This window comes from Phoxinus phoxinus (assembly GCF_949152265.1).
Source record: "Phoxinus phoxinus genome assembly, chromosome: 10".
NCBI classification, from domain to species: domain Eukaryota; kingdom Metazoa; phylum Chordata; class Actinopteri; order Cypriniformes; family Leuciscidae; genus Phoxinus; species Phoxinus phoxinus.
The window spans coordinates 20,413,877-20,695,277 of NC_136885.1; the positions used below are offsets into that span (position 1 = coordinate 20,413,877).

General features: G+C 37.5%; 27 protein-coding genes across 59 annotated transcripts; 15 read left to right on the plus strand and 12 right to left on the minus strand.

Moving 5' to 3' along the window:
- The first annotated feature begins 353 nt into the window (after window positions 1-353).
- On the plus strand, window positions 354-14,891 carry znf576.1 (zinc finger protein 576, tandem duplicate 1). The gene is made up of 10 exons (XM_079625086.1): window positions 354-508; window positions 4,452-5,115; window positions 6,545-7,066; window positions 7,569-11,038; window positions 11,169-11,373; window positions 11,621-11,779; window positions 11,877-11,966; window positions 12,054-12,240; window positions 12,329-12,536; window positions 13,175-14,891. Exons 2-10 carry the CDS (start codon window positions 4,503-4,505, stop codon window positions 14,414-14,416), a joined length of 6,696 nt encoding a protein of 2,231 aa, XP_079481212.1. The 5' UTR covers window positions 354-508; window positions 4,452-4,502; the 3' UTR covers window positions 14,417-14,891.
- A 158-nt stretch (window positions 14,892-15,049) lies between these two features.
- Window positions 15,050-20,420, plus strand: znf576.2 (zinc finger protein 576, tandem duplicate 2). The gene is made up of 5 exons (XM_079624848.1): window positions 15,050-15,215; window positions 15,972-16,159; window positions 16,611-16,726; window positions 18,152-18,295; window positions 18,967-20,420. Exons 2-5 carry the CDS (start codon window positions 16,015-16,017, stop codon window positions 19,753-19,755), a joined length of 1,194 nt encoding a protein of 397 aa, XP_079480974.1. The 5' UTR covers window positions 15,050-15,215; window positions 15,972-16,014; the 3' UTR covers window positions 19,756-20,420.
- Window positions 20,421-20,836: 416 nt separating this feature from the next.
- Window positions 20,837-29,371, plus strand: LOC307005067 (uncharacterized protein). 4 transcript variants are annotated; one of them, XM_079624847.1, is made up of 5 exons: window positions 20,956-21,030; window positions 21,231-21,282; window positions 22,291-22,887; window positions 23,867-24,843; window positions 27,269-29,371. In XM_079624847.1, the coding sequence occupies exons 3-5, from the start codon at window positions 22,296-22,298 to the stop codon at window positions 28,499-28,501; spliced, it is 2,802 nt and encodes a 933-aa protein (XP_079480973.1). In that variant the 5' UTR covers window positions 20,956-21,030; window positions 21,231-21,282; window positions 22,291-22,295; the 3' UTR covers window positions 28,502-29,371. The 4 variants fall into 4 exon arrangements, with proteins under 4 accessions (XP_079480970.1, XP_079480973.1, XP_079480971.1 ...); XM_079624844.1 differs by lacking the exon at window positions 21,231-21,282 and having other exon boundaries at window positions 20,837-21,030; XM_079624845.1 differs by lacking the exons at window positions 20,956-21,030; window positions 21,231-21,282 and adding an exon at window positions 21,451-21,864.
- Window positions 29,372-29,729: 358 nt separating this feature from the next.
- On the plus strand, window positions 29,730-32,208 carry hcst (hematopoietic cell signal transducer). Of its 2 annotated transcripts, none has more exons than XM_079625097.1 (5): window positions 29,730-29,822; window positions 30,269-30,354; window positions 30,686-30,706; window positions 30,901-31,032; window positions 31,132-32,208. In XM_079625097.1, the coding sequence occupies exons 2-5, from the start codon at window positions 30,312-30,314 to the stop codon at window positions 31,173-31,175; spliced, it is 240 nt and encodes a 79-aa protein (XP_079481223.1). In that variant the 5' UTR covers window positions 29,730-29,822; window positions 30,269-30,311; the 3' UTR covers window positions 31,176-32,208. The 2 variants fall into 2 exon arrangements, with proteins under 2 accessions (XP_079481223.1, XP_079481222.1); XM_079625096.1 differs by having other exon boundaries at window positions 29,777-29,820; window positions 30,263-30,354.
- An 896-nt stretch (window positions 32,209-33,104) lies between these two features.
- On the plus strand, window positions 33,105-34,807 carry tyrobp (transmembrane immune signaling adaptor TYROBP). 2 transcript variants are annotated; one of them, XM_079625095.1, is made up of 5 exons: window positions 33,105-33,327; window positions 33,845-33,868; window positions 33,958-34,116; window positions 34,199-34,263; window positions 34,411-34,807. In XM_079625095.1, the coding sequence occupies exons 1-5, from the start codon at window positions 33,282-33,284 to the stop codon at window positions 34,465-34,467; spliced, it is 351 nt and encodes a 116-aa protein (XP_079481221.1). In that variant the 5' UTR covers window positions 33,105-33,281; the 3' UTR covers window positions 34,468-34,807. The 2 variants fall into 2 exon arrangements, with proteins under 2 accessions (XP_079481221.1, XP_079481220.1); XM_079625094.1 differs by having other exon boundaries at window positions 33,144-33,327; window positions 33,848-33,868.
- A 19,903-nt stretch (window positions 34,808-54,710) lies between these two features.
- On the minus strand, window positions 54,711-56,544 carry lratd2b (LRAT domain containing 2b). The gene has a single exon (XM_079625459.1). The coding sequence runs from the start codon at window positions 56,146-56,148 to the stop codon at window positions 55,168-55,170; it is 981 nt and encodes a 326-aa protein (XP_079481585.1). The 5' UTR covers window positions 56,149-56,544; the 3' UTR covers window positions 54,711-55,167.
- Window positions 56,545-63,832: 7,288 nt separating this feature from the next.
- On the plus strand, window positions 63,833-68,650 carry klhl38b (kelch-like family member 38b). Its single transcript, XM_079625460.1, has 4 exons — window positions 63,833-64,636; window positions 65,354-66,707; window positions 66,799-66,904; window positions 67,490-68,650. Exons 1-4 carry the CDS (start codon window positions 64,611-64,613, stop codon window positions 67,777-67,779), a joined length of 1,776 nt encoding a protein of 591 aa, XP_079481586.1. The 5' UTR covers window positions 63,833-64,610; the 3' UTR covers window positions 67,780-68,650.
- A 3,471-nt stretch (window positions 68,651-72,121) lies between these two features.
- On the plus strand, window positions 72,122-79,758 carry fbxo32 (F-box protein 32). The gene is made up of 9 exons (XM_079624674.1): window positions 72,122-72,458; window positions 73,063-73,172; window positions 73,258-73,307; window positions 73,397-73,489; window positions 75,453-75,546; window positions 76,193-76,377; window positions 76,898-77,080; window positions 77,936-78,079; window positions 78,192-79,758. Exons 1-9 carry the CDS (start codon window positions 72,337-72,339, stop codon window positions 78,279-78,281), a joined length of 1,071 nt encoding a protein of 356 aa, XP_079480800.1. The 5' UTR covers window positions 72,122-72,336; the 3' UTR covers window positions 78,282-79,758.
- Window positions 79,759-79,889: 131 nt separating this feature from the next.
- On the minus strand, window positions 79,890-85,583 carry prelid3a (PRELI domain containing 3A). The gene is made up of 6 exons (XM_079624675.1): window positions 85,406-85,583; window positions 84,313-84,481; window positions 83,148-83,237; window positions 82,930-83,000; window positions 82,680-82,782; window positions 79,890-82,238 (listed from the first exon to the last, which is right to left on the minus strand). The coding sequence occupies exons 1-6, from the start codon at window positions 85,435-85,437 to the stop codon at window positions 82,167-82,169; spliced, it is 537 nt and encodes a 178-aa protein (XP_079480801.1). The 5' UTR covers window positions 85,438-85,583; the 3' UTR covers window positions 79,890-82,166.
- A 370-nt stretch (window positions 85,584-85,953) lies between these two features.
- On the plus strand, window positions 85,954-89,047 carry LOC307005887 (uncharacterized protein). 2 transcript variants are annotated; one of them, XM_079626393.1, is made up of 6 exons: window positions 85,954-86,089; window positions 86,810-86,842; window positions 86,926-87,073; window positions 87,185-87,229; window positions 87,575-87,709; window positions 87,852-88,991. In XM_079626393.1, exons 1-6 carry the CDS (start codon window positions 86,048-86,050, stop codon window positions 88,052-88,054), a joined length of 606 nt encoding a protein of 201 aa, XP_079482519.1. In that variant the 5' UTR covers window positions 85,954-86,047; the 3' UTR covers window positions 88,055-88,991. The 2 variants fall into 2 exon arrangements, with proteins under 2 accessions (XP_079482519.1, XP_079482518.1); XM_079626392.1 differs by having other exon boundaries at window positions 86,810-87,073; window positions 87,852-89,047.
- Window positions 89,048-89,347: 300 nt separating this feature from the next.
- On the plus strand, window positions 89,348-100,148 carry tbc1d31 (TBC1 domain family, member 31). The gene is made up of 22 exons (XM_079627146.1): window positions 89,348-89,722; window positions 89,826-89,972; window positions 90,089-90,204; window positions 90,308-90,486; window positions 90,878-91,029; window positions 91,115-91,274; window positions 91,570-91,770; window positions 92,385-92,552; window positions 92,724-92,803; window positions 92,913-93,059; window positions 93,172-93,305; window positions 93,425-93,558; window positions 93,675-93,854; window positions 94,702-94,934; window positions 95,034-95,186; window positions 95,287-95,422; window positions 96,884-96,976; window positions 97,259-97,399; window positions 97,573-97,767; window positions 98,079-98,223; window positions 99,148-99,258; window positions 99,727-100,148. The coding sequence occupies exons 1-22, from the start codon at window positions 89,640-89,642 to the stop codon at window positions 99,870-99,872; spliced, it is 3,234 nt and encodes a 1,077-aa protein (XP_079483272.1). The 5' UTR covers window positions 89,348-89,639; the 3' UTR covers window positions 99,873-100,148.
- A 519-nt stretch (window positions 100,149-100,667) lies between these two features.
- Window positions 100,668-111,879, plus strand: dync1i1b (dynein cytoplasmic 1 intermediate chain 1b). Of its 6 annotated transcripts, none has more exons than XM_079626534.1 (17): window positions 100,668-100,735; window positions 101,549-101,672; window positions 101,746-101,860; window positions 103,195-103,276; window positions 104,452-104,511; window positions 105,195-105,310; window positions 105,448-105,534; window positions 105,622-105,784; window positions 106,008-106,107; window positions 106,216-106,341; window positions 106,759-106,905; window positions 107,998-108,111; window positions 108,201-108,334; window positions 108,572-108,716; window positions 108,805-108,945; window positions 110,730-110,855; window positions 111,167-111,879. In XM_079626534.1, exons 1-17 carry the CDS (start codon window positions 100,725-100,727, stop codon window positions 111,278-111,280), a joined length of 1,905 nt encoding a protein of 634 aa, XP_079482660.1. In that variant the 5' UTR covers window positions 100,668-100,724; the 3' UTR covers window positions 111,281-111,879. The 6 variants fall into 6 exon arrangements, with proteins under 6 accessions (XP_079482660.1, XP_079482662.1, XP_079482658.1 ...); XM_079626536.1 differs by having other exon boundaries at window positions 100,670-100,735; window positions 103,228-103,276; XM_079626532.1 differs by having other exon boundaries at window positions 100,701-100,735; window positions 103,144-103,276.
- Window positions 111,880-113,779: 1,900 nt separating this feature from the next.
- On the plus strand, window positions 113,780-123,980 carry zfat (zinc finger and AT hook domain containing; the record flags this gene model as incomplete). Of its 3 annotated transcripts, none has more annotated exons than XM_079626697.1 (16): window positions 113,780-114,016; window positions 115,014-115,175; window positions 115,667-115,930; window positions 116,024-116,200; window positions 116,281-116,434; window positions 116,919-118,231; window positions 118,319-118,551; window positions 118,629-118,713; window positions 118,791-118,940; window positions 119,035-119,208; window positions 120,278-120,366; window positions 120,458-120,596; window positions 120,730-120,854; window positions 122,056-122,176; window positions 122,257-122,405; window positions 123,750-123,980. In XM_079626697.1, the coding sequence occupies exons 1-16, from the start codon at window positions 113,998-114,000 to the stop codon at window positions 123,978-123,980; spliced, it is 3,585 nt and encodes a 1,194-aa protein (XP_079482823.1). In that variant the 5' UTR covers window positions 113,780-113,997. The 3 variants fall into 3 exon arrangements, with proteins under 3 accessions (XP_079482823.1, XP_079482824.1, XP_079482825.1); XM_079626698.1 differs by lacking the exon at window positions 113,780-114,016 and adding an exon at window positions 114,019-114,101; XM_079626699.1 differs by lacking the exon at window positions 113,780-114,016 and adding an exon at window positions 114,303-114,409.
- On the minus strand, window positions 123,854-127,358 carry rbfa (ribosome binding factor A). Its single transcript, XM_079626700.1, has 7 exons — window positions 126,811-127,358; window positions 126,682-126,712; window positions 126,392-126,556; window positions 125,569-125,681; window positions 125,411-125,495; window positions 125,215-125,288; window positions 123,854-125,134 (listed from the first exon to the last, which is right to left on the minus strand). Exons 1-7 carry the CDS (start codon window positions 127,011-127,013, stop codon window positions 124,759-124,761), a joined length of 1,047 nt encoding a protein of 348 aa, XP_079482826.1. The 5' UTR covers window positions 127,014-127,358; the 3' UTR covers window positions 123,854-124,758.
- A 592-nt stretch (window positions 127,359-127,950) lies between these two features.
- On the minus strand, window positions 127,951-133,198 carry adnp2a (ADNP homeobox 2a). Of its 2 annotated transcripts, XM_079626726.1 has the most exons (5): window positions 132,885-133,151; window positions 132,407-132,524; window positions 131,485-131,577; window positions 128,837-131,251; window positions 127,951-128,692 (listed from the first exon to the last, which is right to left on the minus strand). In XM_079626726.1, the coding sequence occupies exons 2-5, from the start codon at window positions 132,512-132,514 to the stop codon at window positions 128,558-128,560; spliced, it is 2,751 nt and encodes a 916-aa protein (XP_079482852.1). In that variant the 5' UTR covers window positions 132,515-132,524; window positions 132,885-133,151; the 3' UTR covers window positions 127,951-128,557. The 2 variants fall into 2 exon arrangements, with proteins under 2 accessions (XP_079482852.1, XP_079482851.1); XM_079626725.1 differs by having other exon boundaries at window positions 127,951-131,251; window positions 132,885-133,198.
- A 1,729-nt stretch (window positions 133,199-134,927) lies between these two features.
- Window positions 134,928-138,760, minus strand: pard6ga (par-6 family cell polarity regulator gamma a). The gene is made up of 3 exons (XM_079626403.1): window positions 138,643-138,760; window positions 137,992-138,214; window positions 134,928-136,974 (listed from the first exon to the last, which is right to left on the minus strand). The coding sequence occupies exons 1-3, from the start codon at window positions 138,700-138,702 to the stop codon at window positions 136,022-136,024; spliced, it is 1,236 nt and encodes a 411-aa protein (XP_079482529.1). The 5' UTR covers window positions 138,703-138,760; the 3' UTR covers window positions 134,928-136,021.
- Window positions 138,761-138,913: 153 nt separating this feature from the next.
- Window positions 138,914-142,254, minus strand: LOC307006316 (glyoxylate/hydroxypyruvate reductase B). 2 transcript variants are annotated; one of them, XM_079627166.1, is made up of 7 exons: window positions 142,136-142,213; window positions 141,950-142,018; window positions 141,467-141,842; window positions 141,177-141,348; window positions 139,910-140,088; window positions 139,739-139,835; window positions 138,914-139,595 (listed from the first exon to the last, which is right to left on the minus strand). In XM_079627166.1, the coding sequence occupies exons 3-7, from the start codon at window positions 141,837-141,839 to the stop codon at window positions 139,442-139,444; spliced, it is 975 nt and encodes a 324-aa protein (XP_079483292.1). In that variant the 5' UTR covers window positions 141,840-141,842; window positions 141,950-142,018; window positions 142,136-142,213; the 3' UTR covers window positions 138,914-139,441. The 2 variants fall into 2 exon arrangements, with proteins under 2 accessions (XP_079483292.1, XP_079483291.1); XM_079627165.1 differs by having other exon boundaries at window positions 139,069-139,595; window positions 141,950-141,985; window positions 142,136-142,254.
- A 2,942-nt stretch (window positions 142,255-145,196) lies between these two features.
- On the plus strand, window positions 145,197-179,116 carry jarid2a (jumonji and AT-rich interaction domain containing 2a). 3 transcript variants are annotated; one of them, XR_013799185.1, is made up of 18 exons: window positions 145,197-145,792; window positions 154,757-154,880; window positions 157,484-157,628; window positions 158,419-158,588; window positions 162,248-162,415; window positions 164,909-165,072; window positions 168,478-169,465; window positions 171,283-171,761; window positions 171,855-171,947; window positions 172,050-172,168; window positions 172,747-172,817; window positions 172,952-173,066; window positions 173,160-173,265; window positions 174,153-174,411; window positions 174,491-174,615; window positions 175,540-175,717; window positions 175,911-176,018; window positions 177,332-179,116. XR_013799185.1 is itself a non-coding variant. In XM_079624591.1 (18 exons), exons 1-18 carry the CDS (start codon window positions 145,748-145,750, stop codon window positions 177,488-177,490), a joined length of 3,540 nt encoding a protein of 1,179 aa, XP_079480717.1. In that variant the 5' UTR covers window positions 145,197-145,747; the 3' UTR covers window positions 177,491-179,116. The 3 variants fall into 3 exon arrangements, 2 of the variants coding, with proteins under 2 accessions (XP_079480717.1, XP_079480718.1); XM_079624591.1 differs by having other exon boundaries at window positions 174,153-174,335; XM_079624592.1 differs by lacking the exon at window positions 174,153-174,411.
- A 557-nt stretch (window positions 179,117-179,673) lies between these two features.
- dtnbp1a (dystrobrevin binding protein 1a) lies at window positions 179,674-200,968 on the minus strand. Of its 4 annotated transcripts, none has more exons than XM_079625238.1 (10): window positions 200,510-200,968; window positions 199,823-199,876; window positions 199,274-199,324; window positions 199,032-199,092; window positions 198,818-198,950; window positions 196,796-196,928; window positions 195,799-195,821; window positions 186,930-187,085; window positions 186,182-186,325; window positions 179,674-181,145 (listed from the first exon to the last, which is right to left on the minus strand). In XM_079625238.1, the coding sequence occupies exons 1-10, from the start codon at window positions 200,563-200,565 to the stop codon at window positions 180,856-180,858; spliced, it is 1,101 nt and encodes a 366-aa protein (XP_079481364.1). In that variant the 5' UTR covers window positions 200,566-200,968; the 3' UTR covers window positions 179,674-180,855. The 4 variants fall into 4 exon arrangements, with proteins under 4 accessions (XP_079481364.1, XP_079481366.1, XP_079481365.1 ...); XM_079625240.1 differs by having other exon boundaries at window positions 199,274-199,321; window positions 200,510-200,927; XM_079625239.1 differs by having other exon boundaries at window positions 179,691-181,148; window positions 199,274-199,321; window positions 200,510-200,927.
- A 4,867-nt stretch (window positions 200,969-205,835) lies between these two features.
- On the plus strand, window positions 205,836-212,037 carry mylipb (myosin regulatory light chain interacting protein b). The gene is made up of 7 exons (XM_079626197.1): window positions 205,836-206,097; window positions 206,665-206,855; window positions 208,983-209,168; window positions 209,320-209,517; window positions 209,623-209,787; window positions 210,365-210,782; window positions 211,264-212,037. Exons 1-7 carry the CDS (start codon window positions 206,011-206,013, stop codon window positions 211,429-211,431), a joined length of 1,413 nt encoding a protein of 470 aa, XP_079482323.1. The 5' UTR covers window positions 205,836-206,010; the 3' UTR covers window positions 211,432-212,037.
- Window positions 212,038-214,776: 2,739 nt separating this feature from the next.
- Window positions 214,777-231,544, minus strand: atxn1b (ataxin 1b). 4 transcript variants are annotated; one of them, XM_079624733.1, is made up of 3 exons: window positions 231,509-231,544; window positions 219,320-221,417; window positions 214,777-219,206 (listed from the first exon to the last, which is right to left on the minus strand). In XM_079624733.1, exons 2-3 carry the CDS (start codon window positions 221,207-221,209, stop codon window positions 218,613-218,615), a joined length of 2,484 nt encoding a protein of 827 aa, XP_079480859.1. In that variant the 5' UTR covers window positions 221,210-221,417; window positions 231,509-231,544; the 3' UTR covers window positions 214,777-218,612. The 4 variants fall into 4 exon arrangements, with proteins under 4 accessions (XP_079480859.1, XP_079480860.1, XP_079480861.1 ...); XM_079624734.1 differs by lacking the exon at window positions 231,509-231,544 and adding an exon at window positions 229,855-229,915; XM_079624735.1 differs by lacking the exon at window positions 231,509-231,544 and adding an exon at window positions 228,625-228,694.
- A 223-nt stretch (window positions 231,545-231,767) lies between these two features.
- Window positions 231,768-261,530, plus strand: zhx2a (zinc fingers and homeoboxes 2a). 4 transcript variants are annotated; one of them, XM_079626793.1, is made up of 3 exons: window positions 231,768-231,886; window positions 247,813-247,914; window positions 258,948-261,530. In XM_079626793.1, the coding sequence occupies exon 3, from the start codon at window positions 259,106-259,108 to the stop codon at window positions 261,518-261,520; it is 2,415 nt and encodes an 804-aa protein (XP_079482919.1). In that variant the 5' UTR covers window positions 231,768-231,886; window positions 247,813-247,914; window positions 258,948-259,105; the 3' UTR covers window positions 261,521-261,530. The 4 variants fall into 4 exon arrangements, with proteins under 4 accessions (XP_079482919.1, XP_079482918.1, XP_079482916.1 ...); XM_079626792.1 differs by having other exon boundaries at window positions 258,951-261,530; XM_079626790.1 differs by lacking the exon at window positions 231,768-231,886 and adding an exon at window positions 244,338-244,855 and having other exon boundaries at window positions 258,951-261,530.
- fam8a1b (family with sequence similarity 8 member A1b) lies at window positions 235,914-239,662 on the minus strand. The gene is made up of 5 exons (XM_079626715.1): window positions 238,974-239,662; window positions 238,051-238,171; window positions 237,825-237,948; window positions 237,611-237,750; window positions 235,914-237,516 (listed from the first exon to the last, which is right to left on the minus strand). Exons 1-5 carry the CDS (start codon window positions 239,539-239,541, stop codon window positions 237,372-237,374), a joined length of 1,098 nt encoding a protein of 365 aa, XP_079482841.1. The 5' UTR covers window positions 239,542-239,662; the 3' UTR covers window positions 235,914-237,371.
- On the minus strand, window positions 240,526-243,237 carry LOC307006154 (protein lifeguard 1). Its single transcript, XM_079626833.1, has 11 exons — window positions 243,035-243,237; window positions 242,544-242,773; window positions 242,318-242,396; window positions 242,061-242,114; window positions 241,861-241,951; window positions 241,732-241,769; window positions 241,517-241,604; window positions 241,301-241,390; window positions 241,169-241,222; window positions 240,850-241,043; window positions 240,526-240,705 (listed from the first exon to the last, which is right to left on the minus strand). Exons 2-10 carry the CDS (start codon window positions 242,752-242,754, stop codon window positions 240,894-240,896), a joined length of 855 nt encoding a protein of 284 aa, XP_079482959.1. The 5' UTR covers window positions 242,755-242,773; window positions 243,035-243,237; the 3' UTR covers window positions 240,526-240,705; window positions 240,850-240,893.
- Window positions 261,531-262,164: 634 nt separating the features above from the next.
- On the minus strand, window positions 262,165-270,001 carry derl1 (derlin 1). Its single transcript, XM_079626819.1, has 8 exons — window positions 269,697-270,001; window positions 266,956-267,067; window positions 266,166-266,230; window positions 265,870-265,896; window positions 264,683-264,778; window positions 264,535-264,587; window positions 264,331-264,441; window positions 262,165-264,152 (listed from the first exon to the last, which is right to left on the minus strand). The coding sequence occupies exons 1-8, from the start codon at window positions 269,847-269,849 to the stop codon at window positions 263,993-263,995; spliced, it is 777 nt and encodes a 258-aa protein (XP_079482945.1). The 5' UTR covers window positions 269,850-270,001; the 3' UTR covers window positions 262,165-263,992.
- On the plus strand, window positions 269,078-273,383 carry nsmce2 (NSE2 (MMS21) homolog, SMC5-SMC6 complex SUMO ligase). Of its 7 annotated transcripts, none has more exons than XM_079626821.1 (7): window positions 269,078-269,157; window positions 270,796-270,930; window positions 271,609-271,721; window positions 271,804-271,957; window positions 272,054-272,145; window positions 272,291-272,397; window positions 272,933-273,383. In XM_079626821.1, the coding sequence occupies exons 2-7, from the start codon at window positions 270,816-270,818 to the stop codon at window positions 273,042-273,044; spliced, it is 693 nt and encodes a 230-aa protein (XP_079482947.1). In that variant the 5' UTR covers window positions 269,078-269,157; window positions 270,796-270,815; the 3' UTR covers window positions 273,045-273,383. The 7 variants fall into 7 exon arrangements, with proteins under 7 accessions (XP_079482947.1, XP_079482950.1, XP_079482946.1 ...); XM_079626824.1 differs by lacking the exon at window positions 269,078-269,157 and adding an exon at window positions 269,206-269,664; XM_079626820.1 differs by lacking the exon at window positions 269,078-269,157 and adding an exon at window positions 270,181-270,311.
- Window positions 273,384-274,312: 929 nt separating this feature from the next.
- On the minus strand, window positions 274,313-279,720 carry tomm40 (translocase of outer mitochondrial membrane 40 homolog (yeast)). The gene is made up of 10 exons (XM_079626818.1): window positions 279,490-279,720; window positions 278,715-278,935; window positions 278,561-278,628; window positions 277,572-277,664; window positions 277,326-277,427; window positions 276,953-277,058; window positions 275,947-276,069; window positions 275,766-275,842; window positions 275,564-275,666; window positions 274,313-274,844 (listed from the first exon to the last, which is right to left on the minus strand). Exons 2-10 carry the CDS (start codon window positions 278,932-278,934, stop codon window positions 274,705-274,707), a joined length of 1,032 nt encoding a protein of 343 aa, XP_079482944.1. The 5' UTR covers window position 278,935; window positions 279,490-279,720; the 3' UTR covers window positions 274,313-274,704.
- Between the last annotated feature and the right edge of the window lie 1,681 nt (window positions 279,721-281,401).

Here is a 281,401-nt window from a genome sequence, read left to right on the forward strand (position 1 = left end):
TTTTTTTCTTTTTGTAAAACGTCTACAGACATTATGACAACTAGTGATAAATAGCCTGGATATCCTATTTGAATATATGTGGACTTATTACCAAGCATTACCCATATTGCTGGAAGATATGATACAGTTGTAGAAACATTGCTCAGTTGACAGTGCACAATACATTTTGATTTGGCAAAATTCATAAAATGCTTGTGTGACCGCAATGTCCTATAAAATCCTCCGATAGGCCTATCCACGAAATAACATTGTGCCTCATCCGAGTTTTTTGTTTTGTTTGTTTGTTTTCTGAGGAACTAATAAGCTTTTATTTCAAAGACTACATTATTCTATTTTTGTGAACTACAACTCCCACATATAGAGTCTCTGCGTGACGTCACACAACCTGCAGCCCAGTGTTGTGATATGGCGATCTCGCATAGAGCCCATTAGATAAAGGCGCAACCAATGGGTTATCAAGAAAACACTGCATTGGAAAGATGCTGGGAGGAAGAAAAAAATTAAATCGGTGAGTTTGAAGCTTATATTAGTTAATACAGAGCTATGCAGTCATGCCTTTATGGCTCTGAGCACAACCACGCACAGACACGCGCCATATAAGCGGCAGTTTTGCACACAATGGGTTAGAACAGCAAAGCCGCATATTAGCGAAACATTGAAGAATATAACCACTGCACGCGTGAGAGTAAACAGCCATTTTCTTGTAGTCGTGTTTATTTCGACTTCCCTTTCCTTCGCTGTTTAGCTTATTTTAACCCTGCACAGTGGGCTGTGTCTCAAAACCTAGTGGTGATGTACCTTCATAGACGGCAGATTTGTGACATCATCAGTATCCACTTGCACTGGATTCTTTGTATCGTACACCATACCTAGATGTAGATGACTTCTACATTAATTTGTCCAAAATCACTTTCCGCTGTTTGTGTTAGCCTACTCTGCTTGTATTTGTTCCAGAAAGGCTGTCAGGAGGGGTAATTAGTGGTGGGGATCGTTCATTGACTCTTTCTGTAAGTTAACATTAATGCGCCAGTAGGTGGCGACAAGAGAACTTTTTTTTTTAATCATTAAAACATTAATTCATTCAAACGATTCGATTAAAAACACTGATTAATTTAGGAGTTGATCGTATACGCTGCCAACATCAACGTTCAAACGCCATCTTTATTTTTTAGTTTAACTATCACAGGCTGCGCCCGAAACCTTAAAAAATGCTGCATTCGGAGTATGCATTCCAAGGTAGGAAGACATCAAGGCACGTCTGTATCTAATGTTAGCTTCACTTCCTGTCTCCTGAAATACCTTCATCTAAACGATTTTGGAAGGCAGCATTGATGTATCCTTCGCTGCCTTTGATATCCCACAATCCAGTGCTTTCCATTCCGTGACAGTTGAGCTAAAATTAAAGATGGGATCTGAAAGTCGCAGTTGTCAAGTTTGTGTAATTGTACATTTTTGACCAACATTTTCTACTATTCCTGTAATTTCTAGCAATACATTTATATTGTAGTTATTAAATATTTTCTTGGTTATCACCAGAGGCAAAGCTCTTTCTATCTTGTTGTAGATCATTAAAGGGTACACAAACACACACACAGCAGACAGCGACAAGGAAACTGAGCGCATGTGATTACCTGCATTGTTCTTCTTCAGGTTAACTCATACAGTATATTCATGAAAAAATCTGTTTATAATGATTATATATAAGATTATAATGTCTCCACAATCTGCTTTTGAAGAAATATCATAGTATCGTGCTACAGTGTATTCTATCAGTTGCAGTTCTGGTGCCTCCGTCTTAACATACTGTACAATGCGACCTAGTTTCACATGCAGAGGTTGAGTTACACTCTTGCAATACTGCAATTCACAAAAGTTCATTATCATGTGCTTTAAAGCCTTGCCGGTTAAACATTTCATTCGCATACTGATGCACTGTTCTAACATGCACTTTTCTGAGCACATACACCCGAAGCGCACATCTAAAAGCCTGTTGAACAGCATCTGGTTACTGTTTCCATCTCGGTGTCCATGCCGGTGTTTGTGCCGGTGAACGTGCTGATGCCCGTCCCAGTGACTGTGTCCATGTCGGTGTGTCTGTGTGTCCGTGCCGGTGTACGTGCCAGTGTCAGTACCAGTGTGCATGCTGGAGACGGTGACCATGACCGTGCAGGTGTGTCCTTGTTGGTGTGTCCGTCCCAGTGTCCGTGTCCGTCCCAGTGTCCATAACGGAGACTGTGCCGGTGTGTCTGTGCCAGAGATGGTGACCATGCCGGTGTGTCCGTGTTGGTGTGTCCGTGCCGGTTTCTGTGCCGGTGTCTGTCTAAGTGTCCGTGCCAGTGCCCATACCACTGTCCGTGCCGGAGAGGGTGACCGTGGCGGTGTGTCCGCGTTGGTGTGTCCGCGTTGGTGTGTCCGTGCCGGTTTCCGTGCTGGTGTCCGTCCAAGTGTCCGTGCCGCCGGTGTGGCCGTGCCGGTTTCCGTGCTGGTGCCCGTCCAAGTGTCCGTGCCTGTGTCCATGCCGGAGAGGGTGACCGTGCCGGTGTGTCCGTGTTGGCGCCCATGCCGGTGTGTCCGTGTTGGCGCCCATGCCGGTGTGTCCGTGTTGGCGCCCATGCCGGTATTTTCGTGTTGGTGTGTCCGTCCAAGTGTCCGTGTCAGTGCCGGTTTCCGTGTCCGTGCCGTTGTCTGTGCTTGTTTTCTGTGCTAGTGTCCGTGGCGGTGTGTCCATGTTGGTGTATCCGTGCCGGTGCACAACAGAAGAAAGACATTTATTTGGGTTAAATAAAGGCTCCTTAATAACCAAAGTATAGTGTTTTGTATAAGCGCTGTTTTAAAAGTCCTTTTAAAATTTGAATTGTAAAATGTATATCTGTTGTACTTATTTATAACAACAATTACAACATTGCTGTAAATAATTTAACCAAGGCAACATCTGTGGTATTACTTTTATCAAAAAAAAAAAAAGTTAACAGTGACAGTCAACAGAGAGCTTATATCACTTAGCCTAGATAAAGCTTGAATGATCTAGATTGGTGTTGGTCGATCGTGATTACAAGAAATGTCCGACAAGTTGTCCGGATCAGCTGCAAAAATCCTGATCGGAACATCCCTAAAATCTATACTTTTAATTCATGAACTTTACTTAATTGCATTTTCTGATTAAGGAGTTACACCCGGGCTTGAAAATAAAAGAATATATATAAAAAAATAGAAGGCCCTGTTTCTGAGAGAGTTGGATGCATCGCCATAAAAAATACAGTAGCAGAGAGAAAACAGACAGAGGCCGCCATGGCAAGGTTAAAGAAACATGCAAATAAAAGTTTTAACTGACCACTTATGTTTGGTTAATGTTAAATGATGGATGCTGCTGCATGTCATATATAATAACTGTAATACATTTGTGCAGTTTTGTGTGTAGGATTGAAAATAATCCAAGATATTTTAAATGAACAAAGACAAATGCTTTACTGTTTTCCACCCCCTCTTTCTACCACAAGGACCATTTGGAGTTCCCAAAGGCACAGAGGGGCTGATAGTGATGTGTGTACGACGGGGGTCTATGAATTGTCACACCTTTAGTATAATGAGGGAAATTGTAATTACCTTATTGGTCACTTCGAACGTTTCACATTTGGGTTAAAGTCACATGGTCAGGGAAAGGATAAAAGAAGATTGTAACTATTGATTTGTCTCTTTTATGCTCTGGGCCTCTTTTAGTCTTTGGGTCCTTTTCTTGTGGCTCTCTCTCTTTGCCTCCTCTTTTCTCTCTCTCTCTCTCTCTCTCTCTCTCTCTCTCTCTCTCTCTCTCTCTCTCTCTCAGGGTAACATTTGACATATATGCTGATTTGATTAATACGGGTACAATTAATGGTATAAGTCATCATCATCTCATACACCTATTTTGTTACTATTAAGTGTAAGCATAACCATATTTTGTCCTTTTGAATTACAAATGATGTGCTAATTAGTTTTGAGTTGGTATTGACTTTGAATTGCTACCTATTGCAATACAATATTGTCACTCTCTATAGCAACGTTCTCCCACATATTGAGCTATTGTAACTGCGCTTATTTCTGTCGTTGGTATAAGTAGCAGTGGGTGGTGATAGACAAGAAATGTACAGTTTTCTACCATCTTGCTGACAACGTTTCTTTAGTCATTCGGCAGTCTTGCAGCCTGAACTCCTGCAGGAAATCCACCCTTGAAATTACAAAGCAATTTCATTTTGTCACTTTATGATGTTTAGATGAAAGATTAATATTACAGTCCCACTTTATTAGAAGAGTGTTCAATATCTTTAAGAAACTTAATTATGATGACTGTGCTTAATAGACACACTTCCTGTACCATGCTAATGATTAAAGATATTTACATAGTACAATCTATGTACCATGTAACCTATGTACTGTTACCTTCATTAGTTAACCTGCATAATTTCTTTCTATTTTAGGAGAACTTTGGAGATCTGAGTTCAATTGTCTCACATCAGAAGTTAAGCATCATGGAACATGCTAATGACCCACTCAGTGAACCATCTGCTCCTGAAGCAAATCTGCACAATGAGCACCTTTCACTTTCAGACCACCCGTCTCCTTTGGAAGCACCATTAGATATTACTGTATATGGAATAGAGGCTACAGAGAGAACCGATCAAACCAGTGGTCTTGAGTTGAAACTGGACCTCTATGTCCCAGCACCACCAATAATAGAACCTATAACCCCCGTAGAGGAAACAGTGGAGCATTGTGCTTTTCCTGTGGCAACACAAGATGACAGCACACAACCTGAAGCCGTTATAGAGGAAACAGTTGAAACTGCTGATGTTGAAGGATTGCATTGTGAAAATCAGTCAAGTCTGGCTGAGTCGAGTTCAGATACTGTGACAGAGGTGGAATGTGAGCGTGCATTCAACGAATCTGGCTCATCAGACTCTAATGCTGCAAGTTGTGTGCCTGAAGAGCCCATGAGCTCTAATGAAATACCAAAAATGTGTGCCAACGCTAAATCATCAACTGGAGGTACAGCACACAATGCAGACAGAAAGAACATCCCTCCAAAGAAGGACAAATTTAACCCTCTGAAACTTGACATGGCCAAAGTAATACCTCTCACCTGTAAGTTCTTCTACACTTATGTGTGTTTTGCTAGAAAAGCCATTGTTATGGTCCTCATATATTTATAAATGTGTGAAATCAAAATTTATATTGTTTCCTTAAAGGTGCAGTGTGTGATTTTTAGCGGCATCTAGTGGTGAGATTTGCAAATTGCAAACAGATAGTCACTTACTGCCTATGATATCCCTCCCTTTTCAAACTCGAAGGAGAAGCTACGGTGGCCGACGCAACCAGCACATTTCTCCCCACATAGCAAACCCACAACACAGCAAGGGAGAAGATTAGTAAAAGTTCAGCTGGCTAATATGAGCTGTTATGCTGTAGGCTAACGTTAGTGTTTTACGGTCAATAGAACTAATCAGCTGATTGTCTCACGAATGTAAACAGCACATTTATCCCCACATAGCAAAGCCATAACACAGCAAGGGAGAAGAACTAGGCTAAGTTACATGAAACAATATAACTACATATTTTACACCACTGACAAGGGAAAAGTCACTTCTCACTGTGTCTATGGCTAGCTTCTAGGTAATGCGAACATTATGAAACAACAGTTTTCATTTGCATTGTTAAAGTTGGAATACCTTACCTATCCAGCAGAAAAAAGGCAACTTCGGCGTTGCTTTGAAAGCCTTTTTCCCTCATAAGACCCTTCCATCGGTGAAAAGCCACACTGATGTTGACCCGTGATTTTTGCCTTCGTTTCTCCCTTATTTTTCTGGCTTCATCACACTTCCTCTTCTTCGAAGCAGATTTACCCTCCGTCGGCTCTTGTCCTAAACAATATCTGTGGTCATTCATTTTCGCGGAATTCTGCTGCTTCTCATTCAAGTTAGTGACGAAACGCGCTCTGTAGTGCTGTTTGTTTGCTGTCGGCTACGGTAGAAACATGACTTCACAATATGTCGACCTTCATAGAAGGGGGTGCCCGCGCTTATGTAGATATAAATTACTTATTCTAAGGTAATAAAAACATAACGGTTCATTAAGTAAGGTCTTTATAGAACCACTGAAAACATAGTTATGGATCTTATATTGCATTTCTGTCAATAGATCCTCAGAAATAATACACATTGCACCTTTAATGCACGATACTGGTCTTATTTTGAAGAATTAAATTGTGCTTTTTTTTTTTAACTAGCTCTTTCTGTGATTCACTTCTCTCTGCTGCAGTTAGGCCAAACATTTTCAAATATTTCCCTTGAATCCCTTCCAATATGCAATGCATCCAATGTATAAAATCAAGTCACATCCTACACATTTTATTTTTTTATTCAATACCCATTTTACTTAGAAAACGTCACAATTGCGTTAGTAAAGTCTATAACAAAAGTTTCATGTCTGTTTGAAGTCAAGTACAATTTTGTTTGCTCTAGCTATTTGTTCTTTTCTAACATGCAATGTTTTGTTTTATCACACTGACTTCTAGCATCCCAGCTCTCACTACAATGCCTAGAATGTCACATCATCTTCAGTGACTCCAAAAGCAAAGATCGGCACCTTAAAATGAGCCACCCTGCAGAATATCAGCAGTGCATGCTGGGAGATGTTCTCTTTACATGCTATGTTTGTGATCAGCATTTCACCTCCTCCACAGAGCTCATGGCCCATCAACGCACACACACTGGTAACGAGCGGTTCAAGTGCCCGTTCTGTAGTGAGGCCTTCTACCAATCCTGTGAGCTAACAAGTCACAAAAAAAAAATTCACTACAGCAAACATGGATACACCTGCTCAGAGTGTGACAAGCCTTTCAAAACCTTTACTTTGCTCAGATACCACCAACGGGTACATACAGCGGAAAAGCCGTATGTTTGCTCACATAAACACTGTGGTAAAAAGTTTTCTGCATCCAAGTCTCTTCAGAACCACTTAGAAAGACATCACAAAGAAGATACCAAAGGTGACCAGACAAATGCTTCAACCACCTCAAAGAAAAAGAGAACTAAAGGTAAATGACCAAAACATAACGTGTATCATTCATTCAGTGTTTATTTTTTTATAAATTGAAAGTATAATTTTGTTTTTGTTTTTGTTTTTATGAAAAACAAGAATTCAGTTAGATTTTTCATTTAGGGGTAGAAAAATGAACAAACCGTTTGAATATTTGATCTCGGCACGTGGGCGGGAATAAAACGCCCCTGTCCTCTGATTGGTCAGCCGAAGAACAAACCGTGCCATCATCAATTGTTCCTCAGTTCTGAGTAGCAGAATAGCTGTACGGATTCTTAACGCGGTTATTGCAACTACAATTCACCTTTTTCTCATCAAACAACCAGACTAACGAACCGTACCGGGGCAGAGCCTAGACAGGGCTGCTAATAATACTTTTCTTTCATCACTTATAAAATACCACTTTTACAAATAAAACATGATTAGAAGGCTTGTTAAATGAGAATGTTGCTGTGCTGACCATTTGATTTATTTATACTTTTAATTTTGTTTTTCTGCAGGAACAAATGAGCGAAAATTCCCATGCTCACAGTGTGATGCAGTCTTCAAGACTTCCAAAGCACATCTTCTTCACATCAAAAATAAACACTCTCAGGAGTCACAAAGTAGCACTTTGTTGGTGCCACAACCAAAACCACCTGGACTTACTATGACACAGACAGCAAATGGACAACCGCATACTCTGTTCCTCGAGACCCTCGGACCAGCACCACCGCAGATGGACAAGCTGGATGCTGAGCAAATTAAAAGACTAATTGAGAAACTTGGAAATGTACAGAAAGTAAATCAGTTGGTTATATTGCCTTTGCAGCCACAAAGCTTTGGGTTACCCCATCCACAACCATTAATGCAACCATTACATGTGAATTTTACTCAATCAACCATTCAGCCAACACTATGTGAACAATCTGACACAGGCCCTTCAAAAGTAGAGCAAATTAACCTCCAAGTGTCAGCAGAGATGGGAGATTTGCAACAAAAGGAAACTGTTCTGTCACAAGAGGAAACCATTATTTCATCAGAAAACTCAGAGACCCAAGTAGCACCTGTTAAACTGACACAAACAGAGGCCCACATGCAAATGGATGAAATTCACCTTGAACTTATACCAATACAGACTGAAACTTCAGTTTTGCTGGATCAAACACCAGCAAACACCATCACATTACAGTATGAAGCGTCACAGAATGACTCTGTTCATGAACTGTCACATACAGCAGAGGAACATATTCCAGAAACAAACAGTGAACCATATTTAATTCCTCAACCTGAAACCGCAAATTCTCATCAGAGGACAATGGAGAAGGACAATGTTCCGGTTGACACAGTAATGTCTGAGGAGACAGTTACCAATGCAGAGACAGCATGTCTTACTAAAATTCAAGATTCAATAGACTTGTCAGTGGAATCAGACTCACAGGTAGTGAGTGAACAGGGTGATATAAGCAAATTAATTAAGCCTCAAGAACTTCAGCAATTCCAAGCTCAAAAGGACCAAGTTGAGTCAGAGAAAGAACCATCCAGGATGGAATCACAATCTCAGCCGGATTCACTCAACACTGTGCAGAACAACACTATAATTGACCTTCAACAAAGCTCTGTGCCAACACCAAACCAGACTAGAGTAAATTTACAGGATTGCCCTTTTGTTCAGAAGAAAATTCCAGCAAAGAAAAAAAGATCTAAGAAACAATTGGCTGACAAATTAGAGACTACGGAAGCAAGTAATGTATGTGATGGCCAGGTAGCATCTACCAAGAAAATGAATAATTCATCAAAAGTGATTACTAAGAAAAAAGAAAAGACAAAAAACAAAAAGCTTGTTGTCAAATTTGGACCAAGCGAGAAGAAAAAATCCTCTAAACCGAAGGTAATAAAAACATCTAAAATCAAACAAAAACAGAACCAGCAAATTAGTGATCAAAACCAAGTGCCTATTTTTTCTCAGCAGGACAATAAATTGGATTTTAACCAAAAAGTGCAAAAAGATAAAGTAAAGGGGAATGAAATTCCTTCAGGAGTAGCAGTGAAGTCAGTGGGTCAACTGAATAATGCAACAACAGACACTGTTTTGGTGGCGCCAGAAGCAGCACAACAAGGGAAACTTCAGAAGAGAAAAATTAAGAATCAGAACAATTTGCTCAAGAAGGCACAGTCTGTCCAGGAGGTCCAACGAGATGAAACACTGGTACCTGTGAAAAAGAAAAAGAAGCAGGGTAAAACACCTGAAGACGATTGTCCCAAGAAACCCAAGGTTAGAAAGACCCAAAATAATAATTTTCAGAAGAATTGCCAAAAAGTACCAAAGCATAAGGTCACAAAGGCAAAATCCAGACCTGATGTTTCCGACGTGCCTCACTTAGAGAAACAAGCTCTGCTCTTATTAAAAGGCCACAAGCAGCCTCAGCTGAAGGTACACAAGTTGGATGCTACTGAACTTGAGAAATCACCCCCAAGCAAATACAATAAAAAGGTACTGCAAAAAACTAAAAAAGCGCCTAGGAAATCTTTGAATGTAGCACACCAAAAGAAAGCTAAATCAGTTCAAAATAAATTGGTGGAGTATCACGGAGAGCCCTTGTCTTTTGAAATGTCCTCTGTTGAGAACAGCCATGGTTCTGTGTCTACAAAGCCCAAAATTGTACGGAAACGCAAAGCGCCTACAAAAATAGACCAGGAAATTGCATTGAGCCCTCCATATTCTCAACTTACTCTTGGGTGCCAGGACTGTGGGAAGACATTCTCCGAAGTGTCCTCTTTACAGGAACACATGGCGTCCTGGCACTCCGCTGGAAAGGAGGCTTTTCCGGATGAGACAATTGTTGTTGTTAAAAAACGAGTCATGAGACCTGGTCCTAATGAAAAGCGTATTTCACCTAATGTCTTTGAAATTCAGGTTGCAACAGATTGGGATATGGAGTCTGAGGTGGGGGAGATTGTGGGAGAAAGACTATCATTCCCAGCATTAAGTCCGTCTCCTTCTTTGACACTTGCTTCTGGTGGTGTTGAAGGAAAGCAACAAGAAGGAGACAAATATATCGAAGGAATTGTTCCTGAACCTGAGCAACCTCCTGAGAAAAATCCTTTAGAAGTTTGCAAAATCCCTTTACAGATGTCTACCCCAGCCTTAGTCAAAAGTGTCGTGCCCCAGGAGCTACCTGAAAATGCTAGTGAGAGTGTGTCCGAAAAAGAACAGAGTAATGAGGTTGGGACCATCACAGAAACTTCTTGCACTGAACTCAAAGATGCATTGGAGGAAGAAATTAAAGAAGAACTGCCCATAGGTGTCAATTTAGTCTTGATTGGAGACCAAAATGAGGACGAGAACCATAACACTCAGATAAATAACATTTCAGGTGTCTCTCAAGAGCATGAAAATGAAGAAAGCAATCCAAGTCCTCAGACTCAAGAGTCTGCACGAGATGCTGATGAAGTATTAACTCAAAAAGTTCTTACAGAACCAGAGATAAAGCAAGAAGAAGAGGAGGTACTTGTACGGAGAGTTGATGATCATAAAAGAGTGATGGCAGGACATTCTGTGAAAAGGGGTAAGAAAGGAGTTGGAAGAAGCCAGGGCAAGAAACCGGTTGGAAGAAGAACTAGCACAGATAACAAAAGTAAAAAGGACATTGAAGGAAATAAGGATCCACAAGAATGCCAAGTGCTCTATCATATGTGTGTACTTGATACTCCAGAGAGAAAGAGCAAAGAAATGGACAAAAATGTAGTTAATGTCTCTGAAACTTGTCAACCATCGTCTTCTGAGGAGGCTCCTGAGGAACAGGTAGTTTTTGAGTTGGACTCTGTTACCACGAGTGTAATGGACATTGTGAACTCTGAAGATGGATCATTCGAGACATCTAGAGATCTGGTTAGAGACGGCAGCTCTCCTGGAATCATATTGGAAAAATACTTGACAGCACGTGAGAGAAATATGGAAAATCCAAACACCCCGAGTCAGATTAGACGGGTGAGGGTTTCTGCATGTTTTTCAGACTTTTTAGATGTTGTCCTTCAACATTTGAATAATAACTTTTAAACCCCTTATATATTGTGTCATGTAAAGGATTGTATGTGTGTGTTGTGTATTCTCATTAAAGGCAAACTCCAAGTTGGACGCTAATAAAGTGACTTCAGCTTACACATCTTCTGACATGAAAATAGAAGAACGTTCTTCAAATTTGGCTCAGAGTTGTACCATGCGTGGAATACAGATGTTTATTGTGAAAGCAGAAGACCACTCGACTACAAATGAGATGTTTCAGGCACGCCAGCCTACAGATCCTCACCGTGTTGCATGTCAAGGTCAGTTTCTAAAATGATTAGACCTTAATTATTTGTTAGTCTCTGTTCTAATACAGCAGTGTTATTTATTTGTATTTATTCATATTACTTTGATGTTACATACAACATTATTACTGTTTGTTTTCTTTATTTTTTACTTATTTATTTTTGCCAATACAGCCCTATACTTTTTTTACTAAATGTATTCTCATTAACCTTTTCTGCAACATTTTGTCTATTAAAAAAATCATTTTTATTCCTCTTGCAGATAAGAACAGAGATGGCACCTCTTCTGACTCTCATGTAGTGCCCTTGCAGACCTACAGCAAGCAATGTATATTTTATCCTGTTAAGGAGGAAGAGCGGGAACATTTAGTGGAGCCTCCTCATGCAGAACATGCATGCTTAGATTCAGGGGAGCTTGCAGGTGGGGGACAAAATTCTGGATTTATTTACTTTGGAATTATTTGCAGTATCAAATACATTTGTTTTGCATGTTATCACTAATAAGTCGTAATACATAGGGGCTTCATCTGGAATTGAAGAATGTGAGGAAATCAGGGTGGATTCGGTACAAATGGACATGCAACATCTGCACACAAACTCTGAAGAGGGTAAATAAAAGAATAGCCAGGTTAATGCTTTGATGTGTGGTCTGTTCTATAAGCTCAGTTTAAGAATGTGCTATATTGTCTTTGTAGGTGATGTTAGTGCTGAACAGCAGAGAACCCAGAGCTTTCTAGAATTTCTCTCTGATAATTCAGATACAGATGATTCCGATAATGTCCATTCTGAACCAGAAGCTGAAACCATTGTGATGTCCTGTTACCATGGAATACAGTGTAATGATACAGTACATCAAAATGGCACAGAGAGATGTGGCAGAACGTGAGTGTTGTTGGCGTAACATAAGATACCAGGTATGCCAAAATGCTGCCATCAATCTTTAAAAGCTGTGTTTTTATCTCTTCTTTAGAACCATGGGTGCCTCTCCAACAAGGCACACAGAACCAGAAAGACAGCTCAACTGGAAGCCCATTAACTATTTTAATCAGTATTTTAGTTTGGACACGTGGAATGAAATTGCTGTCTGTACAAGGGAAACATCAAAACTGCCAAACCCTGTCACAGAAAAAGAAGTTGCACAGTATGTGGGAATCCACATTGCAATGGGAACTCTGAAGGTTAGTTATAACACAAGTCCATGACAACATCTGAAAAATTTATAATTCACAAAAGATGATGACAAACATTTTCCTTGACATTTTAGTCATGGAAAAAAAGATGTCAAATGGTTAAGAAAACATGTAATATGAATGGCTTTGACTATGTTTTACACATTTTTACAGTTTTTAGTGAATTTGTCAAATGCCTTGAATAAAAACCTCGCCCCTACATGGTGAATGATTTACATTTATTTAATTAATTATTGCTCATTTTATTTTCCTGGGTTAAGCATCAGTGCAAGGTTTAAAAAGTGTGCATATATACATATGTATATATATAATGCTTAACAATGCTTGTCTCTTGATTGTATTTATTTGCCATGACTAAGTTGTGGAAAATATACTTCCAAGTTCAGATTTTAAAATGGTGATGTTAAAAAATATTTACATAATATTTTTTTTCATATGGTTAATTTAAATGTAATTATAAAATATTTCATATTTAAATGTATATGACCTATATTGATAATATATATATAATGATAAAAAAATATTTTAGATCAGTGGTGTCACCATCTTATTATCTTATTGTATCTTATGGTAACTTTTTCATAAACTAAAATGAGACTGTCTTTCTCTGTTTTCCTACCACAAAGTTTCCCAGTACAAAGCTCTACTGGGAAGACTGCACACGAGTACCTCTGATCTCCGATGCCATGACGGCTTCAAGATTCTGTGAGCTCACCTGTAAAGTGAAGCTGGCCAGCTCTGGTGGAGATTCCATGGAGATGAGTAACGATCAGCAGTCTGAAGAAAGTAATCGAGACCAGCCAGGACAGAGTAATGAAGTGCACAGTAACGAGGAGGCACATAATTGTGCAAACTCAAAGGCAGATCATTTGTGGAAGGTAATGCCATTGATTAGAAGAGTTCAAGTCGGTTGTCGGGCACTGAAGCGAAATGGAAGCTATGGGGTCGACCATTACTCCCTTCCTTTTCAAAGACACCCAACCCATTCATTACTTCACACAGTTGTCATAAGTGGTGGAGGGTTGGTTGTGGACTTCAACTTGAGTGCAGATGACTCCAATAGAGAAAATGTAGTGGAGAAAATGGTCTCTAGGGGTAAAGACAGAAATGAAGGGGTGGTGTTTCTTTGCAAACCAGAGCTTTCCACACCTTCTATGCTAGAGCATCTTTTAGAGGCGGGTGTGCAAAGCGCTGGCAAGGTTGGTGGGGCAAGAGGGCAAATAGGTGACGAGTTTGTGAGCTCAGATGGAAAACTCAAACTTTTCAGATGTCATCATGGCTTTATCCTTTCTGCTGTGGTAAAGGAGAAGCCGCGCTCAACATCTCTTGTCAGTGGCTTTGAGCGAGCGATTAAAGCTGCGAATCTTAACCGTGACTTGAGAAGTCTTTATCGCACTCCATGCACAAACTCAGCAGTCAGTGCTTGGCCACATTCTGTTCTCTGGGACTTGATCGATCTGGTGTTGGTAAATGCGTGGATACAGTATAAGCAAGATTACAGTCATATTACAGATCTGTTATCACTTATGGCATTTCGTTTGGAAGTGGCCAAAGCACTGATTCTCTCTAGTGGCTTTGATGCTCAAGACTCATCACCCCCCTGCCCTCCTGCTCCCAAACTACATGGCCCAGATACAAACTCAAGACATTCTCAGGTTCTTGAGAGCCCTTTGCCGGATGTACACACACGGTACGATGGCTTTGGCCACTGGCCAGAGCAGCTAGCAGAGGGCGAGGAGGCCGGGAAATGTAGATTTGGAGGCTGTGAAAGAACATCACGTGTGCGTTGTCTCAAATGCTGTGTGTTCCTGTGCATTTCTCGAAACCACAACTGTTTCCTGAAGTTTCACAGTCAGGGGTCTTCATGAGGATTACAGGCTGTGAACATTTAAACTATAACATTTACTCATTTACATAAATAAGATAATTGTTAATTGTTAAGTTATTGCTTACCATGACTCATGACAAACCATGAGCCACCTATATCTATTCTGGTCCAGGTTGTGTAGTTGTTACACAATTAAACCCATTTGGATGTATAATGAATGTTTTATTGTGATTGTTACATCTTCTTTTTATGTAGATACTTTTAAGATTTAAGTATCTTCTTTTTTATGAACAGTATTTTATTGTATTTTACACTTTGCAAACAGTAGAGCATGTTCTATTAATTATTTGCTTTTTATTTCCTAAAAAAAGGAATGGTTCATGTTTAGAATGTGATGTTTTCATTTCATAATTCATTACTGTATGGTTCCTGCTCATTGTGCATCGCAAAAAAATTGTATTTGTCTGAAATAAAAGCTTTTAAATTGTATAGTATGGGCTCAATCTACTTATGATAAACACTTTAATGGATTTAAATATGTAACCTAATAGATTATAGTATATTTATTATCATTGCATATATGAAATTATTTTACATGCGGGCTAGAAAATTAACAATATTATCTCATTTTAGAAACGATTGGCTTATTTTGCATGGCAAAACAACACTTATTTCATGAACACTGGAAAGTACAGCGGACGCCTTGGCACGTGATGCAGGTTTTTTTTTTTTTCAGTCTAGCAGCGGGTCACTGACTACACGTTTGCGCCCCCTTTATTTTCATATGTATGTCTGGCTTATGCCTTTTCCCTCCATACAAAAAGGTTATTCTCTTGCGGGTAAGAATTCTGCTGAATTATTTTTTTTATAAAGCCTGATTTAAATAACTTAAAATATAAATATGTCCCTCGTTTGGGCTTTGTTTGATACGGCTTTGGCTAGGGAACTTGATTTTTACTCTACACCAAGTTTAACATCGAACTCAACAGCCTGCTAATGTGATAGCCGCTTAATAAATAAGAAAAGCATTGCGCCGTTTAAACCGCTACAGTTTCGTTTTGACTGATATCGGCGCATTAGTAGTGGGACTAATTTCAATACATTAAGTAATGAGCTTGTTAGCTACATAGCATTGGTTTAGTTTGCAGATAATAAAGGCCATTGTAGGCCTCGTTAGCCGGTAGCATGTAGCTTAGCATAGCTTAGTTAATGCGAACAAACGGTAGGCGGCTCTAAAACGCACGATTGGAGACGTTTAGTATCCTAACACTTTTCTCAAATGAAACCATTTGTTATATTATGGACAATATTATTACAGTGCAGTGATTGTTAAGTTCTTCGTGCGTGTTAGGCAAATGTATCTTACTTTTAAGCTTGCCAGCTATGCTGTGTGTTTTAATGGCTCGGCTGACTTGTAAAACTTCATTCTGAAAGATGAAGTAACGTTACGTTGAAACGGTTCAATTACGTTCTTACGTTGTTTATTAATTTGAGTGGAACTTTTTAAATGGGTGATAGGATTTTGTGATGTACGCTCACTAGTATGTTTATACCCTATATATTTGAATATTTAGACTATCGTCTCTTCGTTACAGTGAAATTTACAGCAGGTGTACATTGAATCCTTAAGCCCACATTATGGACTCTGACATACTGAACATAGAGGAGATAGTAATGGGCGGTGGAGAGACTGCTGCCCCTGCTGAACTGCCCCCTGTGAAGACAGAGGTTGCCTACACCACCTCCATTCAGAATCGTGCTCCACTTCCTATCATTCAGTCATGTAAGTGTGATGGGAAATCATTGATGTTGTAATGGAATCAGTTATGGAATTGGAAAGATGTCCCTCCAGCTTATAAATGCATGTTTCTAATTTGCACCTATTGCAGTGTTATGCCAGTTTTCAAATAGCGCAATGGTGAATGGTGTCCTAGCATTTTTATTTTAAATCAGGGATAGAATAATTTACTTTTAAGTCTTGGGAAGTAAGTAAATAGTACATGATTCAGATATTACTGGATTAATATTATCATGTTATGCTTATCACACAGCTAAATCCTTTCTTTTAGTAATTTTAGAGGTTTACTTTTAGAAGGTTATAGGTTTTTTAGAGAGTTTTTTTGTCTTAATGTTACACTAGGTATATACGTTTATTCTAAACTTGTAAATGGCATTGCCTTCCATTGCGATGTTTAAATGTGTCGCTCTCTCTCTCTCTCTGTGTGTGTATTTAGACCAGCATGAAAGTCTGCAGTGTTTCCAGTGTTTTATTACTTTCTGCAACTCCAAAGCCAAGGAAAGGCACATGAAGAAGAGTCATCGGGAAGAATACAAACAGCAACTTCAGCAGGTTAGTAATGAACCATTGATAGCACAGAAGCACATATCTCTTAGGATTCAGTCATTTACAACATTCACAGTTTGATTTGGGGGGAACTGTTTCTGAGTTTTTCTTCACCAGTAGACCAGATGCCAATTTTTTTCTGTCAAAATGACTGAAAGTACTTTAAATGATCAGTTAATGTTATTAAATTACATACATTTATTTGGTTTAATCTACTCTACTATTATCAAGGGGTTTTGTTTCAGATATTGTGATGTCAGCTTTATTTGACAGACTTAAAGGTATAGCGGAGGATCTTTCCTAATTTTAGAAAAGACCCGCCCTCTCCAATTTTTTAAAAAACTGCACATGCGCAACACTCTATTTGCTCCCAAGAGGCAGGGCTAGCATCGCTAATCATAGCTTACATTAACTTTTACTAGCAGTGATTTTAAATGGATTTCTCCAAATAGCATGACAAACTTTACCTGTCTAGTAGAATCTTCGCGACTGCGGCATTAGTGGGAAGCCCAACCTGTGCTTTTAGCGCACGCCAGCGTGTGAAATATTCACCCAAAATCACTCTGGTCTTGTTTCTATATTCTGCAGCCTTTCTCTTCTTATCATACACTTCGTATACATTTTTTCTCTTTCGACCCTTAGCCATTTTCAAAGGAATGGCTGAAACCGTAACTCATCACACATAATACACCTGAAAGTGCGCATGCGCAGAAAGCGAAAACTACATGGGGACGAGCACGTACGACGGCCTGACGTAAACATATCACCAGAATGTTTGACACTTAGGGGGACCAATAGTATAGGCTACCCACCCGGAAAAAGAAAATCCTCCGCTATACCTTTAACAAACTGAATGCTGTGAGATTGCCACCAGGTGAAATAGATCCTTTTTCAGAGTAGTTATTTGCACTGTGATTCTCTTTTATTTTTAACATTGTGGATGGATGCAATACACCTGTTGTTTGAGTCCATGCTAAAAGTGATGTATGATTTGCGAAATAATTATGCTGCCATATATCTATTATAACTTATTCAATAGACTAATAAATGAAGACTTAAGATGCAAAAGCCTCTAAGTCCATCTAACGGTTTTCTTTAATATTAAAAATTTTATCATGCTCCTATGTATAGGTTTCTACCCAAGTACCGACATTTCTGAATGGGCTGAGGCTGGGATTTAGTGAGTTTATAGTGAAAGTATTTGATGAACGTATACTATGTGCGGAGAGCATTCACTCAATATTATTATCTCATTTTTTACATAGGTGGTTTTTAGAGACTTTTGAATCGGTGGTCTTCAAATATAACTAATAAACTTAGCAGAGACTTCTGCAAAAATCTCAATCTGTTTTTTAATGTTCATTCAAACATGAAATGATTGTGGTTTGAAAAGGATGCATGTTCACATACCTGTTGCCTTTGCATCAACAGTGCGATACTCTGTTCACATGCTACGTGTGTGATCGAACCTTCCCCTCTTCTGAGGAGCTGACACAACATCAGTCGACCCACAACAAGGAGGACAAGCCCTTCAAATGTGCACACTGTCAAGAAAGCTTCCGCACATTCTCAGAGGTGAGAGGAGGTTTATATTAATTGGAACTGAAAATGCTTTAATGACTCTATATTTATATATTTCACATAATTTTTATTAAATGCTGTCCATTGGACGTGATGTTTTGTAGTATAAAAGTATCTTAAAGGTTTAATTTACTCAAAAAAATAAAAATTCTGTCACCGTCATGTCGTTCCAAAACCGTAAGACTTTCATTCATCTTTGGTACACAAATGAAGATCTTTTTGATGAAATCTTAGAGCTTTCTGGCCCTCAATCGACAGCTACACAACTACCACTTTGACGCTTCAAAAAGTTCATAAAGAGATTGTAAAACTAATCTATATGATTTAAGCGGTTTAGTCCAAAATTTTCAAAAGAGACACTATCTTAATATGATAAACCCATTTAATTTAGGCACATATAAACACTGATCAGTGAACATAAACAGAAGCTCAACCGTACATGCTTGATGTGCGAGAATAAAACTCATTGGTTCTTGTGGAAGCTCAAACGTGCTGCGTAACACAGGAGAATGAAACTCATTGGTTCTAGCACATCAAACGAACATGCTTTGGCAACTATGTACTGTTGATTTACACATGCCATGCTTATATTTGGATTTTGTATAATTGAAAATGTAAGCCTATGTTTGATAACAATTCAACATGCATTACTTTCTTTCCACAAGTTAACAACGCATCGACGCCAGGTATGCCCTGAACGTCAGTTTGTGTGCAAAGAATGCAATGAGACGTTTCGAAGCCCTGGACTTTTGCGCAACCATCGTTTGGCCCAGCACCCCGTGCCCCTGGATGAAGAAGAGGCAGAGGATCCCACAAAGACCTACCGCTGTGGAAAATGTGGTAGGGGGTTTGAAGAGGAGGCCGAGCTCCTGCAACATCAGGAGAACCACGCAGGTGACCGCCACTGCAATGGTAGCGCTGCCGTCAAACGTCGAGGGAGACCGCCGAAAACTGAGGCCACAGCTGCCAGTGAAAAGAAACTGAAGCGAAAGAAGGAGGAAGAGGCAGAGGAGCCTGAGGAAACCAACAATTCAGAAGACGCTTCTGCAACACCAGCTACAGCTGAATCGAAGACAGGAGGAAGACGAGGACGCCCAGCCAAATCTACCCAGGGGCCCAAGGCAGAAGATGATGAAGCAGAAGATGATGACAAGAAAGCTGTTCCTCAGCCGGCCCGGCAGATCCCTTGCACTGAATGTGACCTCAATTTTGCCTCCCTGGCGCAACTTCGAGCACATAAGAAAGAGAAGCACACGCAGCGGAAGCCTCACCCTTGTGAAGAGTGTGAGGAGAGTTTTAACCGACCTGCACAGCTGGAGGCCCACATGGCTCGGGCACATAGTGCTGGTCGGTACACCTGCCCCACATGTGGGAAAAGCTTTGGCAGAGAAAGTAACCTGAAGGCTCATCAACAGAGCCATGGAAAAGAAGAGAAGCCAGTCGGAAAGAGATAATTCAGTTCGGGAGAATTTTGAGGGTCTATGTTATCAGAAGATGAATTCAATTTTTTTAAATTTTGTGTATAGAAATGTAGGTGGGGAAAGGGTTCACTTTAGATTTGAAGTTGTAACATAGTGGGGATCCTTCAACTGTGTGACACTCGAGATCAACACAATGTGAACATGTTATTTGTGAAAACTGGAAACCCAAAGGGTAGTGTGTTCACAGTTAACTAATGGTATCCATGTTTGGGTGCCTCATTGTATCTTGACGTCTGTACATAGCTTTGGCATGGCAAGTAACAAAGGATTCATACCACGACTGAATTCTCATTTGTAGGGATAACCATGTTGTAACTAATACCATCAAGAGAAAACCACGGAAAAGCCTTATTATATTGGCTTCACATTGTTGTTTTATTTCTTTTCTCTCTTTTCCCCCCAAATTTTAAAGTTTTTTCTATGAATATAATGTGTTATTGTTTTTACATTATTTTTAGAAGTGTGTACAATGGTGAGTGGAAAGATTTACTAAATGATTGTTTTCTGATGAAATTGGCTAAATTTTATTTCAAACGTTTTCATTTTCTACTGGTATGATTTGACTTGAACTTATATGTTACCCACAACTAAGACAGTTCTCTGAGTGAAGTAAATGTCTGAATAATTAATTGAAAATATTTTAAATGTCATTTGATTTTTTTCTGTGTTGCTATTCATTATTTGCACACTACAGCATTTGCACTTGTGAAACCAGTGGTCAAGCTTATTTTTTAAATTTGAGCAATATCTGCACTACTGATCATTCATGAAGGAGAACAGTGGATATATCTAAAACTGCAATTGTCAGACCAAACCTTTCCCTTTCGTTGCGGTTCCAGTTAATCTTTGGTTATTAAGCTCGGTGTTAGGGTACTTGCACTAAATGTTTAAGATTGTTTGATGAGCTAGAACATGATATCTGCACAACACGTTACGTTTATTAACCGGCATTGAGCAAGGTGGATATGATGATTTCCGTGACACCGGAAATGCCGGTGTCTTCCGGTGAGCAAAACATTTTGGTTACTAAAGTGAATTAATTTAAAATGGAAACTAGACTAAGATAATTTTCATAAAGAATAAGAATGCCTAAAAGTTAAGTGGGTTTTTGCACGAGCAACCAGGTGGGGGAAAAAAATCCACAACGAATTTCTTTCGCAATCTATTAGAAAAAACAACACGAGGCTGCGAGACAGGTTGATAAAGGAACCCCACATCTAAACCTGTTTATGCAGCATTTTACTTCTGGTAAATATTTGGTCTGTGCTGAACTAATATGAATTGGTGAACAACTCGATCTGATCTCACCTTGAGGTGCGGTGACGTATTTAATTTTTAGAGGTCGACATTCATAAAGTACGAAGGATTGCGAAAATCAATAAATATGTTAAATTTAATGTAGAATATAAAATGATGACATCAACAATTCAGACTTTCTATTTGAATAGCAGAGAAAAGCAATGGACTGAGACGACATAACATAAAAGTTCTGCCAGCCAGGTAATGTCTTGTTTTTTGGTGTTGTTTATAAACGCAGAGATGGTTCAGTCAGATCCGAAACGAAGCCACGCCCCACACACAACGCGTTGCTAAACGCAACCGTTGCAGTTATAGTAGAATAAGAAAATGTGCAATTATATTATATTAATTTCTGCCCTTTCACAAACTGAGAAACCAAAAATTATTTTAAAACATAAGGATAAAATGATTACGGCTACATGTCCGCTTTGATTGTTTTTTATGAATACCTCACTAACTCTCCCCTCCTACAGACGGCAGCATTAACATTCCAAGCAGATATTTTATACCGGAAGTATCACATGGAGACAGTGGCTTATTTCACCTTATTGCTTCTGCATGCTCATGCAATCTAATTTGAGTTTTATCACAGTCAAGATAAAAACAGGTTTCACATTGGCGGTAGTTACGATCTCGCATTATACAGCTGTGTTTTAATTTTTGAAATAGATGGTTGTTGAGCAGTTTAACCCGCCATTATCAGAGATTCATTGTTTCATTACTAAACAGTAACGTTAGATCCTGGAGCGAAGGTGCTTGGAAATGTTCGTCGAAGACTCCTAGGTAATATAAATGAAGTAAGCTTACTACTACATTCACTGTAGTGGTTGAATTGACACAACAAAATGCTTAAAATGTCACTGTGTCATGCAGCAATGCAGTTCATGATAGATGTTGTAACACTGTTTATGTCTGAAATCTCTTTCTCTAATACTACTTGAATTCTGTTACAACCAGGGTCCGAATATAATATAACAAAAAGTTATATATATATAATTTATTTAATAATCTGATTTCATTAATAAAGGTTACTTACTATTTCATGGCATTGGTATAAATGGATAAGTTCTCACCTCATTAAGGTTAGAAGTGCCTATGTGAAAAATGTGACCTTTTAATTAAAATATATATTTTTAAATAAAACCCAGATCGCTTTGCCCTGATAGCAAAATTAATACAGTATTTCTCTTCTTCTTTTTCCCCCCCAAGACACCATGTCAGAGTTTACACTAGATATCCAGCTGACAGAGTTAGGTTTTCGAAGCTGGAATTTCCCTCTCTGTGACCCACAGAATGTTAAGGAGACATTTTTGCCAACCCCGAACAGCATTGAAAAGACAGCACCTGAGACTGAAATACCTGTAGACTGCCAAGAAGATGCCTGCATTGTCCCTAGTGCATCGGCTGACAAAAGCTTTCTGCTGGACCATCAGTATTCCTCTCCCTTCAAACAGGACTCATCTATAGAGGAAACTGCTCAAGGTAATTCAAAAATAATTTCCTCAGAGGAGGATAAAGTCGTTTGCAATTCATGGAAAAGAGAAAGAAGAGAGGGGACAGAACAGAAAAACGATGACAAAGAACAAAGTGGACAAGAGGTAAAGAACAATTACGAAAAGGAACAGAATTCAGAGGGGAGCCCGAAAGCCTCCAGTCTTACGACAGATGGCGCTATATCTAATGAAGAAAGGACAGATGAGGATGTGGATTTTGTTTTGACTGATGATGATGTTGTTGATGATGAGGAGGAGGAGGATGATGATGTTGAGGAGGATGTGGACGAAGATGAGGATGTTTCCTGGCCAGGTATTGTATAGTTTTCCAAATAATGGATTGTGATTTAATTAAGTATTTTGTAGATTTTGCTGAGCTTAAAACTACGAATTTTGCACTGTTGGATCAGAATTTTTTTTCTTGCCCCACCACAAAAAAAAATACTACATTCCAATACATTGCACAATGTGTGTGTGTGTGTGTGTGTGTGTGGCTCAATTCCCTTAATTACCCTGTGCTATCATCTACAATTAATCTTAATATAAACATATAAATATACATTTAAATCTTTAGCAGTAGCACAGTGCAAAAAAAGTGATCCAAAACGAAACATTTTAAAAACAATTATACGGTAGTTAATGTATATTGAGAAATATTTTAAATAATAGATTTTTTTTTCAATTCATTTATGCAAAATAGTGAGAATGGAAAGTAAATAATATTGGTACAAAACTAATTATTTTATCTTCAGCAATTATGTGTTATTCAATATTTTGTTAACGTGTACAATCTACTTTTTTTTTTTTTATATATATTATAATTATTACAGCTATAAATTCATAAACACTTTTTCTGGATAATAAAAAAATATTACTGATTGGTTAGTAATTTCCATCTTAAGTGAATCTTCACTTGCCTCATGATTCGATTATAGAAACGGTGTATTTTCGGTGCATCACGATGCATCTTTTCCTTCAAATATTTTATTAATATTATACATTTTTGTTGTTGTTTTATATTTGTTATTAAAAATAAGAACAAAGATGCAAAAAAACAAACTCGGAAACACAAGTGCTTTGCTTCGGAAGGACATGCTAAACTCTTTTTATAATAAGAGTACTTGTGTGACAGGTAAATTTTTTTGAAGATCGATTATTTTATTTTTATGCAGAATCCGTCACATCAGCATCGCGATGCATAAAAATAGCAATATTCCGCTGCTCTACATTCTAACTAATGATTCCAGTGGCCTTTCAGGATCTGTTCATGCAAGTTTTTTCTTCAATTTCAGAGACCAATGGATGTGGAGAGAACGAAGAGAATCGCTGCCATGTGTGTGACCTTACCTTCTCCTCTCTCTTCCTACTCCGAGAACATTTAAATATGCACACGGGTGTTCGTCCCTACCGCTGCGATGAATGTGGCAAGCAGTTCTGCCAGTTAGTCAATTACCGCACGCACCTTCGCTCCCACTCGCACAAGGCCTCGATCCACTGTCGTGTTTGCTCAACCATCTTTGAGACAGAGGAACAGCTCCAGCAACACTTGGACACCAACCATTTTGAGAAAGAGTTCTACCAGTGTGATTTTTGCAAGCAGATTTTCACTGACCTAGATGTGTGCAAAGGTCATGTAGAAGCACACCGGCAACAGGCGAAGCGACATTTGTGCCTCAAATGCGGCTACAGTTTTCGCCATCGCAACTCGCTGCTCCGTCACTTGGAATGGCACAGCAGAGGCATCTTCTCCTGCTCGGACTGTGAGCGGACCTTCTCCAGCAAGGCTTCTCTGTTACGCCACAGGTTCTCTCACTTGGGCGTCTTGCCATATACGTGTCTAAAGTGCAAGCGTCATTTCCGCTTGCCCTCTCTTTACCACAGCCACGAGTGTAAGCCGGAGAGTATCCAGTGCATGGCGTGTTTAGTTTTCTTTCAGAGTCAAGAGGACTTTGACAAGCATAAGAAGGACACAGGTTGTTGGGGTCATCAAGGGGCCTTGCCTACCAAGAAAGATGAGATCCGGTGCATGGAGTGTGGCCAAGTCTTTGCAAGCGTTGAGGAATTAAAGAAGCATGGGAGCACTCACCAGAGGGTCCTAAAATGTTCTGAATGTGGGATGGGTTTCCGTTCGTCACTCATGCTTATGTCACACATGGGAGGGCATGCGGCGCAGCGGCCGTGTCTCTGCCAGGACTGTGGCCTGGGCTTTCCACATCAACAGGGTTATGACAGCCACCTGAAAACATGTGGAATAGTAACTCCACCAGTGGTAAGGTTTTAGTTTCTTTTTTTTCTTTTTCTTTTTTTTAAAATACCAAGTGTATTTAAAGTGTTGTATTTTTGTTAAATACAAACTGTACTTTAAAGCAGGGGTTTTCATAGGGGTTAAGGAGAATTGTAAAGAATGTTAATGTTAAAATGTTAATTAAAAGTTCACATTCATTGATTTTGGCATAAGTGTTTCTTTCTAGTATTAAAGCTGCAGTCCGGCACTTTTTTGGGTTTAAAAATATAAAAAAAGACATTTTTGAAAAAAAAACTTAACCAGCCAGTGTTCAAAACGATCTGCTTGCCTTACCTCGATTCAAAACGGTAAGCTTGTAATAATGATTTTAATTCCAGTGGTACTGGTGGATTTCCGCGGGAATTTCGAGCATGTCTTTGCGTCATTACGTTGCGTCATCTGTACACATAGAGAAGGAGTCCCCGGCTAGCGTGTGTGGATGATGGAGGTGGAGATTAGCTTAGCACTTGGTATGGCGGATCCCGAAAGTTTAAAGCGACAATCACCAGTGACAACTGGAAATTCACCAGTTGTAAAACCCAAAGACTTCGGACTTCAGAGTGGCTACAGAAAAAATATATTTTTCACGTTTTGACGTGATATAAAGCAATCGTTAGATTTAATCAGCATGATATAGCTACTGCAATGCTTCCCCCCACCCCCCGAATTTGGTCAGAACAAAAGTGAATGTTACTTACTTGTTCAGATGACATTTTCCGATTAAAATTCTAATGTTGACACTTTCAAAAAGTATACTCTGAGATTGCTGATGACAGTAGTACAGTATCCACAGCGACGCGGCAGCGACAGGTTCTCCTCAATACATTGTGTTCATCCGCGCTGTTTCATGCCGATTTACTACCCACGCACAGTTAATAATTCCGCGAATAACTGCAATTGCAGATTTCGAACAGAGATGGCGACAAAGAGGAAAAACGACGGACTGCAGCTTTAAGTAAAACTAATAAAAATATTTTTCGGAAATTGAAATAAAGCTAAAATCAAATAAAACATCAATATTGGATTAAAAACTTGAAAACTTAGAATGTTGCTTTGGCAACTATGTAAAATAAGTTTGTTGAAGTACTACAATTACTAAAAATAAATTAACGCTATATAGAAATAAAAACCAAAACTACTGAAAATTGCAGAAGCACATGACAAAATTACTAAAAGTTAAACTAAATTAAAAATGAAAATATTTAAATAAAAGCACACTGAAAGTATTAATTAGTACTATAGTATATATTATAGTATGCAAAAGTATATAAATAATACAAAATTAACAGTTTAATTCAGCATTCTAAAGACTGGTTTAGGTTCTAAAGTTATTTTTTAAATTGCCTTGCCACATACACAATTTCAAACACTAGGCACTTTTCACCTCTGTAAAAGTGCTTTAGTATGATTTTATAGTGAAAAGTGGTATATAAATAAATATAAACTTTGTATATAAACTTTTTTTCACGATTTGATGCAACATCGATTCTCTAAGCCAGAGATACGGTATTTGCAAATACCTCAAAACATACTGTGATATGATTAAATTAAGAGGTATACTGATTGATATAGTAATATTATGATATTTTTGCCTATTTTACTCAACCAGTTTGGTTTGAGGTTTTTTTTTTTTATCTTACAAATGCAACCATATATATAACATGAACATTTAACTGAAATGTGCAAATCCTGTATCCCAAACAATCCTGTATCTGGAAAAACACAAAACAAAACAGGCAGACAGGCTGATTGAAAAGGCAACTTCACTCTCTGACAGTAAGTGGAGCTCATGGAATAGCAAAGCAGGTTTCCACGTTTGCCACATTACACAAAAGTAGCACTAATAAACACTACTTTATTAGGCATTTTATGGAGTTAACATGAAAGGAAAATGCCATCGAAACTTTTCTGAAAACAAATGGTTCCCTTCAGAGGTACTGATATAAAAACGCCCCCCACACACACAAATTAAAAAATCCTCTGTGCTTTGCAGGAATCACGGTAAAAGCCTATTTCAATGTCAGAACAGAAAGCCAACGAGATTTGTTATGCAGTGAAGAAAATATCTATATCGTGATTTGTACACGTTGTATTGATGCATATCGTTAGTTATTTGATCAATGTATTGATCCATATTCATGTATTGTTACACTATTATAAATAATTTGAACTTTAAATTTCTGTTCTGGTTTACACATTTAAAAGTACTTTATTGAAGACAAAAAAATATAGTCAACTTAAATAAAAAGTCAAATATTTTCTGGTCAATTTTTCCAGATAAGTGTTTCTTTTTACAAATACAATGATATAAAATTAATTTAAAAAAAAAATTCCTGCTTAATATCAAAATATTCAGAATATATCAATGTTGAAAAAAATTCCCCATACTGTAATCTTATTCTGTTTACAGGCTTCTGTGAAGAAACCGAAACTGAAACCAACCCCTTCTACACAAATAATGAAACCAATTGCTCCTAACATTGTCTTCCAAACCATTGCTCAGGCCTCAAATCCTGTCCCAATCTCCAAAAGCTTGAAGGAGGTCTGCATGGTTCCATTAGGTGACCAGAATAAGCCTGCTGATAGTAGGTGGAAGCTTACCTTAAATAAAGAGCCTCTTCCAGGTATGCCTTTAGTCATGCTTGTGCCAGTTTCCACTGCACAGTACTCCTCTACCTCAGATTCTACCAAGAGATCCCAAAACTTTTTGCCATCCTCTCTAGTCTTAGAAACACGCTCATCTGCTCCACATGTAATTTCCATGCCGGTGGCCCCTCCTGGAACTCCTAGCAAAGAGGCAGAGAAAGACACTGTAGAGCCCTGCAGAACCAACATTCCTTCAAATACACTCATTCCTGTCGAAAGTCATGACAGTTCCTCCAAGAAGAGGTGGACCATTTTAGGAGATCAGGGTTCTGTTCAAGTTATTGATACAGAAAATGTAAAGGCTGCAGGTGCAGCGCAAGCGAATCAGGGAATGAACGGTACTACGCAAGTAGAGGTGGACAATGAGCAGAAAAATCAATCAAATGTGGAGCCTAATGCTTTGAGGGATGAAAAATCGCATCCAGGGTGTTCATCAGATGCCGCATCTTTCAATTTCATGTGCCCTGTGACGCCATTATGTCTAAAAAAGGTAAATGACCTCAACTCCTCGCCTGTAATGGCAGAAGTAGAAGTAAGTGTGCCTTTCATGAGAAAATCAGAGAAGCAAATGCTGGATACGCAGGACAGTACAGATCAGAGATTTTTCAAAGAAGTCAAGTCATCTGACAGGATGTGTGCAGAGTCACTAATGGATTTTACCATGACTGGGGACAATTCAGAAAGTGGTCCTCAGGGGCAAAACGAATCTGGTTTCGATTTAGAGGTGGAAATGAATGAAGATGAGGATTTGAGCAGCATGGAAGTGGAGATTGGTGATGAAGACAGCGGAGTGGATATGTTGGATGGTGAGCTTCATGAATGTGTGACTTGTGGACAAGTCCTTCCTGAAAAAGATATGACCCAGCACTACATGAAGCATGCGGCCGTCACAGACAGTCCTGAGTGCTCTCCTAGTAACTGTCCCTCTCACACTACAGAACAATCCCCTCCGTGTAGCCCATCAAGAAAAAGACTACGATCTGGTACAGAGCTGTGACATTTTGTTCAAGAGTATTTACTACCTTTTTATATTATTTTAAATTGATATGCCTGGTTATTAGTAATACACCATTTACTTAGAGTCCCAATAACTTTTACCCATTGGAAATTTGGGAAAGATTGGTCTATGTTAAAACCAAGTGCGTTTTGAATGTTTCACTTTTGCCATTTCTTTTTACGGTATCTTATTACATTTCCAGATTGTCGTGTAAGATACAATAAACGTAGATTGGGATGTTGGAATATATGCTGCTTTTTTCTTTCTTTTTTTGCTTTCTTTTTTTTATTTATTTCAGAGTCATTTGGGAAATTGAGGTAGTGTTAGATCAGCAGTTTAATTCTGGTCTTTTGCGTGAGACTGCACATCTTATCAGTCCTGCTGGTTTAAAGTTTCAGCTTCTGATTGTGACATTGTGTACCTTATCTTCTGTTCTTTATTCATTCCTGTTGTTGAGTTTCTGATGTTCAAAAGTGGGGGCTAAAAGTTTTTCTGTCAGCAAAAATAAATACTACAAATACCACAAAATGTCGTTTTCACTGCAAATTCAATAAATTATAAGATATTTGAAAATCACTAAAAACAATAATATATAGGGGGAAAACTGTTAAATGAATTGATATGAAGTGCATTTCTGTACTTCAAGGATGCTGGATATAAGGGTCAATGTATGTTTACTTAGTGTATAAGCATACGTAAGTTTTCATGAGTTGTATTGGGTGGTTTTCTTTTGTTCCTCTAAGTTATTTCTCCATTTTTGTAAAGGGGCATTTGAAAAGAAATACAAGCCATTTGTTAAGAGAAGCTGCAAGCTAACTAACTTTTTTTAATGACAGAAATGTGTGTTCTGTAACCTACTTAATGACTCTTAATTATTATTATTTTTAACTATGTGTTGGTGTACAATAAATTATTTAGTTTGGCTGCCGTCACTTTTAATAATCTAGAATCGTGATGTCAGTTGATACTGTTTCGGTGGTTCTCTGGAATTAATGCTGTATTGCAACTGAATTCAAAGTGAAATCTAGTTTTATTAAATAAAAATAACATTAAGGTCACATTTCTCACGGAGAAGACGGCTCGTTGTTACTGAGAGTAAAGTGAAATTGTTGGATAATAGACAACTCTTTATGGGTGTATTCAGATTTTTTATTCGCCAGCAAGGGTCTATTTAGCTCATTTGGGGGGGGGGGGGGGGGGTGTTCATAGGTTAAACCAACTCCAATGACGCATAAAGGAAAATAAACCGAGTGGGCGGAAGGTTAATCGATGAGCAAAATGTCATCAAAGATCAAACGAATAGCTGCACATCACTTATCTGGTAAGGACTCTCCTCGTTGTTTTAAAGTAACCTCTATTTTCATTTTAAAATGCGCGTTGAAACATTAAACTGCAACATTGTTTCATTCAATCGTTCTCTTGTGGTCGTCTTATTTAACGACTTTTAAAACGGGCAATAATGTTTTATTAAATTCTGTGAGACTATAGCCTACGCTAACGCTTGTGCTAATGTTACATTTTATATGTTGCAGTCGGTTGCAGTACAATAGTTCAATGTTGTCACTTGACTTACCAGATTTCTTTGCAGGTTAAATGTTGCCTTTATCGTAAATTGAATAACTTGTTGGCGATATATAATACATTATATAGCCTAACTTATGACTTAATTTATAGCCTACGTACGAAAGTAAACATTAATGTTTAAATATTAGTTATATTATAGGCGCTTTTGCATATTTTTCTAATTTGGACATTTTCTTTTGTTAGGTTTGGTGAAGGAACAAGATCACCCAAGTTTCAAACACAGGAAATGACAAAGAACGGCCTTACATATTTTTTCCTCTCTCTGTTAGGTAGGTGAGACTCGTTTTTTTCCACCTCTTGCTTTTTGTTTGAGACCACCGTGCATTGCATATTTGCAACAATATCCTGTTAGATGTGGGCTGTGGGCACTCTGCTAATGCAGATTAACAGTGTGCATTAGCTCCTGTGTGGGTGTGAATTTTCACTCATCGCAAATTTTTGTCTGAAGTTTGTCACATTGATGATTGTGGCCATCATTTATTGTTGTTATCTTGCTGCATTTTTTTTCTAAAACTTGATTACCATATATTTTTACATCACTATAAAAAGTTGACCTATCTACATTACTTGTGTTTCTTTTTCTTCCTAACCTTTATAAAGCTATGGTCAGTGCTGTTGAAGGTAAGAATTGATATTGTGAGCTTTGTTTTGGTTAGCATGTTCAGTCAGTTAGGCTACATTTAATAAGCATATAAATCCTATAGATATTCGACTGACTCATGCACAATATACTGTACCTGTTTACATTTCTTTACATGAATGTTTTTAACTGTATGTGTACGGTATTTCACATACACAGTTATTCTTTCCCATAGACAAAGGCTCATGCTATGGCATCGGCTCTGGCACTATGGCAGGTATAATATTCGCTGATGTTGCAGTGACGATCTTCATTGTTTTTACCACCTACTGGTATGCCAGCAAGCGCAGACAAAAGAAAGAAAAGGGTCAGAAATTATGCACACGCTACTTAATTTCTCTAGCAATCCTGTAATTGCCATGCAAGAAGACATTTAACATGCTTGTGTTGATGTATTTTTTTTTAGCTGACGAAGTCTACATGAATGTCAGAGCAAACTGCCAAACATGAGGATATTTTGAAGACTGACATGGACTCGATGACATTTAATATCATGTGACATATGATAATAGGATTTTATATTTACTTTTTGGCACAGTTTGAATACACGGCTCTGCACTCTTAAGTCTTCTAGTTATCTTGTAGATAATACAAAATGACGTTATCTGTCATTCAAAATCACACTGGAAACTAAGATTATTAACTCGATCTAGTAGATTACCAACAGCAATAACTACAGTAAGGAAAAATACTGCCAGCTAGTGGATAGTTCTGTCTCACTACTATTTTCTTGCTCTATGAGTATAAAATGATTAAAAAACAAAACACTTCCCTCATTTTGTTCATAAAAGTTTGCAATTATGCATTGTTTCTACATGCGTCAATGTAAGAACCAGGGCTGTATAAGATAGACATGATGCCATCTCAGTTTCTTTGCAACAGCTTTAGTTTATTAGTATGGTTATAATTTGAGTCTATGGCATCATAGCTTAATATGCAAAGTTCTTATATTCCGCTGCACTGTTTGGTATTCTGTATCATTTCTATGCATATAATTGAACAATTAATAAATCTTAGATCTTTTTAAAAAGTGGATTTATTTGATCTTCTGCACAACACAATTTATTTTGCAAGTGTGTATTGCAGATTTGTATATGTAGATTAACATTTGCTGTGTGCTCTGTTATCTATCTTGACTTTCTCCAATCACATTTGTTCTGAGCTGATAACCGAGCGCAAGAAAAGGTCTTCATTTCTGCGGATTGTTAACCCACAAAATATCAGCAAAGAGAGGGAAAAAACGTGTCCTGGCTGTACATATGTGCTTTTACACAAGCCTGTTCTTGTTGTTATAAATATGAAAAGTTTCAAATGACCTTGCTCTGGAATCTCCCAGAAATTCCTGTGTCTAAAACAAGCACAAGACTGTGACTCCTCCACCGGAAAAAAGGGGAAGTAGAAAGAAATGAATCTTTACCGTTTTCATCACTTAAATTTCTAGATTTATTTGCAATTATCAATAAAATGTAACAATTTTGTCACCAATGTAGCTGATCACTCTTATTTGAATATTTTGGAATAATTGTAATTGTTTAAAATCTTAATTTAAATACTTTAACACTTTTATGCTGTCTGTTGCTTACAGAAACAGGGATTCAATATTTACACCACAACAATATAATAGCTTATAATTATGTATCACATCTGCAGTATCCATTGAAATGCATTTAAATCTTCATATTATCACCCAGTATATAAATACAAACGTCAAAATGAAGCATAATAATCTTTAAAAAGCTCGAGTGCTTTAAGGCAAACGTCATTTATCTGACAGATTGTGACTGTACCTCATAAGTTAGTTTGTCCTCCTAACAGGGCAGGTCTTTATGGGAGAATGAAGTACACACACACCTGTATCACTGAAGCACTTTGCTAAGAAAAACATATTTTTAAATAAAATGTGTTTTTAAAATGTTATTTAAAAACACCTTTTTAAATAAAATGGTAAGTGGAACAGGATATAGTAGGGTTTTTTTCTACCTGTTTGAGGGGATCAGATACTGGCTTTAGTAGTCACATCCTGTGCAGTGAGACTTTTAACCGCATTAACAACCAGGTCCCTCTCACTAGCCGCTTACTCACGAACCTAACTTACTGCGAAGTGCAACTACATGTACAGTACTAAGAAGGGCATTCGAAAGAGACATGTAAATGAACTGTATGCTCAGATTTAGTTTCCAATGTATTTTAATATTGTACTATAAGGCTAGAAATAGCCTATATTCTAACATTGACAGGATAAAATGTAAACACATGAAATCCTGAACTATAGGTTAAGTGTGTGTGTGGGGATGTAGGTGAGAGAGCAAGGGAGAAGAGAGACTGTTACCTCAGCACAAGCACATGTAGCTCCTCCCCAGTATCATTTGGTTCTATTTTGATGGATGGTGATAAGTCATTAACACACACTCAGTGATTTTCCACACACAGGCAATTTCCATATAATTCACTCTGATATTCAAGGTGTTCTAGCTCACAGCCAGAAAGGCGTATTGCGCTGTTTTAAAGAAACCTTAAGTCAGTGCTGCACCAACCCTGAGTAATTCTGCGCTCATCATGAGAAGGATTCTATACCTAATGGTCCCTATGAATGGACTTTTTGGTGAGTTCATTTACAAACTTTCATAGGTTTTAAGTATAAATGAACTTACTTAAACTTTTTTTATATTGTTCTTCATTAGTTGAAATCATTAGCATTAAAAAAAAAGCTGAATTGCAGAACTATTTTTTTATGTGTTTTGTTTGTGGTTTTATGTGTATTTGCACACTGTGATAACTTTTATGATCAATAAGTTATGACAACATGTTTTTACATTGCTTTAACTCATTAAAATAAGTCAAGCAATTTTCAACATTTTTATATCAGTTATATAAAATTCAACTAATTTTTTAAAGTCAGTTTAATTACATTAACATCCAAGTTAAACATCCTTAAACTTAAACATCCTTGGACTTAAACATCCAAGTTGATTGTATTAAAAAATTTAAGGTGCCAACTTTTTTTTTTTTTTTTTTACCGTTTGCAAGTAATCAAGATGAAATGGCATTTTCAATTCTGTTGATTGATTTGAGAACATGCTATAATAAAAATGTTTCTTTTCCCTTCTCACTTTCATCAGCAGGCTTTGTTGAGGGGAATCAAGGTAATAAACTCTCCAAAGATCTCTGAAATTCAGCTGAATCTTCTTTTTGCACATAGCATTAGTGTGCCAATGTGTTTTCTGATTCTCAGACTGCAGTTCATGTTACCAGTTGGACATTGGAGTGGTTATTGGAATCATCACGTGTGACATCATCCTCACGCTCCTCATCGCTCTCTCAATCTACTGTTTTGTTTCCCATCAGAAAAGGAAAAGAAGTTTACATGCGCAGACCAGTTGCTATGGGTCAGGTATGTCTGTTTGTTTGAGAAATCAAAAAAAGAATCACGACAATGAGTTCCAGTCGAAGTAACACATTTTTCTGATGTTAAGGCAAAGCAAAAAATCACCAGCCATCAATGAGGTCAAAGACAATTGAAGTAGAATCACCTTATCAGGTAAACTGAGCAATATCAGGTTGATGTGTATATATAAATCAGTATTTATTATAAATGGAAAGTATTTGTGAGTTTTAATACCAATTTTGGTTAAATCTCAACATAAATGTGTGTATGCATGTACTAATTTTCAAAATGGTTTGACAGGAACTTTATGGAGTCCAATCAGATATATACAGTGATCTTCAGCAGTATCGGAAATGAGGTGGCCGTGTGACATGTAATGTTAATAATGGTTCGCGTACACACCCAAGAATATTTTGAGATTGCATAAGTTCATTAAGTTGCCAAACTGCATCATACAAATGTGTATTTACCCTAAATAAGCTATAGTAATTGATTTATGCAAACAATTTGTATTTTTTTTTTTAATGTTTGTGATTGGTTGTATACATATAAAAACAGGAATATAAATAAATACAATTATAATATAGCTGTCACAGTTGGTGTAATTTTTATTTATTCATAATATATCTTTGTAATGAAACTATATCAGAATATAATTCCCTTGTTATTCATGTATAAATAAATATGTTATATTTTGATTGCGTGGCCTTTGATCATTTTATGTCTGCTTTTTATAGACAACATGTGGAATAGAAAGATGCATGAAGCCACACCGATCATGCACTGTTTTTTTGTGTGGCTAAGGAAGTGGACACTGTGTATAGCGGACCTGTTTAGAAATCGCATGACCGCAGTGAGTCAGTTAGACAATAGGGATCTTTTCTTTTTTTTTTTTTGGTGATGATGAATGTCTTAAGTCCTGAATTTTAAATCCTGAATCCTGAAACGTAGCTATATGTACTTATGAGCATTTCCACTATTACTGATATGCTGCTCTATGTAAGTCAAGTGTGATTATATTAAAACAAAGACAATCAAGGAAATGAAACTGAAGGGTGCTTGACTTGGCTTGGCATAGAGAGCCATTTAAATTTGCTCCAAGATTAAGTGTGACCACTTGAAACGTCCACAAGAGTGCACTATTATCTCAGTGTGCTACATGTTACATCCAGCGTATACTCTGTCTGTCTTCAGACTTATCATTCTTCATATCATTCATGTCCTATTTTGAAGCTCCTCTCGGTGCACTTTACCTTAATGTCTTCTTGATCTACAACAGATTCAATATTTTGTTTGTCTTTGCGAACAAGAGACGTTTTTGTGAATATTCTGAGAAACCTTGAAGTAGCAAAAAGCACATATTTATTTCTAAGACATGCTGGACTAACAGCCAAGGCTGTTTAAAACAGCCAACTTTGAATCATACTTTGACGTAATAAGCCAGATTACACAGAGCACAAACTGTGAAGCCAGCTGTGTTGGTTTTCAAGTAGCCTATTAGAACAGATGGGAAATTGACAGCATCCAATAGGTTGACAGCAAAATTGTTTTGCAGTTTTAGATTTTGTTATTTGCTAACTTTCACCTCCACAGTGGACTAAAGAGAAAGTTTAGTCAGGAAAAGACTAGTAAAAAAGAGGAGGTAAGGTTTTAATAATCGTTCTCATTAATATCCACACCAGTAGCCTAGTCAACATTTAAAGTGGATCAAAAAAGTTAATCAAAGTTGTCAAAAGATAAGAACGGATATTGTTCAAAATTCATGTATAACTTTTGAAGTGGTTAGTTTGATACAGAGGCAGAGGAACGATATCGTTGGAATCACTTACAGAACGCTTTTCCCCAGCTGATAAACCGTAAAAACATTGACAGCCAATCAGAATCCTTTATGCTTTCAACATCTCAAGCATTTTAAGCGGCTGGCGACATAACGATCTTGCATAGCTAGGCTAGTTCAGGTAGCCTAGTTGATTCGGGCCTAATGGTAAGTGTTTACTAGCTATCTCCTGCATGTATAATGTAACGGGGAATTTAGCCCGTCATGTAGGGAAAATGGATTATGACTGCTCTGGAAGTTTGGACAACGGAAGATCTTGGTCCCCGCCCCCCAAACGTTTTAGCCTCGTTACACACTAATGTGTGAATGTGGTTTTCTTACTTTATTGTGTTAGAAGAACACTATAGATTGACAAGAGTAGGCTTCAGGTATGATAATGTCACACGGTGGCTTCCTGAAGTGAAATTGCATATGTGAAAACACAGTGTGTTATGCTCCTCCCTCCCCAGATCTAATAAAGTAAGTGAAGCTTCCCTACTCCCTAGCAGCTCTCAAATAAAAAAGATATACTGTAAATAAGTGCAAAAAAACAATCAAACAATTTAGTTCTTTAGATTTCTCTTTCTTATAATTGGTTATTTCTTCTGTTTAAGTAAAGAATAAAAAATAAAATAATTTACAGTCTTTGTGTTGTCTTTTGAATTCACACCAACACTTTCAACACTAAAGTTGTAAAACCCTTTCACTTGTGATGTAACAGATCCCTTTGGATGAATCAAAATTAGGTAGTTTACAACGTGACAATTTGTACAACCACAAATCCTCACCTTTTCAAAAGATCATCTTCGAACAATCACATTTAAAGAAAAATAAAATAAACACAAAAGAAAAACATACCATCAAATTCCACCTCGGAATAAACACTTATATGAAACGTCCCTTTAAATGTATACTCACAGTTCACCGTTTATCAGTTCAGTCACTGGAAAATAATAAGGAAAAATCAGGAAAATACCAGTTCGTAGGACGATGAATTAGAGTTCGTTGTCCGGACGTTGGGTGCGTTGCAATAACTGAAGATCACGTGTTTAAGTGTGCAAGTTCAAAAAAACACTCTCAACTTTGTCCAAAACTTTCACAGATAAACTGTCTCAAAAAGAAAACCAACCTGAAGATGAATCAAACTGGGATGTCACTTGAATGGCAGGGTAACGACAATCTTCAACCTTTAATCAGCGAAAGAGTCTCTGCATTAAGTGCGTACTGCGGCGATCTCAGTCTCACGTGCTCTGAAACGTGCGGGAAAACTCGAGGACACATGAACAGTCCCTTGGAACTATTAACTCGACGATGAGCTTCCGTGGTCTTCACAATATGTCACTGCATCATTCTCACAGCCAACACATACCACCGGAACAAAACTGTCTTCAATATCAAACGTGGGTCACTATAACCCCCTCACTTAGTGCTGTTATTCTTTATTCGACTCCATCCTCGATAATCTTCCATTGAAACAACTTTAACGAACGAGCTTCTCGATCACGACACTGCATTTACTTCTGTATCAGTCGCACACACCGAACGCGCGCTCTTCTTCGTCTCTCCCCGCTGCACTTTTAGCACTCGCCCAAAAAAGTAGACCGCTTGCCAAAATAAGAGTACCCAAAAAAATAAGCTCCTTTCAAAATAATATACCCGTTACATTCCCCCCTACTAAACCCTGCCACTTCATTGACATCTCTGGCAGATTCATCTTCTGAAACATAAAACAACATGTTAGGAAGATATCACATTGTACATGACTTTTTCTCCCAATACCTTACAAGTTACAGAACCTTCTGGACTCTTATTTCAGAATGTAATCATCCTTATATCTCACAGGCATCCTACCCTGGGTTTCCCTCTTCGAACGTCTAAGATCAGGTACCACACTAGTGTCAGCCTCTGAAATGTCAGAGTCTTCAGATTCCCCATCTTGACCTGTGTCTACTCTCTCACTCCCAGCTACATTACCCCCTCACATACCACTCCACCCTCGACTTCCCGAGGTAAGCACGTGTTTGGTAAGTGTGAAGTATATGGAATGTAAACAATGTCTTGTGAGTGTGAGTCTGACAATTCTTTTTCTCTACTTGCATGTGCAACCTGCCTTGTGGGTGTGGGGAAAGTACAGTGTCTCAATTGATCCCTGTGAACGACCTTTGTGGAACCTCCCTGCTCAGGACGTACAGTAAAGACTGGTAAACCTGCGTGATTTTGCTGCACTACCAAATACGGTACAGACTCCCACTTATCTTGGATTTTGTTTCGTCCTCTAAACTTGTGGTTACGCAACAATACTCTGTCACCAGGTCTAATGAGCGCTCCTGAAGCCTTGCGGTCATAGACCCTCTTCCTTCTCCTGGAGGCTTCTTGAGCAGTTACCTTTGCCGTCTCCACTGCAGTTCTCAGGCGTTCATGGTGATTCTTCACCCACTCATCTAGATCATCCACCTCATCATCAGACAGATCTTTTCCTCCTAGGACATCCATGGGCAGCCTTGCGTCCCGTCCAAACATTAAATAAAATGGAGAGTAACCGGTCGATGAATGAACGTGGCTATTGTAGGCCATCACAAGTTCAGGCAGGTAAGTTTTCCAATCCTTTTTCTTTTCCGCAGGTAATGTTCGCAGCATGTCGTGCATCGTGCGATTGAACCTTTCGCACTGCGCGTTCCCTTGTGGATGATAAGGACTGGTGCGACTCTTGCTGATTCCATACAATTTACAGAGCTCCTTGATTACGCCTGCCTCGAAACATCTGCCTTGATCCGAGTGCAATCGGGCGGGACACCCATAGCAGACAAACCAGTGTCGTATGAGGGCTCTGGCGGTGGTAAGTGCTGTCTGATTTTTGGTCGGGATCGCCACAGTAAATCTTGTAAACATGTCCGTAAGCACAAGAACATTCTCATAACCCCCTGCTGATCTCTCAAGCACAGTGTAATCCATGGCAAGAACTTCTAGAGGTGCGGTTACGTTGGTGCAGGTCATAGGCGCACGAATCTTGGGGAATACATCCTTAGCTAGGGTACATCTTCGACACTGAGTTACCCAGGTTTGTACATCATTGGCCATTGTGGGCCAATAATAGCTCTGTCGCATCTGCTCTAATGTACTCCTGCTACCAAAATGTCCTCCATGTTCATGGACTCCCTTATACACTTTTTCCCACAAAGACTCAGGCACTACCAACTGCCAAATCTCCTCCCCGTCTCTTGGGTCTGTAATCACTCGGAACAGCACTTCATGTCTTAATTTCAAACGCTCCAACTGTCTAGCTAGCTTCTTTTGCTGGGTTTCCAAATCCCGGAAACTACGTGTCACAAGCCTCCTGTTCTCGAGTACAGCGTTGTACACAGGTGCTATACAAGGATCATTCCTCTGTTGCTCTTTGATGGATGACCAGCTATAACCATCAATGCCCTTCCTTATAGCTGCTTGTTTGGCAACTCGGACTGAAGACTTGTCAACCCCTTCTTCTTTACCTGGCCACAGGCATGCCCGTACCTCGTCAGATGTCAACCGAATGAAGTCTTTCCCATTGTCATCCTCCTCGGGTTCCATACCCCAGGGAATCCTAGAAAGAACGTCAGCATTGATGTTCTGTCTGCCAGGCTTGTAACACACATCAAAGTTGAACTCTGCTAACTGTGCAGACCAACGCTGTTCCACTGCTCCGAGGTTGGCTGTCTCCAGGTAGCGAAGAGGGTTGTGGTCAGTAATAACCTGAAATTTTGCAAATATCAGGTATTCCTTAAATTTCTCAGTTACTGCCCATTTAAGGGCAAGTAACTCCAACTTGAAGGCACTGTAATATTTGTCATTTCTCTCCGATCCCTTTAGACCTCTGCTCGCATAAGCAATGACACGTTCAACGCCCCCCTGCTTTTGACTGAGAATGGCTCCAAGTCCATTGAGGCTCCCATCCGTCGTAAGTATGAACGGACACTGGAAATCAGGGTAAGCCAGAATCGGAGGTGACATGAGACAACTCTTTAACTTGCTGAATGCGGAATGACACTCATCACTCCACACAAACGCTTCTGCTGACTTGCCTTTGTTACCTTTTCCCACCAGGGCATGTAGGGGCTTTGCCAGCTGTGCGAATCTTGGAACAAATCGACGATAGTAACTCATAAATCCCAGCAGCTGTCTAACCTCCCTAACATTCGTAGGTGAAGGCCACACATCCAAGCACTGAACCTTGTCCTTGTCCACCTGAACTCCCTTTGACGAAATGATGTGTCCCAAGAACCGGACCTCTGGTCTCAGGAGGAAACATTTACTCGGTTTCAGCTTCAGTCCGTGCTGACGCAACCTTGAGAACACAAGCTCCAACTTCTCACAATGGCTCTTGAAATCCACAGAAAACACGATAATATCGTCAAGATAGATCAAGAGAACGTCAAAGGCCAGATCACCTAATGCTGCACTCATCAACCGCTGAAAGGTGGCCGGAGCGTTGCATAATCCAAACGGCATCCGTGTCCACTCAAACAACCCGAACGGAGTTGTGACAGCAGTCTTCTCCCGATCTGATTCATTTACCGCCACTTGAAAATAACCTGCCGTGAGATCCAGTGTGGAAAACAACTGTGCATTCCCCAAAGCATCCAAGGATTCCTCCACACGCGGAAGGGGGTAGGCATCCTTAAATGTGACTTGGTTGAGTCTCCTGTAGTCGCAGCAGAAACGGACACTTCCGTCTTTCTTTATCACAATGACTGCAGGTGAGGCCCACGGACTGCGACTCTCGTTTAGTACACCTTGACTGACAAGATCCTGCACATGTCTCTTGAACTCTTGAAAAACGTGAGGTGGGACTCGTCGATGGCGTTGTTTTATTGGCTGAGCATCTCCAGTAGGTATGCTATGTGTCACTGTTGTTGTGTATCCATAGTCTGTGTCACTCTTGGAGAACACATCACTATAACGTGTCAGCAGAGTATTTAGCTCCTCCCGTTGAATCTCAGACAGTCCGTCCTGATTCATCTGAACTGGAATTGACAGTTGTTCGGGCTGACTCTCACTCTTAATGCTGCACTGTACATGTCGTTTAACACGCAACTCATCATCATCTTCTTCGAATTCCACCATTTGCTTTGGGACTACTTTTTGAGGCTTAGACACAACTGCAATCCTGGATCTCGGCATCAACCTGACAGTTTCTTGACAGAGATTTAACACTCGCACCGGAACTTTACCCTTTTTTGGGCTTGCAAGCACATTGGCTACTAACAATCCTTTTGGAAGGGTAACAGAACCTGTGCTCTCCACCAACACCTGATGTTTGACTTGATGAGGTATACTGCAGTGGCCTTCCACAATCTTCTCACTTAAGGGTGGGATTATCACAACTTGCTTCCCCGACACCTTAACAAATCCTATCCTTCCCTCTGGGCCCAAGAGTCCTTCATCTTTTTTCACTTTTGCTATCACTCGCCTGACATTTGCATCTGCACGTTGGCTCACTTTGCTCTCCTTATCCAAATCCTTTCCAGACAGTACAAGGTTTTTCAACTCACTAAGCACATTCATCCCCACGATTCCGGCCAATCCCTTCATCTCCTTCACATCGGGGTTCGAGTCTGTGAGCACGAAAACACACTTCCCTGGAAGCAGGCTTCCCATGCACTCTATATCTGCCTGTAGACATCCAAGGACAGGAATGTCTAGTCCGTTTGCAGCAGTGAGGCGCACCCAGTTAGCAGACGACAGCTGTATCTCTTGTCCTCCGAAATGATGTTTAAAGTGAGACTCTGAGATGGTGGTGACCTCTGAACCGGTGTCCAACAAGCATTTGGTGGGCACCCCGGCTATTTTTACATCCACTGTCAAACAGTCTCCAAAAGCACTATCCCTTAGGGTTTCTGGTGCTATATCTGCATTCCAGTCAGCTGTATGGCTCCGGATTACTGAAGGCCCACTGGTGCTTGCCATGTCACCCGATGAAGCTCCTCTTAACACCTCTGATACTTCCCCCATTTGTGATGATGCAGTGCCCCGGTTACCCAACTCCTGAAACTGCCTACAACGACGACTGGTGTGACCTGGTTGACCACAGGTGTAACAGATATATTGCCCTTCACTGTTTCTCAGAGGCTGTCTTCTCATAACACCAGGCTGTGGACCGACTCTCCCCTGACTATGGACTATTCTGTACAATTCTTCCTGCCGTGCAGCTATCTTCTCTATTGCCTCGTGCAACTTTCCCAAAGTCAGTGAGGATGAATTGTCACCAGTCGCAACTGTAGTGTGAACAGCCACTCTCGCACGCACAGGGGTCTTCAGGTTACCTTCAGGTTGTGCTTCCTCTTCCTCAGACCATGTGATGGCGTCTTGCATCAGCTGTGCAAAAGTCAATCTTTCCTCTTCCTTGACCCTTCGTTTCATTTCTCTTCTTAGGAAATCATCCCTCAGTCCAAGGACTAACTGCTCTTTCAGAACACTCTCTTCATTTGAAACTCGTCTGGGCTCTCTGCGCTTCACCTTGTGTAGCTTTTCACGTAAATCATAAGCATAGGCGCGTATGGTCTCACCAGGTGCTTGTTTTCTATCATAAAAGTCTTTCAACCTAGTGCCAATAGGTACCTTGTCTCCATAGGTTTCCTGGAGCAGCTGAAAGATGGACTCGACACTGTTATCCACTTCTTCGATCATGAACCTCACAGTATCTTTAGCCTCTCCCTTTAAGTGCTGCTTTATCAGCTCCACCTGATCTTCTTCTGGCACCTTCATGACTCGAAATGCTGATTTCATAGAGACAATCCACTCTTCCACACTTCCTTCTCCAGGTTTTGTGGTGCCAGTGAAATCGGTAAGTTTATGATCTCTTGGAATATAGATCGTTGCTGGGGGTGCACGAGTGGATGCTTGCTGCTCCATTACTGCTCTGGCCAGTGACAGGGCTTCTCGCTGTTCTGTTCTGGCAACATCCAATGCCCCAGCTTGCTCCGCTAACCTCCTCTGCATTTCAGCGAACTCCTTCTTCAGTTCTTCCAGTTCTGCCATTTTTCTTCTTGCTCACAGACCTGGGACAGAATACTACAGCAACAACAAGATTAGGCTAAGTATGATCCTGTTCGTGACGCCACTTATGTAACGGGGAATTTAGCCCGTCATGTAGGGAAAATGGATTATGACTGCTCTGGAAGTTTGGACAACGGAAGATCTTGGTCCCCGCCCCCCAAACGTTTTAGCCTCGTTACACACTAATGTGTGAATGTGGTTTTCTTACTTTATTGTGTTAGAAGAACACTATAGATTGACAAGAGTAGGCTTCAGGTATGATAATGTCACACGGTGGCTTCCTGAAGTGAAATTGCATATGTGAAAACACAGTGTGTTATGCTCCTCCCTCCCCAGATCTAATAAAGTAAGTGAAGCTTCCCTACTCCCTAGCAGCTCTCAAATAAAAAAGATATACTGTAAATAAGTGCAAAAAAACAATCAAACAATTTAGTTCTTTAGATTTCTCTTTCTTATAATTGGTTATTTCTTCTGTTTAAGTAAAGAATAAAAAATAAAATAATTTACAGTCTTTGTGTTGTCTTTTGAATTCACACCAACACTTTCAACACTAAAGTTGTAAAACCCTTTCACTTGTGATGTAACAGATCCCTTTGGATGAATCAAAATTAGGTAGTTTACAACGTGACAATTTGTACAACCACAAATCCTCACCTTTTCAAAAGATCATCTTCGAACAATCACATTTAAAGAAAAATAAAATAAACACAAAAGAAAAACATACCATCAAATTCCACCTCGGAATAAACACTTATATGAAACGTCCCTTTAAATGTATACTCACAGTTCACCGTTTATCAGTTCAGTCACTGGAAAATAATAAGGAAAAATCAGGAAAATACCAGTTCGTAGGACGATGAATTAGAGTTCGTTGTCCGGACGTTGGGTGCGTTGCAATAACTGAAGATCACGTGTTTAAGTGTGCAAGTTCAAAAAAACACTCTCAACTTTGTCCAAAACTTTCACAGATAAACTGTCTCAAAAAGAAAACCAACCTGAAGATGAATCAAACTGGGATGTCACTTGAATGGCAGGGTAACGACAATCTTCAACCTTTAATCAGCGAAAGAGTCTCTGCATTAAGTGCGTACTGCGGCGATCTCAGTCTCACGTGCTCTGAAACGTGCGGGAAAACTCGAGGACACATGAACAGTCCCTTGGAACTATTAACTCGACGATGAGCTTCCGTGGTCTTCACAATATGTCACTGCATCATTCTCACAGCCAACACATACCACCGGAACAAAACTGTCTTCAATATCAAACGTGGGTCACTATAACCCCCTCACTTAGTGCTGTTATTCTTTATTCGACTCCATCCTCGATAATCTTCCATTGAAACAACTTTAACGAACGAGCTTCTCGATCACGACACTGCATTTACTTCTGTATCAGTCGCACACACCGAACGCGCGCTCTTCTTCGTCTCTCCCCGCTGCACTTTTAGCACTCGCCCAAAAAAGTAGACCGCTTGCCAAAATAAGAGTACCCAAAAAAATAAGCTCCTTTCAAAATAATATACCCGTTACATTAGTCATTCAGCAGATTTGGTATTCCACATGGTTATTCTTCCTCAGTTCTGTTCCATTTAATATGGAAAAGTCAAGTACAAACTAAACTTTATGAATTTGGGATTATATTTTTATAATTACAAGTTCGATTCAGTGGCGTGTATGAGTGCATATTTCACGATTCTGAGTAAAAGCTATTTGTTTGCAGGACATATGGACAAACAAAGAGAGCGTTCAGATAAAACTAGGTTAAGCTAATCTTTTAATAATCTTACATCAGGTTTTTTTTTCTAATAGGATTTCAAACACTTTCTTTTGCTTCCTGTGCACTATTTACCCAAAGCCTGGCATGCTCGAACTACTCAGAAAGAAACAGCAGGAACATATTCAGAGAAAGAAACCCAATTATTTTCTGAATTTGGTTTGGTTTGTTTGCTTAATTTTTTTTCTCAGTGTGAGAGGAAATCTACCATACATATTTGAGTGTTTAAAAACCATTTTTATCTTTTGATTTACATTTGAGTGTGCAGTATCCCTACTTTTCTAACTTCATCCTTCTTATTTATTTGAAATATATGGAATGACAAACTGTTTGACTTCATCTAACCATAGTTCTTGGTATGTGCTGGGCAGGACAAATAGAGGAGTGTGGCATCTATCCTGACCTTGGCAGCCAGTTATCAGCTTCAGGCTTATGTATCTTGATAATTTATCAGACTATGAAAACACATTCCCTAACTGAACCCACAAGCACAACAAATAGAATTTATGTTTTAAAGTAAAGTAGACTTACTCTGAATGCTTGGTCTCGTGAATGTACTCTATATGAGGTATACATTCATGCAGATGTTGGAATCTTAATGGCTTGAAATGTTCCAGGAATGGAAGAATTATACATGAAGCAATACTTTATCGTTCTCTCTCATACAAACACAAGTCTAAATGGGCTTTTTTAACATTGTCTTTATTTACAGTTTATATTAGTTAATGGTGCTTGCCAAAGGCAAAGCAACATTAGTGTTCTCTTGCATACTTATTATTCTTTCTTTTTTATTATTCCACACAAAAGTTTGTGGGTAACTCGTCCCGCACCGTTTGTCACAGACCCACAAATGAGGCGTCAAATCGTGCGGCCTTTTGAGGAGAGGTGTGCTATGCCTCACGGGCGAAAAAGCGGCCAAAAAAGTCTTTGACGAGTCATAGCTCAGATTTCGCAGAAATGTGTAATTTGCCACATTTGAAGAGGCTGACAGGCTCTGTAAGAACATACCTCACAATGGGCCGTCCTACACATTGCAGCTCTGGATCACAGTGTCATAGAGACAAGGGGGCAGGCTCATTTTACTCAGACGACCAATCAGTCTCTCAGGATCATTGTGAAGCTATCAAGCCATGCCCTAGCAACCATTGTTGAGCACCTTAGTGACCAAAATCCATAAAGGAATATCTTCCATTCTGAATGTCACAGAGGAATGGGAGTTGGCTTATATCATTCATAGTGACAAGCAGCAATTTGAAGTTTCATGATTGTCAGCTGACAAGCAAACTCTCTAGCAACCAAACAGAGTACCTTAGCAACCATTTAGCAAGACCAATATCTCTGCATCATAAATTTGTAAAGAGATGGAGGTTGGCTCTTTTGACTCATGCTAGCAAACAGGACTTCCTACATGCTACACATGCTAGCAGTGATAAGCTATATGCTAATAGTGATTAGCTAAGTGTTAAATCATGCCAAGAAAATGCTAAGAACTCCAATAGTAACCATCTGTGACAACTACCAACCACCTAGTAACACCATAGCAATCACCCAGAATACCTTAGCAACCGCCCTGAATACTCTAGCAACCGCCTAGAAACTCCATAGCAACCACAAAAAATGTTAGCATCTGGCTAAAAACATGCTAATTATGCTAGCATCTTGTTAAAAACATGCTAATCATACTAGCTTTTTGTTAAAAACATGTTAGCAACATGCTAAATATGCTAGGAACATGCTAATCATGTTAACATCTTGCTAAAAGCATGCTAACAGCATGCTAATTTTTTTATCATCTTGCTAAAGTCTAGCTAACCGCACCCTAGCAACCGAGTGGCGAGTTTTGCCACTGCAAGCACTATTCACATTTTCTTCAGGAAATGTACATTCAAGTTATAAATACTATACACTGACTCAAAGCCATACCCAACCCTTAAAAAAATACCCTTTTGTATTTTTACAATTAAATGTTTATTTAAATTGATACTTTATTGATATATCAATTTAACAATTGGGGACATGCCCTAGAGACAAATGAATCCAAAAAAAAAGATAAGAATATCATCAAGATAAACAAATACAAACTTGTTTAGCATATCTTGTAGCACATCATTAATAAGTGCCTGAAAAACGTCTGGAGCATTGACTAGCCCAAAGGGCATTACCTGATATCATAGTGGCCATTTGGAGTGTTAAAAGCCGTCTTCCACTCATCTCCTTCTCGTATCCTAACAAGGTAGACATTTCAAAGGTCTAATTTTGTGAAAATGGTCGCCCCTTTTTCATCAAATAAATGCATTAAATAAATGAATATACATTTTATTATACCCTACCCCTAAACCAAGCCCTCACAAAACCTGTAGACATTATTTAGATTTAAAACAAGCCACAATTTGGCTGATATTCAGCCCTTTAAGTTAGTGAGAACACATTGCTAAATGATCTCAGAAGTCAGTTTTCAACATATTCAACTGTGATGGCATTAAGTGTTTATATAGCCAAGCAATCTTACAGCACGCACACTGTCACACACACACACACACACACACACACACACACACACACACACACACACACACACACACACACACACACACACACACACACACACACACACACACACACAAACTGGCTGGAATTATGGAATAATTATATGACCTTTTACTGAGCACACAAGCCTTAAATATACCTTTGTAAATCCCTCCCTGCATAACCCAACAGGGTTGATACTGAACTGCTGTTACTTCCCCATTTTTTCATCTAATTGCACTCATGTTATTTTTAAGAAATGTTATTGTGCAACTGTTTGAAACACACAGTTCAGAAAAATACCAAATAATACTCAGTAATCTGATGGTGACAGGGTGAGTGAATGTGGTGCTGTAAATGCTTGGGTGCTGTAATTAGCTTATGCCTTGTTATCTTCCTGCCCTCCCCATTGCTACATTATGAGGCCTGATCGTCTAAGGGAGATTGGGTGCCCTGTCAAATCAAACAAACTCCCTCTGTGTTAGCACTCGGCAGGCTGGTGTTGATAAAATAGAAAAAGAACATGCTGATGGGAGAGGATTTGCAAACCAACACCACCAAGTATATGCTAATTCATCTTCACTGTTTTACTGATGATGGACAAAACTGGTTATGTAGCCTGAGTTTTATTTAATGATATATTCATGTTTTTGCATGAAATCACACTACTTTTTAAAAGTTTGGGCTCAATTGGTAGAAATCAATAGTTTTATCCAGCAAGGATAAAAAAATCTAATAAATGCTGTTCCTTTGAACTTATATTCATTGAAGAATCTTGATAAAACTGTCACAGTTTCAACACACATTTTAAGAAGCATAATGTTTTTTACATTGATGATAATAATAAGATATGTTTTTTGAGCACCAAATCAGCATGAATGAATGATTTGTGAAGAATCATGATGTGACACTGCAGTAATGGCTGCTAAAAATTCATTAGACAGATAAATTAGAAGAAAATTATTTTAAATTGTAATAATATTCCACAATATACAGTATAGAATTTTATTTAAAATAAAATGTACTGTATTTTTAAACAAGTAAATGCCTTGGTTGTAGTGTTGTAGTCATGACCACCTTAGTCTCGCGTAGCCAGAACTTCAGACTGACAGCAGAAGGTCTGGACACTATTGCAGCTTTTCTTGGCCAAGGACCGCCCGAGAGGACATCTGACTGACATGTAAAGCAACCAATCACAGTTTGTTTTGTTCCACGTTATGTTTAGAGACGTACAAATTTAAAGTTGATGTCCCTAAAATATCAGACCAGCGTGCATCTAATAAATTATTCATTCAAGAAGTTTGTGAAAGTTTAACAGTGCAACAGTGGAACTTCACATACTTTTGAAAATCCAGCATTTAGTTGATCCTAGTTGTTGCTCATTGTCACAGTTGTAAACACGACAGCCTTTCTCTTCCATTGTTTGGACCATTAAAGAACGTGACACACACTTCTCCCGGAAATCCTGTAGAATACAACCAATCAGATGAAGACTTCAAAACTCCTGAAGTGTTTGCCATTTTTTTGTGTCACATGCATCAGACATTCAGCTAACAATCTGTGGGCTTGACGTCTGAGGCTGAGACTAAGACAACCTAAACCAAGACAAAGACCAAGACCAGAATAATAATCTCATTTAAGTACTTTTTTGTGCAAGTTTTGGGGGGCATTTGTATTCATTTTGGTATTTAACACAATTCCCTTTTAATTTCCCCAGCAGAACAGTAACAAAAGAAATTGAATTAGAAATAAGTTATTGATTGGATTTGAGGAAGTTTTACATCCAATCACATTAATAATGTTAACAAATAAATCAGACAATGAGCCTGCAATTTAGTGACCGCAGTTGTTGTCTTGACCATTCTTGAAATAAAATCCAGTGTCCTCTTAGTCTGAGACCGAAACAAGTCCAGGTACAAATAGTCGAAACCAAGACCTTTAAATAATGGTCTTGAGACCAAGATCTGTCTTGAGTACTACAACACTAACATAAGAGACTTCTTCTGTAACTTTTAAACGGTAATATATTTCATTAGTTCAGGCAGGACATATTGAAGGCCCCCCTGTTTTAAACACATCCCATTTAAATAGCCAGTATGGCTTTAGTTATATCATTGCACCACGATTAGCTATTTTTTAGTCATTAGCAGATGCTATTGGGGGAGGGGCATTCTCATTCTAGAAAGTATTCGATTTGACAAAAATTGTCATCAATATTATTGATTAAATGTGTATATATCATAATCACCTTTTAGTATAGTACACCTAAATATAGGTGACTTCAAATTTGAATATAACAATATTATTATTAAGTATATATGTATATGTATAATATTGTTATTATTATTGCCTTTCTTCAAATGTAATTGAAAAGTTCTATTAGTAAATTTGTCATTAGGCCTACCTTTTCATTTGCATGAAAATTACATATGAAGAAAGATGAGAGAAGCCAGAAACAGGAGTCTCCATTTTCAGTACATCGGGTCAAGTGAAATAGTTCACTCTATCAAACTTTCTGACCCAATTTAGATTTTTCCTGAGCCAGTGCTGGGAAATAGATTGGATAATTTGATTCTGACTCGCCCTGGTAATTTTCCGCCTCTGTAAGTGTGTGTATGGGTGTGTATTTGTAGAGAGCACTACATTGTTCACTGGCAGTGAGTAAAGGAGTGTTGTGTGACTAAAGTGCCAGTCAGAGTGAGCTGGGCGAATACGTGTCACATTGATGATCCTTGGCCTGAAAAAAAGTCAGTAACAGGGTCATCCTCTTATCTTGTCAGAACACTGGAGCTTTGCAATGTGACAGGGCCTGAGGGGCATATTCAAAGTGGTCTCTCATTTTCCTGCTTCTCATTTATTGAAGTTGTTTAAAGCATCCATGGTAGGCTTGATGCAGTGTCAGGACTTGTGAATCTCCAAAATCAGTACATAGAATTTGAGTTTGGACTTGTTTATAATGCAGTTTTATAAGAAAAGGGCACAAATTCATTGCCCTGATCCTTCTTTCTGCTTGAACTGAGGCCGAGTTCTTCAGCACACTGGATGGTTCTGACACCCTCCTTCACTGAGGGTATTAAGACCTAGTCATAAAGAGCGTCATTCACTGCCTCTGTTGCCCTGCATCATGGGGGCACATCAATGGCTCACCAGTGACTGGCCACAAATTAGCCAGACAAGAAACACAGGGAGCTGAACGGCTGGCTGTGCTCTGGCAAATATGGGATTAGAGAAGATTCAGGATATTACACAAAAGGGAAGGATGAGTGTCAGAGGAAGCGGAAAAAAGAGCAATGGATGGATTTAAAACTTCATCTGATGCTTGTGCAGCAGTCCATGAATATCATGTCATGAATGAATGGCTGAGGTTTCATCATGACTCAGCATTGTGTCTATCCCAGACAGATAGCTTTCGCCAATGTGTTGTGTTGTATTTTTTAGAATTAAAAGTTAGTTTAGCACTCATAGAACACATGATGAAGAAGTGTTTTCTTTTCTGGCCTTGACTTGAAAACTCAGAGACATTATGGCAGAGTGCTCTCAAAAGAATGGCTTTGACTGGTACGGTGCAAACGCCTGAAGTGTTCTTTGGCCAAGGAAATCCTGGAAGCTGTACAGCTCTTCTGATAAGATGTTTCCTGGAACACGATGCTATGCTCACTGGGATACAGGAGGAGCAGGACTGTTCTATTTGTTAACAAATAATTGATTCAGTGTCTCCAGGTAATATCTTTTTCTTTTCTTTTTTTAAATGATATGTTTCTTAGGGAGTTGTTTTGATTGATGACTCTTTTTCACAATCTGTGGGCCTGTACAGACTGTCCAAAATTAAATGCTCACTTAAACATAAACAGATTCTGGATTTAAATGATGGAAAAAAACATATTAAGAGCAATCAACACAATAGCTCAGTTGCATATTTATACATTTCCTTTTTTTTTTATTTAGGTAAGGCTTCATGGCGCTGCCTCTCCTGTGTCCCTGAGGTTTCCCAGCTATTCCCAACAATTGTCTGAAGCATTTTCACAAGGATCCTAGGAAGGGTGTTGTACTTCCTCTTGTTCCTCTTATTGTATAAGCAGATAAAAGTCAGAATATCCTTATCTGTACTGAGGGAAATGGCCATTTTGTAAACCATGTGAACCCAAAACCTCATGGTTTTATTATTTTATTTATTAATTAATCAATTTCTTCTAAAAGCTAAGTCTGCTTTGTCTCATTTTGTTTAGTTAATACACCTCAGACCAGTGCTTCAATACATTTTATTCCACCATCTCTCACAATTCCTTACCAGTGTCAACTATCTAAGTGCAAATAATTCTTTCCATTTTGCTCTTCCTTTACATGCCATTGAATATATAAAGATTTGAATCTGTCTTTTACTTGCGGGAGACAGTTTTGATTGCTGTTGGGAGTGTAATGATCCCATGTAATTAGTCTCACAATAAATTGCAATAACACATTGCACAGCTGGGAGATGTAGCTTTGTTGCAGTGGAATAATCGTCTTCCCTGGAAATGAAAGACTTAGGCTATATAGTGTCTGATGCATGTTTTAACACTTCATGAGAAATATTATCATCATGTGAAACTGAAATGTATTAAGTTACGGACCAACACAACTAACATCATGTTAAATCCAAATGATTGATTCACATTCAAATTGGATACAAATTGTACTTTTTACTGAACTAAAGGAATCGGTCATGGGTTATGATAACAAGATATACCCACAAGTATATTGTTATGCTGCATTTTTTTTGTTCAGTTTTTTTCTTCTCCTTTTTAAAAAAAGTAAAGAAAATAAAAATATTTTCCAAGAAAAATGCTTTATTTCCATTGGTTGTTAGCCCAGAAAATGTTCGTCATATACTTGTGTGAGGCGAATTATGTGATCGAAATGTTTACTTTATTTAGTCTTAATCTGGTCACATTTCTGCTTCTTCCCAATTTCTTCCCAAATGTCCATAAAACACACACATAAAACCCTGAAAAGATAAGATGTGCTTTGAATTTCATATGGTCATACAAAATCATAAATAATCTTAATTCTAAACAAATTCTGCAGGATTACAGCTATTTCAGTCAGGAGAACCTTTAATATCTCAGCTGCAAACATGAGTTTAAACCCTCGTCAGAAATGGAATTATAGATGGCAAAAAAATCATCAGGACAATTCAGCTTATTATTCCTCTTCATTAGCCTTTTTTCCATGAAAAGGGCAGTTTTACCAAATTAGCATAAAGCTATTGAAATGGATCTTTTTATTCTATGCAGTGATTTAAATTCACATTATCCATTTGAACTTCAGAGAATGAGCAGCAAATTAAAACTGGATCAGTATCAAAAGAATTCATATCAAATCAAAGAGCTGTAAATAATTGTACCGAGTTATGTGGTCTTAAGTATCGCCAGTTATCTCATTTGAGAGGAGATCTTAACACCGAAGCTTTGGAGATTTTTATGGCTGTGGTTAAATGATCCATTATATTATTAAAAATATACCAGAATCAGAAAGAGATTTATTGCCAATTTGCAATGAATATGTTTTGGTGACAGAAGAAGCTCCCAGTGCAAAGAGACAAAAACAGTACAAAGATAGTAAAATAAGATACAAAATATGTATGTATATATATATATATATATATATGTGTGTGTGTGTGTATATATATATATATATATATATATATATTCAACAATTATAATTTTTTTACATTTCCTTTACAATACTAATTTATACATAAATGCTGTTATTATAACATAAAAATGAAATATTTGATGGCCATGTTTGCCTCTTGATATATCAGTTTAGAAGAGGAGCAGGTGAGTGAACGGATTGCTCTCATTTTGTCTCTCTGGAATTCAGACATGTTTTACTATCACAAGACCTTCTAGTGTAAACAGTCTCAATGTTTCCAGTGAGGGAGGGTATGAGAGTCAGAGCCACAGTCAGACTAACCCAACAAGCCATGGCAAAGAAAAGGGATTAGAAAGATAACACATTAAAACAGAGTAAGGACTGACCAGTTTATGCATTTGTAACTTCCTATACTATAAAATAAACAGTACAACAGCTCAATCTGAGGGGGTAATCAATTATGTACTTATCATTTAACATCCTGTCCTCTCATACACAGAAAACCTCACCCTGTTGAACAAGAAGGGCAGTTTGTTTATATGTAAGTATTTCCGTGATAGTCTATAAAATCACTGCACAGAAGACAGCAGTGTGGCCCAATACTTTGTTTGATGTACTGCGTGGTAAAGGAGAGGACAGCTTTATGTGGCTCTTCTCAGAGGATTTGGAGATGAATGTCAATCACTGGGTAGCTGCAAAGACTCTTTTAGCTGTTTATTTGAGTCTCTTTTGTGTGACCTGTGGAGTATCACACACATTTACAGGCATATTGAGCCAATGAGTAACACAAGTAATATAAGGATAAGATCAGAGCCTAATTATTTGTCTAAACCAGCACCGTTATTTTATGAACGCGGAGTTAAAAACGTGTTTTTATGCTTAAATCTGAGTGTAATCAGTCAGTATCATAAATTAGATGAGAAATTAGTTTAAATTGAGACTTAAATCCAATTCAGATTTCTAGTTTGAGACACTTCAAAAAGCAGCGGTTATCTTTTCTGAGCATCTGTACATCTTATCGAGCACAGTCAATTTCTCCAGTAGATCTGTACAAATCCTCTCTTCTTTGGCTAAACAAAACTTTCTTTGGGCAATATTATCTCACAGATACTACCAACCGGGGGGATCTAAAGTCTGGTATGACGAAACAAAAACACCAGAAACTCAGAGACCACATATTTCTCTCTTATTATGGCCGCTTTTTTCCTTGTTGAACAGTTTTATATAAATCCTAATGGGCACAACAAAAACAACACAAAAGGCAAAAACATGCACCATGAACATAAGTCAGAAGAACCAAAAACCTAAAGGGATAGTTCACCCAAAAATGAAAATTCTATCATTTACTCACCACAACTTGTTCTTAACCTGTATGAATTCCTCTCTTCTGTTGAACACAAAAGATATTTTGAAGAATGTCGGTAACCAAACCGCTGATGGACCCTCTAACTTCCATATATATATTTTTCATTCTGAAAGTCAATGGTTATTCATTTGATATTCATTACTTGCATAAAATGATTTAAGTAAAATATAATGAAAATCCCAGGGAGAACACAAAATATATCTTCAGAAATCCTTTCCTCTTAACATTTTACACTCTCTTGGTTATTACTTAAGCAATTTTAATCATATTCATAAATGAATGTTTACTTTTTCCCTTTGGGGTGTTTTTCATCATAAAATGCTTGGATGCTCATGAAATAAATATGATGGAATCAGGAATCAACTCTGGGCAGAAAAAGCTCAGTCACCATTAACAGACTGGGGGGGGGGGGGAATCTGGAAATGAAGATCTGAAAATATCTTCTCTGAATGAATAACAGGCTTTAATATACGTTCTGGAGCATATATATGTAGCCTACTTGTTTAGGCAACTGAAGCTGATTAACAGAACGTTGTATTGGATATCACATACATGTTGAAGAACAAACCCATATTTAAGTAAAAATAATCAGACTTTATTGAAATAATAGTGTCAAGGGAATACATACTATGAATGAGATCATTATAACGGAAAGGCTTTCATAAAACGTTCCCTTGGATGTAAATACAGCAAAGTGAGGGAATGATCATGTCCTTAATGCAAAAACACCAGGATTAGCATTGCTAACAAGCTGAAGTTGTCCAATTTATAAAAGTGCTGCTGACAGAAAACTCTCTTGAGAAATAGATGAAATTGCAACACTGCGGCTGTGCTGAGGTGATTACAAATAAAACCCATATCCTCCATGATGAGGCTGTTTGCTCACGAGAGAACCTCCCTATTTGATCCATCAGTTACAATTGTAATCATTCTCAGTGTCTTCTGTGCCATTTAAATGATTCTCCAGTTCTTGTATGACGGCTTCCCTTCCCATTTGGTCGTTTCTCCTCTTTTCCATGATCAAATCCTCTAAACTTTGAAAGTCCAAAACGTGACTTTTCTTCTCAGACAGCTGCAGTTTCATCTTGTACGGCTGCTTTCCAATTCGAATCTCCCCTCCCATTTTGAATTCGCGTTTGCCAAACCTGCACCAAGCAGCGAAGCATTCAGAGTTCTTCCAGCAAACATCTCGCTCTTTCATTCCCACTTGCTCTATGGCACTCTGCACCACAACATCCGGGCTCAGTGCGCGGAACTTATACAGGTCGTTCACAATTCTGCCCCTTTTACCTTGACTTGCGTCCAAAAGAAAGTCACATTTAATCTCGTTTCTATAAAAATGAACTACCTGTAGGTCGCCAACACATACTGCCCAGTGCGGGTACTGGCCGATGGCCACAAACTCCACCAGGTCACCGGGGTTGCACTTATTCGGTAAGTTCTCACACGACAGCGTTCCCACTTCGCCGAACCTGCTGTTTCTTTCGTATATACACTCGTCGCGATAATAGACCGCGCATTCTAATTCATTGCGGCAGTCGTAATGTTTCACGTCGTCCTTTTCTGTCTCCTCGATGTTATCCTCTAGCTCGTCGTCATCCGCAGAGAAAATATAAGACACGCCAATCCGTGGAGTGTCATCTTCTGGGTCGAGTCCATTAGGGTCAGTCGTGGGTAATTCATTGTAATTTAAATGGGTAAGTTTCTCCACTTGATTCCCCATAACAATGTCCGAAACTCGTGTGAACAATTTCGCGTCCCACCTGTATCGGGATTTCAAAAACGCAACACGTAATCCGGCTTTGGAGCCCAGTTCAGGTCTAAGTCCATGTCTTCTTTTTATCCGCGAATAGCTGTTTGTAATAACGTGATGTGCTTTTTGGCATATCATACAGTTATTCGAACTGTTTGCAAGCAGTTAGATATTGTTGAGTTTCAGTCTGCGTTCCGAACAGGTGCGTCTCACCTGCTCACTTCCTGGTGTGATCCGCAGACAGGGGAAGCCCATCAGACACAGAGGTGAACCCACGGGGAGTCCTGCAGTTAACCTCCTCTGTAAAGAATAGCTGTTTTTATGAGTTATTTCCTCTCTTTCCACGTAGGCTATTAGATGATGTCCCGGGCTCTTTGAAGTTATGGCAGAGGCAGTAGCAGCGCTCTGTGTAAAATAGTAGCGAGCACGGTAATGTTTACTCAAGGCACGGTCAGTTAAAGAAACAGCGCACATTTAGACTGGAAGCGGATTTAGGGTTTTCAATGAACTAAACTCACTGAGAGTCTACGGTTTAAAGATTACATTTCTGGCCAAATGCTTACTTTATAATCTATGTACACAGCCTTCATAAACACGAGAGTGGATGCCATGTTAACTGGTTTTCATTGACTTCTAGCGTCTTATGTGAACTTTAAACTCAAACATGTTTATATTTTCAGACATCATGATGACGCAATAGCCTACTACAGAGTATAACCTAATACAGATATAGCGTACAAATCAGTTCTTTAAAATCTTAAATCTATAATTACTTATTAGCCTTACAAAGAGTGCGAATTATAGCCTATATAATGGACCCTTTTAAAATGATGATATAATGGAAGTCGTCATAATTGGGTAAACCTCTGTAATGGTGAAGAGCACAACAACAGCAAATATAATTTTTGTATTCCCATTTGCTTCAATAGCAAAATAAATATACATGATAGAATTTCCACGACTTTCCAAAAGAGGGGAAATATTGAGACTGATTACCGCAGTTAGAAGAGAGAATCGTGTGAAATTTGATGTCACTCAGTCGTTGTATTAGAAGCACCTTTGCAGCAGTGGAACGTTTTTTTAAAAGCCTGATTAACTGCCAAGGTAGTAGGCTATAACACAAGTAGCCTTGGCGTTATGCATCATGTATATTTAAAAATAATTAAAATGTAAAAAACATTTTTTACTAGATTTGGACATTTAAGAATGCCTTAAGTCAAAGAAAACAATTAGTTTGCTAAACATTTATGTGATCAACTTGAACCTAATTTTTCACCCTTTTTCACCCAATTCCAGATCGTGTGGATTCCAATAGAAATGACTGGCTTTTGCCTGCGAAAAATTGCAGTACAATGGTAAATGTATCCCCGCACCTTTAATAACCTAAAGAGTTACACATCTACACCGGATGTGACTGTTGTCGTGTCGCAACACCTTGAGGCTGTCGACCAGTGATGTAGTGGTGCCTGGAGAAGTGGGTATAGCCTACTCTTAATTTATGCCCCCAATATTTTTTTAAGCGTCCCAGCAAGGATGAACGCTCTGTGTTATTACAGTGACATATAATACTAGTCTTGCATATTAGTATTGATCTATAGGCTATATAGTATAGAATAGTATAGAACATATAGAATTACTAGTATTCTTGCATATCAGGGCCGTACGCATGGGTTTTATAAACACTGAGGTCCCATAAATTATATTGCTAGGGGGGTTAGGGGGCATGCCTAATGCATGGACAACAGTATAGTTTTAAAAGCATGTCGGTGGGCAGTAGCATGAAGTAGCCTATTTGATCAGATAACAGATTCTTAAACATGAGAATCAGTTTAAATATGTGTAAAAATCCACTCTACAAAATGGAAATGCAAAATGTTTGCTTGTTGTTGTCAATACACAATCACATATTAGAAACAGGAATGGCCTTGAATAAGAAATGATTCAAGGATTATTTTGCATAGATGTTACATAAAAAAAACACACCAATGCAATCCTTCTGTGTCCAGAGGTATATGAGCAATTAGTATGAGAATCAAAGATCAGTTTCAGCTACTTTTTCTTTCCTAAATTAATCAATGTTTTTGGATAATCTGTTCATTTAATCAATGGTTCAATTGCTCACTCATAAAGATAGTCACTTGTCGCCATCTTATGGCTTAATGATGCAAGTTATATTTAATAGGGTGCTTGTGTTGTTAAAGGCACACTATGTAGAAATTGTACCTTAATATAACAGCTTCAAAGTAATTTCGGTGGCAAACAAACTCATAGTAGGGCGAATCATCCTGGTAGTAAAGCTTGGGGGGGGGGGGGGGACGCTGCTGGAAAAACCAGCAATGCAAGTTTGAGAGGAGTGCCCCCTACAAATCTCGCGAGAATCACGACTTGCTTTACGGCAACGACGTCACACACATCAACAACATATGAAGCACCGCTCTATAAGCACGAAGACACTTGCGATTGTACGATTTACGATTGTAAACCGTAGGCTAATGTCAAAGTCCCCTGATGGTCTACTATTTCCAGTAGATTTTCGAAGTGTGGATCCCTGCACACTATAACGGCTAATATTGCCCTCAACACATTGCGCTTTGGAGGAGGATTTGGTTCAGAACAACAAACACGAATAAAAAGTGTTAAAAGAAATAACCAACATTAAATAGAAAGGTTTAGATAAAGGGGTTTGAGTGAGGCCTAATAATCAACAGATAAAAATATTTATTAAATGTTATCCATATAATATATCATCTGCAACAACAATGTGGACTTTTATAAAGATCCGTTTGGCCAATCAACTTTTAAATGCATTATTATGCAAACACATGAGGAAAGTTCTCCGCATGAAAACCCCACATCTGGCAGATCAACGTTCTCTTCAATACAGTAGGAAATGAAAGTAAATTAAATCTGGAGGATTTTCAACTGCAGTGTCAAGATGATTGACAGATCAGTTTACAGTGACAGATTGCTTGTAATGCAATGCAACAGAGCGCCTGTTAAATACACAATTTAATGACGTGATAATATGTCCCAAAGCTTGTCAACTCTTTTGCCAAACACTTAAAAGCATGTACTTTTTCTTCATAAAAAGAGTACTTTTAGGGGGTAGTATAAGTAGGTGAATTGGGACATATTTGGACACACTATTTAGGGAAGTATTCAATTTCGGACACAGCGATTGTGTTACCTTACTGTTTTAATCAGCTTTTTGAAGCTACTGCAACAGATTTTTGATTGCTGTTTTTAGTGGACAGTGTATCAACAAAATAATGTCAGTATATATTGCGCTATTATGGATTCAGACATTGCAAATATATTGTAATAAACAATAATTATACAAAAATTAAGCAGTTAAATATATATATTGCAAATATTAAATAAGAAAATTGCAAATGAGTAAAATGATGTTGCTGCTCAGGGTAGACGCATATTTATTTTTATTGCATTAAATCAAGGCTGTGAGCGACAGTATTCAAATGTATTTTCTCTGGGGGGAAAAAATCACTGTGACAAGAAAAATGAAGAGAAACTTCATTTCTTAGATCGTCATGATCTAAGAAATGAAGACAGTACAACCAAATTAAAATGAACTGTACTGTACATCTATTACTAACAGCTTTGTTTGCATTTGTGAAAAATTATAGGCTAATGGTGTCTACCCTGAATAGAGCCTTCACATTGAAAACAGTGGCAGCATCTTCAGAGGCGTCTCTCAGGAGGTACTTCAGCTTCTGGTATCCAGTCCGGGGCAGGAGGGTCTGTAAAACACTGCGGTGTTTAGTCCTGTGTTGTGGATTGCCAAACAGCTAGCCTCTGGCTGTCAGTCCATCACCCCCAGTACAGGGGCTTTTCTGGCCCAAAAGCGTGCCTCAGCTCTTAATTACCTAACGTAACAGCTGGCCAGTCTGCTGTGTATTTGCTCATATCTGATATCTGGCTGTCGCCGTGAGGCATATCACCAGTCACAAGCCGAGTGTCCATCTCAGTGCCACATCAAAAAAAGAAAGAATCCAGGCTCATGACAGTCTCTTCAGGCCAGATACACCTGCTCCCCCTAATATTTTAGCATTAATATTACATCTCATTAGCATATTGTGCTTCTATAATTAATTATGTATGTGCTAGAAACAGATGTACTTTAACATTTTGTTAATTGCATACACAAATGATACTGCTTTATGATTCAGCAATCAGTCTTCAGAGTGACATTTTCACTGAAGCCTTGTGTTATAAAGATCCACACACCCTTCATCTCTATCCTGGTAAGTAAACAGAGGAATTTCAACGACCTGACATTTCAGGATTGGTCCGACACAACCACAGGAATTCCTCTGAGTGTTCGATCTCTACAAAGATATATATCTTTTTTTTAAGTTTCCTTCACCCGAGAGCCTGTACTCTGGCCATTTCGAATGCCAGGGCACCTTGTGTCAGAATGCCTGTGACACCGTATGAAGCTGTCTGCCACCGCTGAGGATATAAAGATAAACAGCATTGCCTTCACACTGACTCGCTCAGTGAAAAACTCATTATTTAGTTTCCTCAACTGTTAAAAAAAAAGACGCCTGGAACACAACACCACCAAGAGTAAACGAAATAGGGTGAAAGTGCCACACTAGTGGGAATGCGTCTATGTTTTTTTTCTTCCAGTGGCTATGCACTGGTTACATCAGAAGAATTTTAAGCAGCTAATAGTAAGCCCCTTAAGACCCCTCTTTCTCTCTCTAGGATTCCAAAGGCAACTGCACTCCATCAAAGGTGTATTATTCCTGAAGGTTCATGGCGTGTGTCTGTTGGTGTCATGCCGATGGAGCCTACCAAAAGCCTGGACTGGCTGCAAAGACTGAGAGAAATGAAAAGAAGGAAGAGAAGATCATCAGGTTACAAAGTTGAGGTGAAAATGACATGGGCATGTTAATGTTATTGAATGCAACTCTGTTATGTTCAGTTCAATTTCCCCACAATTACACTGATGTTTTTCTTTAATGAATAGAGCTGTGTGGTGTCCCATAATACACTGCGGGTTACCTCAAAAAATCATGAAAGCACTTTTAGGTAGTTTAGTGATCACTAATATTGAGTGCAGTGAAACATCTAGGCTATTTGTCTAATCATAATACCCAACACGTGTGATGACGAGCCTATTAGGACATTTTTTTTCACAATAAGTTCATAAGTAATTTGAGCTGCACTGACCTCTAGAGGAACACGACATTTTAAGCGGTGTGTGTGTGTGTGTGTGCGTGCGTGCGTGCGTGCGTGCGTGCGTGTGTGTGTGTGTAGAGTCTGGTAGGGTTGTTACAATATCTAATATTCTATATCTAATATTTATACATCTAATATTTATACTGTATATATTTCTTTGTGTATTAGATTACACAATTATAGATTATAGAGATTATATATATAGGTATATACACAAGTACCTAAAATAGTGTTCATGTAGACCAGGGGCTTTCAAACTGGGGTCTGAAAAATACTTGAGAGATTTACATATTTATATACAAAATTATATATTTTTTTAGATCTGTTAATGTGTTTCATTTCACAATGGTTTATACAAGGGCTTAGATATTCTCTTTTTCTTGCTTTTGTTAACACTATAAGATGTCCATATGGACTGCTGATATACATTATATATATATTTTTTTCTTCTATGAACTTCAAAGAAAAAGCTTTAATATGTTCTGTGTGGTGATGGTGATCAGAACTTTTGCCACCACTCTGAAAGTGGAACATTTTCTCCAGGCTCTTATCAGAAAAAAGGCCGGAAGAAGTAGGTCATTCAGATCTGACACATGACCCAATTTGCTATCTCAATATTTACTATGTTCCCTTACATTTCTGCATGAGTTAAGCAAACTATGTAATATATCACTGTCATACTGATCTTTTAGAGGTCAGCCTGCAATTCCTAATGGACATATTGCAATTTGCATTGCAACTCTATCAGTGGCACCACATAATATGATGATATTGTAGAGCAACATGCACAAGCACTTGTTGCATGAATCTACCCAAATCAATGTTACACAAAAATTGCAGATATAGTCCTCAAAAAGAATGATTTTGTGCTGAAGAGAGAGGCTCTTGTTTTATGGTGGTCTGTTTTTGAAATGTCTGTTGTAGCATTTTAGGAGGATCACAAAGGAGTCCATAAAAGGAACCAAAAGATGAAAGTGCTTTTCAAAATGCATCAGACATTGTGCTTTAATATATCTAAAACCCGTGCTTCTATTACGACTACTTTTCGCTCTTCTCATAATGCATGGCAAACAGAAATTTCATTTGTAAAGTAGGCACTGTTTTGGTTAGTGTCAATTATTTTAATGTACAAAGGCTTGTGTTCATAGAACATGCAGGAGTGACAAATATATAAACAAAATGCTGCCCTTTTACATGTAGATTATAAGAATAATAAATTAAATATAAAGGTATATTCAAAGCTATAAAATAATTCATTATAACATTTAAAAAATATTTAAATATTTTATATAATTATATATATATATATAGAATACTATATAGCCTATATATATGTATATACATAAGTATAGTATAACAATATAATATATTTATACAGTGTAATAATAGGGAGGAATAAGCTATTTAATTATTAATTATATTATTTAAAAATATTTAATATAATTTTAATAAAACAATTTAATTTATATATATATATATACATATATAGATAGAATATTATAGTAGTTTTATTATTCATATAATATATTTATATACAATGTGTAGTAATAATAGTGAGGAATACAAATGGCAGAAGTTTTTGGAAAATATCTAGAGGTCATAACCCTCCATCTCTTGGTGTGACTGTTATTTACCCTTCATTTCCTCATGCAGTGATAAGCAGGGTTAATCGGCGAGGATGCTCTCCCTGAGGCGCAGGCACTTTGCAATTGAGTGCTTAGCATGAGATAATTAGCAACTGCACAACAGACTCACAGTAATGTAATGTGGATGCTGTAGAGCAGAGCGGATCTTAGCACTGCTGTGTATACCTTGCAATATATGTAAAATATCTGCAGGCTTTATGAGTTCTCCCGACAGGTTGCGAATCAAGATTTTCTACCAAGAGACTGTTATTTTCACAAAGAGTGACTCTGGGGAATTTAAGGTGCGAACATTCTCTGCTAACATCATAGGCATTCTTATGATTTTATTGGTAATATATTGCCTGCCATCTTTTCAAAGGGTGTTGTGGTAGAAGTTCAAAGGGATTACTCAAGCCATTTCTAGCCTTACAATGGGTGGAGCTGAAATGTGTTTACCATGAATTTCTGAACCTGACATTCTAGTTTCCAATATTTTGTTTCTTGAAAATCAGGGGTTTGCACGTTGATGGTGAAGCTATAGGGTAGACAGTGAAATAAAACCAACAGAATCATACCGTGTGTGTGTGTGTGTGTGTGTGTGTGTGTGTGTTTTTTAAAATTTCCGTTTCCCCATTTTTCCCCACTTTTCTTCGCATCTTTATTTCGCTCTTCTACTGCAGCAAGTTTTATTTTGTTTCTTAATGTCCATTAGGACGTCATTTGAAAATATTCAAAATATCTAAATGTTAAATGTATACATTGATTTTTTTCTGCTAGATCAAATATGGAGACTGTTGTTGCTTGTATTTACAATATATTATCATGAGGTACATGAGAACATATGTATTTGAAGTTGTTGAACATTTTAGATTACAGCGTGTGAAACAGATGACAGCACAGGTGCAACTATTGCGTAATAATGCCTCTCAGGTCACAAGAGAACTAACACAAGATGGCGCTGTTTAGCTTAAGACACATTTTTTCTGAAGGACATAGTTCATGTAAATAATCTTATTGTTGCAACGAGTTATATATTAAGATTTTAAATAATCATTTTATTCTTTACTTAACATTAAAATAGTTTTTTTTTAATGCGTATGCAACTTCATACGCCTACAGTGCAACCTAAGTGCAGGACACTAAATTACCAAGACTATGTTCAAACAATAACCCAATCACACTCAGCGCTGTCTAATTTATACCTGCGTATGTTTGGCTTCAAAGCTTTCAGCTGTTATATCTCCTCATTCTGAACTTTCATCATCCCAGAGTTTAGTGACGACTGCTGTAGTAACAGCATTTGGGGGGATTAGTTTAGAAACGGGGGTCAAGTACACAGAAAACTCTTAGAATAGCTTTTAGGCACAAGTGGTGTTGTTTACAGCCTCGGTAAACATACACACGTTGTGGAGCATGGAGCAATTCAGACACGCGATGCAGACGGTGAAGAAACTTGTTGTGATATGGAAAAACAGAGGGGGTGATGAGGGCGTACCATGAGGAGGTGTTAGCGGGACTTGCTCCAGTTCTGACAGAGAAGAGAGATTTCTATTTTTAGGGAGACTGGAATGTACACTGAGGCCTCTCGAAGGATTTCTGAACAACAAATAACATACCGCGGTCGCCCCAGTCTCTATAAACATCCACCTGCCAAACTCAGAAAGTGACTTTCAGAATCAGAAGTGAACTGTTTTTTGAAAACAGAGGGACGATTTTGAGCTCTGCTTGAGTTTTTTTGATGATATATATATATTTACAGGACCATCTAGAATGTGCTTCAAATCATCTGAGACAAGGTAAGGCAAGATATGGCTGACACATCAGGTCTCCAGGCAGATGCTGACTACAGGCACAATAACACCTGTGTAGTTAGTCTATAACTGCATGACATTCTGGTTTGTTTGTCATGTCAGTCTGCAGGCAAACTGGAAGATCTTGGAAGATTAATGTAATTGTCTGATGATGAATTTGCAGAATTGTTATTGATGATGGGGAATAATTTCCTTGCTCCCATTCCTTAGATGTCTTAAAATGTGCAATTGCAGATTTATTTTAAAAATGGGACTGAATGCTGCACTGTTTCACGGATGCAACTTCACACTATAGTTCAAGCATGTCACTGAATCAGTCATATTTATTTTATTATTATATAATTGTAAATAAACATACACTGATACACACTGTTAATACACACACATTACACACATACATATCAGATGTATACAGCAATACTGTAAATACTATTATACATATAAATACTGTGTGTGTGTGTGTGTGTGTGTGTGTGTGTGTGTGTGTGTGTGTGTGTGTTGGATAAAAGCTAAAAGATGCATGTGCAACTGTTATATCACTTAATTTAAAAAAAAAAACTATATTTCTAAATGAAATGGTTATAGAAAATGCATCTGACCTGCTGCCATAAGAGTTTTTATGTGCACAAGAAAAATGTAACCAATATCCTAATTAAAGAAAATATCTTTTGATTATAAAACTTTTGTCTTTTTGTCTCACAGCTTAGATGGTCCAATATCAGATGTCCTGCATTTTAAAGACAAAGATCTTATCTCAACCCTCCTCCTGGAGCTGAACACCTTGAGGAAGGACCAAATTTTCACTGATGTTGTTCTTTGCTCTGAGGGCAAAGAGCTCCCATGTCACCGCAATGTTCTGGTGTCCAGCAGCCCCTACTTCTACGCTATGTTCTGCAGCTGCTTCCTGGAGACCCAGAAGCCCCGGATAGACCTCCAAGGTGTTCCTTATGACATCCTTGCGAGTATTGTAGAGTATGTATACACAGGGTCCGTCAGCATCACCATGGAGCTGGTTCTCCCTCTGATGCAAGCCGCCTCTATGCTTCAGTACGGAAGGCTTTTTGAGGCCTGCTCGACATTCTTGCAGACCCAGCTCAGTCCAGACAACTGCCTGAGCATGATCCGGCTCTCTGAAATCCTGCATTGCCCTAGCTTGCAGGGAAAAGCGAGAGAACTGGCTGTGAAGAGCTTCTCTGATGTGGTGGTCTCCGAGGACTTCTGCGAACTCTCGCTACCCGAATTGGTGAGCTACTTGGAGGACGACAAACTGTGCGTTGAAGAGGAGCAAGTTTTTGAGACTCTTCTAGCTTGGATCCACCATGACCCGTTCTCCAGACGTAGCACTATCCACGACTTGTTCCGTCGCGTGAGGCTGAGACATGTCCATCCTTCCTATCTTTTCCAGTTTATCGCCAATGACCCTCTAGTCCAGTCATCTTCTTTATGCATAGAGATTATCGAATCCGTTCGCCGCCTTCTTTTTTCTGTCGGCACTCATTGCCCTGGCGATCTTGAGACCCTTTGGGCGGTGCCACGACGGAAAAACTGCAAGGAGGCGCTTGTAGTAGTGGGTGGTCGTAAGAATGGAGAGCGGACGTCTCGTGAGGCGCTGCTCTATGACGAGCAGACTCGCTGCTGGCAGTGTCTCGCAAAAATCCCGCTACGCCTTCACCGGCCCTCTTATATTTGCATGCACAGCATCCTTTATGTGCTTGGAGGCTTAACCACGACAGCAGGAGGGCAGTGCACAACTAGCAAAACTGTGTACACGCTTTCTCTGAAAACAAACCAGTGGCGAGTTGGAGAACCCATGCTGACGCCTCGATACGCCCATCAGAGCTCTACTTACCTGCATTTCATTTTTGTTCTGGGTGGATTGACAGCTGACGGACAGCTGTCGAATTCGGTAGAGCGATACGACACCATGTTCAACCTATGGGAGGCCATGGCCCCCATGCCCACTGCAGTTCTGCACCCAGCTGTAGCCGCACATGACCAGAGAATATACGTGTTCGGAGGGGAAGACGCCATGCAGAAACCAGTTCGAATTATCCAGGTTTGATATTTCAGGCTTTTTGGGATGATTAGTTGTATAGAGAACAAATGTCAATGATTTTGCACTGGTAAAAGATGTTTGTTCTTGATAGGTGTACCACATTGGAAGGAATATGTGGTATAGGATGGAAACCAGGACAGTGAAGAACGTCTGTGCACCAGCTGCTGTGATCGATGATAAAATCTACATTGTAGGCGGTAAGTAGTTTTTTTTTTGGTAGTTTTGTGAATATAATGTTCCTGCAAGTTGGTTTTGAGGTCACCATGAAATAAATGTTTGCGGAATATTGAAGATCCCTCTCCTCCAATAACCTGTGACTCATATGATATTGCAGCAATTAGCTAATGACAGCAATTCAATACATTTTTGACCAAGTCCCGCCTTACATCTTTTCTTGTTCGAGATGTCGTTTCACTCAGAAATACATTACCATTACATTTTGGAATAATTAAGAGATTTTTGAAAGAAAAAAATATTTTTTATGGATCTTAAGACTGGAGTATTGGTTGCTTTACTCCAAAAGTAAAGCAGCTGACACTTTAGCTTTGCCGTCACATGAATAAATTACATTTTAAAATATTAAAATAGAAAACGGCTAAAATTTGAATAGAATATCTGTTTGTACTGTATTTTAATCAAATAAATGCAGCATTGGTGAGCATAAGAGACTTGTTAATTATTCCAAACCATTTGTCCAGTAGTGTACATCACAATAGGGAAAAAAAGACGATCTCAATTTCCATTTGATGCAACTTTAACTCTCTTTTTTTATTATTTAACAGGCTATACAAGAAGAATGGTAGCCTATGATGTTAAAACCAACAGGTTTGAAAAATGTGAAAATATGAAGGCCAGGAAGATGCATCACTCTGCTGCTGTTGTGAACGGCAAGATCTATGTCACGGGGGGGCGCTTCATTAACAGTGACGAAAGTGTGGAAGACTCAGACGGCTTTGACTTCTACGACCCAAAGACAGACTCATGGGTGTCGATGGGAACTTTGCCATTCAAGCTATTTGACCATGGCTCAGTAAATCTGGTCTATCTCTCTGATAAGTTTTTGCCTACATGACTGTTTTAATGTAGCTTAGTCATATCATATCATACAAGCTTAAATGTGTCTGTCTCCAAACAAAATTCTTGGAGTGCTCTATTTGAAAAGAGTATAAATGGAGAGCATATTAAGACAGCAACGCAATGAGACACATTTTTCGAAGCTCTCTTTCAGTGTTTGCACGTGTTGCCTTTTGAATGTGTGTGAGGTTATTAGTAAAATAACTATTAAAAATAGCTGGAAGATATTTCAAATTAAACTCAGGCCGTATAGCAGATGGAAGTATGGTAATTTTTCAGCTTTTATTTTCAAGTGTCTTTTAGATCACCTGTTTAATGAACAATTAAATCATATTAGTTTTTACTAAAGAATACACATTACCTTTGAACTTGAAGAGTTTCAAATTCTGTATTATTTGCACTTGACACTTAGTTGCACATTGTTAGTTTACATGTGTACTTTTATTTAAACATTCCTTCTTTTTGTAAATTGATTATTTATTCATGTTTTTTTCTCAAATATTTTACATTCTTTTAAAAATTAATTGAGTGGAAAAGTTATACATGCCAAATGATTTTACCATTAAATTCTTCATAAACACGAATAATGCTTCTTTTGTGTGTTTGTAAATTGGCTTATCTGGCTGTATAGAGATTTAAAGAGATAGTTCACCCAAAAAATAAATAAATAATCCTGTCATGATTTATTTAGCCTAATGTCATTCTAAACTTACGACTTTTGCTCTTCTGCAGAACACAAAATAAAATACTATAAAATAAACTGATGGAGAATTTCATTGTATGAGCTAAAACAGACATTTTTCAAAATATCTTTCTTAATACAGTGTTTAGAAATAAACTAAAAGTTTAATAAAAGAAAGTTTGGAATGACATGAGTAATTCAATTATTATAAAATTATTTGTTTTGGTGAATTGTCCTTAATGGTTAAGTTAAAAAAATATTCTCCGTCAATAGTTTACATATACATTATATGTAATATCTATTCAATTTGAAATTAAATGCATTTTTAAATCATGTTCTGATGTGACCTATTCATCATCCTACATAGATCATGTGAAACTCATCCTATGACATGCCACAGAAGGTGTGAGGATGTAAGGCAGCAGATGTGTGAGAGAAGTGTGTGTGTTATTGTCCTGTCTGTGACTCACGTCTTCCTGTCACTCTCAGTTAGACTGTATAACAGGTGTCGGCATGTCCAGGCATGAAACTGTGAATTGCAAAGAAGACTTTGAGCCATTAAGACACTTGCTACTGTATTGTGAATACTGTGATGTGTGGTATAAATTCCCAATACCCATGTCACTTTAACAACACACTCCAACAAACCTTAACATGTTTTAGACGAGTGATGTCAAGTTTAACGATGTGCTTTTATTAGACACATAATATTACATTAGGCAATAACCATGTTCTGTTGACTCGTTGACATTAAGGATGGTAAAACGTGAACAACAAAGTGTGTGTTACGATTACCCAATGCACTGCGAGATCCTCAGATGTGCTCTTTGGGGTTTGAATTGATTACATCAAACCTGTTCATATCAGAACATTTCGTGCTGTAGCTTGTTCTTTTAGGTCGGAGATGATGCGATTCAGTTCTTGGGGGGCCATAGGTGTTCTGTTATTTTGGGAAACAAACAAGGGAGAACTTTACACCCCCAGAATCATGTGGCTGGCCCAGGTTGCAGATTTGTTGGTCAAGGATGTAAACTGAAACATGAGGGAATGATGAAATTGGTGTAAGAGCAACAGCAACAGGTGTGTTAGTGAGCAACCGAGAGCGCATGTGATCATGTGCCGCGTCCACCAACATGAACACAAAACAAAAACAGTTCTAGATTGTTCCATTTGCTTGATTACATGAACGTTTAACATTTAATGCCTTTTTCTTTACTTCTATTGCTCTTGTTCAACAGACAAATGTTGAGCTTTTCTTAACTTTAAATCATAAAATGGAAATATGATTGTTATAGCCATCAACATGTCTAGGAAATCCCCTCATAGCAGCACTTGTCCCTGAGCTGAGAGCCGAACAGTGAGCATGGCTTGGGAAAAGATATTTTAGGAGAGGAACAAATGTCACGTTGTTGAATGTATTTGCCTCGCAACGCAATGGAAGCAAATGCCTTCCTGATGTGCTGTTAAACCTTGGAATGAAAATCTAATGGAATGGGTCTTGCTCCACAATGTTACTAAACATTTCAAACATATTTTTTTAAAGTTTAGACTACAGTAACATAATTTTTTGCTGGATATCTGCCTAAATTAAACTATTTTCTTTTAGAGCTGATGTACAGCCGAAATGAACTGTTTGCATCATTGAATCATTTTCCTGATTATCACTGTAAAGCTGCTTTGAAACAATCTGTATTGTATAAAGGGCTAAATAAATAAAGGTGACTTGACTTGACTTGACTTAAATGTTGTGATTTTAAATGTTTCCTAAATTCCAGTGTGGAGGTCAGATTAAACAATGACTATCATAATCATTCTTCTTGATCAAATTATGAATTAATCAAATTGATAAATGAACAAAAAACACATTTAAATGATCTATATACTATTTATGCCACTACAGCAGGGCTCTGTTGCATCTTTTTCAACTTACCAGACTGGCAAGGGGCAATAGAGAGACCTGTTCTGTCTACTTTAAACACAGTAGGCAAGGTTTACTGCACCCAGCCAAGTCAGGTTACATTAGCACTGCATTGGTGAGAATGTGAGGAGACAAATAGTTTGAGAAATGTTTCCTGTAACCTTTATCACAGGCCTGAGCGTGTGTTGAATCTCAAATAACCATTTAACTATAGCATGGAATGCAATGTTTTGATTACAAGAAAAAAAAAGTTTGCTCTGCCTTTATGAAAATTCACACAAGCTCAGTTCTGCCTCTAAAAACATTACAGAAATACTCCTTACTGTGCAAAATAATTTCTTATAATAGATCTGTGTGTGTGTGTGCGTGTGTGTGTGTTATTATTTTTCTTAATAATTTATCAATATAATTAATTGGGGGGGAAAAAAAACCTGGATAATGATTAGTGATGTTATGGGTTAAATTCAGGTAGATTGGGAAACCAATTGAGATTTTGCCATTGAGATGACAGGGAAAAAATGTCCTAATCAACCCGAATTCACCCCTAGTCATGGTTTACTCTGATCTCCATGCTAGAGTTTAGGAAACATTGACAAGCACAACCTTTAGGCAGATATCCAGCATAAATTATGTTAGTCTAAACCTTTTAAAAAATATGTTTGAAATGTGTTTCCTAAAAAAATAAATGATTTCACATCAGTTTGCATTTCATTTATTGTGTTGACACATTTATTTGTTCAGGTGTCATTCGTGTCATGTAAATTACATCTTGGTGTAAAACGAAACCCGCGGGTCTGAATGCCAATTACAATAAAGTGTTAGTTTTTGCATCAAGGAAGTGTAAAACACTAAATATACACCTTCTAAAAATCTTTTGGTCTCCACACAACCATTTTCAGCTGATAAGAATTAAACTGTCTGAAAGCAAACAATCAACACAGAGAAACTCTTGTGTGTGACTTAAAGAGATTAAATGATAAAAAGGAAGCTGCTAGTTTCTCATTTCCATCAGCTCTCATTACATCATAATGTAGGGCAGCTGGGTCACATTTCTTGCTCAGTATGCAACTCATTACCAAACAAAAGTGAATAGCTATTAATGAAATCAACTTCAAAAAGATTATATATCCTTATCATGGTGTGAAGTGCGGTTCTTTACCAGTTTCATTTTACGAAATGGTGTTATCTTAATAGAAGGTCAGTTGGAATCTGATCATGTTACAGTTCAGGCAGGTTCAGTAATAAGGTAAAAACATACATGCTTGCTTTTTCATAATGGATAACCAGCCTTTGTTTGACCCACTTCTTTACAATCACTATAGTCTGTATCCTGGTTAAGAGGAAATGTCATTCACACACATTAACTAATTATTTTCTCCTCCTGATCCAAAATCTCACTTTCCTTTAATTTATGAAGCATATATGTAAGGGTAGCTATTACAATTAATGTGGTGATCTTACTCATCAGGGAAAATCAAGAAAGAAGTCAGCTTTCTATGTTTAGCTCAAGTCTGGAAGTTTTTGGTCAGTCATTTTCTTGTCTGTTTCACAAGATGAACTCAGAGAAAATAAGAAATCTCAGGCTCATCGCCAACTATTAAATTGCATTGACTGTGTTGTGTATGTCTGACATTTAATAAGCGCATGAGGAAAGATGATCCAGCAGCATACTGAACTCTATGTGTGATTATGTTTCTGGTGAGGTTTTGCAATATTAAGGAAGATGATAAACAAAGCCACGTGTTGGAGAACGTGGTCCAAAGGGGGCGGGACCAGGAACATTTCCGGATTCTCCTCCTGGCAATATAAATACAGCTGCGCACTTTTATCATCAGAAGCGCGTTCACAACATTATTTAATATAGCAGCACATACGCGAGAAAATCACTTTAACAACTTCTCAAGTTTAACACTAACACGGTTTCTTTCGTTATCACTGGTTTTCGTATCTTGACAATGCCGTTTCTTGGACAAGACTGGCGGTCTCCTGGTCAAAGCTGGGTAAAAACGGAGGACGGTTGGAAAAAAACGACGAAAGATGAGAACGAGACGAATAACAATGTTTTAGAACGGAAGAGGTCAGTGTTTAATGATTTAACATTTACATTTGAAGTCTTTCATCTGATATTTTCCGTTGTCCACAAGAGCATCATAAAACAAATGGTGTAGTTTACTGCAGACGCAATCTGCGTCAAATTGATAAACAGAGGCGTTCATCAAGAATTAAGATTTTTTTCAATTATATTTATCTAGCCTATTTTATGATATTTTTATTAATAGCCTATTGTTTATACTTAATATTTAATTTGATAATATAAAACGTGTGTACGTTTTAAAATCACGAATAAAAAAATACGTATAAATAATTTAAGTGAAGTTATTGATGGCGATGCGGTACTACAGCACTGCAGTAAATAGCTGTTGTAAACATAAATGCCTTTGTGTTTACTCATCATCTGGTAATCACCTTTCTAATAATACAACAGGTCATATGCTCGCCTCGAACTATTTACTGTTTCTAAAAGTGTTGCTGTAGGTAGGCTATACAGACAAGAATGGGTTAGGGCCTACATATTTGCATATTGATAGTGTCCATAAGTTGTATAATTCCCCATCATGGTGCTAAACTATGAAAAAATATCCTTGACAAAGCATGTGTTGACAACTTCACTTTGCTTTCAGCTACTGCAAGGAAGAACATGACAAGGAGAATTTGATCCTCAGCATTAATTATGACGTGGCTGCAAAGAAGCGAAAGAAGGACTTGCTAAACAACAATACAAAGATTCCTTGTAAGCCTCATCGCCGTATCTTTCTGAAAATCGAAATGCAACGAGTCTGTTACTGCAAAAATCTTGATTTCTTTCTTCGTTGCAGATTTTCACAAAGACAAATGGATTTATGTCCACAAAGGAAGCACCAAAGAGGTAAGGCCTGGTAATCATCTCCTGCAGAACGATAGAAGAGGCTTCTGTGTGAATAAATAGTCAACTAACTCCTCTTTCATCTCCCGCAGCGTCATGGATATTGTACTCTGGGAGAAGCATTTAATCGCTTGGATTTCTGCAGTGCCATCAAAGACATCAGGCGATTCAATTATGTCGTAAGGGTGAGTTTCCGCTCGTCTATTTGTGGCAGGGAAAACTGTGACAATAGCCAGGCTCAGTCTCTGAAGAAGAAAGGGTTAACAAGTCTTGGGTTCTGGGTATCTGCTACTGTCTTCATTCTTATCATCGCACACCAGACAAGCGGGCCTCTGGGGCAGTTTCATGGCAAATGCACAGGGACCATGTTTGTGCTTCTGTATACATATCTGTGTGTGTTTGCTGCAACTGTTTCTTGTAATGAAAAAACAAGAGTGACTTAAGCAGCCTTAAATTCAAGTTCAAATTAGCTATTACTCCTTTGGTTTAAGGTCACTAAGGATTGGACATTCTTCTTGATTTACTTGTTCCAGTGATAAAAGCAAAGGTCATCGGCTAAGAGCAGATAAATACAGGCCGGTGTGACGTTCAGGTCACTGTCACGCAAACAGCTGAGGTTGAGAAAGCTTATGAAACTGGAACGGAAAGTCAAGTGACTTAGGTGGCCATTAATCAACCCCCCTCACAGGCCCTTCTCTCTATCTGTCGGCATTGTGACCCTGAATTCTGATCCGATCACTTGACTCCACTGTGGTATAGAGTCAGCTATGATGAGCTTAAGGTGCTGGCAAATTGGGTCATGAATCCTTGTGATCACTTCAGAAGACAGGTAAACACAGGATCAGGATCTAGTTGTTTACTCAAACTTTTTTGCTAAGGTCACTTCAGTGCATCATATGTGCATCATTTATTTTTCTAGACATTTCCAGGCACTGTTGAGACACCATAGTCAGTGTCAGGTTTATCTTGCAGTTTCTCTTTTGGTTGTCTGACCTTGTGCTGGTGTTGCGTTAGAGCTCAGTTACAGAGATCAGGTTTAGTAGGGATGGAAAAACAAATCTATAAGGCTACTTATGACAAACAAAGACCACTATAATATATATATAGTATGTCTCATCACTGTCATTTATTGGAATGAATTACCCTTGGATAATGATTTTTTTTAATATATATAATCTAAGCTGGTAAATTTACAACAACAATATTATTTAATGAGAAGTCAGTTTAAAATATATACTCTACTTTTTAAAACATTGAAATTAGTAAAGTTTTTTTATATAAAGAAATTAACTTTTATTCAGCAAATATGCATTATATTGATAAAGTGACAGTTATAATGTTACAAAAGATTTATATTTCAAATAAATGCCTTTCTTTTGAACTTATTCATCAAAGAATCCTGAAAAATGTATCCCTGTTTCCAGTTCCGCAAAAATATTAAGCATCACAACGGTTTTCGACATTGATAATAATAAGAAATGTTTCTTGAGTAGCAAACCAGCATATTAGAATAGCTTTCTGCAGGATCATGTGACACTGAAGACTGGAGTAATGATGCTGAAAATAAATGACATTTTAAAATCTATTAAAATAGAAACATCCCCAAACTTTTATGCTCCAGTCCACATAAAGGCACTTGGAGCATCTTTCATCAGGGGCTCGCTGTAGGGGAGGGAGGAGAATGACAATGTTCACATGTTGCTGGGTCGAGTGTGGGTCAGTGTTGTGGATTGTGCTGGTATTAAATGCCAGTCATGCCACCCAACAGCCTTTAGAGAACACAACTCTGCACTCACTCACTATCTGCTCTTGGCTGTCCTAACTTTTGAAAATGAACTTGGTGTTGGAAACCTACTCTTGTCCAACTGATTGCATACATATAAGGTGCACAAACAGTTACTGTAAAATTATCACTTTGTTTTAGAGTCCATTTGAAGGAATGGTTCCCTGCTTTTGTCTGAACTTCAAAACAACAACACTGCTAAAACAGACGTTATCCAGAGTGCATGTGTGTGGGGAGAGAACGTCCCATTTCTGAGCCCTTTGTTTTTGCCAAGGCTGAAGAGAGTGGAATAAAACAGTCTGTAAGTAATGCTGGAACACACAGCCTCTTAGTCTGACCTCTCAAATTTATGTCCAACATTTCAGCTGCTGGAGCTGATCGCCAAGTCCCAACTGCCTTCGCTGAGTGGAGTGGCACAGAAAAACTACATGAACATTCTGGAAAGGGTTGTGCAGAAAGGTAAGCTTTCTTGTTATCTCACGTCTTCACCATCTCATTTGCAAAACTATTAGCCAATGTGAAACATCAACAATGTCTGTTTACATTACATGTTTGCAAAGTCTCTGATTATTTACTCCGAGGGCTTGTACTGAAATTCTCTTGTGGTTAATAAGAAAAAAAGATGAGGCAAAATCTGTCCTAACAGAATAGCTGTTTATTCTGCTGTCTGCAATCTTTTACAACAAAATTAGTTTGGTGGGCTTGGCCAGTAGCTCATAGCTGAATGGAAATTGTATAATTGCCTGCACTGGAAAAAGCGACAAGCCTCAGAGAGCAAACAGGGATCTCAGCTGTATTGTAAACCAAAAGTCATCTCAGCTAAACAAAGGTGCAGGTTGTTATGGGAAACTAAATTGCTCACTTGTAGGCGACGTCATACCCAAACCACTTTATTAATTTACCTGTCACTTTCCTTACTCCTCAGTTTATGATATAAATGCATATGTAATGTCTTAATCTTATCTGTTGTATGTTATGAAAGCATCTGGCATGAACTTAAAGTATCCTGTAACACACACCAGATCCTGTCAACACTGTTGGGGCCCATGTTGTTGTGCGCCCTTGAACTTTTAGTTACTAACTAAACATTTGCACTCTTTCTTAGTTCTTGATGATCAGCAAAATGTTCGTCCGATTAAAGAACTGCTGCAGACACTATATGCGTCGTTGTGCAGTCTGGTTCAGGACATGGGCAAGTCTGTCCTAGTGGGCAACATCAACATCTGGGTGCACCGCATGGAGAACATACTACAGTGGCAACAGCAGCTTGATAACATTCAGATCAACCGGGTGAGTGTAAAAGCTCCAGATATATAGCAAAGGATAGTTCAACCAAAAATGTCATGTGTTCACCCTCATGTGGTTCCAAACCTGTATGAATTTCATTCTTCAGAGGAACACTAAAGGAGAAAAGAAGCAGAATGTTTAAGCCGCTCTTTTCTGCATAATTAAAGTGGATGGGAACCAGGGGCTGTCGAGCTTGAAAAAAGAAAAATGGCAACATAAAAGCACCACAATTATAGTCCATATTACCAATGGACTAAAACTTGGGTTTTCTGAAGCCAAACATTAACTTTGTTAGTGGAACAGCCTGAAATTCCAATAAAAATCTAGCTTGACATCTTAGGTTACCATTCACTGTCACTTGTATGGAAAAGAGCAGCTTGGACAACTACTATAAATATCTCATTTTGTGTTCCATGGAGAACTTTTCTTTTCTTATATATTCTTATATATAACCTAGCAAACATATCCATTGAGATTGTTCAGATCATGAAGGTAAACAGAGACTTTCTTCTCATTTGTCCAGCCTACAAACACCGGGATGACATACCTTGATCTGCCGGTTAGCTTGCAGCTGAACATCATGCACCGTCTTTCAGACGGACGAGATCTGGTTAGCCTGGGTCAAGTATGCCCTGACCTAAGTGTGCTGGCAGAAGATCGGCTGTTGTGGAAGAAACTTTGCCAGTATCACTTTGCAGACAGACAGGTACATGTTTGTCACATGCTTAAAGGAATAGTTTAATTTACTGACCCTCAAGTCGTTCCTTTCGTTCATGTTCGACACACAAATTAAGATATTTGAATGAAATCTGAGAGATTTCTGTCCCTCCGTTGACAGTCTATGCAACTTCCACTTTGACACTTCAAAAAGTTCATTAAGAGATTGTAAATCTAATCCATATGAATCGAGCTGTTTAGTCCACATTTTCTGAAGGGAGACTGTCGCTTTCTGATGAACAGATGGAATTTTGGCTTTTTTACACATATTCATAAACGCACACATTATATACGGTAAACGGAAGCTCAAGCATGTTTCCTTGATGTGCAAGAACCAATGAGGTTAATTATTGTGTGTACAAGCGTTTGAGCTTCCGCAACAACCAATGAGATGCAAGCAAGAACTGTTGAGCTTCTGTTTATGTTCGTTGATCAAGGTTTATATGTGAATAAAAGCCTAAAATTCTATGTTTATCATATAAAGTGATCGAGTCTCTTCAAAAATATTGTACAAAACCACTCTATTCATATTCATAAGTTTAACAATCTCTATGAACTTTTTGAAGCGACAAAGTGGTAGTTGCATGGGCTGTCAATTGAGGGATGTAAATCTCTCAGATTTCATTGAAAATATCTTCGAATATATTCGAAGATGAACTAAAGTCTTACGGGCTTGGAACGACATGAGGGTGAGTAAGTATTTAAACAATATTTTTCATTTGAATGAACTGACCTTTTAATGACCAGATGAGTCTTGCATATGTATGTGACTGTTTATATATTAAATCTGCTCATGAACTCCATTACCTGCCATACAGTACAAACACTGTTCTGTTCTTCACAGATCCGCAAGCGCCTAATGGTGTCAGATAAAGGACTTTTGGAATGGAAAAAGATGTACTTTAAGTTGTGCCGGTGCTACCCTCACAAGGAACAGTACAGTGACACGTTACAGTTCTGTACACATTGCCACATCCTGTTCTGGAAGGTGACTAGACTCCCTTCTAGCTTTTAACATTTTATCTGAAAATATCAACCTCTTTTTTCCCATTTATGATACTTTTATGGCAATAACAGATTTGTTTTTCCTGTTCACTTAGGATACAGACCATCCTTGCACTGCCAATAACCCAGAGAGCTGCTGCAAGCCCGTGTCTCCACAGGGTTTCATCAACCTTTTCAAATTCTAGGGGGCGCTGCATTGCTGCCATGTACATAGTGTCAATAGTGCAAAGGATTCCTGGATGACTTGAGGCAGGGAAAAGATGGGGTTGCATTAGAAGCAAGTGTCATAGTGTTTATAAGTTTGGTAACTGAATGTACTCGAAAAATATGCAAGATGAGAAACTAAAAAGCTGTGTTGGGAGGGGAAATGCGCTCCATTTTATTTATAAAGGATTTATTTATATTTATTTAGCATGGGTCCTGTTTACTCTAAGAAAAGTTACATTGGGGATTAGAAAAAGGATATTTAAAAAGATCCTATATGCATAAAAAGTTGCCCTTGTGCTGTCAGGATGCCTTGGTTTCTTCTGTGAATGTAATATAGATTTTATTTTTGGCAACGCAAACATTTTATTTGAATTTCAGATAGCATATTGGTACTTTAGCAAGTGCATGAAATGGGAATGTTTACCAAAATGGCCTAAACACTGGTGTGCAATACTTTTTCTAAGTAATTTTTTTCACTTTTATACATTTGATATTTTCAGTTGTTTGCAATTTAAACATGCTTGTTTTTCTAAACCATAAATACATGAGTATGAGTAAGCTGTTCTAAAGCGTAAACTCATCCAAGGTGCCTTATTCTGAGTGGTCAAAAGCAAATTTAAAATGTTTTTCATTAATTTGCAGATGTTTTTTCTGAATTAAACTTCTGAATGATATTTATTCAGATTTATATGGGAATCTCTATAAATAAAATATTTGTACAGATGTACCATAATTCATCAACTCTTGCATGTTTTTTTTCCAACTGGTAATTTCTCTGTTTTGGTTGTTGGAAGACCAGATATCTAATGTAAAGGTGTATGTATATGTGTTTATGTATATGTACAGTATATATAAACTGACGTTCAAAAGTTTTGGATCGGTAAGATTTTTAATGTTTTTAAAAGAGGTCTATTCTGCTCACCAAAGCTGCATTTATTTGATTTAAAAAAAAAACTAATTATTGTAGTAATTTTCTTTTTTAATATATATTACATTGCTCAATTTTCAACATCATTACACCAGTCTTCAGTGTCACATGATCCTTCAGAAATCATTCTAATATGTGGATTTGATGCTCAAAAAACGTTCATTTTTACCGGTAATGTTGAAAACAGTTGTGTAACATTTTTTTTTTTAGGATTCTTTGATGAACAGAAAGTTAAAAAGAACAGCATTTAATTGAAATAGAATCTTTTGCATCTTGGTAAGCAGAAGAGACTTATTTTAAAAACATAAAAAATCTTACCGATCCAAAACGGCAGTGTATACACACATAAGTGTTTGTTGTTGTTGTTAAATATGTTTGGTGGTGAATGGTTTTGTTAAACTATAGATGTGATCACACAAAGCACCAAATAATTCTTCACTAAAAATGTATCAATATTTTTTTATTAACTTTATTGTTGAATTATACAGTACATCATTTCATTCTCATTAAAATATATTGTGCTCTTCTATGGGTCATATAAATATCATTACCCAATTTTATGCAGCATAGTTTGCTGTAACAAGACATTCCCAACAGTAAACCGCATAATTAACCAATACTAGCCATGTATCTCTCCATGGCATAAACATTCAAATAAATACACATCACAAAAAGAGAGAAAAAATAATAATTCTCATTTTATTTCTTGTAAAGCAATAAATTTCACATCCTTCACACAGAAGGGAAAAAAAAACAGGGTTTGGGAGGATTAAAAGAACAAATGGCATATGATACTTAATTAGTTAATATTATGCATGACTTATTTGCCCTCTTACCAAAGAAAAACAGATGCTTTAAAATGTCATAAATGAGAAAATGTCACATGCACCATTAATAAAGCCAGCATTAAGTCTGTGAAGACTTTCTGGTGTGCCTTAAAGGGATAGTTCACCTAAAATTGAAAATTCTGTCATTAATTACTCACCCTCATGTCGTTCCCAATGGAGGGACAGAAAGCTCTCAGATTTCATTAAAAGAGATATTCATTTGTTTTCCGAATATGAATGAGAGTCTTACGGTTTGGAACGGCATATGGGTGAGTATTTAATGACAGAATTAAAATGTTTAGGTGAACAAACCTGAATTAACAAACTTTAATTAACAACAGCCTTAAGTCGGACAGTCAGGCAATATGTTTTAAAATTGTTTCTGTCTCTAACCATATCAAAGCTGAAAATATCACATTATAAAAGATACATTTCTGAAATATGGCATTGCTAGACTCGATTACAAACCAAGTTTAAGTTTGTTTACTTCTGCTTGGGTGTAGTGTTTCATGATAGGGAAGAAATGCTGACATGTTTTTTTTCCAGTGGAAGAGCTTTACGCAATGTCAAGTAGGTTATTTCATTTTCCTATGGCCTGTAACTCAATGACTAGTGAAAATAATTGTTTAATTAACAGTGACATTGATGATAATTTCATATCAAAAATAAATAATTAAAGAGGTCAAAATTATACAATAACAAGGCAGTCCTGAAATCAAGTTAAAAACATTTTTAAAAATGGCAGGACAAAAACAAGAAAGAAAAAATAAATCACACAAGATACCTGCTGCAATTTAAGCAACATAAAAAAAAATAGTTTTTCTTTTTCAAATGTCTCGCCAATAGGTGGCTCCATAAGACCTTAAAAACAGTTTGGACAAGCATTGTTTTTAAATATCAAACTATTTAAATTATGTTGAATGTGTTACTTTGAACTGTTAAAGAAAATATACAGTTAATAATTTAATAAACATATACATTGTAACATTTTCTTCACAAACTAAATCAAGCATGCTCTTCATATTGAACCACAACAGTAATATAAGGATAAAATAATAAAAATAAGTTTTTTTTTAAACACAATTCATAAATGAGCATTTGTTCATATCATTCTAATAAATAAACTTAAATCCTCCCAAATGGGCTGGCAATACGTTCACATTGTCTAAATTATGAAGCAGCATAAATGTCTTTTAAATAGGACTTTTTTAGAGTAAACATTACAAAATGACTTTTGATATGTTATAGTATCCTACAAGTTTTAGCTAGACTTTATAGGTTAACTACACTCTAAGACTACCCATGCAAACTTTCTGAAGCAAACAACTAAATTAATTGATATTCCCCTTAATCACATGATTTAAAAAAAAAATTAAGAACAAAACCAAAAATTCATTCACTTTATAGATATTCGGAACTTTAAGGTTCTTAATTACATCCAATATCCACTTCATACAGAGACATTATGTTACGGCATTAAAATAACTCTAAAACAAGAGGTAGTCAGTGCAGTGCATTCATATTTTGTAGCGACATTCAAAACTCCATACAGTTTTGTCTGTAATAGTGCAATTTTATGTGCCTAAATGAGCACATTTGACTACCTTTGTGTACAATCATCAACACAAAGAGAGCTGGGGCAAAGTCAGGCAGGACAGATGTACTTTTAGAGCTGCTGAAAAATCATTCATGGGCTCTAAAAACACAAGTGAAACTGACATAAAATAAATAAATAAACTATATTATAAACAATTATGCCTCATCTACGTCTCATCATGAAACAGACATCAAAAAATAAATAAATAATAAGTATTTTATAAAATGTATGCCTTATCATGGAACAGACATTAAATAAATAAATAATGTAGATTTTTTACAACATTTATGGGTTATCTATGCCTCAGCATGAAAATTATAAATAAATAATTTAAATAAATAAACATGTATGTATGTATGTATGTATATTTATATTACAAACATGTATGCCCCATCTGCTTATAAACAAGTTATTAAATAGCCTTTAGTACCAATGCATATGATAAAGCCAACCGCTACATGTCATGTCTGGTTTGTACCATCCAAAAACAGGTGCTTCATGAAATACCAGTTTAACACAGGTCACACAAAGGAACATTTTCCCTTTCAGAGTTTTGAATGATCCATTCAATGGCATCCCATCCCTATGGCAAAAATAGAGCTTATCAGTTTAATAGTCATACTTTATTTAGAGGCTTATACTACTTCATGTATGCTATACAAAATAATCGCCTGCAGGTTTTGGTTGGTTTCAAAAGACATGAAACTATTAATGAAACTATAAATGAAACTACTTTACTTCTTCTTCTTTTTTATAGGAAAAAAAAAAACATCCACAAAAAACAACAGGGTTTGTTAGATAGGGACAAAACCAAATTATATGTGCTTTTAAGTTGCTTATTTTTGGACCTTCTTCGATTGTGTCACCAGGAAAATAGGAACTACTAAGTTCCCGTTATGCAGAGAATAGCAAACTTTGATCAAGGATTCGTAACACATGATAAGGCAAAATGTTAAGAGGGATATTCCAGGGATATTTTATCAAATAAATATTTTTTATTACATTATACAGAACAACGATTTACCTTTCTTGCATTCGCCGACATGGATAGAGCCATCAGTCCCTCAAGGTAGCTGCTCAAACTGACTCCCTTCACCGTGATGATCGCCTCTTGTGTTAATACAGTGCTGCAAAAATAAAGCAAGTTTTTTAGAAAATCTTTTGTTTTAACAGATTATTGGATTACTTTTTTATTAGTATGGTTTACATTGATGTGCATATGCAGATATTACAATTACATGTCAAAAACAACAATTAAGTAAGAATTTACTTACACCTCTGGATTTTCTGGATGAGGTGTGTAGACAAGCCTTTCATCAACAGATATTAAATTTGTTAGGGTTATCTGAAGGAGGAAAGACATTTTTTTTTAGAACAGCTTAACATGAAGATGTAATACCTTATGTATAAAATTAAATAATCTGATTAGATTTGTTTTTCTGTTAAAAAAAAAGAAAGAAAGAAATTTGTTTAATGGTAAACAAAGACTCACATTTGTTGAGCAAAGCTCCATTTTTTTTTCTTCTGGGTCCACAATGGAATGTTCTTGTACATATGTGGTGGTTCGATTTGTCCCTAAAATCTAAGAGGGGAACATGAAGATCTTTATAAACCAGTGGTTATCAATCAGGTAGCCTCACCTATGGAGCCTCAAGGTTACGTAAAATTATTTGAAAAGCCAAAACTATTAACATCTACATATTTCTTATTTTAATTCACCACCTAAGCAACATTTGAAAAACCAGGGTTCTCGTGGTCTTGAAAACCATGAATATATGAGATAGCCCTTCTTTTATAAGTGTAATTTCAGGAAAAATTATGTAAATTAATAAAATGGGAATCCATGGGCATCCAACATAACATAACATAACATAACATAACATAACATAACATAACATAACATAACATAACATAACATAACATAAACACAACTGGAAAAGTCATGGATCCTTCAAATACTGTTGTGGACAATGGAGGGCCTTGGAGTCAAAACGTTTGGGAACCACTGTTATAGACAATCCTGTTTCATAATGCTAAACTTATAAATACTGCAATACATTTTAAAGGTACACTATGTAACTTTTTTTGTTCAAAATTAACTAAATTTAAATAATGAGCCAATACATCATTAATCCTTCCAAAACGTTGTTTTTGTCATACCCTGATTCTCTATGGTACAAGCCTATTATTTGAGTTTATTGCTCAGAAACCGAAAATTCTCGGGACAGCAGCATGTTTTTTTGGATTAAAATCCAAATTTTAATCTTAACCGTTCTATTTAATCAGAAACGATCTGAAAACAGGGCTTTAAGTGTAAAATACCGAACTTGTCCTTTAAGCTTAGTAGTGAATGTTATATGAGCAGTAGGACAACCAAATTATCATTTGCATAGTCACAGAGAGCCAAAGCACAACCAAAACAATGTTCTTCTGCAAAATGCATGCAGTTTTGTTTTTTAACTGCTAGAGAGCCAAAAGTTACCTGTAATTTGTGTTTTAAATGTAAAATACAAGATGTAAAATATGTAAATATTAGATGTGAAATATAAGGAGCTTCAACAGTTTTCACATTTTCATAATATTTAACCCAGTATTTTATGATTACATAACCCAATAGACATGTAATACATATAGCTCTGTGAAGTGTATCATCTTACCGCTTTGACAATCCCTGGAAGACCCCACTCTGTGCTGAGGAGCCGATGACTGTGTAGACGTCCATGTGTGTCCAAGTTCCTATCAAGAACGTCCACTCCAACAACACTAGGGTTCATTGGATTGGGGTACTTCCTCATTGCTGCTTTGATCACAGTCTCCCATGGATAGCTGTGTGAATACAGACAAACTCATGATAATGGCTTCCAGTGGTTTATGAGGAACCACTGTACTGACTCTGATCTCACAGGGGAACCACATTTAGCTCAAATATGAGCTGAAATAATTTTTGCCAGTCCATCCTATTTACAACAACGAGCATCACATCCATAACAAGAGAGGCTGGGATCTTAAAATAAAGGTTTGTTTGAGATCATTTATTTCCTCATAATTAATCATTTTGAAATGAAACTAATGACTGGGTTTAAAAAAAGAAAAGAGAAACTAGAAATATACTGGTTTTGCACAATTCCGTTTTGGGGGTGTGATGAATCCTGGTGTGTGGGTGGGGGGGGGGGGGGACTAGTTAGTTTGTCGATTTTAGCTGGTCTAAGATGTTCTTCACTCATTTAAGATGTTCTCCTTGGCTGTGTTTTTCTTTTTCTATTCTTATCTAAATCCAATAAACACGCAGCCTGACTGTGACCAAACCAGCTGTTTTTCCCCCCTTTTCAACAGGGAAATCTACAACATATCAATATTTGACATTTAGAGATGAAAACATATTTCAATCTTACAAAAAAATCAAAAAAACGATGTAATATTTAACTACATATGAGTTGTGTTAGTAGGCTATAGTAACATGCGTGATGAGTAGCTAACAGTGCGTTGTGCAGTAACGACACTGCGCATAATTGTAATAGACTTGAACAGACAAGCAACCGCTAGGCCTAAATTACTGAATATTAGCAACTAATGCTCAGATTTGTGTTATGTGCAATAATAAATTGCTTACAAGCTACATGCATAATTGTTGAAAGGACGAGAGCTGCTCTATTTCCCGATCCGAGCGGCACTAAAGGGAATCGGGATGCAAATCATGACAGAGAGGATGCTGGAATCTGTGCAGATTCGTCCTAAACGCAAATTCTCTACCTGAATATGTGCTCCGTGCTCCAAAGCTTCATTTCTACGACTTTCTGAAAGTGCCTCCAAACGACAGTGGACTGTAGATCATATATTCATATTTTCACGCTCTGCTCCCATTATACCCTGAGATGCCCCTCATAATCAAGGGCAGCGGAACCTCCCTGTTATAACAGCAACTACCAATAGACATCAAGCTTTGTGACGCTTTTAGCCGGCTTGATGTACATCACTGTTGCGCTACAAATGTGCAAAAGTGACTTTATGGTTGATAAATAACGTGTGATTTTTCGTTTGTAAATAAATAATTTAAACGATCGGCTATATTAGTCGCAAATTAAACTAGATTAGCCTTATGGATCTCTTTTTCTTTTAATTTGATCAAATAAAAAAATACATACAGTGTATTAGTGCCGTTAAATGTATGTTATTGAAGAATTTAAAGGTCAAACTTTTGTCTTGTTGCTGTTGTTGATCGCATGACATTATCTGCGGTTAACCAGAATGACAAACATACGAGGGGGAATTCATATGTGGAAATTACATTCTCAACGCGCATGCGCACACACACCTACGTATATCAATGGTAGCTGCAGTTTCGTTTTCACATGACTTCAGAACCACGTTTCTTTGTTATATCTGGCATTATTTATGTTTACTAATAGATGGACAGCACGGTTGTTATATTCCCTGGTAAGTTTCGAACTCATACCCATATCTCGTTCTGTCAGGCCTGTTTTTGTTTGTTTGATTGATTGTTTGCTTGTTTGTTTGTTTGTTTTATGAAAATAGTAGGCTAAATAATGTTACAAGGAAGCGCATAACGCTTCAAATGACTATAGCTATCTGTCAGCTGTATTAAGTAATGACCCTTGAAGTAATGAACCCTCCTAATTTTAAATGCTTCACATGTATATTTTTTATTTGGCGGAATTTATTGTATTTATCAAATATTTATGATGCCGTTTAAATACTACAAAAACATTAAGTGCAACTTCCTTTCATGAACAGTTTCTGAAAATTACTGTTACACTTTATCTAACATATTAAGGTCAAAGCAAATTAGTATTTAACTTATTTGTCCAACTTTAGCTGAAGTCCAACTTTTTACAATAAAGGTTCTTTACTGGCATCTGTGGTTCCATGAAGAGCATCCATGAAACCTTTCTATTATACAAATGGTTATTTATAGTTTTTAAAATGTTCTTCACACTGAGAAAAAAATGGTTCACTGGAAGGTTCTTTGAGGAACCAAATTTTTTTTTTTTTATGGCATCGCTGTGAAAACCAATTTTTGGAACATTTATTTTTAAGAGTGCATCCGATTTATTTTGGACGTATTGCATTTATTTCTGTTGTTTTTTAAGCTTTCTGTGATTTTAAACAATTATCTCTCGTTCTCTTTATCAACAGATCAACAATTACAGCAACATTTGGGCTTCCTCAGTAAGTGTATGACTGGGATTTTAGTTCAAAGAATGTCCAACTGCTTGTACCGATCCCGCACAATCACGGCGTATGAATCACAGGTTATCACATCGCAGGCCACGGACATGCAGAAAGTCTCCAAGATGATGCAGATTGTCATTAAAAAAGGTCAAAGTGCATGCAGCTCGTTTCTCAGATGCCTCGGAATTTGTGACCCGGCGTTGTATGAGAATGTTACAGGATATCCAGGTTGGACCTATAATCTATAAAATCTCTAGAAATAGATCTATGCCAATGCCTGAATTGTTTATTCATTATTTATTTTTCTCTTTCTTTTTTTATGCATTTGTTGTCATTCAGCACAATTTGGTCACGAGGACCATCAACAGGAAATTCCTTTCTCAGGTAAATATTTTTGCATATTTTGCCTCACTGGTAATGTACCTTGCATGTCATAGACTGTTTTTTTTCTGTTTTTTCTTTGCCCTGTTGTTTAAGGAAGCATCAGGGTAGTGAAATTATTTTGCAATTCCTGTTCAGTAGTAAATATGTCACCTTACTTCCTGTTGTTGTCGTCTTTTTAGTCTGAAAGATTACCTCACACTTCAAAAATATTGAAATGTAAAACCGCACACTTCTCAAAAGTGCGAGTGACTAGACGTTTTGTTTTGCTGTCCCACATCCCTTTGATGCAATGTGTCATGTGATGCTTATATTGATGTCTTTTGCTTTTTGTCTTCTCTTTAACAGAAAAAATGCAATTTACACCTTGTATTATAAACATACAAAACTCTTCCCTGAACAACTGCATTATTGGGAACAACAATAGGCAATGCATTACCTGTGACCAGCATTCTTTGCTTGCTCGGAATGATGCAATCAAAGGTAAGAGCTCTACAGCTGGAAATATAGGTCAAATTCTTCTAGTGTTATAGACTTATACTATATGTTATATATTACAGTTTATTGTTTTTATACGTTTATGTTAAATAGAATTTGTTTTTTCTTTTTTTTCTTGTTTTTTTAGAAACAGTGGATGAAATGGCTGCCACTCAGAGCAACGATGAAGTGATCCCAGTGCGGGAAACAATAAGTGGCAACAGCATTCACATGGAGAGATCCAACATAGAGTATGTCATTATAGGGGATCACAACAGTATGACAGTCACGGAGTGTTTGAACTCGGAGGCTGAGGAGGATACAGAGACTGAGCCTGATGTGATCGTTTAAAAGATGTGAAATATAGTGGGCAGGAGGGAAGATCCAGTTACTGGGTTGAGGTCTGGGTGGAGGGGGGCACAGTGACCGAGATGGCCGGGCCAGGCCCCCTCGTGCTGCAGACGCTGACAGTTTGTCAACTCAGGCCTGACCCATGATTGTACACAGCAGCATAACATGTGCTTTAAATTGACCAATGCTCAGGTGCTCATCTGGTGCTGCCAAACACACTGACATATTATCCTTTATCATGGATTTTTCTAAACCGGTGTGCCTTGAAGTGGCCATTATATTTGATGCTGCCTTGTTTGCTACTGAATATGACTGCTAGTGACGGTTTCTCATGTTTTAATGGGTATATTAGTATTTATTTGTTCAACAAATGTTTAAAAATAAATATGTTGGCTGGCATTTTAATAAATTTGTTATGCAGCCTTTTTATACATTTTCTATAAGCTTATTTTTGTAGTAATTTTTGTTAACTAAATTATGATTGATGTTTAAATAGTTATTCAGTAACCATTTCTCAATTTATTCCCGTAGTTCTGGTGGATTTGTCTAGTGGGAATTGATTTTATTTATGTTACTAGGTGATTAAAAACCTGTGAGGTACTGTACAAGGGCATTTTGTAAGAAGGCATGTAGCTGACACATTTGTCATTTTGGAGCAATATTTTGAAATAAATATATTTGAAAAAGCAATCACCACTGTCTTCCAAATGATTTAAGTTTCAAGACCAAAATATATTTTAAAATTAAAATAAAAGGTCTCCACTGGCCATTATTTAAATTGCAGTAATCTTGTCTGAAAGTGAAATCCATCTGTGATTGTTGACAAAATTAATGGAGGTATATGCACTCTTAAATGTCCTTTTAAAGATATTTGCTTAATTTGTGTATGGTGGTGGGGGTTGGTCACAGACTTCCATGAATTAAATAAATATTGTATAAAAGACATTTATTTAGAGTGCAGATTTTATTTAATTTTACAATAAATATAGTTTGAAACATATTTAGAAATGTGTATTTTTATAGATATTCTGTATTTTAAGTTAATATTGCAAAATATAAAATTATAATAGGCATTACTAAATCCGAATTTATTTATTTTTTGCTAATCAAGATAACTGCTGATGTTTAGAACGTTTTGATTTAATTAAATAGTTATGATTTAAATAGTTATGATAGTTATGAGTGATTAAATAAATGTACTTTTTAAAATTTATTTATTTATTTGTATATTATTTATTTAAATATTTATATATACTTTTATTTTGTAAACGTAAGTTCAAGTGACATTTCCATAGGACATTTCCAACTTCAATACCCATAATGCCAACAAGTGTTTACATGCGTCACTTCCTCTAACTGAAACTTGCTGCTTGGTTTTTTATTTCGACCCTCTAACAAACTCTAGCATAAACGTTTTTGTCACTATTACGGTTAATCTCGATATGAGATTAAGGTTTAATAACGAGTATGACAGGCAGTCATTAATACATTTATGAAAATCGTTGCAGTCATTGAATTTCCCGCTATCATGCCTGTGTGAGGCGGGAGGCTGTTTGCTGGAGTAACAGTTGCAGAGTCTCAGCCGATGCTAAACATGCAAGTTACAGATATTGGGTCTAGAGAAGATGGGAAAATATGGCACAGAAAATTAGTATCAACAAAATATGGGTAAGTTTGACATAACCAGCACGAAGCAAACTGTTTTAGGTTAACTTATACTATGAGAAGAGATTCAATAATGCATTTATTAAGTTATGTAACTTATTCACAGCGTCTTGGCCACTGTGATCCGAAACGCGTCTGCTCGTCAAACCAAAACGGTTCGATTCCTACAAGTGACTTTCGACACCACAGGAGAGTCCTTTCTTGCTGGCGATCATCATGGCAATATTTATGTGTTTGACATTAGCAGAAACAGGTAACGTTATAGAATATATTCTCCCTGTAACTTTCCATAAGTGTTCTTTCCTGTTGATGTATCGTAATAAAACGTTCACTGTAATTTCGTATGTCTCTAACGTCATCGTTCGACAGATTCAAGCTGGTCCAGAAAACAAGCCAAGCATGCACTGCTTTAGCTTTCAACTTGAGAAGAACCACAGAGTTCCTGGTTGCTCTTGCTGATTACTCCATTAAGTGCTTTGACAAAGGTAAGACCTTTTCTTACAGTCTGGGTATGACATATTATATTTTCTAACATAGACCTGCAAATGTTTAACTGTTCTTCTGACAAGCACAAACTACTGTTTCCAGACACCAGACAGCTAGTGAGCTGGATGCGGGGTCACGAGGGTGCCATTTCTTCCCTGTCCGTCCACAGTTCAGGCAGCTACGCCATCAGCACTTCTTCTGATACCGCTCAGCTCTGGAACCTTGACACCTTCCAGAGAAAAAGGAAGCTTAATGTTCGTCAATCAGTTGGCATACAAAAGGTTAGGCCTAACTTATCCGTCCTTAAAGGGTTAGTTCACCCAAAAATGAGAAATCATGCTTGCTTGACGCATGAGAACCAATGAGACTTCCGCCTACTATATTTGAGTGCTCTATGTATGTTCATGAAAACAAATGTGTGATTAAAAGCCGAAATGAAGCATCAAAGTTTTGGGTTGAACAGACTTTCAATGGAGCGACAGAAACCTCTGTTTTCATTAAAAGTATCTTTATTTGTGTTTTGAAAAGGACCAAAAGTCTTATGGGCTTTGAACGTCATGATAATGAGTAATTTGATGACAGAATTTTCATTTTTGGGTGAATCATCCTTTTAAGCATCATATTATAGTAACAGCTCTGCATCAGTCTCTCATTCATGTGTGTTTGTTGTAGGTTTTCTTTCTCCCACACAGCAACACCATTCTCAGCTGTTTTAGCGACGACTCAATTTTTGCTTGGGAGAGCGACACTCTTTTTTGCAAGTATCAGCTGCCTGTTCCACAGGATGGGCCCAGAATCCACTACAAGACATTTGCTGTTACACAGTAAGGCTGTTACACTTAGACCCTAAAATTGGTAAAGCACCGACTGGTGTGTTGTATCATATGTAATCATTTTGTTTCTTTGTAGAGATGGGAAAACACTTGCTGCGGCTGGACGCTCCAACTTAGTCCACTTGTGGTGTCTGGACAGTCGACAGCTCTTGAGAGTAATTCTGATGCCTCCAAAAGTCAAGACAGTAAGATATCTGGATTTCCTGGCGGATAGTTTTGATGGCGGATCCAACCAGGTACTGATCAGTTGTCTGCCTCTTTTAAAAAAAACTTTGACATCATGCCTTATAATTTACTTTACTACTAAATGTATTTATTATCAACTGTATGCTCTGTGTACTGTGAAATATGGAATCATATTGGTTAGACTTCAACATATTGTGCTCTTGTTCCTGAGACATTCTTATTTTTTTCTAACACAGCAATGAGAAGAATAAAAAATACTGAACTTAACTTAAAAAGTTCACCCCTATGATCCAGTTTATACGTTTATTGTGGAAATAATCACACTGATACATGATCTGTCCTCAGACTCTGGGCGTTTTGAGCCAAGATGGTGTCATGCGCTTTATCAACATTCAATCATGCAAGCAGCTCTTTGAAATAGGGTCCTACGAGGACGCAATCACCTCGGCATCCATTTGTCCTAAAGGCCACCATATTGCTGCTGTGATGGACAGCGGTGCTCTTAAAATCTATGATGTACGAAGTCTTTCCCCAGAGATTAGTAAGGTAAATATATTGTTATTAATGAATAATTATGTATTATTTGTTGTAAATGGTAAATATAAGCTATAGATGGATAGAAAGATCAGGGATTCACTGAGAACTCTGGATGCACCTGGCCGAAAACCTAAACCAAAAATGCTTTTTTAAAATTATGTATTATTTATTCAGTTCTATGCAACATAATCAGATTAAACAGATTTTTTTTTTACCAATTATCCAAATAATGTATAGTCCTACAAAGGTATTATTATCAGAGCATGTGAGCAGAGCATAGCAGTTTAGACAGGGTAGCTTTATTTTACCATCATTGCCCATCCTGGCTATACCACACCATGTTACTGCACAGTAGGGCTATTGCAAATAGAAACAAGTCTACCACAGAAATTTCATGTCACCATGTTATTTGAGCGGACTTTGCTTTTTCACTGAGCATGAGTGGAGCATTACTGGTATAACTGTATTTTTGATCAAACTAATTCAGCCTTGGTGAACATTAGAATTTTTTTTTAAATCTGTCCAACTTCAAACTTTTGAACGGTAGTATAATATGTTTGTGTTAAAAATAATATATCTTTTTTACTCCTAAAAATGCTAATCACAAGTGTTTGTTTGTGTAGCCTCCCCAGCCTTTGTTGAAACAGGTCACTAAAGGCAACATCAATGTAGGATTGTGTTCGAAAATTAAGGTGCGCACTGGGGAAGGTCAGAGTCCCGTGAAAACATCAGGACGCAGAATACAATCCAAAGTTTTACCGCCTGCTGTTTCTACACTGGATGACAAAGAGGTTCTGTTTTTATTCAGCTTAATTTTTATTAAATGTAGGGGTTTTTTTAAGGGTAGGGGTCACGTGACACCTTCGGTTTTGCCTTTCAATATATCCAATATACTTTCAATATACTCCAACCACAACTTATAACCTGATTATAATCCTATCCATTTAATCTATTTTGTGCAGAATGATTTGCCCAATGGCCTTAACAAGAAAAGACTACAAGCCTTGCTAAGAGCGTTTGGAGAGTACCCAGCCAAATACAGGTAACATAATAAATGTGTCATGCTAAAGCAATGATATTTGGTTGGTTTAATGTGTAGCTGTAGTGTGCGTCTCAGTTTTATTTGTGTGTATATGTTTTTTTTTCTGCAGGATGTTTATTTGGCGTTCTCTATTGCATCTACCTGAGAACCATGCAGCTTTCAGCAGTCTGACTGACAAAGGCCTGCACTCAGCGTACATGTGCCTTCAGGAGCGGTACCCCATCAAAAGCCACAAACTACAGAGAGGCCTACAGAGGTGGACACAGCATCAATCAATTGATGATTTAATTATATACATATAGATTTGCCCACCATAATGTTATGTCAGAATCTTAATTATATTTGTCTTTTCATTTTTAATCTGACAGAGTGCTGTCTGCTCTTGCTCACTGGGCTGCTGTCTTTGGCGAGACTGATTATCTCCCCCTGCTGGCCTTCCCATTTGTCAAGCTGTTCCAGAACAATCCACTGATCTGCTTTGAAGTGGTGGCCACCGTCATTGGTAGGTAGTGTAAGACAGTAGTGTGGTGTTGGGTGATGTACACTAGTCTCTTTGGCAGTGATTCAATGATTCTGGCCATAGTGGAGAGACTTTAAGTGTCTTGGATTGCTTTTTTGCAGTGAACTGGTGCCAACACTGGTTTGAGTACTTTCCCAACCCTCCGCTTAATGTGCTGAGCCTGGCTGAGAATGTGCTGGCCCATCATGATAAAGAGCTGCTTCAGCATTTTGTTGCCTGTGGCGTTACCTCACAGGTAAAAGACGTTGACACAAGTGTTTATATGACATAGACTTTGACTTTCAAAGAATTTTTTATCTTAAAGCCAAAGATGATTGAGAAAATACCCTACACACTGCTTTTCCTCTCTAGTTGTATGTGTGGCCCCTTCTTGAGACCCTGTTCTCTGAGGTTCTGATGACAGAAGAGTGGCTAAAACTGTTTGACAACGTTTTCTCAAATCATCCCTCATTCCTTCTAATGGCTGTGGTGGCTTATGTCAGCTGCTGCAGAGCACCGCTACTGCTTTGTACTGACAAGAAGGACTTTGAGGTACAACATTAGACGTTTTTATGTTTATTTACGCTCACCACCCATTTGAGCTTATTTTAAGAAGAACAAATTTGGCTTATCAAGACAAGCTTATCCCATTCAGGGGTTTACTATTTTTCATATATATATTATTGTTTATTTTAATTTTATTTTTATTAGGGGTGTAATGGTACATGTATTTGTCCCGAACAATCACGGTACGGACGTCACAGTTCGGTGCATACACAGTCAGGCTGCGTTTACACTTGGCATTAACATGCGACCTGTATCCGGATGTTGTCCACATACACATTGAAAAGACAAGTGTAAACAATATGATACAATCACGAGGGGTCTTATGAAACAATATGATTGTTAATATGAACAAATGTAAACGCACCGTGTCCTGATTGGCTAATGTTCCGATACGCTTGTTGATTGGATCATAGTGATCGCATGTTAATGCCAAGTGTAAACGCAGCCTCAGACGACGAATAAAGTCAGTCACAGGAGATCCACACTCCAATTCAGAAAGAGGCGTGCAGTAACAGGAAAAAAGAGCAGAAGAAGAAGAGATGATTCTATGCACCAACCCAAAACAAGAGTTCAGATGGCACGCAAGAGCTTGCTAGTAGCTTATATGCTGGCTGACTTATGATAAATTTTTATGACACATTCCACAAGCATGTAAATGCAAACCATGACTCCAAAACCGAGGTAGATGTGACTTCTGTGTACTGTTACACCCCTTGTGTGTGTATATATATATACTTTTTTAATCTATTATTACTATTATTTTTTATTACAAATGCATACATTTCACGTATTTCATTTATTATTTATTTTGTTTAAATCTTTCCCAATGTAGTACTTTTTCCATCATCGGAATAGTTTGGACATTGGTGCTATGCTGAAGGAAACCTATCGGTTGATGGACAGCACCCATGCAGATGTTCATCCTAGCTCTGCGCTGAGTGACTTTGAACCTCTGACACACGGACAATACCCCATTTTCAACAAATACCCCACCTTCATAGTGGAGTACCAGTCCCAAGAACGTGAGAGGATTCGGCAACAAGAAGTGGAATATCTAAGGGAGAGGTGCAACATTTTGTTCATTTGTAGTAGTGATATGACTGGAGTATTTCATACTTGGCACACCTTTTACAAAAAGGTTTCTGCTTATGTTTGTCTATATAGACAGGAAGTTCAGCAGATGCATGCTGAGGCGGTCAGGCAGCAGGCTGAGTTTGAGGCCTGGTACAAACAGCAGGAGCTGCTACTGCAAGGAGAGGAGCAACGGAGAAGGATTCTACAGGAAGAGGAGAGTAAACTTTCACAACAAAGAGCCAGGTCGACTTCTCTCCTAATGCAGGAATTCTCACTATTGATTAAATTAAATTTATCAGTTTCTCACACACAAAACTCACTTGACATAACTTGCTGTGTTCAGATTGGCTGCTATGAAGCGTGAGCTGAAGGTGAAGGAACTCAATCTGATTGATTCTGCTAGAAGACGTTTTCTTAAGCACCAGCAGGATCAGCGCAGTGTACAGCTCAAGAGACTTGATGACGAGATTCAGAGAAAGGTTGCTTTGTACTGCCACTTTACTTTTGATTATTTAAATTAATCAATCATATTATCTTTTGGTTCAAAAGCTTTATATGTTTTTTAAAGAAGTATTTTATTTATTTGATCAAAAATGTTGTGAAATATTATTACAATTTAAAGCTGTGTTTTTTTTTTAGCATCATTACTACAAGTCTTCAGTGTCACATGATCCTTCAGAAATCATTCTAATAGACTGATTTGGTGCTCAAAATGTAATGTTATTATCAATGTTGAAAACTGTTGTGCTGTTTAATATTTTTGTGGAAAACACAATACATTTATCAGGATTCTTTGAGTAGGAAGTTAGAAAGAACAGCATTTATTTAAAGAAAAAAAAAACTTTTGTAACATTATAAATGTTTTAAGGTGATGATACACAGGGCAACTTTTTGAGCAATATTGCTGGGCAATGTCCCAATCAACGGACAACCAGGTGAGACATAGAGCCCTTGACCGATCTAAAGTATCCTGATAGAAGTTGTGCTCCATTCTTAATGGGAAAGAGCCCAAGCAACAATGCTCAAAAAAGTTGCCTCGTGTATCATCACCTTTACTGTCACTTTTGATCAATTTAACGCATCCTTGCTAGGGTGACCACCTGGCTATTGCTCTGTTGCAGGTCAGCAGACCTGATTTTGCGGGACAATGCGGGACACGAGGGAGAAAACTTACTATTATTATACTAGGTGAATAAATATAGATTTTATATTAGATGTATTTTTGCAGTGATGTTAACATGCTTTAAAATGCTAATGGGATTTATAAAAATGTTAATGAAGGCGCTGACCGGCGCTGTGAACGTCACTATTAATATAAAACTCATTTTAACAGCACGGGTCTATTCAATCTAAATAATTAAATGAAAATAATAATCCAATCGCTAAAAAGCACATTTCCAAATAAGCACATAAATTCCATTAGTGAAGAATAGAAAGATTGAATGCGTTCTTACCGGATTCAGTGCATCTTGAATTAATATTTTTTTGTGTGTGTGTGTTTTTTTGTTTTTTTTTCCTTCTTCTCAGTGTTTGTTTTCCCGCTCTGGCTAGAACCAATAATAACGGCTGCGCTGCGCATGTTCAGTGTTTTCTTATTATCAATTTTTTTAATTGTAGAATTGTAATTTAAAGGACGATTAAATAAAATACAGACAAAATTAAAATGCGGGACACTGTTTATGACTTGCGGGACAAAGCTTCAAATTTCGGGACTGTCCCGCAAAATGCGGGACAGGTGGTCACCCTAATCCTTGCTGAATAAAAGTATTACAAAAAAATAAAAAATCTTACTGATCCAAAACATTTGGATAGTGTATGTTTCACAAAGTCTTTGTTAAATTAGTTAATGTAATTTGAGAAGTATTAAGTGTTATTTACTAAGAAAGGCCAGGGTTGTGTGAAGCTTGGCAGGTTCTTTACATGTTTATTGTTGTACTTAGATGGCACTGCGAGATCAGGAGACTGCAGCCGCCGTTCAAGATATAGAAGTGAGACAGATGGAACTGGATGCCCAGAGACAACTGTTTGAACAGGTTAGCCACTAAAAAAACTTTATTTTTTGCAAAATTGATGCACAATGATTGTCCGATCTTCCTTCTGGATGGCCATCTTCATGCAAAGTTTCGCTCCAACCTGCCCCGACACACCTACCTGGAAGTGTCCAGTAATCCTGAGGACCTTGATTAGCTGGTTTAAGTGTTTAATTAGGGTTGGAATTTAACTAACAGGAAGGTGGCCCTCTGTGAGCGGGTTCGGACACTCTTGAGATGTGCATAATATATCCAAAGCTGATCATCATATGTTTGGCCTACTAGCAACTGGCCAAAGAGCAAGAGCGAGTGAGTCAAGAGGTGAGAGCAGAAGTGGATACGAGGAGACACAGGGCTGAAATAGACCATTGTACATTTCAAAACCTCATTCAGACAGATGGAGATATCTGCCAGAAAAACAAAAAGGTATGTCTCGCTACAGTTTTCATGAAGTGCATTTGATTATCTTTGTCAGACATCTAACTCCACCCTGATCCTGTTTCCTTTCTGCATTTCCTTTCTTTCTCCTTAACAGTCTTGTGTTTTGCAGTTGAATAAAGTTTTGATTAAACTAATTATGAGAATTCAAACTCTTTCAGGTGCTGGAAGAGTCTCTGGCAGAGGTGGGACAGATGGAAGTGGATGCTGATTGGCAGGCCGAGGTGAATAAGCGATTGGAAAAAGCGGAGGAGAGGCAAGAGAAGCAAAGAGAGCGACTTGTGAACCTCAGCAAACAAACATGTGCTAAAGAGGATAAAATAGTCCAGCTAATGCTGGAAGTGGAGGGAAAGCAGGTGAGAATTTACATGTTAAGGTCCAGTCAGATTTGTGGACATTTTTTGTGGGCAAAAGGGTATTTTATAATTTTAAGCTAAACTGCTCAAACTACTGTCATTCGCGTAATCAACCCTGACATGAAATTGACGACCGTGTGGATTCCTATTGAAATGACTGGATTTTCCCTGTGAACAATTAACATTGTTAAATGTGACCACACCTTTAGTGTTATGTTTAACTTAACAAGTAGACAAGATTCATAAGAAATGTAATTCACTTTCATTACAACATATGAAAGCTGAGTGACATTATTTTGGTATGGTCTCAGTGGGATGATGTAGTAGCTAAACAAGCTGAACTGGAGGAGGAAAGACGGGCGGCCTCCACTGTTAACGCCCAATGGAGGTCACTTATCTCTCAGGAAACAGAAGAGACTGAGCAACATCATGGAAAACTGCAAAAGAGTCTACTAAGTGAGTTAAGACAAAGACTTCTCACAAAACGTAATAATGGATTCATCATATGGTTACAGTTTTAATTTTACATTCTTTTGAAGATGCAATCAGTTTAATGTGCCCCTATTATGCTATTTTAAAGGTTCCTAATTTTGTTTTAGAGGTACAATAGGTTAACATGCATCCAAGGTCAAAAAACACATTTTTTTTTTTTTCTCATAATGTAGCATCACCTCTTTTCTCAGTGTCTGAAACGGTTTGATGAAGGATTCGGTCTCTAAACCCCTCCTTTCCGAGAGCCTACTCTGCTCTTATTGATCAGATGGCCCAGTCTCTTGTGATTGGTCCACCTTTTACTGCATGTGTCGGAAATGAAACGCCAATTATCTGAATTTCACCTCTGGAGACTTCCTCAGCTCTAGTATACACACTGATAAGAACAGTAGCGATGCAATCAATCTCATCCTTTTGCAGTGCATACATTTGCTTTCACAGTGCAGAAAATCACATCTTCTCAACATGTCACGAACCAAACACTTCCAGGCATCAGCTACAATGACAGTGTTTGAGGGCAGGTCAAAATAGCCAGCCAGCCAATGAATACAATAGGCTGGCATTATGCAAATTTGTTACAAACCTACGTAGGTTAGTTCAGACAGTAAGACTTTTCAGAATCGGTTCTTTCTTTTGGGAGAAAATAACTCCATTTACCTTTCACTTTGATCTTTGAAAATTTGCAGACCTTTAACATTTACAAACAGCTAATAGGTAATATCCGGAATAGAAAAAAAGTGCTAATATCCGAAAAAGCATGATGGGGCACATTAAATGATAATTTATGTCTTTTCATAAGACATAAATGTCTTTTCAACGTTACACATGTTAACATGAGGTAATTGAGTTGTCTAGTGGTTGTTATGGAGATTTTTTTTGTGATTGTAGATCGACAGAAGGAAAGGAGACTCCGATCTCCCTGCTCGTCCCGAGGCCTGCCACACAAGCCCCAAAATGAGACCACTAACACTTCCTTGAATGCACAATCTGATGATTGCTGTGAGTATTATTAGTATAAGCCAGGGCTGCCAACTCTCACGCAATTGATACTGTGTTCACGCCACACATCTATTTTCTCATGCAGTGGGAAAAAAACGAAAAGCAAAGAAGAAACGTCTCTGCATTCAAACAATAAATACCGTTTTGACACTCTGTAATGTGATGTGATGGATCGCTGTAGCGGCTCAGTTCTTACCGAAATGTATCATGTCTCATGTAATCGTTTGATCAGTTTTTCAACTGTTGGAAGAACATTACAAAATGTTTTGACAATCACAATACACTTGTGATGGAACATGGAAGGTCTTTTTGGTACAATCCACCCTCTTCTCACCCTAATTCTCACTCCAAGCTAAACTCAAAAGTTGGCAGCCCTGTATAAACTGTGAGCTGAATTGTCATAACCAAACATGATGAAATAAAGTGGCAAGCGATTAAAGCTTTCCCTTTCATGTTGCTGCAACTTAGTTTCTTTAGATCGTGGCCGAGGGGAGCTTGACTCGAAGGAAAGGGAGCTGATGCAGGAAATCAGAGAACTGAGGACGAAATTAGCTGCCAGGGCCAGAGCGACTGACTTCATCTCACCCTCAACCAGCTCCATACACTCTCACTGATCACAGCCACCACCAACACAGGACCAATGTGTGTGGAACCAGGCGCACATTCAAGAAGAGCTGAACGAACATGTTCTTAGATGACTTGAGAACCCTGCACAGCTTATCGACACTAACCATAGCTTTTAATATTTTGTAAATGTAATGTGTATTTGTTTTTTGTTTTCCCATTTATTTTTAAGGTAAATGTCATTTGTGGTATTTTTTTTCATGTCTTTGTATTTAAAATGAGAAATGTCTTAAGAATTTGAATAAAAATTGAGTGAAATGTAATTTAACAATTTCTAAGAGTATTTATTACTTTTATATAATTTTCTGTGTAAACATGGATACATTTTTGTGTTGACAGGACCCTGTCTGTTGCAGATAATTGAATGAATGTTATGTTTTAATATTTAATTTATATTTTACTGAGCACTGAGTTGGTAAAACACTATTTGGGGTGGGTAAGTCTAATTATGCTTAACAAGCTTGCATTTATTTGACAAAAATACAGTTGTGGAAACTATGATATTAAGACTTTTTCCAGGGTTCTTTGATCACTATAAAGTTCAAAATAACATAATTTGTTATTTGTCCTAAAATCTTTCGCAACATTATAAACGTCTTTTTGTCAATTTAATGCATCCTTGCTGAGAAAAATAATAATCGCTACTTTACTGAAAGCTCCGTTTCAAAAAACTATCGTGCCGCCCAACTAGACTATTTCTTGACACCATAGACGCATTTGAACTTTGTCTATGTAGGCAGCTCACTAAGTTTTAAAAAAGCCATGATCTTCAACCGCTGCCCTCTGTTGCTGGGAGGCGTTTATGACGTATCAGAAATGAGCACTTCCGGCTTTGGGTGCTGATGAGACTGAGGTAAACTGGTGATGCTTTGTGTTTTCATTTAGCGGTTGATGCTCATGTTTAGATTTAGCCTGTTGTTTCAGCATTTACGCGAGAGGCGTAAAGGCGATATAGGTGAATTATTACATTGAAATATAATATAGCCTACAAGAGGCTTTGTTACGGAGTGCATTAATGCTTTCATTCATTTAAATGCAACGACAACCGTTTGTCAATGAACACTGAACAGGATTGTGTTTCTCCTTTAATTACGTCCGCTGTTACGTGTCTTCAGTAATCATTCTTGTCAGTCAAGTGCATTTATGAACCACCAGAGTCACGTCATTTTCTTTGCAGAATATTAGGTTAGTATGCAATGTATTATAATGTTGTTGTTTTGTCATCCACAACGCTATATTATTTATACCTACAGGAGGTTCACCTAAGAGATTTTATACATTATATTTTATATTTCAGTTTATATTTATTTGCTTATTTATTGCAGTTTCATTGTTGCATTTCTCAATGTATTCTGTATTAATTCAGTTGCAGTCACAGTATTTAAGCTTGGACTGTGTCTGTGTCCATTAGACTAATGAGCTTTTACACAGGCTGGTCTTCTCTGTATACAACCAAATGAAGCTGGATGTATAACTTCATCTCCTGAAATTCAGCCAAATGTAGACAGAACAGACCTTAACCAAATTTTACAGCCAAAGCTCATTCCCTGGATAGCCAATGTGTCCCTCATCGTGGAAAGTTTGTGACATTGTTGATGTATTTTGAAGCATGGCAACATGAATGCATGTTCATAAAACTGCATAAAACTGTTCATACTATGCATAGATTGAACAACACAACGATGGCTGAAAGAAGTGACCTAAAAGCTGAGCTTGAGCGCAAAAAGCAGCGCTTAGCCCAGATTCGAGAGGAGAAGAAAAGAAAGGAGGAGGAGAGAAAGAAGAAAGAGGTAAGTGCTTTTTTCGTTGTAGTACATACTATTTATCATTTTGTCACCTGCAAATATTTGTTCTGTGATGCAGTCTGAGATGCTTCAGAGGACTGAAAACGTGTCAGAAGACTCAGACCTAGACAGGAAGAGAAGAGAGACAGAGGCTCTCCTGCAGAGCATTGGAATTTCACCAGAACCACCTCTAGGTATATGATGCAGAACATACAGAGACAGTCTGTGCATGTACATAATGTGTGTGAGATACATCTTTGTCAATGTGCATGGCACCTGCTTGAATAAAATGATAAAAGGAATCATCAGGAGTCTTTATAATGCAAAATAGTTTTTTTTTTTTTTCAGTCAGCAGCCTTTAGAGCTATATCCTATAAGGATTCGCCCTACCCTTGTGAAAAAGAAGCACACTATACTAGCATACTATACTTTTTTAAAGAGTTAGTAAACACGAAAATAATTAATATATTGAATATACTTAAGTGCAGACTTGTAATGTTTTTGGACTCTGAATTGCATATTAATTGCAATCAAATAAAAGTATAATAGTTATATACTATATTTGGACATTTAAATTATATTTTTAAACCATAGATGTAGAAAATCCCACTATATTTATGTATAAAATTTGCATAGCGTTTGGAGGCTATTGTGTGGATAAAAGATGGAAATCTTTTTGAACTACATTTTGAACTGGAACTCTATTCTCCCCTTGAGTTTCCAGCCCTGTTTGTAATGATTTGTAATGTAACCTGTTTGTAAGGTTGCAATTAGTACATATTCGATATTGTGTTTAAAGTTAAAATATTTAATAACACACTACAGTTAAATTTATAATAAAGTACTTATGCTTTAGTATGTTAGTCAACACATAAAAATAAGTGTACTTTAAAGCATAAGTGCACTTCAATTGTACTTGAGTGTGTTAAAAACAATCATGAATATTTTCCTTAAGTGCAGTCCACTTAAGTGACATTTTATTTCATTAATATGTTATCTGCAAGTACAGTTTTTTATTATACTTTTATTTGAAGTACACTACAAGTGTACATTCAATACAATAAAGCACACTTCTTTCTCTCAAGGGTATGGTTCATTTTGGACTGATTTTTGCTGTTTTATTGATAAAACAATTACTTTTATTAGATGAATATAAAGAAGTTTCATCAGTACTTAATAATCAGTTTATTGAACTCCTGTCTTTTACACTGTGGCTATATTTGAACAAGACTTCATTGTGGCACACTCTATAAACAGATTTATAAGGTGATATTCCATGTAAAATTGTAATCATTATAAATTTGAAGATGAGGTGATTTAATAATATCAAAATTCTAACGTTTTAGAGAGAAGTGAAATCCGCTTGACAATCTCTCCTGTTGTTTTTCCTTTTGGATTTTTTTTTCTCTTTGATTTGACCATTTCAATCCATTCTGTTCATTTTGATTTGCCTGTGTCTGCCACTGCTGGCCATCAGTGCAGCCACTGCAGCTTTTAACATGGGATACCTGTTATTTTCATTATTTAGTCCCAACCCCTATGTCTCCCTCTTCGCAATCAGTGAGCCCGGCTGGAAGTCAAGAGTCCATAGATGGAGGGACAGTGGGAAGGTATGAAATCTGCACGAGTGATTGTTTGGACACCAGACTGTATCTCAACCTTTAAACCATTTTGAAATACTTTTATATATTTCCTTATGTGAATGTATATGGAAGTAGTGTTTTAATGCAGGGGTTTTCAAACTGAGTTCTGCAAGAGGGTTCTTAAGGAGGGAAAAAATATTTGAATTTATTTTAAGAATGTTTTTTTTTAAATGATCAAAGCTTACTGGAAAAATATTAAACAAATATATTCATTGTGAATTTCTCTTTAGGTTTATACATTTAACAATATTCTAATAATGGGTAGAACAAATACACCAATACAATTAGTCAGATATTTTTCAGAATATATATATATATAAAAACATTTTTTAGTTACCTAAAAGCTAGTTCTTTCATTTTGCATATCATGTTTTATATCACGGATACAGTATCAGTGGCTTTTTTAATATAAATAATGTATATTTAACTGATTTCATATTTTAATGTGATCATCATATTTGGGGGTCCTTGGGATCAAAAGCTTTGAAAATTCCTGGTTTAAAGGATGTGAGCTTGGATGTGAGACTGATTCCAGTTTAATATATACATATATATATATATATATATATATATATATATATATTAAACTGGAATCAGTCTAATGCATTCTTATCAATACATCAGACAGATTTACTATATTATGGTTGATTTGGAGAAATTAAATATTTTATAAGAAAATGATAAATTATTTGAAGGACATTTGATTTGATTTATTTCAGGGAAGTTTTGCATTATTTCTTACATCAAAATATTTTGGCTATTGTTTTTTTTGATTACTTATTTTATTTTATTCATTTGTTTTGCATTTCCCTTAAGACTAAGTCTGATGTTTTTCCTTTTCCCTACATCTTTGATGGGGACATCAGATATCGGTAAGGAAGGAGAAGTGTTGATGTTGTCATTGTTAGGTCCTAGCATTTGTTGATGCATCACCCATCAGTGGATGTGGTTCTGTTGTAGCTGTTCAAGAGTATGGTGCCAAAGTCTATATGTGATTTCAGTTCAAAAGACAGTGTGTTATTTCATGTAATCGTGCATGAAGAGGGTTTTGCACTGCTGGTGAAGCTGCAGGACCTGATCATGCCTGCTCTTGGTCTTATCCCTCCTAACTATTATATGATGTATTCTTCTGATCTCTCTAGGACGTTGCAATGGGACACCGACCCCTTAGCTCTTCAGCTTCTTGCCGATTCTGTTCATGGGTGAGCCTGCACCTAAGACTTGATATAGGAAACATTCAGTCTCAACAGAGAAATGTAGAATAAATCCAAAATTTGGTGGGAGAAATTCCAATAGAATTGCGCAATTGGGAGTTTCGCATAAGTGCGAAAAAGTTCACCATAGATTTTGTTCGTGTTCAAGTTGGTCATGCGAATTTGCTGCGCTGACCAACAGAATGCTGCTTGGAAATTAGGAGTGCTTCCTACATAGCTACACTATTGACAATTAAACTTTTTTTGCGCACAAAATTGCATTACTGTGACCGTACCTTAAAGGACCATTCACACCAAGAATGATAACTACATTAGTGTCCACACCGGCGGACGATATCGTACTGTTGACGAAGCGCGTGCTTGTCTGTCACTTTAAATGCTCGAGCTTGTTACAGCAGGATGGTTTCTGATTGGCTGTCAATGTTTTTATGGTTCATCAGCTGGATCAAATCGTTCTGAAAGTGATTCCAACAATATAGTTTCTCTATATCGTTATAGCTCTGCTATATTGTTATTTTAATACGATTTTTAGAACTATATCATTATCGTTATCTTTAAAGTTATTGTCCTTTGTCGTGAACTTAAGACTTTAGTAGGATGCTTTCAAGTGGTCCAAGGCAAACAAACAAAAACACACATTAAAATGTTCTCGTTTTGGCTTGATTTCTTAGGTGCAAGATGCAAAGGCTTGGAGCATCAAAAATTGTTCAGATTGATTTCATACCAAAAGAACTGGTGTCATATTCTAAAGAGACACAGACCCCTGTCGCATCTGATCAGCCTGAGGGTAAAGAGCTGTTTTTATTCCCACGTTATAATATGGATGGATATCCATACAAATGAAACTAAATATAATGGCTTTGCCCACAAAACAAATGCCATTACACTCATCTCATCACTTCCAAAAATGTCAATTTTCCACAGAGGAGGAGGATGAGGAGCTGTCAGTGCCCAAATCTGAGCCAGTGCCACAGCAGCTAGAGGAGGAGAAGCTTCAGGAGGACGAAGAAGGCAAGAACAATCAAAGTTTAAAAAAAGAAAGTAAAACATTTATAAGAAGTGTAACATCATACAGACCTGTATGAATATGTGTCTTAGTTCATCCTAGAGAACTCACCAATGAGGAGAAAGAGCAGATTGTTCATTCAGAGGATTTCCTGTTTTTCTTCGACCGGAGCATCCGTGTAGTGGAGCGAGTGTTGGCCGAGGAGACGGACATTTTCTTTGACTACAGTGGGCGAGATATGGAGGACAAAGAAGGGTCAGAGCGGAGGCTTATATAACAGTCAAACATGCACAGATTCCCATATGATTACAGAAAAGTCATTCATTAGATGCTACCAGAAAGGTCTATTTAACCTAATGTAGGATGATGGTGGTTTAGTAGTTTTGAGTTGCACTCAACTTCAAGTGACTAATGGGAAACTTACTGTAAATTGCTTTGGATGATTGTACCAGAATGCAAAGGTTTGTTTTGTTATCAGGGACATGCAAGCCGGATCAAACTTGTCTTTTAATCGACATTTCTATGATGAGCATTGGTCTAAACATCGAGTCGTCACTTCCCTGGATTGGTCACCACAGGTACTTTATTAATAAGAACATTAGTTAACTCTAAAATTGCATTAATATAAGCAATGCCTAATGCAAATGTGTTGGTCACAAATAACGCTCCCAGTATACTTTTTGCAGTATCCTGAATTGCTAGTGGCCTCATACAACACTAATGAGGATGCGCCTCATGAGCCAGATGGAGTTGTGCTGGTCTGGAATATGAAGTTTAAGAAGATGACCCCCGAGTACATATTCCACTGTCAGGTTTGAATTCCCGTTGCTCCCAATTAAAATCCTTTAATGCCTGAAAGTTGTTCCTTTCGGCTGCATTTCAATATACTTTAATTTAAAAAAATATATATATATATTGAGCATGTGTGTGAGCAATCAACTTTTAATGAAAAGGCCTGAATCACAATTGAATTTCTAATATACACAAACAATAGAGCTAAACTTTCGGATGTTGTCTGCGTCATTAATGCACATCATTCTGTGTTTGCTCTGATGTCACTGATAAATGAACTCTCATTGTTCAGTTTATTCCCTGTATGCTCCCTTTGTGCCAATCGACCTTGATGAAGGGCGAGCTGACGTGCTCTGTGCCAAAACATAAAACGGAGCAAAGGAAGTTTAAAATCGGCACAAGTAATTACTAATGCATTTTATGGCTTCCCCCTGTAGTCCTCAGTGATGTCAGTCGGCTTTGCTCAGTTTCATCCTAACCTAGTGATCGGAGGCACTTATTCAGGACAGATAGCACTGTGGGACAATCGAAGTCACAGGAGGACCCCAGTGCAAAGGACACCCCTGTCTGCAACTGCACACACTGTAAGAGCACCAATTACAGATATGATTATAAATATACACTACCATTCGTGATCCTGTGGTCAGCATTTATTTGATCAAAACTGTAATAATGTGAAATATTATTACATTTTTTAATAACTATTTTCTATTTTAATATATTTTAATATTTTATTTATTTATTATCCATTACTCCAGTCTTCAGTGTCACATGGTCCTTCAGAAATCATTCTAATATGCTTATCCTGTACTCAAGAAACATTTCTTAGGCAAGGCAAGGCAAGTTTATTTATATAGCACATTTCATACACAGTGGTAATTCAAAGTGCTTTACATAGAAGAAATTAAAATAATTACATAAACAATAAAAGAAATAAGAATAATTAAAACAGTTTAGAAAATAAAATACAGTGCAAACAGTCGGACGAACAGTGGCACAGTGCTCATTCAGTAAATGCAAAGCTAAACAGTGGTAATTCAAAGTGCTTTACATAGAAGAAATTAAAATAGTATAATATACTATCTTAGTATAATCAATTTTGAAAACAGCTGCTATTTATTTTTTTGGAAACTGTGATACATTTTTTAGAATAGAAAAAGAACAGCATTTATTTAAAATCTAAGTATTTTGTAACATTAGAAATTTATTTACTATCACTTTTGATTAATTTAATCCATCCATTTCTTTCAAAAAATATTAGTTACCCCAAAGTAGTGTATTTAAATATTATATTATATTATAATGTTGTATAGTATGATACTAGTATATGAAATGCCTTCTGTGTGCTGAAAAACAGGTAACCTAATTCAGTCTGATGGTAGTTTAATGGTTAATAATGTGAGCTGAAAACACCACGTTTGCCAGGTCAATGAGGTGACCCAGAAACTCAACCCCAAGATATTCCTGAGAAACCTTCTGTTATTGTAAATTGCAAAACGCATCTGATAAGAATTAAGGTTTTTTTTTTTTTTCATTATGTGGCAAAACAATCCCTTATTTGTTTTAGAATAATATTCTAATCATTTCCTCCCCTTAAAATAACATAGATGTCAAATCTGTTTAATATATTATGGATTTTATTCCTCATTCCATGTTATCTTACCAATTTATTGCAGCATCCTGTATACTGTGTGAATGTGGTCGGAACACAAAATGCCAACAACCTGATCACAGTCTCCACAGATGGCAAGATGTGCTCCTGGAGTCTGGACATGCTCTCACAGCCTCAGGTTTCCAGATATAACACATTTAGACAAATGGAAAATCATTGCCATTTTAGATTGATTTAGAACAATTACATGTCTACTGTTGCTCACAGGAAAGTATGGAGCTGATCTACAACAAGTCAAAGCCTGTGGCAGTCACTTGCATGGCCTTTCCTGCAAGCGACGTGAATAACTATGTGGTAGGAAGTGAGGAGGGAACCGTTTACACAGCATCCCGCCATGGAAGGTTGGTGGTTCCTGTAACAGAACATATTATACACCTGCGCACTCAGTATGATTGAAAACTCTTTTTACGCTTGGACGGCCTAATCTAAGTGTTGTCTTGCCTTACCTTCTGATTTAATAGCAGCCTTTTCATATATGGGTCAACTGTTTTTTTTTTTTTAAATAATGTCTGTGAATATTAAAAACACTTTATGAAAAACAACTATTACCTTAAACTTGTTTAACTTGTCCCATGCAGTAAGGCTGGTATTGGTGAAATGTTTGATGGGCATCAGGGGCCTGTGACTGGAATCAGCTGCCATAACGCTGTGGGTCCAGTTGACTTCTCCCATCTCTTTACCACTTCCTCATTCGACTGGACTGTCAAACTGTGGTCAACCAAAGTAAGAGTTGTTTCGGAATTTGCGCTGCTCTATATGTATTTTGATTATTTAGCATTCTATAAATATAACTATTTCATCTCTCTGACAGCATAACAAGCCCCTCTATTCTTTTGAAGACAATGCAGACTATGTGTATGATGTCATGTGGTCTCCAGTTCATCCAGCGCTCTTTGCTACAGTTGATGGCAATGGTCGTCTGGACCTCTGGAATCTCAACAACTACACAGAGGTTATTACATTATTTACTCAGTCATTCTGTCTTCTGTTATATTAAGGACATTCATTACATACATTAATTAATATTAGTGTAAGAGGACTTCCTACTTGGGGCAAAAACATCCCCATCAGACTTTTTGTATCATTCATGTAAAATACTAAATTAAATATTCTATGTATGCTCATAAGTTTGAGGTAAGATTTTTTTTTTGTGTGTGTGTGTGTGTTTTTGGCTGCATGTATTTGATTAAAAAAAATAGTCAAGTGTTTTATATTATTTACTATTTAAAATTATTTTACTATAATTTTATAAAAATAGTATAGAACTATTTTCTAATTTAAAAGGATAGTTCCCCAAAAATGAAAATTAGCCCATGAAGCCCATAAAAGTGCATCTATCCATGATAAAAGTGATAAAACACTGTCATGTCATGATAAAACTCCACACGGCTCCGGGGGGTTAATAAAGGCCTTCTGAAGTGGCATATTTAAATCTTTATAAAGTGAAATAACTAGCTTCCGGCCAAACGAACATACGGATTACACTTAAGTCTAAAGCGCAACTTATGCGAGTAATGCGACGTACGCCATGACGCACTACACTACTTCTGACGTCAAAAGTTGCGTAAGTTGTGCTATAGGCGTAAGTAGACTGCATATGGCCGTTTGGCCAGAAGCTAGAATTTTACTTTGTAACGTGTTAAATACGAGTATTAAACTCGTATTTTAACGTATTAAACTCGTATAGCTTCGCTTCAGAAGGCCTTTATTAACCCCCCGGAACTGTGTGGAGCGCTTTTATTATGGATGGATGCACTTTTATGGACTTCAAAACAGAAACGACCATTCACTGCCATTATAAAGCTTGGAAGAGCCAGGACATTTTTTAATATAACTCCGATTGTATTCGTCTCTGAAAGAAGAATGTCATATACACCTAGGATGGCTTGGGGGTCAGTAAATCATGGGATTTTCATTTTTGGGGGAACTATCCCTTTAATATAGTTTATTCTTGTGATGGCAAAGCTGAATTTTCAGCAGCCACGTGAGCCTTCAGAAATCTTCTAATATGCTGCTTAGGAAACATTTTTTTACTAGCGCTGCTTAATGTGTTTGTGGAAACCTGATACATTTTTTTAGGATTCTTTGATGAATAGAAAGTTCAAAAGAATAGTATTATTATTTTGAAACAGTATTTTTTGTAACAATGTAAAAATCCTAATGTCACTTTTGAATATAATTATTAATTTCTTTAAAAAAAGGATTTTATGCTATTATAAATGCAATTTGACAATTTGGTTGAAAGATGGCAAATCAAATAGCAGAATTCCAGTCAGAAAGATACATTTGAATTACACTATATAATTCTATAAATGATGGGTTGATTTTTACTTCAAAAGAAAAGAAAATAATATCTGTTATTATTGTATCTACAAATCAAATCAGAAAAATGAGCAAATCAACAAAAAAAATAATTCACAGATCACAACTATCTACAGTAGTCAACATTTGAAGTGGATCAAAACCTTTCGGCAAAGTTATTCATGAATTTTGAACAATACCCGTTCTTTTAGGACAACTTTGATGAGCTTTTTTGATCCACTTCAAATGTTGACTACTGTATTAAAAATGAACCGAAAAACAGTTCAGCTGGAATGGGGGAATTCTACCTCATCATATTTGCATGCAAATTGCCATTACTTCATAATTGTCTGCTTTGAACTAAATTAGATGAATCATGTTTCCACACAATGTTATTACGTCTACATTCCAAAACAAGTTTTCTGTGTTTACCAGGTGCCCTCGGCAAGTGTGACTGTGGAGGGAGGATGTGCCCTGAACCGGGTCAGATGGGCAACGGGGGGCAGAGAGGTGGCAGTGGGGGATTCAGAGGGCCGTGTTTGGATCTATGATGTGGGAGAGGTAATAACACTACATCATGAGTACAAGAACAAGTCATTCTCAAAAATGTGGTTGAATTATAAATATTTGCACTCAGCCAAATAGGCAAGGCAAGGCAAGGCAAGTTTATTTATATAGCACATTTCATACACAATGGTAATTCAAAGTGCTTTACATAGAAGAAATTAAAATAATCAAAAGAAATAAGAGTAATTAAAACAGTTTAGAGTAAAAAAATAAAAATACACAGACAGATCAAACAATATGCAAAGTCACCAATTCTGTTCTACCGTGAAGATGTGATTCAGAAGTCGGTTGTATCTCTATTTTAGCAGTTGGCCATGTCACATACAGACGACTGGAGCAAATTTGCCCGTACGCTCATGGAGATTCGTGCCAACCGAGGAGATGAAGAGGAAGAAGGTGCTTTGGAGCTGCCTGCATGAGACAGATACAATTACATTCAGTGAAAAACAAGTAAAGATATGCTGAAACAGATGCTTGGTATAAGTGAGTGAATCACACATCCACGCTGCTGTGATCGCAGGTCTTTTTCTTTTGCCTACAAAACTCTATTTATAGCATTGGTGTTAATTAGCAATATCTCCTGTTCCAGTGCTAATAGTTAATTCCAGAACACACACAGGTGAAGAAATAAATGGGCTTGAGCTAATGCATATCTATGGCTTGCAGTGAATATATAGGAGTGAGCCTGTGATCACACTGTATCAAAACAATAACGTCAGCTTATTTTACATATGTGAAAGTACAGCGTCATACTGAGATGTATGGATAATGTATTGACAAATATGCTTAGGAATGTGACTTTCTTTAACCTTTAACATTGTATGTATGTGTGTATAATTTAATACAAACAGGAACATAAAAGCAACTGTAAAGTGTGAACTTACAATAAAAGTTGTGTTTTAATCTTTATTTGAGCAGTTGTTTGTCCAAAATGTGGGTGATAAAAAGTTTGTATGTCAATGTCTTATTATTCCACGATGTTTTCGTGGCATTAAACCATTAATCTTTAATCACAATGACATGAGATTCCTTGTCATCCATGGTTTTTTTCCCTCCATCATCAGCAACTTCCATGGACGCACACGGCCGCACGTAGAAGGCGGGATCCTGTTACCATGACAATTACGTCAATATTAGTGTCGGGTAACTAAAGGTCAAACTAAAGACAAGCCAGAGACGGAAGGAAACAGGCTCGGAATGGCGGAGACTAAAGGTTTTTTGCAGCAAAAGCCGGAGGAAATCACAGTAATAAACTGTGGTTTAATCGCGTTATCGCTTGAACGGTGGTGCTTTGTCTAAATTGAACAGGATAGCCATATGTTACGAGGTACTGCTGCGGCGGGAAGGACAGTCCATGCTAGTTTTGTCTGTAAATTGGAGCAAAGCTGTAGAGCGTAGCTACCGTTAGTTAGCCATGCTGTGTTGTTCCGTTTCGAAGCAGAATGACTTTTGCTAACTATCAGTGCTGTATTAGACACAAGCAAAATGCCTGGCTAGCTCTTTAGATCGCTTTTGCGAGGGTAAAATGCAGTGAAGCTACGGCTCGTCTGCTTGCTTCCTCTTCACTCAACTTGGTAGCAACACAGGCTTACTTGGTGCAAGTTCTTCTTATTATTGTAACTCTTTTTGTACGGTATATTGTAGCCGAGACTGGCTTAAAAATCACAGATTTTCTTATTCCCAAACAGAGAAACAAGGTTGAACCAATGTCAGTCTACAAAATACGAGTGTTTTTAATTTTGTACTCGGCTGGTATATGGCTGTTATTTATGTTGATGCATGTATGTAGAGACTGTAACGTTACTTCCCGTTGTTGTTGTTGTTTTTCGATAATAACTTATTTTAAAGGTGGGGAAATTACCTATATCGACTCGAACATGTTCGTTATTTGTTTTCATCAAATGTCTGTGATTAGACCTTGACACTGTTCTGCAAGGTCTTCATCCTCATCGCGGTCCCTTTGTCATTGACGTGAAGGAGAGAGGACCTTTAACTTTCAACTCGGCTTTTGCTGTATTTTCATTTCTCATGAGGACTGTAGAGGGCAGCAAAATCACCACGTAACGTTAATTTTTTTTTTTTGCAGACTACATTTCCATGGATTTCGTAGATTGGTGTAATTTGCATTCGAATTAATTATATTTATTTGCATCACGTTGTTTTTTATTTGATGTTTTTTTTATTTTATGTGCTTTTAACTGGTTGTTCGTGCCTGTAAACATCCCCGACTGGAAGCTGTGCGTATCCGCAAAACAAGCTTTCAGTTGGATGTTTGCTGCCATCGTCCAGTTATTTCGTCTTGTTCTGGAATCAGTGGTGTGTGTGTGTGTAATCAAACAATACTCCGCCCTAAATGTTACAACTGAATTATAACTTATCAACAATGAAACAATATATTTTTTAATGATGTGTCATCTGGATCTATTGATGTTTTGTGTTGTAATATTCCAGTTTAGTCGTTGTAAACATCCTACACTCAGCTGTATTCTGTAAATGAGGCTGGGATGAGGGTGTTTGCTGTGACTGACTGGAGCAACTCTGTGATCGTGTTGGAATATACTTTACTTGCTGAAAGAAGGCTGAGCCTGTGATAAAAGTAAACATATTTTTCTTTGATCCCTCTGTTGTACTTTATTATGAATATAGTTTTACCCAAATAAACGCATTCAATTATCTTTCATGTTTGTTATTATAGCTGTTAATTAATAATATAAATTATTATTTAATTAATTATCAGGTTGAGGTGTCGAGTTGCTATCACTGATCTGTGGTTGCTATACACAATCGTATTCAGTGGTCTTTACAGTGTTGGCACCTCATTGTCAGTGTTTATCATCATCATCATCATCATCAAGGTTTAACTCTAATATTCAAAAATGTCTGAATTACTGACTACAAGAACACAGTAGTGATCAAATGAACTCCAGGCAGCAGGTGGCGCGCGCTTCTTCATGGATACTTTTTTTGTGTGCTTGAAGACGAAGATCCATCCGCCATATTTGTTATCGCAGATTCGACAGAAACCTCTGCAGAAGTAATTTAAGTATAATGAATACATTTAAATTGCACTCTAGTAATAAAAAGCAAGGTCAAGATCATTTTCGCGTGATTTTGACCTTTTACTGATTTAAAAAGAATGGACCCAGTACAAGCAGGTAAGCAAAAAGATCTTTATTAGACTAACTGCGTTCCGGGGAAACGGCTCCTTCCGATGATTCGATAAGGAAACAAATAAATTAGGTAAAACTAGTGACTTAAACCAGCAAAAACTTTTGCCAAAGGATGCTTTATACGGAAATTAAGTTTTAAGTCTGCTGTTTTACCGTTCGTTGTTGAAATAACACCATTTTCTTCTCACTGCACTTAAACATCTTTTTTTAATGAAAACTGCTAACTTACCAGTGTCTAACAGAAAAACACGAAACTGGTCTCGTGTTTACAAAAATCAGATGCCAGGGAATGTTATTGGTTCTCTTTTGGAAAAATTCAACTCTACACGACACTTATTTGCTATTGAAAATAAGTCTTGATATGCATTTTAGTAACGGGTACATCAAATGTATTGTTGTAACGTTATGACATATATTGCATCTTGTGAAAGATAAATTGCAGATATTTGAACAACACTGTAATTAACTAATACTAAACTGCAAATAGTAATCATCAACAATTATAAATATTAGTGTTAATGAATGCATTCCTGATTTGAAAGAGTATAAAAATCAACTTATTTAAGCGCTCTTATTTTGAAAGGTCTCCCAGATGCTAGTGCATTATTACCCCAGGCAATTCTGTGAGGAAATGTTGTTTAAAACTCCATAATTTCGAAGCAAAATTATTCATATTTGAGAATTAGGGTGGAAACACAAGAAATAATTGGGAAAAAATATTATTACATATTGCTTATTAATTATTAGAGCCTTCTGTATTTCCATAAACTGCATTGTACTTTTGCAAGGATACATGATAAATCTTAGTGCTGTGGAAATGGAAAAGCAAACCAAATTTACTTTGTGCGAGAGACATATTTCTGATACTGTTTTAACAACAACAAAAAAGCTAAAAATATATATATAAAATTATCATTTCAAGAATCCAATATTCTTTAATAAACAGACTGAAGAATTCAACCAGCTGTGTTTGTATTCACAGATGGTTCATCTGTCTTCATGTGCAAAATTTGCAACCTGTTTTCTCCCAGTAAACCATTGCTTCTGTCTCATGTTATTGAGACTCACTCCAATGAAGGAGGTGATCCTGATACTTTCATTATAGCACTCAAGCCATTAACAACTCAGGAGCCACAGAGTTCAGGTAAGCAGCTTTGAACACAAAAATCACAGGTGCCGGGAACCTGTGCTGGGCATTATTAGAACCAAACACTGACAATTAGGCCATTAGAGAAAGGCCATTGTAACCATAACCATAAGCTTGAAATCGCAATTTAGGCTGATTTAAGCTTAAAGTTTATTTCATAATGGCCTGGTTTCACAGACAGGTCTTAGATTACGCCAGGATTATAACTTTGTTCAATTAGGACATTTAAGTAGCTTTTATAAGCGTGCCTTAGAAAAAACATCACTGGTGTGCATCTTGAGACAACAATGGCTCTGACATATTTTAAGATAATGTCAGTGCAAGTTGCTTTCAGTTAAAACAACTCAAACTTTAGTCTGGGACTTGCTTAAGCCTTGTCTGTGAATCCGGGGAAATTAGTTTTTTACCACTGTAGTGTCTTATGTAATGTGAAAAGAAAGTTATTATTAAAGCATTGGAAAATAAGAATGTATTTTTTTATCTCGCAGATGTTGTTGTGAAAAGAAAGCGTGGTAGACCAAAAGGCTCCACTAAGAAAGCCCAATCAGAAAATGTCCAGGAAAAAACATCCAGTCAGCAGGAGAAAGAGCCCACTGACGTTCCACCAGTGGCAGTGGCTGAAGAGCAGAGTGAGGATGGAAGTGATCTGGAGTGCAAGAAATGCAATCGCATGTTCAGCAACAGGCGGCAAATTTCCAAACACATTTGTTTTGTAAGACTGAAAGAGGCTGCTGATGAAGAAGAGTATAACGGTTAGTTAAGTTAATAAGTTATAAATCTTAGAACTCTAAGTATTGGAATACTCTGAAATGCCACAAGTTTCACCCGTCAACTTTATTGACTAGGTCATAATACCGATGCAAACAGAATCAGTGATGGAGAGGAAGACAAAGAGAGGACCCCAAAGAAAGCTCGAGCGATGCGGACAGATAAGGTGTCCAGTGCAAAGGACTCTGAAGCGCAAAGCGGCAACAAAAACCCTATTATTAGTGTGGTCCTTACTAGTCACGAGGCCATGCCTGGTGAGATATGCATGTGATGTCAAGTGGTCTAATAGTTGAGGGAAAGATTTAAACTAACTGTAAGTTTGGGTTTATTGCAGGCGCCTCTAAGATAGTTCCTATTGAAGCAGCTCCAGCTGAACCGTCCACCCAGACCGATGAAGCTGCAGGTTCCCAGGAGGCAGCGATGAAAAGGGGATACCAGGAATATGCTATTCAGCAAGCTGCTTATGAAGCGCCCCTCAAATCAAACAGGTTTACTTTTTCAAACTTTAGATTCACTAATCTAGCAAAATTGTTTAAGCACCAAAGGACAGAATACTAGTAGTTATACTGTTATTGCGTTACTTTGGAAGCAACCAAACAGTCTCACCATCATGTGACATCATTTGAAAACTTGGAAATATCCGGGAATTTTAAAATGATGATTTCCAGGCCTAGGGAAGTCATGGAAATGAATAAAATCCATAAAAGTCATGGACATTTCTATAGTAAATATAAATTTTGAAATGAGTATTTATTTATTTATTTATTTATTTATTTATGTATTTATTTATTTTATCTACCACTATAAAATGATATTTTAAAAATCCCTAACCAGTAATCATAACCAACTGAAGAAGTTATGGAAAAGTCATGGGAAAATAAGCAACTTCCTGTAGAAAAGTTCTTGCAGTTGTATTGATCTCGTGGAATTATTTGGTACATTATTATTAACAAATCATATCTGTCGACACAGGTTAGGACAGACGCAGCTTAAAATCTTCACCTGTGAATACTGCAATAAAGTCTTCAAGTTCAAACATTCACTGCAGGCCCACTTAAGAATCCACACCAATGAGAAACCATTCAAGTGCACGCAGTGTGACTACGCCAGTGCTATAAAGGCCAATCTTAGTGTTCATATGCGGAAACACACCGGGGAGAAATTCAACTGTGAGTTGTGCTCATTTAATTGCCTCAGTAAAGGCCACCTCAAAGTACACGTGGAGCGAGTGCACAAGAAGATCAAGCAGCACTGCCGCTTCTGCAAGAAGAAATACTCGGATGTGAAGAACCTTCTTAAACACATCCGCGAGACTCACGACATGAACGACAAGAAAGTGCAGGACTCTTACGAAGAGTACAGCCTCCAGACCAGGGAGGGCAAGAGACAGCTTCTGTACAACTGTCAAATATGCGACCGCAAGTTCAAAAACGAGCTGGAGCGCGACCGTCACATGATGGTCCATGGCACCAAGAGACCCTTCGGCTGCGAGTTATGTGATCACGGCTCGACCAAGTTCCAAGCCTTGCAAGCCCACATCCGAAAGCATCCCTTCATATACGTGTGTGCCATTTGCCAGGAAAAATTTGTCAGCTCTGTGCGACTGAGGTCACATCTCCGAGAGTTCCACCCGGAATCGGATGAGCCCTCAGCTTTTGCAGACTCCATCAACTCGAGCTTTTGCTTGCTCAAACCAGGTGATGACATTCAGAAGGACATGTTGAATCAGGATGAGCTTAAGATCACAGAAGAGCTGTCGCAGCTCAACGCCCAGGAGCTGTTAACCACAGAAATTAGTTGCATGGCTCAAGAGGACCTTCAAACTCAATGCTCTGAAAATATAGTGGTCGAGTCAGATCTTCTCGTACAAAACTCACAAGACGGAAATCCCATTGCAAATAGTATAAACGAGACGGACACATCTGCTGTAGAACAAACACAAGAAATGGCCAGTGAAGATGTTATAAATACACAAAGACTTCAAGATGATCCAATAGAGCGCAGTGTGACCGAAGAGCAGAATCCTGCTCAAGAAGCTGCACCTTTGACACCTGAAAAAGCACAAATCCACTCCGAGCAGCTAACATCAAAGGATACGTTTCCTCAAACCGAGGAAGAGGCGATTGTTCCACAAACTAACACTGATGAGGACTTGCTCAGTTCAGAGCAAGAAGAAATATCTGCTTTCAAGCAGATTATAGAGCAGATGCAAAAACGACAGCTTAACATGGAAGTGTTTGAACGGATACGGAAAGTCTACGGAGACCTTGAATGTGAATACTGCGGTATGAAGATCTAAGCTCATGCTCTTTTTTAGAACAACATCTCTTACCCTGGACGTTCTATAACTCTCTGTAATGTTTCCTCAACAGGTAAGCTTTTCTGGTATCAAGTGCACTACAATACACATGTGCGAACGCACACAAGAGAGCACCTCCATTACTGTTCTCAGTGCAGTTATTCCTCCATCACTAAAAACTGCCTGAAGCGTCATGTCATCCAGAGACATTCTGACATCCTGCTGAAGTGTCCCTCTGAAGGATGCCAATATTGTACACCTGACAAATACAAGCTTCAGGCTCATCTCAAAACCCATTCGGACATAGTAAGTGCTGGTAGTCTGTTTATTCTTGTGAGATTGGCGAAATGGCTTCTTTGTTAAATCGTATATCTCATCTTTAGGTCAAAAAAAGTTTTATATGTCCAGTATGTCAAGAGTCTGTTCCTGAGGACAAAGTTAGAGCTCATATCAAAAGCAACCATCCAGGTAAGCACAAATCAAACCCTCTGAAATGTCGCACAAGAGCTCTGAATTACAGTAACGGATGTGCTGTGACTATATAGATGTGTCGTTGAACTACATCTCGGAAGCGTTGGGAATACGTGTACATGTGAAAGGAGTGATAGGGAAACGAGCTTCCAAATGCCCATACTGTGACTGTTTCTTCACAAGAAATGGGGCAGATCTTCAGCAGCACATTTGGGCTCATGAAGGTGGGTTTTATGTCTTTTTCTTAATGTATTGTTGAACTTCTGTGCTTAAATGAACTGCTTTAATGTACCGATTGTGTTTTGATTGTGTCTCTAGGATTGAAACCGTACAAATGTTCACAATGTGATTATGCCTCAAGAAGTAAAAGCAACCTCAAAGCTCACATGAACAGACACAGTACTGAGAAAACGCATCTTTGTGACCTCTGTGGAAAAAAGTTCAAGTCTAAATGCACTCTGAAAAGTCATAAGCTCATGCACACAGCAGACGGTGAGACTCTTACTTTGTGTTTAAGACTCCATGCAATGTTATTTTGACTTGTGTATCTAGTTAAAGTCAACAAAACCTCCATAATCTGACGAAATTCAGAGTGAACTTTGACAGGGTTATTAAACTAGGGCAAACTGGGGACTGCAAGGGGATGCTAGAGGGGCCATGAAAAAATTTACAAAATGTATTGTGACAGTGACAAACAAAAATGCTTATAATTTTGTGTAAAATATACACTATTGTTTAAAAGTTTGGGGTCAGTAAGATGTTTTTGAAAGAAGTCTCTTATGCTTACCAAGGCTGTGTGCATTTGACCAAAAATACAGTAAAACAGTAATATTGTGAAATATGATTACAATTTAAAATAACTCTTTTATATTTGAATAATATTTTCACCATTGTACTGTTTTACTGTATTTTTGGTCAAATGCACACAGCCTTGGTAAGCATAAGAGACTTCTTTCAAAAACAAAGAAGAAATGATTACATATATTTACATATATATACATATATTTAAAGCTGATTTTTTTCAGCTTTTTGAAGTCTTCAGTTTCACATGATCCTCCAGAAATAGTTCTCAAGAAAATGTTTATATTGTTATGCAACTTAATATTTTTTTGTGGACACAAAAGATTTGTTGATGAATAGAAAGTTAAAAAGAATAGCATTCCAAATGGAAATCTTTTGTTACCTTATAAATGTCTTTCACTTTTGTTCAATTTAATGCATCCTTGCTGAATAATAACTTAAGATAGTGTATACACATCTTTTTTTTCTAAATATTCATCTCTTCTCCTTTATTTGTGTTTTATCTATACAGTATAGTGAGTTTTTTCTCCTTGCTGTCGCATTATGAAATTATTTATTATAAAAAGTTCTAAAAACGTTTATTAGAAAATGTTTCTCTCATCTCCTTATATTCATTAGAAAAAAATATACTATTCATTTAATACTAAGTAAACATTTTCATGCATTAATGAATCGTGCACAATGAGAGCAGGAAACTTACATTAAACGTCAGCTGTTTTAATTATTTCTGTAATAATGTTCATTTTTTAATATTTTGTAGGAAAACAGTTCAAATGCACTGAGTGTGACTTCACTGCTGCACTGAGGCCGCATCTCCTCCGTCACATGGAGCAACATGCCTCTTTCAAAGTGACACCACAAAAGGCTTCTTTCTATTTCTGTTCTATGTTGTCATGTGTCCTACAACCATCACCAAAGCACAATGTTTTGCCTTTCACAGCCTTTCCGTTGTGCACACTGCCACTACTCGTGCAACATTTCAGGCTCACTGAAAAGACACTATAACAAGAAACATCCCAACGCACAGTACATCAATGCTGGAACGGGGGCGTCCACTTCTGAAACCGTCACAGAGCAAGGCAAGTCCTTCCTCATCAGAAACTACCTTAACTATCTAAGATATACATTGTTGCTTATTATTAGACATACAATATTGTCTCGATTACTGCTTCAGTAATTAAAGTGTGTGTGTTTGTGTGTGTATGTTATCAGGTGGAGTCAAATGTCCTGTGTGCAATTACGTTTATGGCACTAAATGGGAAATGAACAGACACCTGAAGAGCAAACATGGCCTCAAAGTGGTGGAGGCTGACAGTCTGGGTCTGAATCAGTGGGAGGTGAGTCTCCATTACAATTACATGACATGTTACATTTAGTCATATTTATTAATAAAGTGCATAAACAACAATAGAAGTCCCACAGCACTGTACAATAACAATTAATAATGAATAAAATATTAAATTAAAGGTTTAGTTCACCCAAAAAATAATCATTTCTGTCATCATTTACTCAACCTCATGTCGTACCAAACCCATATTAACTAAAATTGAAGGGATGGTTCACCCAAAAATGAAAATTCTGTCATCATTTACTCACCCTCAAGTTGTTCCAAACATGAATTTCTTTCTTCTGCTGAACACAAAAGAAGATATTTTGAAGAATGTTGGTAATCAAATACCGGTAGTTAATGGGCTTCATTGACTTCCATAGTATGAAAGAAATATGGGGGGACATTCTTCAAAATATCTTCTTGAGGGTCATTTCTGGGTGAACTATCCCTTTAAGGTATTTTTAATGAAACCTGAGAGGTTTCTGTCCCTCCATTGAAAGTCTAGGTAACCAAAACTTAGAAGATACAAAAAGATTATAAAGGCGTCATAAATTGAATCCATATGAATCGAGCGATTTAATCCAAGTCTTGTGAATAGATCCGATCACTTTATATGATGAACAGGTTTAAGTTAGGCTTTTATTTACAATCGAAACAATGATCGACACACATACATAGAGCACACCACATATGATAAACATGAAGCTCTCACGTGTGTGTGCTGCACAAGAACCAATGAGATTTGTCCTAGCGCGTAACGTACACACAATCTTCTCTATGTATGTTTTTATATGTGAATAAAAGCCTAAATTAAATCTGTTCAACATATAAAACACAAATAAATCATATCTCTTCAGAAGACTTGGATTAAATCAGTGGAGGGACAGATATCTCTCAGGTTTCATTAATATATTAGTTTGTGTTTAGAAGATTATGGGTGTGGAACTACATGTGGGTGAGTAAATGATGACAGAATAATAATTAATAACATTTAAAATAAATAAAATTTTATTTACTTTTGTTTAGCAAAAAAAGGCAAATTATTGGAGCCGAGCCACTTAAATTCTTTGACTCTGACATTCATTATACAGTTTCTTACTGATAAACTGGTGAATGGTTGTTAAATTGCCTTAATTCATGACATATTCCTAGCATTGGAATGAAATGCCACTGGACTTGATTCTTATGTTATCGGTGTGTTCATTCAGGTGGTGGAGTCAGTAGAGGAGCCGGCCATGCAGTACCTTCATATAGCCGAGACCGAGGATCCTCAAGGAACTGAGACTGCTGTATCCGCTCTGCAGGACCTGCGCTTTAATACACAAAATGGTCAGAAACTGTTGCTTCATTTCTGGAACAATGGTTTAATTTCTTTAAAGTTCATTTCTAAACTCAACTTTCGTGTTCAGGTGTTGTGTCTACGGCAGCGGGAGACAGACTAGATCCGGCATCTGTCAACATCCTCCAGCAGATCATTGAACTGGGCTCAGAGAATCATGATGGCACTGTGGCTTCGGTGGTTGCCATGGCTCCCGGTACAGTTACTGTTGTAGAGCAGGTATGTTTAATATGCACATTCATGTACTGACAGAGCTGCTGTTGTGAAATGCAAACGTTTTCCCAAATTATATCAAATGTAATTTATTGAGATGACAATATATCACTCTCTGCCATATGATTGTTGATTATTGCTTAAGATTTGTAAGGTTTATTGTCTTGGTAATTTTGGTATCACTTTTATGGACACAGTAATGCCCCTACCTTATTACAAAATAATATACGTGTATTTTGCAATATGTATACTGAATAAATTTAAAGGGGTCAAAAAATAAGCAACTGATCAAAAGTTTGGGGTCAGTTCAATTGTTTTTTTTAACACTTTAAAAAAAAAAAAACTTTATAGGACAAAAAAAGACTTAAAAAATGACATAAGCAGCTAAAAAATATATTAAGCAGCACAATATTGTGAATATTGATGATAATAAATGTTTCTTGAGCACCAAATCAGCATATTAGAATGATTTCTGAAGGATCATGTGACACTAAAGACTGGAGTAATGATGCTGAAAATCCTGCTTTTCCATCACAGGAATAAATTACACTTTAAAATTTATTAAAATAGAAAACTGTTCTTTCAAATTATAATAATATTACACAATATTACTAATGAGTATAAGAGACTTCTTTCTAAAAACATTTGAAAAATCTTTCCGGCCTCAAACTTTTCAATGTTAGTGTGCATGTTTTGTTTTGTTTTCCCTGAGGTTTACTTAATTTTTTTTTTTTTAAATATCAACCTAAACTGTCATTTTTTTAGTGTTCTCTTTGACTCTTAGAATTAAACAGTCTAATAGTTGCTCCAATCATTTTTTTATGCTGAAATGCGCCACATAAACCTAAAGGTTGCCTTGGCTTTTGGCTTGCTTAGTTGGGAGACATTTAATATTCAACAATATTATTGATCTGCCTTACTTAAGGTGGATGATGATGATACAATTTTCTTCTAGAAACAACGTTGTTGTATTATTTTCATTTTATAACTGTGAAGCTGCTTTGATACAATCTGTATCTTAAAAAGCGCTATATAAATAAAGGTGACTTGACTTGAAATGTTCAGGGACCTTGTACAAAGAATTAACTTCAGCTGCTCGTTTCTAACATTGTATTTAATTAATCATCCAGTATGAATCATTGACGTGTGAAGGTGGACCGTCATGTTAAATTGACATCAGGCATTTTTGCTGTTTCGTTTTCAATAAATGCTCTTTTTGGACTGTGATCTCAGAAAGTTATGGCGTGTTTTCACTCTCTAGTAGCTTTTCTCAGTCTCAATGAGAGAAAACTGGACTCTTCATGAAAGCAGCTCATTTAATAATAACAATGTTCTGTCCCATCATTCTAGATGGAGGAGGAGGAGCCACAGACCAATCATGCCATGATGATCCAGGATGCACTTCAGCAGGCCACAGTGGGCCTGGCAGAAGAGCACCATCTAGTGGTGTCTTCAGATGACATGGAGGGCATTAAAACTGTTACAGTGTACACTCAGGGTGAAGACGCATCCCAGTTCATAGTCTACGTTCAGGAAGCAGTTCAGGAGGCTGTGCAAACTGAGGAGACCACCACAGAATAGAGAATATAAAGACCATGCATAAAGGCTTTTAAAACTACTAGCTGCCTAACTGTTTATTCCCTTTTGTTATAGTTTTTCCAGTCTTGAACAGACTATTGCAGTCATACCTATAGTTTATAGGGACCCATCTTGCACAATTGTAAATAATCTGAAACGAACAGTAGCAATGAATAGTTGTACATCGCTATGTGTGCTTTCCTAACTGGGGGAGTAAAAAGGTCTTAAGTCTTTGTAAAGATCATGACACCTATTCACAGTAGATAAACCTTGTCACATGTAAAGCAGAAGCTATTTAAAAAAAAAAAAAATCCCCCTGTACTGCCATTGCCTGCAAGAGTTACTGTGTGACTCTGACCTTCTACACACTTTTTATATAAGACTCCCATACAGTGTATGGCTATCACAATATTAAACTTGAGCTATTTAATGCGTGGTGTTGAGTGTATTATTGACACACTTCATTGAATCATTTCATAACTGATTTTAAAAAAACTCACTTTAAAGCTGTGTACCAATACAGCATCACTTACACTACCGTTCGAAAGTTTAAGGTCTGCTATATAACCATTTACTGGTTTTAATTGTATTTAAACCGCTTTCCCTTAAAGATGATCATTCCTACCTTCTGTAGTACATAGGAACACCACTGAAAAAAAATGAAAATCAACTGATCACCTGTCAAAATATACACATTATCTTTTTTCCTGTAAAATAAATTGTTTTATTTTACAGACCACACTGAACAGCATAACATTGCAAGTGAGCAAAAGATCTGATTTCAGTGTCTCCTGTCTTCCTCTTCCATCAGCTCTGAGAGCTGGCTATCCACCAGGCTGTCCTCGTCACTGTCCTGTTCCTCTTTATCCTCTTTTTGAAGGCTTCTGGACAAGAGGAAATCCTTAGGAGTGATGTCATCATCCTTCATCCATTTAGATTTCAGTTTCTTTTTCTCTATGAGTTTCTGCTTCCTAATATCTGCTAGTGTGTCCAGCTGTTCTTGTGTTAGTCCTCCTGCAGCAGGACTCAGTGTGAGAGAGTCTCTCGCCCCCTTCTCTCGTTTATAGGTTTCAATCTGTTTGTGCAGAGCGTCGTGATCGACACCAAACAAAACGGGTCTTTTCTTGTCTCCAGATTCTATGGTCTGCAGTTTGGCCCTTTAAAAGATCAAACTAATTAGAAATTCATTCATTCATTTAAAAAAAATAAGTTTTTAATAGAACTAAATTCTTCTTACCCGATATCACTGACGGATAAATGTAAATTATTTTCATCTGGACCAAAATCTGCTTTCTTGAGAAGGTTTTCAATCTAATTAAAGATCGGACAATAACACACACACACGAATATTAGCTATACCATCTACAAAACTCATGCACCGCTAATATATAAATATTAATTATTTATATTTCTTTGAATATGCTATCTGTTACCTCAGTGATAGCAGCATATTGTTTATCTCTGATGAAAATCACAGGAGGAACACTACCAAGGATTTGGTGAGAGATAAGAAGATGCCTGAAAAATAATATTAAAAACCAAATTAATCCATTACCTTCAACTTGTAAAATAAACTATGAAAAAGACATACCGTATGCGAGGAGCACATTTGTCTAAAGCCTGCTGAATATGGCTGTCTTGCTCTGCCGACAGACTTGTCTTCCAGTATATTCGACATGCAGAAAAATCGGGTGGTATTGAAACCTTACATGGACAAGGAGACAGTTTAGGGCAGAACTGAAAACAGCATTTTTGAAGAAATTAAACATTTGTGTAAATAAATAAAGAGAATTTCAAATTCTGACATTCCAAACCGGTATAACTTCTTTTTTTTTTTATTCTGTGGAACATAACATATTTTGAAAAATGTTTTTTTTCCTCCTTTCCATACAATGGAGATCAAGTTGTATTACTGACATTCTTCAAAGTATCTTTTGTATTACAAAAGAAAGTCATACAGGTTTAAAACGACATGAGGGTGAGTAAATGACGTAAGAACGTTCATTTTGGTGTAAATTATCCTTTTAATTATTGAACATATGAGGTATAATTAAAGTGATAGTTCACCCAAAAATGAAAATCCTGTCATCATTTATTCACCCTCAAGTTATTCCAAACCTGTATGAATGTCTTTGTTCTGCTGAAAACAAAAGAAGATATTTTAAAGAATGTCAGTAACCAAACAGTTGTGGGCACCATTGAATTCCATAGTTAACTATTTTCAGTCAATGGTGCCCAATACTGTTTGGTTACCCATATTCTTCAAAATGTCTTATTTTTGTGTTCAACAGAAGAAACTCATACAGGTTTGGAACCTCTTGAGGCGGGTGTGTAAATGATGACAGAATTTTCATTTTTGGGTGAACTATCCTTTTAATGATGGCACCTAAGTTAGAAGGAAGAGCACATCCTACTTTGGAAATCTGTACATTGTAGGTACTGATCTCGGAGTTGACCTCATAGAAGCTCAGTAAGTCTATCACTGCTTTGTAGATGATGTTGTTCAAAGTCCTCACACGAACACTGTCCTCTTTATTTCGCTTTGATGGTTTCAGAAAGCCAGGCTGAAGCACTGTGGCCTGGGTGTACAAAATATGCAAAAGATAAGAATGGTATTGTAGAGATAATGTGTACAGTCATTCTGCTTACAGAGTAAACACAGATTTATTGTTATATATATATATATATTTGGAAGAATTCTTACCTGCACAGGAGATTGATACCACTGTTTTCTCCTGTAAAGAACGATCATGTAACTCATACAACTTTATAGTAAGAATTAGCGTAACTTTTTTATTTTGTATTTATCAATTATACAAAAACAGCGACTCACTTCTTTTTGGCCAGCATCTTCATCAATTTACTGCCTCCAGACCGACGGCTTGAACTATGAATGCTTCTTTCTTTAAGCATTACAGACCAGGACGAGCGCTGTGTCTCGTGTTGTGCTGTCATTTTACAGAACATGCTTGTTAGTGAGGTATATCGACTGAATGCGCATTCTTTATAGCAAAGAACTCTCTTGACAGCCAGCATGATCACTAGTTTGGTTTATCCTTGTCCTCAACGGGGTCCTCACTCTGCATCGACTACATTTGTCTGAAGGCGAAGGGTAGGGTAGGGTAAAGTAGTTGATCCAGATGGAGTCGATCGTCATCGACTTTTTTGGACACATTTTTTCATCGTCTTTGTTTGCGAGTTATAGTCTTTTTTTTTCTTTTCTTTTTAAACAGTCTATGGTTATAGTCTATGCCATGAACCAAAATCAACAAGCTACGATGTGAAACAATAATATCACAAACTTTGATTTGAAGCCCATATTTGAATCGGTGAGGAAGTCGAGATTTCTCTTCAGAATCATGGGTAATGTAGTGCGTCACCATGATTTCCATTGTTGATGATGATTATAAAAAATAAAAAAAAGTTTAAATAATGCAGACTGAAGGCTTCAAAAAAAAAAAAATCATACCATTGATTAACAATCTTATTTCTTATTGTCTGTCTTAAAGTTTATAAGTTTCAAAAACATCCCCCACGGAGAAAATGAATGGGATTTTTACTTCCATAACTCAACCGTTGAACGTTATGGTTCCCACGATAGTTTCTCATAGGTATTTTATGTTTTTCAAATACAGGTGAAACTCGAAATTTTTGAAGCATGTTTTTAATAATTTAAATATCTGTTTACGAACTATAATGGCAGATTCCGCAAGCATCTACATTTATATCCTTGTGATAGGTGTATTTTTATATAGTGACTTTCATTTTCTTTTTTAGGTAATAAATAAAAAAATCAGTTTATGTCATGACTATGTAATATACGTCATGTGTAGCAATAATTGACCAATTGAATATATAAAATACCAATATATATGATTTATATATATATGATAAATATAATTTATAAAATATGCAAATTCCTAATTGTTAAATAGCAAAGAATTTTATATTTAGTAGACCAACCACACATCTGTAATATTTAGTCACGTTTATTCCAAGAGGCAAATACAACTGCAAACTTTAAATAGGACACGGAGGCACTTGTCTTTTTTCACATGTCTGAAATGATTACAGTGTATGAAAGAGAAAAAAACATGAAAACACCATAAAGTGTCCCTTTTGGTGATACAGTCATGAAATGCTGCCTAATTTGCCAGTTAGTAGTAATAATTAGCCAAGCCTTCATTTTCTTTACAGTTCTAATATAAAATGTTAAATGCAGAACTATTTCACTAGACATCCCCAAATGTATAGTACAAACAAAACAAAAAAAGTATGATTTTAATATAAATGGGAAACTGGGTCTTTTCTTTCTTGCAATAAAGATATGTAATAAAAGAAACTTTTAAACATCATCATCATATGAACTATATACAACAAAAATACAAAAATGTAGAGTGTAAAGTCTTTTCAGCATTCCTATAGGTTCCCCTTTTTCCATAGACTAATGCCAAGAGGCAAACCATCTTATAAATGTGTAAATCAAGTAATTTTAAATAAACAGTTTGCAATGTTTTACATCCTAGTGTGAACATGCTGAATACAAACATAATTTATCAAACAAACATGTTTAGCTATTTTTACAGAGGCCGTACCTCTGGAATGAAGAGGTCATGTTCCATTTCACTCACATCCTCTTTTTTAATAGTTACCTCTTGGATGAAGAGGTCATGTCCCACTTCATTCACGTCCTCGTCCTCTTTTTTAATAGTTACCTGTTGGATGAAGAGGTCATGTTTAATTTCATTCACGTCCTCCATTTTAACATTTACCTCTGGAACAAGGCTGTCATGTTTCACCACGTTAGCATCTTTTTTTTTAACAGGCTTTGCCTCCGGAATGAAGAGGTTGTGCTTCACCTTGTTCACTTCAATCATTTTGAACCCGAGATGTACGCAAACCCTCTTCTTCTGAATTGCTTTCAAGCACTTGGTGAGCTTGCTGTTAAAGTGAGCCTTTACGTCAGCCTTGTTTATCCACAAACGGGAAGCGAGCAGTTCGATTTCGGTCTTCGTCACGTATGGCTTTCTGTGGAAGTACTGCGAAAGGAAGTCTTTTCTGTCCTCGAACGATGTCCTCTCCATCCCCATTGGTTCCAAGACGAGTTCAACTGGAGTTTCAGGGACTTCTACCTTTGGAACTTTCGAGTTCCTTCTCCTGTTCTTCGGAGTGGTTACTTCTTTCTTTGGCTTGGCAAATTCAAGACCCGCCTGACAAGCCGCGTCTGAAGAACTGGCCATCTGAACAGAACTACATAAATCACCATCAAGGTGTTCCGTTGTATCTGGATTCAGCTTCTTCTCTGCTTCCTTGACCGCTTTGGGAGCACAACGACACCGTTGCACATGAATGGAGATGGTTTTCGGAGTCGATTTTTCGGCATACACCCCAAAACAAAATATGCATTTGTAAGCAGGTGTTTTTAGTATGGCATGAATGGTGGGAACGATGTGGTGTTTTGTTTGAAGATGGAGCTCGTAGTCTTCAGAGTTCTGGAGCTTCACTTGACAAAATGGGCAGGCGGTAGGTGGCACTTTCAATGCGGTTGCGTATTCGGCCTTGTCTGGATACATTTTTATGAATAGCTTATCCTGAGTGCTGGTGACCAGTGCGAGGTTAAGCTCGCGGTTGTCAAGAAGATCTTTGGGCACATCTGTGTTCAGATTAAAAGTGTTGAACATGAGATTGCCCTTGTCGTCACAGTCGAGATTAAACTGTTCTTTTATGAAATTCCGGTTTTCCTTGATTTTCAGACTGTGATCTTTATTGGTGTGCTCCATGATCTGCTTGAAGGAGTAGAACATCTGAGGGCAGAACAGACACTTCAAGCCATGCAACAAATGCTGGAAAATCCCCTGTTCTGTCAGTAAAATCTTGCACCTCAGGCACTTGACAGTGTGGTGGTCATGTTTCTTCAAAAACGGCGCGAGCACAGCCAGCTCATTTGGTGTCGAATTTCTATTTATCGCTCTCTGAATTGTAGGCATGAGACCTGCGGGCACCACCGCTGAATTTGAAGGCTGGCTGATCTGGTTTTGCGTCAACACCATTTGAGCGGGACCGCCGTGGACAGGAACGGTGACTTGAACGGGTGCTAGAGTGTATGTTGGAACACCATTGACATTGTTGCCTGTGGGAATGAGACGAACAGACTGCGAGGCTATGAGAGGAGCTCTGGGAACTGACTGGTTCAGCTGAAGACCTTGAGTATAAAGAAATGGTGAATGAACACCCATTTCGCCTGGGAGGTTGACCTGGATGCCAGGCGGAAGAAGAACCTGCTGTGCTTGCTGGGTCTGTGGTAGCCTGGGAATGGACATAGTGATGGGTACCGTGTTGGGTGCACTTTGCGGCATGTTTGGCATCACCATATTACCTGGAGAACTAGGCAGGACTTGCGACATCCCGCCAGGGGACTGCTGATGCTGGGCATTCTGAAGCGCAGCCAAAGTCGTACCAGACAGTAAAGCTTGCGTTTGTGGGGACAGAAACATCTGCCCTGCACCAGGAGAGCAAAACAAAGCTGCTGCGTTACTTGGGCCAGCCAGAAGAACCGTACCGTTTCCATTTGTATGTTGCATCTGCTGGGGCATGTAATTCGGTCTTGCAAGTAACGTGACCTGCTGCATCGCTTTTGGAGCGACGCTCAGCAGATTCTGCAATCCGGTCATTTGATTCATGCAGTCTTTTTCGATTATACAAGGCATTATTTGCCAGTGCAGGTCCTTGTGCTTCTCTGAACTTAAAATGTGATAAAGTAAATGTTCAATGGTCTCCGCTGGCAGTTTGCACACTTTGCAATGATATTTCATTGGTGCTCCGTCACGTATCTGCACACCACCAGACTTTTGCGTACTGTCCGACCCGAGCCCGAAGAAGCGATCCAGCATAGTAGCATAGTGGTTTACCAAGACGTGTTTCTTCATCACGTATAGTAAAGAGTCATGATAGCCGCAGGTTGCGCACGTGTACCTGTCATCGGCGGCATCAGCTGAGACTGTAACTGACACAGTTTTCGGTGCGTGAGCCAAAGTATGGCTAGGGTGGCTTTGGAGAGATATACGATGGGCTTTTGATTGCAGCAAGTGGAAAAACTGAATGTGTTGCTCTGTGACTTTCGGAGAGCTGACAAATGGGCAGTAGGGGCACATTAACAAACAGGCCCCTTCCAGATCTTTGCAGTGACAGCGATGGATGTGACTTCTGAACGTGGGTACTGACCGGCTGGAGTACCAACACAGACTGCAGCACAGAGCTTGGCTCCGGTATGGATACTGAGGGACAAAAATAATATCATGATTAATATAGCTTCAAATTATGTTTATCAATAGTTTGCGCAGTGTAAAAATATTCGTCCCATTCAAAAGTAAAATTGCTACATTAAATTATTTATTAAAATAAAAGTGGTGGCAAATGTATTTAAAGAAATGGAAACAAATACGTTGTTATAACATCACAAACAATTAAAACATTTTTACAGTGCAAAACAGATGTTAATGCAAATCACCTTTTTTTTCTTTTTTCCAACATGACCATCAGTGAAATCATCCCATTCCGTGTTGTCAAAACCTGCATCACCAGCATCAAAACTTTTATATGTCTGTAAAAAACAAAGAAAATGTCATTAACAGGCATAATGATATTCGTGTAAAGAAACGCTGATATTGTGTAAAAAAATATATATAAAAAAAATAAAGACAACATACTAAAAAATTTAAATAAAATAGTTTAGTGAATTTAGGCAACTGAAAGGATAAAAGACAGATAATTCATTTTTAAAAATGAAGTTTACACTTGCTGTCATCTAGAAATCAATCTAAAAGTAAAAATAAGCAGAAATGTGCATACAGAATTAAATATTCAATAGTGATTGAGACTGATATCAAAATCACTAATATCAACCGATAATCAATATATTATGCAAATTATGTTTTAACTTGTTCTTCTGGTAAAACATCAAACTCTAGTACGCCGGACTTCTTCAATCAGTTTTCTCCATTAGTCTCTTATAATCGACTGCAAGCTCACATTCAGATCTGCCTCTATCCAATCAACAACAGATGGAAGGAACCACAGAAGTCCCCGTCTTACATTTGTTTTCTTTTTCAATAATCCATTTCAATACAGAAGAAATGTGCTGCTTCTTTCGTTACATTCCAACTTTAATAGTAAATTTGGAAAATTTGAAATGGTCAGTTTTTGTCGATATCTTTGTTTTATCTTATTATTTTTTAATTTGTAAGGCTCTTTGAAATAACTAAAATGATTTTGTGAAGTGAGTGACACTGAACTGTAATGCAGTTAAGACCTAGAATTACTTCATACAGTGCAGTTAACAACTAATCAACATCAACATCCGTGAGCCAATCAAAATCATGCATTCAACAGATCATTGGTATAAACAGAACATCATTACTACAATACTCTACCTCCATTAAATCTTGGCACTGCTGCTTCCCGATGTCACACAAAATACTTTTGACCCGTTTCCTTGGTCGTCGGAGTTTTGTGAGGTTCTTCACTGGAATTTGATACATTTTGCTGATCCTGTAAATGAAAACAAAAATAACACGAAATGTTTCTGAATAGCCTGTCAAATCAATACAAGCCTACTCTTTCAAACGCAAAATGCAATATGTTTATTTAGCGTCAATCTAATGAAGATTAAAGAAACAAAAATTAACCTCAATTATTTAGGTCTATAACATAGTTATAATAAAAACACCTAGTTGTAACCATGTAGCTACCAAGCAAGGTCTGTGTGTGTTTTTAAACCAGTCTCGGACATGTCATTATAATTGTTTGACCTAGTTGTGCCTTTTAAGTAGTACGGAAGATGTCACATAATGACACAGGTCATTCATAATCCGAACTGTATTTTAGGGTCTATTTTAAACCTGTGTCTACCTTAAATGTTCTGGCACAGAGCTGCGATTGAGTGGATGGATGTCTGTGTGCGTGCGTCCGTTTTCTTCCGGCGTCACTGGAAGGCGCGCAGTATGGAATCGGTTACTTCATCATATGAAGCATCCAGGTTGCGCTCAATCCGCGTTCCTTACTGCACTGATGATCATCTGGTGAAATATGAACCGAGCGCAGGATTAGCCCACTTTTGATTATATCTCACTAAAACATCACCCCACTCCTGCTGAAAAACATGGCGCACAGGAAGACGGGAAGTGACGTTTTCTGATTTACATATTGCATAGTGCAGAACCACCAATGAGAGAAAGGTGGGCTGATCTTACAAAGTTGATCAATGTAATGGCCATTAGTTCTTATAATTAACCATAGGACCATGGCTGTGGTCTTCACTTGTGAGTGATGTTGACACACCTGTGGTACATCACCTTCAGAGATGCTTTTATGGGGAGATGGATTGATGGATTCAAGTATGACATTATGATGAATGATGAGAAGGAAATGGGAGTTTTGCTTGCTGTCTGCAATATGTAGTGGCTACCTGTTGAATGTAGCTATAGGTGGTTTGTTGCGTCAGTGCTGATGTCACCACAGCAATAATTTAAAACTTTTCATATGTACCAGGAACATATGGCTTGTCACTAAAGGAACCGGGATCATGTTTTATGGGTCTCTCCATTGGGCCCAGTTAATGCATCATAAGGACCTAAATGGGCCCCCTAGGGACATTTCTTTAGTTTTAGAGTAAATTTTAAAACACAAATGTCATACGCTAAAAAAATACTTTCACTGTTGTGATTCTTACTGAATATTTTCTTGTCAGTGTTGCTTAATAAATGCATGTAATCACTTGAACTTAAAGGGATAGTTCACCTAAAAATGAAAATTTTGCTCATCCTCAAGTTGTTCCAAAACAACTTGGGGGGCGGGGGGTACTATGGAAGTCAATGGCTGACGTCAACTGTTTGATTACCAACATTCTTCAAAATATCTTCTTTTGTATTCAGCAGAAGAAATAAATTCATACATGTTTGGAACGACTTGAGGGTGAGTATATTACAAATTTTTGGGTGAACTGTCCTTAAAGAAGGTAGTTCACCCAAATATTAACTTATATAACCATTTACCACCCCGCACCCCCTTAAGTCATTCCAAACCTGTAGGACTTTCTTTATTCTGTGGAGCATGAAGATGAGAAATGTCTCAGTGTTAGTTTTTTTTCTTTTTTCATTCGATGGTAATTTTGAAACCATCTTCAAAATATATATTTTTTTGTGTATGTGTTCAGCAGAAGAAAATAAAGGGGTAGAGGTTTGGAAAGACAGAGTAGTTAAATAATGACAGACTTTTCATAACCATCCCTTTAATTTAACAGAGTTGTTTCAATTAAATAAAAAAAGTATTGTCAGCTTTACCTAACAAATGTCGTTCCGTCAATGTGAAACCGGAGAGAAACAGCCAAACTGATAAACACAATGTATGTCCCTTTATGCACCATTGTTGATATGGGTAACTGAAAACCAAGATCAACATGATTATGAGTCAGCATGGAAAATTACATTTTCAAAGCTTATATTGATTGTATTTTTCATGGAAGTTTTTTAATACTGGAAAATGTGTGTATGGGATGCTTGTGGGGACCCTGTGTAGAAATCCGCAGCTGTCAACCTGTAGCTCTCGCCTCCTCCATGGGAAAGCTAAGGTGTCTCCTGAGAAAGTGTTACTGAGGCCAGCAGGGGGAGCTCATCCTGTGGTCTGTGTGGGTCCCATAACCCCAATACAATGATAATGCTATACCGTAAAAAGGCACACTTGAGATGTTGTAAAAAAAAGTTTTTATATAGCATTTTATGTTGTATGTGTGTTTACTTAATAATTGCCTAACTAAAATTCAGTATGATACACAGGCCTCTCTGATTTGATCATGTTGATTTGCAATGTTCAAAGGGATTCAGACTTTCACCTCCAAAAATGATATTAGCTGCTTGTTCAATTTCCTTAATTAAAATGAGCGGATTCAACACAATTCCTTAACAAACTTTATTTTGTTGTGTGCAATCCACTGTATAGAAATCTGCTGTGTGATTTCTTAATATGAAATTGCTAATATAATGACCCTCTAAGAAACCGTGTGCGACACACAGCAAAAAAAAAAAAATAATAATGTATGCATGTTGTGTGATAATAGCAATTAACTGTAAGAGATTCAATAGTGTTTAACACGTAATTTACATTTATTGGGGTTTAATAAACGTATTGTGTTCATAGTACACAAAGTATTTGAGAAGGCTTTACAGTTTTATGAAATGTAAAATACATTTTCAATGCATTTTATTAAAGGTAGGGTAGACAATTTTTGGAGAGGCTAGCAATAGCAAGCTAGCTTTGAAAGCATGAGATCCCACGTTCCCTTCAGAGTGTCTCCAAAGCCAATCCTTCAAAACACATGAACTCACACAGCAGAGTTTGCAAAGCGTCACAAGTCGAGAGACGGCGTTAAACTACCTCATGTCTCAAAGCACAAAACATTACAATAATAGTGAACAAAAATAATAAAAACACTGACCTGTACCACCTGGCTGCTGCAGATCATTTCAGCGTTGATAGTGTTGCCATTGAAACGCATGAATTCGAGTCACGAACCATATATATAAGTATAACTGAGTATTCAGACCGTATGCAATGATTGGACGAATATTTTGTGGTCCTACGCCTTCCACAGACGATATATATGCAGGTGAAACTCAAAAAAAAATTATTTCGTGCAACGGGTAATTTATTTCAGTAATTCAACTTAAAAGGTGAAACTAATATATTATATAGACTCACAAAGTGAGATATTTCAAGCCATTATTTGTTATAATTTTGATGATTATCGCTTTCAGCTTATGAAAACCCCAAATTTTAAATTAGAATATTGTGAAAAGGTTTTAGCTTTAAGCCATATACAATCATATATATAATCACAATCATACATATATAATCTACAGTAATCTTTAAAGTTATCAGCAAAAACTTGCAAGACATGCAAGCATAGCACGCACGTGACATGCAAAAGTAGTCGTTTATAACTTGTAGTGCAGAGTTGAACATGGGTGGTGTCGTTTCCGAAGGTTTATCTTTTACAAAATGACAACAATTCCATCTTCCTCCATTGCCCCCTGGGGCAGCAGTAAATGACGACTCAGATCAACATGCCACGTGTTGAGAATGTCATGGCTACTGCAGCTTTCCTGTCTGATGGCCGGGTTAAAGCCATAATGCTGCTTGGCCCTCAGATTCCTGTGAAGAGGGAGGCTGTGGTCAGTGTGAGCTGTGTATGTGAGGCAAGGCTGAGAGTGATAGGACGCTGCCGAAATGAGCGAGTTGGGCCGTCTGGCAGAAACTGGAGGCCGGTATGAAGTGTTAACATGTGGTTGAGAAGAATGAAAGGCGTTTGAAGCACCAAACTGCCGGGACAGGTGTTTGATAGAGCTCTCGACAACCACATCTGTATCCTCTTCGCTCTCGGAGCCAGTGCCTAAACCATAAGCTTTCATTATCATAGGCAGCCCTGGGTAGCTTACAGAGTCCGTACTATCAAAATAGTGTCCCGAGCTTGAGGAAATGCAGCTTTTTCGCCTTATGTTGTTATGCTGGTTTGCAGGTTTCACTGTGATGATGAGGTTGTGGCTGTTGGCAATCATCATGTCGGTAACCTGATCCAAAGTCTTCCCCATAACACTAATACCATTCACTTCCAGGACCTGGTCATTAAAGGCTAGCAGTCCCGTGCAAGCCGCCAGGCCACCGGGCACTATGCGGGAGATAAAGATGCCTGGAACCTTTTCCAGACCGTGAGGAGTAACCCTGACTGTAGTACCATCACGAATGTAAAAGCCCAGAGGTCTGTCCGAGCCCTGGCGATACAGACGCACTCTTCGGTGGCATTCTGGTATGATGTCCACGTCGATGATGGAAGAAACAGGGCGGAAGTTCTGTGGCATGCTGATCTGAAATGCAGGTTTTCTGTTGCTGACAGGTTTCTTTCGCTTTGTTGCATCATCAGCACCTGCGTTTTCCTGATCAGCTTCCTCTGTAAAACAGTGCGGGAAGTTAGTTGAGCAAAGTTCTAAAAATTATTAAATCAATCTGATTATATTAAAACTTTCTGATCACAGTTTTAATTGTGAAAAAAATGCATATTATAAATATGTGGAAAATTGTATGTGGAAAATATGTAGTTTCTATTACATTACATTATTTTTCTCTACTTGCTATAGTACTATAATTTGATATGTATTATTTAAATCTACTTTTGCTTTTTTTATATTATGGTAATTAAAATAATATTTCATTATTGTAATCAAACATTTTATTTGTTTATTTTGACTCGAGTTTAATCATTTAACTGCTAGTATTTATTTTATTTTAGCCTGTAAAACACTATTTAACTATGGAGGACCAAGTCAGTCCAATTTAAATATAAATAAAATTATGTAAACAAACAAACAAATGTCCAGGTTAACATCATTGAATAATCTCCCTATAAGAAAAATATTATTAATTTTTCACTAAATTTAGTCCTTACTTTATATATTTTAACTCTGATTATTTATTCATTTCTGTATTTTGTCATTTATTTATGAATTCTTCTTACTTTCTCTTTGTTTATGTTTATTCTTACATTAATTTATTACCATGGTTAGGCTATTTCCAAATACTGACTAACTGAAAACTCTGGTAGTGATCACATAAACTAGGGCGGAAAGCAAAAAGATAATCTGGCAAACAAACACACCACATGGGAATACAAAGCAATTATACTCAAGTACATGATTCCCAACTAGATACGTTCCTTCCTTTTCTATTTCTCCTTCAAGATCAAAAAGAAAACTAAATAAAATGGTCTTCAGGTCTTAAAATTATGTTTTCTGTATAATTTAATCTAAGAAATCTTTATTAAGAACGAAACACAACTCTTTTCCCTGTTATATGTGTTTGAAGAATATAGTGCCCTATACATTATTGTGACATTTTTGTTGTGAGGTGAGATGAATGGAGCAGAGAATAAAGGAAATTAGAGATATATGAGCTTCTACCCTTCCTGTACCTTGTAGCTGAATGAAGATACGCAGTATAGGTTGTGTGGAGGTCACAGCTTTGCAAAAGTTGTCATCATTATTGATAGGCAACAGCTCTCCTTGAACATCAGCATAACCAATAAGGACATCCACTTGCCATAGGTGATGTAAACTCACAATAAGCCTGTGGAAGTCTTTATACCTGCCAGGCTCACAACGATCCAGGGAAAACCTCCTGAATTCTGCACCAAACTATGAGAAAAGCACATGAATGAAACTGCATGAAAATACTGTAGGCTACTAAACATATAATATCTTAATTACACGGTTTGTCTTTTATGTTCTCCTGGACAAAATCGATCAACACGGTTCATTTTTGATACTAAGATTTGTAATCTTACAAATCGTTGTGAGCTTCAGGCAGAGTGACCTGGGACTGTATTCAATCAGCTGAAACAATGGACATATTTTAGAAGTGAGCCGTTTCTGGATATTGTTTAGGTTTTAATTGTTTAAGTCTTTGTTTGTTTACAAAGGTACTTCCCCTCGGTCTAATCATTGAGCGGCCGGCAACATCATCATTATATCGTTATTAAGGATTCTGTTATGGATAATTCCAAGTAATTCCAAGATTAAATAAATACATACCTCTAAAAACAGAGAAAAATTTGTCAACTTACTTTACTTTTCACCTCGAGGACCGAAACGCTGCGCAGAGACTTTCGAAGTGCCCGGTTCATGTTGTCCGATGAGCGGTAACTACCCCACTATTCCCAAACCATTCGGGTTTTGTTTAGCTCAGCATGACAAAATAGCGTTACGTGTTCGCATCATCACTGAAAACGCGGAAAGCAGGACGAATGTCTTGGCAAAAGACGGGACAACACGAAACAACGGCATTACTGCCACTTCTATTTTAGTATTCTACGAAATTTGTGAATAAATTTTTTATAGCCCATATGTTTCTGAATAGCCTATTATATATATATATACACACACATATATATATATGAAATATGAGATGAAACCTTAAACTAAATAAAAGCTTTATGATACCTTAATGAAATAACTGCAGATAAAAGGAACAAGAAAATATAATCTGAAAAGAAAGAAAGAATGAAAACCATACATTACAGTGGGCCTGTTGAAAAGTTTATTTTTTAATTATTTTGTAGCATCAGGACCATTTGTTTTTAAATTATCCCAGTTGTGACAGATTTTGTTGATATGTTAATTTATAATGATGAGTTGTTCAATATAACTAAAAACTTAATATTCTATATTGAATTAACATATAAAGTATCCATGTAACATTTAAAAGGAGGCTCATATGCACACACACACAAAATCACAAAACAATCACATCTACAATGCATTGTACTATCCAGTTTTTAAAATATGATGATTACCATCTCCATTATTATTTTCTGTTTTACTGGTTAAAAACAAAGAATGGACAGATGGCTCTGTGATCTGGCACTATGCCTTGATTTCGTCGGGGAGCTGGCCTCCAGTTAGAGCGGCCAAGGCATTGGTCACCATCCTCTCCACCATGATCTGTGACGTCTCCATAGTGTGGGTTCCTAAATGAGGGAGGACGATGACATTTGGGAAGGACAGCAGGGGATGATCCCTGTACATAACAAAGAATCATATCATTATACTACAACAGTGATGTGTTTAATGCAGGAAAAAAACATTTAGGGCTGCAATTTTACAATCCTAAATATTTGGACTTGCTTAAGTGCAATTAGATAGAAACTGTACTAAGCAAACCTGGGCAATGGTTCAGGATACGTGACATCTAAAGCAGCAGCTCGTATCATTTTCTTCTTGAGAGCATCCACTAAAGCATCTTGGTCTACTACCAAACCTATGACAAAAAAAGTAGTTCTCAAATACTGATTTCCTTTAATGGGATTGTTTTGTTTCAGCCTTTTACATTACCTCTGCTAATGTTGATAAGGGTGCTGTTGGGTTTCATCATGGCAAACTCTTTGGCACCAATCAGTTTGTGCGTTTGTGGGGACAGATTGACCACCACCATGACAAAGTCTGACCTCTGTAGCAGCTCCATCATGCTTGCACAATACATGGCCCCAACTGCCTTTTCTTCGCTCTCAGGCCTGAACATATAAAACACTGTGAAATTAAATATAAGGCAGGGGAGCAAAACTCGATTTCTGGAGGGCCATAGCCCTAAAGATTTTAGCTTAAACTCTAATTATACACACCTGATCCAACTAATTAAGTCCTTTAGGCTTATTTGAAAATTGGTTTTGGAGCAGGGTGGGAACTAAACTCTGCAGGACAGTGGCCCTCCAAAAATTGAGTTTTGCACCCCTTGTTTAAGGTAGTTTTAAGGAGTTCTTTCATGATTTTCTCTCTGAAGATTTTTTGCATGGTAATGATATTAAAATGTTAATGTATTTGGTATTGGCGGAATAGATCTTCTACGCTGCTGCTGATTATTGCTGTTATTAGTTACAGTATATATACCAGTATATACCAGATTATTGGTGCTGCTGTTGCAGAGCAAGTACAGGAACTTATACTGCCAATACGCTGCTGTGAGTACATAAGACATACTGCTGCTGCACAAATAGCATATATCAAATACCCATAGCAGATCTATGGAGCTGGGGAAGGTGGAGGGTTTTAGACGAACTCTGAAAGCGTGCTGCAATTTAAATTTTGAACAGCAAGCTGCATTGCCTACAGAGGTGACATGAACAAATCAGCTTGTGCCAAGTAGGTCTTGCATTAAGACCCATCAGCCAGTGCCATCTAGAGTTTCATGACATAACTAGGCATTAGTACGTTGGTGGCAGACGTGGCCTAATGGTTAGAGAGTCAGACCGGTTTGATTCTCAATACCGGCAGGAAATGACTGAGGTGTCCTTGAGCAAGGCACCGAACCTCCAGTCGCTGGCTGCCCACTGCTCCGGGTGTGTGTGTGTCCATTGTTCTCTACTCCTAATGTGTGTGCACTAACTTGGATGGGTTAAATGCAGAGGACAAATTCCAAGTATGGGTTACTTACCATACTTGGCCTTCACATGCCACTTAAATCAGTGTTTTTTTTAATATTTGAAAACAATGACTAACCACTTTGTTCAAATGGAAGAAAACAGACAGAAAAACGAGTTTACAAATGATTGAATCTGGTAAAAAGTTGTTTAGTGACAGAGAGAATTAAGTCCAACAGATTCACCTTTGATTCCTATTGTGGTAAAGGATTTTCATCTCAAACCCTTGAGCTCTCTTGGCGATTTTGTATCCTATTCTTCCCATGCCGATGATGCCCAGGGTGGCCCCGCTAACATCAGTGCCCAGAGAGGACTCTGGAAAATCATCAAATTCACGGAACTTGGAAAAATTGTGCCCTGAAGAGAAAAAGAAAATCACAAAGGACTATGTGCATAACTATGTGCTATGTCTCTTGTGTTACTATGAACAATGTGATAAACCCTGAAGAAAGCATAGAACGGAAACACTTCTCACCCTCAACAATCTTTCTTGCAGATGCCAACATCAAACTCATGCCAATATCTGCAGTGGCATTATCCACCACATGTGGAGTGTTGGAAACTTTGATTCCAAAGCTATTTATCAGAGGAATATCAAGGTGGTCTACTCCTACCCCACCATTAACAACAGCCTTGAGGTTGGGCAAAGACTGTAACAGGTTTTGGTCAACTTTAATAGCTCCACCCCACACAAACAGTGCCTGGATTTTAGCGGCGAAGTCTTCTTTCCTCTGTACAAACCTCTCAAATGTGATTATAGTAAAGTGTTTCTCGATACAAGGTTCAAAACACTTGTAGATGCCTCCGGGTGCTCCAAGTGTGGTGGCTAATATGCACGGTTTATCCATAACCTGTGAGAAAATTAACCAGTATATAAATGGGCTATAACTCTATGTAAATGAAATAATAGACGAACGCATTCGTCTTTAAATGTCTTATATGAAATATTCGTTCTCACCACTTGTGTGCCAGTCGATCGCAGTCTGAATGTTCCCTGAAAGATTCTGATTGTTTGTCACGTGCAACACTGTATTTTGTATTCCAGACATGGTTAATCAAGTACCGATAAAGACCAAAGGTGGTTTTCTGTAAATCATTATTAAGTAGCTCATCTAAGTCTAAAAAAAATACCTAAAATACCTACGTATAAATGTTTCCAAATCTTCTTTCGTGTTTCATCGGAAGTTTTAATAGCTGCTAGTCACTCAAATAACCAGAAGAGGGCGTTAGAAGCCAATGAAACGTATTATTCAATTGTGGGCCATTTCTGTCAAAAGATTAAGTTCATATGTAGTTGTTTGATGGACTTGTGATTCTTGTTTTTACTTGTACACAAATATTATTTCCAGATTTGATTTTCTTTGGTCACAATTTTGTTTGGTCACAAACCGTGAGTAGCCTAATGAAGGACTCTTGCTTTGCTTTGTCAACATTGCATTGGTATTTTGGTTATAGTTCATTGTTGTATGATTCATAGTAGATTTATTAATAAGCCCACTAAAAATATAAAATCTTATCATATATATTATCAAAAACTCCCTCTCATTCACAAATTCTTAGAATGCCAGTACATTTTCAAAACATTATAGCAATGATGCTGATGATGAGCCAAGCACGTGAAGGGTGAATTTGATAAAAGATTAAGATTTTAAGGCCATAAATTATATGTTGAAGGCTTTGACGGTACTGAGGGCCATTGCATTAATTCCAGAACAGTTAGTAGGCTATTAATGGCTGCAACAGAGTTCCAGCTTTCCTGTGGCCTCCATCTGTTGGAAAATCCATGTGTAGGTTCAGCATTATAAACAACCAAATATTTCAACATAATGAAATTCTAGCAAGTAAGTAAATGTTTTCATTTCCACTATACAGGAATTTCTGAGCTATTATGTATTGTCTTAAACAAAGAGCATCATAATGTATTTATTTATTTATTTACTGGGTATTTTAGGATTGGCTGTACTCTAATAAAATTATGCCTGGTGGATTAATGCTCAAACACCCTGTCCATATGCCACAATAAATGTCATATCTGAATAACCTCTCATATATGTGTATAGGGGTAACATTAGTTATTGGTGATAGTGGATAAATAATCCAAAGAAACTAGACGATCATAATAGCCTATTTCGATACATTCCTTTAACATCTGACCAAGCCTTCAAGCAAATGCAGATCTACTAAAGCAGATCAATCATACCTTGAATTGTGTCCTTTCTTTCTAATGAAAACTACTTCCTTGAGAGTTAGCTTTGTTTGGCAATCAACCAAAAATCTTCTCTGTTCTGCTGAGCACTTCTCTTCAAAGTCTAGTGCTTCACAATTAGCCTACATGTCGGACTCTGCCCCAGGGACAGGCATGTTTTAAAGTGATGAACTGATTCCACTGCCAGCAGGGTGGCCCATTATTTCAACATTCATAGTCTACTTAAAACCCCTTATTTTTTTAACTAAATGGGAGAAAATACCAGACAAGCTCTTGTTTTGCAGACTTTAACAGACTCATGTGATTTAACAAAACTAAGAGTACAACAATATTCCTTTTTTTTCCCTTCTCAAACTCAATAGACAAGAACATGTTAATAGCCATCAGCTTATAATTTCAGTGTATCCTCATGAATTCAATGACTTATGTTTTTCCCTAGTGGTTCTTTGTGGTTTAATCATTTAACCAAAACCATTAACTTCTTGCAGTTTGCTTTTCCTGTCTTTGGCATTTACAACTATGGCGTAAGGAAATGGGCACTTGTGCTCTGATATGCCCCTGCTACCTCTTGAGGTTATTTTTAACGCTGTTCCAATTAAAGAGGTCTATCTGCCCACAGGCTCAGGCTGAATGATAATGATCATCCTGGTAGAAAGACAAAGAACAGACTTCAGCAGATATTCAGCCTCACAATCAATATCCCATCTTGCACTTTTTCAAGCAAAAAAATAAAATAAAAGAGAGACTTAGAGAGTAACACATAATTTTTTTTCCAACAATATATTTTATATATTTGCCAAAAACAGAAATTATGCTTTTTTTTGTTATTACAAAGCAAACAAGCAAGCAGCTCAGGTGAGAACTTAACTTAACATTACTTTCCATAAAAAGTAACTAAATTAGTTACTTTTTATGGAGTAGCACAATATTGTATACATAACGTTTAAAAGTTATTTTTTCTCTAATTTTCTACTTCTTCTCTACATTATTTTTTTGTAACTCAGTGGTACTGTGTACATTGTTGTCTATTTTTTAATTTGTACGTTTTTTTTAAGTGTCCTTTAAGTGAAAGAATATTCATGTAAATATAACAGACTTGTAAAATAACAGAATGCAATGCCTTACTTTTGATTTTCACAACAGTTATATCATGGGTTCGACTCCCAGGGAAAGCAAGAACTGATAAGAATGTAAATGTGTACCTTGAAATGCAATGTAAGTCGCTTTGAATAAAAGCATCTTCCAAATGCATAAATGTAAATGCAAATGTAAATGTTGTTGAATTCAAATGAATGACACTCATAACACATCAATAAAATACCCCATCAGTTTCATCCCCATATACTGGGATTGCTGATCAGGGTTTATTTTTAGAAATAATCCCTGGATTATCACAGAGAGGGGTTTGCTATAATCCTTAAAGACTCCTTGATTTCACCAACATTAGCATAGTACAATGCATGGGCGTGGGTTTCCAGAACTAGCCACTGCTAATATTTATTTGATTTTTTTTTTTATCAAACCATGGGTTTACATGTGAATTGTAAGGAATTTAAATTTCTGTAGGCCTAGGTTCATACACAATTTTGATGCTATTGGTTAGAAATAATGTGTAACACTAAATTAACACTTCTTCCAAGCTAATTTCAACCTGTCATTCATTGCATTTTGACTCTCGACCAAGACACATGAAAGTGATTTTTGTTCAATTCTGTATATTATTTTTCATTGTTTACAAGCTACTGACATTGCTCTAATGTTGTTTATGATCATGTGAATCTCCTAAACTTGAATGACAATTCTAATAACATGTAAAGGACTATTGTTTATTTTGTCTACATGGAACTTGTTATGTTTTTTAATGCATTTTGTTTTTCTGCGCCTTCTTACTCAGTAATTGTCTGCTCAATCAAATAAAAATGTTAAAAGCAAAGATTCGTGCTCTGTTTTAAATGTGCCGCTAAATGTGCTGAGGGTGAATGATAGGACGGAGCCGCCTATGAAAGACGCCACTAGGTCGCATTAACATCGGTGCCGTTGAGTTCACACAATATGAGGGAGCACAGCGGCAGCCAAAACCCAACTCCAGATTTTTCAAATTGATTTGTTTGACTGGTCTGCACCCGCATAATGCAACAGTAAACGATATATTACAACCTACGAGAATGGAAGCCAGAAGCTGGCTTTTATTTTGACTGCAAGAATGTGGTGCGGGGAGCTCTGACAATACGCCGTTCAGCTTTCAAATGGAAGATTGGCTTCTCCGACTCATTTCGGTGGATATGTTGTCATTGTTTTTTTACATTGACCCTTTTTAATCGCCATGGATCTCTAGATTTGGATTCTTGTACCTCTTTCGTGTCTTGAACTGTGAAAAGAAGACAGGCTACGCTGATCGATCGGGACGCAAGATTCTCTGCCTGCCTACCTCGACATTTTGCTTCCAGGGATTTAAATAATCACGTGCTACAACGAAAAGATTATTTTTTTTGAAATAATCAGAATTAATGTGGCCGTCTGACCTTTAATGAATTCAACCTGGAGGGCAAAATGAATAGGGAAAGGCCGAAGAGAAATATCATTCAAAAGAAATTTGTAAGTGCAAATTTGACATTTAATTCGTTGCGTGACCATCGAATTCAGTGGCTGCAGCCTCGTAATTTGCATTAATCACATTGCTGTTGTCTCTTGTGTTATGTTATCGTCAGGTCTGCTGACGGAATTAGGTCAGATGTTATAAACGACCAGTGCATGAACCATCTTCTATTTGAATGGGAGGTTAAGGACAGACTGGCCGATGTGAATCGTAGCCTACTTGACCCAGATAATGCATTGGGCTTTTGAAGTGTACCTTATTACATTTCGCATTTCCGGTGTGTGTGTGTGACATACATGTCGCTATGTTGATTTCCACTGTCAGTTTTGTCGTACATAGTCGATGTAGACGACCGTCTCGCATCTATAACGTGGTCAGTTTGTGGTCGCGTGTGTGTGTGTGTGTGTGTTTGCGGTCATCAATCTGTGTGTGTGTGTGTGTGTAGGTCGGTTTTTCAATGTCAGAAGAACTTAGCTTGTCAAATCATGGGCAGATGCTTGTTTTGTGGTAAGGGCTGAGGTAGTTTACAGCCTGTCTCTGACCTACTAGATGGTGTATGCAGACTGACCTATTTATTGCTAAGATATGTTAAAACTGTCCCTACTACCCATTCTACGGTCACTTTATCAGATGTGTAGGCTATGTAACAAAATGCTTATTTTTTTACTATAACTTAATATAAATAAACAAAATACTAACTCATTTTATATAGCAGATATAGCCAAGGCAGCATTTATTATTTTCCTTTAGTTTAACTTGATGTATCAAAATAATTGAATGAAATAATAAACAAAAAATAGACAAAAACGAAATAAAAGAACAAAAACATTGAGCTAAAATTAAAATACAAAAATAATACAAATTAAAAATATGAATGGAAACTGTTAATATTCAATGATATTATTAACTGTTGATATTCAATGATATTATCTCAATGATACTAAAATAACAAGCTTGTTAAAGCCTATTAAACAAGCCTGCTCAAGCCTATTAAATGTTAATTATAATTCATGTAATTCATAGTAGTAAAATGTTCAGGTCCACATGACATTTTAATGAACATGTTACAGAAATAAGCATCACCATTTTATAGGTTGTATTCATTTGAACCTATTCATATTATTAATTGTTGTTTGATTTGTATTTTTTTAAGAATAGATGAGAAATAGTTTAGCCATTGAAGGCCTATTACTTACTTAAATTCTTTATGAAATCGTAATATTGTATTAATTTACACCTACAATTACACTTTTAAAATTAGCCTATATATCCTGGTTTTCCAAGACACCGGGGAATCCTGGTACTTCAAAGAAAAAACAGCTGTTGAGGGGGTGAGTTAAAATAAGAAATATCCTGATTTTAGTTGCTTTGGCTTATTTTAATGCTAATTTTGCCTTGTTTTGAATAATTTAATTCACCTTCAGGGAGGCCCCCTAGTGGGCCCCGGACCCCTGGTTGGGAACCACTGATATATACCCTTTGAATACTGTATAACCTCACATAGGTAACATCATAATGCATCTTGGCCTTATGAAAACTGCAGGACAAAATGGCTGCTGGACAAAATCTTGACATACATTTCTAGATTTAAAAGCTTGTTCAGGCAAAAAAGAAAGAAAGAAATGTTTACAAACATCAGTTATTCTTTGAGGGTTACTATTTCATTCAGTTGCAGTCTGATGTCCTTGTTTACCTAGATTATCTGATGTTTAATTGCCACATGGTTTGAAGTACAAGCTCTGAACATTTGGTTTGGTTGTATGAGGCTGGGAATGATCCGTTTAAAGATGATAGCTTCTTTGTACGGAGCTGCCTTGGCTTTAGTTGGTATTCACTGCAATTCATTGCAATCCTGTGGATCAAATACAGCTGTCGCTTAGATGTTTAGACATGTGAAGGCATTCTATGAATATGCTTAAAACCTCTACTGTTTTTGGAAAAAGCAAGGCTATGAATATAAATAGCCTGTTGTGCACATTGAAAATAAGAATGTTGTACATTCTTTCTTCTCTCTTGCCAAACCGGATATGGTCGGTTAGTAAATCTACACAGGGATCAAGAGATTTTTGATCAGGACTGCATGAATCAGCAGCAGAGTTGATATGTATTCACATTAACTCCTCTGTGACAGTTCCCATTATGAGATCAGATCTCGTTCTTTCTGTTTAAGAATATTACACAATGTCATTCAGGATTAGGTGAGGTTACAACACACACTATTACTGTGGATTATTGGAACATTACTGAAGTGTAGTGTAAATGAACAGGCTGTAGAAATTAGGAAGGCTGTAAGAAATCGTGTTTCACGCTTTCTCCCAAGCACCATATGTGAAAACAAATCTATTTAATGTGACAACAGAGCAGAAATTGGCAGATATATATCGCTCTGTGTTTACAGTGAGCACAGGCCTGCCTCACATGCCAGAGATGGCCATCTAAACTGGAAGCTCTTGTGTCCCACACATTTTCTTTGGCCTCAGCAGTCAGAGATATTTGATAGCTCCTTCAGACTCATCCTTGGCATCAGTTTGCTTCACACAGTAATGGAGAACTAAAGCCCATGCTACACTGATCCTGTTTAGGGCTGCACTACATTTACAAACACTAGATAGACTAATTCATTTCAAGTGGTCACTTAAAAAAAAAAAAATCTCTTGCAAATCTTGAATAACTGGTTTAGTGGGGCATCTTAACTGGGAAGAATGAATTTAGGCTGTTATTTTTAATCCCAAATAAGGGTAATGATTATCTGATTTCATTCTCATTTATAAACTTTTGGTCCTCATCCCTGAAACTGACATAGACAAAATGTGGTTTTAACTCGTCAGTCTGGTTTCACTTCAGTCACTGGATTGCTTTTTATGTCTCAGTGCAGTTTTGGTCTATTCATATGATATATGATTGCTATGGGTGTAGCAATTGTCAAACAGAACCGCGATACACCGCTCACAGTACGTATCGCGATACTCTCATGGCGTACCGAAGGCATCCCGCCCCCCTGCTGACATACGTACTGAACCGTCAGCTTCCAACGTTACACTACTAATGATTGCTAATGTGGTTTGAAATATAGGGCCTAAGGAAATACTTAGTCACACTTTATACTGTTCATTTTACTGTGTATTTACATAAGTAATGAATAACACTAATGGACTACATGAACTTTCGGTGTAATTATTTTGTAGATCTGATTATTATAGTAACACGAATTATGTGAAACGCTGACACTGTAAAATAAAGTGTTAAATAAGGTTGAATTGGTAATCCAACATAGTAGCAAAAGAATTGACATGCAGTTGGATGTTATTGATCTATGTACTGCTAAATGTGCTGACTCATTTGTTCACTTACAAGTGAATGTTTTTATGAATTTAAAGACTTTAGAGTTTAGAGACACTGACACACACACACACACACACACACACACTGCATATTAGACATCACGTGACACTGAAGACTGAAATAATGGCTAAATTAAAAAATTATTATAACATATTTCATGTAATTAAAGGGGTGGTGAACTGAGAAATCAAATTTTCCTTGAGCTTTTGACATATAAGAGTTCATAATTGTGGCGAGCTCGACGAGGTCGAGGGCCATGAGAGATACGAGACCGGTGCATCACGCACGTGTCGCTCATTAATTATCAATCACGCCACCGGCCTCGCGCCGTCCTCCCACGGCCCTCGACCTCGTCGTGCTCGCCACAGTCATACTATAAGAATATCCTATAAGTTTCAGAACTGAAAACATCCTTGTTTGTCCAATAAAAGCTTTTATTGACACCAGGCACAGCAAACGGCAGGTTAAATTTAATCATTTGAATTTAATGAATAATTGTATTAGACATATTCATCCATTAATGTCAAAACACTGAATAATATTCAGCTGTGATGAGTTGATAAATGAGCAAAGGAAGTTATTAATATCGCTTGTGTCGTCTACTACTGTACAGCCTCATTGCATTTTATCTGTGTAATGAAATTTTGTGGCTGTGTTACAACTCTCAAATAAAACAAAGGATGATGTAAAAACTGCAGGAAGCTTGTAATGGCCGCTTCATCCCTCCGTCTCAGACATGTCCAGCTGTGCACTAATTGATGCAGTCATCCCAAACTCCAAGGAGACATATTGTTATCAGAATGGGCTTGCTGAACTGGGTAAAATTATTTCTGCAATGTTATTATCAGGAGATGTTTTTATCAAGAAAAGTGTCTGGCTTTTGTCTTGATTTAATGGCTGTTTAATTTGTTTTCTTCAGAGATAATACTATAGATGTCATAAATAGCAATTTGATGTAGCCTATTTACGTTTAGTGTATTGAAACATGGGTGAGACGGTGACTCCCTTGTCTCTCGAGACTTCATACTGCTGTCATGCATGGTAGTAGCTCATTGAGTTTTAAATGAGTTTTAATTCATCCCAGTACAAGCATGTTGTTTAACACGGCTCATGTCTATGGAAAGAGAGGGAGGGAAGTGCATATGGTTAAGCGGCCAGGTTTGCCACTGGCGTTCTCCTGTTGTCATGGCAGGAGAGGGAATTGTCATTGGGTGGGTCTTTGCTTCCTTGGCTCCGTCTGCAGCAATCTGTCTTCACAGCTAGGTGAATGTGTAGAGAGTGCTGTCACTGGAAACACAGTGTCCTTGATAAGCAAACCTCTAGGAAGCGACGCTTGTGGGAACTCCCCTGTGCATTGAGTCCTTTGTGTTTGTACAATCAGTGAAGATTGTGTGGCGCAGCGCTGAACCATGGGAAGACCAAAATATTTATTTGCAATGCAAGCATAAAGATCAGCAGGTTTTTTTTGAAGAAGATGAAGTATTCTGTTATTCTTTATGCACTTTTGGGAGAATGAATAATGCTTTGTTCATAGTTTTTTATTGGGACAGTCTGGGCTTTAACAAAGAGATTTTTTGCAGATGCAAATGCACCGGTCTATGGAAGCTTGTTTCCAATTCTGACTTTTTTTGTCTCAGATTTGCGAGATATAAACTCCCGATTGCGTGTTATAAAGTCAGTTGCGAGAAATAGTCAGAATTGCGAGATATAAACTAGCAATTGCAAGAAAAACGTCAGAATTGTGAGTTAATTGTGAGAAATTCTACACGCATATATCTCGCAATTCTGACTTTTTTCTTGAAATGTAAATGGCTTTTAAAGGGTTAAATCATTGCAGTAATCATTAGTGCTAGATGATGGCATTTACAGTGTATGGTTGGAACAGTTTTGCTCAACTGTGAGGAAAACTGTCTTTGTGAATTTATTTCCAGTTCGTGTAGCTTTTCAGAAATGGATAGCTTTCGTGTTGTCAATGGAGTAGGTGTTGAATGAGTGCTGTTGAATGGCTTATTTGAGAAGCTTATCGGAGTGAAATTTTCTTGAGAGCGCAGCCAGTCATCATTTATAATCGAACACCTGTGTGTACCGTGTTGATAGGCCAGTCGATGTTGGTTTAATGTCAGGTTGTTGGTCCTGGGTAAATAATAGATCCATTTCATGCCAGCTTGCTTTTGTTAACAGTAGTAGTAGTTAGCTATGTGTGTGTATGAGTGACCAGAGATCGGTCTGAGACAGATGGGTAAACAAGGTCAGATTCGATGTGTTGGCGGGCTGGCCCTCAGCCCGTCTGCTCTTGTTGCCCTGTTTAAATTTGATCTGTGTGAAGCAGCGCTCCCAGACCCAACTAATGCTCTGTCTGAATCAACGTCTGTGCTAAAATTTAGGAAAAGATGAAAGCTTTTATCAATCATTTTCCTGATTATAACACTAGTTGCTTTTGGATTCAAGTGTTTGCAGTCCATAAGGGAGCAATTACTCATTAAAGCCATCATGTTTAATAAAAGCGTTTGACAAGTTATCTGTATGCAAATCAAACCCACACACTGGAATTAAACAGGCCTCAGTCTGCAGCCTATTATTCTGCCATTATTCCTCTGACTTTGTCCTTTGTTGTTTGCTTTTTGCTCTTTGTTGTTGTTCTGATGCCTCACTTGATCTTTGCATTATAGACTCCAAATATAAGCAAATGTGAAGTCCTCTATCGCCCTCGCTATCATGAAAGATCTGCGTTGTGTTGTGCTTACGGTGACTTATCCACGTGAGTTTAGACACAATACACCGTTATCAATAATTGACATGGTTGCTGGTAGCGTAATAAAAGCCAGCACATGACTTAGAGATGTGTGTGGTGAGAGATGCTGGTGTAATTGTAAGAGCTGCCCGGAGCTACACGGACACAAATAGCAAACTGATGTGGTTAAAAAGAGGATGCATATGAGGCCGTTTTCACAGAGGAACTGATTATGACAGTTAAATGAGCAACATAAATCAATTAAACATAAGATTCTGGAGATATTGGACTCATGCACCATCTGTGATTAAGGTATTGATATTAGATATTTCTTAAATGGAAAATTCTATACACTGTACATTAGTGCATTGTGTGTATAAACACAACAGGCATGTATAGTGAAAATAGTGGAATTATATTGTTGCATTTCTTTTATGAGGTGTGTCATGGCTCCTTGATCAAATAATGGACCCGGATATCCTAGAATCATTCACTTAACTGTCGATTTACAAGCATCAAGTAAGCAAATCTCATTTTGTATTTGGCAACGGACCTTGTGCTGGCATAAAAACAGTGAATTTGGCCATAAATCCAAGTGCGTCTGTCCTCCAGTAATGCACTGTCAGGATTATGCTTTCTTCTGCTTAGTTTCATTGTGTTGGTTCTGTTCTGTTCCTGTTCCCTGTATTTGTATATTGTTTCCTTGTGTGTGCCAGATTCACCACATAAGTTCACCTGTTACTCATTTAGTTTCCTCTTTTACCCCATGTTTAATTCCTCAGTTTCCTTTCTTCAGTTGTCTGTTCAACGTCGTTTTATACCATATATATATATATAAATACATTATTATTTAAAATACATCGTATTTTTTTCAGCAAGGATACATTAAATTGATTAAAAGTGACACTAAAGACTTGTATATATCTTACCAACCCCAAACTTTTGAACCATAATATATAATCATCAGTTGTTCCTCCATAACTGCTTGGCTGACTTTTTATATATTTTTTAAATGATAATTATTGCCTCTTAGTATCCTATTTTGTGCACTGTTTAAACCACAATGTTGAGTACAGATGAGATTTTGGGAGTTTCGAATTATAAGAGGAGCATTTCCTTTTCTGTCTGGCAGTCTATTGATATTGACTTCCACTTTCTAGTGTCTCTTTTTGTGGGACCCTACTTGCATAATCTCATAAATAATAGAGCTTGGCCTTCGCTCGTGAAATGTCATATCGTTTTGAGTTCACCCTGACAGGGACTTTCACATGACCGCCACAATAGACCTGTGGAAGACCGTCTCCATGGCTACTAGAAGTTCCCTAGCGAGTGCCACTTTCTTCGTGTGCCATGAGGAGGTCCTAAGCTGGGGTCAAGCACTTCACATTGTCCTAATCGCAAGTTTTTCACATTGCTATCACTGGGGGGAGGACAGCATGATTACGAATCTTGCTCTCAGGATCAGTTTGCTAAAATAAGTTCCATTTATAGTGATAACAATACATCACGTGTAAAATATCAAACCATGGTGCTCTTATGCTGATTGCAGTGACGAGTATACAACATTCCTCTGTGAATGGCCTCTGGCCTGTCATGCTATCAGGCTGCTACCAGAGGGCTTATATGTAATATATATATGTGCTTATACACAACTATTACAAGTGAAAACGTTCACTGATACTCATTAAGCCAAAACACGATAGATCATGTAAACTTTTTCTATTGGATGATCAGGGTAAAATGTACTTATTTTGTTTTCTGAGAAACATGCAAATTATGTAGCTCCCGATGGGCAGTACTATCTTTGAACAAAATAAGAAAAATTTACACATCCTTATCCTATTCAAAATATATTTGGGAATCTTTGGAATTATAGTCACCATGAAATCAAAATTGACAATTATTTTTAATTTTTTATGGAATATATCAGTATTTATTATAAATGATTTATCTTTGCACATGATTTTTACATATATATATATATATATATATATATATATATATATATATATATATATATATATACAGTATATATATTTTTTAAGTGCCCTCGTAACCTACAATCAAAATCCATCTGGCGGCGAGCGACATCTCTTCTCTGGTTATATATGTTTACTGGCACGAGGACGGGACAACCTGTCACACACATGACATCACAGCAATAGCAATAATTTTTTCCAGAAGCCATTTCTCTCAGATATATACAGTACATCGCAATAGGAAAAAAGAGACTATTATAACATCTGTTTCATGATGACTTTAAACCCCCCTGAACCATTGTATTGTTACCCTTGTGAATAGCCTGCTGGTGGGTCATTTAGTGCCAGTGCAACACAAGGGGACATGATTGAGAACAAGCTTGGCTTGTTACCCCATTTATGGTGAAGGGGACAGGCTAAGGCAATGAGCTGTAATGCTAAAGAGATTTAACAGTTTATAAGAGATCACATTATTGGATGAAAGACTTGTTTTGAGAGAATTGTCAAGAACAATGAGGTCATTCAGCTACCTAGTACAGAGATGTCTTACTACACCACATTAGGTAATCTATGGGTAACAAATGTTATGCTAACATTTGTTGCCATTGCTTTTGGAGCATTCAGTAATAAAAGGCTTTCTGACATGTGCTGGGATTGAGAAACTGCAGCCAACTGCACTATTTATAGCACAGTTCTCTGTCTGTATAGCTTTACTGTGTTTTTTTCACTCATCCACGCTCAGTGTTTGTCATTTCATTTGTTTGACATAATGAAATCATGCCTGTTTTCCAATTGTTTGACTAATTATTCCAAAACTGTTTATTTAAAGAGCTGTTTCTTTTTCTTATGAGGTGACTTTAGGTCATGTGTTTCATTTTAGAGCTCTAAAGTGAACTCTTTCCTTTCTGCAGGATGATAACGATGGGATCCCGTGGTCGGAAGAGAGAGTGGTCCGCCGGGTGCTCTACCTCTCTCTTAAAGAGTTTAAGACGGCTCAGAAGAGCAAAGTGGAGAATGGCACTGGAATAGTTAATGGTGAGTATTCCTCTTCTCTAGAGCAGTGCTTTCAGCGATCTACACTACAGATGAATACTGACCTTTAGAACAGCTGCAGTAAAGAGCTGTTGCTTTCAGCTGCCGTTCTGAACCCCTTTAGAGAATAATATGGTGAGAATATCGTACCTTACCAGTGGCACTAGAATGAGTTTTAAGATGATGGTTAGGTTGTGATGTCACCATATGGCAGAGATGCTCATGAATATTAATTATCTTCATGCTGACATTGCTAGGTAATCTTTCTAGCACATCCAGGCATATTAGTTAATTAATATTCATGAGCCATTCCTTCAACTTGGTCATATTTATAAACTCATATCCTGTGCAGATGATGTTCTATGCTGTTTTGGCATTGCCAAAGCCAGTTTTATGAATCATTCAGATATTAAATGTGTCAGAAATGGCCTATTTTGTTACACAAATGTAAGTTTGTTCTTCTGGAATTACATTGATTAATTTTGATCAATTTACAGGTTCAAATTACACTGAGATCTACAGTTCAATGTGGTGTTTCAAAGGTGCATTGGTATTTGATGAATTATTTTGCCTTATGCTGCAGCCAGCTGTGACACTCAGGGGAACACATGGCACTGTGGGACTTTTCTTTATTTCCTCAGCCTCTCAATGGTCCATCAGGAATATTATTGTTCTGCCATGATTGCACTGAAAATGTGTGAGCAAAGTAAATTATGCCCTGAATAATGCCCTCTCTGTATGGGTTTCATGTGCCGAGGCTGCAAAGCGCTCTCACTGCTCTCAAACACTGCACTCTAATGGGGGGAACTCAGTGACCCGCCTGGCTGTGGATAATGCAGTGCATCATCTCGCAGAGAATGTCAAGGGCATGAACAGAACACTTCATGAGCTCACCGCTTTATATGCTTTCAAAAACACTTAAGGATTCCTTTGTAATTGGTTTCTAATCAAAAACATTGCATTGCAATTCAGAGAGTCTTGCACATACTCTGTAATTAAAAAGTATCCTTCAGAATTCAAAAAATTGCTATTGTTATCCTGTGCAGTTCTAATTCACAAGATTCTGCCGAAGTTCACTCACTTCACTTCACTGTCATGTTTAAGAAACCAGTTTGAGATGATTTGAGCTTTGTGACATAGTATGTTTACCTGCTGGAAGTAGCCATCAGAAGATACACTGTGGTCATAAAGAGAAGGACATGGTCAGCAACAATACTCAGGTAGGCTGTGGCATTTAGTCTAAGGCTCAATTGGGTACAATTGAACATTGCTCACTTGGTTCCCAAAGAGTGCCAAGAATACATCCCCTACACCCAGTGCTCGAAGTTGAAAAAAGTTGCCTTTCTATCAGCTTCAACCAGTTTGACCATTGACCTCTGGCCTCTGTCCTCTGACTGGCATAAACAAGGCATTTTCGCCCACAGAACTGCCACTCACTGGATATTTTTTCAGACCATTCTCTGTAAACACTAGATATGATTGTGCGTGAAAATCCCAGTAGATCAGCAGTTTCTGAAATACTCAGACCAGCCCGTCTGGCACCAACAACCATGCCATGTTCGAAGTGACTTAAATCTCCTAGAATGTGATTGGCTGATTATATATTTGCGTTAATGAGCAGTTGAACATGTGTACCTAATAAAGTGTCCGGTGATATTGTTTAGACCCCTGTGTTTCTCTGTATACATAACCCACAAGTTTCAGTTGCCCGCTGTCTGTTATTGTCTATGTTTGTGGTTGTTCTGTTCCAGATCTTTGAGATTGCTTAGGTGCCTGAGTATTGTTATTGAGTTATTATTAAAATCTGCTGCGCATAGATCCTGCTCCTTTTTTCATCATTCCTGCTGCAACCACAGTGTGCCAGAATAACGGACCATAATACATGGATCTAGCAGCAGTTCGGATCCTCCACCTCTCCCAGGGGGATCTTTCCCTCGGGATAGCTACTAATGTAGAGGTTTTTAGATCTGGCCCATTTCGTTCATTACGACCACGCCGACGACGGCCTCTGCATATTTTTTGCCTTCGCCATTGACTCCACCCCTTTAGTTCTGCCGGGCTCCTCCTTCTTTCCGGCTTCACCTCAGTACTTGGGCGCACCGACTCAGCCTCAGTCCTCAAGATGTTGCAAGATGGGAGATGGCCCCATACATATCGTTTAGATATCCAAATATAGATCTGCTATTATTATTCTCCATTTTGTATGAGGGAAGAGGAAAGACAATAACTTATGCACATGTTGTATTCTTAATTGACAGACTTCATGTTTATTTTTGTCTGCTTAACATGACTGAAACCTTAGAGTATTGTAACAGGACACTGTAGGCTCTGTAATTTCCCCTGCTTCCTGTCAGTTTATTCTGAGTGTGCACTTAGTCTGAGTGTCCACTTGTGTTTGTTCGCTGCAGACTGAATGATTGGAAAAATCCTGTTTCAAACCTTCTCCATTTCAGATGCCCTTTATATATATTTATTTTCTAATAGATAAATGTCATGGCCATATTAAAAATAGGATGGAGGAAATTGTTTTCTTCTGTATTTATGTGTTTATATGTCTATTGCTTAAACTTAAATGTATATTGCTTAAACCACACCTCTTTTCCCAGGCTCCTTTGCAAATGGTCATTTGAATGGTTTGGGAACTAAAGCTGGGCTGTTTGCTGGAAGCTGTAAGCCAGACAGGACACAACATGCAGTGCAAAGCAAAGACCACAGCCATGAATACTCAATAGATGAGCCTGTCAGGAAAAAGTGAGTTTACTGAGCCTTTTCTCTGTGGTATTTCCAGCACAGTATATTGTGGTTTTATGCCATTCTATATTAGTACATGGATAAAATGTGGTTTCATCGATGCACATCATGATGATTGAGCTAGGTGAGATTTAACAATGGCTCAGGGCATGAAATGGTACCCCTATGTAACTTTCATTGCCAAAGAGATACAGTATAACGTTAAATTTTAGGCTGACCCACACTGTTCACCAGCTAAACTTAACTGGTGTAGCTGGTCAAACATGGAAGTCTTGTGTGTTAAGCCTGTTGGGAAACAAGCATCCAAACACAACGTTGGCCAATTAAAAATGACTTGCGTAGTCAGACTTTTTGCTGAGCTTTTATATGTCAAACCAAACTGCTTCCCTCCGCAGGTCTTCTGTAGGATTAGATTAGCAACTCTTTTCCTAGCAAAGGAACGATTCAGATCGCTATGATTGCCTTTTTCCTCTTATTGATTCCAAAAATCTGGTTTGTGAACTAGTTTTTGGTCTCAATAAAGCATGAGGCATCAAATGAAAGTATCTTTGTAAAAAAAGAGCTTGAACTGAACTTCAATCATTTATTCTCATATTCTTCGAAACCCACATAACTTTCTTTAGCGTCACATACAAAGGAAAAAGAAAGCTTGATCTGCATTTATTGTAATTGCTTAGAGAAGAGCGACCAATGCAAGTCTTCAAACTTGAATGATGAATACATGAAGGATGGAGGGAAATTTTCATTTCTAACAGAACTAATCCTTTATATTCCCTGTTTCTCATACCAGGCCAAGACTGCAGGCTCAGAGGAAGTTTGCTCAGTCTCATCCCTGTTCTCCAAATGCCACCCAGCTGAAGGCGCTGGAGGCCATGCCCCCAAGCCCAACCGCCCCGCACAACCATCTCACAAAACGCAAACCCAAAACTGAAGACTTCCTCACCTTCCTCTGTCTAAGAGGTGGGTCTGCTCTCCTTCTATCTTTGTCTGTCTTCATTTTCTCACTCTCTCACCTCTTAAAATGTTTACAGACTCCATAATTCTTTGCCTCTGGGCAGCGCACATTCACCTCTCACATGGGAGTCTCGGTTATTGCTGGCAAACATTTGTGTGACTCTCTTGTGTGTGCTGATGTTATTTACAGTGTCTTGGCTGATCTCCCAGTGTACATTTTCAATTCAATTTGAACCCTCCAAGTAAGCGAGTCAAAGGTGAGAATGGCAAGGAAGAGCTCCAGAAGATGTTTAAGTAGATGAGGGATGTCTTCTTGTCCATGTTGCTTGTTTAATATTCATGTGGAGTGGAACTATGGTCCAATGGGATTTTAGTGTGGGCGGAGCTGTTATACTATTCGAGTTCATGGGGAGAATTTATTAGAAAATACATTTAGATTCTGGTTTATACATGAAGGTTGTTTGTTGTCCCGATCCTTAACATCTGTTAAGCAAACAGAATATTGCTGGTCAGTTTAGCGTTAGATGGGTTGCATTTGGATGTTGAAGATGTTATGAGAAAGAGCATCAGTAAATATGTTTACAATATGTATAATAAAACATTTATAAAAATCACAACTACCAATAAATAAAAACGATTTTGCATGAGAATAGAGTTTACTTCTAGTTTTGACCAGTGCTGTTATTGTCAACTAAACTAATTGTTTTCATTAATTGAAATAAAAGTTTGATATACATTTTAGATGAAATACACGAAAGAAAACGAACCGAAGTAAAAGTAATTTTAAAGTACTAAAATTACTAAACTAAATGTGAAAAATAAAAATAAGCATATAATATAAATAAAAATGTAAAAAAAAACACAGTTTAAGGTGTTTACATGACCTTGTGGGACAGGACTCAAGCAATTAAGCATAATTTGCTAGTGTATATTTGTGGATGTTAACAATGAGGGTATCACCACAGTCTGGATTTGTGACAGCTATACATTTTGCTGCAGTCTTTCGTCCTTTTTCATCTCATGGCAGAACAAACACAGAGGACACAAATCGAGTCATACTTTCTCTTATTCTCTCTCCTTTCCCACTCACTTACATTTCTCAGGCTCCTTTGAAATGGTTGACTTTCTCCATCTCTCTTCTCGCTCGCATACGTCTGTGTAAAGACAGGAAACAGTCTGATTGGATTTGCCATGGACTCTTAGGCTAAGAGCAAAGTGGGTTAATGGATTTTCAAACATAAAGAAAGTAAATGAGAACCTTTTTTTCCCAGTCTCCATTCGTCCCTGTCATCATATCAAACCTCTTTTCATTATTTAGTTAGAACTGAGCGCAAATGTAAATGTGAAAGTGGAATTGTGGATCAGTTTATGGATTTTTAAAATATAACTAGAGCTTGTAGTGTCACATAAGTCAAGGATGATTTAAGCCATAACTCAGACGCAGTGACAGCTGGTGTTTCTCATGAGTGGGGAAGCACAGATGTCACTTATCAATGTGCATTAAAATCTTTATTTTATTTTAGTCCGCTTCTAAAAGCTCATTCTTGAACTACTACTAAACAGTGAAATTACTTGATAAAAAAATATTTGACCATGTTCCAACCTGCATTTATATAATTTATTTCTGAGACCTTTACTTTTAATCGGACATATTATGTTTGTGATTTCTATTTCAAACAAATGGTTTCACACAAAAAAAAATCAACATTAATAATAAGATATTTCATGAGCATGGAATGAGCATGTATCAAATCAGGATATTAGAAAGATTTCTGAAGGATCATGTGGCGGCTGAAAAATCCAGCTTTGGCATCACAGTTATAAATTACATTTGAAAATATTTTAATACAGAAAATTGTTTATTTAAATTGTAAAATATCTTACAACTTTACTGTTTTTACTGTATTTTTTATAAAATAAATGCAGTTTAAAATTTTTTTTTAAATATACCAGCCCCAAAATTTGAATGATAGTAATACAATTATTTATTTTATTATATTTTTTATGAAATATATAATTTTATTACTACCATTCAAAAGTTTGTGGCTGGTAATATATATATATATATATTGGTTTGTTCCAACCAAGCTAATGATGAGATGACTGAAATCCCTTTTTGTTGTTGTTCCCCTTTTAGCCTGTTTCTCTCTCTCTCTCTTTCTCTCTTTCTCATCCTCCATCAGCCCATAAGGGACAGAAGTAAAAACAGATTCGGGTTCACAAAAATCCTCAAGCAATGTCACACTTTGCTTCGAGAAAGAATTCATATCAGAGGATGACATTAGTCGTGATGTTCGTCTCTTTCCAGAAATAATAGGATACTTGGACTAAACGCAGACCTCTTTCCTGCAGATTCCAAAATGATTCATGTAAAATAATGAACGTGAGAGTTAAATACTTTATCATATCAAATCATCAGCTGTATTACTGTAGAGTATATTGTGAGATGAAAATCACATTCATTAATATTCACTCTGAAATGGCTCTTCAAAATCTCAGGGCATTATCAGAAAGGAATCGAAGAATCATTCAGTTGCCTCTTGAGATGTAAACAATAGCCAATGGGTCAAAGCCCGCAGGAGCCCTTATTAAAGCCCTTGATGATGGAGGACTGGCCTAAAGAGCCTTTCTCCTTAATCTAGGGGGCCCAAAAATCCTTTCTTTCACAATTCAGCTCAGCTCCCATTTCACCTGGATATTATAGCTCGCCTTCCATAACCAGTCGCTAATAAGGTTTCACATAGTTCATTTCTATTGATCTCAAATAATGGCAGATATGAACAGCTTGCAATATAAGTGTAACACTCTATTGGTTATTGTGGTTTGAGAAGTGGATTGATTCAAAATCAGCCAGGCCACTTCTCCTCTCTATTTCTCTCTAGTTGGCCCCATTCCCCACCCCCTCCACACACACACACACACACACACACACACACACACACACACACACACACACACACACACACACACACACACACACACACACACACACACACACACACACACACACACACACACACACACACACACAATCACATGCTATGGCACATGCAAGCACCCAGTGACTCTGGTGCAGATAAATGGCTATTGAGGGAATGTGGAATAAAGCTTGTGAACAGGCTCTCCATTGTGAGCATTGAACCCTTCAGTGAGGATCAGTAGCACATGCGATGAGCACTAGACTGGACCACTCTACCGTCACAGTCAACGCCTCTTTCTTACAGTGCTGGGACAGTGAAGTTAAACAGGATAAGCAGCTTTGCACAGTGCAAGAAATAAATAAATTTGCACAAAAATAAATAAATTACACTTTTATTTTTATTGACCCCAAACTTTGGAACAGTAGTATATGAACAAAAACATGTTTTAAAATATTTTCTTTGGCATGCCAGAGAAGACAGTAAGTCATACAGGTTCGAAACAATGTGAGAGCGAGTAAATGAAGACATAATTTTAATTTTTTGGTGAAATATCCCTTCAAGGACTACTATTCAAAGCAAGATATGTGGAGATTTAATCTTTTTTTAATCTCTGCTGGTAGCCAATATACTGTTCTGTTCTGTTTATTCCCCCCCCCCCCCCCCTCTCTCTCTCTCTCTCTCTCTCTCACTCTCTCTGCATGACACTTCCTCACTTTGTCATTACCCTCTTTCTCATTGGTTCAGGCTCTGCTGCATTGCCCAGCAACATGGCATACTTTGGTAGTGCTGAGGATGATGAAGATGTAGACGAGGAAGAGGAGGAGGAAGAGGAAGAATACAGTGCTCCTGCTTCCTGCCATTCCACTCCTCGCAAGAGCAAAGGACACAACAAATGCATCGCCAACGGCCATGGTATTTACACCCCTGAAACACTCCATCCATTGGATAGTTAAAGTGTGTGAATAACCACAAACACACACACTTATTCTCATAAACTTGATCTTGCTTTGCGGTTTATAATCCTTTTTACTTAAAATAGCAATTTACAGTCCATTTTACTGTGTAGCATGTGTAGTGTATTATTGCACTGCCAGTAGCAGACAGGCTGGACATTTGGTTCCATTTAAGGACCCCAGTGAGGTGAGTTATGGCCCGGCCTCTTTCCACACCATACAGTTAATGAGCCGTGACTATACACAGCCCTCGCTGTCACATTGCCTACATTTGCTGTATACTATCCATACAACACAAGGTATTCAACATCTGCATCTGTGTTGCAGTATGCACACATGCAAAAAAACAAAGACATGATTATAATATGATATAATATAATATAAAACATTCAAAAGTTTGGGGTAAGATTTTTTTTAAATAAATAAATTCTTTAAGAATCCACTAAATTGATCAGTAAAGACCTTGATAATGTTATAAGATTTCTATTTCAAACAAATGCTGTTCTTTTGAACTTTCTTTTTATCAAAGAATACTGAAAAAATATCAGTTCCACAAAAACATTAAGCAGCACAACTGGTTTTCAACATTGATTTATAATAATAAAATGTTTCTTGAGTAGCAAATCAGCATATCAGAATAATCATGTGAAAATTCAGCTTTGCTATTACAGCAACAAATTACACTATTACAATATAAATGTACAATACATTTTCACATGTTTACTGTTTTACTGTATTTTTGATCAATTAAATAAAGCCTTGGCGAACATAAGACACTTCTTTCAAAACTTTGAATGGTAGCACATATTTTACATTTATTTTATTTTGTTTTATTTGATGTTTTAATTTTTATTTAAACTTTTATTCACAATAAATATTTAATATAAGTGTATACATTTCAGTGTTAAAAAAGAAGTTGTGCTACAAATATATCATATATTATTATGAATATTTGTGTGTATTGATGATTATTTTCACATTCATCTATTATTAATGACTCCACTGGTCTCTGTGCTCATTTTCCTCTTTCTCTTGAGATTTGCGTACTAATTATAGCTACAGATTAAAACAGGCCGAGCTGAATTTAGCTGAGATTTCATTTAATAAAATGCTGAATGCCACTCTGTCCTCATGTTTTGAGTTCTTGGCCCATTTCAGTCTCTGGGTTTGTAACCAGACCCTGTTACAGACTCAGCAAAATCTGCAGTGTAATCTGACACCTCAGTAACCCAATATTGCTCCACATACTCGACACATGTCTGAGGGGCTCCTGGCAAACTACAACCGTCACCTCGCTGGAGCTTCGAGGTCAGATCGGACCTTAAGGATAAACAGTGTCTGTGTCCAAAACTGGGAACAGCTTTCAGGGTCTTTATTTTAGATTATTCCTCTCAAATGCGTCCCATCATTTTGAGATCTATGGAACTCTAAGATTTTGCCGAGGTTTGTGCCGTGTGTCATGCCTGTATGTGGGATATGGTTCTGAAAGAGAACTCTGGGCTTCCTAATGAAATTGGGAGTCGTATTGACCATCCATACTTTATAATGAAACAAGAACCACATCTCCTTGTATTGTACGAGAACACATGCTAAATATGACACTTTTATGTGCGCCATTGGCCGAGCTCCAAACTGTTTGAATGATAAGCTGGTCCTTCTAGAAGCTTTCATTTAGTAAGAGCATTTCAATACTTGTTTAGTGTTTTGCTGCTAACATTAGACTCTCTGTTCAGTTCACCATCTGTTTAGCTAATGGAGGCTCACAACTTTGAACACTTTGCTTCTTTTGTCCAACTTCAATGTGGGTGGCTCTCAGGAAGAATGAAAATCGGTTATAGTAGATTTTCACACAATATTAAGTTGTTCTTACAGTCAAAGCAAGGCATTAGTCTTTAACACAGCTGTTTTTAAAAAGTGAGCATTTTTTATGGCATTCAGTCATTTGTGTCACTGGGTTTCAGTGATTTATTGATGTTAGTTTGAGAGCTATAAGCAGCTTTGCTGTTACAATATTTGAGCTTTAAAATCCCATAAATTCTCATGTGTTAGACAAGGCCTCTATGTAGACTCTGTTAGCTGCTTGGCAGTCTTCTTTTATAAGAGCAATTTACAAGTCAAGTGCACAGAAAGTGGAACGCAGAGCAGTAAGGTACAGCAGGACCATTCAGCAGAAAGCATAAAAAAAACCTGGGTCTTTTTTCTACTACAGTACTAAATCACTTGTTTTAGTTCACAGGAGGGAAACAATCTGTTTGAATCAGTGTGCACCCATAATGCACCCTATAAAATAGACACAAAAGAATCTAAATAAATACACCTGCAACTTTTATAATATGCCCAATTTTTTGTTGTTTTCTTTAGAATTTTAGAAATTAAGTGTGCATACATACACCAAAAAAGTGAGCTAAAAGATTTAACTTTAGATCTGTGCTGTGTGCTTCTCCTCTTCCAGTATTTAACGGGCAGGCGCGAGCTGCTGAGGAACACAGAGGCAGTATGAGAGCCAGAGGGAGAGACCGGGTCCATAGGAAGGAGAAGAACTCTGTAGCATCAGTTAGGACGTCCACTACACACAATCTACGACCCAACAGGGCTGCACAAGAACAAAAACAACAGGTAGGAGTTGATTTTTGGTTTTATTCTATTTTGTTTTATTATTTTTTGACAAAAAACAAAACACCAAAATACCGTTTCTCTGGTCAACTGCAAACCAGCATCTGTCGAACATCGTCCAGACGTCCCAATCCCTTGAGCTGGCTAGCAGAGAAATTGACCACATGTTCAAAATCACTATAGTGTCTACCACAATAAAGTTGCACATTCCAAGAAAAAATGACATTCAAATTGAGATCTTAAAGTCAATAGTAGTAGTCAAAAGTTGTATCCCTTATAACTCATCTTTGATCACCAAAATGACATATTTAACAAAATATTCCTGTGGGAAACATTTCTTCATGTCTTAAAATAGCTTGAATGTAACTCTACATCCTACATCCAGTGAGCCCCGCCTCCGCTCACTCGCGTCAGCTCAGAGATCCACTCTGTCAACTTACTGTAGTAAATGCAGCACAATGGTGTCGCTCTTTACAACGTCAGACACATAATGGTAATTAATATGATAAACCATTTGCTTGACTTTGTTGTCAAACAGCTAATAATGTGTTGCTAATGTTACACAAACCATGTTGTCATTCGCCATCTCAGTCTGCCTTCTAAAATCAGCATCCTTAGATATGCTTTGAACAACTCAGAACGTCAGTGGAGAAAGGCATAGTTCATCATAACATCGTAATATACATCATACACCCGCTAAATCTACCCGATTTTTTCATATCAACAGAAAAAATACCGGGATAACCTGGCTTCTCTTGAGACTCCCCTGCTTCACAGCATAGTAATAAAAGGCTAAAGCCCACTGGCACGTTGACGTGATTGGCTACAAGGTATTTTGTGACGTCAGAAACTCCAGCGATTTCAAACAGAAAAGTTAGTAAAAACATAATTAAAATAGTCCGAGTGGCTCAACCTTAAGTTTATCAAGCAACGAGAATACTCTTTGTGTGCAAAAAAACCCACACAAAAATAACTACTTTATTCAACTATTCATTTTCTTCCGTGTGGGCCTCTGAGTGAGTTCACGAGAGCGTCACGACGCATGCGCGAGGAGGACTGAGAAGATGACGCTCACGATCATTTGATGGGAAAGTGTGAAAGGTAAGCCATTTATTTTGCGGCATTGGTAAGGCACTTTTACGTTTTCTCGATGGATTCTCACGCTTCGGAAATCCACGAATTGCACACTTTAGAACCATTTTAAACACTACATCGAGACCCATCTGTGTCATATCTTCTCAGTTCTCGCGCATGCGTCGTGACGCTCTCATGAACTCGCGTCAGAGGCCCACATGGAAGAAAATGAATAGTTGCATAAACCCGTTATTTTGGGGGGGTTTTGCGCACACAAAAAGTATTCTCTTCGCTTGATAAACTTAAGGTTGAGCCACTATAGTCACTTGGACTATTTTAATGATGTTTTTACTAACTTTTCTGGACCGGCAGAATTAAATTGCCTAGAAGCCTATGAAGGAGTGAGGCAGCTCTCAGATTTCATCCAAAATATCTTAATTTGTGTTCCGAAGATGAACAAAAGTGTTACGGGGTTGGAACAACATGAGGGTGAGTAATTACTGACAGAATTTTCATTTTTGGGTGAACTATCCCTTTAAGAAAACAAGTTTTGTTATATCAAGATAACAGGAAAATTAATTTGTGGTGACACCAAAAATAGAAAAATAAATAAAAACCATGGGATGTTAGGGCTTTAAATGTATAAATGTTGAATATAATTAATTTTATGACAGATTCTGCTATTTATACCTTAAAATCCTGCTTCTTTGTAGGAGCTACATAGCCAGCTTACAACACATTTTATAATTGAGAATCTCTTATTGTGGTAAGCTTTATTTTCATATGCTGATATTAGTTGCAGTTATACACCACATTATGCTTAGCTGATCTCTGAATGACCATTACTGTAAGTGAATGATGAATAATTGAAAATAAAAATGGTTACACTTTCAAGAAATATTGGACAGACACACACACACACACACACACACACTATTACAACATTATATTTCAGTGCCATTTGCCTGTATTCCTGTCTGCTAATTCAGCCAGTTCAGACTATGTAGACCAATATGTGAGTGTTCATCAAAATTTCCTCCCCTCCTGCCAGAGCGTTCTATGGACTCAGAGCAACATACGGTTAGCTTTACCCTTCCCTACTATCCTGCAGCAGGCCTATAGCAACACATGATGTCATCTCTCCTCCACCCAACCCCCCCCTCTCTCCACACACAATCAAAACCAGTGGAGTGTGGACGTACCACATACTCTGGACTGTGTCCCATTCTTGTAAACATTAACTGTCTCTCTATGTGGTGGACCATTTGTAGATCTGTTGTGGTTTCTGTCAAGAACTTTGGTTTTTGAGACAAATTAATTTTCTCCCATCCCCCACCACATGCAGATGGAACATACATGGCCCAGGTCACGTGCGTGAGCTCCCTAAAAAATGAAAGAACTGTTCCACTGAGCCCCCTAGTGGAAGAATGTGGCCACTCTGAGAATGAATAATTGGAGTTTGCTGTTATGTATTGAATTTGAGGAAGTAATGTATGCTTCTTCTGTACAACAACACTCTCAGCCCTTGCCTTTAAATCATCAAAATGTCAAACTCATGTTGTAGCACAGGAAACCACAGTGTTTACTGTGGCTCTAACAGTGACCGAATCATGGTTTTGTTTCCCGGGGAATGCATGTGCTGATTGAAAGAGATGTAATTTATATTGGATAAACGTGTCAAATGCATACATGTAAAGATTAGGGTCAATGACATGACACTAATTTGTAATATTAATATTAAAATGGCAGTTTATTCATACAGTGACTTGAATGCACCTCATCTATAAGGAGCATGTTTTATTTTTTGTATTAAAATACATTGTTATATTTTTTGGGGGGAGAATAAATTGGGGAAAAAGTAATTATTTATGGTTTATTATTTATTTATTGTTATCTTAACAAAACAATGAATATTATATTATTCATATTTGTCCGCAAAATCAAAGTCATGTGGTGCAACCAACATGCAGAAACATAAAAAAGCATAAAACAGGAAATTATATCATAAAGATTCCTGTCTGTGAGTCTCTTAAAATATCAGACAAATTGACAAGGCAAAGTTAGTCCAGGATGTAAAATGTGGTGTTTTTAATATTTATGAACTAATAATTAATTATATATTTTTTAAACACCAAGAGTCAGTAAATTGAAACTTTTCTTGAAAGTTTTAAACATATGACACCAACATGAATGCAAAAAATACATTTCTAAAAACTTTTTAAAACAGATAAAATAAAAAATAGAAAAATGACACAGCAGCTTGAAGTATGTTGTACAGTTTTGTACAGTGTAAATAAATGACATAACAAAACAATTATTTTTGTCATCCCTCAGCCCGTCAAACTGAACGGAACATCAGGAGCCTCCGCTATCAGTACTAGGAAGACGAGAGAACTCCGTACTCCCCCGACCAAAGCTGTGAAATACCCCAAGGGCCACGTGACTTACACCAAAGCCAGACTGCTCAAAGAGGCCAAGCTCAGCCTGAGCGCGCACACACACACACAGACACCCACACGCCACACCCACACGCACTCCAACTCAGGAAAATCCCAAACCAGCCACGCCAAGATGCAAAAACAGGTGCTATCACCAGCAATCGCTGGGAGGCTGTGTGGGACGGACACTTTCACACCCAGACGAAACGGACTGAGACAGTCAAAGAGGCAGTTGGAGCTGGCCGGGGTTAGTCTGACTGAACCAGAGGTCGAGGTTAAGAGGCTCAAACTGCAAGTGGTTCCCTTGGAGACGCGGAGTAGGAAAGCAGCTCAGGAGACTCCGGGACCAGGATCGCAGCGGCCCAAGCGGGCCACGGCGGGGAAGCTCATGTTCACCAAACAAATGCACTGTAAAGCCACCGTTCTGGCCAAGAACAGCCCCACTACCTCAACACGAGACATTTCGAAACCAGCCAACTCCCCCAAACCATCAGAGGCCCCCAAAACAAGCAATGCTCTAAAACAAGGCAATCCTTCTAATACGACTGAGTCCCTCAACTCAGCTGAGCCTAAAGAGCGAGGCCGGCGCAGTGCGGAGGTCACGGAGGTTCCCGTTTTCTATCCCGGCACACGCGAGTTCAGCGACCCGCTAGCTTACATGGAGTGTGTGCGGGGGCAAGCCGAGGCGTTCGGGGTGTACCGGGTTGTTCCGCCAGCGGGCTGGCATCCCGAGTGTAAGCTTAAAGAGGAGATGCGCTTCGTCTCGTACGTGCAGCATGTGCACAAGCTGGGCAGACGCTGGGGCCCGAATGTACAGCGGTTGGCCTGCATCAGGAGACACCTGCGGACACAAGGCATCAACATGGAAGAGCCTCCACTTATAGGTATGAAGTGCTGCACGAGATCCAGAGCAAAGTTTTGTGGGCATATTTGACAGTCTAAGACAGTCTAAGTGTTGGGGAGTAACAAACTAAAACTATCTAGTGTGAGATAGTGTAGCTATATTGTATAGTGTAAGTAGTGTAGCTTTTCATATGTAACATGGGAAAGTCTGATTCATTGTAATGAATCCATTCGTCCTCAAATGTGACCCTGGACCACAAAACCAGTCACAAGTCACACGGGTAAAAAATCATTAGGATATTAAGTAAAGATCATGGTCATTGAAGATATTATGTAAATTTCCTACTGTAAATATATAAAACATTTATTTTTGTGAGTGAATGCAGCACAATCGCCAACATAAATGGACAACTTTAAAGACGATTTTCTCTTTGTTTCGATTTTTTTGCACCCTCAGATTCCAGATTTTCAAATAGTTGTATCTCTGCCAAATATTGTCATATTCTAACAAACCATACATAAATGAAAAGCTTATTTATTCAGCTTTCAGATGGTGTATACATCTCAATTTCAGAAAATTGCTCCATGTGACTGGTTTTGTGGTCCAGGGTCACAAATGTAGATTTTGACTGTATAGTGAATCAGTTTGCCTTAAATGCTTCTCTCACACATGTAGCATTGGAAAGTTTGATTATTTTGTAATGAATCAGTTTGTAGTCTTGTCATCATTTACTCACCCTCAAGTTGTTTCAAACCTGTATGAATTCATTTCTTTCTGCTGAACACAAATAAGATATTTTGAAGAATATTTGTAACCAAACAGTTGTAGGACCACATTGACTTTATAGTATTTGTTTTTTCCTACTATGGAAGTCATTGGGGTCCATCAACTGTTTGGTTACCGACATTCTTTAAAATATCTTCTTTTTGTGCTCAGCAGAAGAAAGAAATTTATACAGGATTGAAACAACTTGAGGGTGAGTAAATGATGACAGAATTTTCATTTTGAAGTGAACTATTCCTTTAATGAAACCTCGGCTTTAGTTTGAAACATTTAAAAGGATTTCTTCTAGTGAATCAATTTGTCGTAAACGCTCCTCTCTTTCATATGTAGCATTAGAAAGTATGATCCATTCTATTTAAATCTGTTTCTTCTAAATATTTTTTTTAATAGCAGAAAATAGTAATGTATGTCAAATGCTTCTGTTCATCACTGTTTTAATTCGGTTCTATTTGAGTTATTTTGTGTTTAGTGTGAATTTATCAGTTTAAGTTTTTGTGTCACCCCAACTAAGATGTTTATTCATTACAAAACACTTATTTTTTTTGCATTATTATTATTGCATTACATTAAATTCTCTGTTAAATACAGGCTTGAGTCATGGATTTGATTCATGTGTTAGCTCAGACAGTAAGTAGTGCGTTTTATACTGTATTAACATTCAGATACGCAGGATCTCATCTGTCTTCACTTGTATTTTAAATGCATATCTATTGGTCATTCAGTCACTGACCTGTCCAGTTTGCACAGATTAGTGAGCTCATGTTTGCGAGGGCAGCTTCCTTTGATGAGATTACACAGTGCGTCTAGAGCCAAGACTTAGATAGACGTCTCAGTCTGGTCTCTTGTTGACTGAATGGGGAAAACCATCAGCACCGCTGCGTTCTTGCCAACCTCAAATCCTTCTTTAGTTTCAATGTGCCACTCAAACAGCGACAAGTCTGGCACTACCGTGAGCTGTTTGAATGCCTGTGACTAATGGGTAATGTGCGCACACATTTAGAGATAAAAGTGAAGCAAAATTAAAGAGACCGCAATACGTAGTGACCTATTTGTATTATCTTTGCTTCCTTTGAGGCGGCTGCGAGCTGGACCTGGCCAGATTCTTCCAGATCCTAAATGAGATGGGGGGCATGCAGCAGGTGACAGACCTGAAGACATGGGGCCGGCTCGCCGATCTGCTGGGCATCCCGCGCTCGGCTCAAGACCGGCTGGCCAAACTTCAGGAGGCGTACTGCCAGTACCTTCTCTCCTACGACTCCCTGTCCCCAGCCCAGAGGGCCCAGTTGGAGAAGGAAGTGATGGCAGAAAAGGAGACCCTGGAGAGAAGAAGTGGGCCCCTAGAGGGCCAGGCAGACACATCCCAGCATGCCGCTCTTCTGCTTCCACGCTGCGAGCCCAAAAACGGTCTGGTGAACGGAGCGTTGCACCGGAGCGGAGCGCGCGAGCACCTCAGAGAGCTGGACCCCACGGCGAAAACCACCCGGCAGAGAAGACTAGAGAAGAGAGGGGAGGAAGAAGGGGGGATAAGTGAACAACACAAGTGCATATACAGGGTATATCTGCATAATTTTGGGATACAGTTTGGGATAAACATTTTTGTTAAGGATCAGTCTTTGGTGTAGACGGTCAGTGTTTGTCTTTCTCAGGGGAAATCGTTCTCTTTGACAACATTCTACAGGGCAGCCAGGAATACTATGAACATGTGCTTCAGCAAAGAGCCAGACACTGCTGAGGTTGAGGTACGTCTTCATGTTGACAAGCTGTAGTTCGCTTTGATGAGCAGGAATCAGTGATTGGTTTTCCGGTCTTGTTAATGCCCTCTTCTTACTCTGTTGCTACAGAAGGAGTACTGGAGATTGGTTGAGGAAAAGGAGTGCCATGTTGCTGTGCACTGTGGGAGAGTTGACACTAAGACTCATGGGAGTGGATTTCCTGTGGGCAAGTCTGAGCCATTTTCAAAGTAAGGGTTTAGAAAAAGGTCAATATTTTTTAATAAGGTTGTATTTGTTAACATTACTTAATGCAACAGGGATCAATTACCAACTATATTTTTCATTTTATATTGTTGTATTATTTATATGTAATTTTCATTTTAGTTCACACTTTTAAAGTGTTGTTTTACTAGATGCTATAATAAATAATTTTAAGTAAATTCAGGCATCTCAAGATTATAATGTACAGTATGAAAAAATATTATTAATTTTGACCACACCTTAAATTTAAAATCTTAGTATAAAAGTAAGCGTAATGAGAAGGCACGATTTAATGTCTAGCATTGTCTGATATATTGTGGTATCAAAAATATGTTATTTTGTATATATTTATATATATGTATATGTAAATTAGCATCATTAACATTTATAATTTCTATTATAATTATAATACAAGTAATAGTGTTATTAAAACGATTAAGTGCTTGAAAAATACAAACTTATAGTAAAATCTAGATAATTAAAAAACAAATGTTTTCATTTAACCCTGCTTTTGGTGCATAAAATATTGTTTGCATGACTTTGATTTGTTTGTCTTGTACTCAAGGCACGGATGGAACCTTACTGTCCTTTCCAATAACTCAGGATCCATCTTACGTCATCTTGGTGCTGTGCCAGGTAACGCCCCCAAACTTTAATGCGTACAATAAAACACCTTGATGATCAAGAGTTAAATTATATTCCCATACTAGATCATTTAGAATGGTTTGAATATTAGGCATTTTGTACATTCTGTTTGTGTTTGCATGAAGGAGTGACCATCCCCTGGCTGAACATAGGCATGGTCTTTTCTACCTCGTGCTGGTGTCAGGACCAGAACAGCCTTCCGTACATCGATTACCTACACACTGGTGCTGACTGCATTTGGTAAGAGTTTAAAGAGTTTGTTGTCATTCTTTACAGCTGGTATAAACTGAACCTATATGGCTTATTCCATAGTAAATGTCTCTTTTTCTTCAGGTACTGTATTCCAGCTGAAGAGAAATCAAAACTTGATAAAGTAGTACACACACTGCTACAAGCTAACGGCACTCCAGGGCTGGAGATGCTTGAGAGGAACATTATGGTAAGAGTTGAACATTGAACATTGCGTACTTCTGGGTAACATTTTTTTTTCCACAGTGCCCTTGTTACACGTTACTGGTAAGAGGTGAACATTGAACATTGGGTACTTCTGGGTAACATTATTTTTCACAGTACCCTTGTTACACGTTACTGTAGTGAAAACTATAAATTATGCATAATTACATGCAACTAACTCTAAACCATACCCTAATCCTAACTATAGTAAGGACATGTAGTTACGGTAATTATTAAATGTAAATTAACACGGACACCTTAAAATAAAGAGTAACCTACTTCTGGATAACAAGTCAAGTCACCTTTATTTATACAGCGCTTTACAGTGATAACAGGAAAATGATGCATTTCGGCTGTTGTTCAGCTGAAGTCAGTTCAGTGTTGATTCAGTTCCGTTGCAAAGGTCATCAATTATTAAATAATTGAATTTCATCAATAAAGCAGTCAGATCAATAATATTGCTGGTATTAGATTAGGTTTCTCTTAAAAGCATAATTCACCCAAAAATAGACATTTGTCATCAATTTTACTCAACCTCTTTGTTAATTTTCTGAACCCCTCTGATTTTCATTACATGGACAAAAATACAGTTCTATATAAAATATATAGTTCTATATATCTATATAAAAATATATGTTTTAAAATATCAGATTTTGTGGTCTGTCGAAAACTCAAAAATTGATGACAATGTTTATTTTTGGACCCCACTGACTTTAATTGCATGGACAAAAAACAGAAATCTTTCAAAAAATATAATCTTTTGTGCTCTGTTGATAGCTCAATTTAATTATTTTTTGGTTAACTATCCCATTCAATTTACTGACATTCTGTAATTAAAATGAGAATGTGGTTTGACGTGATGTTCAATGACAGATTTCTCCTGAGGTGCTCCGTCGAAAGGGGGTGAAAGTGTACCGGACAGTGCAACAGAGTGGTCAGTTCATGGTATGTTTCCCAGGGACCTTTGTGTCTAAGGTGTGTTGTGGCTACAGTGTCTCAGAGACTGTGCACTTCGCCAACCCTCAGTGGATGAAACTGGGCTACGAGGCAGCTAAGGTGAGAGACTCGACGCATGGACGGACAAAGCCAGCTGGAACTTGACTTGGTTTAACTCAAATAGAGCTATATTTTTGTAAGTGAGGTTTTGCCTAATTCCTGTGGGAGTACGGCGCTTTCTCTGAATACGCTCGTGTGTCGCGTTTGCTTTGCAGGACCTTAAAAGGCGCCGTATAGAGGAGCCTTTCTCCACAGAGAAACTGCTCTACCAGATCACTACATCTGAGCGGGACAACAAGCTGCTCATGAATGCAGTCTCCAGTCTCATCAAAGATCTCAGGTCTGTCTGAAACATCCTACAGCCTGCTTTTGACTTATTGAGTTCGCCCAAAATCGAATTCCTTTCTTGGATGACCATTGTTTTTGTAATTGCATGTGGATTGAGGTTGGTTGAGCTGAGTAAAAGAGTTTTAAGAGGTTCATCGATATTAAAATCCTGATCACACAGATCATGGTTATTACCGTTAACTAAAAAAAAAAAAAAAAAAAAAAAAAAATCATGAAATCTTGAAATAAAAAATGTAAACATATTATTTTAACATTTCTCATTTCCAGGGTTAAAGTACTAAAATAACTTAAACTAATGATTCAATTAAAACTACATAAAATGAAGAAAAAAAAAGCTTCTTACCGTACAAATATTAGCAAACTATTATAATATAACAGATGCTAAAATAACACTTATAGATAAACCTGTAAATTATATATAATTATACAGTAAATTTCTTTAAAATAATTTAGTTAATTTGACAGTTTTACATATTTCAACTGAATTATCACAATGGTCTAATGTATTGTATGAAAAATGTTTATTCATTTTGAGGTTTGCTGGAGATTACATTTAACAGTGTTATACAATTAATAGTGTATTTAAAGCTCTTTAAAGGGTAACTGTTGCCAAAATTGAACCTAGGCTCTTTTTGTTTATCTACCCGAGTTAAACTTTTGTGTAAAAGCATACCGGAAATTAGAATGGAAACGCCACTTTTAAGATTGACCGTATTTTCGTTTTAGGTCAAAATGCCTTTTGAATGGGAGTGCATGGGGCACTTCTATGATAGCATCAAAATCGCTATTTTAAAAACACGAAGAAGGCTCGACACAACATGAAGTTTAAGTTTTTAGCACCCTTTAAGTGCTAGTTGACGCTAGTTGAGGCTGATTCTCAGAAATGTTGCGTAAAATTCCTGTTCCGTTCTTTCAGGGATGCAGAGATTAGCCAGCGCGAGGATCTGTTCGAGGCCGGGCTCCGTTTGTCTGCACGCTACGGCACTCACTGCGAGTCTCATGCAGACAAGAAGAAGCAGCAACGCTTGAAATTTACAGAAGACACGTCTGACAGGCGCTGCCAAGTGTGTCAGCATCTGTGTTACCTCTCTATGGTAAATATACAATAATACTCATCACGCTATATTCTACATTTCAGGGTGTAAAGGAATAATCACAAGTTGAAGTGCCCTAAAGTGGTCTGTATTCAATTCTGAAGGAATTTCCCCAGGCTAATTGTTCTAGCTATGCTATAAAAAGTAATTTTAGCATAAATGCTGTATTCTCTCCTTGTGTCGTCTTCAACAGGTTGTTCACGAGAGTGATAATGTAGTTTTCTGTCTGGAATGCGCTCTTCGATACATCCAGAAGCGCAGGTCTCCACGCGGTCTCAAGATGATGTTTCGTTACACTGAGGTACTTTAGTCTCTACAGCGAGTGCATTGATACGTTTGGAATTGATTTTAGTTTTAATATGATTTAATGTTAGACACTATTTGCAAAAAGTAGACAGTGTACAGTTAATTCTATTAAAATTAAAACCAAAAGGAGACTAAAATCAATAATTGAAAAAAAAATATTTCATTATATACTATACTGTTAAAAAGTTTGGGGTCAGTAAGATTTTTTTTATGTAAAAAAAAAAAAAAGAAAAAGCAGTCTCATATGCTCAGCAATGCTGCATTTATTTGATTAAAACATACAGTGAAAATTGTAACATTGAGAAATATTATTTAAAAATGATTTTGCGTTCTGTAGAAAACTCACAATTTGATGACAAAATTTAAATTTTCTGAACCCCACTGACTTTCATTATATGGACAAATATACAGAGATATGTTTAAAAATATCAGATTTTGCATTCTGTAGAAAATTCTAAATTTGATGATACAATTTAAAAAAAAAAAATTAGACCCCACTGACTTTCATTGTATGGACAAAAAATAGAGACATTTCAAAATATCAGATTTTGTGTTGTGCAACACAAACTAACAATGACAAATTTGACATTTTTCCATACAGCATTGATTTTCATTCTATGGACAAATAACAGAAATATAAAAATACCTGTTTTGTATTTTAATCTTTTTTTAAAAAATGTAAATGAATTCCTGTGATAGCAAAGGTGACATTTCATCATCATTACTTCAGTCTTTAGTGTCACATGATCCTTCAGAAATCATTAGAATATGCTGATTTGCTTCTCAAGAAACATTTCTTATAGACAGTTCCAACAAAACAGCATTTATTGAAATATAAATCTTTTGTAACTGCTTTCTTTAAAAAAAAAAAAAAGTACTTTTGCGCGGTAGTGTATGCTCATTTCCTTGATTTTTACATTTAATTGCTTTGCTGTCGTCGAAAAATGAATCAAATAAATAAATAAAAAGGTATTTGCTGTCGTCGAAAAATGAATCAAATAAATAAATAAAAATGTATTAACACAATGTGATCTTTAGCAAATCTTAAAATGAATGTCAATTTTAATACTGAACATTATAATGTTGTGATGCATAAATTCACTTAATTCCATGTTAAATTCAGCCAGTGGCAAGAAAAAAATACAATAATTTTTGTGACAAATATTTTGGCCTTCTAATAAGGAATAACAAATAAATCTTCTAACATGATATTGCATTGCATTGTATTATTAATTAATATGCTGTGTATACTGCAGACTATTCCGGTACACTGTTTAGCATTAACTTCTCAAACACTATTTTGCACAGGAGCAGATCAACAGTCTGGTAAATCGAGTGAGTGGCAGAGCATTGGAGAAGGGTGGAGTGAAGCAGAAAGCCGTGGGTCCCAGCAAGACACCAGCAAAACGAAGCCCCAGGAACAAGAGCTCAGCGCTGGTCCCCCTCTCCAGCTCCGGCCGCTCCTAACCAGTCCAGACCAGACCAGACCGTCAGCGACATTCCTGCGGGTCTCCTTTTATATCAGGTGTTCCTAATACTTGTGTACAAACTCTCTTCAATACTCTTTGTACCTTGTGTATAATATCAATACAACAAGCTGTTATATTGCACTTTTGTATTACAGATACATGTAGTTACTGGCTGGTTAGTCCAATATAGGCTATTGAATGTACGGAGGTTAAATGTTACATCGTGTTTTGCGGCAAATGCAAGGGGGCGAATACACAACTGTTTAGGGCACCTGACATAAACTATTGGGTCTCATTCAACAAGCACGAAACCTTTTGCACTAGTATTGAGATTGGTTTTTAGATGAGTATTTTCGGGTTGTTTTAGCATTAAATCGAGTATAGATATGCGTATACATAGATATAAATATATCCTATACTATTCCTATCATTTGTGTTTAACTGGTGCTGTAGTGACACTTTTCTCCATCACCCTTACCGCCTGTTTGTCTCTTGGGCTCATGTTTATTACGTCTTAATGCTGTCAGGAACAAGAGCGCACATGTAAGATTACAGCCGGCACGTCAGACGGTACATGTATCGTAGTTACTGGCATTTCGGTTCTACAGCTGCATAAAAAAATATATATATAAAAAAAAAAACTGTACAGGCTTGACACTTTTACATAGATCTGACATGTGAAGAAGCCCGTGATCGTTTCTGACAGCACCGATCAGAGATTTCCTTCGCGAATTCCCACCTGGAGACTCCCCACTTTTAAAAGCACATTTTGAGGCCTTTTACTAAAATCTTTGGAGTACAAATAACAAGTTTAATGCAGAAGGCAGTTTGTACTATTTGAATTGTAAATGCACTTTCCCTTTTATCCCACTAACTTTTGTCCCGCTGACTTTATATTTGTAATTGGTTCTCCACCTGTTCTCAAATCTTTAAATATTCTTTTGTTTTCATAGAATATTATTGCGAAATACTAATATCTTACAACAATAATGAAAAAAAGCCCCAAATATGTTTATATGCTAGTAAATTGAGCCTTTGAGTTCGGGTCTCTAGGGGTTTGGATGAGAGAGTCTCGAGATGAAGAAAAAGCCTTACTTCTACATTGGTTTCTTCATCGATATAAATTAGATGTTAACAGGGTTGCTACAAAAAACATACAAAAAATAAGTGCTGCTTAAATCACTGAGAAGTATGTCATAGTGGTGATCCCTAGTTTTTTAGCTTTACTTTTTTTATTCGAAAGGAAAAATGTTTTACCCAAAAGAAAACTATGTCATAGGCCTAGCTACCCATTGCACTGACTGTATCAAAGTCCTGTAATCACACATGGTAGTCACCCCTTTCCAAATGACAGACTTGTATTTAAGGTAAAAAAAAAACTGAAGTGTTTCCAAAATGTGGTTGTATACTTTTTATGGCCTTAAAATGTTTTTTCTTTTTCTTTTTCTTTTGTTCACCCCATTTTATAGTGATACTCCTGATCCTTGTACTGTTTATTTGTATGCACTGTTACTCAGTCCTCCAGTCCAGTGGAGATTGGCTTTTTGGTTACTTTTTTTCTTTCCAGGTTTATATATTTTTTGTTTTAATAAATAAATCACTTGTCAATCCTTCCAAAAATGTACTGGCCTCATGTTATTTGTGGGGATGCACAGATATTACAGGTTACCAAACAGTGACTATTTTAATGTTAAGGACAATAACTGATAAAATGCCCAAAATCCAATTCTTTCTCTATATTCTATTCTATAAATTTTGTGTAAACAAAATATACGGAACACAAATTGAATCATTTTAAACGCTAACTTAGGCATTACAACATTGATACCCAGTATGAAAAGTCTATTAATTGTTACATTTGAAGGTTACATTTAACAGTGCTATTAAATTATTTTTTAGTTTTAAAATATTTCCTATGAACATCATATGATGGTAAACATTTAAATGTAAAAAAAGAGGAATAAGCATGTACAAAGATATATTATATAATATTTATATAAATCTAAAATTAATGCAACTGTTCATTGTGCATGTTAGCGTAGGTCATGTATATGTTGAAATTAACATTAAGATAAATGATTTTAAAGTATTTGTATTGGTAGTTCATGTTGACTAATGTTATACAATGTGTTGTTGTATATCTAAATATGTATTTACAACTAATGTTCAGAGGTTTTGGGTCAGTATTTTTTGAAAGAGATTAATACTTTTATTTACCAAAGATACATTAAATTAATCAAAAGTGACAGTAAAGACTTATACATTGTTACAAAAAATTCAAATAAATGCTGTTCTTTTGAACTTTCATTCAACAAAGAATCCTGACAACGAATGTCACTTTTTCCACAAAAATATTAAGCAGCACAACTGCTTTCAACATCGATAAGAAATGTTACTTGAGCAGGAAATCAGCATATTAGAATTACTTCTAAAGGATCATGTGACACTGGAGTAATGATGCTGAAAATTCAGCTTTCCATCACTGGAATAATTGGTATTTTATTATTGGAAACAGTTACTTTAAAATGTAATAATATTTTACAATATTACTTTTTTTTTTTTTAAATAAATGCAGCCTTGGCGAGCAAAAGAATTTTAAAAAATCATACAGACCCCAGACTTTTGAACGTTAGTGCACTAATAACGGCAGAACATCCCTAGTTCTTGGAAACATTTTAAAAGCCATGCAGTCAGACTTTCCTCTTCCTTTTAAACCCTCATTCTTACTGCAGGTACCGTGATAATTCAGTGTTTTCCCCAGAGGAAACAGGGTTTCAGAGCAACAGCTTGCTGTACAGGGAGCCTGTAAATCCTGCAACCACAGATGGTCCAAATGTTCCCAGCTATTTTTATACCGGAGACTGTGAAATCTTTGGTGGAAGATATTTTCTTTAGATCACTATGATTTGAAATATCAGTCCATCACTGAGAATGTCCGTGAGGCCCATCTTATTTCAAGGTATATTTTATTTCAGAGTCTTTCAATCGGCTCAAAAACGAGCTCTGCATTACAAATTCATGCAACATACATCAGTGATAGCAGTAACACTGTCAAATGTTTATTAATTTCTATATAATTCTGATGCAGCAGGTAATACGAAGAATTGATTCATACATTGTGTTGATTTATTTGTATTGGGAAAGAATGAAGCAAAAATCACAGTGCTAACAGTCTGAAAAGAGCTGCTCTCAAGGCTGAGCACAAACCGCGTTCAACAAGGCTCCAAAACCTTCATCTCAAAGTGTCGCATTAAGCCATGAAGAAACATCTGGCTGGACATTAGCACTCCTTCTGTCTGGGCACTGTCAGGTTTTCATGTCCAGAAACCAACTTGAGCGAGTGCGTTTCCCCCTGCATGGCCACTAGGGGGCCTGTGTGTCGCTGTCGTCTGAGCTTTTGAGCGGCTCTGTTTCTGGGAGGGCCATGAGGGCTGTGTCAGCATGTACCTCCTCTTCATCTGACTGGACCAGTGGGGAGTCTCCGCTGCAGCTTTCCTCGCTGCCATCCTCTTCATCCGGACCCTCGGTCACGCCGCTGATGGTGTCGGTGCAGGAGGAAGAGATGGAGGACACGGTCTGCCGCAGCTCTGTGTGTGAGGGCACCTTCAGGCTGATGTCTGATGGGGATGAGTCAGGTTCCAGAGCTGGGCCTTCTGCTGAACAGACACAACAAGGTGAAAATATGTCACACCATCTATTTTAGAATATGAATTAGCCTTAAAAGTGCAGTCACAACTAGGGATGTACGGGCCCGATCACGTGGTTTCAGACTCGATCGGAATCGGACGTTACCTCCCGATCAGGACTCAGATATATATGTATATATATTCTCATTATTTTTTAACACATCTATAGTTATGCGGTGGCACAGAGTTAGACCCTTTTGACTCCACACAGAAACAGCAACGCGTGCGGCATGACATCACTTTGTTGACATCACCAAAAGTGAAGAATTTATGTTACTTATTACTTGATTGTTCAAGCTACCTCACAGAAGTGCTCAACAGAGTTGTTGAATTTTAAAATAAGGTGAATTAAATAAAAAATAAGGAACATCCTGGATCTGTTTTTTCGCTCTTCTTTTTTTATGTACGTATTATAGAAGTATCGGATCGGGACTCTGTATCGGTAGATACTCAAAATCAAATGACTCGGACTCGGATTCGAGGGCAAAAAAACCTGATCGGGACATCCCTAGTCACAACCCTGAATACTTCCATGCCATGAAAGTCTCACGTGTTCACAGTCATTCCAGCACAAAAATCTTTTTGCATTGTCTGCTCTGATCTAGAGGGAATATCTTCAGTATTTTGCGCAATGGCTTTTAATAAGGTAAAACTTGAGGACAGCTGAAAACTACCATATTTTCCATTTCTAAATGGGACACTCAATGGATATATTTATAATTGCACATTTTATATTTAGATTTTCTTCACTGTCTTCTATAATGCTCACTTAAAAGATCATCTTTAAAAATATTAATAATGCTGTTAAATGTAATCTTTAGCCAATCTCAAAATGAATATCTGTTTTATGCTGTGCATTAGAATGCGGTGATGCTTAAATTCACTTGTATAATTTAAAACAACTGGTATTTAGTGTTTCATATTTCATTTATTTGATGTATTTGAATACACAGCAGTGGTGGAAAGTAAAGTATTTTTACTTTGTTAATGTACTTAAAGTCCCCCTGTGGTTAAAATCGCAACTAAGAGGCATATAGGCTAATAGAGACATTTTTTAAATTGAAATCAAGGTCTGGTGTGCTGTTAACTAAGCCAAAGGAAATTAATGCCTGCTTTCAAGAATTCTATAAGTATCTTTTCACTTCAAAATGTAATGTGCCTGACTTTCTTGATACTATTGACATTCCAAAGCTTAGTGAGGCTGCCAGAGAGGAGCTGGATAAAGAGTTCACTTTGGATGAAATTGAAGGCTATCAAGTCCTTTTCAAATGGTAAGGCCTCAGGGCCTGATGGGTTCTGTATTAAATTCTATAAAACGCATGCAGACATAATTGCCCCACTACTGCTTAGAAGGATAAATCATTCTTTTAAAAATAAACTGTTCCCTAATTCTCTCTACGATTTGTTTATTATTGAAAAAAGAAAGGCATGACAGATCCTTCCAGTTATAGACCATTGAGCTTGCTTAATTGTGACCAGAAGATTGTTGCCAAAGTCTTGGCCATCAGTCTGAACTAAACACATTGATTCATTAATTCATCATGATCAGACTGGTTTTATTTTGGGTAGATTTTCTTTTTGAAACGTTCAACGCCTTTTAAATGTTATGTTTAGTGAAGGCTCTCAGCGGACCGTCTAGGGCAGCCATTATTTCACTTGATGCAGAGAAGGCCTTGGATCAGATCGAGTGGCGATATCTATATTCAGTGCTAGATAAGTTTGGGTTTGGTAAAAAAAAATTGTGCATATATTGAGATGCTTTATGCAAAACCCAAAATCTGCAATACTTACCAGGGACTATGTCCCTCTTTATCGTGGGACAAGACAGGACTGTTGCCTTAGTCCCTTATTATTTAATCTGGCTCTGGAACCACTGGCTATAAGTATTCAGCACCATTCTTCTATTAGTGGCATTACAATTGGGTCTGTAGAGACCAGACTCTCTTTATATGCGGATGATTTGCTTTTAACGCCATTAATTCTTTACCCCCTTTAATGGATTGAATAAACCATTAGGTTCTTTTTCCGGGTATTCAATTAACTGGAATAAAAGCATCTTTGTTCCTCTTGGCAGTCATATTCCTAATGATTTATAGAGTCCCTCTCTTTTAAAATGATTCAGAATCATTTTACGCATTTACGATTGGTTATTTGCTCAGATCCAAAAGACATATATAAGCTTAACTTTATGGCAACGATACAGAGCCTTAAATCTACCACTGAAAAATTGATGGTTTTCCACCATCGTTAATCGGCCGTATTAATGCTATAAAAATGGTGGCCCTTACAAAGTTTTTATATTGGTTTCAGATTTTACCCATCCATTTTATGAAATCTTTTTTTAAAAATCTAGATTCGATAATTTTCTCTTTTATTTGGTGTTTTAAAGCACATCGTATCTCTAAGGCACACTTAGAGAAATCTAAAGAGCTGGGCGGGTTGGTAATGCCAGTTTTTCAACACTAAGGGCTTTGATGTTTTGGAATTATGGATCGCCCTATTCTTGTGAGAGTGCTATGGATTATCCTAGCTGGATTCACATGGAATCTCATTTTGTAAACAAGAGTTCTCTCCCGGCTTTACTATTAGCCAATGTGAATGTTCCTTTAAAGAGCATTACTAAAAAAAATTGTAGTGCATAGTTCTTTAAGGATATTGAAACAAATTAAGACATTTCTTGGTATCACGCAGCCTTCCCTTTATTCTCCCATTAGTGAGAATCATCATTTTATACCCGCTTTGAGTGATAGAATCTTCCAAATGCGGAATAATAATGAGGGTCTTTCTACATTTAACGAGCTGTACACAAACGTCACCTTTCTTCTTTTGATCACCATTTTAGTAGATTTGATCTTTCTCCCTCTCGTTTTTTCCGTTATTTGCAGATTTGGCTGTTCGGCATTATGTTCAGCAGACTATAGGATTCATCAGGAAGACCATTGTTTCTATAACCTGGTGCGACAAGTACCAGATTCTAGGCATATGGTTTCCCAATTTGTCTCCCTGTTCTCTTCACAGTTGAATATATCTTCTGATTATAGGGTAGCCTGGGAAAAGGAGGCTGGTATCAATATATTTGCCAACCTCTGGTCTGAAATCTTGAAGAGAATACATAGCTGTTCCATCAATGCAAGACTCCAATTAATTCAGTTTAAAATTGTACACAGACTGCACTATTCTAAATCCACCCAGCGGTGTCTCTAATTTGTTCCACCTGAAACTCTAGAGTTACTAGCAAGATTTTTTTGGGGTCTTCGGCGGCATATGATCAAACTTTCCCTCCTGAAATGGAACTGACCATCTTTGGCTATTCGGACACTGTTTCCTCTTTACCTAATTTTTTTTATTTGCAGTATTAATGCTGGGAATGGTTGTGGCCAAGAGAATTATATTAAGGGATTGGAAAGCCACTGCTCCCCCATGTTTTCAGAGACGGCTTGCTGAGATGGTCTGTCTTAAACCTTGAAAAAACAGGGTTTATTGATGCAAAGTCTCGTATTAATTTTCGCAATGTCTGGGTTGCCTTTCTCCAACATTTACATGATAGCAGAACTTAGAGATTAACACATCTGTTACTATGATTTTTCTGCTGAGTTCGATCCCCCTCCCTTTGTACTTTATTTAGGCACTTATGTAATTTAAATAAATAAAAAGGGGGGGGGGGGGGTAATGTTTGTTTATGTTTGTTAACTTTTGTTGTTCTTATAAAACTAATATTGAGAGATAAGACAAACCATGAAACCATGTGCAAATTCATAAGTCGTCACCATTGCGGAGTATTTTTCTCCTTAAAACTGCGGTCAACCACAGACAGTCTCAAAAAGGCAGTTTGAAATTGCTGGTGCTTCTGACGTCACAAACTACCTTATAACAGCCAACGCTGCATAAGTTTGGTGGTAGGAACTAATTTTAACAAGCTTTATGGTTTCTTTTGCTAGATTTATTGTGAGTGGAATAGTTTCTAATTAATCAGACACGCTGTAGCCATGCCGTGATTCACATGAGGGAATTTCACGGTGCCGTTTACCGCATCATCTCTCTCTCTGTCACAAATGAACTGAGCTCACAGTGCCACATACTGTGCAAAAGGACCCAAGAAGTTAACATTATCTCTGACGCTAACGTTTTTCTTGGCATTCTAGCTAACATTAGCTTGCTATATTTGTTATGTGTATAAATAACAAATGTGTCTCTATTTGCACCCTTGCAGCTTTGAATGGTAGAAGTCCCTAAAGCACCTGTGGCAGTTATTGACGGTGACAACAGATACACGAGAGGCTTCATCTCACCGACCCTCACACTTGTACTGTTATGCACTCAAACAAATATGTAAATAAAAATTATTAATGTTTAAGATGCTGTCAAATCAATTTTTTTAATTCAAAGTACAAACTTAATTAACCGTTAACTCTTCAAGAACACTTTCAATCAAACAGCATTGCTAATGATTAAATTACCATAATTTAATTGTTCACTTTTCTGAATTTTGACTATTTTTGAAATTTGATTTATGTAAATGCAGGGTTAATCAATTCTATATAAACTACATGTTTTTATTGGATACAAGATTTGTTCAAATGGATCAAAAATAACATATTTGACAAATTGGCTAACTATAACAGATTTAAAGATTTCAACATACTTTCCGTGTAAAGAGGAATAACACATTGGTTGACTTAAAAGTAACACAAAATGTGTTGTCCTTATCTAGACACAAAAGTGTGTTAAGAAACAACACTGGTTGTGTTGTTTTCAAAACATCATTTAAGAGTGTATTGAAATTTCCAATGCCACAACAAATTCAATGTGTGAGTGAGCACACTTGGCCAATAAAACTGATTCTGTTTCTGATTCTGAATTCGTCACAGTAGGTCTTTGTTTTGTGTTTTTGGTGCTTGGTACTTTGGTGCTTACAGAAAAAGTGCAAAGTGCATATTATTAGGCGTCAAAATACATTTTTAAAGAAACAAATGAAGTCAGGTTACATTAACAGCACGACCGACCTGTGTCAGGAGAGAAAGCGCTGCTCTCTTCACCTACGGAGCTGAGGAAGACATCGAGAGCCTCGTGGTCGGACACATCTGTGAGATCCATTTGTTCCAACAGATCAACATTCACCTCCATTGAGGACATACTGCCTATTGGATCTGCCCCAGAAGATGAAAGAAAACAAACCACTATTACTGGTTTGATTCAACTTTGTGAATCCTAACACCAAACCAGCTGATCGCTTTAAAACCTACAGAACTGTAGATTTAGTTCAGGAATATACAAGCAAATTTCACAATATAATTAATATATTGACATGGATGGAAGAGGCTGGGAAAAAGATGTCGTCCTGAAGAACGGGGGATGCATGGGAAAGCGTACCTCACACATCAGGGCAGCATTTAAGGCAAGAGAGAGGAAAGAGAAGACCATCAACATCATTGCATAAGCTCTTTAACCTCCCATTTAACACAGTAACAGTGTGTTTAAATATTCATAAAGGGAAGGACAGAGCCGTGAGCAGCACATCATATAGAGCGGCTGGGATTCAAACTATTTCGATGCTATTTTCTGAAGGTTACTATGAAAAAGAGAACATATTTTGACTGCTAAACCATTGCTCACTGTCACACTAAATGCACATTGGTCTACACAAGGAGAGTAAATATGAATATTAAAAGTGTTGTTAAAAGCATAACAAATCAATTTCAGGCATTTGAACAAGTATGTGCAGAAGTGGTCCTTATAAAATAGGTAACTGACCTCTCCTATCTGTGATCTGGAGGTATCCTGTGGAAAGGTACTGCTCCATGTCTTGCTGAAATGCCTCTTCAAAGTACTTCTGTCGCTCCTTTAGCTTGACCTGCTGCGCATGCTCCATCTCCAGCACTTTCTGGGCATGTTCTGTATCGAGCTCCGCTAAAGTAAGACATAAAACACCAAGTAGGTTACAAAATGCCAGAGAGAAGAGAGAGATGGGGGATGGAAGCATAAAATGAACTGGAAAGGGAAGTGGATTCACCCTCAGAGAATCAATGTAGTAACATACAACACTTGAACACACATAAAGCTATTGCATAACACTTATTTTCACTACATAAATATTAAAATGACATACAACAACAGTTTGTGTTCATATCAACAAATTTAGTAGGAACGCATTAACAATCTGAATGGCCACTGCCTACTGATGCCACAGCTGTGCCAAGTTAATCCACCATTGTGGATAAAGTATAACAATCTTCTACATAAGTATCTGATCTGTAATATATTTTTCATCAACATTCTAAAAACTACTGTTAAAAAAAAAAAAAAAGACGCCTCTTATCCTCACCAAGGCTGCATTTATTTAATCAAAAATTATAACAACAATTGACAATAACTCTTTTGAATTTGTATGTTTTTTCAAATGTAATGCATTCCTATTATGGCAAAGCTGAATTTCCACCAGTCGTTTCCTCAGTCTACACAGTGTCACATGATCCTTCAGAAATCATTTTAATATGCTGATTCGGCACTCAAAAATGTTTTTAGATAATATCAGTCAATGGTTATGCTGCTTAATATTTTTGTGAAAACCATGAAACACAGTTTTCAGTATTCTTTGTTGGATATAAAGTTCATGAGAACAACATTTATTGAAATAGTTTTGTTTTGTTGTTGGTAACAATTACTTTACTGTCACTTTAATACTAAAAGTATTACTTTTTGGAATTAAACTGTCCAATCCCACACATAAACACACAATATCCAATATCTGCCATATGCATTTTCCAAAACTATTTGCAAATTTGCTAACGTAAACCTCTGAGATCTAAACTTCAAACAACAGTGTACAATTTCAAACATGTTTTCTACAGCCGTCTCTCCGACAATGAAGAAGATCATCCACAAATGTCTTTCCTGCATGCTAGCTTACCGCAGCGTGTTATGATCTAGTAGGGGTGGGAGAGAACGCAACGCTTCTTTTGTGTACGCTTATTGCGAGTCATACAAGATGTGCAATGAAATACTTAATCTTTCACAGGAAGTGCATACTCTTCTCTAAAAAAGCAGGAAGTCTGCCTATGCTATTTAAATGTCACCATCTGTGGTGTTTATGGGTGTGATGTATGCATAGATACGGTACAAACATCCTGTCAAAGCTTAAGATGTCACAGTCTAAATGCAACTTCCAGAATGAAACGTTTATTTTACCTCCAAAAACTTGATATTACGCTAAATAAATCCCCTAAAACTCCCTAAACACTAAGTATTTCAAGACAAGTCACTAATATAATAAGGTTTAAAAAACCTTTAATGCATGCAAGTATGGATACAGCAACATCAAATATAGAGCAGACTTTGTCTACCTTTATCCTGTGTATTGTCAGGAAAATGAGTCCATTGACAAAGCTGTGAAGTGCACCTCTGTTATGACGTGGTGTTACCTACAGTCCTGTCACATATTGTTTTTCAACAGACACGCTGGTTGAGCAGTGTTAAATAAAAGTGCTGGGCTGAATCTAAGCATGTTCAGTAGGAAACCATTGTTGCCCATTTCAGCGCAACATTAGCCTTGCAAAAGTGGGCTATGTAAATGAAGATGATGCAAGCACATTCAAATAAACTGAATATGTATGCATGTATTTTCATGACATTAGTTTAGCAATGATATCTGGTTGACAGCCTCTTCTGTTGCCGCCTAAGCTAATAACCTGCTTCAGGCCCTCAACGCTTGTCAAATCAATATTTCACAGCAGAATCATTATTATGCCATCTCTTTACAGTAATAAAACTACCTGTTTAGGAGTAAAAAAATCCATTGCTTGGATTCCATGTCAATTAAATGTTAATATAAAAACTGGTATTATGCTAAATGGCAAATAAAACAAAAATTCTTGTTCAACATCAACATTTTAGGTTAACATCTATATGCAAGGGAATATTTCTAACAATTTCCTTTAATTGACACTACCATTCAAAAGATTGGATCAGTAAGTTGGTTTTTGTTTGTTTGTTTTTGAAAGAAGTATATTATGCTCACGAGGGCTGCATTTATTTAGAAGTCTTTTGTAACATTACAAATGTCTTTACAGTCACTTTTGATCAATTTAATGCATCCTTTGTCAATAAAAGTATTTCTTCAGGAAACTGCTTTACCATTACTACTGTATCAGGAAACACAGATATGCAAAATATAGCAAATATATACATATACTGACTCTCCAACATGTAGCCTTCCATAGACAAGTCTACATTTGTGACATCAACCTTATTTAATGACTGTTCTCTTTTTAAATGGAATATATACAAGCTTTTAATGGGGCTAATGCTTTAAGAATTAGAAGGAACTTGCAATGGCGCAGGTTCAATGCATTTTACTTACTAACTTGACATTTCCAAGAGGTCAATGTTTGTCCTGTTAGCTCCTGCTGGTAGATGCCATCTGGCTGCAAAAAGCATCTTTCTCCTTTGACGGCCATTCAAAAGCAGCACCATATTCGGACTGATAAGAACCTCATAAACATATATATTCCTAATTATTATTTATTAATTACAGTAGATGCCTTTCCTAACTTATTTAAAGAGCTCTAAAGGCATGAAATGGATTTATATTTTCCCTATCTGCTGCCTTTGACGTCACAGATCAGAAGAGGTGCTAGTGAAGGGATTGGGTTTGTTCTTAATACCCCATGACTTTTTACTACTTAACACATTTGAGGTTCAGGTGATTGTCAAAAAAAAAAAAAAAAAACAGACAGCAGAACGGAGCGCCCATGAGCTGGCATACTACCGGTCAGGTAAGGGGTGGATTGTCCTATGCAATCTGAGCAAGTGCTATTGAGATGAATGGCAATGATAACGGATAGCTTCCTGCCTTGAAAGATTACATGTCCACGGGAACTAAATCATGGATACAGAATGAAAGTACTAAATCTGCAGAGTTAAGCTGTGCCTTTCGTCACATTTTCGGTTACGTACGTGTGACAGCTAATGATAGCTGACGGCACAGGGTGAGCCTGAGGCTCTCTGATCACACTTGTCACATCCTCCACACTCATGCCTCAAATGAGGGAAACATGTTTAAATCACCATGAAATCAAAATGAACAAATACAAAATTTAAATGGAATATTATTATGAATGATTTATCCATGCACTTTTTTTAATTCATGTGCCCCCATAATGTTTGATCAAAAAACAACTTGCAACGACATCTCCTCTCTGATGACGTGTTTACTGCTGTGAGGGCAGGAAAACCTGTCACTCACATGAGATTGACCAATAGCAAACCACAACCATCAAGTTAGTTCCCCATGGACAAAATCAAGTTCAGCCCAACATTTTTCTCGTTCGAAAAGCCGTTTTACTCGGATGTACGTCACAATAGGGAAAAATAAATAAATAAATAAATCGCAACTTCCATTTCATACCCACTTTCAAGGAACACGCCGACTTTTTGGGACTTATACTATTATTTTTGGGAAGCTTATTCACCGTATCACCCAGAGTTAGATACATACCCTTTTCATCTTTGTGCGTGCCGTAACTCTGTCTGACGCACCCACTGCTAGCCTAGCTTAGCACAAAGACTGGAGGTAAACAGCTCCAGCTAGCATACTGCTCCCAATAAGTGACAAAATAATGCCAACATTTTCCTATTTATATGTTGTGGTTTGTATAGTTACAGTGTGTACAAATAACAAGGTCACATGAGAGACAGCCATCTTCTAACCCTGGGAACCATATTCTCAGAAGGCGAAGCAAGCTAATCACTTGGGTGGAGTGATTAGCGCAACACTGAGCGAACTCTCTGCTCCTCACCACGGGGCTTCCCAGGTGCTGCGAGCAAATCACTCCATTGAAGTAGCAGTGCTTCGCCTTCTGAGAATATAGTTCCCAGTATATGTTTAGGAGATGGCTGTGTCTCATGTGACCTTGTTATTTGTACCTGCTGTGACTATACAAACCACAACATGTAAATAGGAAAATGTTGGCGTTATTGTCACTTATTGGGAGCAGTATGCTAGCTGGAGCCGTTTACCTCCAGTCTTTGTGCTAAGCTAGGCTAGCGGTGGGTGCATCAGAGAGTTACGGCACACACAGAAATGAGAAGGGTATGTATGGACTTATATAACTCTGGTGGATACGGTGAATAAGCTTAAGTCCCAAAAAGTCGGCGTGTTCCTTTAAGAACCTTCGTGAGGGCCAATGGACAGAACCACGGCTATGAATTCGACAACACAGTTTCATGGTCTGCTCGCTGTGAATATGGCTAGATTACACTGATGACAATGTTCATTAAAACCATCAATCTTCTATTAGTAAAAACCAGCAGAAGAAATGCAGTGCTAATCAGTGGAGCATCTGGCAGCGGATGGTAATGCAGGTTCAGCCCATGGGCCAGACAGGTTAATGACTCCAATGAGCTGACCTGCCTCCGCACACAGAACAGAACCCCAGAATCCAGCAACAGAAAGAGGAATGTATGAACACTGTCTTCTTTCAACACACGGGTGGTTCAAGATCACTACTCTGCCCAACAACCACAGTCAATTAGGATGGACAATGAATTATAAATAGTCTCTGGTTTGTGTCAGTAGACACGTTACATGTACTTACAGTAGTAATAACAGTAAATTATGCATTTTACTACATGTGTTATGCATACATTCTACATGTACTTACCAAATAGTAAGTGTACATGTTGTTACTTGATATTACTCAGTACGTAAATGTATAATTAAACTGTAACAAGGAAACCTTAAAATAAACAGTAACCCCTTTGCTTAGGTTTTTTCAAACCTAAATGTTCTAGCAACTTTTTGTTAGAAAACATACAACTCACACAAATCACAAATTGTACAACCTTTGAAAATAAGTTCGCTTCGCGCCGGGATGATCTTTGTCTCCACATCGTGCATTAAAATTATTTAATGAACAGATAGCCATGAATTATCCCGCTTATACTATAGTCATTTGCCACCATTGACAACTTAAAGCTGTCATTGATGTTTGCAGCGCAATATTTGACGGTTATCATTCTGCCTGCTTTCAATCAGACAAAGAGATAAAATAGTGTGTAAGATTACATTTATTTGAATTAATCGAGAGAGAGAGAGAGAGAGAGAGAGACAGAGAGAGACAGAGAGAGAGAGAGAGAGAGAGAGAGCTGCTGTACATCTGTACAGCTTCTCTCTCTATTAACAGCGAAGCAGTGAGTTGAATTACTTCAAAATAGCGAAGTAACCCCCTCGTTGCTGAGAAATATAATGTAATGATTCAGTAGCTGAGCTATTTTATTACTAAAATTCACGGGGAAGCGTTGATAAGTGTAAAGAGGTATGTTGATAAGGAAGGAGGAGGCGGGAACCGGCGAATGTTCAAACACTTTAATATATCAAAATAAACAAACAAAACGAAAGTAAAAGTGGCAGCCCCTCACGGACGACTGCTCACACAAACAAAACATAACATAATGTCATCGCGCCTCCTTTTATGCTTCAGTAGCTCACGCCGCATAATATATCAATTCTCTTTAGTGAATGCTTAATCTCTGAGATAACTTTATGAGATGGTAATACATGAGGCACCTAGAGGCTGCAGCTCTACAACCCAATGTACAGGTCAAAAATGAACCAATTTGGCACAACGGTTGGAGGGCACACAAGTTAAGCAAACAGGCTCATTAAGACATTGTCATGTTACAGCAACAGCAGGAATACTAACCCCAACTTCAAGTTAATAACTACATGGCAAGGATGTCTTTCAAACAGATTTACAGCAACATTTCTAAATTTGATGTATCCAAAGTCTTTTAGAAAAAATATAATTCTAAGCGCTGCATAGGCTCGCATTATGATGGCTGGTAATGAAAAGGCATACAGACACAAAAGCCACAGTATGCATCCTAATCTGCGCTGAAATTCCATTACTAAAGCCTGCCAAACCCAAAGATGACAAACAATGACTGCAAACCACCAATTCAGATCCTTTGAAATACAGCCAGAACTGCGATACATCAGCACATCAAATTAACCTTACAACCATCTACTCAATATTGAATTAAAAAAAGAGTGTCTGGAAACCTACAAGAATCTCTCATGCTGCTGTCCAGAGTTCCCGACGTGGACATTTTGTATTTCTCCTTGAAGAGTGCAGATAAGCTGAAAGCAGGACTGATAAGCCTGAGACTGCAGTTAAAGTGAGGCTGAAGAACAGCTAAACGAACATCTTATATTCTGCAGCCGGTTTTATTCCAGAAGCAGCTCCTCTATGGCCAGGAATGCTGAGACATTGCCTGCTCAGGGACACAGAGCTACAGATGCAGCTGGAGTGAGGAGGGAAGCAGGGAACGTACCATTCACATCCTGTTATAGGGGTGAGGGTCTGTAGAAATCGGAGTTTTGTGTGAAATATTTGCTTTCATCGCTTTGCAATCTGGGACTAATCAATCGATCTTATACTTTATGCAACACTCAACTACACTTATGATTAATATTACAATTAGATAATTAGAGAACAGGAATAACGTCAACATTAGTGTGAATAATCATTAGTTAGTGCCAAAAACACTGCAATCTGACACAAAAGCACATTACACAGAAGTAATTGATAAATCTAAAAGTTTTTCACAGATATCAGCGTTGCATTTTACACTGCACATACCGGTATTAGTAAACCACAGCTTCCTTGTCCAGACGGGAAAAATGAATCCATAAAAACATAAAAAATCCTTTTAAAACCTAAATAAATAAATAATCAAGTATGATGTGTGAAGTCTTGAAGCACACTGCCCACACAAACAACGGGCCAATCTCAAGCAACACCACCTACGTACCAAAGGAAGTGTTATAAACAGTCTTCACCACTTTTTCAGTGACACAGACATTTGTAGAATCACTAGGATGTCAAATGAATACATTCAAAAAATGTTTAATCCTTATTCTTAACTTCTACTTTTACAATTACAAAATAACCTCTACACTCAGATGACCTAAATGTTCTCCAGATAAAGGGCACGGATATGTGAACAATGATGCATAGCCGCCAAAGGCAAATTCTGTTTAGTACAACATCTCTATCTGATACATTGAAGAGCTGTGATGATGATGAAAGTGAATGTTATTTTCTCCGGACGGTAGGTATGAACAGATGGAGCAGGCAGCCTCCCTTGGAGGTCAGTGTGGATTTAATGGCATCATAAGACCAAATAAAGACAGCGTCCACTCACTAGAGCGGTTTTGCCCTCCCTGAGGTTGATTTGTGTCGCCTGGGTAATTACTACACGGTTAATCATCAGTGTTTAGCACTAAATGACTGAGCTTCATGATGTAAATAAAAATGCTAAAATAATATACAAAACGACTAAACTGGGAACTATTTATCCCTCTGAAACCGGCACATCCACCAAATAAGAAACCATTATTGATTCAGTGATCTTTTTTCTGTTTCTATTTTTAAATCACAATTAATGAAACTATTTTTATAGTTTCTAGTTTATAGTTAGTAAATAGTTTACTGAACTATTTATTTTCATACAATTCTTTAGTACATATGATCTCTCTACTTCTTGAACCTGTTTAAGATGTTAAAGAAATAATAATACAATTATATACAAAATTATAATTAATTAAAATTATAATACTTTAAGTAATTATAAGTAACTAATTAAATACAATACCGTTCAAAAGCTTGGGCTCTGTAAAGTTTTTTAAATGTTGTCTTGTTCAATGTTGTTTTCAAGTGCCTTATGCTAACCAAGTCTAGATTTATTAGATCAAAAATACAGTTATAACACGAACATTATCAACATTGTCAAATATTATTACAATTTTAAATACATTTAAAATTGCTTTACATTTCAATATATTTTAAAATGTACCGGTAATTTATTTCTGTGATGGCAAATTATGATTTTTGGCAGCAATTACTCCTGTCTTCAGTCACATGATACTTTAGAAATAATTCTGATATGCTGATTATGCTGATATGGTCCTTAAATAATTTGATTATTATTAATGTTGACAACAGCTGTGCTATTTATTATTTTGATATATTATATTTCTTTGGAGAAAAAAAAACTTAATACATTTCTTTCTATCCATTCTTTGATGAACAAAGTTCAAAAGAACAGCATTTATTTTAAATATTTTTGTAACAATGTGACCCCTATTTGGTCCCACTTTATATTAAGTGGCTTTAAGTACTATGTACTTACATTGAAATTACTAATTTGATACAATGGACTTATTGTGTACATACATGTTTTTTACATTGTACTTGTATTTTTAAAATACCTGCATGTAATTACAGCTGTAATTAATTTATGTAATTACATTTGTAATTACACTGTTGACCCTTCCCTTATACCTTAACCCACCCTTAAACTTAACCATACCACCACACCTGTCCCTAACCTTACCCGTATCACACCGCAATAGCAGCAAAAGTGGTTTACAATAAAACATGAACACAATAAGTACATTGTACTTATTTTTTGATGTAAGTACATAGTACTTAAAGCCACTTAATATAAAGTGATATATATATATAAAAACATTGGTAAGCTTTTTTTATTAAATGTATATACTGTAGCTGTGGAGTTAGGCTGATTGTGCTCTCAAGATGTAAAAAAATATCATTCTTACCTTTGAAAGACTCAAGCTCTTTCCTAAAAAAAAATTAAAAAAAAGTTACATACACAACAAATACATATAGTCACCTACAGAGCACAAGATCTCACCAGATGTCACATTAAGTCAGCCCACAGATTCCCGAGAAAAAGAGGCTGCAGCATTTCACTGGCGCTGACAACTTTTGCATCTGTGTGTTTGTACTAATGAATACCCACACGCAGAAGGAGAAGGGCACTGAGCACTGAGCCCAGCTGCTTTCCAACTCACTGGGCAAAGCCAGAGATGTATGATTTAGCTACAGGCTCAAACAGCGAGAGCACACAGCATCAAAAGAAACACGAATGCCTGTATGATTACACAACACACATACATGCTTGATAGTGTTTTCATACAGTACAAGGACAATAGGACATTCGCGTTTTTTCCTTGGCGCTTATTTCTGCGTGTGGTTATTCAATGCTTCTGTGAAATCGGCAAAACACACTGTGTGCAGTGTCATTGTGATGATAAACAATCTAAACAGCAGGCGTTACATTACTCTTATTCAATACAGATGCCCTAATATGTTCTCAACATTGCCAGGGTGCAAAATATTGTCAAAATGGCAATGTACTGTTCCTTTATTAAGTTAAAGGGGCGAATCCTTGATGGACAGAACCTTCATGTTCTGCAGTTATTGTAAGCTGATCAAATGACCATGAAATGCAGCACACAGTGCGTGTCCTGATCACAGCATGCCTTCAGAAGAGTCATCTCTGAATGAGCAAATGATCAAGGGGAAATGTGATGATTCGGGTGTTTGATGCTATGATAACACTAGTACCACCTAAATCCCATTCTATCTTTCCTACAGAACCCTTGCACAAAGGCTTTCTGACATATAGGGCTGGTTATAATTCAGCCAAGGGGACAAAAGACAGCAGAAAGGAAAAGTACTGGCTAAAAGACACAATAGACACATTAAACTGTCCAGGGCCTTTATTTAAGACCAAATAAACACTGTTTTTACCTTTTCTTCTTCTTGTAGTTTTCCAGCTGCAGGACCTGAAAGTGCTTGTAGCGCTGATGATCACATTGAGCACACAAATCCTCGAGATATACCAGACGACTCTCCATCTCTTCAAAATCAGCCTCCATGTGAGCTGTGCAAAAACATGGAAGACTAAAGTTTATAACACGTTAAAGCTAAAATTATGTACAGTAAAAAAAAAAAAGGGAAAAAAGCCAAAGCACCTATAATGTGTGCATCCTATCATATTGAATTCATGTGCTACTAGCTAAGGAGTTCTGCAGTGCTGATTTAGAATGCAAGGTATGGTGACATATTGTCATTTCCATTGAGAAAAGTACATTTCATCTGTACATGCATTACATTACAGACTACAAAATGAGCACAAGTGAATGATAATAGAAATATAGGCAAACTTTTTGCTGTCAGTGCGGGTTGCACAAAGGCAGGACTTATATAGCTACATAACACCACCAAGTGGCAACACTAAAAAGTGCCTAAATATCCATGAGAATTTGCAGTTCTCCGGGAACGTGATATGCCTTATTTCATATCTGCTTGCATTAGAAAGATAATGGAGGAGGTGGTATTTACACTTGGCCACTTCATACTTCCTAATGAAACTGCAAACCAATGTAACAAGTATATAAATTCCATTTACACTTGGAAAATCACTGCTTGCATTTCCTGAAACTTTTCAGTTAAACATACAGTACTGTAAAGTACTTTTTTTCTTTTAAATAATAATATTATTTTTATTAAGCAAGCATGTATTCAAATAAACAAAAGTGACATTAAAAGACATTTATAATGTTACAAAAAAATGATATTTTATTTATGCAGTTTTTTCTATTCATCAAAGAAATTGCATCCACAAAATTATTAACCAGCACAACCATTTCACTGTGATTATAATAGAAGACTATTACTTAAGCACCAAATCAGAATATTAGACTTATTTCTGAAGGATCATGTGACTCTGAAGACTGGAGTGATGATGCTGAATATTTAGCTGTCATCACAGGAATAAATTACATTTTAAATATATTCATATATTTAAATAAAAAGTATATATATTCATAAAAAGTTATTTTAAAATGCAATATTTCCCAACATTGTGGTTTGAACTGCATTTTTTGGGTCAAATAAGAGAATAAGAGCATTCTTTGAAAAACATAAAGTCTTACAGACCCCAAACATTGGAATGGTAGTGTATAAATCATCTACACCGCATAACCTGATTCTCAGATGACAATTTGACTGCATATAACTGCTTGTAACAAATTTACTATTTGATCTACACTAACTAGATGCATATTACACAAAAAGTCCTTTTGTCCAAAACACTACAAAAAGAGCTTATAACAACTGAACGATCAGAGCAACTTTAGATAGGCTATTGTGTAGTCAGTCTGCACAATACACTTTGTAAGGGACCCAAGTCTGAGGACTGAAGCCAATAGGCAACGTTGCGGCACGAACAACAGCCACTGACATCAGCAGATGGAGCTCCACAGGAATCACTCTCATTATCACCGTGTTCCACAGTTACACACAGAGTGTGTAGCATTGTGCGTAGACAAACACTCTGCAAAGGCAGTCAAGGTGATCTTATTCCTCTACCATCACAGTAAAAGCTCCATTTAAGCCCACATGAGATGTACAATAAGCACTGATTTCAAAGGTATCATACAAGCAATCCATATGACTTGTACTTTATTTTAAGATAGCTTTCTACAATGATAAAAAAAGGAAATTTAAGTGATATTTCACTGATTATTCTCCCCTTAAAAGCAGCTCACGTTCCAGTTTGGTAAGTCGAGACACATTGTGCCAGCTTGGTGTAAGTATCAATATGGAAGTACGGATGAGAATCACAGAGGAAGATTGTCAGTGAATCCAAATGAACTAAAATGACAGTTAAAAAGTAATATTAATAATCTCCTTCTCTACCAATACCATAAATATATACGAATACCTCTGATTTGTCACTGATTAAGATTCTTATGTGTGATGTCTCACCGATACGTGAGGTGATAGTCTCCAGGTCCGAGAGGAAAGCAGGGATCTGCTGCAGTTGTTCCTGCATCTCCAGCACTGCTCCTCGTCTCTTCTCCCAGTGTGCACACAGCATCACAACCTCTCCGTCCACCATCTGACAGACCACAGGGTTTAGTTACCATGGTTATGGCACCACAAATGAGTCAACTGTACAGAGTTATATGTGTGAACTTACTTCCCCAGCCTTAGCACACTCTTTCCCCCGTTTATGAAGGGAGACCCAAGTGTCTTCATATCTGGTGAAGAAAAAGCACATAAAAAACAAAACAAAAATAAAAACAGTTATTACTACATTCATCAACTTCAGATATTTATCAAAATACTTCCTTTGATTCCATTGCACTGAAATGTTTGTTGACAACTTGACATCATTGACATTTCTGATATGGTTGTGTACAAATAAGGAAAGCAACTTACCGACTGAGTAACTCGACTCCAGCAGAATATTCAGGGAGGTGCTCATCTCTTCTGGGAGAATATATGACATAAAATATATATTTATGTATATATGTATATAAGCATGACATATATATATATACACACACACATTTAACCTACATTGAGGATCAAATGTTGCCACAAAGACAGTAAAACCTGCATTTTTTTTTTTAAATTGTGGGAACATTTGGTTAAGCCCCACGAAAAAAATAGCTTATAACGCATACTAAATGATGTTTGAATAAAAAAGTAAAATGCAGAAAGTTTTCTGTGAGTGTTATGTTTAGGGGTAGGGTTATGGTTAGGGTATAGAAAACATCATTAGCCAGAATAAAACCATTGTGCCTATGGAGAGTCTACATTTAATATAAAAACTAGTTTGTTTGTTTGTGTGTGTGTGTGTGTGTGTGTGTGTGTGTGTGTGTGTGTGTGTGTGTGTGTGTGTGTGTGTGTGTGTGTGTGTGTGTGTGTGTGTGTGTGTGTGTGTGTGTGTGTGTGTGTGTGTGTGTGTGTGTGTTTGTACATTACCTTTGTTTTTTCTTTACTTTCACCTCCTTGGATTTGTCACTTAGGGTCTTGATTCTGAGAAGTTTTGAAATATGACACTGTAAAAATCCTAAAATCCAAATAATATGCCTAGTTATAAAACTACAGTATGTTATTGTTTGGTTACATTTATATGTTTTTAATTATTTTGTTTATTGTCATTAAATAAAACATGCACTTAGTGTCACTTGGAAATATTTACATTTTATTAAACAAGAGACAATGTAATAAAAGTCAGTAATGTTGTTTCCCCCATCACATGACAGTCAGCTGGAAGTTATTAGTGCAATTCCAGATTGCAGTTGTTAGCATTTGGCTAACTTGACAGCATTGAACATCTCGTGTCCCTCTTCCCACAAATATGAAATTATTAAATACATTTTATTTATTTTAATACCCAGTAGCCTTTGTTTTGTGAATATTAAGAAGAAGAAAAAAACACTCATGGCTGTAACGTTAAGTAAGTGAGATTATTAGCAGGCTAATTAGCTAGCGTCCACTTCTCGGCTCTCTGCTGAATAGCGGACACTCTCGTCAAGAAGCCAAAGCAGAAGTTAGGTCAATATGGTGTAATATGAGTTCAGGTTCTAAAGGTCATATCATTTTGCTATCTCGACACCTTATTAAGACTCTAGATAGTACGAAAGCAGCCAGACAGCTCATACGTACCCTGACGTGAAGTCCTGCTGCACCGTTTGCAGTCTCTCTCTGAAATTCTCAAACATGTTCTTGAGCTGCTTTAATTCCTCTACACAGGCTTGACATTTAGGTTAGATCTGTGTGTGCTTACAGTCTTTCACGAGGGCTTCAGCAATCCTATGACATAGGGCAATATCCTAATGTCCCGTTGTGGGCTTTGCTCCGTCGGACAATGTCTTCAGGACTACAGTAACGTTAGCTGGATTCATCCAGCCAGTGTTTATCTCAATAATAAATAGTGGATCTGGATCACTATTATTAACATAACATTACATTTTTACCCAAAGTAAGAAAATGTGATTCAGCGTCGTCTGTCAGATAGCTGTACTAACGTGAGTCCTTCCTGTACTAGTTGAACACACGCCCCCTTACTGAGAGTGAAAGTGACAAAAGGAAGGGTTGTTCAGCAATTCTCAGATTCATTTTAGCGATTCGGTTCATTCGTGCGGTTAGTTTCAATGAACCGATTCAGATAACATCACCAGTTCCCATAAGAATTTATGGCCTGGTTTCACAGACAGGGCTAGGTCAAGCCAGGGTTAGGCCTTATTCAATTTGGACATTTAATTAGCTTTTATAAATGTTCCTTAGAAAACGAATTTTAAGATAGGCTATGTAGATAAGAGTCTTTATTGTCCCATAGGGATAATCATTTCCACACATCCTTTTTTCTTATATCAGTTCAAGTTACTTAAAGGGGTGATATAAGCTAATGCCCTTTTCACAAGATATAAAATAAATCTCTGATGTCCCCAGAGTGTGTATGTGAAGTTTTAGCTCAAAATACCCCACAGATATTTTAATATAGCATGTTAAAGATGTCACTTTTTGAGGGTAAGTAAAAACGCACCTTTTTGTGTCTCTCCCTTTAAATGCAAATAAGCTGCTGCTCCCAGCACACAGGTTGGAGCTACAACAACTTGTGTCCTTTTACCTCACACAGACATGCACTGAAAATTTCTAAAACTTTTAGCCTTTTATGTTCAAACCAGAGTCAGAAAGATGGAGAGACTCAAGAAGAAGTGACAACATGTAGACAACATTTCTGAATGGTTAGTTGATTGAATTTATGTAGCTTGTGTGTAGTTATCTTCTAGTCATTGATTAGCATTTTCTGTCTTGATAATCTATAAATCGCGTTCCCAGGGGCAGGGTTTATGTAAATTTGAGGGTTCATGATGTCACTCACCCGGGAGGAATGTTGTGTAGTCCCTACCAGCCATTTGTTGGAGATGGAGAGTTGAAGTCCTTAAAAAACGATTTATTTAAAAGCAAATATCTCCCTTTGCTTTTAACTTTGAGCGTTGTAACTTTGCAGATGTTGTTTATGCTCAAACAGCAACATTACACACTAACTAAAGTTAGAAAAGTGAAATCATAATCAACCACCCCTTAACACTCTACTGCATAGCGTTGCCCTCAGGTTTTCTTAAGCCTTATGTTCAGTACATTTTTATTTAAATGATTGCAACCAATTAGAATGTTTCAAAAAGTATCAAAGAACAGTCCAATAAGGTTTGGGAGTCACTATCATGCACCATTTGAAGGCGGGATGTGCTTTTCTGACACTTGGTCACATGACACATGGTGTGAGAAGAAAGCAAGATTATTTGCTTTGGTAATCTTATTTAAAATGACATGAACTTACACAAAAATGTGTGTGTGTGTGTGTGTGTGTGTGTGTGTGTGTGTGTGTGTGTGTGTGTGTGTGTGTGTGTGTGTGTGTGTGTGTGTGTGTGTGTGTGTGTGTGTGTGTGTGTGTGTATGAAGGTGTAGAGAAGCCTTTTGGCAGGTTTTGTGAAGTTTTTATTTTATTTTGCATGTTCACAAATTCAGTTTTTCTTTGTGTTGCCTCAGGGAAACGTTGTGCGTTAAGGGGTACTTTTCAAGGATGTCTTGGACAATACCTCACAATGGCAAAGAATGTGTTACAAGTAGGGAAGATGCAGGGTTCCTGGGTGCACAGTAACACCCAAAGTCACCAAAGTGTCACCAATGTGCAGCATCCACCTGGATGATGCGAAGGCAACCATATTGCGCCAGAACGCCCACCACACACCAGCTTACTGGTGCCAGAGGAGACAGAGTGGTAGATGGCTCGAAGTCTCTGCTTTAATTTATCCCAAAGGTGTTCTATCATGTTGAGGTCAGGACTGGTGCGCAGTCATGTCAGAACAGAAAGGGGCAATCTACAAACTGTTCCCACAAAGTTGGGACTTGGGAGCATGAAATTAACCAAATTGTCTTGGTATGCTGAAGCATTATGATTTCCTTTCACTGGAACTAAGGGGCCAAGCCCAACCCCTGAAAAACAACCCCACACCATAATCCCCCCTCCACCAAACTTTACACTATAGGCACAATGCAGTCAGGCAAGTATCGTTTTCCTGGCAACCTCCAAACCCAGACTCGTCCATTGGATTGCCAGTCAGAGAAGCGTGATTGGTCACTCCAGAGAACACGGTCTCCACTTCTCTAGAGTCCAGGGGTGGCGTGCTTTACACCACTGCATCCCACGCTTTGCATTGCACTTGGTGATGTAAGACTTTGATGCAGCTGCTCAGCCATGGAAACCCATTCCATGAAGCTCTCTAAAGTTTGGAGATCTGAAGCTATTGACTCTGCAGAAAGTTGGCGACTTCTGTGCGCCTCAGCATGCACTGACCCCACTCTGTGGCCTAGTTGCTGTTGTTCCCAATTGCTTCCACTTTGTTATAACACCACTAACAGTTGACCGTGGAATATTTAGTAGTGAGGAAATTTCACGAATGGACTTATTGCACAGGTGGCAAGCCATCACCGCGCTTGAATTCACTGAGCTCCTGAGAGCGATCCATTCTTAGATGTTTGTTGAAGCGTCTGTATGCCTAGGTTCTTAATTTTATACAACCGTGGCCATGGAAGTGATTGGAACCCCTGAATGCAATGATTTGGAGGGGTGTCTCAATACTTTTGTCAATACTGTATATTGGGATGATTAGGATACATGAAGTACATGATATGACATGACACACTACATGATACAAACCTATGTCTGTATCAAATCAAATATATTGATATATTTCAAAAAAATATTTCAAGTGTTTTCCCTTTTTACTTAAATGATTTCTTGACATTTTTGGGATTTTCTTTAGATTTTTGTATTGCTTTCTGAGAATTGTATAATGATAATTTTCTCTGATTCTTTACCATCGTTGCACAACGGAACAAATATTTTGGTTGTATTGTTTATCAAACAATAAAATGTTCCCAAATGAGCCAAGAAATGATGTGGAATAATTTTATCATGTGCCATCACAACGCATGCAGTTGAGAGTTAAAGTCGACATGAAATCAAAATTGACCGTATTTACTTGGTTAACGCATATTACTAGTCTTGTGGTGAACAATTAATCCATGCAAATGAATACACAGAAATATGAAAAAATTTCCCGTGGTAATCTTTAATAAAAGTCTAAAAAGTTACTTCCGGTCTGAAATGGCGTTCCTTTTCTGATGACGTAGGTTTGACGGCTTGGGTTGAAAACGCTTAAAGGGTTAGTTCACCCAAAAATGAAAATAATGTCATTAATGACTCACCCTCATGTCGTTCTAAGCCCGTAAGACCTCCGTTCATCTTCGGAACACAGTTTAAGATATTTTAGATTTAGTCCGAGAGCTTTCTGTCCGTCCATTGAAACTGTATATACAGTATACTGTCCATGTCCATAAAGGTAATAAAAACATCATCAAAGTAGTCCATGTGACATCAGTGGGTTAGTTAGAAGTTTTTGAAGCATCGAAAATACTTTTTGGTCCAAAAATAACACAAAATAAGACTTTATTCAGCATTGTATTCTCTCCCGGGTCTGTTGTCAATCCTTCACAGTTACGCTGATGGCGTAAGACGCTGATGACGTGTTATCTGGTGCGCCCGAGCTTCATTTATAGACTGAGGGAAACGCACGCTGTAAAAGTGTCTCATCCGCGACATGCACATTTACGCACCATTAAAAAAATGATATCCACGCAAACAATGTAGAATAGCTTGAATATAGCGTGCGTCTCCCTCAAACTGTAAACGAAGCTCGGGCGCACCAGATAACACGTCATCAGCGTCTTACGTCAGCAGCGTCACTGCGGAGTCCTGAACGCAGATTGACAACAGACCCGGGAGAGAATACAATGCTGAATAAAGTCTTATTTTGTGTTATTTTTGGACCAAAAAGTATTTTCGATGCTTCAAAAACTTCTAACTAACCCACTGATGTCACATGGACTACTTTGATGATGTTTTTATTACCTTTATGGACATGGACAGTATACTGTATATACAGTTTCAATGGACGGACAGAAAGCTCTCGGACTAAATCTAAAATATCTTAAACTGTGTTCCGAAGATGAACGGAGGTCTTACGGGCTTAGAACGACATGAGGGTGAGTCATTAATGACATTATTTTCATTTTTGGGTGAACTAACCCTTTAACCATCCCCTCAAACCGTTAGTCTGCTATGGGTGTACCATGGCTTTATGTCACTTTTTCCTTTTAACATGGTAAAGGGCTCATACTGTCCATTTTTGCTAATTGTGGCCTTCATAATCAAATGGAAGATACACAATGTAACTCTAAACTCAATTGTTTATTTCAGATGCAGTTACATATCATAACCTCATCATCTGCAGAGAGAAACTGCCACTCAGAATACACACACAATGAAGGACATAAAGACATCATTGTGAAGATCACTGGAACTTGGTCTTCATTACATCTAAATCCTGTTCAATGTCAATTGTTATATTTATTAATGTATTCAGCTAACCTCTGTTGTTAGAGCACTGTCATTTTTGCTGTGTCAATAAAAAAATAAAAGTAGCCTACCTAATTGAAACAACATGCTGTTTTTTTTTTTTTTAAATGTAAACCCAAATAGAGGCAACAAGATATAAGACCAGGCACAGAGGGCTAAACAAAAACAATATAAATACATAATTTATATTTTTTTAAAAATCATATTAGTCATAGTAATATTAATAATATGAAGATAGCCTACTAATATACTAAGATTAATAAAAATAAATATAATTGAAAATAGCACTTTCAAAGCATGGTTCTATGTAAATTATCACAAAGACTTGTAGAGAAACGCATTTTGTACAACAATTGGTCGAATGATAATGTTACTTGACTTGTTTGTGGTGTAGTAGCCTAGATAAAAGCGCTATTTAAATGATTCATTCATTCATTCATTCATTCATAGTTACAGACGCCTTTGCGAATCAGTTCGAATAAATAATTTAAAAGAACCGGTTCAAAAGAACAATTCGCGATTCGGACATCAGATAACGGAGAGGCGGATCTTTGAGAGAGCAGGGCTTCAAAAACCTCCTCTCGCTGTTTTTCCAATGGGGTACGAGTCAGCCTCGTGACTGAGCTACAGGTCGTTCTCTCCGCTATCCTGGACTGTGTGTGAAACAATAACTGCATTCACTATGTTATGCCACATAACTCGTCCGGACTCTGTGGTTCTGGAAGTGGATGTGGACCCAAAAGCAAACGGAGAGGACATTCTCAATAAGGTGAGTGTCTAGAATGAATGAGTTTAGGTTTCGAAACCTTTTAGGTTTTTTCAATCATTTACATTAATACATTTGTAGCCTAAGGAACATAGCATCATATAGCTTATATAGACAGCAAAAGTAATGATTGTAAATTACTGTATAAAACACTTCTTTTTTGTTTATCAATGTTTCATCAGTTGTTTAAAAAATAATTACGTTTATTGTTTTAAATAGGCCTAGTTATTTTCCGTTATAAATTATTTTAACTATTTAGCCTTTGTATTGCAATATTTTGGCTGTTACTACCACAAGAAGTATTTTAGAAAAGTCTATACACAAAAAAAGGTAGTTAAACCTAACAACACAACTTTTTCTCATTTTTACTGTATGTTTCAGTAAATTACTGTGAAAGCAGGTGTTCTCTCGTACCACATTACCACTTCAAAAGTCCCCCTTATGTAATACTTTTGTCTTTCTAAAGGAGGAGGGGTGCAAAGAGCCCAAGTCTCAGCATTCTTCGGTTAAAAGCACATAGCCTACTTATGAATGACAAAAAATTACCATGGTTTTGTTTTTAATTTACAGATATGCCGGAAAATGGGAATCATAGAGGTGGATTATTTTGGACTTCAGTTCACCGGTGCAAAGGGAGAGATTTTATGGATGAATCTCAGAAACAGGATTTCTCAACAAGTGGACTGCCTGTCTCCCTGCAGACTGAGGCTGCGAGTGAAGTTCTTTGTTGAGCCACATCTAATCCTGCAAGAGCAAACCAGGTGAAACTCCTCCTAAGTGAATATAAGTTGCAATATTTTATCATAGAGCTCAGAGTTTGTGCATAAATATGCGCAAAACATTATTTTTCCATTTGTGAAAAAACAGGATCCCTCTGTGGCTGCAGAATCTTTGAGGTTTCACATTTTTGCTCAGTCTGGAGAACTTGAGGCACGTGGATAACAGTTCTGTTTTTTTAGTTGTTTTTCTCATGAGCTCAAACAGGAAGCAGCTGCTTAAAGTCACAGCACAATTCAAAATTCTGTATGCCTCGGCGGTTTTGTGTTCTTACCTTTGTCCCACATCTCCATACATGTTTTCATATATCTTTCTGGCTCTGTGGCAGGGAGTTACCAGTGTTCATGTTTGCTCTTGAAACTGGCACTCTTTCAGTTAGGGAGTGCCTCATGTAGGCCTGCTGAGGTAAATAATATTTCTCTGGAGGCTTTTTGGAAGCTCAAATGTTTAAACGTTTCTTAAAGTTTAAGAAAAGTAAACACTGAATATATTAGCAGTACAGTGTGTAGAGTCCCTAAGTAGAGACTAGTAGAGACTGTTCGGTCATGTCTGATGAGGGCTGTTGGTGGGGGTGGGGAGGTGTCAGTTTGTCTGATTCTGAGTTGAAACATGTTGTAATGTGATTCTGCCTCTTACATAATCGTATACAATGGTGGGACAAGATCCAGCCTGTGTTAGTCTCTCTCAGTCTTTGAATCTATGATTATGACAACAGATTAATTATTATGGTGGAGGCTGTGTGCTTGATTGTTTTATATTGAAATACTTATTAGCTAATATAGCCTACTATTGTATTTGTCTTTTTGTGATGCAATACCCATCGTAGTAAATACAAATTGGCAATAGGTTTGATCTGCATTATTGCCAGCAATTAATTACAAAATTAAGAATAAATTACAAAATGTATTATACTATTTCTACAAGTGATTTATGTCAAGTTGTAAAAAATATGTGCCAGAAATCCCAACTCTGCTTCTGTTACCTCAGTTCACCGGGTTTAGGCCGCTGAGTAAACCTTTGAAGCCAGGTTTACTCAGCGGCCTAAACCCAGCTAATTTTTTAGATAATATCAGTGGGCTGACAGTGCATGAAAGTTTCTGAGAGATACAACTAGGCTATATATTATAGCGTGACGATTGAAAAATGTTTAAATATTAATGGTATTTACACAAACAAGTATCTCAGTTAACCATGTAAAGCCTGAATAATAGTGGATGGAACAGTTTATTGAAACTTATAGTATATATAAAAGAAAAAAAAGTTATGTTTTGTATCATATTTGATAAAGCAGGCTTTTGTGGCACATATTGTATATGGTATAGTGAGAATATGAAGCTCATATACCCGAGGAGGAAAAAACATCAGTTTTATACAGAGGTCCAAACTGAGCAAAAAATGTGAGCAGATGATATTATTTAAATGGCCAAAAAGTAAAATGAAATTCAGATTTCTTGTAATGTAACTCAATGAGATTTTGTATTACAGCACAACAGACTACTTGCATAAAATACATATAAATGATTTTTTTAAAAAACAACAACAACAACTATAAACTAAACTTCAAGTTGCTTCAGTCCAGTAAATGTTATCTTGAATATTGTTAACATTCTAAAAGTTATTCTTACGAGGCCTTTTACTTGCTAAAAAAGTATGAACTATCAAGCAGAGTGCAAAAAAGCACGTATGAATGTTGTATAAAATGGGTTTTTCAGCAAAGTTTTGATCATGTTGATAATTTAGAGGCCTTAGAAATTCATGTATCAAATATGATACAGTAGGATTATGAAGTGGAGTTATGAAAGCTTTCTTTTCCCTTTGGGCACTAAAAAACTGTACTGATGATTCAGCACATTTCAGTCAGAAGCTGTGGCTTGCTTTATGATTATGTCCACATTTCTAGGGTTTCAGCCAAATTGGACAATTGTTGCCTTTTTTTATGTCTACATTCTATACATCATTTATCATATGAAAACAATTTAGGAAAATAATATACATTCGTGTGTAAGTATACAGACTTGATTAATGTGCTTCTAGTTCCTCATTCAATAGACCTTTGTTGCAAAATGTAGATATATTCAATGTTTTCAATGTATTTTTCTGTTACTTTGCAGACATTTGATTCTGATGCATGTGAAGGAGGAGCTTTTCAAAGGAAGCTTGCGATTGGACGCAGAGCAGGCGATCAAGCTCTGTGCACTACTGGCTCAGGCAGAGTTTGGAGATTACAACCAAAACACAGCCAAATACTGCTACTCACAGATCTATGGTCAAGAGCCCAGCCATGACACCATCAACAAGTAAGAACACTGGGAAGTGAATGTTCTCAGTCAGAATAACATTTGTTCTTCCTCCAAACAACACTAGTTCTTCCTCTTAATGCAGTAGAAAAAAACGAAGGGATTCAGATAGTTTTGTGTAATAACAGCGCTGTCTTTCATGTTTTTCTAGTATTTGTTTGAGGCATAAGGCATTGGAGGCTGTTAGTCAGGCTTCAGCAGAATATCAAGCCCTGCAGCTGGTTTCCTCCCTCAACTACTATGGCGTGGAGTGGCATCCCGCGCGTGACTCTGAGGGACAGGAGCTGCTCATCGGGGTCGGACCAGAGGGCCTGTTTGTCTGCAAAACTGATTTCACCACTATTGAAAGGTACATATATATGATAAATATAAGAAATATTATTTAAGATTTAAAATAAATGTTTCCATACCATGATTTCTGATTAAAAATCAGAATTGAATCTTTCCCCCCCAGAATCGTATACCCAGTCATTCAAATGGCCACTCAGTCCGGAAGGAATGTGTATGTGACCATCACAAAGGACAGTGGGGACAGCATGGTTCTCCTTTTTAAGTTCATCAGTCCTTGTGCTGCCAATGGACTATATCGCGCTATCACGGAGATTCACTCCTTTTATAGGTGAATATACTGTTATAATTCTATTAGACTTGCTAGAGTAAAGGGATTAACCCGTTTACTGTTTCTGTTCATGCTGTTCAACCAGGGTTGTTCTAGTTTTGAATTTCAAATTTATTTCTATTTTGTTTTTAAATTAGCATTTTCACTTTAGTTTTTCTTGGTTTTCACTCTGTGAAAGTTTATTCTAGTTTTATTTTATTTATTTTTATGTTAAGGTTTAGCATTTTTGTTGTAGCATGTATTTTTGGTTATTTTTTTATTATTGTTTTAGAATCATAGAAAACTGAAAATATTTTATTTTAGTTTTTGATTTCCCAGTTAAGCTACTTTTTAATTTTATTTCAATAAACAAAAATATTTTAATGTTATTTTCATTTTAGTTATTGCTAACAATAATAAACCGTGTTTAATTACTGAATTTGCTTCAATTTTGAACTTAATGTAAAGAAGCAATACCTAAAATGTATGGGCTCCATTAATGATCAATACATATTGTACATTTTTAGAACAATAAAACAACATTAAAACAATTTAATAACCATGTTTTATTTAACACATTTTGAACTTAACTCTTCAGGTGTGACACTGTAATGAGCACGGTGAAGATGCAATATAGCCGCGACTTCAAGGGTCACCTGGCCTCCCTCTTCCTCAATGAAAGCATTGACCTCGGTAAAAGGTACATCTTTGACATTCAGCGCACATCCAAAGAAGTGTATGACCGTGCCCGGCGAGCCCTGTTCAATGCAGGGATGGCTGTGAATGGATGTGGGAGCCCAAGAGAAAGTTACAGTCACTCGCCGCTGAGACAGATACAAGTTGAAAGGGAAAAGCGATTGTGTGTCGGCTGCAGAGAAACTCACATTCTCAAGGAGAAGCTCCAAATGCTACAAGACGCCCTGACCTGCGCTCTGTGCTGCGAACAGGAGATCAATGCTGCTTTCTGTCCTTGTGGACACATGTTCTGCTGCTATAACTGTGCCTGCCAACTTCAGGTGATTATTGCATCATTACATCATTATTACTATATATATATATATATATATATATATATATACATACACAGCATATTCAACATTCATGACAATATAACATCAAAGTGTGATTTTTTCATGCTTAGGAATCGTCATCTAAATTGACCAGTTAAGTTAATGATTAAGAGAACTTGCACTATTAGGTTTACATAACCTCTGGTTACTCTCCTAGCATATTTCTGGACATGTGCCATCGACCCATGGCGGCTGTTCAGGCTGAAGATCTTGATAATCTGACATTTTCGTTACGCAGCAGTCCTATGACCTTTTGAATTTCTCCCTCTGACATCACAGAGGTGTTATATCAGTTCAGTAAAACTGGCACATCACCCAACTGTATAATTAACATGAACAATAAAGAAAAAATATAGAAGTGTTGATAAGAGGAATTTGTTTGTATGTTAACATTCGTGAAATTTTACCTTCTTTCCTCTCTTATCAGTGTTGCCCAGTTTGCCGTTCAGAAGTGGACCGTGTTCAGCATGTCTATTTACCCACCTGTGCCAGTCTACTTGGCCTAGCAGAGGCAAAAACCACTACCTTCAGTGTGCCCAGCGGGACTGCCATCTCAGAGGATTGTGCCAATAAAGAAAACACCTGCAAGCTGTAGGATGGATAACATCTACACATGGACACTATTGGCCACAGGCCATTTTAAAAATACAGAAGAAATGTTAGGATCAAATATTTAGTGGTTCTATTACGTAAGCTGAACTACACAGAGCTATCCAGAAGTACCTCAAAAATTCTGACTACTGCTAATCATACTGTTATTTTTCATAGTGTGCACATTACAGGCCTAAAAATTAATAAACCATTTACACTGGAGGCAACTGTTGTTTCACGGTACACAGCAACAGTTCCTATGATTTTTTTTTAATGTACTGTATCAGAATGCACAAGCCAATACAAATGTAGTTGTTAACACTCCACATCATCTACTATATTCTTCATCAGAACGGATTTTTAAAGTTTTTTTTATATTTGTCTTTGTGTTTGTGTATGCAGTTTTATTGTACAAATATTTCAAACAATATATTTCATTTAATTACATGAAATGGGTTTCTTTCTAGTGCTACTGCAGTATTCACAAAATAAGCCTTTAATGCACTATATTACAAAAAGGTCTAAATAACAAAGAGTTATGTCCTCTTTTATACTGACATGTATTTCATCCGTATCTGAATAGAATAAAGAGCTTTTACACACTTTTTAATACCTGCCTGGTATTATTATATTTGTTTTGTTTTGTTGAATTAATTCTAGTATAGATTAATTCTCCAGTATACAGTAATATATTACAACATCCATGTGTACCCTTGGCCAAACTGTAATACTATACAAGACTATAGTACCACAAACTCAGACACACATTTTTCTCTTGATCCACTCATATTTAGCTGTATTATATTTTTTGAACAAGCAAACATTGATTAAACTTAACATTATCTAACCAGGCAATATCAACATATCTCTCCAACAGTTGTCCAGTCTATGAACCATGCTGTACAGTACGGAGTCCCATTGTAAAGTTATGAGACTCACATTTTGCACGTATAACTTAACCAATAAACTATGTGCAACTAGTGATATATGTGTTACAGAGTGTCTGACGTGTCAGAATTGATGGCAAAGGTTATAACTAATATAATGTTATCATGCTTCTGAAGTGGCAGTACAGTAGAGTACAGTAAAGACAGCTACTAAATATCAGTAAAGCAAATACCTGACAGTGTTATGCTTCTTTGCAGAGCATTAAATACAAGTTGTATTAGAAGGGAGGCCCACCCTGCAATAGAGTTTGTTTTTCTGTCCATCAGAGGTGGTTTAAAGGGATAGTTCACCCAAAATGTTTAATTCTGTCATCAATTACTCACCCTCATGTTGTTGAATTGTCGTTCCATATGAATTGAGCGCTTTAGTCCAAATTTTCTGAAAAGACTCGATTGCTTTATGTGATTAACATACTGAGTGTAGGCTTTTATTCAAATATAAACATTTGATGTGTTTACAGCATGTTCACTTGACGTACGAGAACCAATGAGGTTCATTCTCTTGTGTTACGCGCAGAACGTTTAAGCTTCCGCTAGAACCAATGACGTTTGTTCTCACGTGTCAAGCAGGTTCGCTTGAGCTTCTGTTTGTGTTTGCTTATTGATGTTTAAATGTGAATAAAAGCCTAAATTGAATCTGTTCATCATACAAAGCGATCAAGTCTCTTCAGAACATTTGTAATAAACCGCTCAATTCATGTGAATTAGTTTTACAATCTCTTTTTGAAGTGTCAAAGTGGTAGTAGTGTAGCAGTCAATGGAGAGACAGAAAGCTATCCCTTGATGATGAATGAAAAGTCTTACGATGAGTGAAAGTCTTATGGGTTTAGAACAATATAAGGGTGAGTTATTAAAGTGTATTTAAAAAATTTAACCTAGGCTCTTTTTGTTAATCTACCCGAGTCAAGCTTCTGTGTAAAAGCATAATTAGAATGGAAACGCCACTTTTTACTAAAAAGAAAGGTTTTGTACGACTCACTTTATCAGTTAGTGTTTCCGGTGGCTCAGGCTGGAATTTTGTCAGTCAAAAGTAGTCGATCTCCGAATGCAAAATTCCAGCCACTTAAAAGTGGTTTCCATTCTAAGTATGCTTTTACATGAATGTTTGACTCGGGTAGATACACAAAAAGAGCCTAGGTTCAATTTTGCCGACAGTTACCCTTTAATGACAGAATTTTCATTTTTGGGATGAACTATCAAACTATATTTTGGGGCGAAAAGTCTTTATGAGTGAGTGAATCATTCATTCAACCGATTAAAATACTGATTCATTCAAGAACGAAAGTGAACATCATACTTGCATAGCCTACTATTACTTTTTTCTGCCATATGAAGATGGCACAAATAAAATACTAAAATGCAGTTCCTTAGTCATTCACAATCTTTATGACTGAGTAATTTTATCAACCGATTAGTTTATACACACTGCTTCATTTAGAATCAAAACAGTGCGTTTGATGCTCTGAGATCCTGAGTGGTTATTTCTGACATGGCTTCATTTGGAACTATTATTTTGTGGAGAAAAACTAAATTAATTGGCAATAATGTGTCTCAATATTACTCAATATTTAGGCTACATTTTGTTTATAGAATTGTTGTAAATCGTTCATACAACAGAACTAGTGTAATATTGCTTATAGTAGATTGTAGCCTATGTGAAATATGAATCTTATTTAGTTGAGAAAGACTATTGTATAAGGTAGTTGTAAATGTTCAGGAAATATAAAAGCTCCTCAATGCCCTGTCTCTGCTGCCCCAGATTTGGAGGGTCTGTCAGCTGCAGGCCTGGAACAAGGTACAGAATGTTCTACTACTACATAAAGAAAACTGCAATGCATTAACCATATATGCTTATAGACAAACTCTGTACTCTGTACTGTACTAACTCTTGCACAATTTTTGCCTGAGTCACAAGCTATTTTCATGTCAAGCTATACTTCTGGTTCAAGCTTGACATCACTACCGAGAACGGGTGTTCACATGTGTTGGGTGGCTGGAGTTTTATGTAAAGTAAGTCTGTCACACACCAGAAGCTTAGTGTCTTAGGAGAGTTCATATGAGCTGTGACACGGGGCAAGTTTTATTGAAAGTCAATCCTCTTCAGTTAAATGGTGAGTCCTGTGTCATCTTTTCCCACACCATGTGCGTGTATAAGGAATTTATAGAGAATGTGTAGTCAGAATGCCAATATCTAAGGAGGCTTTCTAAAGGGGTCAAGCACAACCTTGTCTTTGCCATTGAATAATTCAAGGCATCTGTATGATCTATTTTCATATTTGGCATCTATTTGGCCTGACAGTCAAAACTTATAACTTACAAAACTTACCCGTTTCAGTTTAAATTTCAGGTTTATTGTCTCAAATAAAATATCAGCTCATCAAAGGAAAGAGGCAAGTAAAATTGGCACAGTATTTTATTAGAGTGATTATACAGATACAATAGATTTGTACTATACAGGAAGTTATTGACATATTCGCCAAAAGTCGAGTCCGATGCTCCTTTCCATTTCACAAAAATCAAAAGAGCTACAAAAACTTGCAAGCACCACCAAATAAATGATCACTGACTTCACTGAACAGTATTGGATGCTCTGTTCACATAAACACACTACAGTTAGAAAAGTTGAGGTTGACTTCTGTCTTAATTGCTTTTTGTCAGTTTGTAGAAAAAGAGCTTTTCAAAGAATGAGAAAAATATCACAGGTACAACGAATCACACAAATATAGTCATTTACATCAAATATATAAGAAAGTGAGAAATCAGTCATGTGCTTTTTTTCTTCTTTTTATAAGTGTCACTCTGAGGTTTAACGGGAGGTAAAATATCTAGAACTTCCTTTAAAATAATATTTAAAAACAAACAAACAATGGGATCAGTGACTGTGTATTTTATAGGTCAATCTCTAGATGTCAAGTTTGGTCTTCCAACCCTTAATGAGGCCTTGTGGTATTGCTAGAGCTAATCCTGGCTATGTACCATTGAGGCATATGCATACAACACATTCTAACTGTCTTTGGACAGCCATATAAAGCCATATTGTTGATGCCCAACCTTGTACATTACACCAGATGGTTTTATTTTCTCATATGAACACATTTTCAATAGCAAGCATGTGAGCTACACTCACAACACATCATCATGCTAACTAAAGTTAGCCTTCTTTATACATTGGGTGCATGTACAGTGATGGGCTGTAGAGGGCGCAATAGTCAGCCAGTGACTTCCCATGAGTCATAGCACTGGAGCTAAAATGAACTCAGTTTTTGTTGTAAGGTTGTTACTGTGTGTAACGGTGTTTTTGCAAAAAAGTAATACAGGAAACAGAAACAGTCTTCGGGCCAGTTTCTCAACCTGAGAATTCAGTTTCACTATAAATCGCTATAACGCTTTTATGCCTTCAAGTGGTTGACAGCCTTCTTTTTTAACAACAAGATAAAAGGTTTTTATTTTATGCAGATGATAATAAATCACTATTGTTAGATTGAAACAGAAAAGCACACGCTGGATAAAAGAACATTGCCAAAAACCTGACTGACTTATCCACACAGTGCGCGCGCGCACACACACACACACACACACACACACACACACACACACACACACACACACACACACACACACACACACACACACACACACACACACACACACACACACACTGAGGTTTAAATGTACATAGCTACACAGAGAAAAAAGAGAGACAAGAGAGAGAACAATGATACATATGAAACAAACAACAGTCCAGAAACATTGAGAATTTCGTAATGGTTTCTATTGTCATAGCACTAAGTCTTCTACTGCCTTACCAAGATCACCATTACAATAGACTGTATTCAAAAAATTGTAGCTATTTGAGGCTACCAATCAACCATCCCTTTCATTGTCCTCTCTCTTCAAAAGTGCATAAATTCCAAATCCAAATTGGACTGAATGTGCAATCAAGCATTACGTCTACAATATGAGGTCTATTGTGATTCCATCTGAATATAACCCTAGACACAACAATACCTTTACTTAAGTCAGTCAACAAACTCACACTCATGACCACACATATCAAAATGTATAGTTTTAGGTGACCTACAGAGCTGGCAATATGAAGTGTTAACTATAACATTCCATACATACACTTGACTTTTCTCTTTAAATTGTCTATTTGTGCAAATAGCAAAATTCTTATATGTATTCCAAGATTTTTTTCTGAATTTATAACAGCAGTCAATGGAGTTAGATAACAATTATTTTGTGACTGTTTTGCACAAAAAAATAAATTAAAAAAGACAATCCCATGTGGCTTTTATTTATGGAATATAGCAATTATATTTGTCATAAAAAAACTTTGTCTTATTACCTTATCTGTAATTTGTCATTGCAGTGTACTAAATTAATTTCTTTGAATTTGTTTAGCTTGTCCAGCACAGCAAAAATAAAGTCACAGAGCAAATAGATAAGGTGGATACTAAAATCTAAAATGGTGTCTCAACATTCATAATTTTCTTTCTTTTTTCTCTGCAGAGAACATACAAAGACTGTCCATGTTTAGGCCACTAGTGGTATACTGCTAATTATGATGAAATCTAAAATTTTAAAGAGATCCACAGTGGCTGACATACATTAGTCTGAGCACTATATTTAATTTGATGCAAACAAAAATTAGTCTGTGAGGGATTGAGGCATAGTCCATTAAAAATATCCTAGATAATGTCTAATTTTCACAAACCATATTTTCCCATTTTTGCCTACTGGAAAATTAGATTTTCAATAGCAGAAAAGATTTAACAAAGCACAGCATCCTCCTTTTGACTCACTGATTCTTGCTAATTCATTTATTATATCTGGATACATTTTATCTACATAATTTTGTTAACTTCATTAGATGATGAATTTCTTCTATAAACCAGTTTTGATACTAAAAAGCCATTTCTATTAGGATAAACCTGTGAAACGTCGCTTGCTTTGAACATCAAGAGTGCGGTGTCGATTTAGTTTTCAATGTATGATGATTATATCGTGTCTTTAACAAAGGGTTCATTATTGCAGCTGGACTGAGAAAGGCCCACAATACTTAAAATAGTGTAAAGAAGACATCAGTAATTTAAAAATACTAAATGAGAAGTGCTTTGCTCATAAAATATATAGTAATGCACAAAATGACTAACAGAACTCAAAACTGTCTGTTGTTGTAGTAACAAAACAGAAGTGGGAATGTTTCCAACCTTTCATTCATTCGACTTCCCTTAACCTTTCTTTAAAGTGCTAATTCTGACTTGAGTGGAGACTTTTCTATAGCCAGTTTGTGAAGATTTCTTCAACGCTTTCTCACTCACAGATTCGATGAGGCAATCTGATTGGGTTATTTGCTAAATGCACATGTGAGGTATGTGAAAGCTCAGTATTGCATATCTAGAAGACTATCAGCAATTGAATTGAAATATAAGGATAAAACATTCAATGTATCTTGATGCTATACTTGACCTAAATATGATTCAAAGTAGTCACTTGAGCAAAGCCTGTCATTCTCAGCTGACATTATATAAGTACAGGATTATGGGGGCAGTTACAAGTAGAAGGTGGCTTCTGTCAAGATAAACATGCTCGCACAACTCCTCGAAATCACTTGTAATAATACTCACACAAATGACATATCTTACTCTTCACCTTTTGCCATCACTCTCACTGTTCACCTTTTGCCATTACTCCTTGTAACAATCTTTATCCAGTCAATGCCCTGATTATAAATGAATTTAGTAAACACAACAGTAGACTAAATTAGACACTAAATGTGTATGAGTGTAGCAAAAAAAAAAAAAAAAAAAAAAAGGACAGACATTGCAATGTACGACCCAAAATTGTCATGTCCAGCTGATTTAAAAGGAAAGTCTAAAGATTAATATTACATATGAAACGACTCAAATCATCACACACATTCTTGTGTAAAAAGATATAACATTACAGTAACCTGGATATGAATGTCATAGGAAAGCATCATAAAGTAACAAAAAGCAAAGTACCAAAAAGAAAATCTGCTCTTCATTGTCCCTATTTGAGTTCATGGCAGTGATGGGGAAAGTTTTGTGAGTCTTTGTGGTTGAAGCAAAAGCATTGGACACCAAGCAAAAACAAATTTAAATCAGTTGATCAACTTTATGTGATTTCTCAAATTAATTAAGTAAGGCTAATTGATGTATTTCTTGGAAAGAAATCAACTCCCTATCACTGCTATATGGTGTTCAGAAGGCCCTCAGCAACCTGTGCTGGAGCGGCCCTCAATGCTGACCTTCAGCTGATGTGGGAGGAAGGAAAATTTGGGTAAAATCTGAGGGTCCTCTTGCGACCTCCACATTTCTCCTCTCTCTGGGGCAGACCATCTCCTCTTCCGGCTAACTGCTCTCTCTGCACTAGATGTGTATGTTTTGTCTGCCTGGTTGTTTTGGTTCACCAGTGTCTGAGGATTTATGCCCCCGTTCTCTGAGAGGGTCAACACATTTCTTTGGTTGGAAGTCTCAACCAGTGTTCCCTTGACACTATCCTCCACTCTTGATGTAATTTTGTGTCCTTTCTTAAGATCCTCCATTTGGGTTGGTCTTTCCTCAATGGACCCATTGTTTTTGGCTGATTTCAAAGGGTTGTTGTGTTTCATCACAGACGCTGAACAATTATTTTTCTTTTGAATGCTATTTTTTAGGCTTTTAAGGGTGAGAGAGATACAAACATCACCCACAGAGAGTTTGGCACAGGATAGAGCTAGCAACTGGGTGGTGCGGTCAGGGCAGCAGGATGACCAACCTTGACCAAACACAAAGAAGGGGTATTCCACCAGGACTTCTACACATACCTAAAATAGAGAAAAAACAAAAATAATATTTTAGTTCCAAAGGTTCATTCAGCACTTCCGAAGATTACCACTAACATGGTGAGTGAGCTTGATTTAAAAAGAAACAAACTCACCTGGGCTTTGTTCTCTCCCACTGAGAACTGTATGATGACAGCATTGGGTGTTCGGCTGCACTCTATGCGCTCTACGGTGCTGGAGTCAATCTTCAGTTCTCCACTCACCTCTGCACTTTGCACAAAGTCCTCTGTTCGCAAATCCTCCACGCGCTTCAGCTCACCGTCTGCCAACTGGATAATAGAGCCCTTCATGAAGAATGGTGGTAGGCCCGCTGATGGTGATGATGGTGAGCTTTGAGGACTTGTAGATGTTGGAGGTGTTACAGGGACTGGAGATCGCACTACACTGGCCGAAAGAACAGGCAGCTGTATTTGGCTTGGACTTGGCATGGCACAGGGGGCATGACTTCCATCAGACCCAGTGATGTCTTTACCATTGGCTAGGACGGAAGCTGCAGGTGGGGATGTATTGATAAAGGTCTGAGGCAGAGCTGTTGATGCATTGGCAACACTAGGGATGACAGAACAGTGGGTGACCTCTGGCTCAGTAGTAGATGGATTGATGTTAGTGGCACTAACCGGAATGAGCAAGGAGGGGTTGCCTGAGATCACCACGTGCTGTGGCAGGTTGCTTTGATAACCAGTTACTGCTTGCTGGGGTCCACCAGAAGCACTAGTGATGTAGCCAATAATTGGGAGCTGTGTGGCAGGATAAAGGCTGGTGGAGAGCTCCTGTTGGGGAGTGTTGTGAGGAGCCTGCAGGAGTGTGTGCTGGGAGATGGTGGAGGCCGGAGAAACTTGGCTGTCTGAGGAAGTAAGAGCGGACACTCTGGACATTGGCTTGCCTAGGCAGATACCTCCTCTCTCAGCAAGGTGCAAAGATGAGTGATCCTTGGCCAAGATACTTTGGAACTCAGAGTTGCTGTTTGCTGCAAGGTGGCTACTGGATACCAACATCAGCGATGTCTGCAGTCCTGCTCTGTCATGAGAGCTATAGTCTGCTGGGAGCAAAACCTGAGCTTGGGTCTGGAGGCCCAGGTTATGATTTTGCTTGTGGCTCTGGTCACCTTCTGGTTGGCTAGAGATCCCTTTGGCCATAGTAGTACTGTGCTTGACAACTGTAACCTCTCCTAGTGCACCATTTTGCACCTCTCTGGGATGGGAGTCCAGCTGCTTTGCAATGAAGCCATCGGTGTAGTGTAGAACCACTTGAGAGGGGGTGAGAGCCAGGGCATGAGGGGCAAGGACAGTTGAGTGTGGATGGATTTGAAGGGGCAGTTGGACAGAAGGGGAGGAAACAGTCAAACCCAAAGGAGCACTCTCAACCTGAATGCATTGACTGTGTGAAACATTTGATATAGAAGAAATCACATGATGATTCTGTGAATCAAGGCTGGATGCTTGGGAGATGACAGCTGTTGTGGCCAAGACCTCTTGTGGTGGCATCCGTGGCTGTGTTGGACTGGATGTGGATGGTACAATCTGTGAAGAGATATAACTTGTATAGGGCCCTATGAGCTGGAGATTGGGGGGAAGTTGTGTATATTGGACGGAGCCTATGGTTTGAGGAAGGCTTGTGGAGAGAACCGTAGGATTGGCTGTTAGCACGGTAGGCCCGGAGAAGACTCCTCTGTATGTGGAACTATTGGAAGAGAATGAAAAGCCAGCAGATGAAGTAGCTGGAGGATATTCTGTCACCACAGTGAGGGCCTTATTTGATGGTGGGGGGCTGTCAGGATCTGCACTGTTGCTCTGTGATGGGCCTGCATTGTTGGGGATGTGGGCCATGCTAGCCATGGTAGCAACGCTAGCTAGCCAAGCCAAATTCTCTCCACTCTGGCTCTCACTAACAGCAGCTGACACCAGCACCTGCTTCTCTTCCAGAGCTAAAATCTCCCGCTTCTTCGGCGGAAGACACTCATTACAGCGCTCCTGGTTAGACTTCATGGTCTTGGAGTTTTTCCTGTATTTTAACCCACTTGTCTTGATCAGGATTTTTTAGAGTGCAAAGTAGAACTCAGTTGTCAAGCTTTTCATAGTTATATTACTTTGCTCCGCTTTTACCTTGGTCTTGCGTATTGTCAGGACTCTTGTAATGAAAGGATCCATGTGCTTCATGTGGAATCATCTCTCACTGATGGTTATAAGTCCGTACCTTCATCAGACAGACAAAAAAAACAAAAATGAGAAACTGCATCTAAAAGAGTCATCTGCCTAAAAGTAGCATATTATGTTATTTTTTACCTTAACATCCATTTAGTTATGAGTGCCAAATAAAAAAAATAGCTTGAAATGACACATACTTGAATTTGATTAGCAACTGAAAATTGAGAGTGGTGAGTGGTGCAGGTATGATATTACTTTGTAGGCCAACCAGCAGTCACTTGACAAAAACCCAATAGAACTTTCCCATAGTCTTTTGGATTATCGATAAACGTGAAAGCGTCTTGAGCTTGTGTTCACCACAGACCTGATTTCAGCCATTTAACCAAATCCCCATTCAAAAAACCCATTGACTTCGGGACGATGGAACCGGAAGTGCTAAAATGCGAACTCGCTTCCAAGTTTTGGCCTACAAAGTGATGTCACACCTGCACCACTCTATAGCTAACTGGCCCATGCTACCCAAGCCAAAACCACTCTGACTTCCTTTTCAATTCCATGTGTTAGCAGTGTAAACCATACTTTATCAGTTTAGTGAAAAAGACAACATCACTGTGTTCATTCAGTGAGTAGAATGGTAATACATTTTGAGTAAAGCTAACACTATTTTATTCAAGTGATAATTTATAGTTCTATCAGGGACTTCAGATAACACATCTCCATCATCAAATCTGAATCCAAATCCTCTTCATGCTTCAAGGGCTCAAGCTCATAATGTTTGCATATACATAATGTCCATCTACATACATCAGTGAGGATAAAGAGAGCACAGGGTGCAAACTTAACATGCAGTAAAAGTGTGTGGAAAGGAAAAAGATGAAGGAAGAGAGAGACCAAGAGAGAGAGAGAGAGAACACTGGCTCTCCTGACCCACATTGAGCTCTGCCTGCAAGCGAGCAGGGTTATTGAGTTAGAGTGTAACAGCGGAGAAGAGAGAGAGAGAGAGAGAGAGAGAGAGAGAGAGAGAGAGAGAGAGAGAGAGAGAGAGGAGGAAGAGTGCGGGAGGGGGGAATAGAGGGAGGGAGGGAGAGATCCCTTCACCACAGTAGATCTGCACCAATCACTGTCCTACTTTCCCCTGCTACAGCGTACACCACACACAGCCATTAAATGCTTCAGTCTATTGTACACAGCTCACAATACACACACGTACACATCAGCATATCCATTGGACTGATACGCACTTATGCATATGTGATTTGGTGCAGAGTGCTCATGAATCAAAGAACAATAGAATAGTAATTTTACACTGTTCAACACATACAACGTAACAAAAATACATTAAAAACATCACATTTAGATATAACTGCACTCCCCTGTACCCTTTCATGCAATCACAGGGATCCAAAACAAACATTTGTAAGTGAGACATCCTAAAACTGAAGGAAAAACACAAAAATTCACAATGCAGGCAGACAATATTGTTTACCATTAACCTCACCAGACAGACAGTCATTCATTGGATTGTACAAATGTTTTAATGAGAGATTGAATCTGTGGATTTCAAGCCCAATCGACTAAGAATGATAATAAAATAAGATTAAAATAGACTAAGAAAAATAATAAGAATTCTGAATGTAATATATGAATGGGCTTTGTGTTTCTAAGATGTACTACAGCCGTCAGTATACTTGCATGCATAAAATGGCTGGTTTCTTATATACAGGGAGAAATCATATTTCAGCTTAGAGGAGAACTTAGGGGAAAACATTTGTGTTTCAAGAATACGTACATTTCACACATTATTTGTGTGTCTGTATGTCTATAGTTCTTTCTTACTGGGTGTTATATTTGCCTGTCTATTTGCAGGGAGTTTCAAAGAGTACTGCTGAAATACACCCACAATTCAAAATAGCTAACTTAAACTAAGCCTGCCAGGCAATACAGCTGCACAGACATAAAAGTAATGCTTAATTTCTGTTTTCTTTCTCTTTTCAGTGCCACAGAGCTGTAGTCCATGACAACAACAGATGGGTTTTTTTATTGAAAGAACCTCAAAGAGAGTACTAAATTGAACTAAAGATATTTTATATCCCTTAACCCTACATTTAACAAACCTTTAGAGCTTTATTAAGACATTGTTTAGCCTAATTTCTTAAATAAATCATAGTGCTTTCAGTTGTAGGTTTTACTTCCCTTATAGGGACATCTAGTCCTCACAATGTAGGCAAAACCTGACCCGCACGTTGCTTACGGTGTTGCTGGCCAAAGAGCTAGAAAGATTAACAACTTGCAGTATCCTTCTAGTTCTTTAACAGCAGATCTCATATTCCGCAGGCCCGCTGCAGATCAAATGTCATCAACGCAACATATTCACACCAATAAACCCACGCAAACACATTAACACACTAATAGTAAATAAAGCGATACTAATGTAAGATGTCTGAATAATTGACACAAAACAAAGACTTCAGAATGTAAATATTCCCATTTCACAAATGATCTACTATACAAACAAATAGTAACATAATTTTGCTACGTACTGTAACACAAAGTTATTTCTATGCATGCAAAATCTTCAGGAAAACATTACTTGCATGGTGCTGTGACACCTTTTTCAATGATGTCATCTCAGAGATGACTGAGCCTGTGCCAATGATAATGTATACAAATACAAACATAACTTCTCTAAAATTAAATCCTCATATTAACTTTCCTCAAAAAACATGCCCATCTACTAAAATGGCTTTTCACTCATATCCATTTAGCGCCCGTAAGCAGCTCCTTTCTGCACTTAACGACCTTTTATATGGGCCCCTGTCCCTTTAAAAGGCAGTCTAGGGAGTCCTAAGCTAGACATGCATCCAAACAGAGCTGTTGCTGCCTTTACAAAGGCTAAAGCCTGTTTCTCTACTCTCACCCTACAAGCAAAAGAGCACAACATACAGAGTAACACTGAAACATTTGCACAGAATTGCAATTATTTTTGCAAAGCCTATTGGTAATTATTAGCTATAATAATAAAAGAATTTATCATGCACATTATATTTCCTTCTCTTCTTGGAATTAAAGAATAATCGTGCAAAAAGCATTGAAAACCAATCAAACATTTCATCTAAGGGTGATGCCTTACCTTTCTTTATAGGGGAGCCTTTAACAACTCTCTCTCTCTCTTTCTCTCTGCACTACGAGTGTAACTCACTCTACCCACTGGCAAGCTGTCCTTTGTCCAGGTTTAGCTCTGCTATCAGGTCACACACACAGTCCTCTGATTTATGTCTTCTTCCATGTCCAATGTTCCCCCTGCCTTCACTCTCTTCCACTTCCTTCGACAATTGCTCGGTGGGCCGAGGGTGAAGGAAGTCCCCTCGTCTGCGCTGTTTCACTAGCCCTACGTGTGAGAGCTACAGCGTATGTTATGCAAGGCACACTGACTGCCAGCTCTCTCTCTCTCTCTCTCTTGCTCTTCACACATACACACACAGTGCTCTAGAGAACACGGCTCCTCCTCCCCCAGTCAGCCTCAGCAGCCTCATCAGGTATTCATTCAAAAAACACACTCCACTTGGCAGGGCGCCCAGACTACGCACACATGGAGAGACAGAGAGAGAGAGCGAGAGAGAGAGAGAGAGAGAGAGAGAGAGAGAGAGAGAGAGAGAGAGAGAGAGAGAGAGAGAGAGAGAGAGAGAGAGAGGAAAGGACAGGGAGAGGGAGAGGGAGAGGGAAAGGGAGGGAGGGAGGAAGAAAAATTGTGAGCAGGGGACCGAGCACACTAGAAGGAACACGTACCCTCACGTAGACCACTGCACTCGCGAGAAACACAAACACACCACAGACCATGAAATTCTCTTGAGAGAGTCTTAGTAAGGGTTTCTAGGCGTTTTCTCGCTTTCTTTCTACAACTAATTAGTTTCTCTCGGTGGAAAACTAATTTAGTGCCTCACCACCATTACGTGTGATCAGAATAAGCACATTTGCATCGAGCTATATAAGATTGCCCTGAAATAAACCCAGAAGGTTTCCCTAACGTTAGTGTATGCTTTCCGCTTGGTTATTTCTTTGGAAACCAATTACTGATGGCACATATACTAACATTGCAGGGAGGTTTTGTGCGATAACGTATAGATAGATAACCATTGTAGCACGTATACTAAACATTCTCTAATTGGATAAATTCATGTTTAATGTTTCACTGTCATTAGCCTAGGCCTACACTTGACTCCCAGAATTGCACAATTACTCACATATTCGACTCAAAAGCCCCCTATAGTCCCACACAATATTCAAAGGTCCATTACTAAATATTAAGTATAGAAGAATACACCAAAAACAAGCACATATTATTATAATGCAAATGCACACACCTAAATAAGCACATACACAAACATTGAAACCCATATGTCTCTCACATTAAGCATGCAAAGTAGCTAGTTGCCATTCACCCTCAGGGGGGAACCACATGCAAATAGTCACTTGTTCCATCACACACACACACACACACACACACTCACATACAAAAATGTTATCTTCGCACACAACCTTGAGAAGATCTGAAAACACCCTGTGTTTGAAACACGTGCTGTCAACCAGGAGAAATGCTGGGAACATAGAAAAGCCATCAGCAATATGTAACCTCTAATATTAGCCTGGCCTGGTTTACTCTCTCTGAGCAGATCTTAGCACTGCATTGGGTGTGTTTGCCAAACCACAGACAGATACAAAGCCACCATGTAGTATATGAAAGGAAACTCCTCTTTGGACAACTCAACACACTAAACATAGACTTCTCAAAGCCAATCATTCACCCAAAAATGGACATCTCTCAGTGTGTCGTCTTGATCTTGATGAGGAATCCATACTTCTTTTGTTTCATCAAGGTTTTAAAATCTTAAACATAAACTAATAAATATGATTAGTTTACATGAGTAAAACACACATGTAAAATTGAATTGGCATAGTTACATATATATACCGTTGAAAAGTTTTTTTAAAGAAATGAAATACTTTTAATCATGAAGGATGCAAAATTGATCAAAAGTGACAGTAAATACATAATACAAACATGTTCTGTTTTAAACAAGTCTGTTCTTTTGAACTTTGTATTCATAAAATAATTCTGAAGGAAAATGTATCACAGTTTCCACATAATTATTAAGCATCAACTGTTATAAGACAATTCTATACATTATTATTTTTTCTTGCCAGAGGCTACAGGCGTCCAGCAGCTTCGGCTGAGACTGTTAGGAAGACTCAGAGAATACCTATACTATTTTCACTCTGGATGGCTCAGTGTCTAAACCCTACAAAGCCCTACAGAGAGACAGTCTTTGATATATCTCCATTCTTTCTAATAGCAGGAGATTTTGGGAGAGTTGCTATGTTACTGTTTGTTGAGGTATTGCCTTAACCAGTCACTAGGGAGATGAGATGAAAGAGCGATGGAGTGTTCTGTCTCGGGTGCTAGTCTTAGTTTCTCTATTTCTGTTTTCTTCTCCTTCTTCTTATTTTTAATTTTGCCCTCACACTCAGGTGTCATGAGACTCAGATTAAACAGACATAACTACAGCGAAAGAAAAATTGGATACGTCACAAAGAGGAAATGCACTCACAATGGTCCATGATCAGGTCAATTTTCTTCTCAAGGACATCCAGTCGCTTTTGCAAACCCCTGGAGCAAAACAATATTGCATAATTCCATAATTACTGTTCTGTTTGCTGTATTAAGTCCTGACACCTGTTCAGTCTTCACACTGAAAGAGCGTTCACCCTACAGAACCTTCCTGAAATTTCTCAGAGATACTGAGACATGTCCTAACATGTCCAGACATGTATAAGGGGGACAGGACTTTGCAGTGGACACAAGCTTACATTATATATTATGTAGTAGAGGACCAACTTAAGTGAACAGAATTTAGGTTGCAGAATTTAGAAAATAAATACATTTAATAAATAATATTTATAACATTTTAAATGATTTTGTATGGTATAGGCTATATTTCTAATTCGAAGCCAGCGAAGGTAAAGATGAGATATTACGTCATTTATTCATATGATAGCTATTCCACTCGTATTACCAAGACTAGTCATAAAAATACGGCTTTTGGTATGAGTTGCTCAGAACTAGCTAAATTTATGATGCCATTGTTATATAATTTTATTTCTAATTTGAAACATATTAAAATGCAATCTTGACAATCAGTTTCAGAGGTTTCGGTCTCTCCCTATTCCTGTAGATAGGAGCTATTTTTGTAGGATGTTGCCAATATGGCCGCTGAGAAAACTGACTTGCCCTAAAGGGACTTTTCTAACAGAAGACAACCAGTCCGGTGCCATGAGTGATCTGTACACACTTCGAACTGGAAAGTCCCTTGATTTAGGAGTTACATTGCCATCTCTGAGCATGTGGGAAGATTATGCAAGGACCTGTGTTGCCGAGGTAACAAGGACAGGGTCTACAAATTTCTCAAGGCTTCCACCTTGAGAATTTTTCTCTGAGTCATGCGTTATGTGAAATTGTATGTACGCATGTGAACATAAATGCTTTTATAGATTTCACCTTTTAACACTATATTTGTCCAGCAAAAATGGTTGCACCCTTAAATCAATGGACATTTGACAAGAGGTACGGTTAAACTCTATGCAAGGTTTACAAGCAGACACTTTAGGAATAAATAGCTCTTATATTTGGATGATATTTTGGATGATTCATTGACAATATGTTCATGATATGACATGTTGGTGTGCTTGCAAGGCCCAACTGACTGTAAAACAGATGAGCTGTTAAACTGCTAAGAAAACACATAATCAGTTATTTGTTGTGCTATTTTGCCGTTACACTATTGTTTAGAACCCTGACTTTCAAAAGTCATACAGGTTTGGAATGGCATGAAGGTGACAGATGATGGCAAAACTTTCATTTTTGGCTAAACTATCGATTTCAAGTACTCTATTGACTTCTTAAACAAAGCCGACCACAACAACAGACAGCCAAACCTTTCTGAAAGTAAAATGCTTTTTCCATGTCTTTCAGAGCCAGTATTTCAAACATTAAGCCAAAAATAGCTCTGGCCTACACACTTCTGCTGAGAATACAACATAAGGAGCAAAGACAAGAATGGTTGAAGGAGCGGATCAACCACTTTACAAGCACAGACATTAAGAACATCATCTTTGTTTTCTTTAACCATTGCCAAGGGGATAAGGAGGCAACGTTCAGTGGTCAAAAGTGCTGAATGCCTAATAAAAGTGAAAACCCATACCGGCCACTAGATATTTGAGGCTTCCAGTAAGGAATGCAATAACATTCTCTTTATCAGACACTCAAAAGGCTTAATACTAAGGGTAAGGGAGGGGCACTGAAGCCTCACTAGTGGTTTTGGCAGCCTAACAGAGAAAGGAAACATAAGAAAACACACAAATAGCAATTATAAAACCACACTATTATAAAGCCATTACTAGAGTATCCATCTCTAGTAATCACAGTCACTGCTTCGCCGCAACAGAACTGGAAAATGGTTAATTCTATGCAGAAACATTAATGTAGAATTATAGAGCAAACCATGTGAAAATAGATTTCCTCGCTTTTGCTTAACAAATATGATAAATGCTAACATTTTTAGATTTCTACAGTTGCATTTCACTTTTAATGCAAAATAAATGTTGTCAGTCAATATTTTAAAAAAACTTTATCAGGAATGAAAATTGTTCCTGCTCCATTGTGTCTTACATGCTGGCAAATATTATTTTGAATATTGTTTCTGCCCAATTTCTGTCTTGGTGGAAACACTGAGGTCAACGTGTGGTTTGGTCATGTCGCTGTAAATCTGTTTTTCTTTGCGTGGCAAAATTATTACTATAGACCAAAGGTGCTCAAATTTTTTACTATAAAGAGCCAAATATCAAACTTGTAATTTACATTTTTGTAATTATATTAACTTATATTCTCTTTATTTCAATGCAAAAATGATGCATTGAAATGTAAAATGGTGGGCCAAATAATGAGATGCCCAAACCTGGTGGGTTTGGTTTGGTCACCTCTGCTATAGACAGAGTAACTTATGAGCTTGGCAAACAACTACTACAATGCATTCACACTGAAGCCACTGTGTACTTTAAAGGTACACTCTTAAGAAAAATGGTTCTAAACAGTACCAAATTAGGGTTCTTCGGCTAACAATAGCAGAACCCTTTTTGGTGCTAAATAGAACCCTTTTTAAATGATTTAAATAAAGGTTATGATACGTGATAACATCTCAAATACACAATTGAGTTTAGAATTACATTGTGTCTCTTCCATTTGTTTATGAAGGCCAAAATTAGCAAAAAAAATTGACAGTATGAGCCCTTTACCATGTTAAAAGGAAAAATTGACAAAGTCATGGCATAGCTTTAATGTTTTTTTGTGACTGGGTACGTTTAGGCATAAAGTCATAATAATAATAAAAAAATCAAACAATATGGATCATAAATTTAATATCTCTGTTACTTACTTTGTGAAGAAGAGAAGATGAGTATTCTTTAACTGAACAGAGCTGCTCCACTTACATGTTCTGTTAAATTAAAAAGAGTAAAAGACATGATTGTTAGGAAATGATTGTTAAAAAAATGTAAGTTATAAATTTATAGACATTTTAAGAAAGAAATAATTTACCTGTTGAGAGTGTTACAGATTTGAAAAACAAAAATGCGGGAATAAAGAACCCTAAACACAAAGAGCCATTTCAGCATATAAAGGGTTCTTCAGGACGATACGGTACTAAATAGAACTGTTACTGTAGTGAACCTTTAAAGAACCTTGTGTAGGGTAGGCAATTCGTTTTTTTATTAAAACGTTTTGCTACACTGGTGAATTTCTCTGCATACCTTAAAGACAGAACTACGGACGGGGTTACATGAGACTCACAGACAGCGATAACACAAACAAAACTAGACAAGATACAATAGAAACACAGGGGCTATTTATATACACCAAGACTAATGACTGTGAACAATCAAGACCATCAACCAATAAGAACACGGACACCGGCAGGGACACAGACACCAGCACGGACATGTTTCCGGCACGGACACCGGCATGGGCACCGTCTCTGGCACGGGCATGGTCACCGTCTCTGGCACCGCCCCCAGCACAGACACAGGCACCGTCTCCGGCACGAACACTGGCACGGACGGACACCGTCTCCGGCACGAACACCAGCACTGTCTCCGTGATGGACACCGTCTCCGGCACGGACATCGCCATCTGGCATGGTCACCGTCTCTGGCACGGACACCGCCTCCGACACGGACACCGGCGCGGACGGACACCGTCTCCGGCACGAACACCAGCACAGTCTCCAGCACTGTCTCCGTGATGGACACAGTCTCTGGCACGGACTCTGTCTCCGGCACGGACACCGTCTCCGGCACAGACACCGTCTCTGGCATGGTCACCGTCACCAGCAGGGACAACATCTCTGGCACGGACACCGTCCCACCATCTCCGGAGTGGACACCAGTATGGGCACGGACACCGGCACAGACATTGTCTCCGGCACGGAGACCGTCTCTTGCATGGGCACTATCTCCGGCATGGACACCGGCACCGTCTCCAGCACCGTCTCCGAGATGGTGACGGACAACCGGCAACTAACCAACTGTGTTTATGTAAACCTTGTGTGTATTTGACCTAAGACAGTTTTGACCTAGTTCAGTAACCAGGCGCTGTTTGACAGGGGCCCGGGAAGATGTTTTAGGTTGGGGGTCCTTGAGTTTCTTATCCTATTTTTTGTGTGATTCATGTATCCCTTGTGTTCTTTGTTTATTAAAAAAAAAGAAAAGAAAAAAAGGGTTGGGGGTGTTGTGTTTTTTTTTTTTTTTTTGAATAAGAAACCATATCAAGTCTATAAAACTCATCAAAACTCTGCAAAGCACAACATGCATGCGTATCAGTGAGAACACTCGTTTAAACAGCAGACACACACCGGTACACACTTTTTTTACATTATTGATAAAACTGAAAAAAGCGGACCGGTTTACGGGACATAAATTAAGCCTTTAAATAAAAGGGTTATTGAGCTGTTTACACTGTTACATACAATAAAATAGTCCGCAAAGTGACAGGAAATGGGAAATTAACACAAAAAACCTGCCTAGTAACGTTACCTTTCTCACGGACGGTGGTAGACTTGTGCTCAGGAGCAGAGCGGTGCACACGGCAACGGTCACAATATGACGTCACACTCTTCGCGTATGTTTTAAAAAACATAATTCAATATATAAATAGGTAATACTTTTTATTAGCTCACTTAAAATGTTTATTACAAATAAATTACTAAATGCTAAAAATGAATAAATGTATATGAACAAAAATTTGGCATTGCATTTACAATCCGGTGAAAACACTTTCCGCGCCCCTAGATGGCAACCCGTGACTCGGAGCTGTTCATGTCCTGAAGCCCCGACTCGGATTTATGCGTTTCTATGTCAACACTATCAACGCCGACATGAATCTGCAGCAGTCAGACGGTAAATAAGAGCTCTGTAAGTTGTTTACGTTTATTATTATTGTAATGTTATGTGCTTTTGAGACGTGACGCTTTGCAGAATCTGTTGTGTGTGCGTTCATGTGTTTTGAAACAGGCGCGTGGCTTTGATGCGCGTTCTAAAGGGAGGGTGGGATGGGATCTCATGCTTTGTTTCAAAGCTAGCTTGCTATTACCTTTCCCTAACTTTAATTCTAAGTTATACTGACATATTTGTAAAATACAATGAATACTCTACGTTGTTTTAATGCGAAAACAAAAAATCTCTAGTGAAGTGTAAGTGGCCACTCTTTCAGAAAAGGAAAATCTCTATTCCTCCCAGTTATTACAGACAAAACCCCCTTCAAAAACATACATTTAAGTACAAGTTCCATAGACAGGAGCCTATATAAGATGGACACAGCGACCCCATAGATTTCAACGGAGAAAAGTGAAGCCCTCACTTCCTGATGGCCAGGCGTACTGTTCAGGCTCAAACTGAGCTTGATGACGTAGATGTGACGTGAGTCTTCTTGTAGCTGTGCCGAGAGAAATCTGAATCATTCCCTTCCGAATCTCGCAGAGACGGAGAGCGTGAGTATTAGCTGTCCATGAGCTAGCAGCAGGATCAACTTTATGACTCTCTATGGGCTTCTCCCTTGACTTTATGCCTCCACGTCCCCCCGATTGCCTGCGAGCTTATCCGCCTGTCTATACGGTAATTTCTCGACTGTGCGACAGAGAGTTGCGTGGTTATGACGCAATCGTTAGCCTATTTTTACAAAAACGGCTTCTACGGGGCCATAACGTAAGATACAAAGTAATGGAGCCTTTTATACATTGTCGTGTTTCTTTAGAAATAAATAATGGACAAATGGAGTCTTTGGACGCCTCAGATGTAAAGTTATTCGCTGTCAAAGTGATGCCAAAATGAATGGGAGTCAATGGAATGGTAACAGCAGGTGATGGTCTGCTACAATGGCGGCCCTGGGGAAGCTTCAGTTTCCGGCGGATGGATTACTCCCTTGACAAGTTCCTGGTTTTGAGAATTTGTCAGGATTGAATTGTTTAGCAAACACTGATACTGTTGCCGGGCAGACACTTTCGCTCTTGTTGTAGGCTACAGCTTGACTTAGTTCACTAATAGCTGAATGAATGTGGACCAGATTCAAGAATGACTCATGTCAACAAATGTCCATTCAAACATGTGGTCATAAATGAGTAAGACTGTAAGGTCAAAGGAAATTATCTTGTGGGTCACTTTTTCCAAACCTACAAGCACAACTTTCCAGTGGAATGGACTATTTGAATGCATTAATTCAATGGTGCTATTTAGCCAAGCAGTTTATCCCCGTCCCGTATAAAACTCTGGCAAGCTATGAATCCTTTGATTATCCAGCAGCTGCCACTGAATAAAGCCCTACTCTGACTTTTTCTGAAAAACAGTTAATTAATAATTAATAACAGGCTTAAAACACCATAATATAACACACAGAGTCCAGCATGGAAAATAGGCATGTTTTGCTGCATTTCCCAGAGTCTTTGCCAAATCGGTCCCCTTTGAGATTAAACCCACATCCATTCCCATATCCGCACCTTCCGTTATAATGGACATTGAAGTCTCCATTCTCATGCAGCTGGATCACTAATTAAAACGTCTGCCAAAGAGCCACGAGTCACATAGACATCATTAGACGCCTGTCAGTGTGTAAACTTGGGAGGTATTCAACATTAATCGCCTAACAGTCAGGCAGACATTAGGACATTGATAAGGTTGGTCAGCACTTTTGAACTGTGATATCAGTCTGTTCTAAATCCAGTGATGATGGGCCTCAAATTGAGCAATTCAGTAAGAACATTCTTCAGTAAGGCCGTCCTTGCCTTACTATATATTTTTCTGTACATTTTCAATACATCTCTATAGTATCCTATGTAAATAATTATTTTAAAAACAATAGTACTAATATAAAAAAAGTATTTTTTAATAATGACTTTACTAATAATTGTGTACAATGCTCTAAACACTGGGGAGTTTTACTTCAAATAATTAATTAGTAATTTCATACTCATCTTTTACTATATGCTCACTTCTTTCAATGCCTCTTACAATTGGCAATAAATAAACCCAAAAAAGGAGAACAGAAGAACAACATAAATTTGGGTCAATATCACATGAATTCTGATGAAAAGCATTATACTTATATGCTTACACTGTTGTATGGCAAAAACATTATGTTTCTTTTTTTGGAGGACCAAATATGAATGCTCTTTGTCAAAATACATGTTCTAGCCTCAAGCGAAGAGGAAATCTCGAAAGCACTAAACAACCACATTGAGCTACAATATGCTGCAGTCTCGAGGTAATACAGACAGGATAATAGAAGCCCAAAATTCCAATGAGGGTTTTATCGGTTTTTGAGAGCGCCGTTCGTTGCTATTGTCGTTTTGATCATCGATTTGGAAGAGCAGACTCGTTTTGCAAAAGCTCAGAGTGAACATCAGTCTTGGATGATGAGAAACCCAACCCTATCTTATTTCCAACTGAATAGCCAATCGGATCACACCAATCACAGTCACCATGGCCTTTGATTGGCTACCGATGACATCATTACTATAGAAAGTGAAACACATCACCAATTAATGACAGAATGCTGTTCAATCAGCCAATCAGCTTGTTGTTTGGGAGCCCCTGACAACATGCCTTCCAGGCTGACTGTCCTTTCTTTCTCTCACCCTTCAGACAACTCAAAAACACAAAATCTTACACTAACACAGCTTTTTGAAAAGACCAGATCAGAGACACACCTGATGACTTTAGAGCTTGACATCCTTCGACATAATGATTCTAAGATCTTTTTTGTTTTGTTTTTCATATATAAGTCAACATAATCATAATAGCAGCATGAGGCTGACCGGTGTCCCCCACACATAGCCATTACTCATAATGACGTCATATAGTTGGCACTGGATGTTCATTCTGACTTGCGAGATAAAGTCAGGTCGAGCGTGGCTGAGCATACTCACTGATAACTGCAATGCAACATCAGTTGGACCAGTCTGATAGTAAAAGGGGTTTACAAGGTATTAGGGTCAATGAGATAGAAAAGGGAAAATATCTGAGTGAGCGATGAGGGTCTGTGTTGGAGAAAATCATCTGTAGGTCCTAACACAATCAACCTTTCAAGATCACTCGCAAAGCAAGCCTATGCCCTGACCAAGTTTTTCAAAGGAAAGCAAGGTTGCAATATAATCAACAATATCTACCTATTATTTATTTTCCAACATGGCTGTAATTAACCTATGGTCTTCATGGCTAGGACATAGGCCTATACAAAAGTGTTTTCTGTTCCATATCTAATTCACAAAAACATAAGTAGTTTTACTTTCACTAAAATGCTATTTTATTATCCTAATCCGTTAAAGCAATAGTTCACCCAAAAATGTAAAAAAATTACCAAAGGAGGACCAGACAACGTTGGACCCCATTGGCTTTCATTGTGTGGGGGTAAAAAAAACATGAGACATTTTTCACAATATCTTGTTCCACAAAATAAAGAAAGTCATAAAGGTTTGTAATGACATAAGGGTGAGTAAATGACAATAAAGCTAAATCGATATTGCAGCAGCAAGACTGATTTTCACTAAAAATATATTTGCATGTTAACACATAAAAAAAGAAAGTCCCAGAGGTTGGGAACGGCGTGAATGTGTGTAAATGATTACAGAATTTAGCTTTTTTTTGGGGTGAACTATCCCTTTAAGAGGAATTCTAGAAGAATTTGTTGTTTCTATGCAACAAAAATAACGAAACGCTATGGGAGCTGCGCAGTGATATAGTGTACAAAAATTCACAGCTGTTCCTATGGTGTGTATTTTACCATGGCTAGAAATTCAAACAACTACACTGAAGCCATACCATGTGAGATTATTACTACACTATTCGACATGTTTAGAAGTCACAGGCAGTTTACATGGTAAGTCAGCAGCTCTGCCACTCCATCTACTGGTGACTCATTTCAACTGATGAAGTGCCAGATACCACAAATCCTTCCGCCATGCAAGACTGTGCATTCTTCTTTTTTATTATTAAAATGATCTGTCTTCAGTTCAAGGATGTGACAATACAATACAAATGGTAATGGCCCAGCTTCCATTAATATAATCTAATACCAAAGTGAGATATTTGAGCTTTTTAAAAGCTTTTTAAATTTTTTTTAAAATTTGAATAAGAATGCACAATTTATTAGTACCATATTGAGTATGAATAGATTACGTTTTTTGTTTTAAAGTTAATAGAGTATACATTTTTTAATCTGTTATCGGTTAAATAAAAATATAAAGATAAAAATGTAACTATCTTTTTTGGTTATCTTTAAATGCCAGCACTGCTCATAATTTTTATATTTTGCAGCTCTATGAAAAACAAAACAAAATAAAAGATATTTGCTGGCACAGTTTGTCCATATTCAGCAGATACACTATATTATCATTTTGCCATTTTTGTGCAATTCAAACACTGACTATGTGGCTTCTTTGGAATGATTACTTTAAAAATTTACATATGAAAGTGTTAATGATGAGCTTTTTATAGCCGACTCTTAGGACTATTTGCAAATTAACTTTATATTCTTGCATACTGTATGTAAATGTGATTTCAGAAGATGAATCCCTTTTTCATGTGCTGTAAAACCCTTCATATAACATATATATATATATATAAACGGTATAAACAGTCAATCCATAAAGAGAGACAACACAGAAGGCTTTCTCTGGGACATAAGTGAATTATTTCGATTTGGCCATATCTATACACTCCAAAATGAATAACAACTGATTTAGTATGAGGCTATATAAAGTTGAAATAATCAGCTCAGCAGCTCAGGGTAGTGCAGAATAGAGCTGAAAAAGGCATGCAGTGAAAATTACAGTATGCAAAATAGCTCAGCTATACAAATAAAATGATTTTCCAGCATTTTCAAGCTTGTAAAGGCCATAAAATAGAGATAAGTAATTAGGAACAAAACATTCATCTGAAATACAAATGCAGCGAGTAAATTAGGATCTATAACCAAACTATATTGCATTTAGAGAAATAAATTAATTCCTGCTCAATTTCCATTAGTCAAAGAATATTCGAAGTAAATATTCCAATCATTATTCGTCATACATTAACAAAGAGAGAGAGACAGAGAGAAAGATAGGCATGAAATGCATGTACCAGAGGAAGTTCAAGTATTATATGGCAGCACATTTATAAATTATCTTATTTTGGCACAAGAAAAAAATATTCAAAGATGTCAACAGATGATTAAAAATACTTGTCCAGGGGAGATGGGGGAGAAATACTGGAAATACCGTGTTCAGCTCTTAAAGTGTCAGTTCTTCCACAGGCCAATAGCTTTAGTTCAGTTCAGTATGTTTTACTGCAGCTGGTTTGCTCTCCTTTGTCTATGAGCTTGTTTTTGCATTACAAAGTCGGGTTGATAATGACTTCAATGACAAAGTCATCTAAGCCTGTTTCTCTTGACCACAATGGTGCCAGCCACAATGTCATACACAGTCCTGTTGTGCTGAAAGAAAAGGAGTGTGATGAATGCCGGAAAAAAGAAAGCGATGGAGAAGTTCTTGTTTAACGCTCTCACCGTAGACCTACAAGAAAATCATAAAACAAGAAGTTTCAATAGAAATTTTAGATTTTTTTTTTTTTTTTATGACAAAGAGTGACGTTGACAGCAGTACTGACGCAGAAAGCGTGACGTTTGTCGCTGGTACCACAAGAACTCGGTTTGGCTGAACCAGAACGGAGCTGTCACATGTGATCACTCGTAAGCCAATGAGAAACTTCCCTGGGGTCGCCCCACCAGCTCCCCAAATACATATGATCTGAAAATAATAAAAAACAGTTATGCAGGTCTTCATGAATTAATTAGCAGATTATTTCAATCGGTTGAACTAACCTCATAAAAGCAAACTAATATCCTGTACACTAGAGCCACAAGCATCATCTTCTGCAATTCCTCCATTGATGTGTCCTCATCAATCTCCTCTACTATGAAGTGCATGGCAAACTTTGAGATGTCCCTAAAATTTGATTTTAAATGGGCAAAGAGTGAATGATTTGGTTTAATGAAAAACAGCATGAGTGATATGCAAAAAAATATAAATAAAAGATTCCAGACTCACTTCATTCCACTCAAGTGCACAATACTAAGGATAATTGTGGCTTTAATGAAGAAAAGAATGAAGAAATCCACCATTTCCGCCAAGAACCTTTGCAGAGGAGAGGGGATATAATATTCCCTACCTAGACAAAAAATAATACAAACATGAACTGCTTTTGTAAACTGAATCATTCTAATTACGAGGTACAATTGTATGCCTTATGTCTTAATATATTGCATATAATATTAAACTCACATAGAAAAAAATTATGTAAACAATATTAGTTTCCTTTAATAACAATTAAGTGAACATAGGGGTGATTTCACTACTTTAATATGAGCATAAATTTCCACTTTTGCCATGTCCATGCACAAGCTTAACATAAAACTGGCCATTATAAGGAAGAAATGGTGTTTCTTCATCTCCCCTTTCTCCAATAACAATGTCTCAAAAAAAATTTTTATATGAATTTTGGTGTAATTGGTAATTATTTTAGGTTTTGTTTCACTATAAAACATTCTATCCTGTTAGATAAAACTACAGAAATAGGCATTTTAAAAAAAGAAGGAAAAAAAAGATGGTAACTTCAACACGTTCATGTAAATGTCAAAGCATCACTGAACAAATTTCAACTAACTTTCTATCCAATTAGACATGATGAAGCCATATAATAATAGACCTTAAGTACCTGAGCTTGAGAAAATCATATGTATAAGAGTCTGGAATACTATGTTAAAGAAATATTCTTTCATTTTAACGTAGACACTCAATCACATGCATAAACTAAACACAGTCCAAGAAGGCTCGTTTACATGTATAACGTTATACAAAGTAGGCTACTGAGCTGTCATATCCAACGCTAGCGATGAATATAATATTGCAGCTGGCAGTTTTAACAACAAAGAAAGTTAATAAAGGATGTATTAATTATTATATATAATTACCAGGCTGTTGAGCATTTCCATTGGGTTGATGTGGTTGTTGTTGTGGCGGCAGCTGCGCAGGCGCTGTGGCAGGAGCTCGAGAACTCTGTCCGCTCGCGTCAGCAGCAGCACCCGCCGCGTTCGCACCTGCAGCAGGGAAACCAAACGGGCTGCTCAACCAATTCCGAAGGTCTCCATTAGACATATCTGTAGCCCATGTCGTCGCTCCTGGCGTTTCATTTGATCCGTGTGCTGGGAAACACGGTGGGAAGGAAAACGCAGACATGGCTATCCAGCTCTGCCAGTTCATATAGCTGTAGTAGTACTGCCACATCCACTCTTGTAATTTTTCGCAGTACTCTGTGGTGGTAACAGCGGTGGAGGTGTCTTGTTTGCCCTGGGAACAGGGCTTGTGAAAATTTGTTTTCATGTTTTCGCCGTCCCTACTTCTACTGTTTTTTGCCAACGATTTCTCCTTATCACCAGCGTTTTCGTCTAACTCCGCCATGACACTTTTGTTATGTGACGATTTGATCAACTTCCGGCAATATTTCGTAGTGCATAATAAAAGTAATAGAATATAAGACATGAGCAAAAGCGCAACCTCTTCTGTTGCCTAGAGGTGTTTATCTGTGGTATGCAATTGATGGAAAGGAATTCATATTCATTCATATGGTGCAAAAAACATTCACGTACAGATAAACTTTTACTGTTGCAGCTGTTGCTATTTACACTTATTAAGAATTAATTAATTTAATTTATAAGTGGGGACTGGGAGAGCGGGGTAAGATGTGTCACACCCCTTAAATAGCACTTTTAGTGTTCTTAAATTATAAAAAATCATATCAAATGGATAACAGTAGACACTTTAATTAATTTAACTTACAGTAGATTGAACATTGATGTGGACAGTGAACATCTACACTGTAAAAAAAATTACATCCCCAAGTCAAAATTGTCTAGTGACTGGTCACATCTAAATGTTTCAATTTGTCTGACATATTATTTCTCATTGAGCCAATGTTAACAGACTATTGCAACAATTAATTCAATTTATTTTACAGAATTTCACTTGGGGGCCAATTAAAAAATTTAGATGTGACCAGTCACTAGAATATTTTGACTTGGCGAGGTTACTTTTTTTTACAGTGTAAAACATATTAAACACGATGGAGTCATATTTATAAAAAATGGGGGTAAAAATATCTTTCAAAACCCATAGGCTACCATGTATGCTACATCACATTGCCCTTCTTTTACTTTTAAAATAACTCAGTCACAGCTATGTAATAGCTATTTTACTAATTAATTAAATTAATAGCTAGCCCTATTTTATTATTAAACTGTTAGCTATTTTACTGATTTAAATGTTATAATTAAATTCTATTTTATTATTTATTATTAGGAATTAGTTAATTTATAAATATATAATTGGAGATAGCGGCGTAAGATGGGCCACTCCCTTAAAATAGCATTTGTTCTAGGATTTTTAGTGTTCTTAAATTATAAAAAATCATATCAAATGGATAACAGTTGACACTTTAATGAATTTAACTTAAAGTACAGTGACATGACAGTGAACATTTATTACAACATGTTACAGACACGACGGAGTCATGTTTATAAAAAATGGGGGTCTCAAAGAATATGTCTCAAAACCCATGCTATCTTCATCACATTGCCCTTCATTTACATTTAAAATAACACAAAACTACACAATAGCTATTTTACTTAATTTAATAGCTATTTTATTATTAAACTGTTTGATATTTTACTGATTTACTGTTTTAAATGTAATATTTAATTTCTAATATGGTACAGAGACACAATGGAGTCATGTTTAAAAAATAATAAAAAGAGGGTAATATTGTGTCTCAAAACCCAGAGCCTATGTGAGACAGGTGTCGAGTGGGACAGAAATCATGATGATCATAAACCACATCAACGACAAAGTCCAATTAATTGAAGCAATAATAAGAAAATTGTGATAATATCAAGGTACAAGTTCAGAGCAGCGAAGATGTACTCTTCTGGATTGATGCTGTATTTGTGCTTTCCACCCAGTAAGAGCTGTGTGTCCATCACCAGGTACTACATATAGATAATAAAAGGGAGAGAGAGTAAGATAATGACAGCAGTAAAATGGTATTATTAAGACAATAACAGATTGTTGGAAGAATATAATATTAATACTGTGCCAGCTTCATTGCACACACTATACGTCCAGTGACCCAACGAGTTCCCAACGATGCATAAAGGATGTACAAATACTGTGGAATATGAAAGTTTGCATGAATGAATATAAACAAGTAAACATTTTTGATATGAGACGGAATTTGAGGATTTACCTGCGATCTCAGAATTGCACAAAGCAATGCAAATGAAAACAGGGTCCAGCTTGTTGCCCATATGCTTCCCGAAGCAGCTGTGAAATCCCACTAAAAACAAGTGAAGACAGATTTACATACTTTATAACTTAACAAATATTTCATTTTAATTATGAAACTTAGTAATACAGTACATATGGTCTGATGTCACTGTAGGTTTGTAATGAGTGTACGTACTTTAGACTGCAATGAAAACAAACTCATTGCAAGAGACACCAAAGCAGTTGCACCCACTGCCCAGAGCACTGCCTCTGCTGAATAGTACCTGAAAAGATATGTCGGTTTCTTACTATAACACTGGCTGTGTAACTATATTGTTCAATTGTTGAAGTCTCATTTCTTGGAGTAATTGAAGTGCATTTAAATCAGTTTCATTGATACTTTTCACTCACACTACAACTGATCCAAGGAGAAGGCCCTCTGCAATTGTCTGTGTGTGAAAACAGCACTTAGCATTTACAAAATGATTCCATTAATGCTCACCACAATTAAATACTACAGTGGTTCTGTGATTTACTTACAAAGAGCCCTAGGAAGATGAAGTTTAAGGGAACTTTCCGACGGATGTCACCACAACAGATGAGCACAATGATTAAAGCAAATGTTACACCCCTTGTGAAATTTAACCAAACAAAAGAAGTCAGTGTAACATATATCCAGTTAAACACAATATGTGCATAATATTTAGGACATGCAGAACACACAAAAGAGAAGTGCTCACATCATAGTGTAGGTAAACCAGTATGTGCCTCTTACCCAGTCACTGAGTGTCTCCCTATAAGAAAAAGGTACGGGTGTATTAATAATACACACAATACTGTTCAAAAACGTTGGGGCCATGCAATTGTTATTATATTTTTAAATGCAAGTCTAAGATGCTCAAGCCTTTCAAGTAACACTTAAGTACACTTAATTATCTGTTATTTGTATTGAAATGAATTGAAGTAGGTGTAGCAACATAAATACCAGTCTACTCACCAATAAAGAAAAGCACAGATGATTCCAAAAGTTATTAATAGTTGAACCATAAGTGTCAAGTACACTTTTCTTATGAAACCTATATGAAGCACATATGTAGACATGACACAAAAAAAATCACAAAAAAACAATTCTAATTTAGCATATCAAGAAACATTGAGCGTATTATGTTTTATGTATTAACATAACCAAGAGACGGAAGTAATTTCAAGAGAGCACAGCTGACCTCTTCTGATGGCTGCATCTGAAAAGCAGTTCTCGTTCTCAAAGCCCAGGGTGTACTCTGGGGGAGCGCTGTCTGGTATCCCCATATTGACATGTTCAACAACGGGGGGCATCATGCCAACGGTGGGCTGCCCAGCATTGTACTGCGTTGCATTAGGATATTGCGGAGGGTAATAGGGGTTGTACGGAGGGGGAGACTGCTCTGTGTTCATATTGTGTCTTTCAGCAAACCTAAGTGTAAGTATAGACAGACACAATTAATTTAGAAAATCGAGAGTAAATATTACAAACTCTGAAACTGATGCTTTTGATGTAATCCACACAGACAAAGAGGCCTATATGCCAGCATTTTTATCTAATGACATATGACTAAGATCGAAACATTTAGGGTGGCAAATTATCTTTATGTAAAATTGTTACAATTACCATTTAATACACAAATGAGGTGTTATGATATTGTTGAAAACAATTTACATTAAAACTGCCACTTACCTTTTGGTCTGGCACCACTATGCTTCCTGTTGTGAGTTGTGCAGGGCAAAGTCTGTTCTCGATCAGTTTGTCTCCTGTGGGACGGACTTTGCCTAGCCCATCAAATCAATACACACACACTCATGAGAGCCAAGTTCATGTGTGTGTGTGTGTGTGTGTGTGTGTGTGTGTACTGTATGTGTGTGTCAATTTTTGTTTTAAAATTCAACAAAGAATGAAAGATATTTCACAATAAAATGTACAATTTACAGTGATGTACCTCTAGGATTTTTGTTTTTATCATTTTAATTAATTTAAATTAATTTATATCACTTTAACTACAATTTTAGAAAAAAAAGAAAAAAAGATTTTAGAAGACAACCTTTGTGATGTAATTTAAGGGATACTTCACCCCAAAATTATTTTTTATATATTATTTACTCGCCACCATGTTCTCCAATTCAATAAAAGCGAGCAAGCGCCAAAAATGACACTATATTTATAGGCACTATAAAGCATCATAAAAATAGTTAAGTTAAATCTGGACATATTCCTCATACAAATATTGTACAAATATTTTATCACTTGAAATATAGTGCATAGCCTAAATAGTAAGCACTACTGTTATGATACTTTTTGGAGTTGTACCTGATTTTTTAATTAGGCTACGCATTCCGTTGTGTTGTGTTTTAGGGTTAATGGGAATTTCTCTAAAATTCCTCCATGGCTGAAAATTACCAGTACATTTTCCGTTTTTATCTACAATCCATTACATGACTACAAAACATTACATTGCAATGCATATCCTGTAGATGGCGTTAAATATATTGACAACAACTAAATGTGCAGGTGTGCTACCTAAATCATGAATAAAACATGTATCCATAAGTTAAAATGAACGGGAAAAAACAAAGATCAAGAAAATGGTCATTAATAATTCATTAGCTGCTTATTTGTATGTTAATATACTCAAACACTGGCGGATCGGTCCTGATTAATGAATAATTCATAAGCTTCTGCAGCAGGATTCATGTGGTCCACTGCTGCATGCGCAGGTTTCAAAAGCCATCACACTCGAGCATTTTCCCCAAAAAATAAGTCGTCTGTTACTCATTTGCTGGCTTTTGCGTGTATTTGAGTGTTTTCGGTTTTGTTCGTTGTATGACGAGCTGTCACAAACTTGGGTGAGAAAACGTCTGCAAGGTAGGTTTCCATAGCAACGTCGATATTCTTGCACGAGTTTCTTCATGTGTCTCGTTTTAGAAGTTGCCCTGTTTGTTTTGATGCACAACCATAGCAAGGCTACAGGCAAAATGTGGGAGGGGATGCAAAGAGGGAGGGCGGGAGAGAAGGGACAGAGGCGAGGATGGGAGGAGAGAGAAGAGTACGAGAGAGAAAACCGTTCAGCCACTGGCCTTCGCCAGAGTGCTTAATATTCAATGACCTGTGATCCAAACTCACGCAGGGGACGTCAAAACAACAGTGGTTTAATCATCTCAAAGAAGGAAGCACGGGGCGAAGTGAACTGCTGCTCTTGCACTCGAAGCCAGCGCGTGTCGTTGGCGATTTTCTAACTTTTTGCTTTTAAGAATTCATTCCCAGAGTCGGGATGGAACGGCGTCTTGTATCGTATGCAAATACGTCTGCTGACGTAGTTGATCATGTGGGTTTTGGCGTAGATCCCCCTGTGATCGCCAATTTTTTTCGGCTGTTGTCTTTAGGATTCGGCAGAATCATTACAATCGTACGCTTCTATTGGCCGTACACGTGGAAAAGTACGCAATTTTGGACCCGAGCTGTCATTAACCTCACATCCCAGCGTTTTCCGTTGGTAATAGGCAGGTAAGAATGGCTGAATTATTTGTGTCGGTTGGAAAAAATAGCAAACAAACCTTAAAGTTGCGTGCGCGTTTGAATACACACAATAAGTAGTTGACTGAAACATGCTGTAACGCGCTTCTGATGTCAGTTGTTTATTTCAGCTGAACTTTGTTTGCTCAATGTATATCGTAGAAAGTGAGCACCAGAATAACCGCATCGACCTGACCCGATAACCTCAGTTTTAACATTTCCAGCGCTGTGATTTGGTGTGGCTTGCGGAAAGTTTCATAGAATGGTTAAAGTTAAGCGGTAATGGGCGCGAGAACATGTCTACTTCTCTGCTGTCGAAATAAGCAGCAAAATATGGCTACCAATGTCGACATGGCGTTACGTCGGTCCAAGTGATTTTTTTTATTGGAGTCTGTTCTGCCTCAATACAACCCTCTTTTCCATTGTAAGCCACGATCGGAACGCTATTTCGAACTGAGAATGCTTAATTCATGCACTTGTATGAAGTGAGCATGGCACGCAACTACTTTGATTTCGGCTTGGTGTGTCGTATGATGTAGGCAGTGGTGACGCCTTCCACGACCATACTGCATGGCACACGCATCAGACGCGAGCCACATTGCAGTACTGTGTGTTCACATCTGTGATAGTTCCCAAAATTGTCGCATCCACACTACCAGAGGGACATACCACCCTATATAGAGCAAACGTGCATTTCTGAAAGCTGAATATACTAATAAAAAAAAGTGCAGATGTGAGTTGTTTAAAATTCTTAAAATGGCATGCAATTGATATCGTAGCCTAAACCATCTCGGCGAACATTGTGATTCAAGTGTGTAAAACTAGCGGCCTACGCGCGATATTTGCTTCAGTGTTCAGTCAGATGGAATTCCAGATTATGGACAGTGACCGATTTCCCATCTGTCAGTCATCCAGAGCTGTTTACTCATGACCAGCATGTCTTTCCTACTTGTCCAGGTAGTCTGATGTAGCTTGAGAATCACTTTTAGAATATTTATAAGGTTTAATGGGTGATTGGAAAAGAACTAGCTGTTTTATCAGAGTGGTTGCTTGAGTTTGAATAAAGTCAAATGGAAGAGAGACGGGCATCTGCATCTTTAGATCTAGCAGCAACATTTGTGGGGCCCAAACAACATATGTAAATAGTTTTTCTAAGCTACTCATATTTATCCTTCCATTGAATCTCATTACTCTGTGTAAAATACACTGCTTGTGTTTTACCACATGCTTCTACCATATCATGGACAGTATAATATCGTTTTATTTAGTTTACTGCATAATGCCAAATGTGAGAGAACCACTTTGGTTGCTCTGGTTTATTGACTAGTCCTAAATGACTTACTTGATGATCAATTAGTACCCTGTTTCACTATGTTGTTTTTTAATCTGAGTAGATATTTGTCTTAACTTTAAAAATTGGCTTAGTAGAACTGAACAGAATATTTGTAATATGCACACTATGAAGAAACGCCTTTTCTTATGTGTTCGTTGGAAGGGCATTCTGATCCATTTTCATTATTATCACAAGTTTATTCTGCTTTGATGCCATTTTGAAATAACTAAACATTCTCACTTCGCCTGTCAAAAATAGACTTGTGTTCACCTTGTGGGCCGTAGTATGGAAACATCTCCCATTACAAAGTTTTATTCATGGAACAAGACTAAGACAACTTTTGCAAAGTAGTGACACGTATCATCAAAAGTACAACTCTGCTTGAGTTGCTCCGGTGCAAAATGCAGTTTGTGCCAGGTGACTGGCTGGATTCAAAATGGCTGCCCGCGTTCGTGAGGAGCTGACGTCTTTGAGGAGGTGGTTGCTGCTGCCTCTGCCTCGTAGCTCGTGCTGTTGGTGACTAAGCCGACAGTCGCTGATGTCACAGCCGTGGGCTGGGCTCCTTTGAAAGCTGTGTGTTCTCTGTCGGTGCTGGTGGTGACTCCACTGAAAGCAGAGCCTCTTTGTGAGGGAGTCTGGCCTCAAATTGGAGCCAGGTTATTTATTAGTCATCACTACTAAAGCTATTAATTTCCTTCTGCATTCATGTCCTGGAAGAGAGAGTCAAAACTGATGTGTGCTACCAGCTGAAGTTGCAGTTTAAGGCGGCATACTATCCTGCTCTGTTTTCTTATTAGAAATGCTGCATAATGAGTACAACAAATCATGATTCATCACTATGCATGATCATATTCAATGTCATATCTTGCGATCATACTCGTTTATGATTACATATTCGAGCATGTGGAGTGGCAGTGAAAGCAGCTGGGCCTCGATGCAGATGTGCCTCAGCAAAACAGATTCTTACTTGAACTAAAGAAAAGAAAACAATCAGTTTGAGAAGGTTGTTTTCTTGACGGGAGAAGAGTTCAACTTTTCGCAGTCGCTCACTGTTGAGCAGCCTCTCTGTTGCCAATATTCTGCCCTACTTTTACAGTCGTGACCCAGCTTTTTGGAGGTGTAATGGAAAGACTGCATAACTGTACTGACCATAATATTGAGGAGTAGAATGATAAATATTTCTAACAAATGACCCAGAAGAGTGTTAAAGGTTATTTATTTACATGTGCTAGCCTGCTTCGCTTGATTCTAGCAGCTGCATTATGAAGTCCTCGGCTGACTTGAACTACATTCACCCTGTGTCTGAGCTGATAATTTTTAGTTCAGCTAAACTGTTATAAAAACTGTGAAAGATGGTGTTGCTCCATCAGGGACATGACACTGTTGAGTTTATGTTCATGGTTGTTTACTGTCTTATCAATCCACTGACCTGTAACTTACAGTAAGGAGAAAATAAAATAAGGGTCTGCAGTCAACAATATCTGTCATGAGGAGTGTCACTTGAGAAAGATTATTATTTTTGAACCAGTGACTCTGAGGCCTTTTTGAAATGATGACATTTATATTAACTTCTAAGATCTAGCTAAACTCTTTTTGTTGTTGTTGTTTTTTACAGGTGAGAATAAGCTGGGTAAAAAAAAAGGTGGATGAGGAGGAAAACTTTCCACATAGGACCTTACAGATATTGTGCTCTAAAAGGCAAGACCATCATTGACAGGTGGGTTGCTCATTTAAAAAGATTTGTGATGATACAGTGATATAGAGAGTCCAAACTGAGCATTACAGTGATGTTTGTACTGCAGTGATAAACCATGCTTTGAATAATTCAGTCATACTATGTAATTGAATAAGCTTTCATCCTTTACAGAATATCAGACTTTGAAATAGACAGATAATAGCTTAGGATGTGCTTGTACCAATGAAAAGAGAAACGCTAGTCAGTGAAGATGGCCCATTTTAATGCAAAATTATAACATCAAAGCTGAAGAATTTACCCACTCCTCATGTCTCGCTTATCTTTCAGTTCTCTATTTTATGTGGGGAAAAACATATTACAAGCTAAGAAAATAAGTACAAATAATCAAACTACAAGCAACAGCACAAATAAATACAATAGAGCAAAGATACAAATAAAATAAACGGTGCTATTCAGGTAGGTCTAACATTAGTTTTCAGGTACAGAAATTGAATAAAGTAATCAAATGTAATTCAACATTGCATATAATCCTTACTATAGAAATGAAATGAAGATGAATCATTATTAAAGTTTCAAAAGCTATTTAAAGTGATTTCCTTGTCGTTTGTTGTTTGATTAACATTAAAAACGCATAGCAAGAATACACACGTATATACACACACACATGCACAAAGAACTCAAAGTGATTTGGTTAGATGCAAATGACCTAGGGATATTACAATTATGACTGATACAGATAAACTATTATTATTTTTGTGTCTGTTGTGTTAAGCAATAAATTCCTTGTTTTGTCTAAACAAATTAAAAATACTAAAAAATATAAATCAATCAATTAAAATCCTACAAGTGAATTTAGGCATCACACCATTATAATGTGTTTTAATATTTTTTAGATTAACAAGTGTTAAATGATTCATATTTTTAAAGTTTAACTTGAATTGAAATGATTGTGTATAAATACATATTTAATATCGACCGATACAGAGCAATTAAAACAATCTCTAATAACCGATAATCACTGATATGGTAGCAATATATTGTGCATTCCTAAAAAGAGCTCATGTCAGCTGTGGCATTCATTACATGACAAGACAATTGTGATTTTTTTTTTCTCTCTTTTTTTTCGTCTCTCGTTCACATCAGCATGTTGGAATGCATTGGATCAAATGGGGAAAGCTATAAACAAAAAGAGACCCGAGTTCATTCACAGTCAGTTTTCTACCTCCCAGTTTTCTTCTTATCCCTAAAATGGTTGTGTTGGTGTAATTGTGGAGTCATGCAGAGCTTTAGATCTTAGTGTGATCTGTTATTCAGCCCTCTTGTGTGTTGTGACTCAAACTCACAGATGGCTGACAGCAGTGATCAGTGTCCAGTGGTAGGAGTATGATAAACCAGTTGTCAACCATATCAGAGGCGTAGAATCTGCCAAAATGTCTTTTTTGTTGTTTTATAAGGAGGAGTATTTCAGACAAAGCAGAGAAGACAAATGTTGCCATTCATTTCAGAACTGGCAGCAGTTAATGTTGTATAAATGTTATCAAGTCATCAGATCAATAGTGGCTCTTTAGAATGATTAAAACTTGTTTAATGTTGCTCGAAGAAAACATTTGCCACCGAATGTAGTGTATATACACAGTCATGTTAACCAGCCAGTGTTACCGGATTAGCGTTTTATTTAACAAAGTATTTCATCTGAAGCTCATAGACTCAGTGCTCACACATGACCCTGATCTCTTGATCCTCAGTGTGACCCTTTCCATGAGTATTTCATAACTCTCTGGGGCAGCAGCCATATAAGTTAGTGGTCAGCTACAGAGATTTAGTTTCTTTTGAAGACACTGTATTCTGCTGATGAGTCAGGCCTTTACAGCAGAAATGTCATGCCCTCTGTCTCTGGTTACTTAGTCAAAATTAAGCATGGTTTTCCCTGCATAATAGTGCCCAGTTTCAAACCGATGCACTGTGATTCATAAGAATCCTTTTTGTGTTATTTTTATGGGTAATTGATTTCAGATCATGTTCTTTTGAATGACACTTTTTATGGCTTCTTAGAAAGAGTCCCTCTTTTGTGGAACTACACAAAGAAATTTTCACAAAATAGGGTGTAGTTTGGTGCCCCGTTACTTTTTTTTCAAAACATAGCCTAGAAGTTTTACAGAACTTGTAAGTTAGACAATAGGTTATTTAAAATTAGGTTAACCTAGAAAAAAAAAAAAGTTTATGGTTTTAAATGCATCAAATGTCTGTACAAATAGTGATTTAGGCCTTAAACTGTAATCCAACAATTAAAATCATACAACTGTCATTTTGTCCTAATCTTAAATTAAATTGATTTACAGATTCCTTTGATTTTGCTTTAAATTAATTATAATTCTTAATGGCATAATATTTATCTGCATCCCATATTTTGTGTCCAACCCAATGTTTTTGTTTTTTGGTCCCAAACATACTAGTCCCTACTGAGTAAAAGCACAATTTAAGCCACTGTTACTTTTTACTCTTTCTGAAATTGATTGTTAATTTCATTGATGCTTAATTTTGATGTTGGTTTATTCCATGTTTATTACTGGGGGGAAAAATGGTAACAGGGTTGAAAAAGTTGCAATCTTTATTCTTTATAAAACGATTAGAAAATCGATTTTTTTTTCTGACTGAATGAGGTTGACAATCAATGTTTTTTCCCCCCGCAAAGATAACCACCCCATTTTACTAATCATTTTCTGAAAAAAGATTTTAAATAAGAAAAAAAATGTCATACTAATCTATTTGCTAAAAGTGTCTGGAAATTAGGCGTTTATTGCAACCAGACATTTATTTTTGTTTCTGTGTTCTCAGTATCAACAAGAGTTTAGTTTTGCTTCCACTCAATAAGCATAATTAATGCACCCACTCATGAAAAATGTATCAGCAAATACTCAAGTATACAAATCTAGAATTAATAGGATGAATACAATCTCTCAGTGTGGGTTTCACCCCGAAAGAACAGACTCGGCCAAAAATAGGAATGCGGAACGTTCCTCATCTGGATGTCTGTGGAGAAAATCCCTCCCACCTGCTGCTGGGCCGTTTCCATGGCAACGCATGAGTTCAGCTTTTTCAAGGCCTGTCCCTTGGTACCCCAAATCACTGAAAGCCTGGACACCTACCCAAAGGACTTTGCTCTGAGCTCTGTGTCATTCTCCTTCTGTAAAACTACTTCATTCTCACATGCACCTACATCCATCCTCATTTAGACATTTTTTTTTCTCTCTTAAAAAATGTTTAGTTCTTATTACTACAGCTTTAAAATATAATCTATGATGCTGTTCTTTATAGATTAATCTAGGCTATTGTTCAGCATCAGGTTTACATTTTGCTGTGTTCTCTCAGCCACCTCATTCTATTATTCAAAAGGAGCCAGTAGTGCCCACATTTTGAGTCTAAAATTGTTGAAGGGGTTGTGATCTGTACCAATTACACTCAACACTTTTAGTCAGTATTGTCATGAAAAATAGCACTCGGTGTACATCTGTGCAGTGCTGCAGGCTTCTAGCATTTGATGAGATTTAAATTAATTCTGCCTCAATCACAAATTCAGCCCCCCCTACTGTGCTCCTCAGTATTAACAGAGCTAAGTCTCCGCCCCTTCACAGAGGCTCCGCAGCAACATCCTCTCCTGGAAACATGCATGTCAATGCATGTGAATCCATACAGGCAACAAACAGTGTTTTACAGAAACTGCAATTCATGCTAAACACCACTGCCAGCCTGTTATAATGGTTTAGTAGTAGAGATGTACCGATGTAATGGCTGCTGATATTTATTGGCTGATTTTTGGTCAATTTAAAACCATCGGCATATTGGCTAGCATGGAAAATGCTTAAAAATAAACAGATGGTTTATTAATGGAATAATTAATTAATTAGTTGTATAATGTCTGTTGCATAATCCAATGTATTTCTCTGGGTAAAATAATTAAATACTTGCTAAAACAAAATGAAATCTGTACAAAATACAGCAGGGCTTGACAATATGGATGGACTGCCCGGGGGCCAGCATCAACGACGCTCAGAACAGTTTATCCTTTGCACATGTTTTTAAGCCATGCAAATTTAAATATTCAAGTGCAAGAAGACATGAATGAGAACTCAGTTCTACTAACTGTGTGAGAAGTTTTGTGCGCGCATACATCCAAAGCGAGAGATACAACCAAAGAGACACAATACTTCGCACAAATACTGAATTGAGTTCTATTTCACTTCTTGTAATTCACAGAAAATTGTATCAAAATGCCCGTCTTGGCAAGTATCCTTCTAAACATAGTCGGTTGTGTCTTAAATGAATGTTAACAGTTGAGAAATAAAACGCTTGTGTACCAGTATAATGGATCCATGCAGCTCTAATATTCCTGCTGTGCTGCTGTCTGTTTTAATGTTAATCAAACAACAAAAGACAAACATTCGCTCACTACTCTTGACTAAATAACTTTTGTAAGTTAAATATAGTAAAGATTAATGTACAGTATATTTATTTTATACAAAAAATTATATATTTTACGTTTTATTTATTTTATTTATGTACCTGACAACTACTGTTAGACCTAGGCCTTCCTAAAAAGTAGGGGTGGGAATCTTTTACCATCTCACGATTCGATTCGATTCCGATTCTTGAGGCCACGATTCGATTCAAAATCGATTTTCGATTCAAAAAGATTTTCGATTCAAAACGATTCGATTCGATTTTTCCCATAATGATTTCTAATCGGGTTTCTGATTATGATCTACTCTCATCTGCTTTGCTATACAGAATGACAAACGGAGACTTTAAAGTGTCTTTTTCACATTTATTAAGTTCAATTCTCAGGGAAGTGCCTTTTATCAAAAACATTGTCTGGTTCTCAATTGCTACTCATTAGTATCTAGCTATAAAATAAGTTGGAACAAAACAAAAGTGCTTCTTCATAATACAAAATGGTTGAAAATAGATGCAGTTTACCACAAATATCATGTAGAACACAACCGGTGAAGACAAAAAAACATCTATATTTCTCAGTCAGACACAGTAACTTAAAGAATAACAAGTTATGAAAATAAAGAGCTTCTTTCAAAATGAATAATAGTCCTACCTCTAAGCTACCTGGCGATGAAGCAGCGATTTTTTTTTTGCCCTCTCGGAGTTGGCAGGGAGTTTCGTGAAGCACTGCAGTGTGCGTTGGTCTGCAGCTGGCGGCTGACTGTACGTTCACACCGCCGCCGACTTGAGCTGCAAAAAAGCTATAGCCGCCCTGTCAAGGACGCTTGTCAAAAAGTACGGGGAATCTTGTTGACGCTTTGGCCGCTCTGACGTAGCAGCATTCACAATGAAAAGTAAACAGAAAAAACAAGCAATGCATTCGGCAGTTTAGGATATCGCACATGATTTGTCAACACAGAAACCATTTCATCACTGGATAGTTTTTTTCCCGACACCATCGTATTAAATGATTTTGATTCATATGCGCGAGGGAGAGAGAGAGAGCAGACAGCGCTCGGTTGAGTGCGCGCGCGCCGCCGGGGCTCTCTCTCTCTCTCTCTCTGCTCGTTCTTATGCCCTGTTAAACTGACAGGACTTAAAACACATGCAAATGGTAGGAACGAAAGATCTCCCTCTCATCCATTTGCTTCCTTTTTGTTTTAGTGATTTGCCGCTCACGTCCCGTATAGGCTAGTTACAAAAATGGAGGCGAACAGCCAGCTGATTTTATTTATTTATTAAATCGATTCTTGGACATTTCAGATCGATTCTGAATCGTTGCCAATGAGAATCTAGATTCTTCTGTGAATCGATTTTTTTGGCACACCCCTACTAAAAAGCACTGTTTATTTAAAGGGGTGGTAAAATGCCATTTTCACAAGATGTAAAATAAATCTCTGATGTCCCCAGAGTGTGTGTGTGAAGTTTTAGGACAAAATACCCCACAGATATTTTTATATAGCATGTTAAAGTTGTCACTTTTTGAGGGTTTGCAAAAACGCACTGTTTTGTGCCTGACCCTTTAAATGCAAATGAGCTGCTGCAGGGGGCGGGGTTTCAAGATTGTGTGTTAGCAGCAAGCGGCAACCTCCCTGTCTCTCTCTTGAAACCAACACGGAAGTGAATTAAACGGCAATTCATCGACTGGCCGCTTGAGGCTGGCTGCAGAAGGGAGTCAAATCTGTATCTCCCCCATGTTAAAATGCCCAACTTTACAGCAGAAAGAAACATGTTTACAGCCTGGTTCTCTCTGTGGCTTTGGTCTATACAGCTAATTTTGCCCTTCATAACAACTGTGAGGGGGGTGAATTTTTTTATAACTCACCCGTTTAGGTTATTAATATTTAAAGTTCTGCAAAATTAAGGGTGTGTCTACTTTTGAGTGACAGGTGGAGTCCCAATGATGTCAATGCTAGCCGGTTAGCCGTCACTTCACCTCAGCAAATTCCAGCCGCTGAACTTGCCATCTCTGCCGTGTTTGTACTTTTTTTCGGGATTATTTCATATAATTTAATACACCCATTACCTCGCCCACGGTTTTGGATTCCGCCGTTGTCGTCGAGTGTCGTTCGAGACAACAACCAGCGCTGTATTTCAGTTGTCCTCCTCTGTGAACATGCACTACTGGATGTCTGACAATTTCGTTGCTTTTTGGAGTTTTCAGATTTAAAAGCGTCTAGATATAAAGGCTAACGTTACACTCGTTCTGCGGTACCGTTGCTCTGGAACAGATTATAATATGTTTATGTACCGTCAGATGAAATCCTGCAGGTGTCTGTGTTTCTCCGTCCATGCAATAAATGCACATTCTTGAATGAGCGCGGATTTCTAGCGCATTTACTTGAACTTCATAGGTAATATATCTATGTTTTGACCTATTTGAGAATTGAGATGCGGCTAAAATCAGAATTTAAAATGGACTGAATAATAAAGCTCTATGAACTTGACGAGCGATGCCGCGCTGACGGACCAGAGACTGTAAAAAACAGTGACTGACATGTATGCACATAATCACGGTCACACACACTCTCTCAGAGTAATATTGTAAGTTACTGCATAATATAATACAGTTTCAACTAGCAGAATAGCTGTACAGAATCACGATACACAGTCTCACTTGTAGCTAAGTCTTTTAACTATTATAATATTTCGAAGGGCAAAAACAGGACCTTTTAATTGGCATTCTGATTTTAATCATCAACTGTCACTTTAGCGCGAGGCCCTGTGCAGTCGCATACTTGGTACTGTGAGTAGCATATAGCCTTAGCTACCAAGCCTGCGCTAACTCCATAACGTTGCGCTAGGTGGGTGTGGTTTCAGATAGCCAGGCTCCTCAGCTCCGCCTCTTTGCCCATATTCTGTTTTCCGGGAGTGACGAGCGGTGACGCGAGGCCAAGATGGCGACGGCCGGCTCCGCCCACTTTAGGCTTCAAAAATGCTCTTCAGAAACCGACGGGTGAGGTCACGGACACTACGCCCATATTTTTTTACAGTCTATGGTTAGCAGCTGCGATTACCTCACGCAGACACACTAAAATGACAGAAACTGTTCTGCCTTTAATGTTAAAACGGAGTCAGACAAAGATGAAGAGACTCAAGAAGGAGTGACAACATGTAGAATGCAACGACGTCTCTGAATGGTTAGTTGATGAATTTATGTTGCTGATGTGGAGTTAACTATCTTCAATTAGGATATTCTGTTATGATAATCTATAAATCGTTCGTATAGGAACTGTTGTGAGATGCACACAGAGTGACTCTATTGCATGTGAAAAGATGGATGCTAAAGTTTGAGCTGACTCACAAATGTACTCTTATACAACAACTTTTCCTCTTCTCCACATGGACTGCGTGTTCCCGGGGGTGGGGTTTATGTACATTTTAGGCTTGCTGATGTCACTAACCCAGGAGGAATGTCGTGTAGTCCCTATCAGCCGTTTGTTGTAGTCCTTTTCTTTAAAAACAAATATCTTCCTTTGCTTTGAACTTTGAGCGTTGTAACTTTGCAGATGTTGTTTATGCTCAAACAGCAACATTTCACACTAACTGAAGTTAGAAAAGTGAAATCATACTTTACCACCCCTTTAATATGCAGCTGTTATGTTGTATTTATGTAGGCCTGCTGAATATATCCAATCCATGTTCAATAAACAAATTATTTGATGATGCAGTAATAACATGGCTAGTATACCTTAATGCATGCGTTTTTTTTAACTTTGCTAATTTAAAACATGATCAATTCAAATTAAATCATGATCTATTTTATTGACAAAAGTTTGAATAAGAGAGCAAGTGAGAAGTATCTGTATTGAAATCGGCCAATAGTTTGTTAAAATCAGTATTGGCCAAATTTATAAGTTGCTCTAATATTGAGATCCCTTTCAGTAGTCAGCAGACAGTCACATCCCTTCACTGAAATGCTAAGGTTGTGAAAAGTTTTTTTATTTTTTTATTTGTCTTTAGCAGTTTTGACCGCAAGTAGCCTACACAACAATCAAATTTTTTTTCTTCTTGTGTCAATAATGACTATTGAGACTTGAGGCCAAGCATTTTTTCTTTTTAAATGGCTTTACATTGAACACTGTGATAATAAGTTAAGTGGTCTCATGCTTTATCATTCTTTATTGGCTGCAAGCCGTTGGCAAACACAGTGTTTTCTTTAGTGATTTTCATGAGGTAATAAATGTACTGGCTGGTTTAGGTGAATTTTTTTATTTTATTCAACCATCTTTTTCCCTCAGTGTAGCTGCTTATACCCTGTTTATTATTGCTTGTATAGCAGACTCTCTTTTACCAAAATATGAAGATAGTTAAAAACGTTATCTGTATCATGTTTGATGTACTTTTACTTTTTTGCAATGATGAGCAAAGGAATCAATATAAATAAATTATATCTTTTATAATATTTTTATTATTAAAAAAATTATTTGAATATGAGTTCATAAAAGCAGTTTGCATAATAATTAAATGTAAAAATAAAAAAAATGTTTAAATCTGTGAACTTTGATTGTCCTTTTTTGCCCATAGCACAGTTTTCTCGAAGAAAAAAAGAATTGCCAGGGTTAGCCTACATTACACTCATGTTCTCACTGTGAGTTGAGGCTGTGACATGAGATGCTCAGGGTCCCATCCATATTTAATCAGTCTCCAATGTACTGAGATCTGCTGAGGGCACCACAGGCCTGAGGAAGGCTATTATTGGACTGGACAAGTTCGGCCTAGCACAGGATGTTTTTGCCCCTCCCATCTGGACTGACCACCATATTGCTTTATGACTCTAATTTAATACACAGTACTAGGGTGTTTAAATGCTTTCATGCAGGAGCCTTACTGTACGTTCACACCGCCGCCGGCGAGAGCGGCAAAATTCGCTCTCGCCGCCCTGCCATCGACGCCGTGAGATTCGGGGACGCTCTGACGTATATTTTAGAATGCGTGATTTTTTTAAAACTTTATTTAAAGGAGCCGCAAAGCAAATAAGAACTGAACATAAATCAGTATCCTATTTTGTGCATTCTTGCCACACGTAGGGTATAAATTAACCTATTAAAATATTTTAAATGTGAAAGTAACAAAACACCAACAACTTCAGACACCTTTTACATTCGTCGTTCTTTTTATTAATGTCCCTGTATGTAAACAGGGACACGTCGTACAATAACGGGAAACCCGCAACAGAAATGATTAACTTTTCCTCCATTTTGCTTAGGAACTAATGTGGTCGGAACCTAAGTTTACAGGATTGTGTTCTCTGGTATCCTCTCAGGCGGAGGACTTCTACATTACGATTGGTTGCCGCTGGTTGCCGCCGAACCGCGTCATAGCTTATTACCATAAAGTTGACTTGATTTCAACTCTTCTCGCCGCTCTCGCCGTCCAAGACGCGCCGCGCCGCTCTCGCCGGAGCTCGCCGCCGGCTCTCATTGAAAATGAATGGCTTCCGGCCACTTTGACGCTCTCGCCGCGTGCGGTGTGAACGCACAGTTACCCCTTCAGCTGAAATTTTAATGAGGATCTGTAGTCCTGAAGTGACAATTAACAGTTAAAAAGCTGATACCTTTTGTGTTGATAGACATCCATCTAATCACATTGCAATGACAAACAGTGACTTGTAAGTCTTTATTGTTCACCTATCAAACTGCATTTTCACATGAAGTGTCTTAAGGCGATCACACACTAGATGCGCCAGACATACAACATGCAGTATCCTAAAACCAAAACGTTTTTTTTTGTTTTTCATGAATCTTTGCACACCGCAGCTGATGTTCGGCATCCATCCTGATATGACTTTGGGGACTGCTTAAAATTGCAAAATTTTGCTCTGAATTCTGCTTGAAAATTCTTATGTGCCATTCACAAGTTTTCCAAGTTCGACCCTATACAAAAATCAAAAACATTCCTGTAAAAGCATTATTAAAATGGAAACGCCACTTAAGTTTGACCGTATTTTCGTTTTCGGTCAAAATGCCTTTTGAATGGGAGTGCTAGGGGCACTACAACGATAGCATCAAAATCGCTATTTTTTTAAAACGCTAAGGAGGCTCGAAACAACATGAAACTGTGTTTGAAGTATTATCAGGGGCTCTACACATGAACTCAAGCATTGACAACATTGTGGAAACACAGTGAGTTGTTCAAAATCTTTCTTTTTAGTAAACTCTGTGTACACAAACAATGTTCTCAATGCTCGAGTTCATGTGTAGAGCCCCTGGTGATACTTCAAGCACAGGTTCATGTTGTGTCGAGCCTCCTTAGTGTTTTAAAACTAGCGATTTTGATAATACCATAGATGTGCCCCTAGCTCTCCCATTCAAAAGGCATTTTGACCGGAAACGAAAATACGGTCAAACTTACAAGTGGAGTTTCCATTCTAATTATGCTTTTACAGGAATGTTTGACTCAGGTAGATTAACAATAAGAGCCTAGGTTCAATTTTGGCGAGAGTTATCCTTTAAGCACCAAAGTGATTGCTATACATATAGGCTAGTTCATACCTAGATTATACCTTAATTCTCATGCTTGATAATCTGTCCTGCTTCATTTGTATCTTTTCTTGTTTTAAGTAGGCTGTGTGGTCTGGGATGAAGTCTCATGAAGTCTTTCATTGGAGCTGACATTCACAGTCAGCTGAAACATCCTTTACTGATCCTCCACCAGACAAAGACCTGCCCATTGCCCATCACCAGAGTTCCCCTGCACTGTACCGTCTTACTCCCTGACCATGGCTAGTCGAAGAAAGTCTACAACCCCCTGCATGATCCGACCGGATGACTTGGTGACTGCAGACGATCCAGAAGAAATGGATTCTTGTGTGGACGGTACAGAAGAGAATGGATCATCACATGTGTCTTCTAGTGAGGACTGTACAGAGAGGAAGAGTTCTGTGAACTCTATGCAGGAAGCAATAGAGATGGAGAAACCTGACGTGAAAACACGACCACAGAGGAAACTCCAGGGAGGCTATGAGTGCAAATACTGTCCCTTTTCCACACAAAACCTCAACGAGTTCAAAGACCATGTTGATTCCAACCACCCCAATGTTATACTCAACCCCCTTTACTTGTGTGCAGTATGCAACTTTAACACAAAAAAGTTTGATTCTTTGACAGAACACAATGAGAAGTGCCATCCCGGGGAGTGCAACTTCAAGTTCAAGAGAATCAAATTAAACAGTCAGACCATTCTAGAACAGACAATCGAAGGTTCAAACTGTGCCGTCATCTATGATACAACCAGCCCTCAGTCAGGAGAGGACTTTACTGCTTTTCCTTCAAACAAATCCACTACTGTTAAGCTGGCTAAGTCCAAAGCAGACAGTTTACGGTTACAAGACGATAGTCCGCTGGACAAACTCGCTCAAGATCTCCCGAAAAAGCAAATTACTGCAGTGAATGTGAATGGGACTGTTATAATCCCAGATGCAACTCTTAAAGATGGCCTCTCTCATATAATGCCATCTCTGCAACGCCCACCTAACTACAATTTAGTACCAAAAATCGCCGTCCCCTTAAACACTTCAAAATACAACCCCTCGTTAGATGGCAACTTGACCCTCATCACCTCCTTCAACAAGTTTCCGTACCCTACTCAAGCAGAGCTCTCTTGGCTTACTGCAGCCTCCAAACACCCCGAAGAACAAATTAAAGTGTGGTTCACTACCCAACGGCTAAAACAAGGTATCAGCTGGTCTCCTGAGGAAGTTGAGGAAGCACGAAAGAAAATGTTCAATGGAACAATTCAGTCTGTTCAACAAGCATTCACTGTCTTTCCTGCTCAGTTAGCTCAGTCCACTAAAGCTTCACAGCCCCTTATCCAGACCGTCTCTTGCCATGTCCTTGGACAATCTGGCCTGGTGTTGGCACCAGTTGCCAATGGCTCAAATCCGACCAGTTCTCCTCTCACACTAACAGTCACAAATCAAATAGCACAGGGTGTCAAGAGGCCCCATACAGCACCAATGGTTGCCCCAGAGATAAAGAGGCCTTCAATAATCCAGTCCGTTCAGAGTACTCCGAAGTCTGTCTCTCCAACACCAAGTCTTTTTTCAGATTGTGAGAAAACCCCTGATCAGATCAGAGAGCTGACCACTAGCTATGCTCAGTGCCAGTTTCCTGATGATGAAGAAGTGTATCGTCTCATTGAGACGACTGGCCTCTCTTGGGGAGAGATCAAAAAATGGTTCAGCGATCAGCGCCATGGAAACCATAAGGCAGTGCAACAGATTAAAACAGACTTCTCTTCAAAGGACAGCCAACCACATAAGCCTGTCGCCACACAGTTTCCACTACTAGAGAGAGTTAAAGGCAAATCCTCTGAGCAAATGAAAAAGTTAGAGGAGAGTTTCCAAAGGACTAGCTTTCCAACCCAGGCTGAGATGGAGCACCTTGTAGCAGACACCAGGCTCTCCAAAAATGAAATCGATTGCTGGTTTGCGGAGCGCCGTGCACTACGTGACAACCTGGAGCAAGCGTTGCTCAACTCGATGGGTTCGAAAAGGTTTGAGCATCACCTTCAAAGGGGTACATTGAATGGAGTCCATGAGCAGGACAGCAGAATTAGGGACTCACCTCTTCCCATTCTTACGTCCTCAGTGTGTCCAGAGGCCATTGATGGCAAGTCTCTCTGCCTCCTTAAAGACGTGTTTGCACAAACCCAGTGGCCCTCACCAGAGGAGTACAGCCAACTAGAAATCCAAACAGGGCTAGCTCGTACAGAAATTGTCCGCTGGTTTAAGGACAACAGATCTGCTCTGAAGAATGGCACTTTGGAGTGGATGGAGCAATTTCAAAGTCTAAGCAACAAAAGACAGAATGGACAAAACAGCTTGTTGATCACGGATCAAACACAGAGCGTCCTACAAAGACACTTTCAAGAGGCAAAGGTACAAAAAGGGGAGGGTTTTGAGAAGCTTGCAGAGCAGCCAAAACTAACCAACCAGGACATAGTAGAATGGTTCACCAGTAAACTGGGCCACAACATGCCTGATATCAACAAGAGCAAGGAACATGGACAGGGAAGTGTAGATGGTAAGAGGTGGGTTTCCTTAGCCGCTGAGATTGACAGCCAAGACTACGATGCACAGAAAGTGGCACGAGACCTTGAAGTGCTGTCATCAGAACACCGAGTGACGGGATGAAGTTGTAAAGGTAATAGTCTTATTTTATTTAAACTAGCTGGTTGTTGTTTTGAATGGAGGAGCAAGACAGTTGTTAATAGCTGCTTCTCGTGATAATGCAGCAGATGTGGCTGTAAAACACACAGGATGTCGGCAGTCTGTAATTTAGCCTTTAGAAAAACAGCTTAGCATTGAGCAGAGCCCCAATTTTGTGTTAGTTGGAAAGGGGGCAGTGTCAATTTTCTTTTTTCTTTCAAGCCTCCATCCATAATTTATGTGAGTCAAGTGGCATTTGTTGCTTGTTCTGTTGCAGAAGAAAACAGGCTGCTATGACTGAACTACATGGGCCTGATGATTAAGGAATGACCTTTGTCGTCGTGTATGGAACCAATGATCTCATATCTGGACTCTGAGGTTATCAGAGACGAGATGGACTGGGAGCATCTGTGAAACACTGTCCGGAGAGTGACCATGGAGTGCCAAAGTTTGACTGCTTTGTTGTTATTATGTGTTTGTTTTTTAAAAGGGCCCTTGTAAATATTTTTTTCTGTACTTCAACAGATTTGTAAAAAATTTTGAAGATGAGACTTTTGTTACATTTATAATAGGAGTCCCAAGACATTTCCTTTGACCCTTATAATGGAATGTTCAATCATTTTTGTGAGGACACAAAATCAACCCACCTGCTGGTGAAGCTGTTATAAAACACAATGTGGTCCACGATGGCACTTAACATTTCAAGTGGACACACACACACAAGCGGTGCTTCAATAAAAACCATCTCATTCCAGAAAACAAGGTGATATTATGGACTTTTCTTTAAACCATAAACACATTGCCTGCACTCTCATACTGTTACCTTATCGCCAAGGGGACAGAGCCACATGGTGGACATAATCAAAATCAATACAATACAGTGATGCACAGCACATGTTTATTTGTAGTCATAGGCTAATTTTTGGCAATATTACAGTAACTGCAAAATTATACTTATCATGTTGGCTTTTCCTGGTATTCAAGGCATAGTTCCATTTTCCACTTCTCAGCTGTGAACTGCTTTCAGCTCGCTTAAGTGTATTTCTTTTTCCTGCTGCTGCTTTTAGTGTCATGTTCAGACATGTATCAGGAATACTGTACTGCTACCAAGAATCCTGCTTGCTCTTTATAAGAACCAGTCTGCTGTAATTCAATAAAACACAAAGGTTTGAAAGTCTGTTCTGAGTTTCATTGTTTATGCGACGGTAGCATTGCCAAAGTAAAAATTTAAAAAACAAACTAACAAAAAACCTGCCACATTTATTCAGGAGCTGCTAATTTTCCTCACATTAAGAGTCCATTCAGGGTGCTGCAAATTTTAAATACACTTTAAGGCGCCTGTATCCTGAGTGTGTCCCTCAAGACACTGAAATCAATGTACTCAAATATTGAGCACAGTTGCTGTATATTTGTAGCATCAGTAATAAAAAAATGCACTCAATGAAATGGCAATAATTGAAGCACTAGAAATGTAAACTGAACTGACATTTTAGTAAAGCTTGTAGATTAGAACAGTAGTAAATTTTATTTGACAAGGATTTTGGCAAAATCACCATGTATCATTTTAATGTGACTATATCACACCAATATATACCATATGCACACAAAGGTGTCTGGATTTTGTAAAGCACCTTTATCAAAACAATGTGTTGAGGGACATAATATTAAACCAACGTGTTTAGTGCATACTAAATCAAATATGATAGTACAGAAAGCCTAGTGTCCAAATAATAATAAAACTTAGGTTTCTGTTCGCTAGTCAGACTGCAAGTGGATAACTTGACTTGGTTTGATCATCAGTAATGTGTGAAAAATGCATGGATGGCAGTTTTACTGTAAATGGATTGATAAACTACTCAAGGCTAGCATCTAAATGTATAAAACAGATGGAAATATGCATCTAAATGTATGTAACAAACAGACTGAAATATGCACAGCACTTTCATCTGCATGTTCAGATTCTGATTGGTAATTCAGTTAATTGACAAATGCAAAGCATAGGCAAGACAAATGGGGAGATTAAAAAAAAACATTTTAGATATAAAATGCATGGCCATTCCTAAACAATCATGCTAACAGACAATCGACATTGAATAGTTCATGGAGAAATTAATCGGCTACATTTGACTGAGCAAGTGACATGAAGCCAGCATACGTTGAATGCGTGGTTGAATATGGGAAACACAATCAAAGTCCCCTGAATTTCCTACAATTACACCAACTCTACAGCACATATTTTTGCAGAGTTTCTGTACACACTGTGAAACTCAATAACAGTGTGATATGACATCGAGAGTAAGAGGACAATGTAACGCTGGGTAAGAGCCCCCGTCACTTTTCCTTTGCGGGTCAGAAGAAAAGCAACACAAATGAACCCCAAAACATATAAAATCCATATTCTGCAGCATTGATGGTAGAAGTTTCTGTATTTATCCGTTGACGCAAGAGTCAAAGGTTTTAGTCGTCCCCCAGACGAAAGCCTTGACCCCAGTTATGGCGCCCACCACCACCACCGCCTCCTCCTCCTCCTCCTGCCTGCTCTTGGGGTAAAGGTCTCCTGCTCGGAGGAACGCCAAATCCAGACACCCCTCCTCGTCGATTTGGGAACATCTGGTATCTGAGGGAAAAAGGAAATGATGGGAAGAATATGACAATAAAGCACCATAAGAGGCTTTTCAACACTTATCACTTTCATTCAGCTATAGATTCATAAATTAAATATTTAATAATCAGACACCAGCATTGCTTGACTCGTAATAGGAAATTGAGGCCAGCTGTGCAGCCAATAAACTCACAGGAACTGCGGCGTGGACAAGAAGGACCTGCCACCCAGGTCCATGGGGTATTTGAACATCAGAAAGAAGTAAAGGTGGCCAACCAAGTTCCCAATCAACTCATTGACAACACTGAAGGAAAAAAATTAAAGGTTATTGTTACAGCAATTATTATGCCACTGTGATATTTAAACATGAATCTGTGTGGGGGGAAAAGATTCTTACGAGCCACCGATGATATAGTTGAATCCCAGAATTACCCAAGGGAGATAACAAGCCTGTGTTAGTGTGAAAATTAACAGGTTTTAGAGTGAAGCATTAAAACACACATCAGCATGTCATATAAAACATATTATAGTGATGTATTGAATACCTTGAATCTGGTTCCGAACCAGAAAGATACAATCGTTTCGCGATTTAGTTGAGCCCAGACATACAGAACGGACATGATCAAAGGGATCATCAGGAGCTGCAAAATATAAGCAACCCGATATTCATGAACAAAGAGAGCTAAAAAATTAAAACAACATAATAGAATTTCTCACACAATGCTTTTAACTGTCATGCAACGGTCCCTTAAACCACTAATACATTACATTTAAAAGCTTAATTAACTGCGAATTCCAGGAGTGCAGAAGAATGGTGATAAATTAAATTAAATAATAGATTGACCATTTAAACAATTTAAGATGATTACTTTTTAGGCAATTTAATGGTTAAAAGATTATGTAAGGGAGGCAGGGGGCATTTTTTACATTGTCTTCCATAACTGACATCTCCAAATCTACAAATCTTCTTTCGGTATAAGAAACATATGGCCATAGTACCATAACCATAGTTTAATACGAGTTCTTAAATGTGTCAATACACTAAACAAACAAAAAAAACTAAAAAAAAATAATAATAAAAAAAAAACTTACTGACCCCAGATTTGGAATTTTGTGTATTTTCTTTAGAAATAAATTAATACTACATCAAGGACGCAATAAATTGATCTTACATTGTTACAAAATATTTCTTCTTTTTAGTCATCAAAGATTCCTTAAATCTATTCAAGTTTCCATAGATATATTAAGCTGCGTGACTGTTCAATACTGATCATTTATTATTATTATCAATTTCTTTCTTGAGCACCAAATCATATTAGAATGATTTCTGCAGGATCATGTGACACTGAAGACTGTAATGATGCTGAAACAGGAATACATTACATTTTACAATACATGAAATAGAAAACAGAGATTTTAAATTGTAATAATATGAATATATTTTTGATCAAATAAACACAGCCTTGGTGAGTATAAGAAATTTCTAATCTTACCAATCCCAAAACTTTTGAATGGTAGTACATATTAAAAATATGCTTTAAAAAAGATATTACACCAAGTATCAAATAAGATTTTTTTTATTTTAACTAGTAGCGTGAATTTTCCATGATGTCACAGCAAGTCTACAGTGTTAGCTTTGATTTATATCCACCTTTAACTGATATAATATAATATATTTTACATTTAGAGGTATCGATACTTTACACGGGTAAAGGAGGGAAAGGATACTAACCTGCATGTCCATCATTAAGCCTGTTATCTGAATTACAAATGTTAAAGGGAAATGCACATGCTTCCAAGAAAAGCTTTTGCTTGCTGTGTGGAAGTTAAAAAACATCCTTAGAGAATATTAAATCATTTAATGCAATACACTAAAATGCTGAATTCAGCATGACACTTTCACTGACTGAACTCATTTACAGTAATGTGTGTATGCGTTGGACATTAAATAATATTTGTGCTGCACTGAATGACCCGTTTATTCTTTTAAAATATTACTGTATAGTGTGCACATGGCAGAAAGGATACAACAATGCAAATCCAGTTGAAAAGAAGCATGAACATGTAGTCTGCTGGTCTTCCATCGAAAGCTCCTGTGAAAGGGAGAACAGATGATGATTACTATGGAATGTCACTTCTCATCATTTCATTTACTCTCATTAAAGGTGTACTCACTGCTTTTTCCAGTTTTACACAAACATAATATAACTGAAACCTATGAATTGAAAATGAAGACTGCAGTCATTTCAAAATCATAATTGAAGCTTTTTTTTTAACATGGAGCGGGTCACCACAAGGGGGGCGCCATTTTGAAATCCCATGATCAAATAAAAAGTTCCTTTACTTTGGTAATCTCCCTATTATTGGACATGTAATTAATCATGACAGTGATAAGGGCATTTTTACAACGGCATCAGTTAAGTGCAAACTTTTGTGTGACGTTGCAAGATAACTAAAATAATAACTATATCAGCATTCACATCAATTGATTATAACATTATAATAATAGATAGCTATCGACCTTGGTGTGAATGGGACTTTAAAGGGTGAAAACTATAGTGATAATTTTAACTTTAGTTTTAATAATTGTACTAATTTATGAGAACAGAAAGTCCACACCACAGCTATTACAATAACGACACAGAAACTATTTTTGTAATCTATACGAGAACAATTTTTTTTCATTTACAAAACGTTCACTGACAATCAGAATCCATCAAACTTTAAAAAGCTTGAGCATTTAAAGCTGCAGACGACAAAACTATTCAGTCGCTGTTCTTATTAAAAGAGGTTTACTATATAGGGACGCAGAAGCTACCTGTTTCAAGCCTCGAGGAGTACTGGTAGAGAAAATACAAATTAACCAAGTAGAGAAAACCTGTCCCTGGGCCAACTGGGAAATACAACGTTGCAGATAATGGTCTCCATATCTGTTGAGAGAGCACAGAAAAATGATTAGTGACTTGACGCAGATCACCGCTGGACATGCCCATGGATTCTGGCCTATTAAAACAGATGTATCAAGGTAGTCATTAGACATAATAGACATAGACGTAAGACACGTAAACAGCAGTAGAGGTATAGAAAACCAACAGGCACCGAGTATACACAGCAGTCACAATTTATGATAAAAGTGGCATCCATGCTTGCACTGCAGATTTGATTCACCATCCAGGTGTCTGAGCATGATTGCAGCTATTACACCAGACATCACGCTCAGAGGAACACACACTCATCTGGTCTGTTATCAAGAACTATTCTGTAATTCCCAGTCTAGGAAAACTGGGTTAGTAAACAACAAACACACACCCCCTGCACAATTTAAAGCGTTTAATTTTCTCTCAACATGCACATGCACACTTTATCCCTCTCTATAGTCTCCGGCTGTCTCGTCCTCCTCCCTTTCCCTGTATCCCTCCCTCCCTCCCTCACTTCTAGTGCTTTCTCTCCTCCCGCTCCGGCACACACAGAAACTCTGAGCTTGCAGGCTTTTTGGGTCTGGGGCACTGTGAATCCGCTGAGCAGCAATGCTTTGATGTTGGCTCTGCGGTAGCCAGGCAGTCCAGCGGCCCCCTCGCGCACTGCAGCATTAATCACGCCAGCTCACTTGTGAGGAGAGGTGACCTCTGTGCACTGCAGCGCAGAGAAAAGTGGGTTAAAAAGCACAGCAGGATTGGTATGCTGCGAGAGGACTGGAAGAGGCTTATTTGGCCTAAATGGTTCCTTCACAAGACAAATGTGCCAATGTGAGCACTGGTTCACTTTGACAAAAAGCTTTGTGTTGCCCTTAGCTTGGCAATATACACTCTTTAAAGCTTATCTGTACTGTACCGTGTTATTCCTCACTCTAGTCCGCCTATATCTGCACAGAAACCCCATATGAATAGGAGCTCAATGTCTAAGTACCTAAATTACAACTAAAAATGCAGCTACAAAAATGAACCAGAGGTTAATTAGCCATTAGCAGAGGTGCCTGAATTTCAGGTGCGTCACTCACACAAAAAAGGTGTAATAGGAAACAGATTAAAAGCAATATTTATGCCATTTACAAGCTACATTAGCCGACAACTGACAGTGACAGTAAAAACTCACTGTTAAGGACATAGAGACGTGACATATGCTAAATGCCACAAAAAATGACTAGATAGTGTAATGCGGGTTTCCAGGTATTCCACATTATAAAATAACTTTTAGGGGAATGGTGCATTATCCTGCAACACAGCTTCCAATTTGCATGACAGCTTTTAAAACGGGGGGCTTCAATCTTGTAGATTCGACCCCGCCAAATACGAGCATCCTCATATGATGGACCGCCATCCTAAAATTCATAAGGCAGCTATAATTTTCATGCATGAAGTTCCAATTTATACAGTGAAAATTAAGATTATAATTATGTGTAAAATATTATTTGGAAAATATTTAGAGTTTTTTTCCTACTCAATAGTACTGCACTGTTAAATGTAGTATTTAATTGTTAATTTAAATTCTTTCATTCAATTCTTTATTTTAATTAAGATGCTAATTATTCCACTGTTTTACTCTAAACTTTTCCATAGACCTCAGTCTTACAAACACCCATCACATTGTTTTACGCTTTTAGCCCACAAACAAATAGCTTTGCGCCACCTGGTGGAAATTACTGGCACCAAAATTTTTTTTTTATATATTTCTAATGATTAATGAGCGACCTTGATTAATTACATATTTAAAAGCTTAATATTTTACAGTTTATGTATAATGTTAGAATTAGAAAAGCCGACCTCCACAAAGTAGAAAATATATAACGTTACTTTATTTTTTATATTATAATCAAAGTCGAAAAACTAAAATATTTTCTAATCAGATATAGTAAACCATTTTTTTTGGCATCACAGTGAGAAGAAGGGCTTTTCAAAGAAAAAAAGAGAATAATTTAGCAGTCTTAATGTCCCGGAAGTAGTCTCCAGACGCGTACTCAGCTGTCATTGGTTGAGCACAGATCAGGCTGGGACGCGTTCAACGTTACGGTTTTTGCTTTTCTGTGAGTGCGCAATTTTTAAATCAAACGGCGTTTTCTGCCTTTCAACCTTATAATATAGCTCCAGTATAACAATAGGTGATGGAGGGTGGGATTAAATGTGTGTTAGAATATTGTCGATGCATATATTGCCCATGCTTTATTACCATCTCTAACGATTATTATTCTGCATTATCGTTAAACATCGCATGAACTATTCGTTTCGACTACTTTTAATGTATAACTTGCAAGCTACCTATTGAACAACAAAATATTATAACACAAAAACATGTAATGCATGCTATCATGAGTAGTGTGTACGCAACCACACTTTATATACAGCATTATAGGCTAATCAAAAAAACGTCAATCATAATGATCATCATCAACCATAGACATAATCGGTCTATGTCATTAACCACAACCGCTAACTACAGCACAGTAACGGTAGCCCATGTGTGGCATCTGTGTAACGTTACTTCAGATGAGGCCTACAAGGCCTTGTCATCGCTGCTGTTGTCTAAAGTCTCTGTAAGTTACTTTTTAGTTGAATCTAAACTTACCTGGAATTTATGAAAGAATGCCTCCGGCCATAACACAAGATACATAGGACCAATTAATCCCAGCTTTCCTATTAGCGGCACAGCAATTGAGCCAGCAAACCAGTAGCGGGTGATGAAAGGGATGTTTTTAAACCAGTCCCCGATATCTGACATCTTGCCATATGATTTAAGACCCTGTATATTCTCTGTCGGTTCTCCGCCAATGCAGGTTTAGAAAACGAGCAGGTGCAACAAACGAAACTGTGATCACAACGCAGAAATGCTGTTTCAGTCTCCTTCTATTTTGGTTAGGTGTACGCAACTCCTTCCCCGTTTAGTTTACATGACGTGGCCGCGCACAGACGCGTCCTTGTGGCGAATTTCCGTTCAATTTGACTGTCAAATTAACAGTCACGCAAATCCATTTTATACGAAGTCGAAAAGATGCTGATATTTGAAAATTTAGTGTTTTGTCAGCGATATAGTTTTTTTTTGTTACAAACTCTTTCACAATCATGTGCAACGTAGTGCGTATTGTAAGACTACGTTATTATTATAAAATCGTTAGAGGTCTTTTATATTGACGTGTCATTCAAGGCGTTTTGAAACCGGAAACGACAAGTGGCGCTAATTTTGGTAAAGCGACGTTTTTTTTTTATTATGCTCGTAAAAATATCGCAGATAAGTCATTTAATGTGTCAAAATGCTATTACCACTTAGGTCAATACGTTGCTAATACGGTTTGTTAAAGAGTAGACTAAAGAATACTATTTAATACTATTGACACTATTTAACTCATCATGTTGTGCTAAACCTGTATGACTTTCTTTTCCCCTGATGTTAACTGACTGCCAGCCTCAGTCACCAAACACTTACATATCTTTTTCCATGTAAAAAAAAAATGTGAATGGCGATGACTAAACTAAAGCTGTCATTCTGTCCGTCATCGCTTATGTTCCGTTTAAAGTCACACAGGTTCAAATAACTGGAGAAATTAAATTTTTCGGTGCACTATCGATTTTTAATGTTTCTTCTAGTGCGCTTTTGACAAAGTAGGTGAAGTGAATGATACAGCTGCACGTGTGTTTGTGGGTTGAATTTGTGTTTATTTATTTTCCAGCAGTCCCATGCCTTCTAGAGATGTCTCTGAGCTCAGTACAGTCCACCGTATCCACTCTGAAGTCATGTCAAACTGATATTGGAGCGTGTATGGACATGATATCAGACGTTGCGTTGGGAATAGTCGAAGCACAAGGTGAGCAGCCAATGTTTATCTACAATTAAACCGTATTTTTACATCAACACTCAACTGCTATTTATATAAATATATACATATATTAATATTAGTAATTTTATTCAGCATGGATGCATAAAATTGATCAGAATTGCAGTAAAGACATGTATAATAAAAAATAAAAAAAAACAGTTCTGCTGCTTAATATTTTTGTGAAAACCTTGATAAAAAAAATTCAGGATTCTTTGATAAATATAAAGTTCAAAAGAATATTATCTATGTGAACATTGTAACATTGATAATGTTTCTTGAGCACCAAATCAGCATATTAATGTGATTTCTGAAAGATCACGTGACACTGAAGTAATGATGCTGAAAATCTGAAAAGCTTTGCTTTCACAGGAATTTCAAGTACCGTATATTCAAATAGAATTAAAAAGGTATTTTGCTGTTTTTACTGTGTTTTTAGTCAAATAAATGCAGCCTTGGTGAACATAAGAGAGTTCTTTCAGAAACAAAAAAAACTGTTGAACGGTAGCGTAAATCCCTGATTTTGATAATATCCACAAGATGTGTAAGCCTGATTAAATCTCTTTTTGCCTATTATATAATATGATGCATATATTTATCTTTGTCCCAAATATTATCATTTGTTTTTCAGACATACTTTTCAAAATGTACCTTTTTATTGAATTTCAGGTATGGATAACAGTTCAGCTCTAAAGAAACTGGAGGACATGATTCTGGAGTGTTCCAGACTGGACAGAGAAATCAATTGTTTTGTGGACTCTGTTGATGAGATGACTGCCCAGGTTTGTCTTGCTGACTATTGACACAAAGTCTTTGTCAAGTCACCCACTGAGCCAGCCTGGCTTTCTCTCATATGTTCTGCAGGTCAGACAAGAACCTCCGGAGGCCATGGTTCATCTCAGAAACTCTGTAAAGGGCCGTTTCACTGAGTTAATGGCTGGAGTTTCAGACGCAGACCTGCAAAGGCACAGCAAGGTGGTTGCCTTCAAAGACAGTGTCAGGAAATATGCCATGCAAGGTGGGACACAACACTTCTTGCAGCAAAGCATTCACAAAAAACGTGTCATAAGTGATGCCATTCTTCAATGTATATTTGTACATGTAAATGCTGCAGGTCAAACTGCAGATGAAAACGAAGAGGAGGACCTGGATGAGGACATTGCTGTTACACAGAGCCAAACAAACTTCATCTGCCCTCTCACCCAGGTAAACATACACTTGATCAAGTGCACAAGATGTTATGGCTCTTGAGTTAAAAGGTCACATTTGTGGTGGTGTTTTTGTGTATTATTTGTATTGCATGAATAATAAACTTACAGAAATGTTATTTTACCTTATCTTGTTCTGACAGGTTGAGATGGTCAATCCAATGAAAAACAAGAAATGCAATCATTACTATGACCAAGGGGCTGTACTTGAAATGATTAAGGTCAAGCACAAAAACAAGAAGACATTTCGGTATGTAGACACTGCTCAGTTCTGTCTTTACCTTGTCCCAAAATACGTATACCGGTAGAGTTAATTAATTTCCATATCCTGCCAATGTGAATGTAAACTTTAATTTTTAAAAAATACACTTTATACACTGACACTATCATTCAAAATGTTGGGGTTGGTAAGATTTGTGAAATATTTCTGGAAAAAAAGAACCTCAGTAATATTGTGAAATATAATTTCTAAAAAAAATCTCTTTTAATTAATTTATTCTTGAGAAACCATTCTAATATGCTGATTTGGAACTCAAGAAAACAGTTGTGCTGCTCAATAGTTTTGTAGAAAACGTAGAATTTTTTTTAGTAGAAAATTGAAAACCGCATTTATTTGATATATACATTTTTAAAAGTGTAAAATGTAAAAGTCTTTACTCACACTTTTGAGCAATTTAATGTAACCTTGCTAAATTTAAAAAAAAAAAAATCTTACTGACCCCAAACCTTTGAACAGTAGTGTATAAAACAGCCACTGTTACCCACTTTTCTGTCATTTTCCACAGCTGTCCAAAGGTTGGCTGTGATAACACAGATGTTCAGCAGTCGGACCTCGAGTTGGACTTGGTTATGAAGAGAATGATCCAGAACCACAAGAGACAGAGTGGAAAAACTTAATCGGACTAAATCAGTCCCACAGATGTTCCTAGTTGTTCTGTTTAAAATGGTTTGCCTAAAAATTTAATTTTCTAGAACTGGAGGCTTTTTTTGTAAAATATGGTTCGTGTTATAGTTAATATACAACACATTTGAAGTTCATGTTTGTAATACAAATATAAACGCACTGTTTACCAATGCTGACTTTTTTTTAATAAACAAGAAATATTTGTTCCTTCTCAAATTGCCTTACTGTCAAACCACAGATTACCTATACATGTTATCCTCCAATCCTTAGTCAATGAGTGTAGGACTCTTTTCATCTGTCAATGAAAATAAAACCTGCTTCCTTTCAAAACTCTATTCACAACCAGTTGTTTATTCAACAATTGCACTGTAAAATAATCCATTAGAGTCAGGCCAAAAGCCTGTTTTAAATGACTCCACCATGTCACAAAGACATGAAACCGGCATGAGACATGAAAAACCACTGGGCATTAAAACCATCTTAAATTTTACAGGTTTATTATAGTATCTTCTCAAACTCTTTGACTGCCCCAAAAACCTTAAACTGTGTACAACTAACTAAAATAATATAAACTTTGGAAATTTGTCTATGTGGAAAATTCAGAGACACACATTGAGACATAAAAAGGACAGTCTGATTGGTTACGCCCGGTCAATATGAAACCAGCATCCGAATTTGCACCAAAGACCCTAACAGACATATACAGGAAAAGGATCTCATGGTCAAAAGTCTTAGATGGTTCTGTGCGACTAGTTATTTCATGAGACTAAGGCCCGGTTTCACAGACAGGATTTAGATTAAGCCAGGAGTAATCCATAGTTAAATTAGGACATTTAAGTAGCTTTTATAAATGTGCCTTAGAATAAAATATTACTGAAATGCATCTCAAGACAAAACAATGGCACTGACAGATTTTAAGATATGTCAGTGCAAGTTGCTTTCAGTTAAAACAGCTCAAACATGCATTTTAGGCTTAAGCCTTGTCTGTGAAACCAGGCAAAAGGGACACAGGCATCGACTTAACCCATCACTTCTTAAACCAAGAGCTTCCCATGCATTGAATTTTTCAGAATTTTGACATCACAAACAGCATTTCATGGAGTATATTATTGAACATTAAATCCTTTTAATTCTTACATGAAAAATGAGCACTCAAACCGTATGACCACATTTATATAGACAAAAACTAATGGTTTATAGGTCAAAAAATTGCCCTTAAGAAAACAGTCTTGTGTAAAAGCCAAAAGAATAATTTTGTCTCAACAAAGGCAAAAAAAAAAAAAGAAGAACAAAGGCATCTCAACAATAACTGACTGTATTTGAATGAAGTATATTTTGAATACGGATACGTACTTTCTTCCAAAACGCCTTTAATGTTACATGCATCGGACATTGTTCTTCCACATGATGTGCATTTAAAAACAAACCTTATGTGACTGTCTGTTTATCAGATAACTGAACATTTATATTGATGAGAGCTCTGTTGGACAGTCCTGCGAGCTCTTTGTCCTGGTCCATCCTTGTGAAGGTTCAACACACTAATACTGGGAGTCTCTGAGTCTGTTTCAGTGTTGGTCCATGTCCCCATGTCTCTTTGCACCAGTCCAAGCGTGGTGGAGGGTTGTATCTGTTGAGATTCTGAAATCGGTGGTTCTATCCGATGGTGATACCAAAGCCACACTGAAACTTGTTCTTGCGATGGTTAAGGAAGGCGCCTAGAGCTAATGATAGAGGAAGGGGAAGCAGCTTCTTTTCCAGCGTCGCTCCCACCACCCAATTGCTATCTAAAGAACCTGAAGAACAAGGTTGAAGAGGATAGGTAAGCTTAACAGTAGAAACAGGTTTGCACAAGTAGCTTAACAGGGCTGCACGATTCGGTGAAATAAAACCAAAATCGTGATATAGCTTAGTGAGATTTTCATATCACAAAGACTGCAATTTAGCTAAATAAATATGCTGTGTTTCTCAGAGTATTATGAGAGGCTTACTTAGCAAGTTTTTTTTACTGCTTTACTTTACCTGCATCTAACTGATATTCTTCAGTTCAATCTTTTAGTCAATCACAAAATCAGTTTGAATGTCTGCTGAGGAAAGCAATATCTTTGTCCTTTGAACAGGATTTCCCATGACAACGCTAGGCAAAGCATTTGTAAGTCTTATAAGGTGTTTAAAGTAAAAACTACGTCCTTGTTTACAACCCCTTTCAATAGCAAAAGTCTTTGCTACTGACTCACTCATGAAGACAGTCTTTGCTGCGATCTAATGGAACACCAAATCAATAAAAACTCTTAAAACTACCTTCCGTCACACAACAATAGAAGGATTTGTAAAATTACGATGGGTTTGCTCATCCACCATGACACTCGCTGTGAGAAATGCTGCAAGCGGAGTGATACAAACGGTGAAACAGTTTCCATGGTGATACTGGTAGAATATCGCATGGCTCTCAGCCAATCATATTTTAGAACCAGAACTCAACTTTTGAAACAGTTCAAGAAAAGTCTTCCAATACCTTTAAAAAGCAGATTTGCTTTGGGTACATCCAACTGATAACCAAACGACATGCTTGTGTCCTGCATCCGTGTGCTAGCCTCAAATTCCACCCCAACCTGGAGCTGTGGGAGGTTTTCAGATTCAAAGGAGTGAGTTTAACAGACAACGGGTCTTATCCCGAGTAACAGATCTGTCATTTAATTCAACTATATATGACGTACCTGGTCATTGGCTTTGTGGTAGTATGACGCATGTGCACCAGCTCCTCCAACAGTCAACGTGGCGACATAGTTACTACCTGAGGATGAAAAGGTAGCAGGTCCAATTAGTACATTTAATCAAATTATGATTTCAGCCAGACCTTGAATAAAATGTGATAAAGAATGATCTGGAAATGATTACCTGTGTACCTGCCCACTAATGATGTGACAGTGCCCTCCTCTCCTGGTCTCTTGTGATAGACCAGCTCGCCCCCCAATACCAAAGCAGGAGTCAAGGACTGGAGGTAGTGTGCAACGATGATACCTATCAGACGAACCATGAATGTGAACGTGAGCTCCTACTAGGGCTGGGCATTATGAGTTATCACTTTAGAGTGATGAAATGTATGAATGAGAATATAAAGAACGGGACACACTGCCACACTGCTCCCCTCTCAGCGGGCGATCGCAAATTTGGGATGTTCTTGATGGCAAAATGTGTTAAGCACAATAAGCAGTGAAAAAGAACTCAATGCACAGAAAGCCGCATCTCTTAGCATGCGATCAGGAATTCAGTTCTCTTTCATGTTTTATTGCTTGAATGGTCAAATACAAACACAATTATGTCAAATTGTCCATCGAGTATTCATGTAAAGACTGCCAGTTTTGTCTCAAGTGAAAGTAAAGGGATCGTCATTAAAGGGATAGTTCACCCAAAAATGAAAATTGTGCAATTTACTCACCCTCATATTGTTCCAACCCTGTTTGAGTTTCTTTCTTCTGTTGAACACACACAAAAAAAGGTATTTTTAAGAATGTTGGTAACCAGACAGTTGACAGTAGCCATTGACTTCCATTGTATTTTTTTCTTACTAGGGAAATCAATGGCTACCGTCAACTGTTTGGTTCCCAACATTCTTCAAATTATCTTCTTTTGTGTGTTCAACATAAGAAAGAAACTTATCCAGGTCTGGAACAACATGAGAGTGAGTAAGTGATGACGATTTTCATTTTTGGGTAAACTATCCCTTTAATGTTAAACAAACAAAAGAGAAAATAACTTACTGTTCTTGACTGAATAGTTTTGTTTTTAGCTTTAATAAAAATACATTTATAATTTTTAGCGCTAGTGTGTATTAGGATAATAGCGTGAAAATATTTTGGAGCTTGACAGTCATGGTCAATAGCAATGAATGCAAGTTTGTTACCAGATCCAACAAGAACATCTGGGTTGCCAAGGGTAACAGCAGCTGTGAAGTCATCGCCACGGTATTCTGCATCACATTGCCAGTTTACAAACTTGTGTTGCTGTGTCTGTAACCCAACATTTAGTCAAGCAATTAATAACAGAACACTATGCAGCTTCACTGATTTTCTGAACAAATTAAAAAAAAATTAATAAAAAAAGAGCTGTAAATTAAAATTCATTAAGCCATCTAAATTCTTAAAGCTCAAGAAAGAATACAATTATCCTCACCAAATAATAGGAATCTTTTTTTTTCACAGTAAGTCTTAATCACATTACATGTGTAAGATCTACTGGACCATAATTTGTTCCATTTCCTTAAAATTCTGAAATACCTGAATGGCCAATTTAGAGCGAACATTGTTGGTCAGCTGATGGATGATCTGTGCGTTTAGACTGCCTGTGTTGTCCAGGTCACCAACCATAACTGGAAAAGACTGAAGGGGGCAGACAAAAAAAAGGTGAGGTGTGAACATCACATTCTACTAATCTTTTCATTCTGAAACAATAATGGTGTAGCATGTTGACAGAAAATCTAATTTCGGTCAGCTTGTCAGTTCAAATGCAACTAAGGCACTCACTTCTGCAGGTCCTGTTTGTTTGCTGCCCACATATGTGGCTCCGAATCTGTAACCCGAGTCCCCCAAGGTGCTTAGAGTAATTGTGTGACTAACCTGAGGAAGCAAATGAAAATGTTATACACTACAAGTCAAAAGTATGGAATGCTTTTTAAAAACAAGTTTCTTATGCTCTCAAAGGGTGTATTTATTTGATCAAAAATACAGTAAAAACAGTAATATTATGAAATATTAATTTAAAAGAACAGTTTTCTATTTATACATGTTAAAACATAATTTATTCCTGTGATGCAAAGCTGAATTTTCAGCATCATTACGCCAGTCTTCAGTGTCACATGACCCTTCAGAAATTGGTGCTCATTTATTATTAACGGATCTTATTATTATTACTTAATGTTGAAAAAAATGTTTTGCTGCTTTATATCTTGGTGGAAACAACGATATGCGTTTTCAGTATTCTTTGATGAATAGAAAGTTTAATGAAAAGCATTTATTTAAAATATAAATATTTTGAAGCAATAAATAAAGTGATCAAAGTCTTTTCACTTTGATCAATTTAATTTATCTTTGCCGATTAAAAGTATTAATTTATCTTTGTTTCCATTGATCTTACTCCACACTTTTAAATGGTAGGGTATCACGATTTCCTCAAAAATATTAAGCAAAAAGGATCATGACACTGAAGACTAGAAATGGCTGCTGAAAATTCAGCTTTGCAATCACCAAAATAAATTTGTTTAAAAAAGTATACATATATAGTATAGAAAACGGTTCATTTAAATTGTTTGAATATTTCAAAACATTACTGTTCTCACTGTATTTTTGATCAAATTAATACAGCCTTCGCGAGCATAAGATACTTCTTTCAAAAACGTTAACAATTCTTAATTATTCCAAACTTTTGGCTATGTATTTCTCCTTTGATCTTTCAATTAAAAAAAGAACAAACTAATCAAGAGCTTGCAAATCCCATTCACACTGTGGTGACTTACCTGGAAGTGATTACTCAAGCCCTTGTTGACAACCAGGCGTACCCCCTCCATCTGCACAGGGAAGACCTCTGAGAAGCAGATGAAAAGACTAAGTAAACAGAACACAGATTGTGGGACCACATGAGCAATGCAAGCAAATGAGCCTTAGACAAACCCTTGCATTTGCGATGACATTCTTCAAATGTGCCGGGGTTGGAGCGAGAGGCCTCTGCATCTGTCCCCGGTTGCCCTAGTGTGCCTGAGGGTGGGACTTGAGACACTGGGGGCATAGTGAAACCTGGTGGTACCGTCACTAGACCTGTGCTCCCTGGGGCACTGCCACCCCCTGAGGCAGGAGGAGGGTTTGGGGAGCTGGCAGCCAACACACTGCCCATGCTGAAGGACAAGTCAACAGTATGACAACATTGAAATTACATTAAATGTTATAACACTCTCATTAACTTCAGGATGATCTAATTCCACTGACAACAAGCATAGGGCAAAAGGTCACGTTTCTACAATCGAACGAATACTGTCAATAAACAACATAGTTCTGCTTCTAACAACAGCCAACTGAAAACCTTGATCTCTCCAGGTTTAGACAACCAGCGAGTAGCCTAACGTTAGTCTGCTGCGACTCCCTAAATATGAACACCAATTCTGTGTGCACAGCAACGACTAGAATCTGGCTCACTAGAGAAAAGTAGTGCACTAGCATGTGGAGCTTCATTCACGCCTCATTGACTAGATAGCAAGTAAGCTAAGGTTAATGCTAGCTAACTAGCTAACGTGTAAAAAAAAGAAAGACTGGCACATTTCTAAACGAGATGCGCGAAATGTGTGTTATATGCTATCTAGACAGTCGCTTCTATCAACACATGACGGACTAATTATAGCAAGTGTATGACTATAATTTATGTAACTATTTGCAGGCCTCGTGCTATACTCACGTTTAGCAATGCAGTCCAGTTATACGGCTGAGAAGCACCGGTAGGATCATAGGATGACAGACTACGTAACCGACGTCTTGGCCCGCCCATTCCGGCTACATTGCTAGATCATTGGATAAAAGACACCACAACTGTAAGATGATTGGCTACTGAATATGGCGTCCTTGTGAGGTAATCGGGAAAGGAAATACGACGGTTCGTGGCGTGTATTCTACACTCCTCTAAAGTTACACTTCAAGGGTATGAGGGGCTGTACATTTGCATTTTATTCATGCATGTTTTTTGTTGTAAACATTGACATTAAAAATAGACGACAGGATGTTATTTACTATATAAAGCAAGTGAATGAGTAGTGTCATAGGATTCTCTTTATTATCATTAATAACTGCCATTCAGATTTTAAACAGTTTACATTACAAATAAATAAACTTTTTAATATATTATTATTTTAATCCAATAAATGTTTATTTTACATAAAGTAATGAAAATGTTTTTTATATGTTTTATTTATTTATTTATTTTAGATATCCCTGATTTAAGTTACCACCTGGACAAATCATATTGTGAGAAAATATGTTATATTACAATTATATATTCATCATGAATTAAATTGTATTTTTATGTTTTATCCTCAAAAGTGTTCTAATGTAAATTTTTATTTACATTAAAATATTTTAATCATTAAAGTTAATTTCTCTACAATGAAAGACTAATAAATCCTGCACAAAAACCAAAGCTTTGCCTGTAATATTGCTTTTGACGCCAACAAGATTTCTAGCTCTAACTATTGTTCTTACTTTTTTCCCCCATCACAGCACAAAATTAGTTTTCCAGTGTGAGATTATAACTTACATGGCCTCAGGCAGGGGCTAATATTGATCTTTCACAGAAGTGGCTTTTCTTTAGCCTCCCAAAGAGGCTGAAGTGCTTAAGAGATTGATGTCTGAGAGTTTCTTCCATTTCAGCCAAAGAGCCCCACAGGGCTGTTTGTGTTGTAATTGGCAACTTGTTCACTTTTCTAAAACTTGCCTTGTTTGGTTGTTCAGTTTGTAGGTATTGTGTGGGCTGAGCCATGTGGCTTTTTCCATTGTTCATAGTCGTTCTAAACGTTTTGTAACGGTAATCTCAAGCTTCACTGAACAATATATAAATTAAAGTGTGTATGTAGTGTAACCTTTTTTTAAATGAGTGACTCTAAACACAATTTTAACATTATAGGAAAATGTTTGTGTGAAAAACTGGCTTGTTTACCTTATTTTAAATAATCCACGGAGATTAAGAAGAAATGTGATAGCATGCAGCCATTTATACAAGTGAGCTGTGAATTTATCTGGTGGTGGTGAGATTCTATGCACAAAATATAAAATAGCTTATAAACACGTGGACATAAAAGAAGGTTGAAAAAACATGGAAATGAATGATAGGCCAAGAGTTCAAGAATACTTGCATACTATAAACAATGAATAAGCATTATTATTCAGTACCAAATTATAATTTCCTTGATTATAAGGTATTTAGAAAATAATACAAACATCTGGAGAATATGCTGGACTTTATTTTGTTTAAAAGAGAAGGGACAGAAGAGGCTGGCATTGACATTTGGAGCAAAAAGCTTTGGCCATTCTCCCATAAATCCTCGCAGTAAAACATACATCTACTTAATACAACACATGGCAGAGAGCACAATTCAACACGTACAACAGGGGACAAAAGTGTACACTTCAAGAGCTACCAACTTTATTACAGCTGCCATTTCATCTCAACTTGTGTGCTGATATGTTGTAAAAGACATTACTTAGTTTATTTCTGTGCATTAGACACCATCGGGGAAAGACTGAATCTGATCAATCACATTAGATTGTTTCAATTAAATAAAACCTGACCGTTTCGTCGGAGGGGAAATGAACAACCT

What these genes read in the sequence shown, in the direction of transcription:
- znf576.1 (XM_079625086.1), top strand. Translation starts at nt 4,503, where the DNA reads ATGGAACATGCTAATGACCCACTCAGTGAACCATCTGCTCCTGAAGCA. An exon ending in AAAGAAAAAGAGAACTAAAG is followed by an intron (nt 7,067 to 7,568) that starts GTAAATGACCAA and finishes GTTTTTCTGCAG; the next exon opens with GAACAAATGAGCGAAAATTC. An exon ending in TTGCAATGGGAACTCTGAAG is followed by an intron (nt 12,537 to 13,174) that starts GTTAGTTATAAC and finishes CCTACCACAAAG; the next exon opens with TTTCCCAGTACAAAGCTCTA.
- znf576.2 (XM_079624848.1), top strand. Translation starts at nt 16,015, where the DNA reads ATGGACTCTGACATACTGAACATAGAGGAGATAGTAATGGGCGGTGGA. An exon ending in ACTTCCTATCATTCAGTCAT is followed by an intron (nt 16,160 to 16,610) that starts GTAAGTGTGATG and finishes GTGTGTATTTAG; the next exon opens with ACCAGCATGAAAGTCTGCAG. An exon ending in GCTTCCGCACATTCTCAGAG is followed by an intron (nt 18,296 to 18,966) that starts GTGAGAGGAGGT and finishes TCTTTCCACAAG; the next exon opens with TTAACAACGCATCGACGCCA.
- LOC307005067 (XM_079624844.1), top strand. An exon ending in TGAGGATGTTTCCTGGCCAG is followed by an intron (nt 22,888 to 23,866) that starts GTATTGTATAGT and finishes CTTCAATTTCAG; the next exon opens with AGACCAATGGATGTGGAGAG. An exon ending in GAATAGTAACTCCACCAGTG is followed by an intron (nt 24,844 to 27,268) that starts GTAAGGTTTTAG and finishes TTCTGTTTACAG; the next exon opens with GCTTCTGTGAAGAAACCGAA.
- hcst (XM_079625096.1), top strand. Translation starts at nt 29,780, where the DNA reads ATGTCATCAAAGATCAAACGAATAGCTGCACATCACTTATC. An exon ending in ATAGCTGCACATCACTTATC is followed by an intron (nt 29,821 to 30,262) that starts TGGTAAGGACTC and finishes GACATTTTCTTT; the next exon opens with TGTTAGGTTTGGTGAAGGAA. An exon ending in CAGACAAAAGAAAGAAAAGG is followed by an intron (nt 31,033 to 31,131) that starts GTCAGAAATTAT and finishes ATTTTTTTTTAG; the next exon opens with CTGACGAAGTCTACATGAAT.
- tyrobp (XM_079625095.1), top strand. Translation starts at nt 33,282, where the DNA reads ATGAGAAGGATTCTATACCTAATGGTCCCTATGAATGGACTTTTTG. An exon ending in CCCTATGAATGGACTTTTTG is followed by an intron (nt 33,328 to 33,844) that starts GTGAGTTCATTT and finishes CACTTTCATCAG; the next exon opens with CAGGCTTTGTTGAGGGGAAT. An exon ending in AAGTAGAATCACCTTATCAG is followed by an intron (nt 34,264 to 34,410) that starts GTAAACTGAGCA and finishes ATGGTTTGACAG; the next exon opens with GAACTTTATGGAGTCCAATC.
- lratd2b (XM_079625459.1), bottom strand. Translation starts at nt 56,148, where the DNA reads ATGATATGCCAAAAAGCACATCACGTTATTACAAACAGCTATTCGCGG.
- klhl38b (XM_079625460.1), top strand. Translation starts at nt 64,611, where the DNA reads ATGTGCTTCAAATCATCTGAGACAAG. An exon ending in TTCAAATCATCTGAGACAAG is followed by an intron (nt 64,637 to 65,353) that starts GTAAGGCAAGAT and finishes TTTGTCTCACAG; the next exon opens with CTTAGATGGTCCAATATCAG. An exon ending in TAAAATCTACATTGTAGGCG is followed by an intron (nt 66,905 to 67,489) that starts GTAAGTAGTTTT and finishes ATTATTTAACAG; the next exon opens with GCTATACAAGAAGAATGGTA.
- fbxo32 (XM_079624674.1), top strand. Translation starts at nt 72,337, where the DNA reads ATGCCGTTTCTTGGACAAGACTGGCGGTCTCCTGGTCAAAGCTGGGTA. An exon ending in GGAAAGGGTTGTGCAGAAAG is followed by an intron (nt 75,547 to 76,192) that starts GTAAGCTTTCTT and finishes ACTCTTTCTTAG; the next exon opens with TTCTTGATGATCAGCAAAAT. An exon ending in GCCACATCCTGTTCTGGAAG is followed by an intron (nt 78,080 to 78,191) that starts GTGACTAGACTC and finishes CTGTTCACTTAG; the next exon opens with GATACAGACCATCCTTGCAC.
- prelid3a (XM_079624675.1), bottom strand. Translation starts at nt 85,437, where the DNA reads ATGAAGCTTTGGAGCACGGAGCACATATTCAG. An exon ending in AGCACGGAGCACATATTCAG is followed by an intron (nt 84,482 to 85,405) that starts GTAGAGAATTTG and finishes GTATTCACACAG; the next exon opens with CTATCCATGGGAGACTGTGA. An exon ending in TGGAGCTTTGCTCAACAAAT is followed by an intron (nt 83,001 to 83,147) that starts GTGAGTCTTTGT and finishes TTCCTCCTTCAG; the next exon opens with ATAACCCTAACAAATTTAAT.
- LOC307005887 (XM_079626392.1), top strand. Translation starts at nt 86,062, where the DNA reads ATGGACAGCACGGTTGTTATATTCCCTG. An exon ending in CACGGTTGTTATATTCCCTG is followed by an intron (nt 86,090 to 86,809) that starts GTAAGTTTCGAA and finishes CTTTATCAACAG; the next exon opens with ATCAACAATTACAGCAACAT. An exon ending in ACAGGAAATTCCTTTCTCAG is followed by an intron (nt 87,230 to 87,574) that starts GTAAATATTTTT and finishes TCTCTTTAACAG; the next exon opens with AAAAAATGCAATTTACACCT.
- tbc1d31 (XM_079627146.1), top strand. Translation starts at nt 89,640, where the DNA reads ATGCTAAACATGCAAGTTACAGATATTGGGTCTAGAGAAGATGGGAAA. An exon ending in TTAGTATCAACAAAATATGG is followed by an intron (nt 89,723 to 89,825) that starts GTAAGTTTGACA and finishes ACTTATTCACAG; the next exon opens with CGTCTTGGCCACTGTGATCC. An exon ending in AAGACATTTGCTGTTACACA is followed by an intron (nt 91,030 to 91,114) that starts GTAAGGCTGTTA and finishes GTTTCTTTGTAG; the next exon opens with AGATGGGAAAACACTTGCTG.
- dync1i1b (XM_079626532.1), top strand. An exon ending in GATATGGAGGACAAAGAAGG is followed by an intron (nt 105,785 to 106,007) that starts GTCAGAGCGGAG and finishes TTTTGTTATCAG; the next exon opens with GGACATGCAAGCCGGATCAA. An exon ending in TCAAACTGTGGTCAACCAAA is followed by an intron (nt 108,717 to 108,804) that starts GTAAGAGTTGTT and finishes TCTCTCTGACAG; the next exon opens with CATAACAAGCCCCTCTATTC.
- rbfa (XM_079626700.1), bottom strand. Translation starts at nt 127,013, where the DNA reads ATGCTGGCTGTCAAGAGAGTTCTTTGCTATAAAGAATGCGCATTCAGT. An exon ending in AAGATGCTGGCCAAAAAGAA is followed by an intron (nt 126,713 to 126,810) that starts GTGAGTCGCTGT and finishes CGTTCTTTACAG; the next exon opens with GAGAAAACAGTGGTATCAAT. An exon ending in ACAATGTACAGATTTCCAAA is followed by an intron (nt 125,682 to 126,391) that starts GTAGGATGTGCT and finishes TGTCCATGTAAG; the next exon opens with GTTTCAATACCACCCGATTT.
- adnp2a (XM_079626725.1), bottom strand. Translation starts at nt 132,514, where the DNA reads ATGTATCAAATTCCAGTGAAGAACCTCACAAAACTCCGACGACCAAGG. An exon ending in AGTGCCAAGATTTAATGGAG is followed by an intron (nt 131,578 to 132,406) that starts GTAGAGTATTGT and finishes TGTTTTTTACAG; the next exon opens with ACATATAAAAGTTTTGATGC. An exon ending in TTGGAAAAAAGAAAAAAAAG is followed by an intron (nt 131,252 to 131,484) that starts GTGATTTGCATT and finishes TTTGTCCCTCAG; the next exon opens with TATCCATACCGGAGCCAAGC.
- pard6ga (XM_079626403.1), bottom strand. Translation starts at nt 138,702, where the DNA reads ATGAACCGGGCACTTCGAAAGTCTCTGCGCAGCGTTTCGGTCCTCGAG. An exon ending in TCCTCGAGGTGAAAAGTAAA is followed by an intron (nt 138,215 to 138,642) that starts GTAAGTTGACAA and finishes CTTTTCTCATAG; the next exon opens with TTTGGTGCAGAATTCAGGAG. An exon ending in TATCTTCATTCAGCTACAAG is followed by an intron (nt 136,975 to 137,991) that starts GTACAGGAAGGG and finishes ACTGTTTTACAG; the next exon opens with AGGAAGCTGATCAGGAAAAC.
- LOC307006316 (XM_079627166.1), bottom strand. Translation starts at nt 141,839, where the DNA reads ATGGATAAACCGTGCATATTAGCCACCACACTTGGAGCACCCGGAGGC. An exon ending in TGCAAGAAAGATTGTTGAGG is followed by an intron (nt 141,349 to 141,466) that starts GTGAGAAGTGTT and finishes TTTTCTCTTCAG; the next exon opens with GGCACAATTTTTCCAAGTTC. An exon ending in CCTTATCAACATTAGCAGAG is followed by an intron (nt 139,836 to 139,909) that starts GTAATGTAAAAG and finishes TTTTTGTCATAG; the next exon opens with GTTTGGTAGTAGACCAAGAT.
- jarid2a (XM_079624591.1), top strand. Translation starts at nt 145,748, where the DNA reads ATGAATAGGGAAAGGCCGAAGAGAAATATCATTCAAAAGAAATTT. An exon ending in ATGCATCGCCAACGGCCATG is followed by an intron (nt 162,416 to 164,908) that starts GTATTTACACCC and finishes CTCCTCTTCCAG; the next exon opens with TATTTAACGGGCAGGCGCGA. An exon ending in TGCTTGAGAGGAACATTATG is followed by an intron (nt 173,266 to 174,152) that starts GTAAGAGTTGAA and finishes GTTCAATGACAG; the next exon opens with ATTTCTCCTGAGGTGCTCCG.
- dtnbp1a (XM_079625237.1), bottom strand. Translation starts at nt 200,565, where the DNA reads ATGTTTGAGAATTTCAGAGAGAGACTGCAAACGGTGCAGCAGGACTTC. An exon ending in AAAGTAAAGAAAAAACAAAG is followed by an intron (nt 199,325 to 199,822) that starts GTAATGTACAAA and finishes ATATTCTCCCAG; the next exon opens with AAGAGATGAGCACCTCCCTG. An exon ending in GGAGTCGAGTTACTCAGTCG is followed by an intron (nt 199,093 to 199,273) that starts GTAAGTTGCTTT and finishes TTTCTTCACCAG; the next exon opens with ATATGAAGACACTTGGGTCT.
- mylipb (XM_079626197.1), top strand. Translation starts at nt 206,011, where the DNA reads ATGTTATGCCACATAACTCGTCCGGACTCTGTGGTTCTGGAAGTGGAT. An exon ending in GATTTCACCACTATTGAAAG is followed by an intron (nt 209,518 to 209,622) that starts GTACATATATAT and finishes TTTCCCCCCCAG; the next exon opens with AATCGTATACCCAGTCATTC. An exon ending in ACTGTGCCTGCCAACTTCAG is followed by an intron (nt 210,783 to 211,263) that starts GTGATTATTGCA and finishes CTCTCTTATCAG; the next exon opens with TGTTGCCCAGTTTGCCGTTC.
- atxn1b (XM_079624733.1), bottom strand. Translation starts at nt 221,209, where the DNA reads ATGAAGTCTAACCAGGAGCGCTGTAATGAGTGTCTTCCGCCGAAGAAG. An exon ending in TGGGAGAGAACAAAGCCCAG is followed by an intron (nt 219,207 to 219,319) that starts GTGAGTTTGTTT and finishes TCTCTATTTTAG; the next exon opens with GTATGTGTAGAAGTCCTGGT.
- fam8a1b (XM_079626715.1), bottom strand. Translation starts at nt 239,541, where the DNA reads ATGTCTTATATTCTATTACTTTTATTATGCACTACGAAATATTGCCGG. An exon ending in GTGCACTTGAGTGGAATGAA is followed by an intron (nt 237,949 to 238,050) that starts GTGAGTCTGGAA and finishes ATCAAATTTTAG; the next exon opens with GGACATCTCAAAGTTTGCCA. An exon ending in TATTAGTTTGCTTTTATGAG is followed by an intron (nt 237,751 to 237,824) that starts GTTAGTTCAACC and finishes TATTATTTTCAG; the next exon opens with ATCATATGTATTTGGGGAGC.
- LOC307006154 (XM_079626833.1), bottom strand. Translation starts at nt 242,754, where the DNA reads ATGAACACAGAGCAGTCTCCCCCTCCGTACAACCCCTATTACCCTCCG. An exon ending in AGATGCAGCCATCAGAAGAG is followed by an intron (nt 242,397 to 242,543) that starts GTCAGCTGTGCT and finishes TGCTTCATATAG; the next exon opens with GTTTCATAAGAAAAGTGTAC. An exon ending in CTCCTTGGATCAGTTGTAGT is followed by an intron (nt 241,605 to 241,731) that starts GTGAGTGAAAAG and finishes ATATCTTTTCAG; the next exon opens with GTACTATTCAGCAGAGGCAG.
- zhx2a (XM_079626793.1), top strand. Translation starts at nt 259,106, where the DNA reads ATGGCTAGTCGAAGAAAGTCTACAACCCCCTGCATGATCCGACCGGAT.
- derl1 (XM_079626819.1), bottom strand. Translation starts at nt 269,849, where the DNA reads ATGTCAGATATCGGGGACTGGTTTAAAAACATCCCTTTCATCACCCGC. An exon ending in CTCCTCGAGGCTTGAAACAG is followed by an intron (nt 266,231 to 266,955) that starts GTAGCTTCTGCG and finishes TCCCTTTCACAG; the next exon opens with GAGCTTTCGATGGAAGACCA. An exon ending in GCTTAATGATGGACATGCAG is followed by an intron (nt 264,779 to 265,869) that starts GTTAGTATCCTT and finishes TATATTTTGCAG; the next exon opens with CTCCTGATGATCCCTTTGAT.
- nsmce2 (XM_079626821.1), top strand. Translation starts at nt 270,816, where the DNA reads ATGTCTCTGAGCTCAGTACAGTCCACCGTATCCACTCTGAAGTCATGT. An exon ending in GGGAATAGTCGAAGCACAAG is followed by an intron (nt 270,931 to 271,608) that starts GTGAGCAGCCAA and finishes ATTGAATTTCAG; the next exon opens with GTATGGATAACAGTTCAGCT. An exon ending in AAAAACAAGAAGACATTTCG is followed by an intron (nt 272,398 to 272,932) that starts GTATGTAGACAC and finishes CATTTTCCACAG; the next exon opens with CTGTCCAAAGGTTGGCTGTG.
- tomm40 (XM_079626818.1), bottom strand. Translation starts at nt 278,934, where the DNA reads ATGGGCAGTGTGTTGGCTGCCAGCTCCCCAAACCCTCCTCCTGCCTCA. An exon ending in GCTTGAGTAATCACTTCCAG is followed by an intron (nt 277,665 to 278,560) that starts GTAAGTCACCAC and finishes TTGCTTCCTCAG; the next exon opens with GTTAGTCACACAATTACTCT. An exon ending in AGCAAATCTGCTTTTTAAAG is followed by an intron (nt 274,845 to 275,563) that starts GTATTGGAAGAC and finishes CTTGTTCTTCAG; the next exon opens with GTTCTTTAGATAGCAATTGG.